Source organism: Myotis yumanensis, unplaced genomic scaffold (genome assembly GCF_028538775.1).
Source record: "Myotis yumanensis isolate MYYU_CA2020_CCGP unplaced genomic scaffold, mMyoYum1.0.hap1 SCAF_1, whole genome shotgun sequence".
In the NCBI taxonomy this organism is placed as follows: Eukaryota; Metazoa; Chordata; class Mammalia; order Chiroptera; family Vespertilionidae; genus Myotis; species Myotis yumanensis.
This window is the reverse complement of record NW_027223752.1, coordinates 36482491-36770848: the sequence shown is the minus strand read 5'-3', so window position 1 is coordinate 36770848 and position 288358 is coordinate 36482491. Positions and strand designations below refer to the sequence as shown.

The 288358-nt window shown below is 39.5% G+C and overlaps 1 protein-coding gene and 3 pseudogenes across 7 annotated transcripts; 1 reads left to right on the top strand and 3 right to left on the bottom strand.

Annotated features, from left to right (window-relative positions):
- Positions 1–53409: 53409 nt before the first annotated feature.
- On the top strand, positions 53410–280007 carry FUT8 (fucosyltransferase 8). 7 transcript variants are annotated; one of them, XM_070418213.1, is made up of 12 exons: positions 53410–53461; positions 90631–90711; positions 120541–120634; positions 162142–162562; positions 203783–203898; positions 204016–204178; positions 215964–216078; positions 232076–232313; positions 263654–263900; positions 268406–268582; positions 273564–273714; positions 279016–280006. In XM_070418213.1, the coding sequence occupies exons 4-12, from the start codon at positions 162360–162362 to the stop codon at positions 279331–279333; spliced, it is 1728 nt and encodes a 575-aa protein (XP_070274314.1). In that variant the 5' UTR covers positions 53410–53461; positions 90631–90711; positions 120541–120634; positions 162142–162359; the 3' UTR covers positions 279334–280006. The 7 variants fall into 7 exon arrangements, with proteins under 7 accessions (XP_070274314.1, XP_070274364.1, XP_070274305.1 ...); XM_070418204.1 differs by lacking the exon at positions 53410–53461 and adding an exon at positions 54552–54641; XM_070418223.1 differs by lacking the exon at positions 53410–53461 and adding an exon at positions 86081–86138.
- On the bottom strand, positions 55743–56186 carry LOC139012388 (oligosaccharyltransferase complex subunit OSTC pseudogene; annotated as a pseudogene).
- LOC139017454 (eukaryotic translation initiation factor 1A, Y-chromosomal-like) lies at positions 140495–143807 on the bottom strand (annotated as a pseudogene).
- LOC139002420 (leucine-rich repeat-containing protein 57 pseudogene) lies at positions 183608–185015 on the bottom strand (annotated as a pseudogene).
- Positions 280008–288358: the final 8351 nt, after the last annotated feature.

The window sequence follows — 288358 nt, the reverse complement described above, 5'->3', positions numbered from 1 at the left end:
TGTAGCATAGTATTATCTGGTCTTTGTATTCCAATTTTTGCTTCACAGAACCCTTTTACATCTCCACAGTTTTTGCATCAGTTTAGTTCATTTTGACTGGAATTAACATAAAATGCTCACTCAACTGACTTTAACAATAAGGAAAATCTTTTCTCTTACATGACATCATGTTCTGGGAGAGAGTGGCTCTAGGGTTGGTTAATTTAGCTATACACCAAGGTCATTGCCACTCTCCTAGTAGATTACCTCACGGTCACAAGATGGCTTCCCATTGAGACAGTATGGAATCCAGTAGAAAAAGAAGGGCTGTTTCTCATCATGAGTCACTTTTAATTTATTTTTATATTTTTAAATATATTTTTATTGATTTCAGAGGAAGGAAGAGGAAGAGAGAGATAGAAACATCAATGATGAGAATTATCAGCTGCCTCCTGCACGCCCCCTATTGTAATTTGACAACCAAGGGGTCCAGGCTGCCTGTCACTACTTGAGTCAATTAAGCAGAGACAGGGTTGAATCATATATGAACAGTTATTCCAATAATGCTGCTGGTAGGGGAGAGCAGCAGGTCATCCACAAAAATCTGCTCTGCCTCTCCCCATAAATCAGCTGCTTATATTGGGTAAAAGGACAAAGATTATATGGGAAAGTAGGAATTACAGGCATGGGAAAGTAGGCACAGTATAATCATTACAGGTTACAAGTCATGCGGGCTAGGAGAGGAGGGGGGCGTGGTCATAGAAGGTGGGTGCCTCTGGGTGCCCTGAGACCAAATTATAAGCAATAGGGGCTGGGGGTTGTAAAGGGCAGGTGCCTCCAGGACTAGATGGTCTCAGCCACGAGGTTGTAAATCTTTCCATAATGATAGGCAGTTCTTGGGACAGGAGGATGGACTGCATTCCGATGTTAGCTCCCATGTCCCAGGGCATACAGCTCTCAGTCAGGTTAGAATGTGCTTTCTCTAATCAGAACCAAACCATCATGGCTAACAGAGCATGATTAATATTTTTTATAATTGTAGCTAATCTCCAATATTCTATTTCTGCCCCTAACACTACTAGGGATCTATCCCACAACCCGGGCACGAGCCCTGATTGGGAATCAAGCCAGTGACATCCTGGTTCATGGGCCGACGCTCAATCACTGAGCCACACCGGCCAGGCCAGAAGTGGCTTTGTAAGAACAAGGAAACTTTACCTGAAGTCTCCTTCCAAAAAGAATGCCCTCAAATCTCATTAGTCAGACCCTGGTTTTGCAACCATTTCTAGACTAATAACTGGCAAATAGCCTGGGACCACCCTCATAATTGGTTCATGTTAATCAGGGTTTTCTCCTGAATTACATGGAATAGCAGTGGATACTTCCTTGCCCTACCCCCTAAAATCGGAGTGCTGCCAACAAGAAACGTGGATTGGCTATAGAGGGACAATCAACTGCGACCAAAACAACTTTGCACATTATTCTCTTTGTCAGATGTAGCCCTCCTCCACTTATCCTCCAGCCTAACTACTACATATTTGTCTTTCAAGTATAGGCTTGAGCTCCACGGAAACAAACTCCCCTCTGTTCCCATGGCAGCCCGTGCCACCCTCATCACACTGCATTGTAATTCTTGCTTCACTTCTCAGTCTCCCACCTCAGCCCAGCTCCTTGAGGGCAGGAGTGGGTCTGATCTGTCTCCCAGGTGCTGAGGGAGCTGGGCAGGGGGCCCGGCCCCGGCCCCGATCAATTGCCCCGCAGGTGAGATGGTGGAGCAGGTGAGGGGGCAGTGCCAGGTGGGGTGCCAGGTGGGGTTTCGGGGTTGCGACCCTGGGGGCATGAGCTGGGGCCCGATCCCCGAAGGCCACCCCAAGGGACCCTACCCGTGCATGAATTTATGCACCAGGCCTCTAGTAAGAAATATTAATCATGGTCTGTTAACTGTGGTTGTTTTGTTTTGATTATAGAAAGTACATCATAGCCTGGCTAGGAGTTATACGCCTTGCCACCCCTCCTCCTGCCCCCACCCCCCAACTTGGGAGTCAACCTTGGACCTGGGCGTCAATTCCTTCCCATCCTATTATCATGGAAAGATTAACAACATTGTTGCCCAAACAATGGAGTCCTGCCCGCATATGTTTACTTCCGCATGCCTGTAATACTCATTTTGTGTACCCATTCTTATTCCTTATGCCTACTTCCCCATGTAATCTTTGCTCTACCCAATATAAGTAGCTGGTTTGTGTGTGGGAGTGCAGAGCAGATTTTGGTGGATGACCTGCTGATTTCCCATACTGCCAGCATTATTGGAATAAATACTCATATATGATTCAACCCTGTCTCTGCTTAATTGACTCAAGTAGTGACAGGCAGCCTGGACCCATTGGTTGTCTGGTTTCAACACCAGAAATCAACTTCCAGCTTTGTGTTTGTTGAATGATTTGTTTGTTGAGGTTTGGAATTAGGATTATCTCTTCTACAGAAAGCAAAATGGAGAGTTTCCAGAAGAAATTGTTTAACCTGTGGATTATTGGGTCCTTAAAAAGTCCAGAAATTCAACAAGTATTTCCGGAACACATATTGTGCGTTGGGCATTAACCCAGTTGGCTCTTCACACAAGAGTGTATGAGAGCTCATCTCTGAATATGGAGTTGATGCGTGCAGGCAGCATTTTTCAAGCCACAGGTCAGACCTATTGGTAGGTAATGAAATCAATTTTATGGGTCAACATCATCATCAAAAGGGGGGAAAAACTACACTGGAGTAGAACAAAATATATCAGAGTGCATCACTCCTGCTAAAGCATTTGGTATATATCTATACCAAAAAAATATATATTTATGTGATGGTCTGAGTGAAGCTATAAAATGTGTGTTGTTTTTTATTGTGGGTGACGGTTTAAAAAGTTTAAAGCTATTGCTCTAAGGGACAGTATATTTTCTTCTCTCTTTTTCTTTGAAGTGTGTATTTTCCTACTCCGAATATCTGGGCTCCCTAAAAAGAGGGAAAGACAGGGCTTTGAGATTCTGCCTCCCATCCCACCCCCAACCTCCAGCTTTAGATTCGCTGAGCCAGGCACGGACTTTAGAGTCAGGCAGAAGTCCAACCCGAGGCTCCAGACTTGGGATTTCAGCAGCCGTGGGCACACTGATCCTTTCAAAATATCTGTTTCTCTCTTGTGAGATGGAGATAACAAATGCCTGTACCACAAAGCAATTAAGAGGAGTGAGGAAATATGTAAGAATATTGTGTTGTTCAGTCAACTCCCTCCAGTTCCTCAGAGGAGAAAAGCAAACTTAGCCCGTGGGTTACAAAAATTCTATCTCCTGAGAAGGGAGGAAAGACCCCATAGAGGAAGGCCCCACAAAGGAAGTTAAGCGGGAACTCTGAACACACAGGGGCTGCAGATATTTGAATCCAAAAAGGGGGGAGGGATCAATGGGAAAAGGTCAGGGCTCTCCCATTTCTCCAATGAGCAGTTTATTTTTACTCCTCCGGGGAGCACAATGTCACAGGGGGCGTCGGGAGGTGCTGACAGTGCACCTGCTGAGTTGGGAGGGAGAGTTGCTGACAAGGTTCCCTTTTCATAAACTTCAGAGGAAGGACTGGGGATTGGACTCTGTCCTCTGCTCACCCCTTGCAGGAGGTGTGATGGGGTCATCAGCCTGGCGATCACTCAGGTTGGAAATTGTGATTGAGGAGTGAGATGGGGTGGAGTGAGGAGGAGGCTTTAAGGAAGGAAGCCAATCTGAGTGCTTGGTCTGTCTTGAGGGTCATTCCTCACACATCGGAAATTCTCTCTTCTATGACCATCTCTGAGCAATAGTCACAGTGGACAAGTTGGGCACAGGCTGTCCTGCCTGCTCATTGTCTTGAGCTGTAGGCAATGCGCCTCCCTGGAAAACTCATTAGGCTTCGCAGCTGCATGGACAGGAAACCATAGATGTGTTTTATTTTTATTTTTAATATTTACAGAATTTTTAGAGAGAGAAACATGATGCAAGAGAGAAACATCAATCAGCTGCCTCCCACATGTGCCCTGACCAAGAATCAAACCCTAGGAATGTGCCCTGACAGAATCAAGCCTGTCACCTTTTGGGGCAGGGGATGATGCTCCAACCAACTGAGTCACTTCAGCCGAGTCATAGATGTGTTTTCTTAAAGAAAAAGTTAATTTAACTTGTTTGTTGTTATCCCTGAATTGTTGAGACTTGGGAGAGAGATTCTGTAGGGGACCCCTTACCCCCAAACTCTCTCTCTCGCTCTCTCTCTCTCTCTCTCTCTCTCTCACACACACACACACACACACACACACAGATAAGATGAGGAAGATGGGAAGTTGCTTTGCCTTGGCCGGCAGCTAGAGACAAGTGGAGACTGATACCAGTTAGGATTTGTTTTTAACTCTCCCAAGGCAATGCAGAACAGGAGGAAGAGGGAATTCCAAGAGTTTTCGGTGAAGACTGGGGATCCCCAAGTACCCAGTGGTGGTTCTTTGCTTGTTTTATTGTCACCCTTTCTCCCAATGATTATGTCCTTAAGGAGTCCCATCCAGGATCTTGGCACCTCCTTCCCTGTCCTCTGACACCTGCCAAACCAGCTTTGGCCCCAAGGTGCCAGGAGTCACCAGCATGCCCAGTGAAAGGAGATAGGGAAATGGGAGGGGCAGTCGCATCCAGTGCCAGTGCCAGGAAAGGAGGAAGCCCTCGGCCATGTGTGAACAGCTGCGGCTCTCTCAGTCTCCCAGCACAGCTTCTTCTTTTTCTTTTTCTTTTTTGGCCAACATTTCCCTCTCGTTGTGATTTCTTGAAGGTCACCAGTGGCCTTTCAGTGACCAAGTTCAGTGGCTGAACTTTTCTCAGGCCTCAGCTGACAGGCCAGCTGACAGCCCCTCTTTCTAAAATGCTCACCCTCAGTGAGGAAGTTTTCCTACTTCCTTCAAATTCTTTTTGTGGTTCTTTTTTCCATTTTTCTGCATCCTAGATCTATGATTTCTTCAAGCCTCTCTCTATAGCTCTTTTCTTTCTCTACTCTCCCTCTTCCTGGGAAAACTTTGTTTCCTTTGCCACCAACTAACTAGTATTTTAGTTGAGACTTTTTTGTTCCAAGTAATAGTAACTAGCTTAGGCAAAGGGAGGGTTTACATTATAAGGTGTCTGCAGAGCTCCGTCTGAGTGTCTCGGCCGGGGTGAGCACAGGCCCTAGCAGGCTCCCAGGAAACCAGGCAGAGTGTGCCAAAGGCCTGGTCTCTGCCTCTCTGCATGTCTGCTCACATTCTGCTTCCTGTCTCTCTCTCTCCTCCTTTTCTGGGCCACCATGTTACCTGAAGGCTTCATGACATCTTTCCTACTGTTGGTTTTATCCTCCATCCAAGCTGTCTTATTTCAACAGTGTGCCCTTGGCCTTGGATCTCATGCTTTATAACACTCCACCCGCCCCAGTCCATGTTGGCTGTACTTCTCCAAAGAGCACATCAATGGGATGTTCCCACCTGAAACTCCGGTTACCTTTCTAGGGCCTATTTCCTAGGCCTGGGATAGCCTTTTCCCCGGGTACCTTCTCCTGAGGACAGACCACACCACTATTGTACTTATTCCTAGGCCTGAAAGGTGCCCAAGGGGTAGTTGTTTGTTGTAGAGGTGGGAGCAAGAATGTGGATGGAGCTTGGACATGTCCACGTGAACGTACTCAAAGCCCCCTGTGGTATAGGACAGCGCCTGGGCTGAGGAGAGAAGTGGAGCTGGTCCAGGGGCCAGCTTCCCTGCATTCTACCATGTCTCAGCATGGGACTCTGAGAAATGCAGGAACTCTGTATTTGAACCTGGCCTTCCACATTGTTATGAGTTTATTTCTCAATATAGAGGCATGGAACATATTTTATGTAATTTAATTAATTACTTTGATTTACTAGTATAACTCTTAGACATGTGGCATGTGGAGCTCCATTTGTACTCCTCCCCTGAGCCCCGCAAACCTTAGGGGTAAATCTGTATTTCACTGTGGCCAGTTTTAAATATATATATAAACAAAGCTCTGATTATGTCATCACTTGCCTCAACACTTTTGATGATGACTACTGCTTCCTAGGAAGAAAGTGGCTCTGGCTGTTCAGTATTCTGTGTCACATGAAGCTGACAATCAGGTGGGACCTGCCTTTCATCAGGAAAAGAGTCAGTCCCAGCTTGGGTTGGCAAGGGAGCAGCTTGCTGCTTGGAGCTCACTGGGGAAGCTGGGAGGACAGACACCAGGGCAGGCAACATCGAGCCACTGGAGCCTCAAGCAGAGATGGTGTCAGTTCACACAGATCAGGGTCAGAAAATCAAGGGCAAGTCTAAGGTAAGTTGTCAAGAAGTGGCCCATCTAAAGCTGTTGAGGAGAGCAGGGCAGGGACCAAGGTAAAGGAGACTTGATGCCTGAGGTCACTTTTGCCTCTGATCCAGGTTTTCTATAGTTCCCATGGGCCTAATCCATGTAAGACCCTCCTAGGGCACGGACAACAGAAACTAAGCATAATACTCAGCAGTGTGCAGCAACAGCTTCTAATGAGTGTACTATATTTGTAATCAATCTCCTTTTGAATATCTTTAAAGGGATCAAATTTGAGAACCAATTCATTTAGACCAGGGGAAAGGATAAGCGGGTAGGACTAAAGTCGGGGGAGGTAGGCAGGGCAAGATGACTCTCCATCACCTTCTACCCACTTCTGCGGTTGAGTCAGGTGCCCGTGCTGGGGAAGAAGATGCCAGGCTGATCCAAGCTAAGTCTCGCTGGGCATAGTTCCGTCTGACAAAGCACTGCAGCTTGCAGTGTTCTCCTTCCTAATGTGCAAGGATCAACAGCTTCCCAGAGGAGTTGTTGTTGAGCTTGAGAGACAATGGGTGATTTTTAAAATTGGGAACATGGAAGAATGTATCTCCTAGGAAAAGCCCTGCATATAAAACTAATTTTTTTTTTTAATTCATGCATAGCTTTCCAGGGCTTCAAAAGTAGGCATTAAGGACAGACTCATCAAGTACAACCTCCAGATATCAGGCTGTACTTCCACATAAAATTGTTTTATCTCAAACTCATTGATATGGGCCCTAATGGCTAGACATCTGGGCACTTTGCGAGAGATGCTGTTTTGTCTTAAGAGGCCTCTCTCGGGAGGAGTCCACTCACCCGGAGCTTCCTATACCAGCATGCACCAGAACCACCTGCTAGTGCTTATTCAAAATGCAGACTTTACAAGAATTTTTTTGTGTTTAGCTAAGATTTTCTCTTTAAAGCAACTGTAGTAAGGATCTTACATTTAATGACAAACACAAAATTATTTTACATGTTTAAAATTCTTAAAAAGCTACTTTAGCTTGACTAAGGGAAATTTTTTTTACTAACTTTACTAGGGGAAAATAAAATACCCCTTGCAGAAGCTTAGGAAAGGGCAAAATTAAGTAAAAAATGTCCCCATATTAACAAATAGTAATAAGAGCAAAATGTTCTAAAGGTTATGTCAGTCAACATCCTGGGGAAAAAATAGCTGTATATTGAGTCATTTGAGAAGAGTGCAATAAGGGCACTATTTACAAAGCATGGGTTGGGCTTAGACAAAGAAAAAGGGATGGTGCACTATTCCTGAGCAGGGAAGTGCAGGAGCCATTACCAGCAGTAGGCCTGAAAGGACAAGGGGGCTTGAACCAGTTGAAGGACCCTGGAAAGAGGGCTGATGGAGAAGGCCATCTGGCAAAAAGAAACCAGAGAAATGAATACAGAAATCTCCACTATCCATAGGGGAATATACTCCAAGACCCTCAGTGGATGCCTAAAAGTGTCCATAATACCAAGTCCTATATATATACTATGCTTTTATCTGATAAAGTTTAATTTATAGATAGGCATAGTAAGGGATTAATAACAACTAAAAATAAAAGAGAACAATAGAACAATATATTGGAATAAAAGTTATGTGAATGGTTTGGGGGACATTATTAAGTAGAATAAGGGTTACTTGAACACAAGCACTAGGATACCATGACAGTCAATTTAACAACCAAGGCAACTAAGTGACTAACTTATACAATGTGGATACACTGGACAAAGGTATGATTCATATCCTGGGCAGGATGAAGTGGAATGATATGAGATTTCATAATGCTACTTAGAAGGATGTACAATTTAAAGGGTATGGCTTGTTTATTTCTGGAATTTTCCATTTAATACTTCCAGACTGTGGTTGACGATGGATAACTGAAACTGCAAATAAGGGGTGACTACTATATGCCAACCTCATTGGCCAACCCTCCCAGAGGCTAGAGGGCAAAGGGAACCCACCTATGCAGTCCATGTGGCTCAGCCTCTTGGGGCAAAGAGCAGGTTTAGAAGGGTGGAGAGTGGCTCATGAGGGGAAGATGGAGAGAATCTAACATCTATCCAACATAGCTAAGGGACCAGAGTGGCTATTGTGTGTCTTGACAAGCACTGAAGAAGACAGTAGAGTGATTTCCTTTCCTATCATCTTGTTTATATTACCCAATGGTGTGTTTATAAGAAACATATTATCATTAAGTATTATGGCCTTGTGTTGGGGGAGGGGTGCAGAATCCTTTGCCCCACCCGCAGACCTATAGAATCAAATCTCACTTCACAAGGGGCCCAGAAATCTAAACTTTAAACAAGCACTCCAAAGAACACACAGCCAACATTCAGGACCCCTGAGCTATACAATGAAAGGCTGAGCAGTAGTAGTTATCGTCTTAAGAAGCTGGTAACAGTTATCTGTGTTGAGAAAACAATTCTGCACTAAGTATGCACCCATGAAGGCAAGGACAGGCCGGGGAGCAGGCAGTTGAGAACAGTGGGTTAGTAAGGGTGTTCAGAGTTTTAAAACATTTTTTGCTTTGATAATGTTCATCTAAGAGCTTATTAAATTAAAAACACCTCCAGAGAGGCAAGTTGAAACATCAGGTCACCAGGAGGCTCTAACACAGTATCTAAGTTCTCTTGGTCCCTGTCAGGGCTGCTCAGAATCCCAGAGTCTCCCAAGCCAGCTTAGTCCTGAGCAGACATCCAGAGAACATCTGTGACCTGGCTTCACGGGACCCACAAGTGTTTTAGGTAAGAATGGGCAGGCAGCCACCCCTGGGCTAAGTGGCTGAATCTTAGGTACTTGGGCTGAGGAGGCCTCTTCTATTCGTTTCCTTGTTAGCAGTTTCCACTTGATGAAAGTTACCTGCCCAATGTAACCTTACACTGCAACAGAAATATCCCTTGGGGCGAGAGACAGCAAGGTGGTGCCCAGGCAGCAGGGCTCTGGCGGCTGTCCCTATGGAGGGCCTGGGCTAAGCCTTCTGCCTCTCCTTGCAGCCGTCTTTCTTTGGTCTTCTGGACACCTGTAAGCTTGGGACAGGGCAGGGGAGGCCACAGAGGAGGCCTGGCTTCCCCACAGACGCTGGTGAGTTGCCTGCAAAAGGGAAGTTCAGCTTGTAGGCTTCAGGGCAGGGAGAGAAACCCACTCAATGCAGAGGTCAGGAAATGCTCATTAGATTCTCTGTACAGGGACCCCCTGTGCCTTCGGAGCTGACACAGAGAAGGACTATTTATTCTCAGTGATGCTTGTCTGAATTGGCAAGCCTGGGCTGGAGCCGGCAAAGCAGATCCAAAACAATCATGTGATGGAATTACACCTGCTGAGATAAAGGACCACGCGGCTTCCCAGCAAACATTCTTGCAGACTCTGCATTGCAAACTCTGGCTCAGGAGGCGCTGGGCTAATTTGTCTTTTGCCAACTAAAGGCAAATGGGGGAGGGCCGAGCCTGGCAGCTTCTCCAGCTGCCTGGTGATATGAGGATCTCTCTAACCACTCCCCTCCCCCACCGCTGCCCTTCCACTGTTGCCTAGATAAAGGTATGAATTCGCTTCACTTCATTAAGAGGCAAGGAAACACATTTGTTCATTTTTCCAAATCAACTGAAATCAAGCTCCGAGCCCCCTCTTGGCCTGGCTGGTGGGATCCTCGATATTAATTCTTATTGAAATTCCATCTTTCCCTCCTCTGGGGCCTACTTGATAGCAGAAAAATGGGGCAGGGGTCTGGAATGGTTAATAAAATAGACACCATTATTAATATTGCTTCTTTTGTCACAAGATGCAGCTATTGAACTAACATGTTTCTAATCCCAGTGTCTACTTTGCCTGCAGGCTCTGCCATAGGGGGCCCTTGTCCATGTTTTCAAGGTCATTAATTAGAGATTGCCACAGAGGCATCAGTTATGTGCTGAGTTTGGAGCCGGGGAAGGGTAGAGGAGTTATGAGGAAATTTTAGACCTTCCCTCCATAATTGGGGTGTCCCCCATGCTTCACTAAGGATAAATATTTCCAGGTACTGTATACAGCCACACAAACAGTTCTGAGCATCTTCCTCCTCTCCCAGCCTGCTGCCAGTAAGCCCCGTCTACAGAGACACTTTGCAGGCCTGCCTGCCAGGCACAGCTGCAGCTCAGAGCCCTCCAACCTCAGAGCCCTGCACGGAAGAGGCACAGGCTCCACCATCCAGGGATGCCGCCTCTTCAATGTCCTCCCAGATGGGTAGACTCCGACTCTCTCCCTCGTCCAGGAAGCCCCAGCTTCTCTCCACTCATCCCACCACATCCTCTGGGGCACCTCGAGCTTAATTCCTTCTTAGGCTTGACCCCCAAATCATAGAGAAACCATTAGCTAACTGCTGTCACCCTCACCCCCACCCCAAAGACAAACCAGGAGCCAAGACCACTGAACACAAAACCTTGGCTGGTTTGTGGGGCTGGGAGGCCAGTGAAGAGGAACAGATTTTTTTTTTCTTATAGCAGGAAGGAAATAAGCTTCATTCGATGACCATGCCTGAAATTCTGTTACCAGAAAGTCAGTCCTTTGGGTGGGATTGCTGATTCCAAGGGATCCTAAGATGCCACCCTTGGGAGAGGTAACAAAGCACCCTACTGTGAGGGGTTTGTCCGTCATCGCCACAGTGACAGGTGAGAGACCATGGGTGGAGCTTGTGGGGGAGGCCTGGCTCTGCCCATGGCACATTTGGGCCCAGCTGCTGGCTTTGTGGTTGGCTCTATCAGGTGACACTGAGCAGAAAGCCTTCTCCTCTCTCTGTTGACAATAAGCTTGCAAGTTTCCTATGGTTTGTCAGGGCTGGGCCGCCACATCTAGTCTGCCTCGACCTGCCTGTGAGTTCAGGATGACTTGCAGGAGGGCTGACGACACAATGAGTACACCACACAAGAAATATGAATTTTGGAGGCATGGGGGGCCAGGTGGAAACCTCTTGCATGAAGAGGAACACTGAGTCTGGGTCCTGCCCGCTTTTTGTTCACTTTGAATACACATTTTTCCCTTTAGCAATGCATACAGGCCGATCAAAGGTAAAGTTTGGTAAACAATGTAAGGACTATCAGGTCAGGAAATCGCCTCTAGCAATCACAGCAGGAGCAAACTTGTGCTGATTTCAGCCCTGCTGAATATCAAGGTCCATTGTCCTTCCTATGTCTCTTTTGCACTTTCATGCAGATGCTTTGGCCTCCGGCATAGTCAGGTAGTGAGGTGGGGTTTTTAGCTTGGATAGCCACTTGGGAGTTATTTCTGTTTTGTAAGAAAGACCCACAAGGTCACGTTTAGGATGAAGAGGGAATCAGAGCACAGGTTTACACATCTGACAGAGGCTCTGAGGGCAGCAGCTTTCTTCAGTGCCACCGGGGTGTGGTAGGGGGTGACTTTATTAAACTCACATGGTCAGGGGCAAGCACTGAGACAAGTTCTCCCCAGGACTGCCAAGAGCCACTGGGCAGCTCTCGGGTCTCATCAGGACTAACAGAAGCTGCCAGCATGCTCAGGCTGGAATCAGGTTCCTTCACTTGCTATCTGGGTGGCCTTGGGCACTTACAATCTGTGCCTTGGTTTTTCCATCCCTAAAATGGGGATAATAACATACCCATTCCATTGGCATGTTATGGGGATTTGTCAATGTATTTAAAGCACTTAAAAGAGTGCTGGCACATAGCAAGTGTTATATAAATGTTAACTGTTGTAGTTATTGTGGTTGTTGTCTAGAGTCAGGTGAATCACAGAGTCAGGAGCCTTAGGCAAGCCTCTGGAGGTGCAACTAGAAACAATCTATCTATATATATAAAAGGCTAATATGCTAAGTGTCTGACTGTCTGACTGGTCGCTATGACGCACACTGACCACAAGAGGACAGACACTCAATGCAGGAGCTGCTGAACTGCAGTGACTTGGCAGCGGTGTTTCTTGGGTGATGCATCCCAAAACCAGAGAGGAGGGAGCCCAATTCCTCATGGGGCCACATGATTCCACCTTCGGCCGTGGGTTATGTTGGTGCTGGGGCACTGTCGGCCCCGAATCTGGTTTACTGTACACTTGTGTTTGCGCTCCACACCCTGTACAACAGCAACTTTGCAGGGTGCTCTCTCGTACTCTGAGACCCCTCAGGGGATGTCAAAGAGCCATTTTTGGCCTGATCCCCACAGGCCAGGCCGAGGGACCTCACCCACAACCCTCCTCACTCTGTAGACGCTGGGGAGGGACTGTGGGAGGTTGGCTTTGGGGCGTGTCCAGCCATCTGGCCTAGTCCTGCCACCGGCCACCTTCTAATTAATTTCCTTTCAATGTGCATGAATCTGTGCACTGGGTCACTAGTTACAGGCAGTCCTCGGGTTATGTCGGACTCGTATGTCATTTCGTGGTTATGTCGCCATCTCCCATTTACAGTATTTATAAAAAAAAAGTTCTGTCATTTTGACGTATGTACATATGTGCTTTATGTTTTTTATTGTATATTTACCACAAGTAAAGGTCAGGAATTGTTATGTTGTGCTGTAGAAATGGATCTCTAACGTAACCAGAGGACCTACTGTATTTATACTCGCTCCCAACTTGCCTTGGGCTACAGATGAGATAACAGCTATAGAGACTTGAAGTGTCCCTGGGAGGGGCACATGCCCAGATTCACCACTAGAATCCAGGTGACAGAAGCTATTACTTTGGGGCTCTGGTTGAAATACTCTTTTTGCCATGGTTTGACGGGCTCTGAAAGGCTTTCTGGTCCCATTACACCTCCATCACAGGCTTGCCTCAATGCCTAAAATTGTCTCTTGCTTCCAGGAGCTCTGAAGGGGTAACCTTATCTGCAGCCAGACTGTGCATGACTCCCAACTCTGTCCTCACTGTGTGGGAATCTTAGAGAAGTTAGTTAATCTCTTCACCTCAGTTTGCTCATCTGTAAAAGTGAGATTAATAAAAATATCCGCCTTAGTGTTTGAATATTATTTTTTATTTTTGAAAAACTGTCCTCTGGAGCATTTGATATCTTTGTTTTAAAAAAAGTCTATTGACTGATTTGAGAGAACAAGAGAGGGACATTGATTTGTTGTTTCACTTATTTGTGCATTTATTGGCTGAGTCTTGTATGTGCCTTGACTGGGGATCAAACTCACAGTCTTGGCATATCAGGACGACACTCTAACCAACTGAGTTACCTGGGCTGTGTTTGAGAATTATATGAAACTAGAGACCTAGTGCACAAAATTCGTGTACGGGGTGGGGTGGGGTGGGGGTTCCCTCAGCCCAGCCTGCACCCTCTCCAATCCGGGACCCTTCAGACATCCTCTCGCAGTCTGGGACCGCTGGCTTCTAACCGCTCACCTGCCTACCTGCCTGATCGCCCCTAACCACCTCTGCCTGCCTGCCTGATCGCCCCTAACCACCTCTGCCTGCCAGCCTGATCACCCTTAACCACCTCTGCCTGACTGCCTGATCACCCCTAACTGCCTCTGCCTGCCTGCCTGATTGCTCCTAACTGCCTCTGCCTCGGCCCCTGCCACCGTGGCTTTGTCTGGAAGGACATTTGGAAGATGTCCGGTCTATCCAGTCTAATTAGCATATTACCCTTTTCTTAGTATAGATAGTATGTGTAAAGGTTTTAAAAATTGCCTGGTATGCATCAAACCCTGAGTAGCTGGAGATGATGGTGGTTTTGATCAGAGAAACTATCAATTAAGGATTTAATATTTATTAATCCAAAAATTCTCAATTTTTAAGCATTTTATAATAAACACTTTTAAGTGTACACAAATGTTGAAAACATAATACAATGAACACATTTTTGGTGGTTATTTTTGCTGGGGTGTGTGTGTGTGTGTGTGTGTGTGTGTGTGAATGTGTACACATTTCCCCTCAATTATTTGAAAGTAAGTTGCAAGTTTCATGACACTTCACCCCTAAATACTTCAGCTTGTAGCGCCTCCAAATAAGGAGATTCTCCTACATAGCCATAATACCATTACCACATCTAAAACAATTGACAGTGATTTTTAAATATTATCCAATACTGAGTTGATATTCACTTTTTCTGTTGTTCCCAAAATGTCTTTTAGAATTGTTTTTGTTTTGTTTTGTTTTGTTACCAGCTAGGAGCCAATCATAGTTTACTTGTGCATTGTGTTTGGTTAAGTCTCTTTAAATCTAGAGTACCATTCTTGTCCTTTCTTTTTAGGGGCACTGACTTTTGAAGGGGCCAGGCCATCTGTCTTATAGAATGTTCCACCTTCTGGATTTGTCTTATTGTTTCCTCCAGTGCTGTTTTCAGTAAAAATTTTGAATAAGGATAAAAAAACCTAGAGCTTGAACTGGAGTCTCTGGGTTGTCCCAAGGACATAGAACCCTCCTGCCTATAAGAAATGAGGGAAGAAACCAAAACCCCAAAAACAAGGCACATTCCTTTTTTTTTTTTTTTTTTTTTTTCCGGAAACTCTAAAGCTGTTAAACACTAATTTCCCATTCTTTCTTCCCTCAGCCCCTGGCAACCACCATTCCACTTTCTGTCTGTATGCATTTCACTACTCTAAGAGCCTCATGTAAGAGGAACCATACAATATTTGTCCTTTTGTGAATGGCTTATTTCATTTAGCATAATGCCTTTGGGGTTCAGCCATGTTGTAACATGTGTCAAAATGTCCTTCCTTTTAAAGGCTGCATTGTATGGATATACACCATCCATATAGTAGCCCACATTTTGCTTGTTCACTCATTCATCTGTTGCTTCCTCCACACAACTTGGGTTGCTTCCATCTTTTGGCTATTGTGAATAACGGTGCTATGAACATGGGTGTACAGATACACATCCCCGTAAAGCACACTCATTTTACCTTTTGTCCTAGGGCTAGTCCTCATGCAGCCTCTAGTAACTAGTAATTTTAGAATGCATTTTCCTTTCCATAATTCTCTTCCTTTTACCAAATTCTAACATAAAACTGCTCTTCCAGCCTGTCATTATCTGGAGTTTACAGGCAACTACACCAACAAGAGAAATCTGGGCACAACACTAAGCAAATATTTCTACCCTGCTTACTGTGTATATTGATTATAATATCAAGGTGTGAGAAAGCAAAAGTTCCAAGCTTTTAAAGCCACTAAATGCAATAGGCCAGAGATACCCTTTTAAATCGACTTAATGAATTTTTAATCCGTCAGGCTTCCATACTTCAGGGACCTGGCTTTTTTCCCCAGGCATTTATTCCAGGATTCCAAATAAGCATGTGTGGTTTACATCTAGCTACCCACGAGAGGAAGCAAGGCAAAGTAGAACAAACTCTGAACTGGATGGTCAGGAATTGGGGATCCGGTTCCACAGCACTGTTCATAACCACACGACCTGGGGCAGAGCCTTGATTTTAGTGTAAATGCCTCAGTTTTCTCAGTTGCCGAATGGGAGGCTGACTTATAGCCCTCAAATGCTATGACTGCTTGAGCTACATTTTATTTATTTGCAAAAAGCAATAATAGGGGGGCAGGTGTGGAAATGGGACGGCCCTGACGTTGAGTTCCAAGCTTCTTTATAAATTAGCTAAGCGATCTCCAGCAGATCCCTTAATTTTATGAGCCTGAATTGTCTCACTTGCAAAATGGGGATGATAAATATGGCAGATCAGTGATAAAAAATATAAGTAATGAAGTATGGTGAAAGGGCATTGTAATTTTAAGGTGCTTTGGGATCACATGAGAGTGATTATGTGGAGGACTTTAAGCCATAAAGTGCTCTATAAATGTAAGGGATTACTATAGAAGTATGGATGCTATTCTTAATGACTTGTACAAACTCACAAGATTTTATGTAAAAAATAGATTATAATCCAGCTCCCATCTCCCCAAGAATCCATTCTCTCTTGGCCCTGGGTATTTCTGTAAATTGATTTGGATGTTGTGGTAGATCCTCCCCCATCCCTACTTTGTAAACTTTCAACAGCTGTTTGAAAATATTTGCTTTATTTTGCTCCAGAACTTGTTGGAGCATATCTTGTTTCAACAGTCCTCCAGCCTGCCAGTGGAGCTTTGGTTTTGCCAGTTGTGGTGACTCTAAAGCTCTTTGTCAGTTTTTTGTTTTGTTATTTTTGTTTGTTTGTTTAGTCCTGGAATACTTGATCAGCTAGTTGGGTTGCATGTTGCTTTAACCACTGAAGAGTAGATTCCCAGGTTTTGCTGTGTTTTACAATGTGCAAATTAATTATAATTTTAAAAAGTACATATTTTTATTGATTCCAGAAAGGAAGGAAGAGGGAGAGACAGAAACATTAATAATGAGAGGGAATAGTTAGTTGGCTGCCTCCTACATGCCCCCTACTGGGGACCGAGCCCACAACCCAGGGATGTGCCCTTAACCTGAATTGAAACCACAACCCTTCAGTCTGCAGGCCGACACTCTATCCACTGAGCCAAACGGGCTAGGGCTAATTATAATTTTTTAAACAAGTGTTTCTCACTAGAGCTTCAAATAGTCCCTATCACCATGTGTTCACTCTTCTCTTTACAACCATACTACCCTCTCTTTTAAGGAAATCCCCGTGTTTCCGTTCTAAGGGGGAACACAACTGAGAAAAAGATATAGGAATAAATGAGCTCAAAATTGAGCTAATGACTCAGCGGATTATAAATTGTTTTAGAGTGAAGGGTGGTATGCCAAGATAACTAACTAGTATGCATAAGAATCCCCTGGAATTCACAATAAAAGTGCAGATTGCAGGACCATGACCTCAGAGACCCTCTGATTAAGGATTCCTATGGTGGGTCATTTTAGACAGCAGCTCTCCAGGTGATTCTAACACAGAGGTGCCACATTTTTAGAAACCTGGTGGAGAGAGAGCCTGGTTCTCCTACTGTTTTAAGGAAGTTGACTATCTACAAGCCACAAACTTCCTGTGGCTTAGTCTCCATGTTTATAAATGGCTATGAAAACAGCAGCTGTCCTCCCAACCTCACAGGTTTAAAATGGGAGTAAAATGAGACAATAGACCTGAAGCCATTTTGAAGAGGTAAGAGCTCATGCCAGTGCAAGGCACTCTCATCCTTCTCAGCATTTTCTTGCCTCAACAGAGCAGACCCCAGCTGGCAGCCCGTCTTGCCCCTACCCCACTAGGCACTTCCACGTATTTCACTTGAAGGAAGCCCCGTTGCCCTGTCTTTGTCTGCTTGGTCCAGACAGGCTCACCTAGGTTTATGCCTTTCTCAATAGAGTGCTACAGGACCACACACATTTCTGTTGAAATCTTGCCCAAAATGAATCTGGGATGACCCTCCTAATGGGCCCAAGTCCTCCTTAAAATCTAGGTACAGCTACATCATTAATGATCCAATTATTTTCATTTTCTACAATGTCACATTATCCCTGGGCCCACACATGCCTTCTCTTTGAGCCAGAACTTACACCTGAGGGCTTGCAGTCCACACCCACCCCTCATGCTTTGGCTGTGTTCCCAGGTACAGTATGTACCTTTTGAAGTTTAGAGTGATCAACTTCACATTAATCTTTTCTCCATCTACTCTAATCACTTTGGCAAGAACTTTGCCAGGGTATTCTACTCTTTTGGCCACATTCAGTTAGAAATAAAATGATTGGAGTATCATTTCCAGTTAAAGACAAAGTTAAAGTTCGGTTAAAGATACTGCCCTTTTAGGTATGTAGGGCAGCCTACCTGCAAGGCCTTCAACTGCTGTGGCTCTTTCTTTGCTTTTTCCCCCCTCTCATCCTTATGATTTTATTTTTTTTAATTTATTTTAAAATATTTATATCTTAATTAGAATTTTTAAATCACAGTTGACATATGATATTATTTAGTGTCAGGTGTACAACATAGTGATTAGACATTTATATAACTTATGAGTGATGACTCAATAAGTCTAGTACACATCTGACACCAGAATTTTCTGCAATTTCTGATGAGTGCTGAGTACTTGCAGTTCCCCTGCCCACCTAAAAAGCAAAGGGGGGCATGATTCCCTTCCTAAGGCCCTGCACATTTCTTCCCCTTGCTTACTCACTTTCATTCTTTCACTGGTTCACTCAACAAGTAACTACTGAGCACCTAGTATGTGACAAATATTAAAGACAGCACAATGTAGAACACGATTCCCACCCTATGGAGTTTATGGTCTCTCAGGGAAGACAGACAGTTAATAAAAAGAACGTTTAAGGTAATGGTAAGTATTATGAAGAAAGTGGCACACTGTCATGCTATGCTGAGTAAATGGGGTTGTGGAATTGCTATTATAGCCTGGGTCCTCAGAAAGGCATTTAAGGTGAGACTTGAATGAACCAGCCTTGGAAAGATTGGGCACTAGAAAGCTGTTATGCAAGCTTTTCCTCTAATGCCTTAGTGTTATTTTGCAGAGAAAATAAATCCTTTGAAAGTCTTATTCTCTGATCATGACATTACTATAGGTTACTGCTAGGATATACACAACAGTCCACCAGAAGGAGGACTCAGCACATAGCCTGCCACAGCTCTGTGTCCTTTTCAAAGCATCACTTTGTTGAGTAGTGGCAAGTGAACCAAAGGTTCCCTCAGAATAGACTACTGAAAAGGCCTACTGTATCCAATTAAATTAAGCATTTTACCATATGTTATGCTTTTAGAATCCCAGGTAAGGACTTCCACCCCTCAACATATCCTGGACTTTCCAGCTACATCCTGGAGATTGAAATTCTTAATCAATTTTTCATTCTACAGCCAGCTAAAGTCTTAAAATGCCAACTGGCCCTGCACACACACTTTGGTTCTATAGAGGGTACAGACTCTTTCTGTAAGGGGAAGGGAGGGAGAGGAAAAGCCATGTGCTGGAGAAAACTAGAAAGGAAAGTTAGGGGAAAGGGAAGAGATGAAGAAAGGGGAAATGGGAGGAAGGAAAGGCTGTGTGTCCTTGAGCAATCTGAGCTTGAGGAAGTTGGGCATACTTGGAGTTGGTCAGAGGTATCTCATTAAGCAAATGATTCTTCATCTTTAAGAAACAGTCTAGTAGACAAGAAAACCTCAACAGGATGTGACCTCCTTTAGAATGTGATCATAGGAAGAAACCAAGATGGTGGCATAGGTAAACACCGGAAATTGCTGCCTCGCACAACCACTTCAAAAATACAACTAAAAGACAAAAAGGACATCACCCAGAACCACAGGAAGGCTGGCCGAGTGGAAAGTCTACAACTAGAAGGAAAGAGAAAAGCACACTGAGACTCAGAGGAGGTGCGGAAGTAAAGTGCAGAGGTACGGAGGTGCACACAGAAAGGGCTGGCAACTGAGGATGCGGTTGTCTTTTTCAATCGGGATGGAGATACAAGCTCCCGACTGCTCTGAACTCCAGTTCCGGGCGAGTCTCTGGGGACATATGGGGAGAAACTGGACTGTCTGGCAGCGGGCGGAAATCGAGGGTGGCTTTCTCTCAGAGGTGCTTGCAGTGATTACCTCGGGACACTGAGACCCGGGGCCTCTTAGGGCAGGACTGAGGATCAGCCATAGCTGTTTGCTCCACCCTATTGATTCCCTGAGACCCTGCCCCACCCAAGCTGTGCACAGAGGCTTTTGCATATGAATGGCCTGGCTCTTTGCAATCTAAAATTACCTAACAAACTGCAGCTGGGTCAGAGAGACTCAGAACTTCCAAAAGAAGGCCCAAGGCCCCACAGCACCTTGCATTGCTTCACAGCTGGGCCTCATCTGGGCACCTCCAAACCCCAAACAAAGAAGAGGAATCTGCAGATCTCTCCATAGCTCCTGCTGGGTAGCCTCAGGCAGAGGCTAAATTAGCACCTCCTTAGAGATCCAAGAGCCAGTGTACCCAGTGGTCAGAGTGGGACCATCCAGATTACAACTCCTCAGATCCATAAGGGACACACTCAGGGGGCAGACTCAGTGAGCACCAAAGCCCCACTGAAGCAAGTCTTGCCCCAGAGGGGTGTCTCCAGCACAGAAGTTCTCCCACTGTAGACACAGCTGGTTCTCACAGCCAATTGGCCTGGAGGTAATTCCTCCCAGTGATACCTACAACAATCAAACTTAACTACAACAAGACTGCACAAAGCCCACAAAGGGGTACACCAAGAGTGTCCACGTCAGGTAATTGGGGAGGCTGAGCCACTGGGCCCTATAGGACACATAGCACAGAAAGCCACTCTATCAACACAGGGAAGCATAAAAAAATGCGGAGACAAAGAAACAGGTCACAAATGACAGAAATGGAGGAAAGCAAACTACTGGATATAGAGTTCAAAACCACGGTTATAAGGTTTTTCAAGAATTTTCTAGAAACCGCCGATAAATTTAGTGAGACCCTCAAAGTCTAGTGAGACCCTTGAGGTTATGAAAAAGGACCAACTAGAAATTAAGCATACACTGACTGAAATAAAGAATATTATGCAGAGTTCCAACAGCAGACTAGAGGATCGCAAGAACCGAGTCAAAGATTTGAAATACGAAGAAGCAAAAAACTCCCAATCGGAAAAACAAAAAGAAAAAAGAATCCAAAAATATGAAGATAGTGTAAGGAGCCTCTGGGACAACTTCAAGCATACCAACATCCGAATTATAGGGGTGCCAGAAGAAGAGAGAGAGCAAGATATTGAAAACCTATTTGAAGAAATAATGACAGAAAACTTCCCCCACCTGGTGAAAGAAATAGACTTCCAAGTCCAGGAAGCACAGAGAACCCCAAACGAAAGGAATCCAAAGAGGACCACACCAAGGCACATCATAATTAAAATGCCTAGAGCAAAAGACAAAGAGAGAATCTTAAAAGCAGCATTTACCTACAAGGGAGTACCCATATGACTGTCAGCTGATTTCTCAACAGAAACTATGCAGGCCAGAAGGGAGTGGCAAGAAACATTCAAAGTGATGAATATCAAGAACCTACAACCAAGATTACTTTATCCAGCAAAGCTATCATTCAGAATTGAACGTCAGATAAAGAGTTTCACAGATAAGGAAAAGCTAAAGGAGTTCATCACTACCAAACCAGTATTATATGAAATACTGAAACGTATCCTTTAAGAAGAGGAAGAAGAAGAAAAAGGTAAATATACAAATTATGAACAACAAATACACATCTATCAACAAGTGAATCTAAAAGTCAAGTGAATAAATAATCTAATGAACAGAATAAACTGGTGAATATAATAGAATCAGGGGCATAGAAAGGGTGTGGACTGACTATTCTTGGAGGGGGAGGGGAAAGAGGTGTGGGGGTGTGGGAAGAGACTGAACAAAAATTGTACACCTATGGATGAGGACAGTGGGGGGTTGGTAAGGGCAGAAGGTGGGTTGGGAACAGAGTGGAGGGAAGCTATGGGGGGAAAAAGAGGAACAACTGTAATAATCTGAACAATAAAGATTTAATTTAAAAAAGTCAAGAGCAATAAAAAGTTATAACAAAAAGAAAAAAAAAAAGAATGTGATCATAGGTTTCTTGTCAATCCCACAGGAAAGCTCTGTGAAGTCTAACTGGGCAGGAGATAGGATGGGGAGAGGTGAGGGTGAGAATCTAGAAGGGTCCTTCCAGCACTGAGCAACTAACCTATCCTCATTTTGTTACCCTGGGCCCGAATTGGAAGTGTGGAGAGAAATGGGGAAAAGCAATGGAAAGAAAAGTCCTAAAGAGCTTTGTGGACTCATTCAATGAATATTTTGAAGAATAAAGTAACCCGAATAAATCCTGAGGCCCTCAGGAGGCTCAGTTTCCCAGATTCTTAATCAAAGAAGGTAATCCAGAAGCCAAGAAGAAATTAAACCTGCATTCAGATCTTTAGGGATGCAAATCTCTAAAAGGACACTGAAGAGAATGTGATTCATAACCCAGAGGACAAGTCTCAAATTCCTATTTCTCTCCTTAATCTGCATCTGACAGAGACTTTTACCTACCAAATCCCCCAAATTGCCACCAATACCCAGACTGTGCACATATTTCCCTTCTTCATTCATCCCCTCTTTTTCCTCTCAACTCTCCAATCCCACTTTTCTTATCTCCAAACTCTGCACAACAAAAGCTTGCGACCTGATTTGAAAAGATGGGACTATCCTCAGAGCAGTGCGCTGCAGTTAAAATATAATGTAGCCACATATGTAACTTAAACACTTCTAGTAGCCACATTTTAAAAAGTAAAAAGAAACAGGTGTTGTTCCTGTGTAAGAATGAGGCACTGAGAAGCCAACAGGAATTTGAGATGGGCAGTAGAGATGCCAGATAAAATACAGAATGCCCAGTTCCATTTAAATTTTAGATAAACAATAAATAAGTTTTTAATGTAAGTATGTCTCAAATATTGCACCAGACATATTTATACCAAGAAATTACCTGTTGTTTATCTGAAATTCAAATCTACCTGAGTGTGCATTTTTATTTGCTAATCTGGACACCTTTGGTGGGAGCAGAGTCAACTAGTGGACCCCAGTTTTTCTTTTCTTGGGCCTATCAGTTTTCTCAGAGAACAGTCCTTCAGTTTGTTTGCCCTTTGGAGCTCTAAGCCCAGATACTAATGTGCCATAAGACAATTGTGGGAAAGGACCAGTGTGTACACTGTCTTCAGTGCCACTGTCCACCCCTCTTCAAGTTGTGTCTGGTATCCCTCTATGAACATAATCTTGGAGGAGTGTAGTTGGGAGTTGCCTGGGAGGGAGGGAGGGCTTAGGAAGACAATCAAAGTGATCTAAATGAGTGTTATACAAACTTTCAACCAATCCTCCTATTTCTAGGCCTGCCCAGCACTCCAACCTTTGGAGATATCTATGGGCCCCAGTGTCTTGAGTCTTTCTGGGATTCTGAGACTCTAATTGATTTGTTTCTCCCAAAGGTGTAGGCTTCAGCTTTCTCTGAATATTGTTTATCTCTCTTCTTTTGCTGTGTCTTTGTCTAGTGTTCTTTTAGTTTTTAGTGGGTTTATGTTATTGTTGATATAAGTAGGTCCAAATTTGCAGAACATTTTTATTTAATAATTTATTTGAGCCCTAACTGGTTTGGCTCAGTGGATAGAGTGTCAGCCTGTGGACTGAAGGGTCCCAGGTTCGATTCCGGTCAAGGGCATGTACCTTGGTTGTGGGCACATCCCCATTGGGGGGTGTGCAGGAGGCAGCTGATTGATGTTTCTCTCTCATTGATGTTTCTAACTCTATCCCTCTCCCTTCCTCTCTGTAAAAAATCAATAAAGTATATTAAAAAAATAATTATTTGAGGAAGGAGACTTGACTTGGGGTGGTGAACACACAATATAATAATACAGGTGATGTATTATAGAATTGTACACCTGAAACCTATGTAATTTTGTTAATCAATATTACCCCCATAAATTCAATAAAAAAGTTTAAAAAAATTATTTGAGCCAAACTGAGGACATTTCCAGGAAGCAAGAGCCCAATTGCTCCAATGAATGACAGTTTTGAAGTATCTTTCATGCATTTGGAATTAAGGAGGGAACATAAGGAAGACTACTAGAAGGTGGGAGAAAGCAAGGCTGGGACTGGATTACAAGACAGCTAACAAATTTATATATTCTCTTGAGGGTGGTCACATCTCTGATGGGTCTGAGAAAGAGGTATCTCAAAGGTATGTCTATTGTCCAGAAACAATGGACAGGACTTGCTTAAGCAAAGATAATCTTTTACTAGGGACGGCAAAGGCCTGGGGCGTGACTACCCACCATGACCTGCCTGATTATGAATTTAGATTGCCCAGTGAAGTTACTCTCAGTTGGTTGGATTTATTATAGTGCCCCTTTTCTTCCACACCATTTAAAAAATTCCTTTGCTGAATTTGTTTTGTGAGAATAGAGATAAATGTGAATGTCCAACCTGCCATATTTAACTGGACAACAATGAGTTTTCCTTCTATTTTATTGTGTTGCATACTCAAATGTCCTGGGAAAAAGATGTCTGAATAAACTGAAGATTTTTTTCTTCTTCTCCCTTTTCTCCCTTGTCCCCAAAGTAAAAACCTAAGGTGACCATGATATGAGTTATTGGACCTTCCAGACTTGGTACTTTGCACTGCTGCCTCCCCAAGGAGAGCTGGACTAGAGTGCATATAAATCATCAATCTTAACCGACTGTGAGTTATAACCTAACCAGTCCCTGTAGGTCTGTGGTTTAAAGCAATGAAGTTAGATAAGGGCAGGATTTATTGTTGTTTATTGCTTTACAATAAGTGCTGTTTGCTCATGGTAATGGTTTACTTCAGTCACTAATAAACACCTGGGGTCATTTGTTAAGTTGGAAGGTGAGGGATCCCAAGACTCAGTGAGGACTGAGTACCCTGGGCTTGGCCTATTCCTCAGATATACCTGCTGAAATGAGCCCAGGAAATTAAAAAAACAATCTGATCACTTCCAAAAAATTATTTCCTACCAACTCATATTGTCATAATTAAACTAGTGGGTTTGGTACATGTGGCAAATATTGTAAGCAGTAACATTCAGGCTGATAATCACCATAGTCAAGGAATGGAAGTGAATAGCAAGAATGGGGCAGGAGTCCTAGCCGGTTTGGCTCAGTGGATAGAGCATCGGCCTGTGGACTAAGGGCCCCGGGTTCGATTCCGGTCAAGGACACATGCTCGGGTTGCATGCTCCACCCCCAGTGGAGGGCATGCAGGAGGCAGCCAATCAATGATTCTCTCTTATCATTGATGTATGTTTCTTTCTCGCCCTCTCCCTTCCTCTCTGAAATCAATAAAAATATATTAAAAAAATAAAAGAATGGAGCAGAAATACCAACAGCCCTCACTGCACTTGCCTCCTTTTTACAGATGATGAAATAGGTTCAGAGAGCCTTATAGTGGTGCCACTGGTATTTAAATTCACATTTGTCAGACACTGACTCTTAGGGATGTATACCCACTTTGAGTTTAAGAATCTAAAAGGCCTGTATTCATTCTGGGAAAGCAAAGGGTTAAAACCAAAAAACTTTTTGCAGAAGGAAATTTCCTATTCTATTTGCCCAACATGCTTTTCCACAATGAGTTGTTTCTCTAGCAGATATTGCACTGCAGTTGGATCAAGAAGACAGTTGTCAGAAGCCTTCTGTTTTTGTGCTGGTATCAGCCAAACAAAATCAGGAAGAATATATGGTGGCAAGAAGCAAGAACTGGAAATCTCTCTTGGTTTAGTTCACAGTTATAGAGCACTGATTTTTTTTTATAGTGATGTGAAAAATCATATAAACAGAGCCCCTTTAAAATAGAGTCAGAGCTGCCATCCCAGAGGAACTACCTTGCGTCTCTCATGCCTCAAACCTTTGGAATGTTAAGACTGGGCAAAATAACCTTGGACTCAGCCTAATGCAGCATTGTATTCCAAATAACTGTTTGCTATGACCAGGGTCTGAAAATGAAAGACATTCTTTAGAATTTGCATCACTATGTTAGCTTAGCTGCACCTATAGAAATTTCTTCCTCCTATTCCTATCATTGTTCCCTTCCCCTTTCTCATAAATACCCTTTGCTTTCACCTCTAATTGGAACACTATTTAGGTTTCTGCCTGAATCAGTGTTTCCAGAAAAGCTAGCTATTCTTTTGGATCTCAAAGGCTTGTTGCCTCTCACTTTGGCCTTTTATGTTTAGGTTAACAGTGGACAAGCTCATCTTCAGGACAACTCTTCCCCTGGCAAAAAGACAGCTCTACGCCTGATGGGACTCAGACCTGGTTCCTGCTGTTACCTCTATGTAGAGAGGGTATTAGAGAGAGAGATGAGTTCCTATAAAGAGATTCATGGGAGTAGAAGAAAGATGGATATGTCGGTTACTCGCAGGTAGTCCGGAAGAGTCTGCCAATGTTAGATTTTTATGTTCGTTTTAATTGTTTTCATGTCTTAAGACAGCAATAAATTGTCAGTTAATCACTTTTATGCAATAATAAAAGGTGCATAAAAATGTTAGTGCTGCTTCTTGCTCAGTGCCCCATCCCAGCCTGGCGTGTTATTAACATACATTTCATTCAGGTAAGCTGGCAATTTTATCAGAGCACAGAGGACACTGACAATTACCCCTCATGCTGCAGCAGAAATATAAAAATCTTCCAAGTCCTAATTCGCTTTGGTGCCTGGAATATATCTTACAGAAGAAGCAGCTTTGTTGGCCCTGGAGAGTTTGGTCACCAGGTTACATTATTTTGACCATATTTTGCTTCAGTCCACAGAGCCTAGGAGTCAGTAGATAGGGAGATCAGTGATTAATAAATGTATCGAAATGGGCATCTGCGTTAAATTTAAGCTGCATGGATTTTTAGATCAGGTTTATGTAAGAACATTCTTGAATTTTTTCTAATTACTAGTGAGGTCAGAGTGTCCATGGAAAACTACCCTGTACAGCCAGGGTGGGGAACCTTTCTTCTGCCAAGGGCCATTTGGATATTTATAACATCCTTCGTGGGCCATACAAAATTATCAACTTAAAAATTATCCTGCTACGTTTGGTCAGCTCACCCCTAATGCCGTGGCTGGGCGAGACCAAATGATTTTGCAGGCCGAATGTCCCCACCCCCCCCCCCACCCCCCCCACCCCCAGCTGAACAGACACTGGAAAACAGCCATTCTCAATAGGACTGCTGATGTGTTTGAGTTTTAGTGCCTCAGCTTAAGTGGAGAAGAGAACCCTCTTTACAAGGTTACCAGGTAGTAGAATTATGTACCTTAAACTTGTATATTTTTGATAACCAGTGCCACCCCAAATAAGTTCAATTAAAAAGGTGGTTACCAGGTAGAGCAGTAATTACCACCCTTAATTTTGCAAAGAGCAAGGTTGTTGCAAATTCTCATGAGATTTCAATCTATCCTAGTGCACCCCTCTCACAAAGTACATGACACCAGGAGAAGCAGTTGTGAAATTGAACAGTGATGAAGTGATACAACTTCAAAAAGGTTAGAAATTCTTGATATAATAAGGTCATAAAGCTACAGAGTAAAGGAAGAGGTGACTTGACTTTATGACTAATATGACAATCTCAGCACTTGACTTGGTTGCTGTTGCCAAAGGAAGAGGGAGGAGGAAGAAAAGACAGGGAGACGAGGGGCGGAGGGAAAGCTGCCTCAGTTGTGACAGTTCTACTAGACCATAAATTAAGCTAATTATTAGTATTGGCTGTTACTTATTATTTAATTCAGCAGTGCTGCTCTGTAATTCTACAACTCTTAAGTTGGCAAAGCATTTTATAATGGAGCTGCATGAAAGATCTTATATAAAACTAAGTTACTATTCTTGTTATTATAGTTTGGGAGTCACTCTACTAAGCCAGTATAATCATGAATTAAGAAGGTGGGCTGCTGCCCTGGCTGGTGTTTCTCAGTGGTTAGAGCCGTGGTCGGCAAACTGCGGCTCGCGAGCCATATGCGGCTTTTTGGACCCTTGAGTGTGGCTCTTCCATAAAATACCACGTGCGGGAGCATGTACAGTGCGATTGAAACTTCATGGCCCATATGCAGAAGTCAGTTTTCGGCCTGGGTGAGTCTATTTTAAAGAAGTACTGTTGATATTTGGCTCTGTTGACTAATGAGTTTGCCCACCACTGGCATCGTCCTGCGCACCTAAGGATCGTGGGTTCAAGTTTCCGGTCAAGGGCACGTACCTGGGTTGCAGGTTTGATCCCGGGTTCCTGGTATGGGTACATGCGTGATGTGTCTCTCTCATGTCGATGTTTCTCTCTCTCTCTCTCTCCCTCCCTTCCACTCTATCTAAAATCAGTGGAAAAATAAAATCCTCTGGTCAGGATTAACACGCATGCACGCATTCGCGCACCTAAGAAGGTGGCCTGTTAAGGAAGAGGCTGAGAAAGAACTGATGCTTGTTTCGAGCTAGTTGTCTATAATCCCAGCCAGTAGGAACAGGGGCCCAGTGGATAAAGATGAAAAAGGATGAAATCTATGATAAAGTCAAATTGTTGGTTCTATTTCTGATTTTGTCTGATTTTTTGACCTTTTAGAATTGAGATGAAATGAAAATGTTTGTCTTATATCTACCTGCCCAGGATGTAATGGAGAAGAACAGACTCTATGAGAGAATGGAGACTCCCCTAAAGAAATGCATTAAGTAAATGTCAGGTGATATAATCCTTGAGATCCTCTAGCCACAGTAATTTCACTTGAAAGCTATTTATTTAGGAAACAGAGGACAGAAAGCCCTAGAGTTTCAGATTAACACTCCCTCAGTGCACCTATGTTAGAGCATTTCCAGAACTCTGGCAAAATAAGTCTATGAGAGGGGTAGGCGGCAAATGTTTGCATGTCTACATAGTGACTCTTATAGCATCAAAATTTTTCTTTGACTATTCTAAATAAAGAGTTATGAAAAAATAGAGTAGCACTCTTAAAAACACTATAGTGACATTTTTAAACAAATGAAAATAATCTGTAGAGACACAAGAAAGGATAATCTTATGAGCAAAGTTCAAATTTTTAATAGCTATCTAGTGAGCTCCAATTGCCTTATGTACTAGGCCCTGTGCTTGAAGCCAAAATCATAGAGATGAGCGATGTAAACCAAGATCCATTCTCCACAGAACTTAAAAGCTACATGCTGTTCTGGGTTCAAGAGGGAAAGGCCTGATCATCTGAAATCTGTCTTTTGTAAATAGGCTAGACATAAATAATAAATGGGATAGGGATGGAATGAAGTTGTCTTTTAAGGCAGGGCTTAGCAGCCTATGGCAAGGGGTCCAAGTTTGGAAACAATTCATAGTGGTTCAGTATTCAAACCATGGAGCACCAAGTAGGGGTGCTATACCCGAACTTCATCCCAGCCATTCCCAGCCTCATGCAACCTCATTTCCACCTTCACTCCCATTGGATTCCTGGCAGCTGAGGGATTTCCTCTAGGGTCCTCCGAGGCTTATTCAGTCAGGTTGGTCAAATTTCCCGCCTTTCCTTATAGTCCCAACTTGATTCACGGGGAAGACAATGAAGGAAATCCTAGGCAGCTACTTCTGAATTTACTGATTCCACATTGGAAAGTGTTTCCAAGAGGAAAGGAAAGCCCATGTCACACATTCCCCATGTAGAGCCTCCATTTGCTTCTGGAAAATTGGAAGCCATTTAGCTTGCTGGGTTACTGGCCTACACCACAGGGCATGGATAATAATGGGAGGGTCTGGGAATATAGGATGGCTCGATCCTCAGTTGATATCCACTGAGCTCACACAATTGTCCAGCCGTTGCAGAAAGAGGTGGGACCGTCCTAGCCCTTAACAGATTTGTAATCTAAAGTTACATGTTTTACATTTAAAAGAGGAACTTAAAATATGCAGGTTAATTCCACTCCCCAAATATTTATTGATTGCTATTAACTTGGACCATTAAACACTATCTTTTGGATACCCCATCTCACTGCCCTCTCTAATGGAGTATTCTCAATAATAGGCTTTTTCTCTTAAATGTTCTTCTATAGCTTTTCCTTTTAAACCAAACTAAGGGAATATTATCATGACTGAAATCTTGCCCCATTCAGCTAGCAATGAGCATTTAACTTAAAACAAATTGCAGGCCAAGCTTTAAAGAGCCATTCTTTAGTATCAGTACTAGAGGAGCAAGTTGACTAAATGGCTGAAATTGGCCAGAACAGGCCCATTTTGCTTCTTATCCCACCGGACAACATTTGTCCTCCAAAAGCACATTTAATTACTGATTGGGGTAAGTTGAGAGAATTTCAGTGTGGTGCCTGGCACATGGAAAGCTCTAATAAGTGTTTTCTGTCCTGTTCCCCTCTCCTTCTACCTTCTTTGCTCTCTGCAGTCACCCATATCACCTACCTCATTATGATTATGGCTTGAACTCTTTCAATTTTTCTCAACTTAAAGCTTATCTGTTTGGTATTCCTTTCCTGGTCTGACTCCATTAATAATGATGCTACCCCTCCCATTTTCTCTGTAGCCCATCTCTGCCAGTAACCCCTTCTCTAATGTGTATCTTCATTCTCTCCCAATCTAATGTTTCCTTACTAGTCAACTAATGCGCTCTATCTCAAAATCAAACAAAACTTTCTCTTACCCTTCTTTCTTTTTAAGTTACTGGTTGTTTTCTCCTACCCATTGTGCCAAGCTTCTTGAAAGAGTAGTTTATACTCCTTCCCTTCAGGTCCTCATCTGAAATCTGCCCCATGCCTATTGTAACTTGGCTTCTGCAGCTACTAAAACTGCTTTCCCAAAGATCAGTAATGACTCCTGTTCACCAAGTGCCATGGCCTCCTCTCATTCTCTTCTACCTCCTTGACATGTGATGTACTTATGTACTCTCCTGATAAATTCTTCTGACTGGCTTTATCTTTATCTGTCACTATTGTCTCCCACATCCATACCTTAAATGCTGATGTCCTCAAGTGTCCATTCTTAGTTGCTTCTGTTTGCTCTGGATCAACATCTGCTTCTCAATATGGATACATACTAGAGGCCTGGTGCATGAAATTCGTGTGTGGGTACAGTCCCTAGACCTGGCCTGTGATCAGGGCCATCTTCCCTGGCTGCCGGCAGCCGGCCCTGCTACCTGCCGCCACCTGTTCCCCCGGTTCCCTGTGTGCCATCAGGCAATCAGAGCCTGATGGCCGGGGGAGGGACTGAGAGGTCAGTCACTCAGCCTGCTCGCTGGCCCCACCCCTGCCGCAGGTCACCCTCTGTGTGTGGGGTGGGGGCCTTGGCCTGGCACCGCCTGCATCCCCTGCCACCCACTCCCGGTTGCCTTTTTGCCATTGGCTGATGGGAGCCTGCTGGCTGGGGAAAGGGACCGATAGGTGGTCAGTGCACCTCATAGTGACTGGTCGAGTGGTTGTTCTGGTCATTCTGCCATTAGGGTCAATTTGCATATTACCTTTATATTAAATAGGATAAGAATTACCTGAGGGCTCTGACCAGTTTGGCTCAGTGGCTAGAGCATCAGCCTGTGGACTGAAGAGTCCCAGGTTCGATTCCGGTCAAGGGCATGTACCTTGGTTGCGGGCACATCCCCAGTAGGGGTTGTGCAGGAGGCATCTGATGGATGTTTCTCTCTCATGGATGTTTCTAACTCTCTATCCCTCTCCCTTCCTCTCTGTAAAAAATCAATAAAATATATTTTAAAAAAAAGAATTACCTGAGGAACTCTTTTACAATACAAACCCAGATTAACTCTGATTAAATACATAACAATTAAATCTGATTTCTGATCCCATGCAGAAGTTGAAATTAATTGACTTGGGGTTGGATCTTGGCATTTATTATCTAAATGCTGCTCAGATGATTCTCAAGTTCAGCCAGGACTGAGAGTCAAAGCTCTAGAATATCTACTTTTATCTTCAGTTATTACATTATTCCTGATACATATATCCAAATTTCCAGCTCTTTGCTGAGCATCTCAGCTTGAATGCTCCACAGCACTTCACTTTCTAGGTGGTCCAAATTAAGCTCATGATCCCGTCTAAGACCCTCTTCTTCTTTGTTTATAGGGCTCCCATGGTCCCATTCTCAAGTGGGAGACCTAGAAGTCATCCATAAAAATTTCTTCTGCTTTGCCCCTCATTCACTTATTTACCCATGCCCTGTAGATTTTATTGCTGACCAATTTCAAATCCATTCTCCCACTTTAGATCTTTATTGCAATAACTTCTTATCTGGCCTCCCTGGTTTCAGCCTTTTTCCTCTACATTTCATCCTCCCCATGGTAGTAGAAAGATTTTTCTGAAACACAGGTTTGATTGTATCCACTCAATAACAACCCCATTGAATTACTCTTACACAAGAATAAAGTCCACATTCTTTAGTAAAGACCCCACAATCTGGCCCCAGTTGTCTAAAACCACCCTCCTCTATCCTAGATTCCCAATCCATGATGTTCCCCAGAATTTAGTTGTGAATCATTATATGTATTCCTTCTTGCTTTTACTTATACTATTCTGTCTAGAACTGGATTCAATTCAGATGGTTCAAAGAAAAAGGTAGATTACTGAGGTACAACACAATCAAGGTAAAGGGAAGCCACAAGAATGGTTGAGACATCAAAGACTAGCAGAATGAGAAGCTCTTACCTTTCCTAAGGTTGAGGGGCCAAGGGCATGAAATAGTGTTACCACAGCTCACTGACAGCTGGAGCCATGAGAAAGAGGGCCATCAATAGGAGCTGCAGGCAGGGCGGGCTGCAGCCACTGTTAAACCAGAGAGGGGGTAGTGAATAAACATCCCAAACTCTCTCTCCTCCTGCCCTCTAATTCTTGCTTTTACTTATACTATTCTGTCTAGAACTGGATTCAATTCAGATGGTTCAAAGAAAAAGGTAGATTACTGAGGTACAACACAATCAAGGTAAAGGGAAGCCACAAGAATGGTTGAGACATCAAAGACTAGCAGAATGAGAAGCTCTTACCTTTCCTAAGGTTGAGGGGCCAAGGGCATGAAATAGTGTTACCACAGCTCACTGACAGCTGGAGCCATGAGAAAGAGGGCCATCAATAGGAGCTGCAGGCAGGGCGGGCTGCAGCCACTGTTAAACCAGAGAGGGGGTAGTGAATAAACATCCCAAACTCTCTCTCCTCCTGCCCTCTAATCTCCAGAAAATGTCTTTGATGGATCAAACTCAACTAGAAGCCAGCCAACCACCAAGGATGGTCAGAGGAGGCAGATTACAAAGCAGTGCAGAAAAAGGCAGAGAATGAATGGTGGTGTGATGGAGGAGAATATTAAATGGTGAATAACTACATAATCCCCATTTATATATAGTAAAATCCCTTGTATTTTTTAGGACACAGTTCAGATGTCACCTTTTATATGAAGCCTTCCCTCATTTACCTACCCTAAAATCCAGCTATTATTTCACTCCTCTATGCTCACTTAGCTGTTGTTATGTCTGTGTTATTGCAACCATCAGTCTGACTTATGATACAATTATTTGTGTATCTGCATCCATCTCCTGCATCATAGTTTGTGCTGCTGGAGGAAAGGGATGGTACTTCATTTGCTACAGTGTCTTGCAGGTAACAGCCACTCAATAACTGTTGGCTGAATTTAATTGCATTTTCATGTTCTCTCCTTCTCAGCCTCTGAGAGGAAGATTCATATATACTTGTAAACCATAGACTTCATACTTTTTACATTCCTACTTTTCATAAGATTTCCTTTTTGGGTCCTACTTTTTTTTCCCCCCCACAAAGTGCCAACATTTATTGAGTGTGTGTGTGTGTTTTATAGGATCTCCTGTGTTATTTGTTTTGTTTTTCTTTTTTATTGTTTAAAGTATTACATATGTCTTCTTTTTCCCCATTGACCCTTCCCTGGCCACTCCCACCCCCCAGGACAAGCCCCCACCGCCCCAGTGTCCGTGTCCATTGGTTATGCTAATATGCATGCATACAAGTCCTTTGGTTGATCTCTTACCCCACCTATGGGGTCACTAGTGGGGCGGCGATCGGGGTGGGGGGTGCCTCCCCCCCGATACTGGCACCACCTTGGCTCGCCAAGTGCACGTCATAGCAACCGGTTGTTCCACTCCTCTGAGGTTGGACAGTCTGTTCGGTGTTCCTTCGTCTTTGGATTTATTTTTGTTCATCAGTTTATGTTGTTCATTATATTCCACAAATGAGTGAGATCATGTGATATTTATCTTTCTCCGACTGGTTTATTTCATGTAGCATAATGCTCTCCGTGTCCATCTATGCTGTCGCAAATGGTAAAAGTTCCTTCTTTTTTATAGCAGCATAGTATTCCATTGCGTAGATGTATCACTGTTTTTTAATCCACTCATCTGCTGTTTCCAAGTGTTAGCTATTGTAAATTGTGCTGCTATGAACATAGTGGTGCATACACCCTTTCTGATTGGTGTTTCTGATTTCTTGGGATATATTCCCGAAGTGAGATTACTGGGTCAAATGGGAGTTACATTTTTAACTTTTTGAGGAAACTTCATACTGTTTTCTCCAGTGGTTGCACCAGTCTGCATTCCCACCAGCAGTGCATGAGGGTTCCTTTTTCTCCACACCCTCGCCAGTACTCATCATTTGTTGATTTGTTGATGATAGCCATTCTGACAGGTGTGAGATGGTACCTCATTGTTGTTTTGATTTGCATCTCTCAGATGATTAGTGACTTTGAGCACCTTATATAATAAAAACCTAATATGCAAATCGACCGAATGGCAGAACAACTGGTGGAACAACTGGTTGCTATGATGCTCACTGACCACCAGGGGGCAGATGCTCAATGCAGGAGCTGCCCCCGGCCCACAGGCTCCAGGTGAGCCAAGGCGGGTGCCAGCAGGGGACCCCCAATCGCCCTGCTGGTTGCACCACAGATCGGCCCTGATTGCCAGCCAGGCCTAGGGACCATACCCATGTTTTCATATGTCTCTTGGTCTTCTGTATGTCTTCTTTCGAAAAGTTTCTACTTAGGTCCTTTGCCCACTACTTCTGCTTCTTGCTTGATTTTTCTCCTTCTGGCCTATATTTCTTAGGTTAGATACTTCAAACTGCAGCTCACCAACAAATTGTTGGGAACACTATCATCAATTATCCTGGTAGGGGTCTGAACATCTCTATCGTCGTTCTATGTCCTAATTAGTGCATATAATTTTTCCTTTAATTTATGCATGAAACAAGCTTCAAAATGAAGTCACAAAACCTAATTTTTCATCTTCATTAAACATTAAACTTTTCTGAATAGAAATTATGTTTGGCTTAACATATTTTGCATATAGTAAAGGCTGTGTACTTCTTTAAAAAAAAATATATATATATATAATTTATTTCAGAGAGAAAGGGAGAGGGAGGGAGAAATAGAAACATCAATGATGAGAGAGAATCATTGATGTGCTGCCTCCTGCATGCCACACACTGGGGATGGAACCCGCAACCCAGACTTGTGCCCTGACTGGGAATCCAAACTGTGACCTGCTGGTTCATAGGTTGATGTTCAACCACTGAGCCATGCTGGCCAGGTGATGTGCTTCTATTCTTTATAAATACCAATGGCAAGTGCAACTAACATATTTTTACTATGCAAACACTATTCCACATTGATGGGTTTGAGGCATATTGGTATGTGGCTTTAGGATTTTTATATGAAAAGGAGTATTTTTAGACCCAATTAAAATATTATTTTACTAGAGGCCCTGTGCATGAAATTCATGCATGGGTATGGTCCCTAGTGGCTGCCAGCTGCCGGCCAGGGCCTCCCTTCTTGCGGTTGGCTGGCTGGCCCCACCCCCTGGTTGAACTCCCAGTAGAACTCCTGGTTCAACTCCCGGTGGAGGGGACAATTTGCATATTAGGCTTTTATTATATACTAGAGGTCCGGTGCACAAAATTTGTGCATGGGGAGGGGGGTCCCCTCAGCCCAGCCTGCACCCTCTCCAATCCAGGATCCCTCTCACAACCCGGGACCACTGGCTCCTAACTGCTCACCTGCCTGCCTGCCTGATCGCCCCTAACTGCCCCCCCCCCCCCGCCAGCCTGGTCGGCCCTTACTGCCCCCCTGTTAGCCTGGTCACCCCCAACTGCCCCCCCCCCCCCCGCTGGCCTGGTTGCCCCTAATGCCCCCCCCCCCCCGCCCCCCCGGCCAGCCTGGTCACCCCACACAGCCTGCTGTTTGGTCATCTGTTTGGTTGTTTCAGTCATGACGGCCCCTGGCTTTTTATATATTAGGATAATATTTGAGATATTGCTAATAATGTAATAGAATTAATGGTAAAAATTCTAATTACCATAGCAATTCTGAGTTTTCATCTCAAATATTGTATTTTCATCTTAAGAAGTTCAACTTTAGTCTTTTGACAATATCTTTGTTTTCTTTTCTTAACGTGCTCACTCCTTCCTCTACTTTGTTGAACACATGGAGTATAGTTATAATAGCTGTTTTAATGTCTTTGTCTATTAATTTAATCATCTGTATTATCTGGACCTATTTCTATTGATTTGTTTGGTTTTCCTCATTATGGGTTATATTTTCCTGCTTCCATCTGCATGCCTGGTTTTAAAAAAAGTACCAGTAGGACAATTGGATTCCAGGCATTGTGAACTTTACATTGTTGGATGCTGGATTTTTTGGGAGGTTGCGGGGTGGATAGTTTCCATTAAATATTTTTCAGTTATGTTCTGGGGTATAGTTAAGTTAGTTGGAAACAGTTTGATCCTTTCGAAGCTGGCATTTAAACTGGAATAGGCAGGAGTAGAGCAGCCTTTAGGGCTAATTTGGCCTGATAATGAGGCAATACCTTTCTGAGTACTCAATCGGATGCCCAATGTGTTAGAAAGTTTTTCCATTTGGGCTGCTGGGAATATGAACTATTTCCAGTCCTGTGTGAATGCCAGTAATTGCTCCTTGCAGGTGTTTCTCTCCCTGGGTGCAGGTAATTTCCTCAAACATGTGTGCTGCTCAGTACTCAGCTAAAGACTCAAAGGGAAGCCCCTGCAGATCTCCATAAAACTGTCTGTCTATCTCTCTCTCTCTTTTTTTTCTCTCTCTCCCTCGCCCTCTCTCCAGCTTTCTCCTCTCTGGTGATCTACCTTACTAATTCTAGCTATGTTAGCCAATCTGAATTCTCAACTCCATCTCTTCAGCTCAAGAAACTGCCAGGCTTTGTTGGGGTTCCCTTGGCTGTGCTGTAACCAGGAATCTCTCCAGGCAGTAAACTGGGGAGATTATGGGTTCACCTCATTTGTTTTTATTCTTTTAGAGGTCACTGTTTTTTGTTGAGTGCTATCCAATATTTGAAAACTGTTGTTTATATATTTTGTCTGTTTTTCATTTGCTTAAGTTAAAGGGTAAATCATGTCCCTGTTATTCCATCATGGCCACAAGTGAACGTCACAGTTCTGATTTTTAAATGGGGTATGAATCAATTTTATGTCAGAAAAATAAGAGTGAGTATGACCATGATCCAGTCATTTATCCTCTTCTTAGCTTTATTTTCCTCATCTGTAAAACAAAGAGGTTAGTCTAAATGATCATAAGGTTCTTTTTTGGCTCTAAATTTTGTAATTCTAGAATTAAGTGCAGGTGTATTTTTGCAGAGAGAACTGATATATAGTCTCCAAAGTGATAGTTTAAAGATTCAGAACTATGGAAGCCCCATATTACTATAGTAAAGTAAATTTAGAAGAGAAGATTTGTGTTTTAATAGATGAAGGAGCCTTTAGTTACAAACTTGGGAGCAACAACACAAATCCCATAGCACAGACATGTAAAATGACCAATAATTTGAAGAAGAAAAAGTGTATAGGAATATTCTTAGTTATTATTAGTTTCATTATTGTTTACAGGGCCTATTCACTGTGCATTGGACATGGTAGGTGTTTAATTAATATCTGTTGACTATCTCAGTGGTACTTGAAGCCATTTTCCTAACAGAGAAAAGTAATTTAAAAGTTCCCACTATAGCAAAAGTTGGAAATGACTTTTTGCGGGGAGGACTGGTCAGTGGTACAGTCATATAATGGAATGATATACAACAGTCAACAAAACTGGAGCAGAGTATGTACTAACACAGAATGCTTTCAAAGATATAGTGTTAAATGAAAAATAAATAAGGTCACTATAATTTTATGTTTTATAGACTTTTAATGTTTTATATATTTTGCAATAAAAATATTTAAAAGGAATTGAAAAGGCAATGTGTATAAAAGCATGTTACTATATATCTTACATATATTATATATAAATAAAATCTGTTTTAAGGCATTATATACATACATGCTGGTATAGTCAGAGAAAACATATAGAAAGATCTACAGACTGGTGAAACTGGTGCCTCAGGGGAGAAGGTTTGGGGACAGTGTGGAAGAGAGACTCACTTTTCCCTGTATGCCCTTTTATATTTCCTTTGAATACTTTTACTCATGTGTATATTTTATTTAGTTCCTTAAAATGCTGCCACTGATATATTTATATTAGTGAAGTAACTGAAGTTCTCTGCAGTGATGGCGAACCTTTTGAGCTTGGCGTGTCAGCATTTTGAAAAACCCTAACTTAACTCTGGTGCCGTGTCACATATAGAAATTTTTTGATATTTGCAACCATAGTAAAATAAAGATTTATATTTTTGATATTTATTTTATATATTTAAATGCCATTTAACAAAGAAAAATCAACCAAAAAAAATGAGTTCACGTGTCAGAGGTTTGCCATCACTGTCTTAAAGCATTCAATTTCATTAAGCAGAAATTTTCCCCATCAGTAGATCATGTGTTTAGAGGAGGTAGACCACATCCATTGTTTCTACTATTACTTCAGGAAAGTACAGAGCACCTCATGGCTATAATTAATCCCCTATTCCTTACGAACAGAATCATCACGCTAAATACTTAAGTGACTGGCATCAGGAGGATAATGCTTGCTTAAATATGGGTGCTTGAGAGAAAGAACAAGGCCACATGTTTCTAACGATCTTATGTACATTTTATGGTATTTAATTAACCTTTATAATCTAAACCATCCATCTTTCTGGCTTCCAGAGAAGCTACCTAAAAAAACCCCAAAACAACAACACAGGGTGCAGGAGCTAGATAGCAAGGCTGTATGAGTTGCAAGATGTTAACTTGTGGCCAATAAGCTACTTTCCAATACTACAGGTAATGTGTGAATGTGTTTGGAAGAGAGTGAAATCAAGCACACCACAAGCGGATACTACCTTTTATGTTTTGGGGAGCCAGTTATACCTCTGGCAAGCTATCTTAAAATAATTTCTAGCCATAACCTGTATTCCTATGAGTGTCTGATGTTCTTCAGGTAAAACCCAGCCAAGTATTTCCTGGAAGATATGGGGAGATATTTGAAAACATATGTGCAAGTCCAAGATTAAAAATCCATGGCTCATTATGTAACTGAGAAAAACTGCTAGGATTTGCAATTATATATGCCCAAGGCACTTTCTTTGAATTCTGTTATCTGCTTTAAAATTTCTGGCTCTGTTTCTGAATTCTTGAAATGCCAATGCAGCAAATAGATAATGCCAGAAAGATGCCTCTAAGATCTAGCCAGCCAATGAAAGAATATGAAGAATATGATTCCTGGATTTGAGAAACTTATCTTTGTTATATGAGAGATATTATTGTGTATAAATTACTATTGCACATGAATAATAGGAAGGAAAACATTGCTGTTGAGGGGGAAATATTATTTAAAAGAGCAATGATTGATGCTTTGTCTCTGGATCTGTATTTGTTCATCAGTTTACGTTGTTCATTATATTCCACAAATGAGTGAGAGCATGTGATATTTATCTTTCTATGACTGGCTTATTTCGCTTAGCATAACACTCTCCAGTTCCACCCATGCTGTTGCAAATGGTAAGAATTCCTTCTTTTTTTACCGCAGCATAGTATTCCATTGTGTAGATGTATCACAGGGTTTTTTTTTTTAATCCACTCATCGATCAGACCGTCAAACCTCAGAGGGAAGGTAGGGGAGGGTGGGGGTAAGGAGGAGAGTTCAACCAAAGGACTTGTATGCATGCATATAAGCCTAACCAATGGACACAGACACCAGGGGGGTGAGGGTATGAGTGGGGGGTTGGGGGGCATTGGGGAGATAAGGACACATACATAATACCTTAATCAATAAAGAAAAAAGAGAAAATAACAAAAAATAAATAAAAATAATAAAAAATAATAAAAGAGCAATGATTTTCATGGATTACATTGACAGGAAGAGTCCTACTTTCAGCCCCAATCTAAGCCAAAGGTCAAGAATTTAAAAAAAGGAGACCATTACTAGGGGGTACAGGTATAGCAAATAAAAATGCAGGATGCCCAGTTAAATTTGAGTTGTCTTACACAATATTTGAGACATATTTACACTAAAAAAATGATTTGCTATTTAGCTGAAAGTCAAATCTAAGTGGATGCTTTATATTTTATCTGCTAATCCTAATTGCTACACAGAGTAGGAGTAGATGCATTATATGTTGTCGTCTTTCTTTTACCTCTTGCTTTCCTCATGGCAAGATGAATTGCTATTGACACCCTCCACATAACTAGGACCCAACCAGGGCTTAAGAGCACAGCTGAATTCTTGCTATGCTGCAGAGCCAGATGGAGGAACAGACTATAGAGTGAATTAACTCAAGAACAACTGGGAGATAAACCCTTTTACACACCCCCAATAATCCAGATGGAGGTGGCCTTATAATATAAAAGATGAAAGTTGAGCCTTTTAATTTGGATATTAGAAGAAAAGGTGACTCCAGAAGGCTGGAGGACTTAAAAAAATTCCATAGTATGGAAATTCTTGGAGTGAGTGAAGGTGGAGGTTCCATAAGCTAGATCAATGAATGCTGGATATGAGATGGGTGCACCTGCTATGTGGCATCAGGCTGAGGGAGCTCCTGGCTCATGCCATGCTGTCTTCCAGAGCTGGAGAACATGGGGTTGAGAAGACAAGTGTGTACCCGGTCAGTGTGGTTCCGTGGTTGAGCATCAACCTATGAACCAGGAGGTCATAGTTTGATTCCTGATCAGGGCACATGCCTGGGTGTGTGGGCTTAATCCCCAGAGTGGGGTGTATAGAAGGCAGCCGATCAATGATTCTCATCATTGATGTCTCTCCCCCCCCCCCCCCCCCCCGCCTCTCTCTCTCCTTCTCTGAAATCAATAAAAATATATTTAAAAAAAGAGAAGGGTAGTGATGGTATGCATAGGTGCATTTGTTCAAAGAATTGCAGAGGGTCTGGGAGACCATGTAAAGAATTTTGGGCTTAATTCATGAAATAGTGGGGCTCCTTTTGGGGTTTCTGAGCAGGAAATGACATGATTATAGTTGTGCCTTAGGAATATTAATCTGGCAGCTCTTTATAGAGTGATTATGAAGGGAAGAAAGTGAAGATAGGGTAATCAACTGAGAGGGGAATGTAGTTAGGGCTACTGCTGTTCCATATGGCATGTGTATATGAATTACCAAAGGCACCTTCCTGAGGGGGATGCAGATGATGGCACTCATTTGGCAAAAGACTGTGTCAAGGCACATGGTTTGATAACTAAATCAGAGGCTAGATTTTGCTCTTCAATGTCCTGTTGGCCAGTATAGTAGTTGGTTAATTAATACTAATGGCTTAATGCAATAAAAGATTTATTTCTTGCTCATGTCCCAATCCAATGCCTGTAGGGTAGCTCTCCTCCTAGTGGATGTTCACGGATTCAGGGTACCTATTTTTATCTCATAGTGAGACCTCGACTATTTAGCCTCCATGGTCACCAAGCAGGGGAAGAAAGAGCTGAAGGTTCTCACAGAGGCACCTTTGACCAGACTTTGGTGTGATTTACATCACTTCTGTCCACATCCCGTGGCTAGAACATGCTCCAACCTGATTACCAAATAGGTTGGGAAACCTAAAGGGGGACAGGAACTTGAGCTGCTCTGAGTTTAGAAAGCACTGGAAGATGATTCTAGCAATTGGAAAAGATTGTAGGGATAGCAGAGGAAATCAGATACACTCTTTTCAGTTTTCATTTTGACCATAATAAAAAGAATAATAACTTTTCTCTCATGCAAAGTCATTTAATGAGCATTTGCGTCTAGTAGTTTGGGTTTTCAAGAACTGTATTTGTGCAAAATGATGACTCATAAATACAGGAGGGACTTGAAGACATTGTGTGGCCCATGTTACTCTGTTACAGCATGACAGACATAAGCCTAAAACCATTTTAAAAATATACACATGATTTAGTTTCTACCTGTTAAAATTTGTCTTACTCCATTGACTGTGATACTGGAGTTCTAGATGTGATGAATATAAAATTTATCCCAGGTCCTTTAATGAGCAAAATGGTTAGTGATCATTGGGAGACAGTGAAGGAAAGATAAAAACTTTCCTACCACACAATCAAAATAATCTGTGTGCAACTGTTTACCAGAGCTTCAGTGAGCCTCCCTGTTACCAAGTTAAGCTAATGGAGGACAAAGATAGTCTTTGAATACTTAAAATACTATTGCATGGACTCAGACAATCAAAATAGATCCTTGACCAATCAGAATTTTGCCATATTGGTGAACATCGGCTGTGATTTACAGCCAAGGATATTTTAAGTACAAGGTCATGAGGAATCATAACTATAAGGCAGAGTTTAAATAAATATTTCTGACTTATCAGTATGGTATCCATGTATCTTAGACTTTCCAGGAAAATTCAGATTTTAAGTATTAGATTTAGTTTTACTTCATTTGGTGAGAAAAATATGGTCCCCACAGCCATTTCTGTCTGGGATGAGCTGGTAAATGCAATCATTCTAAGTTGTGGAGGAAAGCTAATCAAGTACATTTTGTCTTAGAGGCACACAGAATATTAAAAGTTAAAGAGCTGCATAGATGATTTTATTAGACCCTTATTTTAAAAATGAAGAATATTCATATAAAAGGGAAAACAAAGCTAATTGGATTTCTTTAATTATTTAACAATGTGGACATAAGTTATATAAGGTTTCCTTTGATGCTTGAAAAAATAGCTATTAGAAGGTATTTGAACTTTCTTAGAATCCATTTGCAGTATCTTACAATATGTAACGACAAACCTTCTTTTATTTAATCAAATCCTCTCTGTTGAAAAAAAGGTCACTTTCTCCATTCATTCATTTACTCATCTATTCATTCAATAACTATTTATTGAGCATCTCCCATAGGCTAGGCACTATTATAGACACTGGGGATATGATAGTGATAGTGAATCCATCTGATTCAGTGATTCTTTGTTAGGATTTTGCTTTTTTGTAAATGAAATGTTGAGCCTGACAGATGAATAGAATATTGGGTTTGGGATAAGAAGACCTGAATTCTAAATGTGATTATACTGAACCATGAATTATATTAATGGTATCAAATAACTTGTTACCCAAACCCCAAATATCATTTATCTTTAGTTACTTTTCACCTAATCAGTTAGCACATCCTTCACAATTTGACACTTGCCCCCAGCTATCCATTTTATCTCCCACTTATTTCTTGTTTAAATTATTGCATCCAAAGCCATGCCACATTTGATTGTGTAGGTCATCTACTGCATGAAACAAAGACATTAGTGTCCAGCAAACATCCATGTGCTCCTCATATTTCCCAGACTCCCTTGTTGTTAATTCAGAGCTACCTGACTTGTATTTATACTACTTATATATTAGACATTCATAAACTCTTTGTTTCAACATATGGTAACATTAGCTTTTCATAATACTTGTCTAGAGATTAGCTTTTAAAATGTTTGCCTTTCTGCCCTTGCCAGTTTGCCTCAGTGGATAGAGCATCGCCTGTGGACTTGAAAGGTCACGAGTTTGATTCCAGTTAGGGGCACATGCCCGGGTTGCAGTCTCTATCCCTGGTAGGAGATGTGTATGAGGCAGCCAATCAATGATTCTCGCTCATCATTATATTTCTACCTCTCTCTCCCTCTCCCTTCCTCTCTGAAATCAATTAAAAAAAAAAAAAAGGCACGTACCTCGGTTGCGGGCTCCATCCCTGGCTCTGGGGTGTGTGTGGGAGGCAACCAATAGATGTGTCTCTCTCACATTGATGTCTCTCCCCCTCCTCTCACTCTCTTTAAAAATCAATGGAAAAATGTGCTCGGGTGAGGATTAACAACAACAACAAAGTATGCCTTTCATATGTGAAGACAGTTTTGTCCCATTATCATAGGGCTTTCACTTTTTTCCTGATTTTAAACGGAGCAATTATTATTGCATTTACATAATTCATTATTTCTCCTGAGTTCACCTTGTGTAAGGGTGCTGACTCACTTAGTTGTTGAGAAGCTGGATAGTCAATTTGGAGAGTAACTCCAACATAGTCCACCTGACTTCATAAACAAAACCAGGACCAATGTTTACTGGAAATAACACATTAGAGAATTTACAAAGGCCAATATGAAGGCTGAGACTGAGTTGAATTGCTAAGTACTGAGGGTGGGAGAGGGTGGTAAAATCTGTATGTGAATATTAGAGGGATTAGGAGAGTTGTAGAAAATTGAAGGGGAAAGCAAGATACAGAAGTATAACAGGGTATCAGAGATGTCAATTCTTGTGTCTTCCCCCTCCCACTTCTACTAAAGAGTCTGCAATGCTCAAGCCCATAGTCCCTGCTGAAGAGGCAGCCACCATCACCTTGCCACAGAAGTCTGGAGCAGAATTAATACCTGACTAAAGGCCAGATGACCTATGATGTGACTTAGTAAAAAAAGATTAAGACCCAACAAGATTTCCTTCTCATGTACCAAGAAACTGAGAATTGGATAGTTAAGATTGTGTCATGCCATGAAAAAGATGAAATGATAAGAAAACATAAATTACCAGCAAGCAAAAATCTAAAGGTGAAATAAAGAATGGCAGTCTGGCCCTACCGGTTTGGCTCAGTGGTTGATCATCGACTTATGAACCAAGAGGTCACGGTTTGATTCCCAGTCAGGGCACATGCCCGGGTTGCTGGTTCAGTCCTCAGTAGGGGGCATGCAGGAGGCAGCCAATCAATGATTCTCTCTCATCATTGATTTTTCTATCTCTCCATCTTTCTTCCTTTCTGAAATCAATTATATATATATTAGAAGATTCGTGCAAGAATGGGCCTTCCTTCCCCTGGCTGCCGGCACCGCCTTTGATCCGGCCCAGAGCCACCTTTCCGCCTTCCCACGCTGCCCAGAGGCCTGAAGCAAGCGTCCTGCCCCGCCCCTGGCCGCTCAGTGCTTGTGTATGCAAATTAACCCGCCATCTTTGTTGGGTTAATTTGCATACTCACTCCTGATTGGCTGGTGGGCGTTGTGAAGGTATAGTCAATTTGCATCGTTCTCTTTTATTACTGTAGATGAATGGGAGTCTGTTGGTACTGAGAGAAGAGCAGAAAATGATCTGGGGGAATGTGAGAAAGATGGAAACCTAGAGGAGCAGGTCTCCAGTTGCCTCAGTATCTGATGGCAGTTCAGCCCCAGGTAAGTTTCAGTTAATGTGTTTTGAACTGAAAACAGTTCAAAGTCCTCCTTTCTTTGAAGTAACTTGAGTTACTTGGTTCCTTGCACCTTAAAGAACTCAAGTAAGTTGGATGGACTTTTAAGCCATTTGACATGTCAGTGTAAGAGCCCAGATGAGCAGGAGTATATTTTAAACTAAAAGATTAGCCTTGAAATAAATATGTTAGCTCCACTTGACTTTATGTAAATTACAAGTGTACTTGTAAATTGTGTCAACACAATTTATAGTGGGTTGTTTTTAGGACTTTTACTCTTTGTTTTAAATACCAACAGTTGTGTTATGGCATGTACCACAGACCTGAAATGGCATTCAGCCTTTGGGCCCGGAAACCTTGTCAATCACCTATTTCTTTTTCATGTTATCTTGACTCTGGATTTAGATCAGATAGTAACAATAGTGTCCACAAAGGTTTGCTTTAGTTTAGGGTTTTTGTAGAGCTATAAATGGTCCAAGAAGGTACCTGTCAGACATCATGTCAAGGTGAACAGGATGGAGAGAAGTGGTAAGAAGGTTATATCCCCTTCCTTTTAAAAAAAGATATATTTTTATTGATTTCAGAGAGGAAGGGAGAGGGAGAGAGAGATAGAAACATCAATGATGAGAGAGAATCATTGATTGGCTGTCTCCTGCACACTCCACACTGGGGATTGAGCCCGTAACCTGGGCATGTGCCCTGACTGGGAATTGAACCATGGCCTCTTGGTTCATAGGTCCACACTCAACCACCGAGCCACAGTGTCCATGCTCCCCTTCCTTTTTATGATGTTTTTTAAAAACAGAAGTCCCACACAACATTTTTGCTTAGATATCAATAGCCCAAATTTAGTGGCCACACCCATGCAAGGTTACTGGAAAGTATTATATTTTAGCTGAATGGTAATAGGACCATCTAAAACTTAGGGATTGGTTATTATGGAGGAATAAAAGAAGAGATATAGGTAGGTAATTTGAAGTTTCTGTCACAGGTATTTTACATATAGTTGGTATTTGATAAATATTTCTTGATTAATTTTTATAAACTTGATGATCATATTCTTTGAGGTATCACTCAAGTTGTTAATAAGGATCATGGATCCAAGAATTTTCCCTCTTCTTATTGTCTACTTTATAATAATACTAATAGCCCAGTGCACGAATTCGTGCACATTGAAAGGAAATTAATTGGAAGAAATATTTTAATATTGCTATTCGCCCTTTCTCTATAATAGAAGTGTCAACCAAATTCACAATCAACAACAACAGATGGAAACATGTGTGCAACTGGCACCAGTGAGAGCTTTATATGTATCACGCATACGCAAGTCAACATAGCCTTTTATATTATAGAATAAACTTGCTTAATTAGACCTGCTTTCTGATTTAGCGAAACTTTTTCCAGCCCAGTGAAGCACCCCAACTTCTCTTTCAGGTAATTTTCAGCAACACAGCAGTAAATACCAACATGAAGCAGATTATTATTGTAGATCATGCAGGGAGAACAAAGGGTAAAATATTTAACTGCAGCAGTGTTTGACTATATTCTGCGCAGTGAGAAAACCTGAAATCATTTTCAAGATCCACCATTTCTTACTTCTTTTCAGTCGGGTCAAGTTTCTAAGCTTTCTAAATCTCCATTTTCTGGCTAATGAAAAGAAAATAGGATTCTACTGAGTCTCCTATCTACCTACTCCAGGACTTCTGTGAGGATCAAATGAGATGAGGCACGTGAAAAAGCTTCACAGACATTTGGTTATAGTGTGAAATGTTTCCACTTGGCTATAAAGCAAGTTGTATTCCTGGGCTAAAGAAACTGCAAGGAGACTAGTTGCTAGGGAGAGGAAGTCGCGTTGCTATGTGACGTCACTACCCAGATGGTTGGACACTTAGTATATTAGCCTTTTATATACATAGATAATAAAACATATCATTGAATTAATTGTACCTCAAATAAAGCCATCAGGAATTATTGGGGAGTAATATTGGAAGGATATGGGAGAAACCCTTGGAAGAGACAAGCCAAAGCAGAAAGAAAGACAGAGATTTGTCAATGGTCAAGAAAACCTGGAACTGAGAATTCCAGTAGGTATAATAAAGACAGATTCTTCACCTTTTCTGTTTCCCTCTGTCCATTGACTTTATTCTCTCAATACAAAATGTGTATTTCCACTTGGCAAAAAACATGTCCAGTGACATCTCCCATATTTTATATTTAGGTGAGGCTTGAGATGACCTCTCTTCCAAAATCTAAAAATCTTGGAGGAATGGCTACACTGGCACCTCTTGGGTCAGGTGTTCTGCTCTTGACCAATTAGCTGGGCCAAGGAACAATTAGTAGTAACATGGTTTCTTTTGCTGCCATAAAGTAATAGAAGTGTGGAAATGGGAGGAGTTCCTATAGGAAAGGTGGGTGCTGGCTATACAGTTGTATAGGCTATCCTATAATTATACATGATGAAAAAAACACAGGTCAGTGATCTGAATTATATGAATGATAAAGGAGAGGAGGATCAATCTTAATGTAAAAAAATTGATTTAGCTATGAATAAACATCATTTGATAGAGCTGCAATATATAGAATGTTTACTATGTTAGGCATTATGCTAAGTGTTTTTTTATATGTCAAGTCATTTATTCCTCACAACTCTATGAGCTAGAGACTATTGTCCTCTATAGATGGAAAAACCAGAGCTTAGAGAGGTTAAGTAACTTGTCCAAGATCATATAGCTAGTAAGTAAGCTATATTTGTGTTAAGTTCAAAGTTTTTAACTACAAGGGTAATATACTGTATGTATAACAGGATATTGTAAAAATTAAGTTATGAAATTTTTATTAAAACATTTCTTACATACCGTTATATTGGCTGGGCCACAAAAATATTCATTGTGGGCCGCATGTGGCCCACGGACTGAGAGTTTGACATGCTTGATCTACACCCATTCATTAAACAGCCAGAGCCAATCATTCCAATCAGAAGAATAAATGATTGATTTAGAGCAGTGGTTCTCAACCTTCCTAATGCCGCAACCCTTTAATACAGTTCCTCATGTTGTGGTGACCCCCAACCATAAAATTATTTTCGTTGCTACTTCATAACTGTAATTTTGCTACTGTTATGAATTGTAATGTAAATATCTGATATGCAGGATGTATTTTTATTGTGACAAATTGAACATAATTAAAGCATAGTGATTAATCACAAAAACAATCTGTAATTATATATGTGTTTTCCGATGGTCTTAGGCGACCCCTGTGAAGGGGTCGTTCGACCGCCAAAGGGGGTCTCGACCCACATTACTTTCCTACCTTGAGTGGAAAATTATGGTCATTTTTGATGAAACAATTAGCAGTTTTTATTTTTTTCCCCTCAGTTCTACCATAGCAAGCCATATGAACTTGATAAATCTTATACTGGGTTTTAGTTTTTTCATCTGTAAAAAGATTGGGTTGAACCAAACTACTTTTTCCCCTTGTTAGTGCAGGTAATATTTTATTTCTAAAGACAAGAGGGTGAGCTTTATATTTTTTAAATTTTAACTCATCGAGTTTTTATGAGTGCTTCTTGAGCTAGAATCAGTGATGGCGAACCTGTGACACGTGTGTCAGAGGTGACACGCGAACTCATTTTTTTGGTTGATTTTTCTTTGTTAAATGGCATTTAAATATGTAAAATAAATATCAAAAATATAAATCTTTGTTTTACTATGGTTGCAAACACCAAAAAATTTCTATATGTGACACGGCACCAGAGTTAAGTTAGGGTTTTTCAAAATGTTGACACGCCGAGCTCAAAAGGTTCGCCATCACTGCTAGATTTATGTTAGGAACCCTGATGAAATTAAAGCTGTACAAAGATAAACATATATTTCTGCTTACCATGTTATGGAGAAACAAACAAACTGAATTATTAGTTTGCAGAATTAGAAGTCTAGAGAGGAATAGCCTTTAGGAGCAATATAGCCATCAGCTCAATCATATCATCAAGGTTTTTTTCTGTTTGATCAATTACTCTTGTGGCAATCTGGGTTATAGGCTGATTTGCTCATACCTGATAGGAAAGAGAATCCTTTTCTCTAAGTATGGACTAAAAATCTTTCCCTTTTGTCTGATTGGGCCAGTTTACTACAGGACTATAATGGTTTTCTGGTGTTTTAATTAGAATAGTCTAGGACCTAGCATAACTTATTTTCTAGGTCATACTGCAGTAAAAAGAAAAAAAAAAAGGAAAAGAAAAAAAATCCTTAAACAACAAAGATGTATTTATTATTCAAACCAACCATCCTGACTTGTTGAGAGTGAGAGGTGGGCTGTTCTACATTATCCTTTCTTGGGGACCTAGGCTGACAAAAGCTTTATCATCTTCAACAATACTGGTCTTGAGGCTGTGGCAGCGTAAACACTGTAAGAACTTACACTTGCAATTAAATGTCCTACCTGGAAGTAACACATATCGCCTCTACCCACAACCCACTACAGATTAGTGACTGTAACTGGTTACGTGGCCCAGCCAAGAACAAGGGGGGAGGGGTGGCAGGGATGTACATGTGAAAGTGTGACATGTGACAGGGTAAGCATTACAAGTCTCTATCATACCAGGGAATTCATTTACTGATTGACTCAGGCTAATTGAGTTGCCCTTTTGTAGCTGGAGGTTGGATAGTTACCTAAAAAACAAACAAAAACAAAACAAGCAACTCAATAAGGAAAATTTACGAGTGGATGTTGAATAAGAAATCAATAGTGTGAACTATATGATACTTGATCCCAAAGGAGAAGAAAGAAATTTCAGCCATGGAGGCAAGTTACAGGGAGGGATAGTTTGTCTAGTTTCATCAGCCTCTAAATCAGCAGTTCTTAACCTGTGGGTCGAGACCCCCTTTGGGGGTCAAGTGACCCTTTCACAGGGGTCGCCTAAGACCATCGGAAAACACATATATAATTACAGATTGTTTTTGTGATTAATCACTATGCTTTAATTATGTGCAATTTGTAACAATGAAAATACATCCTGCATATCAGATATTTACATTACAATTCATAACAGTAGCAAAATTATGAAGTAGCAACGAAAATAATTTTATGGTTGGGGGTCACCACAACATGAGGAACTGTATTAAAGGGTTGCGGCATTAGGAAGGTTGAGAACCACTGCTCTAAATCAATCATTTATTCTTCTGATTGGAATGATTGGCTCTGGCTGTTTAATGAATGGGTGTAGATCAAGCATGTCAAACTCTCAGTCCGTGGGCCACATGCGGCCCACAATGAATATTTTTGTGGCCCAGCCAATAAACGGTATGTAAGAAATGTTTTAATAAAAATTTCATAACTTAATTTTTACAATATCTTGTTATACATAATTATTAATAACAAACTACAACTTTCACTAATGACTGATTATTATAACCATGTTGCATTCATTTCCATTACATGCCTTATGTGCAGGCGCACCATTTCTCTCCACTAATACGAGCAGTGGATATTTTAGCAGCCAATTGCCAGGTCATTAGTCTTGTACTGACTTGTTTGGTGTGTGCAACAGAGAATATTTCGCTTTTGGAGAACAAGAAAAATAGGTTTATTTGCATTATGCTTATTAATTTGTGCAGTGATTCAGTGTCTGGTAAGTTAATGTTCAAGAAAAAATATTAATTTTTATTAAAATGTTATATTATTTTATGTTAACGATTACTCATTTCAGCCCTTTGTATTCAGCATGTCTCTATCAAAATAAACCTACGTTTCTATGAAAATTGAAGCTGTTGTTTTTTTGTGGCCCACATAAACTTAAACCTTGTTTATTTGGCCCGTGTTAGCCTTTGAGTTTGACATGCTTGGTGTAAATAGACAATTTCAACTTAAGGATATGGCTCAAAAGTGGCTTAAAACATTTATTGAATTTGAAAATATAGGCTGTTTTTCCATTATTCATTGTTAGTTACTGTCAAGCAAGCTAGATTTATAGCTTAGGACTGGCAAACAACTAACATTTATCTAGTCCAATCCCTTCATTTTACAGATGAGAAAACTAAGAGCCAAATGGGTAAAATAATTTTCTCAAGTTCACACCTTCTTGTATGTAGCAGTAACAGTGCTGTCCTTTGGGTGTTCACAACTTTGGAAATGTGGTAGTGTTCATTAATTTTGATCTCAATAAAATGGCTACTCAGGTACTCCCTTTCATTTTGATATTTTCCATTGTCTAATGGTTGACTCCTTCTTGTTCCACCCGCAAGACCTGCACAGCTCTGGTTGATGACTAAGAATTTGATGCAGGCTGTGTAAAAGAATACGATGTATTTAGAAGTTTCTATTAGTTCTCAGTATAATGTCATAAAGAATATTCTTCACAGTGTTTCGCTGAGCAGAACTTTATAAGTTTTTGCATCAGCTAAAATAGGTCTCGAGCCTAGTTGGTGAGGGGGTGGTGGTGGAGGAAGTGGTGGAACAATTATACTTTCTTAAGCAAATACCTGAAACTAGGAGTGATGTGAGGCACAGACAGACAGCTGGGGTGAGGAGAGAGTGAGAGGGCCCAGCAACAAAGAGACCAGAGCTTGTGAGAAAACATACTTTAACAGAGATGTGTTCTGGTGGCCAGTGATGTAGATAGAACCTTTGGGGGATACTTTCTGTCAGAAATTTAACCTGTTAAGAGAAAGGCAGAGTTTTAGTAACATTCCTCTCTGGAGACAATAAGAGAAATGTGTTTTTTAAAAGCAAGGACTGTTGTGAATTTTTTGTAAATTCATTATTGGCCCGGGACTTAATGTGTAGTTTGTTCTCAAAAGTCAGTTATTTAACTAATACTTCCAGTTCTGAGGTGGTAGCTAAATCCTAGGCATGTCCTGAAAAGGGCTTTGATAACAGCGTTCTGTCACAGGCTGAGAAGCACATTAACTTGACAGAGCATAACTGAAATCGCTTAAGGTCTAGTTTCTGAATATATGCTAGAGACACTAGTTATTTGGTATTTTAATATATATTATACTGCACTATAAAAATGCACTAAATCTTGAACAAACATCCCTTGGGAAGATATTTTTTTTTGTTTTCTTTTTGAGCAGGAGTTTGAGAAGATAATTATTTTAATCCCTAGGTTTCTGGAAAGAAAAAAATGAAGGCCAGATTAAAAAAAAAATCGATGTTTTCAGGCAAATGTAAAGCTTTGAACTTGGAGATCTTGAAGTATTGTACAAGGTAAGCTTTAAACATGCTTGCTAAAATACTTCAAAAAATGCTGTTAAACTAAAAAGTGAGTATTTGCCTCACTTCTGACTTCAAAAAATTATCTAGAGTACGACTGATAAGACTTTGGCCTTTAATCCATCTTGCTATGGCATAAGCCTAAAATTTCTGTTCCTTTCCAACCACCATAGCCTGCAACCCTTCTAGCGGATTTTTGCTCTGTTTACTAGTACAAGCTTAGTGCAGAGACAGCTTCAGTGGAGGAGAGCAACCACACATTCAGTAAATGATTGTTGAACGATGACTAAGCTGAGCTGGGACACAATTCGGGCTCTGCCTGTGTATTTTTTGACCTTAGACTAGTCACTCTACTTTTTTCTTAATGTTCCCTTCTTACAGGGAGCTCATAATAAAAATAACTGTAAACTACTTCGTGGAGAGCTTTTATTTTAAAGGGCTGCCAATAAATACTAGTCACAAGGTCTCACAAACCTCCCTCAGAAGGTAAGTTTATAGAGGGATAGGGAACTTTTTTCTCCTTTGAATCAGCAGTATCTTATTTGTGTTTTGGGAGTACAGTTCCTGGCCTTTAGAAATGACTCGGTAAATAGTGTATGTTTATGAACGTTATGAGGCAGATAACAGTCTTGGCAGTCCACTGCCTCTTAAATCTCTTCTCTGCGATCCTTTTCACACTCAGCATCTAAAAGGCCGCCGCTATTTGCTCTAGGATATGTACCCAAGGCATTTACTTCAAAACACCCACGTCTAGAGGAAGAATTCTTCTGTGTTTTAGGGCATCATTTCGCTTTCCCGCAGCACTGCACCTCAGGCTTGGGATCTGGGTCCAGAGGCACCGGGAAGAGTTCGGTAAAGGAAGCTCATCTTCCCGCCTTCTGATTGGTCGGCTCGCACTCCACTCACGCAGCTCGCGGTTCTGATTGGCCACCGTGCCCCCGCCTCGGCTGGCGACTACTTTGTGTGCCGGGCCAGCGCGCTCAGGTCCTGGGTCTCAGCTCGCCGTCTGGGCTGGTGTGAACTAGCTCTTCGGCCCACTGCTCTGCATCGCGGGCGGCAGGAATTTCCCGAGTCCGAGCGGGTAGGAAGCATCCTGAGGAAAAGCCCCCACTCCTCCGTTCCGTGTTCTCTTTCCCGTACTGAATAAACTTCCGCCTCATTGAGGGGTAGTCGCAGCCGCGGGTCGGGGGAGAGGCCAGACATCGAATTCAGGCCCTCGTGGGGGATCTTTACATCCGGCGAGTGTGGAAACATAGCTCACACGAGAAAGTAGGGCTTCGCCAGTCGGTTGTGGGTGCGTGCCAGCCTATGTTCGCGTTGCAAGCTGCAGCCGGGCAGCAGCGATCATGCCTAACAAGTGGCAGAGAGTCTGTTCCCAATCTCCAGTACCAGGTGCTCCTTAGGGCCGCGGCTGAACTGGCGCGGGCCAGTCCGTCCCAGCGGTCGAAAATGCGGGATTCCCTGGAGGTGGCGCTCCCGGGAATGCGAAGCCGGCTGGTCTCGCGCCCCCCTCAGCCTCCGGCCTTCCAGCGGTAGAGGGCGGCCTACGCTCGCGCTGGAGCCGGCGCCCGCGCGCGCAGCGGCTGCACTGCCGGAGCTCTCCCGGTCCCGCTGTGGCCCGAGGCGCTCCTGCCCCAGGATGCTGCGGCGAGCGATCCAAGGGCGCAGCCAAGAGGGGGCGGGGAGAAGCCCTGGCACATGCCTGGGTCGCCGTAGGTGGCAGGGGCCGGCGCATGCGCGCCCTCTCCCACGGGCCGGGAACGCTGAGGGGCGCGCGCCCCCTTCCGCGCGCTCACGCTTGCGCTATCCTGGGTTTCCCCGCCCGCTCTCGTTGTCAGAGCCGCTCCGGCGCGTGCGCGCGTTATCGCCGGCCGACCGGAGTGGTCGGGTTCCCTCCGCTCCAGGCCCCCGCCCCTCGCCGCCCCCTCCCAGCCCCCAGGCCGCGCGTCTCCTTCCTCTCCCCGCGGAATGGGGCCGGCGCTGCTCGGGGTCGCGCGCCCGAGACCCGGCTCGCGCTCGGCCTCGCGCTGTCAGCGACTGTCCAGCTCGCGCCGCCTCGCGCTCTCCCTCAGTCACTGGCGCCGGAGGCTCCGTTAAGCGGCGGCGGTGGTTCCTGTTTCCGTTTCTTCCTCTCCCTTCAGTCGGTAGTAGCATCCTCCACCCAGCCACCTCTCCCACTCCCCTCGCGGAGGGCAGCTGCGGCTGCGGCTGTGGCGGCGGCGACCGGGGAACAGCGGAGACCGCCTCTGCTCCCGCCTCGGGTAAGGGGGCGTCTGGGGGCCGGGCCCCGCGCGCCTCGGGGTCTGAGGCTGGGCAAGCGCGGGATCCGACGAGGCTCCGGGGATGTGCCTGGAGGCTGTAGCGACTCCTTCTCCCCAGGCGATCCCCGGGCCTGTTGCTGCAAGTGCTGCTGCTTCCCCAGCCGCTCCGGGAAAAGTGGGGAGGGAGCCCCCGGGACGCTCCGGCGGGTGCCTTGGCGCGGCCGGGAGGGCGCGGGCAGGGAGTGAGGGGCGCCCGCCGTCCGGTCCGGGTCGCGCATCCTTGGTTCCGGCAGGGGCTCGAGCCGAGGAGAGGAGGAGAGATGGGGGGCGGGGGAGGAGGTGTTCCTCTTCTGCACACCTACCTGCCCTTTCGCCGGCAGCTCTGTCCCTGTAGTCACCGACTGCGAGGAGGAGGATGCCTGTGCCTCACGGGCTTATGAGAGGGGTTCCTGGGCTAGAAACCTGGGAGGGGACCTGCACACAGACCCACTCCCAGCGAGGGGGCAGTGCCCGGGCACTTAAGGGCGCGAGCGCCCCTGCACCCTCCACCCCCTTGATGTGGAAATGGTGAGCTGGTCGCTTTTGAGTATCTAAACTTACTTGGGAGGTGAAGTGAGTCTTTATTAGTTAAAGGAGGTTTGTCCTGCGAGAGCGAATAGATGGTAGGTCGCAGCACCTGTTCTCACAGTGGGGACTGCAATCTTTAGGAACACGGGACGCAGTGCATCCCTAAAGTTCAATGACAGGGTCGTGATTAGTCATCCCTGGTGAGCTTTTAGTGTTTTGCCATATATTAGCTCGCTTATTTATTTATTTATTTATTTATTTTAGTTGTAGAAATGGGAGTATATTTTCTTTAAAAATTAAAAACTGAGACTTAACATCAATGGTGTGCCAGTATAGGTCGGCAGGAAAAAACACTGATAAGCTTGTCTTGTTTGATACCAAGAAGATAATTCTAGTTTGAGCTTTAATATGCTTCCTATGTTTTCTGCTGCTTTTCATTTTTTCCCCATATTTCATATCAGAGGATTGATAGAGTCTTTAAAACTTCATTAACAGGAACAAACCCATTATCCACAATTCTTCTCAAAAGGCACTCTAACCCATCAGATAGCCAGGCAGTTGCATTCTCACAAATACTCTGTCCGTGAAAAGAAACTCAATAAGACACAGGCGAATCCAATGAATAGAAGAAGACATCTATTGAGTTTTGGAATGTTTGGTGCATTTGGATTGGTCTAGGTTTATGAAACCTAACCCTCCCATTGTAAACAGGATTCGAGTCCTTCCATAATATATTGTCCATTTACTCTGTAGGCCAAGAAAGCTCCTGGTCTCTAATGCCATGTTCCTCAGTCATAGAGCCAACACTCAGCAGTTCGACAATAACATAATAAATTATTTCTCTGCTGATGAGGAAGTCAGACACTACCACTAGAGTGTACGTTGTCATGGCGGAGGACATGTGCATACAGGATGGCTTCTGCAGCTTCAGGTTGGTCATTCCAGCACTAAGAATGGGGGTCAGTACAAAGTCTCCATGTTGGTGGTGGCAAGAGCAGCTCTCCGTCTCCATATTAGCTTTTTGATTGAGGCCTTGGATAAAGACAGGGAGAGGTGTCAATCTACTTCCTGCATTTTAAACTTATCACAGGTAATTGACTGAACTTTGGCTTGGCTCTCTTTAGAAACTGTAGGAAAGGTTTCATTATACTAGTTTTTCATTTTCCTTGTTATTCTGGGGTTAAGTGCATTTTTATTTTCTTAACTTAAATTTTATGTTTTTATGCATAATTCTTTTAAAGGGTACATCATATAGAAATCTTTTTAGGAGAGAAATTATTTAAGCACCACAGTGCTACACTGAAATAATGGCGTAAGTTGTATTCTCCCTTCAAGTTAAAAACAACCTAACATGTTATGCCAAAATAATAAGGCCCTGTAAGTTGCTAGCCTTGTGAAATACACTATAAAATGTGTATAGAAAGTCTTGGTTACTTGATTTATAAATACAATAGTAAGAATAGGTGGGAATTCAAACATTTGAATTGTGATTTTATAGTTTAGTATTTAAAAATGTAGGGAGTTAGAAATGAGTAGAAGGAAAATAGAAGGGTAGTTTGGAAGCATGGATTTTCTTTTTGCTGCATTATAAATTGAGAATTCTACTTGAATTGAAGAGCTGAACAGCTGGAATGAAACTTGCATAGACTGCAGAAACATGCTAAAATGTATCTTTGATCAAGTATTGATCTCACATGAAGAATATATTGTGGTTTATTGGGATAGTGGTTCAAATAATTTCCATAAAACATACCACTACATAGATTTATTTTAGTATCTTCTTAAATTTTAAGAGTCACTTGAAGTTGTTTTCCTACAAGTCAGTTCTGCTTGAGATGTATAGGATTGAAAAAATAATTCTGATTATATTCTGAAATGTTTGGATACAAATTTTAACTACTTATTTTAAGGAATTGGAATGTATTTAAAAGTGGTGAATTTTGAAATTTGCTAGTGGTTTGGAAAAAAACGTGTGTTCCTTGTTTATTTTTTTCAAAGTGCAGTTTATTAGTAGGTTGGTCTGGAGGGGGAGCTAGTGCCAAAGCAAAGCATAGCTTAATATGTTTGAACTTTTAAAATACCCCAAATCAGATTTTTATGACAAGAATAAACATACATTTATTTTTATTTTTATTTTTTTAGAGAGACTGGAAAGGAGGGAGGGGGAAAGAGAAAGAAAGAGAAACATTGATGTAAGAGAGACACATTGATTAGTTGCCTCCCACATGTGCCCCTGACCTGGGCGGGGATTGAACCTGCAACCTAGATATCAGCCCTTGTGTGGGAATTGAAATCATGACCCTTTGGTGCAAGTGCCAGTGTTCTAACCATGGAGCAACACTGGCCAGGGTGAATCATACATTTTTATTGAAAATAGTAAGGGAATTGATATGGCATATATCTGTACATAGTTGTTTGTGGAGTATATATATTGTGTATTAAAAATTAGTTAAAAAATCTTTTCGTGATCTGAAATAATGGAAAGTTTAATGTTTAAGGTTTGTTGAATTTCTCATTTAAAATCTCTTGAAAATATGTCCCAAACTTAGAGTGTGTGATAGTAGTTTCTTAACCTTCTTGTGCAGTGCATCAGAAGGGAAGGAGTATATCTTGACCCTTTGTGCATGTTGCATGTTCTTAAATTTTTTCATTGTAATATATATAGTCTTAAATATCAAAAAAGCTTCAAGTAGAGTCTTATATGGGCAAAGATATCACTTATGTAGTAGCATAGATATTTATCAAAAGTAGAGGTACTTTCAATAAAGAAATAGACCCTTGAGACATCTGTAGAGCAAGGATCCCAAGGTCACTTATTAACCTCTGTCTCCTGAAATATAGAGCAGTGAGTCCAGCTGATCTAAATTCACGTTGTGCCTTTGAATATGAAGCAGTTTTTTGTTGTTGTTTTTTGTCTATGGTACTTTATTTAGACATTTCACCATTCACATTCTTCAGATTATAGGCTACAAATTGGTAATGTGTATATTAAAATCATTAGAATATTTAGTTTCTGAGGATAGTGATTGAGCTGTGTGTTCTCCATTGCTCTTCATTATGTAAATAGAATCTCAATGCTGATAAAATAAAAAAATAGATTCTTTGAAAGGAATGATAATATCTGTAAGAGAATAGTGAGGTATTTACCATACTTAAGGGGTTAATGCTATAAATTAAACAGTTTTATGAGACATGCTGGAATATTTTTATGTATCTTTTACAATGTCTTTAAAAAAAAATATATATTTTATTGATTTTTTTAAAGAGAGGAAGGGAGAGGGATAGAGAGCCAGAAACATCGATGAGAGAGAAACATCGATCAGCTGCCTCCTGCACACCCCCCACTGGGGACATGCCCGCAACCAAGGTACATGCCCTTGACCAGAATCGAACCCGGGACCCCTCAGTCCGCAGGCCGACGCTCTATCCACTGAGCCAAACCGGTTAGGGCACAATGTCTTTTTTTGTTGTTGTTGTCGACCCCCAGGAATGAACCATTACCATTTTAATTGTTATTTTTGATTTAGTAAAAACTGCATTTAGTAAATCTCTTGGTTTAATTAAATGGTAAATCATATTTTAGCACATTTATAAAAAATAAGAGTCTCCATTTATAATCATAAGAGTAAATATAAGTATGCAAATAAATTTATTTTCTAAAAATGAAAACAAAACTAAGATTTTAAACAACTCTGAAACCAAAAATGTTACTATTATACTGGCCCTTTGGTACTTTTCAGCTGAGATACCTATTTTGTCTTCTGTTGTCAATAGTAGTATAGTGAGTGTAGCATTTAGAGGACCAATACAATATTTCCTTTTAAAGATTTTCTGCTTATATTTCTTTAAAAAAAATATTTTTATTGATTTTTAGAGGGAGAGGAAGGGAGAGGAAGAAAGAAATAGAAACATCAATGAGAGAGAAACATAGAACAGCTGCCTCTTGCATGCCCCTCACCAGGGATTGAGTACGAAACCCTGGATATGTGCCCTAACTGGGAATTGAACTGGTGGCCTCTTGGTGCATGGGTGGACTCTCAACCACTGAACCACACTGACTGGGCTGGCTTTTATTTCTTTACCATAAAGTATATGATTTCGTTTTTGCAATTTGAATTGTTATTAAATTGTAGTTTGTTATAATGAGATATTAAGCATGTTTAAAAGTAAAAGATATTTACAGACTTTAAAAAATTCCCAACAGAAGAAAATTATATGGGATTATGTATGCACTTAAGATATATTTTTTAACAGATTAGTCTCAAGCCTCAATATTACTTTCTCTTTATGTTCTACTCTCATGCCTACATCTCCCCTTCAACCACCCTCCATCATCCCACAGTTTTCTCTTTGGAATAATTAGGAATCAAATCAATGAAATGAACCATATCACTCCCCTGACATAGCTTTTTCTTCTGTGATTAAATAACTTTATATCAATCTGTACAATATTCTAAACATATAACCTATATAAACTTTATATGATACTGTATTTTTTTTTTAATAGAAGAAGAGCAAATAGGGCTGATGAGATTATGTCATGTATTTCAATATAAGAGTTACTTATCTACACTAATAAAAGACAAACATGCAAATTGACCATACCTTTGCTACACCTTAAGCCACGCCCACCAGCCAGTCAGAGCGACTATGTGCAAATTAACCCAACCAAGGTGGCGGCTGGCAGCCACAGAGCTGGAGCAAGCAGGAGGCTTGGTTGCCCCAATGATGGAGGAAGCCAAGCTTCCTGCTTGCCGTGGCGGCTCTGAGCTCCATTCAAAGCAACAAAGTTTCAATTATAGAAGATAAATAAACCCCAGATACCAGCTTTCAGCTGGCCGTGGCCATGGAGCTGGAGCAAGCAGGAGGCTTCCCTCCCGCCCACCCTGGCTGGCTCTGAGCTCCTCTCAAGGCTACAAAGTTTCAATTATAGAAGGTAAATAAATCCCAGAATAAAAAAAAGAAAAAGAAAAAAAGGAGAGGCTGGGAGCTTCTGTCGCAGGTGGGCTTGGCCAGCCTGAAAACGGCCCTCAGCCCCTCACTCAGACTGGCCAGGCACCCCAGTGGGGACCCCCCCACCCTAAAGTGGGTGTGGCCAGCCTGCAAACAGCCATCAGCCCCTCACCCAGGCTAGCCAAACCTCCATGGGGTGAGGGTCCCCACTGGGAAGGGCTTGACCAGCCTGCAAACAGCCATCAGCCCCTCACCCAGGCTGGCCAGGCACCCCAGCGGGACTCCCACCCTGATCTGGGACACCCTTCAGGGCAAACCAGCTGGCCCCCACCCATGCACCAGGCCTCTATCCTATATAATAAAAGGGGTAATATGCAAATTGATCCTAACAGCAGAGAGACTGGGAATGACTGGTCACTATGACACACACTGACCACCAGGGGGCAGACGCTCAATGCAGGAGCTGCCCCCTGGTGGTCAGTGCGCTCCCACAGGGGGAGCTCTGCTGAGCCACAAGCCAGGCTGACGGCTGCCAGAACAGCTGTGGTGGTGGGAGCCTCTCCCGCCTCCTCAGCAGCGCTAAGGATGTCCAACTGCAGCTTAGGCCTGCTCCCCGTTGGCAAGTGGACATCCCCCGAGGGCTGGCGGGCTGCCAGAGGGATGTCTGACTGCCAGCTTGGGCCTGATCCCCCAGGGAGCGGGCCTAAGCCAGCAGGTGGACATCCTCTGGGGGGTCCCAGACTGCAAGAGGGCATAGGCCGGGCTGAGGGACCCCCCCAAGTGCACAAATTTTTGTGCACCAGGCCTCTAGTCTATATATAAAAAGCTAATATGTTAATTGTCTGTCTGGGTAATGATGTTATGTAGCAACACCCAGCTTCCTCTCCCTAGCGTCTAGCCCGGGGTGGGCAAACTTTTTGACTCGAGGGCCACAATGGGTTCTTTTTTTTTTTAATATTTATTTATTTATTTATTTATTTTATTGATTTTTTACAGAGAGGAAGGGAGAGAGATAGAGAGTTAGAAACATCGATGAGAGAGAAACATCGATCAGCTGCCTCCTGCACACTCCCCACTGGGGATGTACCCGCAGCCCAGGTACATGCCCTTGACCGGAATCGAACCCGGGACCCTTCAGTCCGCAGGCCGATGCTCTATCCACTGAGCCAAACCGGTTTCGGCCACAATGGGTTCTTAAACTGGACCGGAGGGCCGGAACAAAAGCATGGATGGAGTGTTTGTGTGAACTAATACAAATTCAAAGTAAACATCATTACATAAAAGGGTACGGTGTTTTTTTTTTTAGTTTTATTCATTTCAAACGGGCCGGATCCAGCCCACGGGCCGTAGTTTGCGCAGGGCTGGTCTAGCCTCTTTGCAGTTTCTTCAGCTCAGGAATATGACTTGCTTTATAGCCAGGTAGAAACATTTTACACTTTAACCAAATGTCTGTGAAGCGTTTTCCTGTGCCTCATCTCATTTGATCCTCATAGAAGTCCTGGAGTAGGTAGATAGGAGACTCGGTGGAATCCTATTTTCTTTTCATTAGCCAGAAAACGGAGATTTAGAAAGCTTAGAAACTTGACCCGACTGAAAAGAAGTAAGAAATGGTGGATCTTGAAAATGACTTCAGGTTTTCTCACTGCACAGAATATAGTCAAACACTGCTGCAGTTAAATATTTTACCCTTTGTTCTCCCTGCATGATCTACAATAATAATCTGCTTCATGTTGGTATTTATTGCTGTGTTGCTGACAATTACCTGAAAGAGAAGTTGGGGTGCTTCACTGGGCTGGAAAAAGTTTCGCTAAATCAGAAAGCAGGTCTAATTAAGCAAGTTTATTCTATCTATACTAATAATCTATACTAATAAAAGGGTAATATGCTAATTAGACCAGGTCAACTGGCCATCTTCTAAACATCTGACTTCCTTCTGGACAAAGCCATGGTGGTGGGGGCCTAGGCACAGGCAGTTAGGGGTGATCAGGCCAGCAGGGGAGGGCAGTTAAGCACGAGATCAGGGCAGCAGGGAGTTAGGGGCAATCAGGCCGGCAGGGGAGGGCAGTTGAAGGCGAGAGCAGGCTGGCAGGGAGGGCCATTGGGGGTGAGATCAGGCCTGCAGGGGAGGGTAGTTGGGGGCGTGATCAGGCTGGCAGGCAGAGGGGTTAGGGGCAATCAGGCAGACAGGCAGAGGCAGTTAGGGGTGATCAGGCCATCAGGCAGGTGAGCAGTTAGGAGCCAGCCGTCCTGTGGGATCGGGCCTAAACTGGCAGTCAGATATCCCCCAAGGGGTCCCCAATTGGAGAGGGTGCAGGCTGGGCTGAGGGACCCCCCCCCCCCCCATGCGCGAATTTCGTGCATCGGGCCACTAGCATATATAAAAGGCTAAGTTGACTCTCGCATGCATGATACATATAAAGCTCTCGCTGGCGCCATTCACATGCATGTGTTTTGATCTGTTATTGTTGATCCTGAATTTGGTTGACACTAATATTATAGAGAAAGGGCGAATAGTGATATTAAAATATTTTTTCTAATTTCCTTTCAATGTGCACGAATTGGTGCACCAGGCCACTAGTACTCTTTAAAAAAACAGAGCCGGTTTGGCTTCCTGGATAGAGCATCAGCCTGTGAACTGAAGGGCCCTGGGTTAGATTCTGGTAAAGGGCACATGCCTGGATTGTGGGTTTGATCCCCAGTAAGGGGTGTGTAAGAGGCAGCCAGTCAGTGATTCTCTCTCATCATTGATGTTTCTATTTCTCCCTCTCCTTTCCTCTCTGAAATCAATAAAAATACATTGGAAAACAAAACAAAACAGCAGAGCTATAGCATTACCTTCATTTAAGTTTTCTTTTAAAAAGATGTAATTTGCCACCCTGGCCAGTGTTCTCAATGGTTAGAGCATCAGTCCTTGCACCGAAGGGTTTTGGGTTTGATTCCTGGTCAAGGGCACATAACTGGGTGGCAGGTTCCATTTCCACCCAGTTCGGGCTCGTGCAGGAGGCAACCAGTTCACGTCTCTCTTTCACATCAATGTTTGTCTCTCTCTTCCTCTTTCTCCCCCCTTCTCCCTTCCCTTCCACTCTCTCTAGAAGTCAGTAGAAAAAATATCCTTGGGTAAGGATTAACAAAACAAAACAGAATAAAACAAGAATATTTTATTTGCCAAAACTTAATACCTTACTCAGATACTACTTTTAAAGATTACCTTTTGTGATAGATTATTTTTTTGTCAAAAAATGACGTGTGAAAGGAAAAAGTTTTGAATTTTAAGGATTTTTATTTTGACAAATTATACCAGTATGAGGCAAGTACTGATGTAGTTTTGTATTGGTTCTATGGTATAACCTCTTCATTGAAGCACTGGAATAAAACTTTAAAGATCACTACTGAGCCCTAGCCGGTTTAGCACAGTGGATAGGGTGTTGGCCTGTGGACCAAAGGGTCTGGGGTTCGAGTCCAGGTAAGGGCACTTACCTCGGTTGCAGGCTTCTCCCCAACTGGGCCCTGGTCAGGGCGTGTACAGGAGGCAACCAATCGATGACATCGATATTTCTCTGTCTTTCCCTCTCTCTTCCACTTTCTCTAAAAATCAATGGAAAAATATCCTTGGGTGAGGATTAAAACAAATAAACAAACAAAAAACAAAAGAAAAGATCACTACTGAAATGCTCCCTATATTTGTTGTATCTTAGAACTTGGGTTTTTCATATTTATTTCTGCAATGGGATAAACTGAAATAATATGAAACATATTTATGTTAAGAAGGTCAGACTTGCCCTGGTTGATGTGGATTAGGAGTTGGAACTTTGTCTGGTGCACCAAAGTTCATGGGTTCATGGGTACGATTCCTGGTCTGGGCACAATACCTAGGTTGGAGTTGAATCCCCAGTTGGGGTGTGCACAAGAGGCAACCAATCGATGTAACTTGATGTACCTCTCTCACATTGATGTCTCTCTCTCCCCCCCTCTTCTCCTTCCTCTCTCTCTCTCTCTCTCTCTCTCTCTCCAATGAGAAAAACAAAACAAAAAGCCAAAGGGGAAATCTATAATAATAAAAGTGAAATATGCTAATTAGACCAGACGTCCTTCTGGATGACCTTCCAGTTGAAGCCGGGGCTGTGAGGGAAGCCCAGATCCCGAGTGCCAGAGGGAAGCTGGTGCTGGCAGCTGGGGGAAGGAGGGCCTACTCTTGCACAAATTTCGTGCATCGGGCCTCTAGTCAATAATAAAAGACAAAATCAGACTTAACAGTTTTCCTTGTCATAGTCGTGATGAGCAGTTAGTGTAAATAAAGTTTATGTTATAAACCAGAGATTTTCAACCTTTTCATCTCATGGCACACATAAACTACTAAAATTCTGGGGCACACCAAAAAATATATTTTTTGCTGATCCGACAAAAAGAAAGGGGTATAATTTTGATTGATTCACACCTGATGGCTATTGTGTTGGCTGTTGTCATTTTTTAAATTTGACAATCTAAGGGAAAAGAGGTCAGTGCCCCTGACTAAATGTTCAGGTATTGCATGTTTTAAAAATTCTTGTGGCACACCAGTTGAAAATTGATATTAGATATAAATGGGGAAAGCTAATGTTTCTTTTAGAATCTGAGTTATGAGAAACGTTACATGATATGAACTTTAAATGCTATAACTTTCTGATTATAAATAAAGTAAAATGAAAATGGGAGATTCTTCTATTTGACTTATCTTAAACATACTGTATAACTAAAATGAACCTGTTTTGTGTTTATGTAAATCTTATTCAATCAAGACTGTTAATGAACCATGAATGAATTTTAAATTTTTACTAATGTTGTGGCTGGTTATTTATATCATATCCCTAAATGAGATATCAAATCTCATTAATACCTAGAGCCAGAATAAATTTGCCTTACTAAAAACAATATTTGCAGACTATCAAATTGTAAAAGCATACCAAAGTTATTAAATAATGTAAATCAACATTTCATAAGCTAGTTTTAAAAATCATTTTTATAACTATAAAAATATAATTGATTATAATATCTTAATTAGTGGTAAAGGTGGAAAATATAATTTGTAGCTTATATATTACATTCATTCTTGCAGATCTCAGCTATGCTTGGGGCAGTCAGTGAGGGGAGGGAGATTGAGAGAGGCAGAGGATTGTACTGGTTGATGAGCCTGCCTTATTTGGAGGTGAGGGAGATTCTTTAGTTTTTCTTTCTCCTTCCACATTCTTCTTCTTCCTGTTTGTTATCTTTCCTCTCCCAGCAGTGGTAGCAAATGTGAGAGTTGACCATCTTTCTAGGAATTTTTTCCTTAGAATTCATAGAACATGTCCTGGTAAAACATTAGCTTTTTATATTACAATATATTTATTCTAATGGTTGTATTCCCTTTGGAAGCAGTAGGCAAGAGACTAGAAGAACTGTGGAAGGAATAGGGTTAATTTTTTTAAAAAAATATATATTTTATTGATTTTTCACAGAGAGGAAGGGAAAGGGATAGAGAGTTAGAAACATCGATGAGAGAGAAACATCCATCAGCTGCTTCCTGCATGCCCCCTACTGGGGATGTGCCCGCAACCAAGGTACATGCCCTTGACTGGAATCGAACCTGGGACCCTTCAATCCACAGGCCGAACCTCTATCCACTGAGCCAAACCGGTTAGGGCTAATTTTTTTTTTTTTTGAAAGAAGGGGGTAAGGTGGGAGTGGAGAATGTGCACTGGGTCCTTTGTCATTATTTTAGTATGCTTAAAAAAAATTAATTTAGAGACAGAGGAAGGGAGAAAGAGAGAGAGGTAGAAACATTGATGATAGAAAAACATTGATTGGTTGCCTCCTGCAGTTCCCCTTCTGGAGATTGAGCCTGAAACCTGCATGTGCCCTGACTGGTGACCTTTTGGTGCATGGGACGATGCTCAACCAGCTGAGCCACACCACTGGGCAGGGTTTAATATTATTTATTAAAACAAAGATTTTGTACCTCCATATAAAAAGGGATATGGGAGATGTTGGCTCGTTGTTAAGGGGCCTGCATCACTCACATTATTCTACTTAATATTTTTTGTTGTTTACTTAATATTTAATGTTATAATCCCCTCTTCCAATGTCCTGGAATGCATTCTCTTTCCTCCAATGTTATTTCTGTCTTCATCTATGGAGTTTCTGACTATAAGGAATTGGTTTTTAGAACATCTCTTCACTTTCTTCTGTGCCTCATTACAATAATATAATGTAAAAAAAATACTGGCCATTTGGTTAGAGAGCCCACACACTGAAGGGTTGTGTGTTTGATTCCCAGTCAAGGGCACATACCTGGGTTGCAGGTATGATCCCAGCCTGGTCAGGGCGTGTGCAGGAGGCAGCCAATCGATGTGTCTCTCTCATATCCATGTTTCTCTCTCTTACTCTCTTTTTCACTCCCTCCCTCCCTCCCTCCCTCCCTCTTTCCCTTTCTATCTTAAAAAAAAAAAAAGCAATGGAAAAATATCCTCCAGGTGAGATTTTAAAAAAAAATACTGTCTTTGATGAGGAGTAATTCCTGAAGTAAAATTAACAGCAATGTTCTCCATTCATGGGAGTATTCGCAGGTTTAAGCCAGTTATTGTGAAAACTTCACAAGGAGAAAGCATGTATCTGATAATTAGGCCCCCTAATCATTAGGATCTGACTGATTCAGTTGCTCTAGGACATGGAATTGTACTTGTACATGAAAGAGAGATATATATATTCAGTAGAGATTGTTATATTTTTCATGCCTGGTTTCTTTGAATTACTACTTAATTCATAGAGTTAACAAATGTCAAAAGATTGTAATTTTGAGAAAACCTGTTTAAAATTAGAATTTAAGTTAGGGTAAACATTTTGCTTTCTTTTTAATAAGGTTTAGTGAAAGTCTAGGGCTTAGGAAGGTGGTAATTGAAATTCTTAAGATCAAAAAGTCCCTTAGCCTTGGTAAACTGAGCCTCACCAGTATGAGAAATGTACATCCTGACTGCTTCTTCTGACATAGTTACAGATATCTGGGCCTCCATTAATTAAAACTCTGTTTATTTTTAGGGTCCAAACATAGAAGTATCAACTTGATACTTATCATAGGTGTAAAGCATTCATATGAGAGAGAATGTTATTTTTAGTTGGTAAGTAAAGAATATACTGTCAGTGCTGAGTAAGCTGGAGATGTATGCTTACTAAGGATGCACAAATAATAACTAAAGAAACTTGCTAATATGCAGTTAGGAATAGTTCCTCTTAATAAAAGACTCTATTTAGTGTTTAAAATTATAATGGCATATAATGGCATAAAGATTTCATGAAAATGAAATCATCAAGGAATTTTGTTTTGGAGTAATTTGTCAGACCAGATAACAGATAAAAGAGCACATCTTCTATAACTTAACTTAGAGAGGTGCAGATCCTACATAAAAGGAAATAATAATCAATATCTAAAGTGTTTCATAGGAATTTTGCACATTTCCTATGTGTATGTATATTTGTGTCAGACCTGTCACTTTCTGTTTCCATGGCAAATGTAAGGTTGGAAGGTTAAGGTACTTAACTTTTGGAAATTCTGAAGGGAAAAGGATCTGAAGCTTGGAAAAAACTGGTTTACTTGTGTTTTAGTGATATTTTGACATATTCTGAGAGTTCTACAGGCTTAACATTAAAATCTGAGTTCCTTCTTAGGATTTTTAAAAAATAGTTTTATTAAAATATAATTTACATACCATAAAATTCATAGTTCATGTTTTAGTAAATTTATACAGTTGTGCAACAGTTATCACAATCCAATTTTGAAATACTTTCATCCTTGAGAAAGCTCCCTCTTGCCACTTTGCCCAATCCCTGCTTCTACCCTCAGCCTAGGCAACTGATCTGTTTTTTGCTTCTATAGTTTTGCCATTTCTAGAAACTTGACATAAATGGAATCATACAATATGTAGTCTTTTGTGTCTGGCTCCTTTCATTTCGCATAATCCTGTTTAGAAATTTGAATGAATGGACAACGTAGAAAACTTGGAATCAGGAGACGTGGATACTAGTGTTGGCTTTGCCATCAAATGTATGAACTTGGGTAAGCCACTTGCCCCTCTGGGACTGCTTCTTTCTTCATAAAATGAATAATTTTGATTTTTTTCTATTCCAATTTTCAGCTGGGTAGACACCCACTGACCTTTTCCTAGAATATATTTTAACTCTTCCCTTATAAACAGTTACTATGTTGTGTTTTTTTTTCTGAGTAAAAAACGAGGTGTATGGTCTAATAGATAATTCAACAATGGACAAAGTTGGGTTTTGAGGAGTCAAGATGGCTAATTAATCTTTTCATTGAGCATTTCTTAGTTTATGTGCAGAACTTTGAGAATGGAGAAAATCTTTTTAAAAAAAATTAACTCTTTATTGTTCAGATTATTACAGTAGTTCCTCTCCCCCCCCCCCCATAGCTCCCCTCCACCAGGTTCCCACCTCACTCTCCGCCCTCACCCCCCCCCCCCCCCACTGTCCTCATCCATAGGTGTACGATTTTTGTCCAGTCTCTTCCCGCACCCCCCACATCCCTTTCCCCCTGAGACTTGTCAGTCCACTTCCTTTCTGTGCCCCTGATTCTATTATAGTCACCAGTTTATTCTGTTCATCAGATTTTTTATTCACTTGATTTTTAGATTCACTTGTTGATAGATATGTATTTGTTCATAATTTTGATCTTTACCTTTTTCTTCTTCTTCCTCTTCTTAAAGAATACTTTTCAGCGTTTCATATAATACTGGCTTGGTGGCGATGAACTCCTTTAGCTTTTTCTTATCTGTGAAGCTCTTTATCTGACGTTCAATTCTGAATGATAGCTTTGCTGGATAAAGTAATCTTGGTTGTAGGTTCTTGCTATTCATCACTTTGAATATTTCTTGCCACTCTCTTCTGGCCTGCATAGTTTCTGTTGAGAAATCAGCTGACAATCGTATGGGTACTCCCTTGTAGGTAACTATTTTTCTCTTGCTGCTTTTAAGATTCTCTCTTTGTTTTTTGCTCTTGGCATTTTAATTATGATGTGTCTTGGTGTGGTCCTCTTTGGATTCCTTTTGTGTGGGGTTCTCTGCACTTCATGACTTGTAAGTCTATTTCTTTCACCATGGGGAAGTTTTCTATCATTATTTCTTCAAATAGGTTTTCAATATCTTGCTCTCTCTTCTTCTGGCACCCCCATAATTTGGATGTTGGTACGCTTGAAGTTGTCCCAGAGGCTCCTTACACTATCTTCATATTTTTGGATTATTTTTTCTTTTCCGGTTGGGTGTTTTTTGCTTCTTTGTATTTCAAATCTTTGACGATTCTTGCCATCCTCTGGTCTGCTGTTAGGAGTCTGTATAATATTCTTTATTTCAGTCAGTGTATGCTTAATTTCTAGTTGATCCTTTTTCATATCCTTGAGGGTCTCACTAAATTTATCGGTGGTTTCTAGAAAATTCTTGAAAAACCTTATAACCCTGGTTTTGAACTCTATATCCAGTAGTTTGCTTTCCTCCATTTCTGTCATTTGTGACCTGTTTCTTTGTCTCTGCATTTTGGCTGCTTCCTTGTGTTGCTAGGTGTCCTATAGGGCCCAGTGGCTCAGCCTCCCCAATTACCTGAGGTGGACACCCTTGGTGCACCCCTTTGTGGGCTTTGTGCACAGTCTTGTTGTAGTTAAGCTTTGATTGTTGTAGGTATCACTGGGAGGAATTGACCTCCAGGCCAATTGGCTGTGAGAATCAGCTGTGTCTACAGTGGGAGAACTTCTGTGCTGGAGACACCCTTCTGGGGCAAGACTTGCTTCAGTGGGGCTTTGGTGCTCACTGAGTCTGCCCCCTGAGTGTGTCCCTTATGGATCTGAGGAGTTGTAATCTGGATGGTCCCACTCTGACCACTGGGTACACTGGCTCTTGGATCTCTAAGGAGGTGCTAATTTCGCCTCTGCTTGAGGCTACCCAACAGGAGCTATGGAGAGATCTGCAGATTCCTCTTCTTTGTTTGGGGTTTGGAGGTGCCCAGATGAGGCCCAGCTGTGAAGCAATGCAAGGTGCTGTGGGGCCTTGGGCCTTCTTTTGGATGTTCTGGGTCTCTCTGACCCAGCTGCAGTTTGTTAGGTAATTTTAGATTGCAAAGGCCAGGTCATTCATATGCAGAAGCCTCTGTGCACAGCTTGGGTGGGGCAGGGTCTCAGGGACTCAACAGGGCAGAGCAAACAGCTATGGCTGATCCTCAGTCCTGCCCTAAGAGGCCCCAGGTCTCAGTGTCCCGAGGTAATCGCTGCAAGCACCTCTGAGAGACAGCCACCCTTGAGTTCCGCCCGCTGCCAGACAGTCCAGTTTCTCCCTGTATGAGTCAGGGTTCCCAGAGACTCGCCTGGAACTGGAGTTCAGAGCAGTCGGGAGTTTGTGTCTCCCTCCAGATTGAAAAAGACAACCGCATCCTCAGTTGCCAGCCCTTTCTGCGCGTGGCCCTCCGTACCTCTGCACTTTACTTCCGCACCTCCTCTGAGTCTCAGTGTGCTTTTCTCTTTCCTTCTAGTTGTAGACTTTCCACTCAGCCAGCCTTCCTGTGGTTCTGGATGGTGTCCGTTTTATCTTTTAGTTGTATTTTTGAAGTGGTTGTGCGAGGCAGTAATTTCCTGTGTTTACCTATGCCGCCATCGTGGTTTCTCCCCCGAGAATAGAGAAAATCTTAAATGCTGAGTTAATAATAAATATTTTTGAAGAGAATAAAGGCAAAGTTGAATACTTCTCAGAGTTAGAGCTTCAAAAACGATTGAAGCTTCTTATGAACATAAGAAAAGACGATGCTTTTTAGTTTTGTTTTTTTTGTTTGTTTTGGGAGTAGAAGGTCCGGTGAACTGATTTTAGTTAAGTTTGAACCAAGTTAGGCTCAAGGCAGCTGAATGTGATTAGGCTGTTTTCCAATATGAACCAAAGGAAATGTATGGCTACTGTTAGAAAGACTGTCCTAGGGCTCATCTGGAGGCAAAGCCAGCAGGTAACATTTAGATGACAAACTAGGAAAAAATTACATATATAGGGAATTTAAAAACAGGCATTTGCATGTGTATATATTTGTGTGTAATAGGAGTAGACAACTGACTAAGGTGGTATTGTGTATATGCCAAATGCGTGATGTGTATTTTTAGTATAGTATAAAGAAAGACAGGGCATTGAAAAACAGCTAGCTAAATTCAAAAATGAAAGTGTTTTAACTACTTCCCAATATTCAATAATTTGATTCTTAGAAACCATCAGAGCTTCTAGTATTACCTAATAGTAAGAAGTATGGCTGTAAAACGATTGAACTTTTATTTTTACCCAACATACTAGAATGTATGAATGGTAAGTCACAGAGCAGACACTGTGGAGGAGAGGAATGTATTTATACTTTTTTAAAAGAAATAAGTTTTTATTGATTTTTAGAGAGAGAGGGAGAAGGATATAGAGATAAAAACATTGATGAGAGAGGAACATCTTTGATTAGCTGCCTCCTGCATGGCCCCCATTTGGATTCAAGCCCGAAACCCAAGCATGTGCCTTGACCTGGATTGAATCCAGTGACCGGATTGAACCAAGAGCAATCACTCTTGGTTCCTGGGTGAATGCTCAACCACTGAGCCATACTATCAGCCTACAAATATATATATATATATATATTTTTTTTTTTCCCTTTCTTATTCTTTATTTTATTGGATATATTTTTGTTATTTGTCAGATAGTTTTTCTTCATCATACATAATTCTGTTCACAGTTTTTTTATATGTCTAAATAATGCGATAATGGCTACTGAATTTTTACCAACTAGTTTTTGCCATCTATCACAATAATAGTTGTTTTCTTTCTAAGGCTCTTAATGTGATTAATTATGTTACTCTATTCTTTTTTTTAGTTACTTTTTTTAGCATTATTTTTAGTTTTTTGTTTTGTTTTTTATTGTCTAAAGTTTTACATATGTCTCCTTTTTTTTTTTTAAAATATATTTTATTGATTTTTTACAGAGAGGAAGGGAGAGAGATAGAGAGTTAGAGACATCGATGAGAGAGACACATCGATCAGCTGCCTCCTGCACATCTCTCACTGGGGATGTGCCCACAACCCAGGTACATGCCCTTGACCGGAATCGAACCTGGGATCTTTCAGTCCGCAGGCCGACGCTCTATCCACCGAGCCAAACCGGTTTCGGCCATATGTCTCCTTTTTCCCCCTGCTTAACCCCCATCCCCTACCCAGCCATTTCCACCCCAGGCAAGCCCCCACTGTCCCAGTGTCTGTGTCCATTGATTATGCTAATATGCATGCATACAAGTCCTTTGGTTGCTCTCTAACCCTTGCCCCTCCCCTGCCATTTGTCTCTGGATCTATTCTTGTTCAACAAATTATGTTGATCATTATATCCTACACTAGAGGCCCAGTGCACAAAATTTGTGCACTGGTAGGGTCCCTAGTGGTTGCCAGCTGCTGGCTGGGGCCTCTCTTCCCCCAGCTGCCTGCCGCCGCTGCAGGCTGGGGCCTCCCTTCGCACCTGCCTTGGCCTGGCGCCACCTGCTCACCCACTCCACCACCCCTCCATGGTCCTGCTCTTGTTGGGGCCCATTGGGCTGGCAGCACCTCCACTGCCGCCCACTGCCAGCGCTGTGTCCCGAATGCCTGCCATGTTCCGCACTGCCCCCTGGTGGTCAGCACACGTCTAACTCCCGGTCGGTGGAACTCCCACCCGTGGGGACAATTTGCATATTATTAGCCTTTTATTATATAGGATATGAGTGAGATCATGTGATATTTATCTTTCTCCATCTGGCTTATTTCGCTTAGCATAATGCTCTCCAGTTCCATCCATGTTGTTGCAAATGGTAAAAGTTCCTTCTTTTTTATAGTGGCGTAGTATTCCATTGTGTAGATGTACCACAGTTTTTTAATCCACTCATCTGCTGATGGGCACTTAGGCTGTTTCCAAATCTTAGCTATTGTAAATTGTGCTGCTATGAACATAGGGGTGCATATATCCTTTCTGATTGGTGTTTCTGGTTTCTTGGGATATAATCCTAGAAGTGGGATTACTAGGAATTCCATTTTTAACTTTTTGAGGAAACTGCATATTGTCTTCCACAGTGGCTGCACCAGTCTGCATTCCCACCAGCAGTGCATGAGTACAAATATATTTTAATGATGGTGTCATTATAGCAGTGTAAGAAAATTTGTTTCATGCATTATAGGCACTTTTTATTCAAAAGTGGTATTTCTAATTTAGATAAATTACCTTATGATAACCAGAAATAGCCCCAAATCAAAGCTATATTTAATGAATGAAGATTTGTGACTTTTGACAATATTATACAGATTGTGTTGAGACTTTAAAGAAGTTCCAAAAGTTGAATCCCAAAGCTTTTTATGCAATGGCAGCATTCTAGGAATAAGTATAGAGCTTTTTTTTTTTTTTTAATGTTTTTTTTTTATTTTAGAGAAGGAGAGGGAGATAGAGAAACATTGATGTGAGAGAGAAACATTGATCAGTTGCCTCCCGTATGCACCCCAACTGGGAACTAAACCCGAAACCTGGGCATGTACCTTGGCTGGGAATTGAACTGGTGACCTTTTGGTGCACAGGATGATGCTCATCCAACTGAGCCACACTGGCCAGGGCAAGTATAGAGCTTTCTAAGGTTACTATTTTTGTAGCAACGATATTATTTTGAATATATGCTATGTCATGTTTATTTTTAAATGTCCCACTGAATTTATAATACATATAAAGTACCTAAGCATGAATTATGTAATGGGAAAATTTTCAGTTGTAAAGGAAAACAGACACTTCTTTCTATAACTTCTGAAGCTTCAAAATACTAAAGATGATCATTATTTATATTTTCCCAAGGCATTTTATTTTTAATCATAATAAATGAGCAGCTGTCAGAAGATACAGCCATTTCTAGGTTTAGAATTGCTATTCTTTATATAGTTTTCTCAAATACTTGTCTTCTAGAAAATAGATATTAAGGATTTCTTAAGTAATCGATTACTACTTTGATATTTAAGCAAAGCATAAGAGCAAGACTAGAACCACATTAAAGCATTAAAATGATTAATTTGAAAGCTTTGTAACATAGCAAAGAAAAAGATGGAGTAATACACAATGAGAATGACTACAGAACTTCATTACCTATGATCAGAATACAGTATAGAAGGCTGTCTTGCCAGAACTGGTTTGGCTCAGTGGATAGAGCGTCGGCCTGCGGACTGAAAGGTCCCAGGTTCGATTCCGGTCAAGGGCATGTACCTGGGTTGTGGGCACATCCCCAGTAGGAGGTGTGCAGGAGGCAGCTGATCGATGTTTCTCTCTCATCGATGTTTCTAGCTCTCTATCTCTCTCCCTTCTTCTCTGTAAAAAATTAATAAAAATATATTTAAAAAAAAAAAAAGAAGGCAGTCTTTACAAAAGAATAACAATCAAGTCAAATAGATGAAAGAATTTGTGCCATTCTGCGAGTTAAGTGAAAATGAGGTGAACAATTATTTAGGAAGTGTGCTCCAAAATACTTGCTTATGTTGGTTTGCAATTCTTTTCTAATTGACTCACTTCAGGGGTTGTTTCAGACCTATTCTTCCTCCTTTCTAGCCCCTATTCCAGTATACAACTGGTCCCAACTTATAATGGTTCACCTTAGAATTTTGGAGTTTTTTCATGGTGCAAAAGCAATACGAGTTTAGTAGAAACCATACTTCAGATTTTGAATTTTGATCTTTTCCCGGGTTAGCAATACATGCTAAGATACTCTCTTGTGATGCAAGCTGCAGCTCCCACTTAGCCATCAATCACAGTAATCACAAGGGTAAACAACTGATACCCTACAGTGTACTGTGTTGCCAGCATTTTTTTGATATTTGTTTTGTGTTCTTGCATCCCATCATATCTACAAAATGCCCATCTGTGTCGCCTGCTTCTGATGAGAAGAAGAAGGCAGTTGCTCTTGAGATGAAACTAAAGATAACATGCCCAACTGCAGGCTCATGTAGGTATTCTGTACAAGTTTGAAGTAGGCTAGGATAACCTATGATGTTTGGTTGGTTAGGTGTATTAAATGCATTTTCAACTTAAGATATTTTCAACTTATGATGAGTTTACTGGGATAGAACATTTTTATTACTCTCAGATTTTATAGGTTGTTTCACCTTTTTTTTTTTTTTTTTTTTTAAGAATAAGAAGATTACAGCAAATAGAAGCTTCTTCAGTTTTGGTTTTCTTTATCTCTAAATTGTATAATTGCTCCTTTTCTCTATCATTTGGTTTTAGGAATGTGTCCTTTAGACTTTCATGACTACTTCATGGTATTTCTTTTATCCATTTTTTTTGTTTGTGTGTTTGTGAGTGGAAGGGAGGGATGGTGGGGTGGGGGAGAGAAAGATAAAGATCACAGTGAGAGAGACACATCAGTTGGTTGCCTCCCACACGTGGGATGGAACCTGCAACCCAGGTATGTGTCCTTGACTGGGAATTGAACCCGAGACCCTTCCGTGGCTCAGGCCGATGCTCCAACCATTGAGCTATGGCCAGGGCTCTTTTATCCCTTTTATCTGTCAAAATATATAGGTTCATTAGTTAACACCTTTATTATTTTATTTCAAGCTTTCCTAACAACATCTTTAATGGCCTCCCTCCCTCCCTGCAAATCCCCAAAACACCTTTCTTTATTCTTCTCTCCTTTCCATGTTTTTTCTTTCTTTCTTTTTTTTTATATTACACAATAGCCCAAAGGAAAAAGCGATATGTCTATTGTTTCAATTTTGCTACCTTCGTTTTTACTGAAACTATTCTATCGTTACCAGTGTCCTTTGAATTGCTAAATGGGGATTTTTTTGGGTCATAATTCATACTTTTTTTTTTTGTGGTTCAAAGGTCTTTTGGACCTTTTTTTTAAATCTTTAATTTCTTTATTGGTTAAGGTAATTCATACTTTTTAATTCTTCAGATTTGAATTGTGAACCCCTTTTCCTCCTCCCTTCTCCTTATAACTTTGTAGTTCTCCTTGGCCTTCTATATATTCTGGCTACTCTTTTCATGTACAAGGTCAACTTGTTTCTTAAGTATTTGCCTTGCACATTTTTCCTAATTTAGATTCTTTTTCTTGTAACGTTACCTGGTTACAAGAAAACGTTGGCTTCAGAGAGTACCTCTTTCATATGACTCCTATACTGTAAGTGTCTGAAGTTCAGTTTCTAGCTGGAGAGCTCCATCTGTTTATCATGCCATCAACCTCAATACGCTGACATATGAATTGTCTTTCTCTTAAAATGTATTCTTTCTAACTTTCCTTTCTCTATTATTGGCTTATCCTTCCCATTTCCCAAACTTGATTTATGAGTCACCTTTGAAGTCCTCATTAGATCCATTCAGTTGTCAAACTGTGAGTTCTGTTACTAAATGTTTCATCTGCTCTTTTCTGTTTCATTTCTTACTATAGAAGTTTAGGTTCTCATTACCACTAACATATAAATAATTATAACTTGATAGAGGGAGAGGAGGCAGAGGCAGTTCTACTAGGGTATGATGGGAGGAAGCTGTGTTGAAGGAAAGTGGCATTTAAGTTTAGCATCAAAGAATAAGTAGGGACATTACAGGCAGACAAACTGAAGAAAGACTTATTATTTATTATATGTTGTCAACTCCTAAGACTTTTACTTTAATCCTTACTGCATGTGCATGTTTTTCCTTTTGGCATATACTGTTGCCTTTCTTCAGATATTAATGAAGGTCGGTGAATGAACAATGTAAAGCCAGAGTGATACAAGTAACATGTATCTTTATTACCTAGCTTTTGAGTGAGTGAAGTGGTTAAATGTAAAGTAGTGAAAAGTTAGCATTACTTGCATTGAAAACTTAAAATCCAACTAAAATTTACATGAAAAGTGGTCTTTAAGGTTCTTGACACTTGGAACATAAATCTTTAGTAGGCAGCTATTTTCAGTCTAGTTATATATGGCTTTATTTTTTATTTCTTTCTCTTTTCATGCATGTGTGATTCCCTATAGCTTTATATTAATTATGATTAATACTGAAAATAAATTAATGAAGACCACAGCTAGTAAAGAGATAATTTTCTATTTTTGCTCCCTTAGAGAAACAAAATGTTACTGCTTTAAAATGGGAAGCATTAAAAACAACAACAGTCCTAAAACGGCTTCAACGAAAAGATGACTTATTGGCTCTGTATGTAGGAAGAACAAGTAGAGAGTCCAGGAACGGCTAGATCCAGAAATTGAAGTGATGTCTTCAGGATAGTCTCCATTTCCTAACTTCACTTTTTTCCTCTGCCTTGGTCTCATATTCTGCTTATGTTGGAAGGCTTCTTTTATGGCAGAGACGCATGCTTCAGAACACTGAGAACTTAAGTTTCTGGAGGAAGGTTTCTAATTGGGCTCATCCTTGGGCCAATCATTGTGGGGATTGATGACATTGGCATTGTCATCAGAACCACATAAAATATGGGGGTCACTTTTCCAAAGGAGGGGAATACAGTTGTCCCCCTTATCCACAATTTCACTTTCTCTCGTTTCAGTTACCCACTATCAACAGTTGTCTAAAAATATTAAATGGGAAACTCCAGAAATAAACAATTCATAAATGTTAAATTGTATGCTGTTCTGAGTAGTGTGATGAAATCTCTCTCTGTGCTGCTCTGTATTGCCCTGTCCTGCCCAAAACGTGAATCATCCCTTTGTTCAGAATATCATGCTATATACACAACCTACCCTTTAGTTATTTAGTAGCTGTTTTGCTTATCAGATCTACTGTTGTGGTATCATAGTGCTTGTGTTCTAGTAACCTGTATAATAGCCTAACGCTATGTCACAATGCCTATGTCATCTCATCATGTACATATTGTATCATCTCACATCATCACAAGAAGAAGAAGGATGAGTACAGTACAGTAAGATATAGTCATGTACAACATAATGATGTTGTGGTCAACAATAGACTGACTACTAGTATATAACAGTGGTCCGATAGATTGTAATGGATCCAAAAATTTCCTATCCAGTTGCTGTAAAATCATAGTGCAACACATTACTCACATGTTTGTGGAGATGCTGGTATAAATCTACTCAGCTGTCAATAGTATTAAATTATAGCACAGACCATTATGTATAGTACTTGATAAGAAATGACTGTTAATGGTTTATGAATTTACCATACAATATTTAAAAAATTTTTTTTATTTAAAAAGAAAATTTTTTAATTGATTTTTAGAGAGAGAGGGTGGGAGGGAGGGAGAGAGAGAGAGAGAGAGAGAGAGAGAGAAAGAAACATCAAAATGAGAGAGCAATATTCATCAGCTGCCTCCTCCATGTCCTTACCTGGAAAAACCTGGACATGTGCCCTGACTGGGAATCAAACTGGCAACATTTTGGTGCACAGGACACGCCCAGCCAACTGAGCCACAGGAGCCAGGGCTATGTACTATACTTTTTATTGTTATTTTAGAGTGTACTCTTTCTACTTAATAAAAAAAAGTTTGCTGTAGAATAGTATGCCATGTTACGCCAGCCGCAGTGTCATACATCTTGTGTTTACTGTCAACTTATTGCATCATTTTCTCTTGTGCTTGATTTAATCTTGTGTTGTTTGTTCATCATGGTCCCTAAGCATGGAAAATCCACTACTAGTGCTGCCAGTAAGAGGCCTTGTTGAGTGACTGAATTGGAAATGAAATTAAAAGTGATTAAGGACTCCAAAGGTAGAAAATCAGTGATGGGTTATTACGAGCCAGTCGGGCATATCTGTTTAAGGATCTGCTTCATTGAAGGCAATGAGAGGAACAAAAATTCAAGAAGGGCCTGTTTCAGGCATGGAGAAATTTCTAATGACCTAAATAGAAGACTAGACAACAGAAGCCTATTCCTCTCAGCACCATGACAATCATGGGCAAAGCAAAAAATTTATTCTTGATGTTGAAAGAAAGAGGCTGGATCTGACTATGATGTTGAATTTACTGCTAGCTGTGGGTGCTTTAAATGATTAAAGCATTGTTATTCATTACAGAATGTGAAAGTGAGCGGTGAATCTCTAAATGCTCTCATGAAGGCATCTAAAAAATTTTGTGCCCTGACTAGGTAGCTCAGTTGGTTAGAGTGTCAGGATTGCGGGTTCAGTCCCAGTTCCGGCACATATAATCAACCAATGAATGCATAAATAAGTGCAACAACAAATCGGTATCTCTCTTCTCTCGCTCCCTTTCTCTCTCTCTAAAAATCAATAAATAAAATTTGAAAAAAAATTTTTTTGGAAACGCTAAAAATTTTGTGGAGGAAAATTACTCTGAGAGCAAATACTCAATATGGATGAAACCTACCTATTCCAAAACAGATGCTTGAAAGGACTTGCATCCATAAGGAGGCCAAATCAGTGCCAGGTTTCAAGGGTCTGAAGGACAGGATAATAGTCTTGCTTAGTGGCTGTCTTGCAGGCTGCAAATTGAAACCCTTTGTGATCTGGCACAGTGAGAACCCCAGGACCCTTAACACATTGTGGGCCAGTAGTTTTATTGCTAGCTTTACCCAGTGGCCAGATAAGTTTCTATTGAATGAGTACAAAAAATGTTTTACATAAATGTTAAAGGCATGCTTTAAAATTAAATACCCATTGCATTTTGAAGTTACTTATTACATGTTCTTACAAGCTAATATCTTTTTAAAGATTTCTCCTGATTGGCCACAAGCCTTAGAACAGAAAACAGGAGACTTCTAGTGATCTGTCCGCAATGTTAAGAACCTCAGTAAGCACACACTGCCAGTGTACTACAGGAGCAATAAGAAGTCATGGATGATTTGACTACTCTTCCAAGATACTTTGCTGAATTGCTATGCTTGTGAAATGGAGTACTGTTTGGAGAATGACATTCCTTTTAAGATTTTGCTTATTGGTGACAGTGCTCCTGGACATCCTCCTTTCATTGGTAATCATCCCAAAACCAAATTGATCTTTCTCCCTTCAGACACCATCTCTTTGATCCAACTAATAGATCAAGGAATTACTAGTATAGTAGCGTTTAAGTCCTGTTACCTGGGGAGGATCTTTGCCCAGGCAGTTGCTGCATCTCAACTGATGAAGACACTGAGAAGACATTGATATAGTTCTAAAAGGATTACATCATCTATGACTGCATCAAGAGCCTTGCTTGGGCCCAGCTGGTGTGGCTCAGTGATTGAGTGTCGATCTATGAACCAGGAGGTCACAGTTTGATTCCCAGTCAGGCAAATGCCTGCGTTGCAGTCTCGATCCCCAGTGTGGGGCGTGCAGGAGGCAGCCAATCAATGATTCTTTCTCATCATTGATGTCTCTATCTCTCTATTCCTTTCCCTTCCTCTCTGAAATCTATAAAAATACATATTAAAAAAAAAAAAGTCTTGTTTGGGCTTAGGGTGATGTCATCAAAGAGTGTATGAATCGCAGCTGGAAGAAGACACCCATGAGGTTAATCTATGACTTTAAAAGATTTGCCAAGGATGAGGAGGTTGTAAAAAGTCAACAAGGCTGTGGTTGAGATGGCAAATAACTTTAACCTGGTGTGCATGAGGATGACATTGAGGACCTCCTAGGGGTGGTTTCTGAGGAATTGAGGAGTTGTTGGAATTGGAATAGGAACACATAGCTGATGAAATGCAAGAGAAAAGTAAACTGCAGGAGAAGAAAAGAAAGAACCCTCAAGAAAATTCACGGTGAATGGTTTAGCAGAAGCTTTGAAGATCTCAACCAGGATCCTTAAAAAGTTTGAAAACATGGACTTCTAACCAAAAAGTTTTCATTAATAAAGAGAAATGCTTGTGCTGTATTGTCTGCTTACAAACAGATATATGATGAAAAAAAGTAACTATGTAAACCACCGTGGATATATTTCTGAAAAGAGTGACACCTCCTCAAGAAGAGTCCTTGGGAGGTACTCTAGAAGAAGGCATTGCTATCATGGGAGATGTCAGCTCCCTACGTGTTATTGCCCCTTACGGTCTTCTAGTGGGAGATGTAGAGGTGAGAGACAGTGATACTGGTGAGCCTGAATCTGTGTAAGCCTAGGCTAATGTGTGTGTTTGTGTCTTAGTTTTTAACAAAAATGTTTAAAAAGCAAAACAAATTAAAAATTTTAAAAATAGGAAAAAGCTTATAGAATAAGGATATAAAGAAATTATTTTTGTAAATGTGCATGAGTTTTGCACTTTAAGCTATGTTTTATTATAAAACAATCAAAAGTTTAAAAATTAAAGTTTATAAAGTAAAAAAGTTACAGTAAACTTAGGTTAATTTACTTTTGAAAAAAGAAAAATAAAAAAGATTAATTTAGTGTAGCCTAAGTGTACAGTTTTAGAAAGTCTACAGTAGTGTACAGTAATGTCCTGGGCCTTCACATTCACTCACTACTCACTCACTGACTTACCTAGTGCAACTTCTAGTTCTCTATGCTCCCTTTATGGTAAATTCTCCATACAGGCGTATCATTTTTAAATTTTTACACTATATTTTTACTGTACTTTATAATTTTATATATGTTTAGATATCCAAATACCATCCTATCTAATAAAGACAGAATATGCAAATTAACCATCACTCTGTGACAAAGATGGTGGCAACCACAGCCAATAAGGAGGGAATATGCAAATTGACATGACAATGATGTCAGTGGCCGGGCCAGGTTGCTTGCATCATTGCCATGGCGACGATGCAGGCGTTCCGCCCTGCCCCGGCCACTCCAGGCCTCTGGGCAGCGCGCGCATGCAGGTGTGGAGCGGTCGGGGCTGGGCGGGATGCCTGCTATGTGTGTGTGTGGGGGGGAAGCGGAGGGTGGAGGGAGCTACAGGAGGGTGGGCCAGAGTGAAGGTGGAAGGCGGTGGCCAGAGCGAAGGCCCGGGTTCCAGGTGCCGGAGGGAAGCCAATGCCGGCAGCCAGGAGAAGGAAGGCCTATTCTTGCACGAATCTTCGTGCATCGGGCCTCTGGTTGTGTTATAATTGCCTAAATTATTTATTTACTATAGTAACATGCTTAGGAGCAGACCATATATATAGCTTTGGTGCGTAGTAGGCTATACAATCTAGGTTGTGTGAGTGCACTCAATGATGTTCCCACAACAACACAATCACCTAATAATGTATTTCTCAGAATGTATCTTCATTGTTAAGGCATACATGACTGTATTTTGAGAGAGAGCCCATATTCACATAACTTTAATACAGTATATTGTTATAATTCTACTTGATTATTAGTTACTAGAGGCCCGGTGCACGAGTTCGTGCATGGGTGGGGTCCCTCGGCCTGGCTGGCGATCGGGGCCATCTCGCCCAGTCCTGATCAGGGCAGGGCCAGACGGCCAGGGGGAGGGACCAAGGGAGGTTGTGGGAGCGCACTGACCACCTAGCCGGCTGGGGGAGGGACTGCGGGAGGTTGACCGGTCGTGGGAGGTTGGCTGTGGGAGCGTACTGACAACCAGGGGCAGCTCCTGTGTTGAGCGTCTGCCCCCTGGTGGTCAGTGTGTGTCATAGCAACCAGTTGACCAGTCGTTTGGTCGACTGGTCGTAACGGTTGCTTAAGCATATATATATATGGACTAGAGGCCTGGTGCATGATATTTGTGCACTGGGGGAGGGGGGGTCCTTCAGCCCGGCCTGCGCCCTCTCAAGGCCAGAGCCCTCAAGGGATGTCTGACTGACAGCTTAGGCATGCTCACCGTGGGCCTAAATTATCAGTCGGACATCCTTAGCACTGCCGCGGAGGTGGGAGAGGCTCCCACCACCCCCACTGCGCTCACAAACCATGAGCCTGGCTTCTGGCTGAGTGGTGCTCCCCTTGTGGGAGCGCACTGATGATCAGGGGGCAGCTCCTGTGTTGAGTGTCTGCCCCCTGGTGGTCAATGCGCATCATAGTGACCAGTCGTTCCGCCATTCAGTCGACTTGCATATTAGCCTTTTATTATATATGACTAGTGGCTTGTTACACAAAGATTTTCACAATAGGCCTTCCTTCCCCTGGCTGCCAGCATCGGTTTTCCTCCGGCACCTGGGACCCAGGCCTTTGGTCTGGCCGCAGCAGCGAGGCTTGGCTTCTCTGCTCCGGCTGCTCCCAGCCTCTCCTTTTTTTTTTTTTTCCCAGCTCCTCGAGCAGAGCCCAGGGCAGGCTGGAGGGGTGGGTCGCCCCCAGGGACCCAGGCCCACAGCCCCTCCTTGAGCGGAGTACAGGGCTGGCGGGAAGCTTGGCTTCCTCTGTTACCGGGAGCAGCCCAAGCCTCCTGCTGGCTCCAGCTCCGTGGCCGCCGCCATCTTCAGGCGTCTTCAGTCTCGGCTCCTCGCCTGCGTATGCAAATTAACCACCATCTTTGTTGGGTTAATTTACATAGTCGCTCTGATTGGCTGGTGGGTGAGTGGAGTGACGGAGTGACGGTTAATTTGCATGTTTCTCTTTTATTAGTGTAGATTGTTGCTAATGTCTTACTGTGTCAAATTTATAAATTAAACTTCAGAGGTATGTATGTATAGGAAGAAACATAGTGTAAGTAGGGTTTGGTAGTGTCTGTAGTTTTAGGCATCTACTAGGGGTCTTGGCATGTATCCCATGAGGACTACTGTATTATTAACTAGAGAAATAGGGAAGGAATATGAAATAGGCAAAAACAAACCCTTGTCAATAAAGAGGAGGAGGAGGAAAGACAAGAAGGCCTGGCAAACACAAGACTGAAAAACTGTCATAGCCAAGGGGAACCTAAAGAGACATGACAACTAAATATAATGTGGGCCTGTCTGGTGTGGCTCAGCAGTTGAGCCTTGACCTATGAACCAGGAGGTCATGGTTAAATTCTCTATCAGGGCACATAACTAGGGTTGTGGGCTTCACCTCTAGTAAGGGGCATGCAGGAGGCAGCCGATCAATGATTTGCTCATCATTGATTTTCTATCTCTCTTTCCCTTCCCCTTCCTCTCTTTGAAATTATATATAAGTATATAATTATAAACAAAATTATATATAAGTCTATCTATCTATCTATCTATCTATCTATCTATCTATCTATCTATCTCCTGGATCAAACTAAGGAAATACGAATAAACTATGCACTTTATTAATAATATATTAATATTGGTTTGTTAATTTTAACAAGTATACCATGTTAATCTAAGATGTTAATAGGAAGGGAAACTGATGAGAGGGCAGTATATTGGAAGTCTTTTAGAACAATGTAAAACTATTCTAAAAGAAAGGCTATTTAAAAACATGAGAAAGTAGTTAATTTTTTAAAATTATGAAAAATATAATAATATAAACTGTTGGAGAATAGGTTATTTGGCTTAGTAATATTTGTATAGTTAAGCTCTAGCATATTGTCTAGCACAAAACAAGCACTCAGTAAATGTTGAATGATAATATTATGCTTAGGTTATTTTGTGGAAGTTGAAAAAGAAGCTATTTAATTTCCTGAAATTTTATTAATTAAAAAGCTACAAAAACTCAATTTAATGCAACTTGAATTTATTTGAATACATTTTATACCCAATGAGTTGAAAATGTTTGCATAAACTTTGTTATTGCTTGTGAAGCCAATTTGAACTCTTCAGTGTTATAAATGATTCTGAAAAGACATCATATTTAGTTTTGATTATTAAACTATTTCATTCCATTAATAGGGCGACTGCTAAAATACTAAACATAGTCCTTTAACAAGTTGAGTTAAATACATTAGAAAAAAAATCCCGAGTATATTAGCATCATTAGCCATTAGGGAAATGCCAATTAAAACCATAAAGAGATACCACTATGTACCTATTAGAATAGCAAAACAAAAACAATCAAACAAAAAACTTTGACAATACCAAACTGGCAAGGAAATGAAGCAGCTGAAACCCTTACTCGTTGCTGATGGGAATGCAAAATTGTACAGCTACTTTGGATAACAGTTTGGTAGTGTCTTAAAAAGTTAATCATATTTAGTATAAAACCCAGAAATCCCACATGTAGGTATTTGCTCAAGAAAAATGGGACTGTGTTACCTCAGAAACTAGTACCTGAATGTTTATAGCAGCTCTATTTTAATTGTCAAAACTCATTGATTCCATTTATATGACATTTTTGAAAATATAAACCCATAGTAATGAAGAACAGATCACTGGTTCAGAAGTTATGAGTGGGGAGAGGGTGGGCTGTAGAGATAGCACGAGGGAGTTTTTTGGTGTGATGTAACTATTCTGTATCCTGAGTATGGTGGTGGTTACACAAGTTTATACATGTGTTGAAATTCATAGAACTGTATAATCCCTCTTCCCCCAAAAGTCAATTTTACTGTATGTTAATTTAAAAAAGTAAAACCAAAGACGTATATATGTGTCTGCTTTTTAAGGATTTGGTCTGACTATTGTCTAAATAATATTATGTTAGTACTTTCTGATGTTTTTCCTGTTAGATCTTTTTTAACTTTTAGGATTTACATGCAGAGTGACTGATAATGCCAAAAATCTTTTACATTAAAAGAATTAGTACTGTAATCACTTTGTACAAAGAATTTGAGTGATCACCCTGTACAACTTCACATTTTTGAATAGATAATAATTGTCATTTATTGAAATAATATTGTCCAGAGGTCACCTTGCTAAACATTTTTAACTATACTTTGCTCATAATTATGGTTAGATATTATTTTCCCTATCTTACACATGAGAAAGCTGAAGCATAGAGGTATTAGATGTCTTGCCTGGGATCACACAAGAATGCGATAGAGCTGGAATTTCAACTATTTCTGTTAGACTCAGAATTCTCTCTCTCTCTCTTTTAAAAAATAATACATTTTATTGTAAAATAAAGTACATATTTAGAAAACCACACAAGACAAATGTATTTAATGTATTATAAAGTGAATACAATTATAACTACCATCTAGGTCAAGAAGCAGAACTTTGCCAGCTGGCCCAACAGCTTTCCATGTACTCATCCCAATCATAACTGCCTTTTAATCTGTAAGTCCCCCCTTCTCATCTCGTTCTTTTCCCTATAGTTTAGCTATTGAGCCCTGGACTATTTGACTTGTAGAGCTTCCTACAATTTGGATTCTGCTGATTGCATACTAATGGTGTAATTCAGTGTGTCACTCTATTCTCTGTGTGTCCTGCAGATTTTCCTGAGGATCCAGAGGCTTGATCAGAATCAAGTGTGATTTCTTTGTCAGGACCATATGTAGATTGTATTGCGTGGAGACACTTGATATCTGCATTGAGGTGGTGTGTGTGTGTGTGTGTGTGTGTGTGTGTGTGTGATATTAAGAATTATCGATATTTAATGCCTAGAACCAATAATTCATTGGGGGTTGCAAAGTAGTGATATTCTAAAATTTTTTCTTTTATTTATGACTTAGTATACTTTCATAGAATACTCTCCTCACCTGCTATTTTGTTATCGAGTAGCCTTTGATTTAAGGGCTCTATAGAATAGAATTTGCGGAGGGAGTGAGTGATTCCTATGTAGAGGAATGCTTTCTCTTATGTGATCAGATTTCCCAACAAATACTGTTAATTAATCTTACGTTTGCTGAAAACCTGCCTCTCTGCAAGGCTGCAATGCTACCATGGGTGTCAGGGACATCTCTGCTCTCACTGACAAACAAGGAGTCAAATATATTTTTGAGATCTCAGTTTGGAACTCAGAATATTACTACCTTCCTCCACCCCCACACATGGGCGCGCGTGCGCGCACACACACGCACACACACACGCACACACACACACTTTCCTGTATTTATAAATGGAAGCTAGATATAGTTGATGAATTACTATTTAAATGTGGGCTGGTCTGGGAACAGAATTACCAATTTTAGCATTGCTTTTGTATAAAAGGAAAGTGCATTCTGAATTCTGAATAGGTTTTGGAATCACCTGTTCATTCATGGCGGCCTGCCTATTTTTACATATGAGATCCTCATTGCTTGTCAGATGCCAAGCATGAAATATTCAGCACATTTACTAGCTTGTAGCCATCAGGGATTATATATCTGAGATTCAGGTTAGGCTATGTACTGCAGATAATTTACATTTTTTGTGTAATTGGGACTGAATGGTACTATTATTGATATTTTATTAATGAATGATTGAAAATTAACTTTTAATCTAGATGGTAACTTGGTAGATTGGAAAAAACTAGGGTTTTGGAGTCAGATCTGAGTTCAAATTCCAACTCCACCATTTATTAACTGAATTTGTTTCCTCAACTGTAACATGGAGATGATAATTACAGGATGGTTATGAGATTTTAAATGATTTAATAGTAGCCCATGTAAAGTGCTTAGTTAAGGCATACCATTAGATCCTTAATTCCTTGCAGTTAGTTCTTTACCAATTTGACATGCATAATAGTTATCATTTTACTGAGTTACAGCATAGAATTATGTTTTAAAAGGCTCATAGTAAATAGGTATGATAATATATTTTAATATCTCTTTGGCTATATTAATTGAGGATGGCTTGTTTTATTTTTTCCCATTTTTACAGTGCATATAAAAACATTTATTAAGTCCTATATATCAGTGGAAGTAAAAACAATCTACACTAATAAAAGAGAAACATGGTAATTGGCGTACGACCGCTACCCTTTTCATTGGCTAATCAGTGAGTATATGCAAATTAACTGTCAGCCAAGATGGCGGCCGGCAGCCAGGCAGCTGGAAGCGAACATGAGGCTTGCTTGCTCCAGTGACTACAGACTCCAACATTCCCCGCCTCACTTTCTGGCCTCTGAGCTACAACTCTAAGCAACTATGTACTATGTTGCAAATAAGAAAATAAACAAAACCCCAGAAACTGGCTTTCATTCAGCCGGGCTTTAGCAACATTGTATCGATGTTTTCAGCTGCGAGGCCTCAGAGCTAAAGCTGGCCCAGAATTAAAAAAAAAAAAAAAAAAGAAAACAAGGAGCGGTGGAAAGCTTCAGTCACTCGCTTCCGGAAAACAGCCCTCAGCCCCTCACCCAGACGGGCCAGGCACCCCAGTGGGGACCTCCACCCTGATCCAGGACACCCTTCAGGGCAAACCAGCCGGCCCCCACCCATGCACCAGGCCTCTATCCTATATAGTAAAAGGGTAATATGCCTCCCAGCACCGGGATCAGCGGAGCAGTGAGGCTCCCGGCACCGAGATCAGTGTGACAGGGGGCAGCGCCCAAACCCCCTGATCGCCCTGTGGCTCTGTGTGTGACAGGGGGCGGGGCCACAACCTCCCTATCCGCCCTGCTCTGTGCCTGATAGGGGGGAGCTCCCCAATCCCCTGATTGCCCTGCGCCTCTGTGTTTGACAGGGTGCAGCGCACCAACCCCCTGATCGGCCCTGCTCTGTGGGTGATAGAGGGTGGCGCCCCAACCCCCCTCCACGGGCCTTGCTCTGTGTGTGACAGGGTAGAGCCATAACCTCCCCATTGGCCCTGCCCTGAGTGTGACAGGGTGCAGCGCCCCAACCCCCTGATCCGTCCTGCTCTATGTGTGACAGGGGGCGGTGCCCCAACTCCCCTATCGGCCCTACTCTGTGAGTGACAGGGGGGAGCTCCTCAACCCCCTGATCGGCCCTGCTCTGTGTGTGACAGGGTATGGAGCCCCAACACCCCTGATGGGCCCTGCTCTGTGCGTGACAGGGGTCAGCACCCCAACCCCCTGATCGGCCCTGCTCTGTGCGTGACAGGGGGTGGCACCGCAACCTCCCCATCGACCCTGCCTTGAGTGTGACAGGGGGCAGTGCCCCAACCCCCCAATCGGCCCTACCCTGAGCGTGACTGAGGGTGGCATGGCAACCTCCCGATCCGTCCTGTTCTGTGCATGACGGGGCGGTGCCCCAACTCCCCAATCGGCCCTGCTCTGAGCCTGACCAGGGGCTGCGCCTAGGTATTGGGCCTGCCCTCTGCCACCCGGAAGCAGGTCTAAGCCAGCAGGTCGTTATCTCCCGAGGGGTCCCAGACTGCGAGAGGGCACAGGCCGGGCTGGGGGACCCCCCTCCCCCGAGTGCACAAATTTTTGTGCACCGGGCCTCTAGTGAATAAAATAATGTGCTATTTATTTTTCAAATTATTTTATATAGTAATGTTTGCTTTGGCAGGAAGTCTTACTTTATGGGGTTGTTGCTTAAATTTTTATTTCCTATTATGAAATAATAAACATTTTAGAAAAATACGTTTTTATTGATTTTAGAGAGAGTGAGAGGAAGGAAGAGGGAGAGAGGGAAACATCGATGACATCCATTGGCTGCCTCGTACATGCCCCCTACTTGTGATTGAGCTCACAACCCAGGATATGCTCTGACCCTGGAATTGAATCTGCCACCTCACGGTGCAGGAGACAAAGCTCAGCCAACCGAGCCACACCAGCCAGGGCAAAATAGAAAAGTTTTAAATTGTATACTTCTGAAATTCAAATATAGCTTATCAATGGCCAATACTGAGCTACAAGGTTATTTCAAATGAAAGTGAAGTAGAAACCTTAAAATGTAAATTAATTTGATAACTCTTCTTTTATGATGGTATAAATGTAATAATTTAACTAGTGTAATATGTTTATAGTCCATTTTCAGGTTAACAAGCTAAGCACAATTAAAAAATAATATTCCTGGCCTTGAACACTGAAAATGGTTTGTGAGAAAAATTTATCTTAGTTACAAATGCTTCAGTTTAATAATAGTATTTGGCTAGGCCATAATAAATATGAGAGGCCTAGATAAAATTTCTTGATGGGTATTATACTTAGACTATGGAGAGGTAGCAAGACAAAAAATAGGAGATAGGTCCACTAATCAAGTGAGATTATACATATATAATGTAGCAAAATATTCCAGCAAGGATTAATGGAGTACACAGAATGATTATATCAGCTCAGGAAGGAAGGGAGGGGCTGGATTTTGAGAAAGTTGACTGATGTGCATTGATTGACAAAGAGGATAAGGGAGAAAAAGTCTCTGTTCTAAAAAGAAGGAATGGTGTGTTACAGGGTGACAGCTGAGAATGATAAAGTTGTTCTGTGGAAAGCAAGCAAATTAAATTGACTTGAATGGAAGTTTGTGTAGAAGATAGTCAGAAATTAGGGTGCACAGCTAATCTGAGTGTGGGGATGTAGAAAAATTTTAACATTAATTTGAAAGGAGAGACCTTTCAGATTGCTCTATATTTTAAAAAGTAGACAAAATGAAAGAATTTCATGTTCACAAAGCAAGTTTTATAGGTGTCGACTTATTTTAAAGTGAACTATGAAACAGATTAAGATACTGAATGTTACTGCATTTAACTGTAATTTGCAAAATGAAAGTCCATTCATTCCTTATTGAGATATGAAAAGCACTGCTTGCAAAAAAATTGAATGTATAAACATTTTACATGTCATGATTGGCTACATAAGGAAAGAAAAAAGAGAGATTAAAAAAAACTATATATAATAAGGCTAACATTTGAGTAGGGCTGAATTTTGTCTATTTTTCTTTTATTCTAGATCACAGCTTTTGCTAAGAGAGCTCTCTTGACACAAGACAACATGCTCTGTTGCCCTTATTGATTAATTGAACAAATTCAGGTTAGTACATTTTATGCACAGCACTTTCCTATGCCATGTATATGTTAATATTTTGAGAAATGAATAATTTTGTGTTTGAAGCTACATATGTATGTACCATTGAAGTAGAAAGGCCAAGTGGATCGAAACCCTATTGAATTGTGTATTAGTTAACATTTTCTGACTACCTACTATGTGAGATGTGCGGTGCATATAATGAAAAACGTTTTACTTACTAAGTAATAGTTTTGTACTTTAAAGTAAGGGGCTGGATGAAACAAGTTGTGGGTGAATATGGTACATTGTACTTTTGGTGTTGTGTGGTGTATTTGGTGCTGAAAATAACTCATCTTAAAAAATAAAAAAAATACTTTTTGATGTTTAGAGAGGGAGGAAGGGAGAGTGAAAGAGAGAGAAAAACATCAATCGGCTGCCTCTCATACACATCCCCAGCAGGGATGGAACCCACAACCTGGGTATGTGCCCGGATTGGGAATCGAACCAGCGACCTTTCAGGGCACGGGATGATGCTCAACCAACTGAGCCACACTGGCCAGGGCTCATCTTAAAATTTTTGACAGTAGCTGACTTTTAAAGGTTTCATTCCTGTATAGATTTCAGTCATACATTAAAATTTTTATTTATTTGTATTTAGTGTTCAGTATGAGTTTTGACAAATGTATAATCATCACCATAATCTTCTAAATTCACTTATGTCCATCTCAATCCCCAGCAACCACTGATGTGTTATTTTTTGTTCCTATACTTTATCTTTTCCAATATGTCATTTAAATGGAATCATTTAGTATGTAGCTTTTAAAATATGGCTTCTTTCACTTAGCATAATGAATTTGGATTCATCCATGTTGTGCATACTAGTAATTCTTTATTTTATTTTATTACTGGGTAGTTTCTATGTGGCTATACTACAGCTAGCTTTTCCATTCACCAGCTGATGGACATTTGGGGGAGTTTCTAGTTTTTGGTGATTATTGCAACTATACTTTTTTTATTGTAATAAAATATGCATAACATATAAAATTTACTATCTAACTTTCTGATTTCCCATATGAAGAATGAACATAAGAATATTTATCCAAGGGTTGTAATGAGGATTAAAAAGAATAAATTATATAAAAGGATGAAGCAGTAGAGGTAGGCTGTTAATAAATGTTTATCTTTGTCTTTATGCTTTTTTTAAATGACCACTGGAGACTTCACTTTTCTATTGCCTATTTCCCTAGTGAGCCTATATGGAAACAGAACTAGTGCCCAGTATTACCTTGGAGCCCATCAAGAAGCAAATTACTGCTGTGCTAACCTCTTAGAACTTTTCACAGTTTGAAAGAAAGTTAACCAGGGCACTGTCAGCATAAGACTATAATAGAAAATTCTGGGCATGAAAGGCTCTGGAGGAGAGTTCTAACTTGGGGAAGGCAGAATTTTTTTATAGGGCTTTAGCAGGAGAGATTAGGCATAGTTCAACTAGTTTGGGGAGTAGTTTGTCAATGATGGCTGTTAGAGAATTGATTTTGTAGATTAGCAGCTGTTGTACAATTTGGATTTTATCAAGTAGGTTGGGGAAAAGCAGCTGTGGGGAGCAAGAACATGAGAAAGCCAGTGTAAAAATTCTCAAGTTTTTAGTGTCTTCACAGTAGATTTTTGTATCATTGGCTCTTGCAGCCTTCTCCCAATCACCTCCTCCCTACTCACCCCTCCCTAGTAGAAAGACCCCTTAATTTTGGTCATGATTTTAGACTGCTTCTGGCTCTTAATCTCAGAAGGCAACATCTTTATAAAACTTCAAAGAACAAGGAATTAAGTATTTTGTAGCACTGGAAAGTTCTCTTAGTTTTTGCTCCCTGCTTTCTTTTCACTGTTTTGGATCCTGTTGTGTAGGTACTTTGCAGTAGGGGAAATAGTAATGCAAGATAATGAAAAGCTTCAAAGTAGACATATGGCTGGAAGGGAGATTTGAATAGGATTTTGCAGCAGCTATTTTAGTTGATGATGTATCTTCAACTTAATTGCAATTGACTTTTTAAATTCTGCCTTATCCTTTTGTGATGATTCATGTAGAAATCACATGAGATCATTTTTGATAGCTGATTTGCAAACTTTGGTATGTGCAGCCAACCTTCCAAAGCCTTCCTGTGCTTTTTCAGGGAGCTCAGCTTGTGGCTGAATGGATAGTTATTCTCTTGTATTTTTTATTTATTTTATTTATTTATTTATTTATTTTTCCAATACAAAAAATGTTTATTTTTTAAATAAAAGTGCACAAAATGAGTGAAATGCCAACATCTATCATTGTTGTTCCACAATCCTATTGTTAGAGAAAATTGCCAAAACTCATAGCACATTAGGCAGAACATATGATAAGATGTTTTAACAAAGATACAGACTCAACAAACAAACTTCTGAGAAAAGGCTCACCATAAATTCCTAGAAAAAATACAATCAAATAGTGAAGCAGCACAACAAATGTCTCAAAAAAAAAGTTTAAATAAGTTTTAATTGACCGAACAAATTATTCTCTAGGATGTGGAGAATGTGAATCTCTAACACACTGCTGAAAAATGTAAAAAACTACAATCAGTTAAAGTTTATTTTCTATTTTTATTTTTATTTATTTATTTATTTATTAATTAAATCTTTATTGTTCAGATTACATTTGTTCCTCTTTTTTCCCCCCCCCCGTAACTCCCCTCCTCCCAGTTCCCGCCCCACCCTCCGCCCTCACTCGTCTCTTCCTGCATCTCCCATTCCCCTTTCCCCCCCAAGAATAGTCTGTCCATTCCCTTTCTATGTCCCTGATTCATTATAATCACCAGTTCATTCTGTACATCAGATTATTTATTCACTTGATTCTTAGATTCACTTGTTGATAGATGCATGTTTGTTGTTCACAATTTGTATCTTTACCTTTTTCTTCTTCCTCTTCTTAAAGGATACCTTTCAGCATTTCGTATAATACTGGTTTAGTGGTGATGAACTCCTTTAGCTTTTCCTTATCTGTGAAGCTCTTTATCTGACCTTCAATTCTGAATGATAGCTTTGCTGGATAAAGTAATCTTGGTTGTAGGTTCTTGGTATTCATCACTTTGAATATTTCTTGCCATTCCCTTCTGGCCTGCAAAGTTTCTGTTGAGAAATCAGCTGACAGTCGTATGGGTATTCCCTTGTAGGTAATTGAGTCTCTTTCTCTTGCTGCTTTTAAGATTCTCTCTTTGTCTTTTGCTCTTGGCATTTTAATTATGTGTCTTGGTGTGGTCCTCTTTGGATTCCTTTTGTTTGGGATTCTCTGCGCTTCTTGGACCTGTAAGTCCATTTCTTTCACCAGGTGGGGGAAGTTTTCTGCCATTATTTCTTCAAATAGGTTTTCAATATCTTGCTGTCTCTCATCTTCTGGCACCCCAATAATTCTGACATTAGTGCTCTTGAAGCTGTCCCAGAGGCTCCTTACACTATCTTCGTATTTTCGGATTCTTTTTTCATTTTGCTTTTCCGGTTGGGTGTTTTTTGCTTCTTCGAATTTTAAATCTTTGGCTTGATTCTTGCGCTCCTCTGGTCTGCTATTGGGTATAATATTCTTTATTTCAGTCCGTGTATGCTTAATTTCTAGTTTCTTTATCGTAGCATCGAGGGTCTCAGTTTTCGTGAGGCTCTCCACAAGTTTATTGCAAGCCCTCAAAATTGCGTTTTTTAGCTCCATATCCTCCATTTCTGTCATGTTTTTTTGTCTCCGCATTTTTTATGCTTTCTTGGTGCACCCCCTTGTGGTCTTTGTGCGCAGTCTTGTTCTAGTTAAGCCTTGATTTTTTTAGTTAATACTAGAGGGATTTGACCACCAGGCCGACTGGTTGTGAGAATCAGCTGTGTGGAAAACTTCTGTGTGGGAGGTGCTAATCTAGCCTTTGCCTGAGGCGATCCGGCAAATGGCTCTGGGCAGGGCTTGGGCGGGGCGGGATCAACAGGGCGGGTGGAGGGAGCAGTTATGGCTGCTCTCAGTCCGTCCCCAGAGGCTCTGCTTCTCAGAACCCCAGCAGCCGCTGCAAACCTCAGAGAGAAAGCTGCCCTCAGGTTCCAACTGATGCCAGACAATCCCTCTTCTCTCATCTGAGTCTGAGTCCCTAGAGACTCACCCGGATCTGGAGCCCAGAGTCTGAGACTCACTCCCGACCGAAAACGACAACCACGCCCTCAGCCACCAGCCCGCTTTGCGCGCTCACCTCGGTACCTTTGTATTTTCCACACTGCGCCGCCTCTGAGCCTCGGTTTGCTGTTCTCTTTCCTTCTAGTTGAAGAGTCTCTCCTCAGCCAGCTTTCCTGTGGTTCTGGGTGATGTCTGTTCCGTCTTTTAGTTGTATTTTTGAAGTGGTTGTTTGCGGCAGCAGTCTCTGGTGTTTACCTATGCCGCCATCTTGGTTCTCCCTCTTGTATTTTTTAAATGCATTACTGGTTTCTAGTACCTGAAATTAAATGGTCCTGCCCTGGCCAGTGTGGCTCAGTTGGTTGGGCATTGTCCTGTGTATCAAAGGATTGCTGGTTCAATTCCTGATCAGGGCACATGCCCGGGTTGCAAGCTCAATCACTGGTAGGGTGCATGCAGGAGGCAGCCTATGGATGTTTCCCTCTCACTTTTTTTTTTTTAAATTCTTTATTAGTTAAGGTATTACAAATGTGTCCTCATCCCCCCCATTAACCCCCATCCTCCCCCGACGCCCCACTCATGCTCTCATCCCCCTGTTGTCTATGTCCATTGGTTTGGCTTATATGCATGCATACAAGTCCTTTGGTTGATTTCTTACCCTTACCCCCTCCCTCCCCTACTTTCCTTCTGGGGATTGATAGTCTGATCGCTGTTTCTCTGTCTTTGGATCTGTCCCTGTTCATCAGTCTATGTTGTTCTCTATAATCCACAAATGAGTGAGATCATGTGGTATTTATCTTTCTCTGACTGACTTATTTCACTTAGCATAATGCTCTCCAGTTCCATCCATGCTGTTGCAAAAGGCGAGAGTTCCTTCTTTTTTACCGCAGCATAGTATTCCATTGTGTAGATGTACCACAGTTTTTTAATCCACTCATCTGCTGTTTGGCACTTAGGCTGTTTCCAAATCATAGCTATGGTGAATTGTGCTGCTATGAACATAGGGGTGCATATATCCTTTCTGATTGGTGTTTCTGGTTTCTTGGGATATATTCCTAGAAGTGGGATCACTGGGTCAAATGGGAATTCCATTTCTAGTTTTTTGAGAAAGCTCCATACTGTTCTCCACAGTGGCTGCACCAGTCTGCATTCCCATCAGCAGTGCAGAAGGGTTCCTTTTTCTCCACATCCTCTCCAGCACTTGTTGTTTGTTGATTTGTTGATGATAGCCATTCTGACAGGTGTGAGATGATACTGCATTGTTGTTTTGATTTGCATCTCTCGTATAATTAGTGACTTTGAGCATGTTTTCATATGTCTTTTGGCCTTCTGTATGTCCTCTTTTGAAAAGTGTCTATTTAGGTCCGTTGCCCATTTTTTGATTGGATTGTTTATCTTCCTTTTGTTAAGTTGCATGAGTTCCCTGTAAATTTTGGAGATTAAACCCTTATCGGTGATATCATTGGCAAATATGTTCTCCCATGCAGTGGGCCTTCTTGTTGTTTTGCTGATGGTTTCCTTTGCTGTGCAAAAGCTTTTTATTTTGATGTAGTTCCATTTGTTTATTTTCTCTTTAGTTTCCATTGCCCTAGGAGCAGTATCAGAGAAGAAATTCCTTCGGCCTATGTTTGCGATTTCGCTGCCTGTGGATTCCTCTAGTATTTTTATGGTTTCCTGTCTTACGTTTAAGTCTGTTATCCATTTTGAGTTTATTTTTGGGTATGGTGTGAGTTGGTCTAGTTTCATCTTTTTGCATGTATCTGTCCAATTTTCCCAACACCATTTATTGAAGAGTCCCTCTCACTTTGATGTCTTTTTCTCTCTCTCTCTCTCCCTCTCCCTTTCTCTCTCTTTAAATGGTCCTCTTTCATATGTAAATCTTATTATCTGCTAGTTTACCTCTTGCTTTGTGCTGGCTCCCTGTATTCCTCTTGTAATGCTTGCTTAGTTTTTAATTTAAATACAGTTAGGTAACATCCATGGAAAACATTGACCTACGCAGACATTAGGGAAATATGCATATTTGGCCACCATATTTATGATTATTGGGGCATTTCTTTGCAACTTTTCAGAATATAGAAAAAGAAGTGAGTTTCTTATTTTTTTCCAATCAAGCTCACCAATAGAATTTGTTGTTTTTCAAACTAGCTTGAATAGAAACAGCATATATGAAGAATAATATATCTGCTATTTTTACATGTGTATACTTATCATAGCTATGGAAAATATATTTGATTCACTTTGAGGCTCTCAAGGTAAATGGGTCATGTAATCAATATTTTAGTATTGTCATGTATAATTAAATACTTTTCTATAAATTATGAGACAGTTATTTATGTTTCTTTGTTCTGCAAAGTATCACAAAATTTCAATAATATGGCTTCCTCTTTGTGATTTAGAGAAGGTTAGGGAAAAAATTTATTTATGACTAAATGGTAAGTCACTGGCGAGAATCTATTCTTTGTAATATATTACTTTGCTCCTTAAACCTCATTCAGCTCCACTTGTTTCATTTGCTTATATGAAGCAAATGTTACTATCCTAGCTTTATTTGATTTAATGGGAAATATCTTTTTAAGTTCTATATCTTTAAATCTTGGGAACCCTGAAAGGCTTCTTTATCCTTTTTTTAATTTCTTCTCAAGAAAATAGTGTCTTCATTTACTCTTGAAAAAACTTTTTAAATTCGAGAAAGAGAGAGAGAGAGAGAGACAGATAGACAGACAGACATTGATTTGTTTTCCACTTAGTTATGGATTCATTGGTTGATTCTTATATGTGCCCCAACTGGGGATTGAACCCACAACCTTGGTGTATTGGGTTGATGCTCTAATCAACTGAGCTACAGCCAGGGCTATCTTGATGTTTTTGTAGAAATTCCTGCTACCCAAAGATAGAAATAAAACATGCAATGTAAAATAGCTGTTTAGGACATTTTTTAAATTAACAAATCATTTATTTTAAAAGTTCAATAGATATGTGATTTTTTTTCACTTTCTCAGCTTTATAGAGGTACTAGAGGCCTGGTGCATGACATTTGTGCACTTGGGGGGGGGGGCGGTGATCCCTCAGTCTGGCCTGTGCCCTTTCACAGTCCGAGAGCCCTTGGGGGATGTCTGACTGACAGCTTAGGCCTGCTCCCTGTGGGGAGTGGGTCTAAGCCACAGTTGGACATCCTTAGCACTTCTGTGGAGGTGGGCCGCTGCGCTTGCCAGCCGTCAGCCCAGCTTGTGGCTGAGCGGCGCTCCCCCTGTGGGAGCGCACTGACCACCAGGGGGCAGCTCCTGTGTTGAGCGTCTGCCCCCTGGTGGTCAGTGTGTGTCATAGCGACCGGTAGTTACACTGTTCGGTTGATTTGCATATTACTCTTTTATTATCCTGTATAATAAAGAGCTAATATGCAAATGGTTGTCATGCCCTCATGCTCTCATACCCTTGTGTCCTCATGCCAGAACTGCTCAATCACTCAACACTGGGGAGACAGGAATGGGGACCAGCCAGGCACAAATGAGCTCGTGAGAGAGGAATGGGGACCAGCCAGGCTGCGGTCTGGGAGAGGGACAAGCCGCCCACCCTGTGGTCCCTGGCGCTAGTGGCTGCGCCTGTGCCTGCAGCCCGGGAGAGGGACAAACCACTCACCCTGCAGTCCTGGGTGTCTGTGGCTGCGGCCCTGGGCGAAGCTGCCCGCCCATGGTCCCCTGCGGCTGCGACCAGCCTGGGCGAGGCTGGCCCGGGTCCTGGGTGTCTGCGGCCGGCCAGAGGGAGGGAATCCTGGGTCCTGGGTGTGGGGCGAGGCAGAGGCGGTTAGGGGCGATCAGGCCAGCAGGGGAGCAGTAAGGGGCAATCAGGCCGGTAGGGTAGCAGTTAAGGGCGATCAGGCAGGCAGGTAGAGGGGTTGGGGTGATCAGGCAGGCAGGCAGGTGAGCAGTTAGGAGTCAGCAGTCCTGGATTGCAAGAGGCAGTCGGACATCCCCTGAGGGATCCTGGATTAGAGAGGGTGCAGGCCGGGCTGAGGCCCCCTGGTGAATTTCATGCACCGGTCCTCTAGTATATAATAATTGACACATTAAATTGTAAGATATTAAAAGTATATGTACATCATAGTGACTTTATATACATACTAGAGGCCTAGTACATGGATTCGTGCACCGGTGGAGTCCCTCGGACTGACCTGTGGGGATCGGGCCAAAACCGGCTCTCTGACATCCCCTGAGGGTTCCTGGATTGCGAGAGGGTGCAGGCCAGGCCAAGGGACCCTACCGTTGCACGATTGGGGCCGGGGTGGGACCACAGGAGGGCTCCAGGGTATGTCTGGCCCGTCTCTCCCAGTCCCGATCAGCTGGACCCTAGCAGCAAGCTAACCTACCGATCGGAGCGTCTGCCCCCTGGTGGTCAGTGCACGTCAGAGTGACTGGTTGAATGGTTGAACAAATGGTTGGACACATAGCATATTAGGCTTTTATTATATAGGATACATTGTGCAAGGTTTCCTACCATCTAATTAATTAACATATCCATCACCTTACCTATTTATCTTTTCTTTTGTGAGAACATTTTAGTTCTTTCTTAGCAAATTTTAAATATTTAATGTAGTATCAACTATAGTAATCATGTTTTATATTAGAGCCTCAGATTTTATTTATCTTAAGAGAAAGTTTGTATCATTTTACCAACCTTTTCTTATTTCCTCCACTGCACAGTCCCTGGCAACCACTTTTCTATCTTTTTGTTTCTATAAATTTGACTTAAAAATTTTTTTTTTCAGATTGTACATATAGGTGATAACATGTAGTTTTTGTCTTTTTCGGTCTGTCTTATTTCATTTAGTATAATTCCCTGAAGGTCCATCCATGTTGTTGCAAAATAATATTGAATGTTAACTGTAATAGAAAAATAATGTACAATAAAAATATTTTCTCCTATTCTGTAGATTTTACTTTTGGTAAACCCTAAAATCACTGTCAAGACAAGGAGCTTACCTCCTATGTTGTCTTCTAGGGGTTTTATGGTTTTTTGTTTTATGTGCAAATCTTTAATCCATTTTGAGTTGATTTTTGTCTGTCAGACAATGGGGTCCAGTTTCATTTTTTTGCCTGTGGCTGTCCAATTTTCTCAGCATCACTTATTAAAGAGACCATCCTTTCCCTTTGTATATTCTTAGCTCCTGTGATGTAAATTAATTGACTGTATATGCATAGGTTTATTTCTGAGCTCTCTATTCTGTTCCATTGATCTGTATGTGTGTTTTTATGTCAGTATCACAGTTTGAAATCAGGAAGTGAGATGTCTCTAGCTTTGGGCTATTTTGGGTCTTTTGTGGTTCCATACAACCTTTATAGGATTTTTTTCCTACTTTTTTGAAAAATGTCAGTAGAATTTTGAGAGGGTTTGTATTGACTCTGTAGATGGCTTTGGGTAGTATGGACATTTAAACAATATTTGTCCAATTTGTGAGCATGGATTTATTTGTGCTTTCCATTTATTCGTGTCTTTATTTTCTTTCATCAGTCTCTTATAGTTTTCAGTGTACAGATCTTTCACTTCCTTTGTTAAATTTACTCATAGGTATTTATTAGTTGCCAATTTTTCTGATATTTTGTTGTTAGTGTATGTAAACAACTGATTTTTATATATTGATTTTGAATCATGCCACTTTAGTGAATTTGTTGATTAGTTCTAAGTTTTTTGGTGGAGTCTTTAGGATTTTGTGTATATAATATTATGTCATCTGCAAATAGTGACAGTTTTGCTTCTTTTTCTGATTTGAATACCTTTATTTCTTTTTAAAGCATAATTCCTCTAGCTAGAACTTCCAGTGCTGTGTTGAATAAAAGTGGTGAGAGTGGGCATCCTTATCTTGTTCCTGATCTTAGAGAAAAAGCATTTAGCTTTTCCCTGTTGAGTATGATGTTAGCTGTGAACTTGTCATATATGGCCTTTAGTATGTTGAGTTACATTCCCTTTATAACCACTTTGTTGAGAGGTAGTTTTTTTGCTGTTGTTATCATGAATGTATGTTGAATTTTGTCAAATGGTTTCTGTATCTGTTGAGATGATATATGATTTTTATCTTTCATTTTGTGTGTGTTGTATTATATAAATTTATAAATCTTTTTCCTTGGAATAAGTTCACTTAATCATGGTATGTGAGCCTTTTAATGTATTGTTGAATTCAGTTTACTAATATATGGTTGAGGATTTTTGCATCTATGTTTGTCAACAATATTGGTCTGTAGTTTTCTTACAGTGTCCTCATTTGGTTTTAGTATCAGGTTATGCTGACCTTGTAAAATGAATTTGGAAGTGTTCCAGTCTCTTACGTTTTTTGGGAGAGTTTGAGAAGGATTGGTGTTAGGTCTATAAATATTTGGTAGAATTCACCAGTGAAGCCATCTGGTCCTAGAAATTTCTTTGTTGGGAGGTTTCTGATTACTGATTTAATCTCCTTACTAGTAATCAGTCTTTTCAGATTTTCTGTTTTTCATGATTTAGTCTTGGTAGATTATATGTTTCTAGGAATTTGTCCCATTTCTTCTAGGTTGTTCAACTTTTTGGTGTATAATGTTCATTGTAGTCTCTTAAGATCCTTTGCATTTGTATAGTATCAGTTATAGTGTCTTTTTTATAATTTTGTTTGAGTCATCTATTTTTCTTGGTAAGTCTAGCTAAAAGTTTGTCTATTTTGTTTATCTTCTCAATAAATCAGCTTTTAATTTCATTTAGCTTTTCTCTTGTCTTTTTAGTTTTTATTTCATTTATTTCCACTCTTATATTGGGGATTATCATTGTTATTTTTTGTTCGACTAACTTTGGGCTTCTTTTGTTCTTTTTAAATTTCCTTTAGGTGTAAAGTTAGGTTATTTATTGGAGCTCTGTCTTTTTTTCTTACTGTGGGTGTTTATTTCTGTGAACTTCCCTTTAGAACTGTTTTTGCTGCATCTCATAAGTTTTGGTAATGTTGTATGTCCATTTTCATTTGTCTAAAGCCCTTTTTTGATTATTCTTTTAGTTTCTTCTTTTACCCTTGGTTGTTCAGAAGCATGTTCTTAAATCTCCACATATTTGTGAATTTTCCGGTTTTCTCCTTATAATTAATTTCTAGTTTTATACCACTGTGGTCAGAAAAGATGCTTGAAAAGATTTTAACTTTTTAAAAAAATTCTTTATTGTTTAAAGTATTACATATAGTAATGTTTAAAGTATTACATATAGTAATACTTTATATGTCTCCTTTTTACCCCATTGACCTCTCCCCAGCAACCCCCACCCCTCCTACACATGCCCTTACCCTTTTAGTGTCAGTGTTCATTTGGTTATGCTTATATGCATGCATATAAGTCCTTTGGTTGATCCCTAACCCTCCCCCTCCTCCCCTGCCTTCCCTCTGAAGTTTGACGGTCTGTTTGATGCTTCTCTGTCTCTGGATCTATTTTTGTTCATCAGTTTATGTTGTTTATTTATATTCCACAAATGAGTGCGATCATGTGATATTTATCTTTCTCCAACTGGCTTATTTCGCGTAGCATAGTGCTCTCCATGTCCATCCATGCTGTTAGGAATGGTAAGAGTTCTTTTTTTTTTTTTAGCAGCATAGTATTCCATTGTGTATATGTACCATTGTTTTTTAATCCACTCATCTGCTGATGGGTACTTAGACTATTTCCAAATCTTAGCTATTGTAAATTGTGCTGCTGTGAACATAGGGGTGCATATGTCCTTTCTGATTGGGTGTTTCTGATTTCTTGGGATATATTCCTAGAAATGGGATTACTGGGTCAAACGGGAGTTCCATTTTTAATTTTTTGAGGAAACTCTATACTGTTTTCTTTAGTGGCTGCACCAGTCTGCATTCCCACCAGCAGTGGATGAGGGTTCCTTTTTTCCACATCCTTGCCAGCACTTGTCCTTTGTCAATTTGTTGATGATAGCCATTGTGATAGGTGTGAGATGGTACCTCATTGTCATTTTGATTTGTATCTCTCAGATGATTAGTGACTTTGAGCATGTTTTCATATGTCTCTTGGCCTTCTGTATGTCTACTTTCAAAAAGTATCTATTTAAGTCCTTTGCCCATTTTATGATTGGATTGTTTATCTTCCTTTTATTAAGATGTATGAGTTCCCTATAAATTTTGGAGATTAGGCCCTTATTGGATATAACATTGGCAAATATGTTCTCCCATGCAGTGGGCTTTCTTGTTGTTTTGTTGATGGTTTCTTTTGCTGTGCAGAAGCTTTTTATTTTGATATAGTCCCAATTTATTTATTTCCTCCTTAGTTTCCATTGTTCGAGGAGCTGTATCAGTAAAGATATTGCTACAACATATCTGATATTTTGCTGCCTATGGATTCTTTTAAGATTTTTATGGTTCCCTGTCTTATGTTTAAGTCCTTTATCCATTTTGAGTTTATTTCTGTATATGGTGTAAGTTGATGGTCTAGTTTCAGTTTTTTGCATGTATCTGTCCAATTTTCCCAACATTATTTATTGAAGAGACTGTCTTGACTCCATTGTATGCTCTTGTCTCCTTTGTCAAATATTAATTGAGCATAATGGCTTGAGTCTATTTCTGGGTTTTCTGTTCTGTTCCATTGGTCTATATGTCTGTTCTTGTGCCAGTACCAGGTAGTTTTGGGAACGGTGGCTTTGTAATATAGCTTGATATCTGGTATTGTGATCCCGCCAACGTTGTTCTTCTTTCTCGAGGTTGCTGTGGCTAATCGGGGTCTTTTTTTTTATTCCATATGAATTTTTGGAGAGTTTTTTCTAGGTCTGTGAAACATGCTATTGGTATTTTAATGGGAATTGCATTAAATCTATAGATTGCTCTCGGTAGTATGGACATTTTAATGATGTTGATTCTACCAATCTATGAACACAGTATATTATTCCATTTGTTTTTGTTTTCCTCTGTCTCTTTTTTCAATGTCCTATAGTTTTCTGAGTACCAGTCTTTTATCTCCTTAGTTAAGTTTATCCCTAGATATCTTAAATTTTTTTGGTGCAATGGTAAATGAAATTTTTGTTTTTGTTTCTCTTTCTGTGAGTAACAATAACCTTTAACATAAATGGACTAAATGCTCCAATTAAAGATGCAGAATGGCTGAATGGATAAGAAAATATGACCCATATATATGCTGTCTACAAGAGACCCACCTCAGAACAAGGCACTCACACAGACTGAAAGTGAAGGGATGAAAAAATATCTTTCAGGCAAATGAAAATGAATAAAAAAAAAAAAGCTGGGGTAGCAATACCTATATCTGACAAAATAGACTTCAATGTGAAGGCCATAACAAGAGATAAGGAAGGCCACTTCATAATGCTAAAGGGATCTATACAACAAGAGGATATAACTCTGGTAAACATATATGCATCCAATGCAGAAGTACCCAAATACATAAAAAAACTTCTGGAAGATATCAAGGGAGAGATCAATAGTAATACAGTCATAGTAGAGGATTTTAATACCCTATTGACATCCCTGGATAAATCCTCTAGACAAAAAATCAGCAAAGGAAGAGTAATCTTAAACGACTCACTAGATCAGATGGACTTAATTGACATCTTTAGGATATTTCACCCCAAAGCTACAGAATATACATTCTTCTCACATGCACATGGGACATATTCAAAGATAGATCACATTTTGGGGCACAGGCAAAGTCTCTTCAAGTTCAAGAAGATTGAAATCATATCAAGCATCTTCTCAGATCACATTTGCATAATATTAGAAATAAACTACAATAAAAACAATTAAAGAATTCAAGCACTTGAGGCTAAATAGCACGTTATTAAACAGTGATTGGGTTACCAAATAGATCAAAGAAGAAATTTTCCTGGAAACGAATGACAGTGAAAACACAACAATCCAAAATCTATGGAACACAGTGAAAGCAGTCCTGAGAGGGAAGTTCATAGCATTACAGGCCTACATCAAAAAACAAGAAAAACTGGTAATAAATTATTTAATTCTACAACTTAAAGAATTAGAAAGAGAGCAACAAAGAAAGCCCAGAGTGAGCAGAAGAAAGGAAATAATAAAGATAAGAGTGGAAATAAATGACATAGAGACAAAACAACAACAACAATAATACAAAAGATCAATTAAACCAAGAGCTGGTTCTTTGAAAGGATAAACAATATTGATGAACCTCTAGCCAGGCTCACCAAAAAGCAAAAAGAGGAACCAAATAAACACAATCAGTAATGAAAGAGGCGAAATAACAACAGACCCCACAGAAATATAAAGGATTGTAAAAAAATACTATGAACAACTCTATTCCAACAAACTGGTCAACCTAGAAGAAATGGGCATATTCTTAGAAAAATATAACCTTCCAAAACTCAATCAGGAAGAATAAAAAAATCTGAATAGGACGATAACTATGGAGGAAATTGAAGCAGTATTAAAAAACTTCCAGCAAACAAAAGCCCTGGGCCAGCTGGCTTCACAGGGGAGTTTTACCAAACATTCAAAGAACTAAAACCTATCCTCTTCAGACTATTCCAAAAAATTCAAGAGGAAGGTACACTTCCAAGCTCTTTCTATGAAGCCAGCATTACCCTAATCCCCAAAACAGATAAAGACACTACCAAGAAAGAGAACATAGATGCTGAAATCTTCAACCAAATCCTCGCAAATCAGATCCATCATTACATTAGAAAGAAAATACACCATGACCAAGTGGGGTTTATTCCAGGGATGCAGGAATAGTACAATATCTGCAAATCAATAAACATGATACATAACATAAACAAACTGAGAGATAAAAATCACATAATCATATCAATCGATCCACAAAAAGTGTTTGACAAAATCCAACACCCTTTTTTGATAAAAACTCTCAGCACAGTGGGAATAGAGGGGTCATACCTCAACATAATAAAAGCCATATATGACAAACCTATAGCCAACATCATATTCAATGGGCAAAAACTAAAACCACTTCCCGTGAGAACAGGAACAAGACAAGGATGCCCACTTTCACCACTTCTGTTCAACATAGTACTGGAAATGCTAGCCATAGTGATCAGACAAGAAGAAATAAAAGACATCCAAATTGGAAAAGAAGTAAAACTGTCATTATTCGCAGATGACATGATATTGTACATAGAAAACCCTAAAGACTCCATCAAAAAACTACTAGACTTAATAAATGAATTTGGCAATGTAGCAGGATACAAAATTAACACCCAGAAATCTATGGCTTTTAAAAAATATATTTTTATTGATTTCAGAGAGGAAGGGAGAGGGAGAGAGAGATAGAAACATTAATGATGAGAGAGAGTCATTTATTGGCTGCCTCCTGTATGCCCCCTACTGGGGATTGAGCCTGCAACCCGGGCATATGCCCTTGACTGGAATCAAACCTGGGACCCTTCAGTCTGCAGTCCGATGCTCTGTCCACTGAACCAAACTGGCTAGGGCAGTGATGGTGAACCTTTTGAGCTTGGCGTGTCAGCATTTTGAAAAACCCTAACTTAACTCTGGTGCCGTGTCACATATAGAAATTTTTTGATATTTGCAACCATAGTAAAACAAAGACTTATATTTTTGATATTTATTTTATATATTTAAATGCCATTTAACAAAGAAAAATCAACCAAAAAAATGAGTTCGTGTATCACCTCTGACATGCATGTCATAGGTTCGCCATCACTGGGCTAGGGCAATCTATGCCTTTTTTATACACCAATAATGATTTCAAGTTTCTTAAATTTATTAAGAATTGTTTTTGCGTGGCTGGTGTTGCTCAGTGGTATAGCATCGACCCATGAACAAGGAGGTCATGGTTTGATTCCCCGTCAGGGCACATGCCTGGATTGTGGGCTCGATCCCCAGTTTCTCCCATCATTGATGTTTCTATCTCTCTCTTTCTCTCCCTTCCTCTCTGAATCAATTAAAAAATATTTTTTTTAAAAAAGAATTGTCTTGTGGCCTAATGTATGATATATTCTGGAGAATGTTCCACATTTGCTTGAGGAGAATATGAATAATTTATCCATTGTTAAAGTGAGGTATTGAAGTCCCCTGCAATTACTGTTATGTTGTTTTATTTGTCATGAAATCTGTTATTATTTGCTTTACATATTTAGGTGCTTCTATGTTGGGTGGATATATATTTACAAAGTATAACTCATTAGATTGACCCCTTTATCTTTATATAATAACTTTGTTTTATTAGTCTTACATTTGAACTTTATTTTGTCTGATATAACTGTAGCTACCCACTTGCCCTTCCTTCCTTCCTTCCTCCCTTCCTTCCTTCCTCCCTTCCTCCCTTCCTCCCTCCCTCCCTCCCTCCCTCCCTCCCTTCCTCCCTTCCTCCCTTCCTCCCTTCCTCCCTTCCTCCCTTCCTTCCTTCCTTCCTTCCTTCCTTCCTTCCTTCCCTCCCTCCCTCCCTCCCTCCTTCCCTCCTTCCTTCTTTCCCTTTTGTTCTTTCTTTCTCCTTACCTGAGGATATGTTTTTCATTGATTTCAGAGAGAGGAAGGAAGAGATAGAGAAACATCGATGTGAGAGAAAAACATTGATTGGTTGTCTCCTGTACATGCTCTGATCAGGGACCTGGGATCAAATCTGCAACCTAGGCATGTGCCCTGACCAGGAATTGAACCGACCACCTATAGGTGTATGGGAATGATGCTCCAACTAACTGAGCTACATCACCCAGGGCCCCCTGCTTTCTTTTGATATTCATTTGCATGGAATGTCTTTTTATGTTTTTTTATTTTCAATCTGTGTGTGTACTTAAAGCTAAAGTATATCTCTTGTAGACAGAATATAGTTGAGCATTGTTTTTTTAATTTTTTACAGAAATGATGACTTTTATTTCCATCAAGAATGATTACCACACCATTATTTAAACATATCTGAAAAATCCTGAAAAAATTTAAACTGAAGGGGGCATTGCTTTTTAAAAATTTTTAATCTACTCAACCAGTCTTTGTTTTGATTGGAGAATTTAATCCACCTACATCTGATATAATTATTGATACCTATGGACTTACTATGGCCATTTTGATATTTGTTGCCTTCCTTTGTGATTTGATGATTTTTCTGTGGTGGTATGCTTAGATTACTTTCTCTTCAGTTTTTGTGTATCGATTATAGGTTTCTGCTTGTGGTTACTATGAGGCGTATATAAACATCTTATATTTGTAAATCTATTTTAAGTTAATAACAAGTTATTCTCAAATGCATGCTACAATTCTATATTTTTATTCTGTCCCTGAACATTTTATGATTTTGATGTCATAATTTATATCTATTTTTACCACTTTTGTCTTTTAGTTTTCATATTAGATTGATGTGATTTACCCACTCTATTACAAATTAGATTAATCTGAATGTAATTATGTATTTATTTTTACCAGTGAGATTTATATTTTAATGTGTTACTAATTAGCATTTTTTTGTTGAAGCTTGAAGAAGTCTTAACATTTCTTGTAAGGCTGATCTAGTGTTGATGAAATTTTGTAGTTTTTATTGGCCTGGAAAACACTATCTCTAATTTTGAAGGACAACTTTGACGGAAGAATGTATTCTTGATTGGCAGTTTTGTTTCTTTCAGCACTTTGAATATATCATGTCAGTATCTTTTGTCCTGCAAAAATTTTTTAGATTTTATTAAAACTGTTGATAATCTTATTTCCTCTTTATAATAACACTAGGGGCCCAGTACACGAATATGTTCCCCTTGAAAGGAACTGTGGGCCGTAGGACTGTGGTGGGCACAGGGATGGGTCTTGGCCCATTCTCCGTGCTCCCACCTGGCCCCTCCTGCCGGGGCCCCCGTACCCTGTCTGCTGGCAGTCCCACTCCCACCACCGCCGCTCCCATGTGCTGACAGTGCCGGCCCTGCTCCCATCCACTGATAGCGTGGAGCGATTGGGGCCGGTGTCAGCAGCAGGTGTGAGTGGGGCCGGCACTGTCAGTGGGTGCGAGCGGCGGCTGCTGCCCCAGTTGCCCCTCTGGAGCAGGGGGAGGTGGAGAAGCCCTCAGGGCGATTGGAGCTGGCAGCTGCCACTTGCACCTGCTGACTGCACCAAGCAATTGGGACTGGCGCCGGGCACTGGCAGCGGGTGTGAGCGGTGACTCCGGGGCTGGCTATGGGTGTGAGCGGGGCTGGTGCTGGCAGAAGGTGCGGGCACCTGGCGGGACCATGGCACACAGGAGCAAAGAATTTTCAGTAATCACCAGAGGCTTGCCCTGATGACTGCGACTGGTGCCCTGCCTTGGTCTGGCGCCCCCACTCACCTGCTCTACCATCCCGCTGTGGCTGATGCCTGCCATGTTCTGTGCTCTGCCACCTGCTGCCGAAGCCTGCCATGGTCCTTGCCTCCCCCTCACCCCGTCCCCCCCTTCCCCCAGTGGTCAGCACACGTCATAGCAACCAGTTGTTTGGTTGTTCCGGTTGTTTGGTTGTTCTGCCGTTTAGTCTACTTACATATTAGGGTTTTATATATATATAGATGTATTTTCTTGCTGCTTTTAAGATTCACTCCTTGTCTTTAACTTTTGAAAATTTACTTATAATACGTCTTGGTTTAGATTCCCTTTATTTGAAACTCTGTAGGATTCCTGGATATTTGTTTTTTCCCCCAGGTTAGAGAAGCTTTCAGGCATTAATTTTTTTGGGAATAAGCTTTCTGCCTCTTTATCTTTCTCTTCTCTTTCTGGAATCACTATGTGTATATTGGTGAACTTGATGGTACCCCCATAATTCCCTTAATCTATAATCACTCTTTTTTTTTCCTTTGATTGGATGAATTGTACTGCTGTCCTTTATTCTGCTTGATTTAGTCTGCTGTTGATTTTTTTCATTTCACTTACTGTGTTTTATGTATTGTACTTTTTGTGGGAAGCCACCCATTGTCTTCACTATCAGAGAAGTGTAAACAAGGATCCCGGAATCCTGGTGAACCTTGAGCTCCTGGCAAGGGCCAGAGCTATGCACTGATTGTTTAGTCCAGACAATGGGGGCTCAAGCTATTTCTTGACCAAATAGTCTCAGAGTAAATCTTTCTAATATTTACTGACCTTTAAGATAGTCTGTCTGTTACCGCAATTACCTGCCTGACTAAGAGCTAAATGTGTATCCAAAATTGAATAAAAGGTTGGTAAGGCCTGAGCACCAGAAGAAGTCCTTTCTCTTGCATTGGGCTTTCCCGCCTGGCCCCCAATATTTCCAAATTATTATTTCTTGTCTCGTCTCTTCCATTTGTGTGTGGCCCCTTCTCCAGATCCCGAACCCTGAACCACGCAGGATGTGGCACACACACTTTTAAAAAATATATATTTTTATTGATTTCAGAGAGGAAGGGAGAGGGAGAGAGAAACATCAGTGTAAAATGTGTTAACGTAAAAACATTCAAACCTGTAAAGAATTTTTGTGAGTTTATTTGAGCCAAACTGTTGACAATTGCCAGGAAGCAGAATCTCAATGTATTGAAATAATGCTCTGGAGAATGGCAATTTTTCACCTTGTTTTATACATTACATTCAAAAGAGGAGACGTAAGTGGGTTACATGAAATTCATTGGTGATAGATTAGGGAGGTGGGAGAAAGCAAAGTGGGGAAACCTCTGGGATTGGATAAAAATAAAATGATAGACACATACTTCTTTTACTCAGGTGGATATAGGATAGTTAACAGTCAACAATAGACATGATAACAATGAAGGAATTTATGGTCTCTGTCCTGGCGCCCAGGTGCATTTGGTTGTGTCCCAGGAGTTGTGTGTGTGTGTGTGGGGGGAGGGTGCAGGGAGAGTTACACTGACATTCCACAGGTATGTTATCATAGATGCAAAAAGACAATAGGCTCAGTTAAGGTAAAGTTTGACCTTGTCAGGGAAGATACCTACCTGGGACGTGACTGTCCACCATAACTGCTTTTATTTTTATTTTTTATTTTTTTTAATTAATTTTTTTTTTTGTTTTTTACAGAGAGGAAGGGAGAGGGATAGAGAGTTAGAAACATTGATGAGAGAGAAACATCGATCAGCTGCCTCCTGCACACCCCCTACTGGGAATGTGCCCGCAACCAAGGTACATGCCCTTGACCGGAATCGAACCTGGGACCTTTCAGTCCGCAGGCCGACGCTCTATCCACTGAGCCAAACCGGTTACAGCCATAACTGCTTTCAGTTAAATTTTAAATTTCAGACCATCCTTTGTGGTTACTTTAGGTCAGTGATTCCCAAAGTGGGCGTTACCGCCCCCTGGTGGGCGCTGCAGCGATCCAGGGGTGGTGATGGCCACAGGTGCATTTGTTTTAACTTTTTTTGTATTACCTTTCTATTCTGAGTTCAATAAATAGTTTCATAATTTCAAACTTCAATGTTTCTAATTTACACCTTTCTTTACTATATTTTACGAAAAAGGTAGAAACATAAATACATATATCTTTCTGTTTAATTGCTATTAAAATTTTAAAAAAATTAATTTCCAGAGGGCGCTGAGTAATATTTTTTCTGGAAAGGGGGCAGTAGGCCAAATAAGTTTGGGAACCACTGCTTTAGGTCTTTGAGTTTGTAATACTGTCATGTAGGCCTTCCCTGAGCTTCTGAGGTTAGCAAGTGGCCTCTTTCGTCCACAGCTGTGAACTTCTGCAAAAATGCCAATGCAAAGAAATGCAGTGTGTTTTCTAATGTACATTTTTAGTGTTAAAAAATTAAGAACTCCAAAACCCAAGAAAGCTGAGAATGCTTTTTGCATTTATATGACAATTCTGATCTATTAGTTGCAGAGCAAAAACAATATAATATTAACTAATTATATAGCTAAAAATAGCTTTTAACTATAAAAAAGTCATTCTATCTAGTTCTTAAGTTTATTAAAGCCACTTTTGGTTATTATGATTTAAAAAATATATTTGGACAGTTCTAAGAAAAGCTTCAGAACAGCTGTAATTTACAGCTGCAGATTTAGTCAAAATAGTGGTTTTTAAAGTTGCCTCACTCCTCTTTCGGATCTCTTTCCCTCACCCCAAATAACCCAAATTTAGTTGTAAAAGTTTTGATAAGCTCAGGATGCCTGAAACTGGATTGCCATGTGTTTTAACTTTATGCAGATTTGATGATTATATGTGACTCTTTGTTAAAGTTCCCAGAACCTTTTAGTTCTCCTACTATACAGTTAAATGATTTTTATCAGCTTGTTTCTGTCTTAAATTTTGTAGATAGAGGTATATTCCCAACACAATTTAGCAATTTTTATCAAGGCTGAGGCATCTGCTAAAACTAATTTTAGGGATAATAGTTTTTCAATCTAAATTTGAGCTAATGTTGACATCACTGGAATTATTTGCAAAACCTTACATCTCTTTTTAAAAAAAACATTTCTTCACATTTTACTCCAAAAAGAAATTGCCTATTAGAAAATGCTATTAACTTTTGTCTAAAAACAAATTTGGTAAGTCTCTTAATTTTTGGAGCAAGTTCTTTTATAATAAATCAGAAGTTAAATGTGCATTCATGTTAGTACTCTCCTCACTCTCCTTTCCTGTAGCTTTATGATCCAGGGATGTGGATGTTATTCTAAGGTTTGGTTTTCAGTTCATTAATCAAGGGTTGGATATAAGGGTTATGGAGAATTGTGACTAAGAGCAAGTTTTGTGGCTAATCTCCCTGTTTCAGTTAATTACCATTTCTTTTGCAGATGCTAGTTATGTTGAATATTGATTAGGGGCTATAATAACATAACTTGGATTCTAAACAGAATTTTACAGTGTTAACTTCTCAGAATATTTTAAATATGTTTTTATTGATTTTAGAGAGAGGAAGGGAGAGGGAGAGAGAGATAGAAACAATGATGACAGAGAATCATTGATTGGTTGTCTGCTGCACTGCCACTACTGGGGATTGAGCCAACAACCTGGGCATGTGCCCTGACCAAAATCAAACTGTGACCACCTGGTTCATGGGTTGACATTTAACAACTGAGCAAGACCATCTGGGGCTGAATCATCTTTTTAATTTATTCTTTCTTATGATGAAGAAATGATTCTAGTAATTTTTAAATAGTTATTTTTCTTTGATATAATAAAGTTTTCTATTTTATTGGTGATGGAGGTGGTAAATTTTTTCCATTTAAAGTTTTACACATGATATATACAGTGAGTGGCCAGATTATTATGACCACCTGACATTTGTAGGCAAAATAGCTATAATTTCGCGCTGAAGTTGCTAGAGGGCCAGACCATTATAAATAGGGAAGCAGGTTGTTTACCACGACAGTAGAAGTTATTTTTTTTCTTAAAACAACGCGATTTAACAGCCTTTGAACGTGGGATATATATATATATATATATATATATATATATATATATACACACACACACACACACACACACACATACACAGTATATACAGTATCCTGTTGTTTACCCATATATTCAGAAAAAAATCACTTCTGTTGTGGTAAACAACCTGCTTCCCTATTTATAATGGTCTGGCCCTCTAGCAACTTCAGTGGGAAATTATAGCTAATTTGCCTTCAAATGTCAGGTGGTCATAATAATCTGGCCACTCAGTGTATAATGAATGATTTTTCTGTTATGACGGTAGTAGGGGTGGTGGTATTTATGCATTCAACCAGTATTTAGTAAATATCACTTGAGGTATATTTTTATTTTTATAAATATATTTTATTTTATTATTCAAATAATGTCTTTTTTAATATGGTTGGAAAGGAGGACAGATTGAGGACAAACCATTAGGAAGCTAGGTGAGAGGTGAAAAGAGTGGTTTTCAGATACTAACTATAAGAAAAAGATAAGTACAAATAATTTACATATTACATAACTAATATGGATAATTAAAACCTGATGGAAATTTATAAGAAATTTTGTTGTGAGTCATTTTGTTAGTTATACTAGTTAATGAAAGAGTAATATCAGAAATGCTCAGCTTCTGTGTTTTTTTTGACAATTGCTTTACCTCCTAAGAACACTTTTCTTTTGGGTTTTGTCTATGTTTGCTTCCTAGAAAGTTTGACTCTACTTTTTAGGAAATCAAGTTATATCTCTGTAGTACTTCTTCATATGGACCTCAGCTTAAAGTATTCACATAAAACTTCATCTAAAGTGACCAATGAGTTGCTTGAAGTCATAATTTTACACTAGATGTTCAGGAGACTTACATTTTAATGAGTCTTTTTTTTTTTTTAAGTGTATTTTTATTGATTTCAGAGAGGAAGGGAAAGGGAGAGATGTAAAAGTCAATGATGAGAGAGAATCATTGATTGGTTGCCACCTGCACGTTCCACACTGGGGATTGAGCCTGCAACCTGGGCATGTGCCATGACCTCCTGGTTCATAGGTCAACGCTCAACCACTTGAGCCATACTAGCTGGGCTTTAGTGAGTCTTTGCATTGGTACTTTTAGCCCCCAAATCTTTTTGTCTCCAGCATCCACTTTAATAACTCTTATGGGTTAAGACACTCTATTTTTAATATCTGTAGTTCTTTTCATTCTCAGAAACTAGGTCACCAGGGTTTTGTCATTGTTAATGAAAGGGTATTATACACTTTTTTTAGGAGCATACTTGGATTAAGTGAAGCTAAAACATCTTAGAAATTGTTGCTCTGCTTTAAATACTCATAGGATATACTTTTGCATATTTTAAACTATTCCATTTGCTAATACAATAATATTGTTTATCTCTGGGAACTTTGGCTATTCTATTGTGTTATTTAGAATTCACATATATTATTAAAACTTTCTAGTAGGTCTTTTACTGACAGCCTCTGTCTGACTTCTCCTTTAAAAGGTGTCTTCAAGCTCTGGCTGGTGTGACTCAGTTGATTGGATTTGTTCAGTACCCCAAAAGGTGACAGGTGCAATCCCAGATTGGGGCGCATGTGGGAGGCAACCGATCTATGTTTCTCTCTCACATCAATGTTTCTCTCTCTCCATTTCTCTCTCTAAAGTCATTTTAAAAACAAAGTTGTTTCAGTGATTTTCAGAAGTAACATTTGGGTCTTACTGGGACTGGAATTTTTGTTTCAATAATGACAGAGCAGATTGGACTTTTTTCAAAGTTAGGAACAGTGGGATACAGAAGAGGATAAAAAACAGACTAAATTTATATCATGCCTGTTTTATTGTGAAAAATAATCATAGCCTTATGTACTTTAATTTTCTGTGGGGGTGGAAGTTGTAGTATGAGCAGTTACGATAGGGGTGAATTAAGGAGGCATTGAGGAGACTATCTCCTAACATGACATTTCAATTATTTCCAAATGTAGATAACAGAGTGGTTATTATTAAAAACTTTTTTCCATAGGGGAGTCTCATGTAACATTATTGGTATGTTCCTTACATATCCCCAAATATTGACATTGTTAGTGTTATAAGTAACCTTCTGGGTTACATCTTCTTGATCATGTTCCTCTCTGTTTTAAGTGTGGGCCACAGATCCATAACAGTGTTGATGTAATTACATCACTTTTAGAACTCTGTTGGTTTTTTTTTTTTAACCAGAAGAAAACACACTGATTTTTTTTTCTTTACTCTTATAGAATTTTTATTACCAGTAATTATGCTTCCTTCCTGAATGATTTCAGAATGTTTTGGGATGGTATTGATAGTATTATTTTGTGATTAAGAGTATACACTCTTGCCGAAACCGGTTTGGCTCAGTGGATAGAGCGTCGGCCTGCGGACTGAAAGGTCCCAGGTTCGATTCCGGTCAAGGGCATGTACCTGGGTTGCGGGCACATCCCCAGTAGGAGATGTGCAGGAGGCAGCTGATCGATGTTTCTCTCTCATCAATGTTTCTGGCTCTCTACCTCTCTCCTTTCCTCTCTGTAAAAAATCAATAAAATATATTAAAAAAAAAAAAAAGAGTATACACTCTTTTTTTAACTTTATTTTTATTGTTGACTATTACAAATGTCCCCATTTCCTCCTACACCCCTTTGTTCACGCCCACCCAACCAAGAGTATAAGCTTTTAAACAAGACTATGTAGGTTCAGTTCTCAACTTTGCCACTTAATAGTTATGTGATCTAGAGCAAATTATTTTTTTAATATAACTCTTGCCTCAGTTTCCTTATCTGTAAAACAGGGATTATAAAATTATCTACTTTACAGACATCTGTTGAGGTTTAAATATTTTTGTAGAGAACAATGCTTACAAATACTACATACTGAATAAATAATAGTTATTATTAAATATTGGTTTATTCACTAAAATAGTATTTTTAGTAAACTTTAATAGACTCTAAAAGTATAAAAATTTAATAATTGTAACTTCAGAAAAATTTCTATTTAGCAAGTTATTTTTAGGCTGGAGTTTGTACTCCTCTCTCTCTCTCTCACACACACACACACACACACAGATACAGCCTTTTCAAATGGTAATAGAACAGTGTTTTTAAATTTTAATGTGCATGCAGATTACTTGGGGATTTTATTAATGTGTAGATTCTTACGCAGAGTTTTTGGAATAGGCCTGAGATGCTGCCTTCTAACAAGCTTTTTAGGAAATCTGGATGTAGCTAGTCCTTACCATACCTTGAGTAGTAAAGTTATGGAATGTTCCATTAAGTGGTTATTAGCCCTTCTGTCAGTACATTATAAACACTTAGATATTTTTTGTTTTTGTTTTTAAGTTATGCCTACACTCTATCTGAGACCAGTTAAATCAGATCTCTGGCATTAACATTCTGGGCATCACCATCATCATCGTTATTTTTGTAAAAAATATTCTAGGTCATTCTTATGTGTAAAAAGCATGAGGAGCTCTGCTTTGAAGGAGAGTCAGTAAGCTAAGAAGCTCCATTTTATATCTTTATTTACTTTACCTTCAATCATTTTAAACACTTGTAGGAATGATGAAGCCTAGCTGGTCAGATCTTTTAAACTGGTTGGCCGTTATTTTGTTGCCTTGAAGTTTTCTTTTCATTAGACTAGACTAAAAAGTATGAGTCCTTGAACCTTTCTTCATAGATCCTATTTCCTATTGCTTTCATCATTTTTGAGATCTTTGGATTTTCCCTAATTTCTCAGTACTGTCCTGAAAGTAATTCAAACTCAATATAAAACTGCTTTAACAAAACTGAACAATGGCAGAGGCAGAAGAATAAAGTTCCTTCTACCTTTCAAACTCTGATTTGTATTGCTTAAGGGGGAAAATTTGTTTCAGATTTTTTATTGGCCTTTTCTTTATGTTTTTGGGGCTAAAATGTTTTTTACCATGGTATTTGTTTGAATATATTACTTCTTAGGTTGTGTTCCCTATTCCTTCTTTCCCAACTGTACTTCTTGCATCTATTTCCCATCTTGCACCTATTTTGGGGGAGTGGCAGTAAACATTTTTTTCATGGACTGTCATGTTTTGGAAAAATAGTGTTCCAGAGTGATCAAGTTCATGCTGAATTTTATTCCATCTAGCCATGATGTATCAGTAAGACTCTGGATAGGGAAACAATCCACACTAGATATACTAACAAAATTTAGGATAGACAATGGGTTTTATAGGTATTGGAGGGTTGAAAAAGCAAAAGAGGAACACTGGAGTAACACAGACAACAATTATAGAAAGCAGCAACCACCTGTAGGGCTGGGGGATCAAAGAAGATCTTGGAGTAGTTTTGGAGCTCAAAGCCTCTGGAGGAGGTTACTGCCTGGATGTTGCTGATACTTCTGTGAGTGTCAGAAAACACTGGTGGCTGTCGCTGGGATTGAGGGCCTATGCTGTAGCTATACTGACTGGGAAAAGCAAGTTTCTCCTTCTAGTGCCCTTATTGGTAGCATGAGAAAGCTAGTTGGCAAAAGAGAAAAATGGTTTCTAGACTTCTATTTTTAGCATTACTGAGCTGAGTATTATGGGTGAATTTGGAGTTGAGAGACAGTAGTCGAATAACCAGCACATACAGTCTACAGTCTTCTCCTCTCTGCTTACAAGATGGCATAGGCTTTTTTTTTTTTTTGGTCTCTTTCTCAGCCACTGGGATCCCACATGCTCTAAGTGTTTAGCATTTGGAATGAGAGGAATTATTATTATTTTAAAATTAACTTGTTTAGTTAATGTGATCTGGGAGCATGAGACAGAACCACTTGCTCTAAGGTAACTGTCAGCATTTCTTAGGACCTGACATTTAATCATTATATACTCATTTCTTTGGGTCTCGAGGAGTTTCTGTTTTTCAAGATACCTTATTTTAAAAAAACAAAGAAAAAATTGTGGCAGGAATAATGATGCTATAATCCAGAGGTTAAAGATTGGTTGCTTATTAGCCAAACATGGCCTGCAGTGGGAACCATTTTTTGAACAGAATATTATACCTTCTCTCTCATTCTAATATTCTTCTTCCTGAAGAGCTTCTCAAATTTTAATATGTATATGAGTTATTTGGGGATCTTGTTAAAATGCAGATTCTGATTAAATATGTCTTAGGATAAGGCCAGAGATTCTGCATTTTTAACAAGCTCTCAGGGAAGCCTGAAGCTATTGGTCTCTAGACCAGACTTTTCTTCTCCCTTTCCTGCTTTGAAAACCACTGGTCTGGCTTGGAATCACTGTTGGACCTGGGTTTGGGTGGTTGGTTGGTGAGTGATCATAAAGTAAGTTTCTTGCAAGTCTGCCTAACTTTCTAGAAGTATTTTGAGCAATCTCAGTAGAGGTATTAATAGTTGTTTCTTTCCAGGTGGGAACAGTCCAGCATATGCCTCTGAATAAGCTGACTTTTCTTATATAGTTATGATGCTGTCCTAGATGCAGAGTGGCAGTAATTGTGTATATGTTTTAGGGAAACTGACTAATAGGAGATAGGATAGAAGGACAATGAGCAAATCCATGCATCAGATATCTTGCCTTGATTAAAAGGGCTATCTGTGGATTTCAAAAATTGCATTTGGTTTGAATTTCATTCTACCGTTGACCCTTGAACAATGTAGGTGTTTGGAGTAGCTAACCCCCATGCAGTCAGACATCTGCTTATAACTTTTTACTCCCCAACTTTAGCTACTATTGATTGGAAGCCTTATTGACAGCATAACCAGTTAATTAACACATATTTTATATGTTATATGTATTATATATTTTATTCTTACAATAAAGTAATCTTGAGAAAAGAAAATGTCATTAAAATTGTAAGGAAGAGAATATACATTTATAGTATTTATTAAATAAATTCTGCATATAAATAGACCCATGAAGTTTAAACCCATGGAAGTTTAAACTGTAATTGTTATTTCCCTTCTTTGACACTTTCATATACTTAAACTTGTTTTCAAAATGTAGCGTCTTGTCTTGAGACAAATATATGGTAGTCTATCTTAGTGGGACTTTGAATGTAGGCTCAAATTTATGAAGTTGTTAATTTTTCTTTGCATTTGGATTTTACTATACCAAGGCATATCTGATTCCATGAATAAAAAGTTAATCTCTTTTTCAGTTGCCATCCCTTAAGATCCTGTCTCTGCCCCCTCCCTCCACTGCTACTGGGTCTTTCCTTTTGTGTTTACAGATAGATTTTCAAAGGTTCTAGGCACTTTTCTTTTTGTCTATTGATGCTTTATATGACTATTATTCTTAAAATTTTAATTAAGGCTATGGATAATAATTCAGGCTATAAATAGAGCAATGATTGGTCTCTTTGTCAGCTGAGGTGAAAGAGTTAAAATGAAAGTTAAGGATTCAGGGGACTCCTAAGAAAAGAAGGGTGAAAAAGAAAGCTCAATTTTAGGATCCTAAACAAAGCATTTTGATTGGCATACAGAGACCCTTGCATGCACATAAATGTCCATATTTGAATATTTATAGAAGGTAATCTGTCAAAATTACTGTTATTTTAATTTGCTAAGCTTGGCTGATTGCTGCAGTTATATGTTAGTTGAATTCTAGATGAGGAACTGTAAATATGATCTGGTGTGGAACATGCTTTTTGTCCTTGAAGCTGTTTGGGATATTCCTGTCCTGTCTCCTGTCCCTACCCTTTTTATAAAAAAAAATGTACAGTGGGGTCTTTTTGTATTACCTGATTCGTATTCCTATTTAGGGAAAAAAAATGTAAGTGGGATAATAATGGTAAATATTAAAGAAAACTTTTAAAATTAAAAATAACCTGTTGATATTGAGTGATCAAGAATTGTTTAAATAGAGTTAATTATTTGTCCTGTCTTTGTTTCAAAGGAGTTATCCCTGGAGAGTTCAAACCTGGGGACAGTTTGTCCCCAGGTTTGAACTCTCCAGGGAATGGCCTTATCAGGTTTTATATGAGATACATAGTACTAGAGGCCTGGTGCACAACATTTGTGCACGGGAGGGAGGGGATGTCCCTCAGCCCGGCCTGCACCCTCTCGCAGTCTGGGAACCCTCGGGGGACATCCCTCTTGCAGTCTGGGATCCCTCGCTCCTTATCTCCCACCTGCTGGCTCCTTACTGCTCGACTCACTGCTCCTTAGTGCTGCTGTGGAGGCAGGAGAGGCTCCCACCACCGCCGCTGCACTCACCAGCCGTGAGCCCAGCTTCTGGCTGAGCGGCCGTTCCCCCTGTGGGAGTGCACTGTGTTGAGCGTCTGCCCCTGGTGGTCAGTGTGCATCATAGCGACCGGTCGTTCCAGTCGTTCTGCTGTAACGGTTGCTTAGGCTTTTATTAATAGATGTTTCATGTTAACAACAAAGAAAATATATGAGTATAGATAATTAATATTACCCTTTTCTCTTGTCTCATTTTGAACAGTTGATTATTTCAGTGACCCAGATTCAAGGAATAATATCTTTCTTTGGAAATATCATGTGGTTTTGTCAGCATCTTATATTCTAGGAGAAGAAAGGTAAGCCATTTTTCACAGTTAATATTGAAATAACTTTGTTAATAAATCAAAATGTTCTCTTTTTAAAAGTTAGGAATCCCCTTTCTCTTTAGAAACCACGGTATTGTTTATTAATGCTCTATTACTTTCTCAAAAGATTCCGCTGAGACTACATTATTTCAGCTCTGGAAATGGTACACTGACTTTCTAAACATTATGACTTTTTTTGGAGCAGGACTACATTCTGTGCTCTATTTGCTAGGCTCCCTTGTCTCTTTTACATAGCCATTTTCACCTGAATAGTTTGTTTTTGCATATGTAACCACCGACATGATTAAGTCTTTTTTGGTTTTTGGTTTTGATGTTTTTTCTTTATCTCTTGTGAACTGACATAATTGGATTCATTTTGTTGGTTATTACTTTAGCTAGAAACTATGCCAAGTACTAAGTCCTAGGTTTACTTAGATATTGACTTTGTTTTGGGGTTTTAGGAATATATTTTATATTTAGCAGATTAAGAGTGGAACTTTCCTTTTATAGCATTCTTTTCTATCTTTCACAGCATCCATCTTCCTTATTATTTGACAACTGTTTTTTGGGCAGATTAATCTTTTTTTATAAGAGCTTTAATATAATCTTTCACTTGTTACTGTGGTCACTTTTCCCACTTCTTTTTGTGACCATTCCCAAGTCATCTCCCAGGTATCTCACTCTAATTCCTCATTATCTTTGTAGGGAAAATTGTCCAAGTCTGTAGCTATCCTCTGGCTGAAGAGCAAGAATTATTAATTATTATTAATAATTCCTTAGGATGTTACCCTAGCTCCTAATTTTGTAATGGTTTACCATCTGTTCACTGTATAAAGGGCTCAGAAATGTCTATTGTATCTAATGCATTATAGATGTGGAAATAATAAAATAAAATTTGCAAATGTGTAAAGTGAATTAATGCTAATATTAGTTCCTTTGGGTTTGGCCATTTTCATGTTCTTGTAATGTTTGAAGGCATATTTTGCAACATACTTTAAATTCCTTAAGGTGAATTAGATGTGTTCATCTTATTTAACCAGCATGCTTTTGGTTAAGTAAGTTAAAACTCAGTTGAATATAATTTAAGTCATTAATATAAAAAGCAATGAGTTGGCCCTGGCTGGTGGCTCAAGTGGTTGGAGTGCCATCCCATGCACCAAAAAGATTGGGGGTTCAATTTCTGGTCATATATCTAGGTTGCGGATTTGATCCCATTTGTGGTTTGTTTGGGAGGCACTGATTGATGTTTCTCTCTCTCTCTCTCTCTTCCTCTCTCTCTAAAATCAATAAACATATTCTCTGGTAGGATTAAAATAAAAACATTTTTTAAAAGTAATCATCTGTTTTACAGTGTGATATTGCAAAAAATTTTAGCTGTTTTTTTGCCATAAGAACAGATAGCACTCTACAGTGGATGAAGATTTCCTAAGGATATTAAATTTGACATAGGTTTATTCCATAATGATAGCAAATGTTGGGAATTTGGAACCCAAATGTCAAATTTCACATACAGATTTTCTCTTTCTACTGATTTTCCTCCAGAGGAAGAATCTCAAAATTTAAATTGTTTAAAAGGGATTATAATGCTACTAGAGGCCTGGTGCACGAAATTCTCGCACTCAGGGGCAGGGTTGGTCCCTTCAGCCTGGCCTGCGCCCTCTCGCAGTCCGGGAGCCCTCAGGGGGATGTCCGACTGCTGCAGAGGCAGGAGAGGCTCCCACCACCACTGCTGTGCTCGCCAGCCAAGAGCCCAGCTTCTGGCTTAGCGGCGCTCCCCCTGTGGGAGCGCACTTATCACCGGGGGGCAGCTCCTGCGTTGAGCGTCTGCCCCCTTGTGGTCAGTGTGCGTCATAGTTAGTGACTGGTCGTTCCACCTTTCAGTCGATTTGCATATTAGCCTTTTATTATATAGGATTTTAGGACTTAAGAAACAGGCTTTGCCCTAACTGGTTTGGCTCAGTGGATAGAGCGTCAGCCTGCGGACCGAAAGGTCCCAGGTTCGATTCCGGTGAAGGGCATGTACCTTGGTTGTGGGCACATCCCCAGTAACAGGTGTGCAGGAGGCAGCTGATCGATGTTTCTCTCTCATCGATTTTTCTAACTCTCTCTCCCTCTCCCTTCCTCTCTGTAAAAAACCAATAAAATATATTAAAAAAAAAAAAAAGAAACAGGCTTTATTTTTCTGCATATTAATTGAGCAGTAAGGGTAATCAGTGAATTGCAGTACATACTGATAAATTTTTTTAAAGTCCTTAATGGAAACTTAATATTTAGGTGTTTATTTAGGAAATATTTTAATTTATAATAATGATTTCTATAAAATTTGATTGTCCATATGTTTTAATTGGTTCAGAAAGAAAGAATGAAGTGTATTGATTAATAATTTGCATTTTAGCTTTATAAAAAGGTAAACACTATGATTAATCATATTTTAGGCAATTTGTATGCCATTGAGACAAATTGAGATTTGCATTTTTCCCCTCTCCTTAATCTCATAAGAGTGTTATCACTTTATCAGTAAATGTGAAGGTAAAGATTGAAAATGGAGATTTTTTTTGTGTGTGTGGTTTTCAGTTCAGCATGTAAAGAGCTTTTAGAAGTTATCACTTTGTTCTAATAACAAATAGGAAACTGAACAAACTGAAAACTCAACAAATCTTCGTAGGTGTGTCAGATGTTAGCGTAAGAAAACATTCAATCCTGTAAAGAATTTTTGTGAGTTATTTGAGTCAAACTGTAGACAATTTCCAGGAAGCAGAATCTCAACATATTGGGATAATGCTCTGGAGAATGGTGGTTTTTCATCTGTTTTTATAAATTACTATCAAGGGTGGAGATATAAGTGGGTTACATGAAATCCATTGGTGACAGATTAGGAAGGTGGGAGAAAGCGAAGTTGGGAGTGGGGAGGGGAACCTCTGGGATTGGATAAAAAGTAAAATGATAGACACATGCTTCTTTTACATAGGTGGGCATAGGATAGTTAACAGTCAACAATTAAAACAATAACAATAACAATGAGGGAATTTGTGTCCTGAGGGATCCAGAAAAAGGGAAGTTACAAGTTACCCTGACATTCCACAGGTATGTTATCGTAGATGCAAAAAGACAATAGGCTCAGTGAAGTTCGAAGTTGATCTTTGTCAGGGAAGATACTGGCCTAGGACATGACTACCCACTATAAACTGCTTTTTAATTAAAAGGTTTTAATGTCAGATCATCCTTTGTGGTTACTTTAGGTCTCTTGACTTTGCAAGGCTGCCAAGTAGGCCTTCCCTGAGTTAGTCAGGTTAGCATAAGCATGTCAAGCACAAAGGCTAACACGGGCCAAATAAAGAAGGTTTAAGTTTATGTGGGCCACTTAAAAACAAAAGCTTCAATTTTCATAGAAACGTAGGTTTATTTCTATAGAGACATGCTGAATACAATGGGCTGAAATAAATGAGTAATTGTTAACATAAAATAATATAACATTTTAATAAAAATTAATATATTTTTTTGAACATTAACTTACCAGATACTGAATAACTGCACAAATTATTAAGTGTATTGCAAATAAACCTATTTTTTTTGTTCTCCAAAAGCAAAATATTTCCTGTTCTGCACACCAAACAAGTCAGTCCAAGACTAATGACGTGGCAATCAGCTGCCAAAATATTTGCTGCTAGTGTTAGTGGAGAGAAATGGTGCACCTGTGTGTAAGGCGCATAAGGGAAATGAATGCAACACGATTATAGTAATCAGTCATTAGCAAATGTTGTAGTTCGTTATTAATAATTATGTATAACAGGATATTGTAAAAATTAAGTTACGAAATTTTTATTAAAACATTTCTTACATACCGTTATATTAGCTGGGCCGCAAAAATATTCATTGTGGGCCGCATGTGGTCCTCGGGCCATGAATTTGACATGCTTGGGTTAGCATGTGGCCCTTTTTGTCTGCTCAGAGAAGTGAGGTCAAAAGGCAAACTGCTACCCCTCAAATTGGAGAGATAGGTGAATACAGAGAATGGCAACTTACCCCAGCAGAAATCCAGGAGTGGAAACCTCTAAGGCCGTGGTCGGCAAACTGTGGCTCGCGAGCCACATGTGGCTCTTTGGCCCCTTGAGTGTGGCTCTTCCACAAAATACCAACTTCTGCACATGGGACACGAAGTTTCAATCGCACTGTACGTGCGCACCCGCACGTGGTATTTTGTGGAAGAGCCACACTCAAGGGGCCAAAGAGCCGCATGTGGCTCGCGAGCCACAGTTTGCCGACCACTGCTCTAAGGGAACCAGTACTGGGTAGGAAAACCTAAACTGTATTTGGTTAAAAACTCCAGGGGGACCTAATAATAGGGGACTGCCACACTTTCATGGTTCTACCTCCAGGTCTTCACAGTTGAGTATCAGAAAAACACTCTAGTGCTTTCTGTAGAGGGAAGCGAAAGTAACCATTTGGAAATATGCCAAGGCATTCTCTTTTTCTTAATAAGGTCTACCATCAGGAGAGAGTATTTTACCAGCCTTAACCTATTAGGGTGTTTTCAGAGCCTAACTGACCTAGAGAAAGGGAAGTACTAAACTCTAGCCAGTTCTAGCCATCTTGTTCCTCTTAATTGTGGGGGGTAGGAGTGAATGGGAGACTGTACAGAACTTAATAAGTTCACAGCCTGGGAGCACAGGCTCACTAAAAGACTAAGACCTACTTATAGGATTATAGAAACTTCTCCCCTCATTACTAAATACCTATTTGCTGCAGTCTGTTTTACTCAGTGCATTATATCTGGCTTTCAGTAACAACAAAAAATATTACAAAGCATTTAGCAAAAGAACAGTTTTTTGTTTTGTTTTTTAAATAATATTATTGATTTTTTACAGAGAGGAAGGGAGAGAGATAGAGAGTTAGAAACATCGATGAGAGAGAAACATCGACCAGCTGACTCCTGCACATCTCCTGCTGGGGATGTGCCAGCAACCAAGGCACATGCCCTTGACCGGAATCGAACCTGCGACCTTTCAGTCCGCAGGCCGTCGCTCTATCCACTGAGCCAAACCGGTTTCGACAAGAACAGTTTTTAAAGAGACAAAACAAGCATCTGAATTAGACTCAGATATGGCAGGGATATTGGAATTATTAAACCAGGAATTTAAAACAACTATCATTAATACGCCAATGGCTCTAAAGGAAGACATAGAAAACCTGGAGGAACAGGTAGATAATGTAAGTTAGAGAGATGGAAATGCCAAGAAAAAATCAAGAAGAAATACTAGATATTAAAAACACTGTAACAGAAATAAAGAATGCCTTTTATGGTCTCCTTAGACAGGACACAGTTGAAGAAAGAATATATCTGTGCTTGAAGATATATCAATAGAAACTTCCCAAACTGAAAAGCAATGAGAAGGAAGACTGAGGAAAAACAAACAAACAAACAAACAAACAGTAAAAACATATTCAAGGACTGTAGGACACTACAGAAAGTGTAACCTATGCATAGCAAGAATACCAGAAGGAGAAGAAAGAGAAAAAGGAACAAAAGAGTTATTTGATGTAATAATGACTGAGAATTTCCCCAAATTAATGTTAGATTTCAAACCACAGATCCAAGAAATTCAGAGAATGCCAAGGAGGATATGTACCCAAAAAACTTAAGTAGGCATATCACATTCAAACTGCAGAAAATCAAACATGCAGACAATCTTGAAAGAAGATCTACCTTATCTATAGAGGAGCAAAAGTAAGAATTAGGGCAGTGATGGCGAACCTATGACACACGTGTCAGAGGTGACACACGTGTCAGAGGTGACACGCGAACTCATTTTTTTGGTTGATTTTTCTTTGTTAAATGGCATTTAAATATATAAAATAAATATCAAAAATATAAATCTTTGTTTTACTATGGTTGCAAATATCAAAACATTTCTATATGTGACACGGCACCAGAGTTAAGTTAGGGTTTTTCAAAATGCTGACACGCTGAGCTCAAAAGGTTCGCCATCACTGAATTAGGATTTCGTGATTTATTAGACGACTGCAAACTGCTTGGATGCTTAACTATGTATCCATCCCTGAAATCTTTTAGGGGTGATGACGGAGGACAGTCTGTCTTCAGTAACTGCTTCTTGCTGACAAGGGCTATGGACCTTGCCTGTATAGACTATGGAAGTCTCCTCCTGCCTGATCTAAGGAAGATAAGGGAATGGGATTTGAGACTGGAACTCAGAGGCTGTTAGCTGATTCTTCCAAAGTAGGGCTAGGCTGGAATTCCCAAAGCATCATCCTCTTATATGGAATTACTGTATTGTTCCAAAAGTGAAGTTGGTAGATTGCTTCATATTTCATTGACTCATTTATTTAGTCCTGAAAATAAGTCAGTTCAGTTAAATTGTTGAGTCTTACTTCAGGAAGTGGTGATGCAGATGGGCTTCCAAAGTGAGACCTACATTGTGTAAACAAGCAAACAGGTATTTAATAAGGAGTATGCCTTTGAAAATAAAAGAAAAATATAAAAGTTAATGATCACAGCAAATTATAAACCGGTTTCTGAGTCTATAAGACTGTTAGTCGAGAAGGGTTAAAGTTTCATTTGCTGAAATGAAAGCAGGCAGTGACAATCTGATAGATCTTTTTTTTTTTTTTTCAAGTTTTGATTGATTTCAGAGAGCAAAGGAGAGGGAGAGATTGAAACATCAATGATGCGAATCATTAATTGGCTGCCTCCTGCATGCCCCCTACTGGGGATCAAGCCTGCAACCCGGGTATGTGCCCTCACTGGGAATTGAACCCTGGTCTACTGGTTCATAGGTTGATGCTCAACCACTGATCCATACCAGCTGGGCTGATAGATCATCTTTATATGTAGTTTAAATATCTCTGGTGATGTCATCAGGTGCTCAGGTAAATTTTATATGGTTGACACTGCATTAGAAGTTCTCAATAATTCCAAGTTAAAGGATGGGGAAAAAAATGAAACATTAGTTTGGAGAGTTGTAGCCAAATATTTAAGGGAACCAGAAAAATTCAGGGTCAAGTTCAGTTTATAGGTGAAAAATAAAACTTTATCTGGAGTCTTATATCCGCAACTGTTTATTATAGATGGTACTGAAATACAATTTTCTCCCTAAAATCACCCTCATTTTTATCAAAGACTAGGGGCCTGGTGCACAAAATTCATGCACTGGGGGCAGGGGATCCCTCAGCTCGGCCTGTGCCCTCTCACAGTCCGGGATCCCTTGCTCCTTACTGCTCGCGTGCTCGCTGCTCCTTACCCCTCAGCTCTCTGTTCCTTAGTGCTTCCGTGGAGCCAGGAGAGGTTCCTGCCACCACTGCTACACTCGCCAGGCATGAGTCTGGCTTCTGGCTGAGCAGCACTCCCACTGTGGGAGCACACTGATCACCAGGGGGCAGCTCCTGCGCTGTGTGTCTGCCCCCTGGTGGTCAGTGCGCATCATAATGACCGGTTGTACTGCTGGTTGTTCAGCTGTTCGGTTGACTTGCATATTAGGGTTTTATTATATAGGACTAGTGGCCCGGTGCACATTAAAAGAGGATTAATTAGGGGAAATATTTTAATATTGCTATTTGCCCTTTCTCTATAATAGAAGTGTCAGAAATGAAAGAAAATTAGTAAAATGTATATGAATATCTTCTTCCTGTCAGAGTCTGGGGCGCACCACAGGAACCAGAGTAAAGTCCCCGCCCACCCAAGTGCGCCTGAAAATCACGTGAGACCCAGACCCGGCCGGCCCGCCCACCCCCAGTTGGGCTAGATCCAGACCCCGCCAGTCCCACCCTTGTCAAGCCCTGCCAGGCGGGGGGGGATAGGAGGGGCGCAGCCTCAGGTCCCCTGGCCCGGCGCTGGGAGGAGGGTGCAGCCTCAGGTCCCCAGTCAAGCCCCATCAGGAGTGGGGCGCAGCCTCAGGTCCCCCGTCAAGCCCCACTGGGCAGGGGGCGCAGCCTGAGGCCCCTTGGCCCGGGGTGAGGGGAGCACCCTGAGGTCCCCTGGCCCAGCACCAGGGCGGGGTCGCACCTTGAGATACCCGATCAAGCCCTGCAGGGTGGGGCGTGGCCTGAGGTCCCCCGGCCTGGCGCCAGGGTGGGGGGCACGGCCTGAGATCTCCTGTCAAGCCCCATGCGGGGGTGGGGGCCGCAGCCTCAGGTCCCTGCTGATTGCTCGTTAAGGCTTGTTACGGGAACTCGGCCTCTGCTGTGGGTGCAGCCATCTTGTGTTACGGAAACCCCGCCTCTGCTGTGGGCGCAGCCATCTTTGTGGTGGAGAGATGGTCAATTTGCATATTCCCTCTTTATTATATAGGATAGGATAGCCAAACCAAGACTATTTACTGTATTAAGCCCACTTTCAATTTGGCCTGATTATTTGCATAAATATAACAACAACAATAATTGATCACATAGGCCTTCTTAAATCTGCTTTGCTGGAATATCATAAGAAATCTCCAGATTGAGCTTTAATTAGCACCTCAGGGCAAAGAAGTTGCCACATAGTTGCCATCAGGCTTTTCCTGCAATACCTTTAAATTTGGGTGAATTTCTCAAGTTCGAGGTCCCCCTAAAAGTCTTGAGGTTCTTTCTCTGCCATCTCCCAGGGAAGCAACCTTTATTCCTTACTTGGAAAGACTGCCATGAACCATGAATTCCTAAAGCTTTCTGGTGACATCCAGAGTCCGGGCATATCTCTCTCAAACATGATATTCCAGTCAAGTCTTGGTTAATAAAACCACAATTGGAAATCAGTTTTATGTGTCCTATTATGAAGAGAACAAATTCTTATTGGATTCATGCAAACAAACATATTGCTATGAAAATAATAAAACATTAAGAGTTGCCTAATTCTGGAAGAATTAGGGAGAAAAATATAAATGCCTCAATATTGCTTATGAGTGTATAATTTACCAAATTGCTCTAGTGAAAAAATAAGCTTCCTTATTTAGAAAAAAAAAGGTTTAAAAATAAGCAACATTTTGAACAAAGTCATAAAAATATTATTCTCAGTTCATTCAGTCCCATATAATAAATTTTTGTTTATTCTGATTATTTGCAGTAATTTTATGATTCCAGTTATTTCTTAGAGTTTTATAAATCTTTGTCTACTTCGAAGATATGATCTGCTTAGAAACCTGTACTTTTAGATTAAGTCAGAGTCCTTTTCATTGATCTTTCTAAGGATGTAACATATTTGCAAATGCATCGGAATAAAATAATGACTGATCGTAAATGACAAAACTTAAAATGACATGGTTATAGGTCTGATTATAATGCAATTGCTAAGGGTCTTTTTATTTTTTCTGTAAGACATAACATTCCAAGATAACAATTTCTTGGTGAATAATAATTACTATGAAATGACATAGAAAAACACAAATCCCACATTTTTAGATTCAACACACAATTTCAGTGTATAAAGAACAAATAATATGTGAGATTTTACGATGCTGCACATGGCTCATCAGAGATGTGCATTGAGCATTGGAAACGATTTATAAATACCCCAATGTGTGAGCCACAAATATCACTGCCCAATATTCCCACAGGGAATGGTCACTCTTGGCTTGCCCAGTGTCACTGACAGGACCGCTGACTACCTCTGAGAGTTTTGTCTTTGAACTTGGCTCTGAATCTTTGCAACTTTCTCCCTATGGCAGGCTGAAATCTCTGGAACATCCATTTTAATAAAAATAAATGTATACAAATAGAACATAGTTATTATTCTTTTTGGCAAAGCTTTCCATGTAATTTCAAGCATATCAAAATAGGCCTCATTAGTTTAAAAATTCTCTTTTGCAAGAAGAAAGAACAAATTCTTGAGGTATTTCATGGGCCCATTGAAATAATTCAAAGCCACTTATTGTTTTCAAAAAAGTCTCTTAAAATTCAAATTTTGGGAAGCCTGTCAAACAAACTTAACCGAGAGATCATAGCAAGAATATATATTGTTCCATAACATTCCTTTGGTGGAAGGGAACAGGTTCTGATTTTAAAATAGGCAATTGATTAGATATTCCTGCCATTTGTACAGAAGCTTTACTCCTAAGGAGAAGACAATTAGTTGGGTGTGGTTAAGAAGAGATAAAGTGGCCCTCAGTATCTACAAGGGCCTTATTGGCTTCCCCTTTTGTGATAATTTCAACTTCTCCCAAAGTATTAGTAAGGAGAATGGGAAACATATTAATTGTAATAGGTTAGTATAGCTGGACTATATTCTCTAAAAGTTAAATTCCTTTGCAAACACATCAGGGTCCCAGAGAAAGGAAAATGCATAATAGCTGTTTCTCCTCGGCCTGAAACCTGTTTTTCTGGCTTTCTGATCTGTGCTCCTCCTGGGAGCTTCTATTTTGCAATTAAGATAAGCTTCCCATTCCTTCAGCTTAATTTTAGAGATGGCATTTTCTAATTTTGCATGCAAAAATTGATTTAGGCATCAAAAGAGCTACATTTTGGACATCTTAAGTTGATATCACTTCTAGTTAAATCTTCCCATTTCTGTAAGTACTTGCAAGTAAAGGCTTCCTGTTAATTGTATATCTGCAGAAGTATTAATGGGGGCTAGGGTCTAGGCTTGGAGGTACAATTTCCCATATTGATTTTAGTTTTATTTTGAGATCTGTAGAGTCTGAACAAATTTCTTTGGATATTATGTAGCAGGTTGAAAGTGTGCTATTTGTGGGTTGAGTTCCAAGGGGTTGTCACTTCCAGAGTTATCTCAAATCCTCTTATGCGTCTTGTATAATATAGTCATGAGGGCTCGGAGTGCTAGGTAACCAACCTTTATCTGTGCATCCTGAGATGAGTCAATTATTTAATTACAGTTGAGTTGGAATTCCCTATGGGGCTCCTGCATGTCATGAGGTATACCCTCTAATTAATACCTTCACAGAGATTCGTAGTCACCTGTAAATACCCAGATTTAAGCTGGAAGGAGGAATTGTCCCTTATCTTCAGAGCCAAATGAGTACAGAGTCTCATTTATGTAGTAAAGGTTTTGTTCAGGTCCTCAGAAAGCAATTCCAATTGAAAAGCCAAAGTAGAAAACCAGCCAGCAATTTTTTTAATTCTTTCCTTAGTTATTTGAACCCTTATCTATTGGAGTGGTTGGCAAACTCATTAGTCAACAGAGCCAATTATCAACAGTACAACGATTGAAATTGCTTTTGAGAGCCAAATGTTTTAAACTTAAACTATATAGGTAGGTACATTGTTATTAACTTAATTAGGGTACTCCTAAGGCTTAGGAAGAGCCACACTCAAGGGGCCAAAGAGAAGCATGTGGCTCGCGAGCCACAGTTTGCTGATCACGGGCCAGAGTATTGTTGGCAAATGGATTTCTGCTACCTCCTTGAGTAAGGGGTTAAGCTATCTACTCACTGGTTGGTGAGCAGTGTAAACCATCCTCTCTTAAGTCTTTGGTGTAGGGAAGATAGGATTTTGCGGTTTACTAGATGGCTATAAACTGTTGGGCTATTTTCCTATTTTGCTTGTCCTGACTTAGTAGCCTGTCTCATAGTGTTATTTGAAAGTGAACTTGGATTAATTATAAATTTATAATGCAAATTTTGGGGCCACCATTAAAGGGAAAAAGGAAGTATAAGTGACATGCTAAGGAGAGAAAATGGAATTATATAAATCCTCAATTAAAACGAAAAAAGACAGAAAAGGTATGGAAGAAAAAAATAGCAACAAAGAACAAGGCCAATAGAAAACAATAACAAATATAGTAGATATTTACCAAAGTATATCAATAATTACTTTAAATGTCAGTGGTCTAAATACACCAATAAAAAGACAGAAACTGAATGGATGAAAAGGCTGGAGGAAGATATTCTGAGACAGTATAGAGCAGTGGTTCTCATCCTTCTGGCCCTTTAAATACAGTTCCTCATGTTGTGACCCAACCATAAAATTATTTTCGTTGCTACTTCATAACTGTAATGTTGCTACTGTTATGAATCGTAATGTAAATATCTGATATGCAGGATGGTCTTAGGTGACCCCTGTGAAAGGTTTGGTCGACTGTCCAAGGGGTCACGACCCACAGGTTGAGAACCGCTGGTATAGAGACTTGGACCCAGCAATGGAATAATACCGTGTGGCCAGGAAGCCAAGGTAAGACAGGTGAAATGTGGATAAACTGATTGCAAGAATCTCATCAGCCCTCTATTTCCAGCTAAAAAAAAGAAAAGAAAAAATGCAGAATTATGTCTCCCTCCTAATTGCTTGCTTTTCCTACCTTCACATGGATAATTCCACAAGCCTTCCTTTTTCATAATGCCCACCTTTTTTAAAAAAGCCCATCTTTTCCTGCAAGGCCACTTTGTCCCCAGCTTATAAAAACAGCCAAACAGAGCTAGCTCCAGGATGTAGTTGAGAGGACCTTCCTTTCCTCTGTGCTTCCTCCTTTGTGCATCAGCATAAGCTTCATAAAAGCCTGTCTGGAAATTTCTCTGGGGTTTCCTCTTAAATTCTGTCTTGTGGAAACCAAGAACCCTAACCCCAATAACAATGCCATGCTACCACTAATCAAATGAAAGCTGGAGTAATTAGCTCTATTAATATCAGACAGAGGAGACTTTAGAGCAGTGATGGCGAACCTTTTGAGCTCGGCGTGTAAGCATTTTGAAAATCCCTAACTTAACTCTGGTGCCGTGTCACATATAGAAATGTTTTGATATTTGCAACCATAGTAAAACAAAGATTTATATTTTTGATATTTATTTTATATATTTAAATGCCATTTAACAAAGAAAAATCAACCAAAAAAATGAGTTCGCGTGTCACCTCTGACACGCGTGTCATAGGTTCGCCATCACTGCTTTAGAGTAAGGAACATTTTCAAGGATACAGAGGCGCATTATGTAATGATACAAGGGTCAATTCTTCAAGAAGACATAACAATCCTTAATGTGTATGCTCCTAATGGTAGGTTATCAAAATATGTGAGACAAAAATCTGATAGAATTTCAAAGAGAAATAGATGAATCTGTTGATAACAGAATGGTACCAGGTGTTAGACTGGTGGAGTCACACTGGAGCTTGGTTCAGCAGCCTCGGTACTTGAGTTCTGGCTAAGAAAGAATTCAGAGCCAAGACTCAAACTATAAGGGAAAGTTTATTTAGAAAGTCACAGAAGTTCTTCCACACTCTGGCCAGCGTGGAGTGAGTGTCCTTTCCCCATGGCTGGGGTCTTGTTTCATATATGCAAATAAACCACTTGTTTGGGATCCCTAATCCCCAAAAGAAAAAAGAAAGTCACAGAGGTAAAAGAAGTGAGTGGTAGAAGAAATGGGCTCAGGAAACAAGTTACAGAGGCAAAAGAAGGGCCCTTGGAGCTTAGGAGAAAGAGAAAAATGCTCCTGGGGGAAGGGAGTAGGAAAAGGCATGGGCGAGCTCCATAGAGAGAGCCAGACTGGGTCCTCTCTCTTGAAGGTATGTAACTGGAGGTCTTGGAAGGATCCCAATAAAATATTCAAGAGCTTTCCAGGCATGTCCTTTTAGGGTTTTGGTCTCTACTTGATTGGTCAGCAGCAGGTCAGGGGGTCATTAGTCAATGCAGCTGGTCCTGATGTCAGCCATAGCATTGCTCGTCTGGTTTTGCTGCTTTTCTGGGTCTGGAGCTGAAACACTGAGGCCTAGATGTTAAGGTTAATGCTTAAGAGAGTGGTCATGGTAAGGCCCACATGTAAATCACGTGAGGCCACTCTTCAGGCCCCTTGATCTTCCTTTACACTCTGGCCTTCACATTGCATGACTAGGCGAGGAAAAGTCAGGGGAGGGTCCAAACTGCATGACCAGTGATTTGTAAGGTTGAGGGGGTCTAAACCAGGCGTCCTCAAACTATGGCCCTCGGGCCACATGCGGCCCGCCAAAAACATTTATCCGGCCCACCGGGTGTTTTTGCCGCCGCTGCCTGTCCTGCTTAGCAGCTGACTCGTCCCGGGCCTGCAGTGCGCATGTGTGGAATGTCTGAGGGACAGTGAACTGGCCCCCTGTTTAAAAAGTTTGAGGACCTCTGGTCTAAACCGTATGACCAGTGATATGCTAGGGGAGGAAAGATTACCCTGTGGGCGAGATCCTTGATTTTCCAGTTTTGCCCGTTGCTAGGCATTGGGGCTTTCTGCCCTGGTGACCTTCTGTATCTGGCCCATCGTTTTTGCTCTGCTCATTTCTGTGTAACTGCCTACCTCAAATGTACTCTTATAGTTGGATATTCAGCACTCTTCTATCAGAAATGGACAGATCTAGCAGGCAGAAAATCAGTAAGTTTGAACTCAGCAGCACCATCCATCAACTGTACATGATTGATATCTGTAGAGTACTTCATTCAACAACAGCAGATACAAGTTCTTCTCAAAAAATGAAAATGGAATTATTAAGAAACTTCAAAAAATTTTTAGACTAATTTTTTTTCTTGTAGGATTTGCATCATAAATAAGTGATCAGAGAAAAGAAAGATGAACTCATTTTAAAAAATGCAACAAACCGTCACCTTCTTCCCCTCTACCTATTACCTATACTAGGGTAAGAATTTTAGAACTGATTTTTTTTGTAATACTTATACTTTATTTTTCTTGCCTCAAGTTTGGAATAATGAACGAAATAGGTATGGGAGTTATATACTTTTACAAATGAAACCTAGTTGGCAATCTTTCATTTATGAACTAATAGCAATACCTCATGCAGCTGTTTGGTTCCATGTAACAGAATTTGAAAGCTACTGTGGAATATGAATTCCTCATAGCCTAGCCAATATTTTATAATTATTTACCTTTGCTCTTGAATAATAGAGCTCAAGATGTGTCATTGCCTTATTATTTTGAGTGATCTAGAGGAAGAGCAGAAGCAGATGAGAAGGATAAGGGAAAATTTGTAATGGAAGAGGAGGTTACCTTTTGGGAGAAGTCCTCGTCCCCACCTGTTGCTTGTGTGGGTAGATTTCTTGTGATATCCCGAGAAAAGGAATTTTCTGAGACTCATATGGGAGGATGAGATATCGTAGAAAGCTTTATTTCTGTGGAATTAAATCCTTGAGTTTCCAAGGTCCCATTTCTCTTTGTCCCGCCGAGGAAGAAGTGTAGATATTGCTTCAGAAGGGCTAGAATCAGGGTCAGCGTCCAGAGATTTCATTCCATATTGGAGCAGTGTCCAATCCAGCATCAAGCTAGCTTATCTTGTGTTTCCCACTGCAATCCATTAGTCCATTGCATGTGATGTCTGCATGGCCATGGGCCATATGGCATATGCAAGAGAGCCAAAAGCCTAGACAGCAATAAGAGTCACAAGAGCCAAGAGTCACAAAAGATCAAACTCTTTTGTTTAGGGGATTATTTTTCCCAAATTTCCATGTGCTTGCAGTGGCTCTGTCTATTCTGGCCAATGAACTGTCCCCAGTGGTGACTGACAGACACCTTCTTTATGCCAACCCAACTTCACTGCACATGTGTCTATATCCCCTTTGTTGGGCCATTTCCCCTGGTGTTTTGCAGGGAATGGACCAGTGGTTCCTTGGGGAATATGAAATTGCAGCTTCCTGGTGAAGCTGCCCAAATGACATTCTGGCTTTCTCTTTTTTCCTTTCCTATCTTTATATATAAAAGCCTAAGTGACCATTCAACCATTCGACTGTGAGGCACACTGACTACCAGGGGGCAGACGCTCAACGCACAGGCATGGAAACATGGAACAAACTGATGAATCTCGGAGGGAAGGGGGGGAGGGAGAGGGCGGGAAGAGATTAACCAAAGATCTTATATGCTTACTAGAGGCCCTGCTGCACAGATTTGTGCCCCGGTGGGGTCCCTCAGCCTGGCCGGGGATCAGGCCAAAACCTGCCCAGTGCATGGGTCCCTCGGCCTGGTTTGCGGGGATCGGCTGAAACTGGCTCTCTGACATCCCCCAAAGGGTCCCGGATTGCTAGAAGGCTCAGGCCAGGCCGAGGGACCCCACCGGTGCACAAACACGTGCACCGGGCCTGTAGTTACTAATAATTATCTAATTGTAATGGTGTCAAGAATATCAGGCAATGGAAGACAATTTTATAGGTTAGCAGAAAACAGACACTTCGTATGATAAAAAGGTGAAAATTACTTAGGTTTGATATACATATATATGTATATATATGTGTGTGTGTGTATATATATATATTTATTGAAACAGTATTGTTTTGAAGGGTACCAAAGTTTTTGCCTTTTGTGATATTGATTTTAAGCTGGTTATTAAGAAACAAAAGACTCAGAAAGAACCTTTGACCCTCCCCACTTTACTGCCTAAAAGATTCAGAGGGAATTTTCCCATGCTCTCTTTAGCAGACTAATTTGAATTAAATAAAGAAGATAAGAAGGTGCCCCAAACAGGAGCCTGTTTACTAGATTATTCCCTGTGTCTGATTGTTTCTGGGTTGTTCTTCTTCAACTACTTGTAAATTGCCTACTTCCTTTGAAATCTCTTACCCTACCCCTCCTTTCTCCTTTGTCCAAAATGGTATATACTAGTATACCCAGTTTTACCAGACCATCTTTCGAACTTTCAAGAGTATATGAATTCTCTGTGCCAATATATTAAAATTTAATTTTCTAATGTTTTTTGTTGTTGTTAATTTTTATTAATAGTCCATCTAGAAGAATTTAGAAGGTGGGAGGAAAAGCATTTTGCTTTTTAGTCCCCATAGAGTTTCTTTCCCATTTTAAGACCACCCTTTTTTTACTGCTCTTCCTGTCCTTTAGAGTTATGCTTGTGGGGAGTGGGATCATAGGCTTAAATTAGTAGAATGTGGGGGCACTGGGTAAAATGGGGACAAGTATTTCAGCTTGTTTCAAGAATTTGCACCTGGTTCAAGAGGAGGCTAATTTGTTGCAAAGCTATTCTAAGGACATGAGGTCATCACGTTTTTTTCCCCTGTTGGATTATTGGGTTAATATCGGGTAGACATCTATTTGCTTGCTAAGTGCTGTTATCAATATTATCTTTTTGTCTGCTGGGAATGGGGATTCTTGATAGTTACCCTACAGGGATTACCAACATAGATGATTATCTCAAGGAATTAGAAAATTTTGTTAAAATTGATTCAGTGAAATTGTTCCCTTCTTTGTAGGAACAAAACAAAACAAAACCAAAACCACAAATTAAACAACACATCATTCCTCCTTGGATCACAAATAGTGATTTGAGGTAAACAATCTATCAATGTGTAATCCCAGGGTTTCTGTTTTGTCTTTACTATGACTAGCTGTACAAACCTTAATTACTTATTACTTCAGTTTCCTCATCTTCAAAGTGTATATAGTGCCTAGCTTACAAAGCAATGATAAGAATTAAGTGAGTAAGTGTGTGCAAGTGCCTGGCTCATAATTGACATGCAGTAAGTCTTCTCTTCCTCCTTCCTTTTGGCATCAGTAATATCTGGATTTCGGTCCTTGAATTCACTTGTTACAAGTTGTAGGAGCAAATTATTTACTCTCTCTGAAAGTCATTTGCCTTTAAACATATGGCCATCAATACCCTTTTTATACAGTTGTGGTTGGAATTTAATTCCTAGTATAGTCTAGGACAGTGGTCGGTAAACCGCGGCTCGTGAGCCACAAGTGGCCCTTTGGTCCCTTGAGTGTGGCTCTTCCACAAAATACCACGTGCGGGCGTGCACGTACAGTGCAATTGAAACTTCATGGCCCATGCACAGAAGTCGGTTTTCGGAAAGGAGATAGACGAAACAAGTATACAAGATGAGTGTGGATGGGAGAGTTGGAAGGGGTCGACCTCAGCGAACGTACCTCAATCAGATTGAGGACGTTTTTAGCAAAGGCCAGCTTAGGAAGTACCCTAATTAAGTTAATAACAATGTACCTACCTATATAGTTTAAGTTTAAAAAATTTGGCTCTCAAAAGAAATTGCAATCGTTGTACTGTTGATATTTGGCTCTGTTGACTAATGAGCTTGCCGACCACTGGTCTAGGAAGTTTTTGTTGAATCTGAATTTGAACGTTAAACTGCTAAAAAGTTATGTAAGTATGTGAGTTTTGCTGGAAGATCTTTTGGATACCAAATCCACAATATATATTTTTAGGAATATATAGTAGGAGAAATATAAACAAGGAAAAGTAAATCTGCTCTCCCCACCTTTTTTTTTTTTTTTTTTTTTTAAATATATTTTATTGATTTTTTACAGAGAGGAAGGGAGAGCGATAGAGAGTTAGAAACATCGATGGGAGAGAAACATCGATCAGCTGCCTCCTGCACATCTCCTACTGGGGATGTGCCCGCAACCCAGGTACATGCCCTTGACCGGAATCGAACCTGGGACCTTTCAGTCCGCAGGCCAACGCTCTATCCACTGAGCCAAACCGGTTTCGGCTTTTTTTTTTTTTTTTTTTAATGGAGGACTCTATAGTAGGTTACTTAATTTTATTTAATGTAATTTGTTGGGAAAGTAGGGACATTATTGATCCAGGGACTTATTTTACTTGATATAGCTACCTCTAGAAGGAATATGCATAGGGCACTAAGGAAGTCAAACTCTTGAATTATACCTCTTTGTTTTTATTATTTTTATTTTAGGTGGCTTTTGTTTTTAAATGAGACATTTTAGTATACAAAAATGATTTTGTGGGCAGATCTTGGAAAATTCATCAGTACTGAAAATTTTCTAGTTAGATAATTTCCAGAGAAAGAACTAATACATCAGTATTAAAGTTTAGTTTGGTAAATTAAGGTCAAGACTCAAGAATGAATCATTTTAAACGACTTATGAATTAGATCAATATTATTATTGAATTTAACTGTGTGTTAAATCAGTATAATTTCTTTCACATAATCATAGAATTAAAAATGAAGTCTGCAGTATATTGTATTGAAGGTTTGGAGAGTGAAGAACTAGGGCTTTTGTAATTTTAAGGATGTTATAATTCCATGAATTTTAGTTAGATTTATTTGAATGTGAATCACTTTCATAAATAGCAAAATATCATTGCCTTCATATTTTGTAGAAGTTGAGTCAGCTCTTGTATTTATTCAGATGACTATAACTTTTAACTTATTTTTTATACATTTCCCAAAGTTTAGGAAATAAGTGGGCATGCAGAGTATTAATCACTTTTAAGAATTCATTTTCTCTGACATGCTACAACTCTTTATTAGATGTTTGTAAACCATCCTAAACATTTTCTCTTGCATAGTGGGATTTTTCTCATTAATCTTCTAATTTACTACTCATATAGACTATTCTTTTCTTTCTTTCTTTTTTAAGGGAGTTATTAAGAACATAGTATTTTGGAATTAGACATACTTGGGCTCAATAAAAGCTTCTTAAAGTTGTTTGTTAACATGTGTTAAAGTTTTATGTAACTAATGAGGGGAATAATCAGGAAGACAAAAAATTGCTTCCAAGAGTTTTTGAATATCAGAAGTTCATGTATTCTTTTAGGAAAGGGATGCCTAGATAAAATTGCTAACATAGAAAGTTGTTGGGGCTGACCAGCAGATCCTCAATGATGGATGAATAATTACTCTGACACATGTTTCTGTGAAAGAGAGGCTAAGGGGCTAGTTGGCATAAGGAGCCAAAAAAGCCCCGAATGCCTGCTTTTTATTGTAACAATAGCTTGAACTAAAATTAACCTCTAGATACAATCAGCACGGTAAGCATCCTTGAGAAAGCACATGCGTCTCTCATGTCCTTTAAGCAAGGACATGTCTAAGTAAACCCCTGGGGGCTCAGACTTGTTTGGAAAAGTCAAGGCAGGGGCAGGCACCTTCAGCCAACTCCTGGCCTATGCCCCCCCACAGAAAGTGGTTAACTTTCTAAAGTTCAGGGAAGCACTATCACCTTTGGGGTTCATCCTCAGAAAACTTGGAATGTATTAGATATCATCATGGTCTTTATCATCATATTCAGTATTATCAAACTGGATTTCAGCATCAAATGTATCTCATTGATTTTAGCATGTTTTGGAAGCTTGCCATATGCCTACAGATTTACATCTTCGTCTGTATTGTATTTTAAAATTACATCTGGCAGAACAACTAATGTCTGAGATATTTATTCAAACAATTTTTCTCAATTTTTTTGATATGACATAACCTTTTTAAACCATCAAAACATATTGCTTCTAATCTTTTCCCCAACATTTCAACTACCTTAGCATACTCTTACTAGTAGTTCTCTTTACACACCAAATCCTTTTTTTTTTTTTTTTCATTCTTACCCTGCACCTATTTTTACCTTCTTTACCTTTATTTGTAGGCCTGGCAGTGCCTTGCAGTATCTCGGAATCCTTTTCTGTTGGCACACAAGACAAAGTCCCATGTAGTGTGAAGTGGAATTTGCATGGGTGGGAGAGTTTTATAGACTGAGACTTTCTGAGACATGCTCAACAGTAGCAAATTTCTTTCCTTCCCTCTTCCCTTTCCATGTGTGTTAATGTTTTTTAAGGTTTTCTAGGGTAGGTCTAGAACAGTGGTTCTCAACCTTCTGGCCCTTTAAATACAGTTCCTCATGTTGTGACCCAACCATAAAATTATTTTCGTTGCTACTTTATAACTGTAATGTTGCTACTGTTATGAATCGTAATGTAAATATCTGATATGCAGGATGGTCTTAGTCGACCCCTGTGAAAGGTTCGTTCGACCGCCCAAAGGGTTGCGACCCACAGGTTGAGAACCGCTGGTCTAGAACCTTTACTCTTGTGCTTTCATAGCCTAGTTGCAAAGTAGACCTGTCTTCTTGGATCTTTACTGAATGCCCTAAGGATTCAATGAGGAGTCTTTATCTTGCTTGTGAGAATTTGAATGATTCTTGGCTCTGTGTAAGCTCTAGGAATTATTCAGTTTTAGCTACCTGTTAATTTTTCTTTCCAATAAGTTGTTTTTGCTCGACTTTATGGGTTTTCACCCTATACACGTGCAGATTGGTATTCAAGGGTCCTTCTCTCCTCCTACCCCCCGCCCCTCACTCCCACCCCTGCCATAGGTATTTTGGGTAGCTCTTGCACTTCAGGTACTTTTCTCCCCAAATAATTGTTACCTTGGCCTTTCTGTACAGTAATCTCTGTCTTTTCAACCAGCAATGCACTGACTTCTATCTGGGTTTCCTCTCCTACATACTGCAAATGCTTTCTGAAAATGCTTTCAGAAAGACACCCCAGGTAATTATAGGACTCACCTATTTGTTTCCCTTTATGTAGGAGTCAGTTTTGAGCTGCTTGTTGTCCAAGGTCATATAGATAGTTTGTTTAGTTTTCTAGTTGTTATTGGAAGTTAGTTAATTTGGATCCTATTTCTTCCTCATGGGTGAAAGTAGAGATCTCTTAACACTTAAAAAATGAACAGTGGTATTCTTAGCAAGTGATACAATCTATCCATTTCAAATCGTGCTCAAATACTATTGTTTGTAAAAATCCAGTTTTAAATGTTGCCTAAATTAATCTTAATAACAATATTTCTGTTATTCTTTCACACATAGTTGTAAATAAAACCTGCTTTGGCCACTTTTCATCTAATATTAGTTAGAAGTTAACTGATGCATTAAATTAACATTGGTGTAACTCTAATGATTTCTAATAGCTTATTCTTTTTGGTACTTTTATGCCTCACTGAAGATTACTGGCTGTTTTATGGTACTTAAAAAACACACACACACACCCCAACAGATTCAATATAACTAAAAAAACAACAAATCTTACTTAGAATAGGAACATTTTATTAATAAAAAATGTTTTATATTCCATCTTTTGAGGTATAGTGAAATAGTATAAGTTTGGTACTGTTCATTATTATTTTAAAATTCTTCCAATTAGTTTAAAAACGTAATTGGAAGTAGAGTGTAAACATATAAATTGGTGTGAGGTTAATTGAGAATGTCTCATTAAGTTTGGAATTATGAAAAAAAAAGATATGTTTGGTGAAGAACACACTGGCTTAATGTGTTTGAAGGTACTCATGGAAAAATTAATGACTCATGTGGGGAGCCGGCACGGCCATGGCATACTCAGCCTCAGGGCGCCTTATGTGCCATGCCAGCTCAGCCTGGTTCAGTGACCCTGAGTGGGGGCAATGAAAGGCTTAGAAAAGACAGACATGAGAATGAAAGCTGGGTCTCGGTGGGACGCTGCCCCTCTGATGGACAGCGCCAGCGCCCACAAGCCGTGTCTTTATTTTATAGCAGTTGCCATGAGGCAAAATAGGGGCGTGATCAAGTTGTTTACATCATTCTCGTGGGTTTCAGTCCCACTCAATTACATGCACCTGAACTCTATCACTCAGGCACGTGGGGCCACGTGTTCAGACCACAGGTTCAAGCTTACAGCTATAGCTGTTGGCTAATTGTGCTGGGAAGGCTCTGCCCTCCAAGCTGGGACTTGCACGTGGCAACGAGAGGACTGTGCCCTCTCCTCAGTCCAAGGCTTGAACCTGTCCAAAACATTGGAGCTGCGCCCCATAGACTCATATATAGTTGACTCAATTGGTCAATGAGCTGTATTCTTTATCATTAGTGCTTTCAGTATTTTAATTACTATACTAGGTGTAAGGTACCCTTCCTGATAGTCATTGTGTGTCTGTGGTGTTCTTGGAATTGAGACTTGAAATTCTTAGGGGAATGTTTGAAAATAAGCCAGTAGTAGTATTGTGATTTATATGTTGTGTGCTCAGGTTTAACAAAGGCATTTTTAGCTCTGGTATCAGAATTGTACATTATAAATCCTAAAAAAAGCACTGAAGAAGTTTATGGCCATAATTTACATCTCTCTTAAGGGATGAGGGTCAGGGTTGTAATTATAGGTGAGAGAACTATAAATGCATCAATTCTGACAGATAACAAAAAAAATCTAATTTGATTCTGTTACTTTTTATTATTTCTTTAAAAATGTTTCTGATACCTTTAAAAATTACTGCTTCTAGATATGTCCATTGATTGGTGTTTATGCTTTACTTTTTTTGGATAGTATACAATATCTAGATTTAAAATATATTCAAGGTCTTTTATGTACTAATGAATATTTACTTGTGAGAAAATTCAAACTGATAAATGACATTTACTAGATCTGTTTGCCAAAGCTGCTTTTGTTTTTGGTCTGTTATTACTAAAATTAACTGGTCTACCTGTAGTGTTGCCTAGATAAGTAACATGGATATACTACATTTCATTCTCCTAAATTGCTTACCATTGAAATTCATAGACTATCTCTTTTATTTTCATAGTGTGTATGTAACTCTGTCTCTGCAGAGTAATAATTCCTTGGTGAGTCAAATCATATTGCTTTGATTCATTTGGAGTTTAGAACAACTCTCCTTAGTTAAATAGATCTGGGCTGTGAATCTGGGCTCCTTCTGGTTTTATGATCTTAGGCACGTTACTTACCCTCTGCTGGTTTACTTGATATTAGTATAGTTTAATAGTTAGTTGAGTAGACTCTGGAGCCAGTATGTGAGGATTTGAATCTTGGCTCTGCTATTTTTAAAAGCTGTGTGACTTTGGGTGAGTTACTAACTTCTTAGCATCCTCTTTCTCATCTGTACATTAGGGATAATAATAGTATTTATCTATAAAACACTGTGGGTAAAACTGACACATAGTAAATAGTCAGTAAACGTTTGCTATTATCTTCAATAAAATGAAGATAAAAATAACATTATAGGGTTGTTATGATGCCTAATTGAGTAAAATAAAGAAAACACTTTGCACAGAGACCTAGTACATGTTTAGTAAATGATATACTGCAATGGGATTGATGACAATTATGCTGATGTAGTAGATATATTTGTGGAATACCTGGGTCCTCACCTTTTAATGAATCCTATGACACCAAATAATTGACTTGACACATTTAATTTAGTAGCTTTGATAGACACATGTTTAGATGTCTGAGTTGAGAATTTTATAAAATCTTTTTAAAAAATTTATATATATATACATATATATATATAATTCTTTATTGTTGAATAAAGAATATGTCCCCTTTTTTCTCCCATTGACCCCTTCTAGCATGCCACCGCCCTCCACCCTAGGCCCTCACTACCCCACTGTCTGTGTCCATGGGTTATGCAAATATGCATACAAAGTCTGGTTGATTACCTCCCTCTCATCCACCCTCTCCTGTCTTCCCTCTGAGATTCTACACTTTGTTCCATGCTTCCAGGTCTCTGGATCCACTTCGTTCATCGGTTTATTTTGTCACTTTGATTCCACATATGAGTGAGATCATGTGATACTTATCTTTCTCTGACTGACTTATTTCTCTTAGCATGATACTCTCCAGATCCCTCCAAGCTGTCTCAAAGGGTAAGAGATGTTGCCTAATTTATGATTTGGTTTTATTTGGATAATTTGGAATTCTAGGCCTACAAAGACCACAGGTCATGTATTTCATTGTAATTTATCAAATGTGGTTCTTATGTAGTTTTTTCTCCCCCCCCCCCCCCTTGTAGATCTGTTCACTCTTTTCCATATATTTGTGACCATTTACACTTTGTAGCTGGACACTTAGGTTGTTTTCATGTCTTGGCCATTGTAAATAATGTTGCAGTGAACACGAGGGTACCGGTATCTTTTTTAAGATAGTAATTTTGTTTTCTTTAAATAAATACCCAGAAATGGAGTTGCTGGATCATATGGTAGTTCTATTTCTAATTTTTTGAGAACCCTCCATACTGTTGTCTAGTAGCTACACCAATTTATATTCCCACCAAGTGCACAAGGGTTCCCTATTCTCTACATCCTCTTTAACACTTGTTATCTCTTGTCTTTTTTATGATAGCCATGCTAAGAAGTGTGAGGTGATATCTCATTGTGAATTTTATGTTCATTTCATTGATGACTAGTGATGTTGAGCAGCTTTTAATATACCTGTTGGCCATTTGTATGTTGTCTTTGGAAAAATGTCTAATCAGATCCTCTGCTTATTATTTATTTATTTATTTATTTATTTTTGTTTTGTTTTTATTTTATATTGTCTAAAGTTTTACATGTCTCCCTTTTCTCTGCCTATTTTTTAAATGGATTGTTTGCTTTGTTATATTGAGTTGTATAAGTTCTTTACATATTTTAAATATTAAATCTTTATAAGATATATGACTTGCAAATATTCTCTTTCATTCCATAGGATGGCTTTTCATTTTTATAGTTTCCCTTGCTGCACAGAAGCATTTTTAAAAAAAATATGTTTTTATTGATTTCAGAGAGAGGAAAGGAGAGGGAGAGATAGAAACATCAATAATGAAAGAGAATCATTGATCGGCTGCCTCCTGCACACCCCCCTATTGGGATTGGAAACTGCACTCCAGGCATGTGCCCTGACCGGGAATCAAAACGTGACCTCCTGGTTCGTGGGTTGATGCTCAATCACATAGTCACATAACTAGAACCACACGGGCTGGGCAGAAGTATTTTTTTTATGTAGTCCCACTTGTTTATTTTTGCTTTTGGTGTTAAATAAGGAAAAAAAATCATTGCCAAGACTGATATCAAGGAGGTTATAAGATCTACGGTACAAAATCTATGGGATCAAGGAAAGTCTATGCATAACTTTTATTTACTAATAAATAATTGTAGATTTCATAGATGCTGGTCACCATCACTAGGCTTTACATACATATTTAAGTTTTATACTAATTTATTCATTTAAAGTAGCAAAAATAAATAAAATAAGGTTAATAGTTTGATATAATCAAAATATAATCTTCTATATATAAAAGCCTGAGCGACTGTCCGATCGTCTGACCGGTAGCTATGATGCGCAATGACCACCAGGGGGCAGATGCTCAGTGCAGGAGCTGCCGAGCTGCAGTGACTTGGCAGGTGTGGTTCTTGGGTGACGCACCCAGAACCAGAGAGGAGGGAGCACAATTCTGGGGTGTGTCACCCGAGAACTGCCCTCTCACAATCTGGGACCCCTCGGGGGATGTCAGAGACTTGGTTTCGGCCCAATCTCCACAGGCCAGGCTGAGAGACCCCACCGGTGTACAGATTGTATCATGCCCCTAGTAGTATCATAATAATTGCAGCTAATATGTTTTAACTATAATTGGTCCAAAAATGAATGTTATTAACTCTAATTTACCAAGAAGTTACGTAATTTAGACATAGTAACATAACTAGGAAGTAGGAGAAATGGGCAAACACTCCATTCTATTTGATTCTAAAACTCACTGTTAAACGTCCAATGACTATATCACTAAATATTATTGAGTGTGTCTCTTTGTATAGTTATTTTAGTAGTTGCTTAAAGTATGCATTAACAATACATAACACAATCTACTGGTATTGCTCTTTTACCAGTTTGAGTGAAGTATAGAAACTTTACCTCTCTAAGTCCCATTTCCCTCTTTCAATTGTCCTAAATATTCCCCTACATATATTTAATGCCATAACCTAGTGTTATACTTTTTGCATCAGAGACCTCACTGACACACTGTTCCTAAAGTTCCTGGATTCCTAGCACATCTGCCTTTTCACCTTTTGCAGTCTTCTTGTATTTGTCTTACAGAGATGTCCAGGGTTTCTAGCTGTTCTTAGTGGAAGGGATATGGAGAAGTGCATCTTCTCTTTCTTGGTCTGGAACCAAAAATTGCTTCATTGTGTCTTAAATGTAAAAAAAATATGAGGTCAAATGAAGTTTATATTATCTAGTTTTCCTAACAGTGTGCCATTTGTGAGGAAATGTTTGAGGCTTATTTAAATCTTTGGATTGAATTATACTTCACATATCTTAGTTATATAGTTGCTTGTCCTTGGTTTAAAAAGTATGTGTAGAAGATTTTCTTTCCTTGCAATTCTTATAGTTAGCAGGTTCTTCTTAAAATACCTATCATTGATTTTGGTTCTGCCACTTACTGGTTTTACAACCTTGGGAAAGTTATTTAATCTCAATATACCTTAACTTCCTCCACTGTAAAATGGGGATAATAGTCCTTACATCATAAGGTTGTTGAGAAGATTAAAGATATATATATATATATATATATATATATATATACACACACATATATATATATGTATATATATATATATATATGTATATATATATATATATATATATATATATATATTATGCAGATTAGGCCGGGACTCTGTAATGGGTTACGACCAGACAGGAGGAGGTTGCGCGTGAGGCCTGGAGCGGAGCCAGGAGGGCCCTGCTCAAGCCACGGCAGAGGCTTGAGTGGAGTTGTGAGGCCCTGCCCAAGTTGCAGTGGAGGCTTGAGCAAGCCTGGAGCAGAGCTGGGGGGCCCTGCCCAAGCCACAGTGGAGGTCCACTGCTGGAGGGCTAAGAAATGTCATATCCTACCCTAGGCGGTTTGGCTCAGTAGATAATGCCTCGGTCTGCAGACTGCAGGGTCCGGGTTCGATTCTGATCAAGGGCATGTACCTAGGTTGCAGGTTCCTCCCTTCCTGGGGCCCCGGTCAGGGCTCATGCAGGAGGCAACCAATCTAAGTGTCCCTCTCACATTGATGTTTCTCTCTGTCTTTTCATCTCTCTTCCATGCTCTCTAAAAATCAATAGAAAAATATCCTCAGGTGAGGATAAAAAAAAGAAAGAAAGAAATGTCATATACTATGAAAGACACGTCTTGAAAATGCCTAAAGAAAGTTGTCATTTTTTTCGTGGTGAAGAAACTGGAGTCCGTGTTGATGAAAACACCTTGGCGGCTGTGGCACCCAGCAGTGGCAGCAGCAGCGGTGTGATGGGGGTGGCGCCTTCCCCTGATCAGCCCAGTTGCCTTCAGCAGAGGGAGGCCAGACATCCCCTGAGGGCTCCCGGACTGTGAGAGGGGGCAGGCTGGGCTGAGGGGACCCCCCCCCCTACAGTGCACAGATTTTGTGCACTGGGTCTCTAGTAATATTATAATTGTGAAGCAAGAGAAAAGTACCTTACATTCAGGAAGCACTTAATAAATGTAGTTATTATCATCATTAAACTTAGAATGATATAAGCTTATATGATAGGAAATATTAAAGTCATTTCAAGGATAAAAAATTCAGGCTCACAGAAGGTAAAATTCCCTACCTCATTCTTTATTGGCCCAAATCTATATTGGTATTGCCAGGATTTACATCCAGTTCTTTCTGACCTTACAGCTTACACTTTGCAAGAATCATGCTAACTATGGACATTATCCATTTCCTCTACATACTGCATTTTTACCTACATTATATTATGTGTATTTGTCTTCATACTTAACATTTTAAATCGAGCAATATCTCACCAATGATTATACCACAATTTATTTAAATTTATCTTATTTTAGGATATATAAATTGTCTCTATGCCACCCATCTATCCATCTGACACTATTGGTGAATTGCTTGCTAGGGAATAATATCATTTTAATACTCTTCATAAATGCAATAATAAAGATCAGCCCTTATAGGGATATCATGCCTCTTATATGAAGATTGAAATGTGTGTTTTTAAAAAATAGCTCCCACTAAAATTTACAGTAGCATAAAATGCTTATTATACTTTTGAATATGTTCTGTAGAATCAGCTTTAAACCTGTTTGAATCTGAATTTTTGAATCTATATTGTTCTTTAGAAAAAATTATCTAGAAAGATTGTGAATTTTATTCATTACTTGTATTGTACATGGCTTGGGATTTTTGCAGTATATTTATCTCTTTCTAGTAACTATTAAATGTAATGTTTGTTTAAGGAATCAGCAGCTTATCAAGAATTGGCTTGGCCCTAGCTGGTTTGCTCAGTGGATAGAGAGTCAGCCTGGGGACTGAAGGGTCCCGGTTTCGATTCCAGTCAAGGTCACATGCCCAGGTTGTGGGCTCGATCCCCAGTAGGGGGTGTGCAGGAGGCAGCCGATCAATGATTCCCTCTCATCATTGATGTTTCTCTCTCTCCCTTCCTCTCTGAAATCAATAAAAAAATATTTAACAAAAAGTTGGCTTGAATGCAAGATTTTGGTTCAGAATTATATTTGAAAGTATTTCTTTCTGAGCATCTACTGTTGATATATTTTGTGTATAAAAATAAATGAATAAACATGAAAATGACTTTGAATCTTAGTTCAGTTCTTCTAAGGCTTGATTTTATTTTAATTTTGCCTAGGATTTTGACTATAGATATTAAATATGTGTACATTTGGGTGATAGTCATGCATTCACTTTTTATTTGACCAGTATAAATAAAGGAGTTGCTCTTTTTTAGGCACTGTATTCTAAGTCCCTGCTCTACTAGTACGTATCTTTTAGTATAGGAAATAAATAAGTCAATAAGTGTTGTGATAGGGAATAATGGGTGATGGTGAGTGCTTTTTAAAAAAGATAAGATGTGTGTCACATTCTTGCAGTCTTGTAGTCATTCTTTCAGGGTCTCAATTTTGTTCTGGAGCCTACCCTTAGGGATAAATTCTGATTAGGCTAAGCCATAACAGTAATCTCATTCCCCTTTTCAGTGTTTGATTTTTCAAGGGACAGGTGACTTAATCTTAGCTGATAAAATGTGCACATTTCCTCTCCCTTAAAATGAAACAGACCAAAAGACATTGCTAATTGTTCTTTTACACATAATTACATGTGGCTGGAATTGAGGCAGCCAACTTGCTACCTTGAAGAGAGGTAGCCTGAGTAAAATAGCTGACATGCTGAGTGCATAGAATAGAAAGATGCAAAGAGATTTTTGACTGTTTCACAGAGTGATTGATTAGCTACATTTTTCTTAATTGAGTAATTAAAGTTTTCTTATTTTTAATGCCATTTTGAGTTGGGTTTTCTCTTACTTGTATCCTGGCATGTTATAATTGATGCAAGTTGTCAGGGACTGTCTCTTAAAAGAGTTGACATTTAAGTAGAGATCTGAATTATAAGAATGAACCAAAGGAATTGCAGTTCAGGTAGAAGAAACAAGAAGAATGAAGACCCCATGATAGATAAGAACTTAGCCTCTTCTGGAAACTGGCAGAAGATGGTATACCTAGTTTCTAGTGAACAAGAGAAAGACAATAGTAACTGCTATTTTTTTTAATTAAATATATTTTTATTGATTTCAGAGAGGAAGGGGGGTAGGGAAAGAGAAAGAGAGAAAGAGAGAGAGAGAGAGAGAGAGAGAGAGAGAGAGAAGCATCAATGATGAGAGAGAATCATTGATGCGCTGCCTCCTGCACACCCCCTACAGGGGATTGAGCCTGCAACCCAGGCATGTGCCCTGACTGGGAATTGAACTGTGACCTTCTGGTTCATAGGTTTATACTCAACCACTGAGCCACACTGGCTGGGCGTAAGTGATATTTTTACATTGTGGTACAGTTTACAAAGCACTTTTACATATATTATTTCATGTGATGAAGATATATTACTATTCCCATTTTATTGTTGGGTAAACTGCCCAACAATATGTTTATAGCTAGTGATTGATTTGAAATGGTTGCTTTTTCTACTATATTATGCTGCCAATCAAGTACATATTAGTGTATACTTGATAACCAGATAAAATGGTAAACTATGTATTTTATTTGAACTTATTAATATTACCATTTAAGGGGCAGTATTAATATATTCAGGACCAAGGGAAAAGTTGCCAAAGCCAGATTTTTGGATTCATTTGAGTAGTATAAATTAATTGCATCAGTAAACACAACTGGTGTGTTATCTTGAGTTAACATAAATTAGATACTCCTGATAGAAACCTCATAAATGTGATTATGTGTTTGTACTTCACAAATAGGTTGATTAATTTCTAAGATATCGACTGGTTTTAGTGAATAAATAAGAGTATTTTTGCTCAATGTATTCAATATGCCTGGCATTTTAAATTCATATGTGTATACGCTGTGACCTTACTGATAAGCAATGTGAAAGTATGAAAGATGACTCTGTAAGTAATGAAAGAAAATTGAATTTTATAATCCTGGTAGGAGCTGTGTGAAATTTTTTTCTCTCTTCTCCCTTCCCCCTTCCTGTCCCTTCTTGTGCCCCTCTTTCCCGAACCTTTCTCTCCCACCGTCCCTCTCTTCTACATTTCAGTTTAGTTGGTTTCAGCTAGCACTTTTACATAAGTAAAAGTTGATTTAAACTAGCATTAAAGGCCAGATTAATTTGTGATACTATAGGGTATTCCCAAAAATGTATACACACACTTTGAATAATTATAAAGGCAGTGTTTATTAAAATACATTTCATTTTAAAAATTGAACTGTTAGCTGTTAAAGTGTATATACATTTTTTGGGGACACCATGTATTTTTACTTGCTTTTTCCTACTCTCTTAAAATAATAAACATACAATTTTATCAACTACTATTTTTCCATATATGGAGGCTGGATAGTAAGATTTTAAATAAACTGTAATACATAGTTTGAAAATGAATTGAGATCAAATGAGAAATTAAAGATATAGTGTTGGGTGTATGTTAATCTAGAATTGAATTATATATGTATAGGGCTCTTTAAATAATTGTACTTTATAATTGATAGTTAGCTTTTCTTTAAAAGTTTTATTTATGTTTCCCTTTATTAACCTTTACTAGTAGCCTTTAGAACATAACAGTCTACATATCCTCTGTTATATTATAGTAGTCATTTATTATATCTACACTAATAAAAGACAAACATGCAAATTGACCATACCTTTGCTATGCCTTAAGCCACACCCACCAGCCAATCAGAGCGACTATATGCAAATTAACCAAACCAAGATGGCGGCCGGCAGCTACAGAGCTGGAGCAAGCAGGAGTCTTGGTTGCCCCAATGATGGAGGAAGCCAAGCTTCCCAGCTGCTGCGGCCGGCTCTGAGCTCCACTCAATGCAACAAAGTTTCAATTATAGAAGGTAAATAAACACCAGATACCTGCTTTCAGCCAGCCATGGCCACGGAGCTGGAGCAAGCAGGAGTGGGTTGCCCCTGGCGATGGAGGAAGCCAAGCTTCCCTCCCGCCCACCCTGGCCGGCCCTGAGCTCCTCTCAAGGCTACAGTTTCAATTATAGAAGGTAAATAAATCTCAGAATAAAAAAGAAAAGAGAAAAAAAGGAGAGACTGGGAGCTTCCGTCTCCTGGGGGGCTTGGCCAGCCTGAAAACGGCCCTCAGCCCCTCACTCATACTGGCCAGGTACTCCAGTGGGGACCCCCCATCCTAAAGGGGGTGTTGCCAGCCTGAAAACAGCCATCAGCCCCTCACCCAGGCTGACCAAACCTCCATGGAGTGAGGGTCGCCACTGGGGGGGCTTGACCAGCCTGCAAACAGCCATCAGCCCCTCACCCAGGCTGGCCAGGCACCCCAGTGGGGAACCCCACCCTGAAGGAGGTGTGACCAGCCTGCAAACACCTGTCAGCCCCTCACCCAGGCTGGCCAGGCACCCCAGTGGGGACCCCTACTCTGAAGGGGGTGTGATCAGCTGCAAACAGCCATCAGCCCCTCACCCAGGCTGGCCAGGCACCCCAGTGGGGACTCCTACTCTGAAGGGGGTGTGATCAGCTGTAAACAGCCATCAGCCCCTCACCCAGACTGGCCAGGCACCCCAGTGGGGACCCCCACCCTGAAGGGGATGTGACCAGCCTGCAAACACCCATCAGCCCCTCACCCAGGCTGGCCAGGCACCCCAGCGGGACCCCCACCCTGATCCGGGACACCCTTCAGGGCAAACCAGCCGGCCCCCACCCATGCACCAGGCCTCTATCCTATATAATAAAAGGGTAATATGCAAACTGACCCTAACAGCAGAATGACTGGGAATGACTGGTCACTATGACACACACTGACCACCAGGGGGCAGATGCTCAATGCAGGAGCTGCCCCCTGGTGGTCAGTGCGCTCCCACAGGGGGAGCTCTGCTGAGCCACAAGCCAGGCTGACGGCTGCTAGTACAGCGGTGGTGGTGGGAGCCTCTCCCGCCTCCTTAGCAATGCTAAGGATGTCTGACTGCAGCTTAGGCCTGCTCCCCGCTGCCAAGTGGACATCCCCCGAGGGCTGGCGGGCTGCCAGAGGGATGTCTGACTGCCAGTTTGGGCCTGATCCTCCAGGGAGCGGGCCTAAGCCAGCAGGTGGACATCCTCTGAGGGGTCCCAGACTGCAAGAGGGCATAGGCCGGGCTGTGGTACCCCCCCACCCCCAGTGCACAAATTTTTGTGCACCGGGCCTCTAGTTTGTTGAATAAATGATTATATTTTTCTGTTAATTCTTTTGTTTATTCCATTGCATTGAGTTACACTGGATAATAAAGTGTATTTTTGTATTTTAGTCATTTAAAAAAAATGTGTTCCATTGTCCCAGCATGTTTTTTCTGATTAGAAGTCCCTGGATATGCTTTTTACCTTGTATGTATTTTCTCCTGTGACTATTTTCTCCTCCAGAGTATTTGTATTTTAAAATACATTGGGGATTCTGTACATGCTCATGACTGAGCTTATTTTCAGTATTAACTTAAGTTTGACTAGTATTATTCCAAGAAATCTTTATTCAAGCTGAATGTCAAAATGGGGAAATGCCTGTAGATGTCCAACTGGCCCTGAAGCCAATGATGTAAATTTCTATCTTACTAATGATGATGGATGATTTTTATTTGAATTTTATCATCTGAACAGTTTTCAGTTCACGATAATAGAAAGCTGTAATATATTGTATCTGAAGATAAGTGCTGTAAACAGTGGTTGCTTTAAAATATTTCTTTTTTATCAACAATCAGATTTTTTCTTTCTAGATAGTTTTCTCTTTGGAAAATTTTTTAAATTGACATATAACATTATATTAGTTTTAGATACACAATATAATGATTCAATATCTGTATATATTGTGAAATAATCACTAAAGTCTAGTTGACATCTGTCACCATTCATAATTACAAATTTGTTTTCTTGTGATTAGGATATTTTCTATTCCTTCATCTTTAATTTCACTTAACTTTTCCTCTACAGTTCTGCTTTTAATCCTTTCCAGAGACTTTAACATTTTTTTCAGATTTTTTTTTGTTACAGTTTTTATCCCCGCCCCCATTGTATTTATTTTTAAATTTAAATCCTAGCAGATATTTTTAGTAGTTGTTTTAGTGTTCTTGTTGGCTAACATCATCTCTGTCTACTAGGTCTGTTTTAAAATGACTGCTTTTCTTCTTGGTTGTGGGTTACATTTTCCTCCTTTTTGGCATCAGAGTAAAAAAATGCATTTTTAGAAAAGTAGTTTATAACTTATTCTACATATTTTTATTGATGGGCAATTATGAGCCCCCCCCCCCCCCCCACACTTTGGAGCTATTGTAAACAGCTTTGTAATGAATAGCTTTTTGTAATTCATTTTGTTCACATGTTAAAATACATTTTAGTATAAATTTTTGCTAGTGGAGTTTCTCATCAAAGGGCATGTTTATGTAATTATTTGATGTATAATGCCATATTGCCTTTACATAGGGTATACATATTTATATTAGTTATATTAGTCCTGAATTATTTTGGAGTTTAGGAGACAAACCTCTTATGAACATAGTTCATAGTAGGACAGGCCAGATTATTAGTCATTTGGTTCTGTAGCAAATTGTCACATGCTTATTTTTTGTGCTTAGCATTAAAGTGAAGTCACTTGAATGTGATTCTTAGAAATATTTTCACATGCTAAAGAAAGTGTCTATTGCCCTGGCTGGGTGGCTCAGTTGATTGGAGCATCATCCATATTGGAAAGATTGTGGGGTCCGTCGATGTTTCTCTCTCATATTGATGTTTCTCTCTTTCTTTCTCTCTCACTAATAGTAATAAAAACATATCCACAGGTGAGGATAAAGTAAAGTGGCATGGCTATTGGTCATCCTATCTAATAATAGAGAAACATTGTAATTGACCGTACCTTCGCTATGCCTCCCATTGGCTAATCAGCACCATATGCAAATTAACCGCCATCAGAGATGGCAGCTAATTTGCATACTGCAGGCAGGGCTGGCCAGTGCCAGACGCCATCCGGGCCCCCGTGTGTGGCCCTGGGCGGCCGGGCTTAGGCGGCGCAATCACGTCACCTAAGCTCTGCCCCAGCCAGGACCCCTGTGTGCCGCCTAAGTCCCCACTGCCTAAGCCCCGCCCCCAGCTGGGACCCCCGTGTGCCGTCTAAGCCCCGTGCGCCTAAGCCCCGCCCCCAGCCAGGACCCCCATGTGCTGCCTACATCCCGCTGCCAGCTGGGACGATCCCAGAGCAGGCAAGTACGGAGGGCGGCCGACCTCCAGGGGGGCCTGCTCCTGGGATTGCATCCCAGAGCAGGCAAGTGCGGAGGGCCGGCTGCCCCCAGGTGGGCTTGCTCCTGGGATCGCCATGGCGATCCCACAGCAGGCAAGTGTGGAGGGCGTCTGGCCCCCAGGTGGGCCTGCTTCTAGGATCGCCATGGCAGGAAAGTTCCCCACAGGCAGCACCCAGCAGGGCCTGTCCTTGGTCTCTGAAGTGATCCGGTGATCCATGAGCAGGAAAGCGCAGCCTGCAGGCAGCACCCCTACCTGGCCACAGCTCAAGGGAGAGAAAAACACGCAGTGGAGGCCAGGAGCCTGAGAGATCAACACAGAGGGGTGCCTGCTCCAAGCCTCCACAGTGTAGCTGGGGGCAGGCCTCCAGCAGACACACACACTCACACACATACACACACACACACAGAATGCCTGCTTTGAGCCTCCAATGCTGCTGAGGGCAGGCTCCCAGCGGACACACACACACACACACACAGGACGCCTGCTCCGATCCTCTGCTGCCAGACTGTGGCCGTCAGTAGGACATCCACTGAGGGCTCCCAGACTGTGAGAGGTGCAGGCTGGGCTGAGGGAACCACACCCCCCAGTGCACGAATTTCGTGCACCGGGCCTCTAGTCTTCTTATAAGAACAAGAGCAATCAACTTAATCTATCTATACTAATAAAAGGGTATTATGCAAATTGGTCATGACGCCCTCACAGTCACGACCAGATATGCTAATTAGTCATGGCCAGTATGCAAATTGACCATCACTCCAACACACAAGATGGCCGCCACAAGATGGCCTGCAGGGGAGGGCAGTTGTGGGCAATCAGGCCTGCAGGGGAGGGCAGTTGGTGGTGACCAGGCCAGCAGGGGAGGGCAGTTGGGGGTGACTGGGCCGGCAGGGGAGGGCAGTTAGGGGTGACCAGGCTGGCAGGGGAGGGCAGTTGGGGGTGACTGGGCCTGCAGGGGAGGGCAGTTGGGGGCGACCGGGCCTGCAAGGGAGGGCAGTTGGGGGCGACTGGGCCTGCAGGGGAGGGCAGTTGGGGGCAATCAGGCCAGCAGGGGAACATTTAGGCGTTGATCAGGCTGGCAGGGGAGTGGTTAGGGAGTGAGCAGGCTGGCAGGCAGAAGCTGTTGGGGCAGGCAGGCAGGCGAGCGGTTGGGAGCCAGCAGTCCTGGATTGGAGAGGGTGCAGGCTGGGCTGAGGGACACCCCCTCCCCCAGTGCACAAATTTCATGCACCAGGCCTCTAGTCCTATCTAATAATAGACAAACATGGTAATTGACCGTACCTTTGCTACGCCTCCCATTGGCTAATCAGGGCGATATGCAAATTAACCACCAACAAAGATGGCGACTAATTTGCATACTGCAGGCAGGGCAGGACAGCGCCATCTTGCCTGCCCTGCCGCCATCCGGGCCTGCTATCTGCGATCCTGGGTGGGGGGCATCCCGTGTGGGACCGGACCTGGGACGGCCGGGCGGGGCAGCAGCGATCCGCCGGCCCACCCGGGCATCCTGTGTGCGACCCGGGGCGGGCCCCAGCCCCCTTATCGGCCCTGCCCTGTGCACGACCGGGAGTGGCGCCCCAACCCCCTCATCGGCCCTGCCCTGTGCGGGACTGGGAACGGCACCCCAACCCCCTGATCGGCCCTGCCCTGTGCGCGACCCGGGGAGGCGGGGCAGGCACCTAGGGATAGGCCTGTTATCTGTCACCTGGGCAGGCACCTAGGGATTGGGCCTGCCATCTGCCACCCGGGGAGTGGGCCTAAGCCAGCTGGTGGTTATCTCCCGAAGGTTCCCAGACTGTGAGAGGGCGCAAGTGGGGCTGAGGGACATCCCCCCACCCCCACTCCCCGCAAGTGCACAAATTTTTGTGCACTGGGCCTCTAGTATAATAATAAAAGTATAATATGTTAATTAGACTGGACATCCTTCTGGACGTCTTTCCGGACAAAGCCAGGGCTGCGAGGGGAGCTTGGGTCCTGGGTGCCAAAGGGAAGCCAGTGCTGGCAGCCGGGGGAAGGAAGGCCTACTGTTTCACGAATTTCTTGCATTGGGCCTCTGGTAGTGTTATAAATGGTATTGTACCAGTCAGTATGTTAGATACTACAAGAAGATGCTTTCGGGGAAGAGGCTTTTTTAAAAATTATAATCCACTAGAATATTACTTCCTGAGGGCAGTGATTTTTGTCTGCTTGTTCATTGCTGTAACCCCCAGTGCCTAGGACAGTGTCTTTTATGTAATAGGGACTCAATAAGTATTTTTTGAATGAATGTATAAATGAATCATGGTTTTGTATAGAATTAGGTAAACTACATGGTAGATTTGTTCTAGATACTTTTCATTATAAATATTGATAAGAACCATGCTGTACAATTTTTATAGTGCAGTTTTGCTGGCACAGTATATTTTTCAAACTTTTTTTTTCTAGAAAAGTTTATTTTTGAAAGATTATTTTCACTGTGTATAGAATTCTCAGTATGGTAGCTTAATATCGTCATAGCGAATAAGCAGAGAGAATTTTGTTGAACACCTCATATCAAATATTATAGTAAATGCTTTATATATATTAACTTCATTTAAGTAACTTGATTAAAGCCCCTGAACTTAGTGATGATGTATTGCAGCTTCCAGATTTAAGAAATTGCTCTGAAGAATTACATGTTTTTTGTTATAGACATTAATCAGCTATAACCCAATGCGTTTATAAATACCAAAAGAAATGAATCATTTAAATACACACTACCTTTAAAAATGTGGTATCACTAATTAAATAAATGTGTGGAAGGAAGCCTGACACATTTTAATCCATTTAATATTCTGCAGATAAAAGGTAGTATGTGAATCTCAAATAGGGATGAATTAATAAATACTTGAAAACAATCCACTGTGAGAAGAAATCTCAACAACACTAGTATATATAGTCAGAAATTATCTCATGTAGTTAATGTTGAAATATTTTTACTAATAAATTTGAGATATTTTCACTAATAAATTCTTCTACAAATAAATTAAGTAGCTTTCATATCAAAGACTGTACATACTTTCTTCCAGATGAGGAAAATAAGACAAGTAAAGATAAATTATTTTCTCATGGTTAAAAGCTAACTTTAAGACTGTTGATCTTATGGCCTGTTAGGCCAGTGTATTTTAATCATTTAGGGGTATCTTGGCAAGATTTATGTTGACGATAATACATCCTAAAGTTTATGAATAACTTTACTTTTGAACTGTTTTCCCTACAAAAGTAACACTATCTCACTGTCTACATTCAGATTTGCTTTCTTAAGTGGGACATAAAATGCATTTGAAGCTAATGTGCTTGGATTCTATGTCATTGTCAAACTAATATATGTTATGTATCATATCCTCCACTCACTAATTTACTTACTTATTTATTTAAAAATATTTTTTAGTACCACTAAGTACCAAACACTGCTCTAAGTACTTGGCATACATCAGTGAACTAAATGGACAAAAGTCATGGAGTTTACATTTTTGTAGGCATGGTTCATACAATAAACATATACATAAGCAAGCATCCTATATAATAAAAGGGTAATATGCAAATTGACCCTAATGTTGTAACTACTGGTCACTATGATGTGCACTGACCACCAGGGGGCAGATGCTCAACGCAGGAGCTGCCCCCTGGTGGTTAATGCGCTTCCATAGGAGGAGCTCCGCTCAACCACAAGCTGGGCTGAAGGCTGAGAGCGCAGCAGCGGTGGCAGGAGCCTCCCCCACTTCCTCAGCAGTGCTAAGGACATCCAACTGCAGCTTAGGCCCAATCCCCTGGGGAGCTGGCCTAAGCTGGCAGGTGGACATCCCCTGAGGGCTCCTGGGCTGCCGGAGGGCGTAGGCTGGGCTAAGGGACCCCCACCCCCCAAAGTGCACAAATTTTTGTGCACTGGGTCTCTAGTTTATTATGGATAGGGAAAAATTTTATAACTGCTCTTTAAAATCATGCTAAGGAAAATTACATAGACAACGACTTGGTTTTTAACTTGATTTATTTTTGTTAATCCCATTTTTACTATAACAATAAAGTTTGGAGAAACATTCTCTCCAAAACACATAGTTAGAATGATGCTATTAATTAAGAAAGTGACCATTTTTGCTCCTACAATAATTTCTTGCTTTTTACAACTCATCTAATAGCAATAGTGCTGTGAAATAGAGTAATTTAATATTTTGGCTTTTTGATGATGGTTTATAAAAACCTAAAGTACTTTGTGTAACAAAATTTATTTTTCTGTAAACCTTTGTATTCAGTTTATGTTATACTTTTGCTGGCTTTGAATATTTATGATCTTTTTTTTTATAATTCTAGGTAAAATGTTACAGCACATCTTTTTTTATTTAAATGATTCTTGTTTGGAAAGCTCTTCATTTTCCTTTATTACAGGTATCTTCCTAAGTAAACTTTTACTATGAAGAGAAAGATATAAAAAGTTTTAATATCTTATTGGTATAGCTTGGAATTAAGTAGGGTATATTTTCAGCATATGGTATGATAGCATTTTATAGTGTTAGATATGTTGTCACAAACATTATTAATTCAAATTAATTCAATTTTAATACTTCTTTTGTTAACTTAATTAAATTCATCCCTTATCATCAGAGTGGATTCATTTAAAAAAATATATATATTTTATTGATTTTTTGCAGAGAGGAAGGGAGAGGGATAGAGAGTTAGAAACATCCATGAGAGAGAAACATCCATCAGCTGCCTCCTGCACACCCCCTACTGGGAATGTGCCTGCAACCAAGGTACATCCCTTGACCAGAATCAAACCTGGGACTCTTCAGTCCGCAGTCCGACGCTCTATCCACTGAGCCAAACTGTCCAGGGCTGGATTCATTTTTTAAATCTGTTTTTAACCAGGAAGCCCTGAATATCTGCATTTTTTTCTATAACATGAAAAGTAGACTGGATCTTTTACCTGGGATGTTGAATAGACTTTACTTATTCTTATGTTTTAGTGAATATATGGGGCTACCTGTGATTAGAGGAGCAGGGTTTTAGAAAGGATTTTGAGACAGAACAGCGAGTGGTCAATAAAGAGAGTGTTCTCAATAGACTTAAGAATAGTTATTAAAACAACACTCGAAACAGCAAGTTTTCTCTTGGATTATTGCTTTTTTCTTATTAATTCTATTTTATTCTTTGTTTTAGCTATTGTGATCTAGTAACAATGAGGAAAATAGTGTAGGAATAAATGGGAAGGAAGTAGAATGTTTCTAGGACCTTATTTGAAGAGATTTTCTTCTCTTTAAATATTTAGTCATTTAAAATCAATTGAGATTTGAAGTTCAAAAGGAGAAAAATGGCAGCTCTGTGCTCTAATTTTCTAAGCCTCTTCTCCAACTTTTCTATCTAGTCTTTCATAATTGTTTAATTAGTGGTCAAGTTTCCATCATTATCAATCTTGTATATAGAAAATATTTATTTTCTCTCTTTTGTTTTATAAGGACCTATATGCCTGGAGATAAGACTTTTCTTATGTAGCTCTGGAAATATCAGATATATCTTTGCTTGCAAATTTTTCCTTTGGGGAGAAAATTGTTTTGTTTCCAAAGGGAATTCTAAGCCTAATCATGGAGAAATGACATATGAAACCCATAACCAGGCTTGAGAAAGCATGTGCATTTGTAGTTTAAGATGGATAGTTACTAAGATTTAACTGATTTTAGACTTCTATTGCAATTGTTGGTATTTTAAAATAAATTTGAGGAAGAAGTAATCTAGCCTAATCCATATGAACCTTTGCTGTGATGTTTGGAGTGGTTGCCAGCTTTTTAATGGCCCTGATAACCTTGCTTGGCTAATATGTTTGTCATTTTAGAATTTATCCTAAAAGTGACAATTTGCCTGTCACCTGCAAACTTAAGTGGTAAAATGGCTGCTGAGCAGGGAGATGAAGGGAGAATGGAGTTGAGATCTTGTAGGAATGAATTCACTCATAAAGAGAACATGTTTCTTTTTGAGATAATGGAAAGATTAACTCAAATTATATAGTTGAATACATTTTGCTTAATTTGATTGATTATTCAAATATACAATCTTTTAATCTTCATATATGACCTGTTGCACAATGATATAAATAAGAAAGTAATGTGATAACGGAGCTTAGAGGACTTTCAGGCTTAGAGTTAATTTATTTGGTAGAGCCCTGATGTACATGGTTGATTTAATATGCAGACCTAAAAGCTTTTGCTTTTTACTTCTTATTATTGGCACTTAAGTTATTTGCCAGCCTGTTGGCCAGACAACACCAATGTGTTTCCTTTAACTCCATGAATCTCAGCATATGCTATTTCTATATATCCTAAATAAATACATATCTTACTCTTTCCACAGCATAGAGTCCATGAAGCACAGGACAATAAAGCTTCCTACTCATACCAGAAGACCTCTTTGAAAGATTCACCACAGCACTACCAGAGACACTAATTTTTCTGAATCATCATGTGTTGAAACAGCAGAAGGCTACTACCTTTGCACTAACAGGAAACAGTTAAGATGTTTGTGATTCTTTGAGCTCCAGAAAGCTAGGGGAGTGAGTAGAAAATCTGAAAATGCGGCCATGGACTGGTTCCTGGCGTTGGATTATGCTCATTCTTTTTGCCTGGGGGACCTTGCTGTTTTATATAGGTGGTCATTTGGTACGAGATAATGACCACCCTGATCACTCTAGCCGAGAACTGTCCAAGATTCTGGCAAAGCTTGAACGCTTAAAACAGCAAAATGAAGATCTGAGGCGAATGGCTGAATCTCTCCGGTAGGTTCTAAAAAACTAAAGGAAGAGTGATGAAATATTGTAATTTGCTTTTAGGTGCAGGGTTTCATTCAGCTATTAAAAAATACTTAATTATTTCTATAAGCTATTTTTACAAAAATTTAAATATCTTAATAAGGTACTTTTTATACCAATATCTGTTTATTTAATATAGAGAATTTCTCAATAGTGGCTAATCTTATTTTACATATGAATTTTAATATAGAAAAGCTATGCCATTTAATTTATATACTTATATTTAATTTATAATTATCTTTGGAATTTTGATACATTAAATACAAACTTTATATGATTTAAATTAGTGTATATTAAATTTTTTATCATATGGACTATAACATAAACATTATCATTGAGAGGCTGAGCTACTCTAAACTATAACATTAAAATAAAGAAACAAAAAAATTTATCTTTAAATAAAATAACTGGATCTAGAATCTAGAAAATTATTATCATTGCTAATTCTAGTCTATTAAAAAATGTGACATGTATCTGTTAGAAGATAGTCCAGATGACCTTGTGCCCATGTTTGGTGATTAGTTGGGGCCATCAGCTGGTTCCCTCCCATATGGCTTATCCAGCAGGACAGCCCAGGTTTCTTACCTTAAAAAGGCAAGAGCAGGAACTGAAAGTCCTCTTGAGGCCACACATCAGAAGTTGCACACTGTCACTCTGCCGCATTTTGTTAGTCTGTGTCAGTCAAAGGGCCACTTTACATTAAGGAAATGAAGGGAAGAATTGCAGAGAATTTGTAGCCATAATTAATTCACCATTCTCATCTCCAGAAATAATGTTGGATAGATTAGATTAGGTCAAATCATAGTGGTCCTGAACAACCAGAGTTTAGTTTAGTCTTGGTTGATAGATAATAGGGAGCTATAGTGTCGCTGAGGAATGACACAGTAAAAATGTTTGTGGAAGATTTAGGTTTTCAAATGGATTTGGGGCATGTACCTGACTGGAGTGAAATTAACTGGGAGACACAATATTATTCTAGGCATGAGGTGATGCTAATCTAGATTAAGTTAATTAATATATGGGCTTATTTACTCATGTTTCCTACTTTTATTTAGCTTTCCCCAGATACCTTTCTTACTTGTTAATTGCCAGGACATTAAGTATACATGCAGTAAGCTTTCTTTTTAAAATTTAGAAATCATCACATTCTTGGCTTGCTATTCTATAGAATACCTTTTCATGCTTCATGTTTGTTTTGTCTCAATGTTTAGTAATGTGAAATTTCTATTAGTTCACAGAATCTTTGCATTTGGGGATTTGAACCTGCCACTTTGCCTCTCAGTTAGAATTGAAATTTAGCAGAAAACATCTGGAAAATTATTGAAACTTGTTCAGAAACCCCTTGAGTAGTGAACTTCAAACTGGACAGATGGCAGAACTGGACAGGATTTATAAAATATAAAGAGCACTTAATTGACAGCTTTCCTCTTAACTTAAATCCTCATTTTTCTAGATTAATTAATTTTGAGAATACCACTTTTTAAAAATTCAAATTTGACCTTATGGCCTATTAATAAGGATTTTATGTTTCTTTTGTTTTTTGTTTGGTCCAGGAAGGTAGAAGAAACTTTTTCTGGAATTTAGTTGTCAGCCCTAAACTGTAAATTTACAAACCACAAAGAAGGCATAATTAACTTATGATTACCTGTTTTTCTGAGTTATGTAGTAATCTTTCCAAATATATTAGAGCTAAAGCATGAAGCTTCTGGTGGGAAAATTTGTCCCAGGCAATAGAAATATATGGAGCAGTGATATGAGCAGAAAGAAAACTGATGTGGTTTTTCACAGCTCATATGTTACTTGCTCTGTTTGAGAAGCTGGTATTAGAAAGTGGGGGGATGTCTTTGTTTCTGTTGATCGATTGGAGAATTTGCTCTAGGCTCTCTTCTCTGTAACTGTTCATCTCTCATATATAGACTGATGAGCAAGTGAATGGATTGGAATGCCTAGAACACTTGCCATCTATCTAAAACCTTTCATTATATATGGTTTTATTTTTGCAACTCTGCATCCATTATTTCTTATGCTATCAAGAATATCTTGCCCCGATGTGGCTCAGTTGTTGAGTGTCTACCTATGAACCAAGAGATCATGCTTCCATTTCTGGTCAGGGCACCTGCCTGGGTTGCAGGCTCAATCCCCAGTAGGGGACGTGCAGGAGGCAGTCTATCAGTGATTCTCATCACTGATGTTTCTATCTCCCTTTCCCTTCCTCTTTGAAATGAATAAAAATATATTTTGAAACAGGATCTCTTAATATTTGTGTGTGTTTTTTTAGGTGATAATATTGTAGTGAGATTTTTAGTCAAGATCCCTAGCTTTCCCAGCCAGATAATTAGATGCTTTCTTCCTGGAGTTTGCATTAACGTTTTAATATATTGCTGGATTAAATTTGCCAATGTTTTATTTTGGATTTTTTCTATGTTAACAAGACATGTTTAATGTAATTTTTCCTTCTTATACTGTTGTTTGGGTTTTGCTATCAAGGTTATACAGGTTACACAGTCCAATTCTATTTTCTAAAAGGGTTTGAATAAAATTGGTATTCATTCTATTTTAAATCTTTGTTAGAATTTCATTAGTGAAACCATCTGGGCCTGTAGTTTTTTTTGTTTGTTTTTGTTTTTTGTTTTTTTGGGGGAGGGGGTTAAGTTTGGGTTTGGAAGGGAAAGGGAACATGTGGGAAGGTTTTAAATTCTGGAGTTGATCTTTTTAGTTGTAATTATACTATGTGGATTTTCTATGTTTTTCTTCCATTAGTTTTTGTAAGATGTATTTTTTCAAGGAATATGCCCATTTTATCAACATTTTCAAATTAATTAGCATAAAGTTGTTCAATAATGCCTTTTAAATTTTCTTCTCCTTATAATATCTGTAGTAATTCCCCTTTTTCATTCGTGTTTTCTCTTTTTATCTTGCTAAGAGTTTATCTATTTACATACCTTTTCAAAGAACCAATCTCTAGTTGTTTTTCTCCTCTTGTATGTCTGTTTGTTTTATTGATTTCTACTCTTAGTTTGATAATTTTCTTTCTTATAGTCTTTTTGGGTCTTATTGCTGTTCTTTTTAAAGTTTATTCAGAAAGAATTTTATATCATTGATTTAAAACCTTGCTTCTTTTTAAATACATGTCTGGAAAGTTTTAAATTTCTCTCTAATCAGAGCTTTAAGTTGCATCCCACAAGTTTGACAATGTTCTATTTTAATGTCATTCAATTAAAAGAATTTTAAAATTTCTATTATGATTTTTTTCCTTGACCTACAGGCTATTTTGGAGTGTGTTGCTTAATTTCTAAGTGGGTTTATTCAGTTTATCTTTCTAATTTTTATTTCTATTTTGTTCTTCAACCATCTAAACTTATATTCTGTATCATTTTAGTTTTTTGAAATTTATTAAATGGCTCAGCAAAAGACACGTTGGTGAATGTTTTAGGAAAAACGTATATTCTGCTGTTGTTTGGTCTGCTCTTCTGCAGACCCAACAATTAAGTTGGTTTGGTTAATTGTTGTTAATATTTTCTAAATTAATATAGATTTATTTATTTCTATAATCTGCTTCTATCAGCTAATTAGAAAAGTCTCTGACAGTGGTTGTATATGCACTTCTGTAATTATTTGGTGAATGTAAATTTCAGATTACTTTATTTTCTGTGAATTGACCCTTTAATTATTATTAACTTTTTTTATTAATTGTCATAATACTTTTTTTGGATATAAAGTTTAATATATTTGGTATAAATATTGCCATACCAGCTTTCTTTTGGTTATGGTTTGCATGGCATATTTTCCTCATCTTTTTAATTTAAACCTTCTTGTGTCCTTATATTTAAATGTAAATTTAAATATTTAAAATGTTTCTTCTAAGAATAGGGCTGGATTTTATTTTTTTGTCCAGTGATAACCTTTTCTTGTTCACTTTAATATAATTGCTACATTTAAGTCTACCACATTGCTTTTTTTCCCCTATTGACCCATCTTTCAATTTCTTTTTAGTTTTTCTTTGTCACTTTCTTTTGCATTGATGGAATTTTTTATTGTTATTCTATTTTTTCACTTATAATAGATGTTTAGTTATACATTTTAATTTATTTTCTAAATTTATTCTTTTAATCTCATATCACAAGGCTACGAAAATTTCAGTCTGTTTTAACAGTTGCTCTCTAGCCTCCTTTGAAGCCCCAGAATTCATTAAGTGGTCCATGGAGAAAAATGGGTTTGTGTTTAGTGAGTCTGCAGTTTCTGAATTTTCACACCTTCTGTGGGACCCAAGCCTGTGCTTCACATTGTGCCTGGAATCAGCAAGTGCTCCCCAAGCAAGAACATGGCTTATTACAGACTACTGTCCTGTGGAATTTTAGTTAATATAATCATGCACTTAGATGCCTCACATGGCTTTTTTAAAAAGTTACATTTAAAAGTTTTTTGTATTGTTGTTTTTACACAGAATAGGGTTTGCCATTACATACTACATTCTACTTGGAACTAAAAGTACTCTACCTGGATTGAAAATGGTTGAAGTTCACGTATACTGATGTTGCTGCCACAGAGGGATTTTCATTAGTTCCTGAACCTAGATTCCTGGAGATGTTCTGATTCTTGCCCTTTCTAAGACCTGGTTCTTCCGGTTTTAGCTTTTTCTCCCATTGTACCTCCCACTCCCCCCATTCCCGCTGTCCCCAGTTGAGTGGTAAAGAAAAGGAGAAATTTAGTTGAATTGGAAGATTTTAACTGTCACCGTAATCTCTGCTTCATTGACTGGTTTAGTGAATCTATTAGGAGATCAAGATGAGATTTAGATAGATTGAATTTGATGTGTTTGTTGAACCTATTCAGTACAAAGTTGGAAAGTGAGTCTAGAACTCAGGATGAGAAGGAAAGATACTTTTGAGGATCATTCACATAGAAGTAATTGCCAGAAAATGTGTTGCATGAAGTAAAAATTCCTCCATTCATCTTAGATGATCCACAGTTATCATGGAGAGGAGTAAGTGTAAGAATAGTATTAACACACCTGTACTTATAGGACCAGCAACAGTCTAACATGGAAGGAAATTTCATTTTTCTATGAATTTGCATTTGGAAAAGTAAACTGCACCTGTTTTATGGTTATAGTAATTGGTTATGTGGCACATAGGCATAGGATCACATTTTTTTTCACACTATTGTCATTGGTAGCTTTTATGGGGGGCTGAACCTTAGTAAGAAAACAGTGCATTGAGAATGTATTGCTGTTTTCATCATCATATATTGTCATCTTAATTTTCTTATACCCAGACACACACACACACACACACACACACACACACACACACAGAGAGAACATTGCTATATAATATTTAAAATCTTAAGTAACTAGTTGAAAAAAATTTAAATTTTTATATGTGGAAGAACTTTTTCTTCCAGATATTAATGCCATATAGGCAAAGTGAATTTACATTAAATACTTTATAAATTGTAAGTATTGAGTTTAGGGACTTGATTGAACATTCTTTACATTTTATCCTTTATTCTTTTATCCTAGTATTACTGATCTGATAATGGCTCTAAGCATTTCTTAATAATTGAAGTCCCTCCCTATCCATGGTTTCACTTTCAATAGTTTGTTACCTACAGTCAACCGTGGCCAGAAAATATTAAATGGAAAATTCCAGAAATAAACAATCATGTGTGGTTTTGAGTAATGTGATGAAATCTCATGCTGTCCTGCTTTGTCCAGCCTGGGACGTAAATTTTGTCCTACATATGCATACTGTATATACGACCTGCTCATTAGCCATTTCAGTTATCAGAATGGTTATCAGATAGAGAGAGAGAGAGAGAGAGAGAGAGAGAGAGAGAGACCACATCCACATAACCTTTATTACAGTACTAGAGGCCAAATGCATGAAAATTCGTGCAAGAGTAGACCTTCTTTACCCTGGCTGCTGGCACTGGCTTCCCTCCAGCACCCGGGACACAGGCTGCTGGCACCGGCTTCCCTCCTTTGGCCACCGGCAGGCACCCAGGACCCGGGCAGCTTCCCTCTTCCAGCCACCCGCAGGCACCCAGGTCACGGGCTGGCTTCCCTCTGGCCCCGGCTTTGTCAGTAAGGATGTCAGTAAGGACGTCCGGAATGACATCTGGCAGATGTGTGGTCTAATTAGCATATTACCCTTTTATTATTATAGATATTGTTATACAAATTTGTATTTTATTAGTTATTGTTGTTAACCTCTTACTATGCCTTATTTATAAATTAAACTTTTTTGTAGGTATGTGTGCGTAGGAAAAAAACATAGTGTGTATATGGGGTTTGGTACTGTCCCCAGTTTCAGGCATCCACTGGGGGTCCTTGAACATATGCCCCATGGTGGGTAAGAGGGAGACTGCTGTAATTTCAGCAAATATGCCCTTGGTGACTCATGTGTTTCAGTGTCACTTGATTTATAGGTGACACATAATCTGCTAAATATTTAGGAAAAAAGCTTGCCTGGACTATTGATCACATTTCCTTTAGTAAACTTTCATTTCATTATGAAGTTGTGTTTTTGTTTTGTTTTGTTTTTATTGTCTAAAGTTTTACATATGTCTCCTTTTTCCCCAATTGACCCCCGCCCCCACCCCAACCATTCCCACCCTGGGCAAGCCCCCACTGTCCCAGTGTCTGTGTCTATTGGTTATGCTAATATGCATGTGTACAAGTCCTTTGGTTGCTCTCTAATGTCCCCCCCCCACTCCCCCTGCCGTTTGTCTCTGGATCTATTCTTGTTCATCAAATTATGTTGATCATTATATCCTACATATGAGTGAGATATGTGATATCTTTCTCCAACTGGCTTATTTCGCTTAGCATAATGCTCTCTAGTTCCATCCATGCTGTTGCAAATGGTAAAAGTTCCTTTTTTATAGCGGCGTAGTATTCCGTTGTGTAGATGTACCACAGTTTTTTAATCCACTCATCTGCTGATGGGCACTTAGGCTGTTTCCAAATCATAGCTATGGTAAATTGTGCTGCTATGAACATAGAGGTGCATATATTCTTTCTGATTGGTGTTTCTGGTTTCTTGGGATATGTTCTTAGAAGTGGGATCAATGGGTCAAATGGGAGTTCCATTTTTAACTTTTTGAGGAAGCTCCATACTGTCTTCCACAGTGGCTGCACCAGTCTGCATTTACACCAGCAGTGTAGGAGGGTTCCTTTTTCTCCACATCCTCACCAGTACTTGTTGTGTCATCGCTCAATTAATATTTGACAAAGGAGGCAAGGGCATACAATGGAGTCAAGACAGTCTCTTTAATAAATGGTGCTGAGAAATTTGATCATACAAAAAAATGAAACTAGATCACCAAATTATACCATACACAAAAAACAAACTCAAAATGGCTAAAGGACTTAAATGTAAGACGGGAAACCATAAAAATCCTACAAGACTCCATAGGCAGCAAAATAGCAGACATATGTCGTAGCAATATCTTTACAGACACAGCTCCTAGGGCAGTGATGGTGAACCTTTTGAGCTCGGCGTGTCAGCATTTTGAAAAACCCTAACTTAACTCTGGTGCTGTGTCACATAGAAATTTTTTGATATTTGCAACCATAGTAAAACAAAGATTTATATTTTTGATATTTATTTTATATATTTAAATGCCATTTAACAAAGAAAAATCAACCAAAAAAATGAGTTCGCGTGTCACCTCTGACACGCGTGTCATAGTTTTGCCATCACTGTCCTAGGGCAATGGAGACTCAGGAGAAAATAAACAATGGGACTACATCAAAATAAAAAGCTTCTGCACAGCAAAGGAAACCATCAACGAAACAACAAGAAAGCCCACTGCATGGGAGAACATATTTGCCAATGATATTTCTGATAAGGATTTAATCTCCAAAATTTACAGAGAACTCATACAACTTAACAAAAGGAAGATAAAAAATCCAATCAAAAAATGGGCAAAGGATCTAAATAGACACTTTTTGAAAGTGGTCATACAGAAGGCCGAAAGACATATGAAAACATGCTCAAAGTCACTAATCATCCGAAAGATGCAAATCAAAACGACAATGAGATACCATCTCACACCTGTCAGAATGGCTGTCTTCAACAAATCAACAAATGACAAGTGCTGGCGAGGATGTGGAGAAAAATGAAGTTGTGTGTTTTTTAAGATTGTCATATAGACATATATAATTCATTTAGGTAAAATCATGAAACAAAGTAGTTTAGTTTGATAGATTAGTATTCTAAACAAAGCTGTCTGAAGGGGAATAAGTATAAAAACATTTCAACATATTAGAGTTATTTTTTGAATTACAATGGCTAGAAGGAAGTATAGTATAAAATAGCACACTATGCTTTTCTTGTTAATGTTATTGCCGGTTGAAATAAAATAAATTTGATTTTAATCCAGTTCTTTTGTGCTTTTAAAATGTATGCAAAAGCTGTTGCTTGGCAGAGGTGATTTACATCAGAAATTCATGAGATTCTAATAAAGTTTAGAGAGAAAGGTGTACTTAATCAATATAGAATGCTATATGTGCAAATAAATAAAGAAAAAAGGGACATCAGAAGTATAGTTTAGTGTTAATTTTCATTATATTCAATGGCACTTCAAAAATATTCTCTTTTACCACATGATATGTACAGAAGCTAAGTCATTTTTCTGCAAGTCATTGGCAGAAGCAGAAATAAAATCTTCTGAGGAATTATTTAAGTTGTATCTAATTTTCAGTACACTGCCAACACTGTCATTTTTTATACCTTCTTAAATTTCTCTTGCTTTAAGAGTTAACTCAGTACAGTATGTTTTTCTAGCCTACAGAGAATGACAGGATGTGCTGTTTCATATTACAGTTACTTTTGGTAATTATTAAGCGTGATCAGAGGTTTCCATATATCAACATTAGAAATGGCCATTTGAAGCATTACCTCTCTCTCTCTCTCTCTCTCTCTCTCTATATATATATATATATATGTGTGTGTGTGTGTATATATATATATATATATATATATGTGTGTGTGTGTGTGTGTGTGTGTGTATATATATATATACTAGAAGCCCAGTGCACGGATTCATACACCAGTGGGGTCCCTCAGTCTAGCCTGTGGGTATTGGTCCGAAACTGGCTCTCTGATATCCCCCAAGGGGACCAAATTGCGAGAGGGCGGTTCTTGGGTGACACCCTCCAGAACTGAGCTTCCTCCTCTCTTCTCCCAATAATATGTCACTTTCTCTGTACCTGTCTGGCTTCTTTCATCTTACTTTACCCTAAGTTTGGGGGTAACTGACAATTTATGGGCATTTAGCTGCAAAATGCAATTATTTAGCAAATAGGATTTACTTAGCCTGGAATCTAGTCAGCCTAGGCTATTGAGCCCTACCCAATGTCAGGCTCCCACCCAGGTCCTTCCACCCAGGTGGTGTCCTGTGGCCGTGGGAACCTCCTTCTTCCCACCTGAGCTGCTTTTTTGCCTCCTTCCCTCCCTGGAGGTTGCCCACTGGTGCTACTGTCTGCCTGGAAGGAGGGAAGCTGCGGCTGGTTTCCCAGCTGAGAGTGGTAGCAGGAAAATTCGCTGCCTCCACTGGAAATCATGGATGGGCCGGCACGGGCACCAGATGTTGGTGCCACAGCTAGTAGGTCCTCCACGTCTCATAATTTAGCTAATGGAGTCAAAAAGTTTCTGTAAGGGCCAGACCCATGACTTCTGAAATGGGCTAGAAGCCCGGTGGGGAGCCAGACCCAAAGTGGGGAGCCAATGGGCTAGAGGCCTGTTGCACTGGTGGGGTCCCTCGGCCTGGCCTGCGGGGATCAGGCCAAAACCAGTTCTTGGACATCCCCTGCGGGGTCCTCGATTGCGAGAGGGAAGTTCTTGAGTGACGCATCCCAGAATCGGGCTCCCTCCTCTCTGGTTCCAGGTGTGTCACCTGAGAACCGTAGCTGCCAAGTCACCGCAGCTTGGTAGCTCCTGTGTTGAGAGTCTGCCCCCTGGTGGTCAGTGCATGTCATAGCTACTAGTCAGTGGGTTGAATAGTCTGCCAGTCACTTGGGCTTTTATATATATACTAGAGGCCTGGTGCACAAAAATTTGTGCACTGGCGGGGAAGGGGGGTGTCCCTCAGCCCCACCTGTGCCCTCTCACAGTCTGGGACTCCTCGGGAGATAACCGCCTGCTGGCTTAGGCCCGCTCCCCGGGTGGCAGATAGCAGGCCCGATCCCTCGGTGCCTGCCCCGCCTCCCCGGGTCGCGCACACGGCAGGGCTGATCCGGGGGTTGGAGCGCAGCCCCAGGTCGGTTCGCACACGGGATGCCTGGGTGGGCCGGCGGATCGCTGCTGCCCCGCCCGGCCGCCCCGGGTTGCACATGGACACCCGCCGCCCCAGGTCACAGATAGCAGGCCCGGATGGTGGCAGGGCAGGTGGGATGGTGCTGTCCCGCCCCACCGCCCCAGGTCACAAATAGCAGGCCCAGATGGCGGCGGGGCAGGCGGAATGGAGCTGTCCCGCCCTGCCTGCAGTATACAAATTAGCCGCCATCTTTGTTGGTGGTTAATTTGCATATCGTACTGATTAGCTAATGGGAGGCATAGTGAAGGTATGGTCAATTACCATGTTTGTCTATTATTAGATAGGACTAGGAGCCCAGAGCGCGATTTGAAATTGCTTGGCGCCGCCCTGCCTTGACACCCGAACCTCTCCATGCAGAGCTCCAGCATGCCTGGCCCAGCCCCCAAACCCTCTGGCCTTCTCTGGCCTCTTCAAGCCCCACCCTCAGTCCCTCGAGTCGCATAGGGCTGGTCCCACCTTCTCTGGGCGCCTCCCCGCTTCTGCCCTGTCTCTGGAGCAACGCGGTGGCTCCACCCCATCATGGCATCGGAGGAGAGCGTGGAAGCCTCCCACCTGCTGTCCAGTGCTCCTTCCCCTGGCAGGTGGGCGGTGGGGCAGAGTGCGAGCAATGGGTGGCAAAGGACTGGTGAGGGGGGCGCTATGCGCTCTCACCCCTGCCCTCCTCGGCACGGGATGGTCCCGCCTCCTCCAGGCACTTCCCTGCTTCTGCCCCGTCTCCTGAGCAACACCCCAGCTAATATGCTAATGACCTGGTCATTACCCATTATGGTGTATTGACTATTTGCATATTAGCTCTTTATTAGTATAGACTAGAGGCCCGGTGCATGAAAATTCATGTATTGGAGGGGGGGGTCCCTCAGCCTGGCCTGCCCCCTCTCACAGTCTGGGAGCCCTCAGGGGCGGGCGGCGACCCAGCGATCAGGGGAAGGCAACGCCCCCATCACACCTCTGCTGCTGCCACTTCTGGCGGCGCAAACCTTGGCTGGCCCTGGTTACCTGAGCCTTGGGTGGCCCTGGGCGGCTGGGCAGCCACCATCCGAGGCTTGCCTGCACCTTGGGCCAGCCCTGGGCAGCAGGGGGGCTGAGGGGACTCAGCGCTGCCATCTTTGAGGTCATGGCAGTTAATTAGCATATTCCCTCCTTATTGGCTGTGGGCGCTGCCATCTTTGCAACAGCGTGAGGGTCAATTAGTATATTCCCTCTTTATCAGATAGGATATATATTTCAGAGAGGAAGAGAGGGAGATAGAAACATCAATGATGAGAGAATATCATTGATTGACTGCTTCCTGCACACTCCCCACTGGGGATCGAGCATGTGCCCCCAACCAGGAATCAAACCATGACTCCAACCATGACCTCCTGGTTCATAGGTTGACACTCAACTACTGAGCCACTCCAGCCAGTCTAAATCATTACCTCTTTAAGTTATATAGATATACCTGTATAGGCATATAGGGATTATGTTTAATATTTATTGATATAAACTATAAACCTTAAAATCTGTATAAATAAATACAAATGGCACGTTTGACAGAGGTGTTTGCTAGGATTAGTACTTGTACCATTCATTTAATGTGGATCATGGTTCTGTGGGAATAACCACATACTATAAGTTTAGATTACATTCTCAATTTATTTGGCCAATTATACATAAGCTCATAGAATACAAATAGATGTAATATTACTAATTGTACCTTCCCTTGGTGATTTAGAGTCTCTGATGGAATCACAAAGTGCCTGTGCAATTGTCTACCCAAAGTAATGTCTTGCCAGACTTAAGTTAATTTCTTGTTATACCATAATCCTTTTATACCTGGGCCTAACATCACCTTTTTGGTAGAATGTACACAACAAACAATTTTTACATTTCCATTTAAGGGAATATATACATACTGTGGGATCTATTAGTTCTGGAGCGAAATATAACATGATCCTTGAGAAGAAAACAAAAGGTGTCTCAATAATAAATATGGCTCTGGCTTCCCAGCATTATGGAGAATACATCTCTCCACAAACGTGCTATATAGTACACACACACACACACACACAACCTAAGCCAGTTGATCAGTTATTATTATTTGATTATTATTTTTTAATATATTTTTATTGATTTCAGAGAGGAAGGGAGAGGGAGAGATAGAAACGTCAGTGATGAGAGAGAACCATTGATTGACTGCCTCCTGCATGCTTCCAACTGGGGATTGAGCCCACAACCCGGGCATGTGCCCTTGACAGGAATCAAACCAGGAACCCTTCAGTCCTTAGGCTGACGTGCTATCCACTGAGCCAAACCAGCTAGGGCCTTAAGGATTTTTTAATATCAATCCTTCATATGCAAACAAAGACAGTTTTACTTATCCCTTTTCTATTTGGATGCTTTGTATTTCTTTTTCTTACCTAATTTCTCTGGCTAGGACTTCTCCTATTATGTTACACTAGAGGCATGGTGCACAAAATTCATGCACAGGCGGGGTCCCTGGGCTTTGCCAGTGATCAAAGTGTAAGCGTCTGATGTGGATGGGCAGGTCCGAGCTGACCTCTGGGCCCTGGGCAGCACCTAGGCCTCCACGCCCCTGCATACCCCCCTCTGCCTGAGTAATCAGGCCCCCCACTGCCGCCACTGGTCGCCATCTGCGGGGCATTCGGCGGGGTGATCAGGTCCCGCTCACACCCGCCTTGGCCTGGTGCCACTCACTCACCTGCTCTACCATCCCACCATGGTCCCACTCTCATTGGGGCCCATTGGGCCAGCAGTGCCTCCACTGCTGCCTGCTGCCAGTGCCACGTTGCCGATGCCACCCCCCCCGCCCCCCCCCCCCCATGTTCCGTGCCATCCCCTGGTGGTCAGCGCACATTATAGTGAGCAGTCGAACTCCTGGTCAAACTCCCGGTCGAGGGGACAATTTGCATATTAGGCTTTTATTATCCTATCTAATAGTCCCATCTAATAAAGAGGGAATATGCTAATTGACCCTCACACCATTGCAAAGATGGTGGTGCCCACAACCAATAAGGAGGGAATATGCTAAGTGACTGCCCCGCCCTCAAGGATGGCAGCGCCCACAGCCAATAAGGAGGGAATATGTTAATTGACAGCCCTGCCCTCAAAGATGGCAGCACCCACAGCCAATAAGGAGAGAATATGCTAATTAATAGCCCTGCCCTCAAAGATGGCAGCACCCACAGTCGATAAGGAGGGAATATGCTAATTGACTGCCATGCCCTCAAAGATGGCAGCGCCCATAGCCAGAAGATGGCTGGCAGGGGAGGGCAGTTGTGGGCGATCAGGCCAGCAGGGGAGGGCAGTTAGGGGCGACCAGGCCAGCAGGGAGGGCAGTTGGGGGTGACCAGGCCTGCAGGGGAGGGCGGTTAGGGATGACCGGGCCGGCAGGGGAGGGCATTTGGGGGTGACCAGGCTGGCAGAGGAGGGCAGTTAGGGACTACCAGGCTGGCAAGGGAGGGCATTTGGAGGGAACTGGGCCGGCAGGGGAGGGCAGTTAGGGGCTACCAGGCCTGCAGGGGAGGGTAGTTGGTGGTGATTGAGCTAGCAGAGGAGCAGTTAGGCGTCAATCAGGCTGGCAGGGGAGTGGATAGGGGGTGATCAGGCTGGCAGGCAGAAGTGGTTAGGGGCAATCAGGCAGGCAGGCAGGCAGGCGAGTGGTTGGGAGTCAGCAGTCCCAGATTATGAAAGGGATGTCCGACTGACGGTTTAGGCCCGTTCCCAGAGGAATTGGACCTAAACCGGCAGTTGGACATCCTCCGAGGGGTTCCAGTTTGGAGAGGGTGCAGGCTGGGCTGAGGGACACCCCCCTCTCCTGCCCCAGTGCTCAAATTTTGTACACTGAGCTTCTAATATAGGCTAAGAGTGGTGAGAGTGAGTACCCTTTTCTTTTTCTTGATCTTAGAGGAAAAGCTTTCAGTTTTCACATTGAGTATGATATTGTCATATGTTGCCTTTCATATGTTGAGATATGCTCCTTAAGATCCCAATTTGTCAAAGATTTTTTTTTTTATCATGAAAAGATGTTATATTTTTTCAAAGGCTTTTTCAACACCTATTGAGATAATCATACAATTTTTATCTTTTATTCTGTCAATGTAGTTTATTATATTTGTTGCTTTGCATATGTTGAACCATCCTTGTAGACCAAGGATAAAAGGCACTTGATCAGAACCTTTTAATGTTATTGAGTTGGATTCGTTTATATTTTGTTGAGAATTTTTCATCCATATTCATCAGAGATACTGGTACATAGCTTACTTTCTATAGATTCCTTACCTGACTTTGGTATCAGCATATGCTGGTCTTATAAGTTAAAATACTATTTAGGATCATAGGGATTTTGATTGCTTGACATATCTAGGTTAAATGATAGAACTTTAATATTTCTCCAGATATCCAGAAAGAAGGGAATGTCATTCCAAAGGGGTGGAAATCAGACTCTCAGTAAATACCTTCCTGGAACTGGAGACCAATGTAGCAATGTCTATTCATTTCTGAAAGAAAATGTGTTCCTAGCCAAGATATCATTCAAGTATAAATTCAACAGGCAGACATTCCTAAATTCCCATGAGTTCTTCTTGAAAAAATATCACTTATGAAATCCAGCCAATCTACACTAATAAAAGAGAAACATGGTAATTAGCGTACGACCGCTACCCTTCCCATTGGCTAATCAGGGAGATATGCAAATTAACTGTCAGCCAAGATGGCGGCCGGCAGCCAGGCAGCTGATGCGAACAGGGAGGCTTGCTTCCTTCAGTGACAGAGGACTCCAACCTTCCCCGCCTGCCTTGCCGGCCTCTGAGCTTCAGTTGGAAACACTGTAACATTTATAGAAGATAAACAAAACCCCAGAAACCTCCTGTCAGTCAGCCGGGATCTCAGAGCTGGAGTCGCAACATTGTTTCGAATACAGAAAACAAAGGCCAGAAACCTGCTTTCAGCCGAGCCTCAGAGAGAAAGCCAGCTCTCAGCTCCAGTGACAGCCATAGAAGGTAAATAAATGCCAGAATAAAAAAAAAAGAAAAAAAGGAGAGGTTTGGAGCTTCAGTTGCCCGCCAGCCTGAAAACGGCCCTCAGCCCCTCACCCAGACTGGCCAGGCACCCCAGTGGGGACCCCCACCCTGAAGCAACAAGATGGCGGCTAATTTGCATACTGAAGGCAGGCGGCAGCAGGCAAGGCTGTCTGTGGTCTGGGACCTGGATCTGTGACCCTGCCGGGCGGGATCAGTGGAGCCACGAGGCCTCCCAGCACCAGGATCAGCATGACAGGGGGCAGCGCCCAAACCCCCTGATTGCCCTGCTCTGTGGGTGATAGAGGGCGGCGTCCCAACCCCCTGATTGCCCTGCGGCTCTGTGTGTGACAGGGGGCAGGGCCCCAACCCCCTGATTGGCCCTGCTCTGTGGGTGATAGAGGGCGGCGCCCCAACCCCACCCCATGGGCCCTGCTCTGTGTGTGACAGGGTAGAGCCATAACCTCCCCATCGGCCCTGCCCTGAGTGTGACAGTGGCGGCGCCCCAACCCCCTGATCGGCCCTGCTCTGTGTGTGACAGGGTGCAGCGCCCCAACTCCCCTATTGGCCCTACTCTGTGAGTGACAGGGGGGAGCTCCTCAACCCCCTGATCGGCCCTGCTCTGTGCGTGGCAGGGGGTGGTGCTGCAACTTCCCTATCGACCCTGCCTTGAGTGTGACAAGGGGCGGTGCCCCAACCCCCCAATCGGCCGTACCCTGAGCGTGACTAGGGGTGGCATCGCAACCTCCCAATCCGCCCTGCACTGTGCATGACCTGGGGCGGCGCCCCAACTCCCCAATCGGCCCTGCTCTGACCCTGACCAGGGGCTGCGCCTAGGGATTGGGCCTGACCTCTGCCACCCGGGAGCAGGCCTAAGCCAGCAGGTCGTTATCTCCCGAGGGGTCCCAGACTGCGAGAGGGCACAGGCCGGGCTGAGGGACCCCCTCTCCCCCTCGATTGCACAAATTTTTGTGCACCGGGCCTCTAGTTAAAAGATAAAACAAATTGGTAACAAAGTTGGCAGTGATGTTATACTATATAAAATTCTAGACATTTACACAATTTACTATTATAGAATCTAATATATTTGTTATAAGCGTGGAAAGTGTGAAAAATAATGTCAGTAATATTTGTAGTTGGGAGGAAGTATGTGTATTCTTTCTCATGTACTAGTTAATAACACCTATAATTTAAAATGTGCTTAAAAGACATAATTACTCCAATCTATTAATATTTTTTCATGATTTTTTAACCTTAGATCTTTTAGAATATACTTATTTGAAATTGAGGATTTCATATATTTTCACTGAAGTTTTACTTTTATTAAAGTAAAATTAAATGCATTATATTTTAAAAGCACAAATATGATCATCCAATTTTTATAAAAGCTTTTATATTTATTTTTCACACGTTCATTGAAATAGCTAGAATTGTGTTAACTTAATGTATAGCTATTTCTGTGTGGTAGTACTTGAGGTTGTTTTCTACATAATCTTTATTTCTTTCAAAGAGTATGTATAGACTTACAAAAATTAGTAAAGTAGAGATTTATAAACTTAGGGCAAGTTATTTATAAAATAAAAATTTTCATAGATTTAGGAAAATTTTTGGAAAATTGGTAAATAGAGCCATCCATTTGTATACCAATAATTTTTCCATCTCTCACAGATGGAAAAATGTGAGGTAAAGGAATGACATGACTTAAATAAAATATTTAGTTTGATTTATAACTAGACCAAGATTCCAAGTCTTCTGATTCTTTATCTTCTTCCCTTTTTACTCTCTTACACAAGTAATAATAGATGGAATTAAGATGTTTCTAGGGTAGTGGTATAGATCCACAGTTTATAACAAAGAGAAAATAATAGGCTCGTGTATGTACACACACGTGTGTGTATATATATGTATAAAACAGGCTAAAAATTTTTAGTAAAGATAACATTTATTTTAGTTATGTTCTGGTAATATTTTGTGAATAAGATTATGTTGTTTGGTAACATTTAGAAAACTTTAAATAGTCATAAAAGGTGGTAACACAGTTTTAACACAGAATCTCAAGGATTCTTGGATTGTTAAAATATTGCTAAATATAAATATTAATGGGGCTTAGATTTGCACAATTAATTTGTGTTTATGCATGCCTGAGTTTATAAAAGCAAATGTGCCCATGTGTTAGTTGTGTCATTAAACATCCGTAATTTGCTTGTTTGGGGAGAAAGTAATCAATCTGAATTAATTATAATTGTGAATTATATATCATATTTGATGATAAATACAGCTGTACTGCTTTTGAGTTCATGTAAACCAACATAAGTCTCACAAGCTATTTCCAAGTAGAGAGCCCACTGGACCTGAGGTAATTAATAGATAAGGATAATTGGTAAATAGAGCCATCCATTTGTATACCAATAATTAGTATATTTGTATTCTGAAGAAATTTATTTTTGTAAATTAATATACTATCACCAACCGTCACCCTGTGACTATTTATACAATTAATAATATACTGTTTATATTATAAATTATAAATATTAAAATATATTCAGATGTTATATAATTATATATTAAGTAATATACAATTAATATTAACTTTAAATACAAAAGTATTTAAAGTTAATCTTCTGTGGTTTAAGAAAACTGACGCTAAAAAAGAAAACTGACCATAGGATCAGTTTTTAGCTTAATTCATTCTTTTAGCTTAATTTCCCACTATTCTTGCCTTCCACCTTATCTTCCCTTTTCATTTTTAGTTTCTAGTCTTCTGTGTATCGTATATTCCAGCCATATAAAATTATATTCATGTTTCCTGAATACAGTGTGCTCTTTCATACTGCTGTTCCTTTACTCATGCTTTTCCTTCTGTTGAAATGTTTTTCTCTTCATCATCCTACCATCTCTTCCTTAAATTTTAGGATGGCTCAGGTGTGGCTGCCCTTTTTAAGCTCCTAAGCTACACTAGGTGTCTATTTTTTTTTTTTTAATCCTCAACTGAGGATATTTTTCCATTGATTTTTAGGAAGAGTGGAACAGAGGAAAGACAGAGAGAAACATCTGGGCCCAAGTCGGGGAGGAGCCTGCAACCAAGAATGTGCCCTTGACCGGAATCTAACCTGGGACCTTTTGGTCTGCAGGCTGACTGACGCTCTATCCACTGAGCCAAACTGGCTAGGGTCAGATGTCTATTCTTGCTTTAATCCAAAACCTCATATAGAATCATAACTGTTATTACATGTAGTGTAATTCCTCTTTCACAATTTGTGTCTCACTTTTACAACAGATTGTGAACTCCTTAAGGATAGTAGCTGTTGCTGATTTGTGTTTGTGTCCTTTAGGTGCATGGCCGGCACTTAGCAAAATTTTTTTTGAGTGAATTTTGATTCTTAGTCCTACAGAGATCATGTTATCAGATTTTCTTTTTCCTTTCTCCCCTCCTTTCCACCCACTTCTTCTTGTCACTCTCCAACCCCTCTTTCATCTTCTCCCTCTTTCCACTCTTCCCTCCTTCTCAGTTTTGTTCTTTTCTTTGGAATATATAGAAGAGAGGCAATTTCAGCAGTAAGTGTTTGCCAGGAAAAAGGTGTCATAAAATCTACCAATGGATACCTCTTCATTTTCTTGTACATCCTTTCATAGATATTCTCCCTGTGAGGAGATAAACAAATACTGTATATGACATATGAATCTCCTCCCTTGTTAGAGTAGTCTCCAAACTATGCGTTTAGTAGAGTTCATGGGCAGAAATTTAATATTTTAATAGCCACTTAAAACATGAAAAACATTAATTCTAAGAATTTGGAATTGGAAATGACTTTGCAATGAGTCTTTTTAACCCAACATAGCCAGTTCATTCATCACATGGGATTTAAAAAGAGACAGAAAAGTTTAAGCTTTTGCTAGAATCTGAACATCTTGACTTGCAGAATATTTCTTATATTTTAGCAAAACAAACAAAAAAACCCAACAAAAACAATAGAGACCAATGGGAAAATCGTTGAAGTGTCTCCTTTTTAGAATATTATAAATTTGGAATATTATAATGAAAAGGTTTCACTGTCTGGATGGCAGCATAGAACCTAATATGTCATTTATCCATTTCCTAAGTATGGCTTGGTGTCTGAAATTTGTCAGGTATATGGGAGAAATACAGTCCTTTTGTGAAGTGGGAATACAGTAAAAGCCTATGAGTCTTACCTTTAGACAGAAGGTTTCAAGACACTACTATGTAACTTTAGGATTCAGTACTTCAATGAAATCTTACTTAAAACATTGTTTTCCTAGTCTTGCCATTAGTTGGAAATAGGTTTTATACTTCAGGCTGGATTATATGCCTGAGGGCAAAGGATAGTAATGTTCTTTCACCTCCTTCTGCTACTCCATCTGCCTTGATAAAATTTTCTTGCAGCGAAGAGTTGGTGTTACTGCTGTCTTTTGGGAATGTTTACACATTTGTCTTTTCATTGTGGGGGGGGGAGCATTTTCATATTAACTTGGGCAAATGTATCCTGCTATTTGAGTTATTTTTACCCATATTTTTAAAAAACACACACATACTCTATATAATAAAAGCCTAATATGCAAATCGACCAAATGGCAGAACGCCTGGTGGAATGACTGGTCTCTATGATGTGCACTGACCACCAGGGGGCAGATGCTCAACACAGGAGCTACCCCCAGCCTGCAGGCCCCAAGCCAGCCAAGGCAGGTGCCAGTGGTGGCCCCCCGATAGCTCTGCTGGTCACCCTGCAGAGGGAGATGACTGGTGGCGGCAGGGGACAGTTCTGGCCGGCAAGCAGGTGGCGGTGGGGAGCAGGGCTGGCGAGTGGGCGGTGCCAGGCTGGCCAAGGTGGGTGTCAGCAGGGGGGGCCCCCCGGTCACCCCACCAATCGTCCCACAGATCAGCCCTGATTGCCAGCCAGGCCTAGGGACCCTACCCATGCACGAATTTCATGCATCGGGCCTCTAGTATAGCATATAAAGTAAAATAATGGAAGTAAATACTTTGTTGATACTTTGTAAACTGTTAGGGTTGCTGAAGGAGGAATGCATGAGGCCAACAGGGGTAAAGAATTATGAATTTATTAGGTCATCTAGAAAACCCAATGGGCTGAGCCCCCTCATGGTGCCAGCCCCCAAAGGCGGTGAGTCAGGTTTGTAAAGGACTCTGGGCAGGCTTTTTCTGGGCAGAGAATTCTCCGTGCAGGTCCAGATTCTGGGAAACTCTGGAGGGGAGAGATAATGGTCTTAGCAAGTGGAATGTGGTCTAAGCAAGTGGACTGTCCATTGTGAAGTGGCCTAAAGATCAGTTCCCAGGGGAGGGGGTATTGATTCAATTATTATTATTATTTTTTCTTCCTAATCAGTTTATTTTCAAACAAAAGGCCATTTACAGGTTAGTTTCCCTGTCTTCTTTTAAAGGATGAACCTTTCTTCCAACCAAAAAGTTCATTAAAAATTCTTTATTTAATATATTCTCTCATTCAGAGAATAAACTTGATAAACATAGGTTGTTTTAAAATACTATAGTTGCTTTTTGACAGGTAATTTGATTAGTAGAGTTATAAAATACAAAAAGGAGAAAAGGATTACCAGAAATAAGACATTATTTCTACCAAAGCTTCAGGAAAATCTTGATTATTAAAACCCTTGTATCTTACAAGATTTGCATATATGGTTCTAGCTCTTCAGAGCTTTCTACCAATAAGGCACCTGCAATAGTAAAGAAGTTGCTACTGCAGCCTTGGGAACATGTCTTAGTGTTGTAGTGAAGCTTCTCTGACAAGGTACACTTTTAATCAAGACAGTCACACGTTTATGTACATCCTAAATTCCAAGTATAAATACTATAATTGAACTGATGGACGGGAGCAACACACAGATCCTTAGATTAACCATAGCAGCCTCTCAACAAGTTATTTCAATATCATAAAAATGTGAAATGTTAACACAGAAGTGGGATGGCAGCTGATTTTATGAAAGCTCACTCATTGAAACTACACATGAAATTTCAAGCTGTGGCGTGGAGCTATTCTATTACCAGGCAGCATCCCCTCACTGTATAAATAGCAACTAGCTATTGATTTCTTAAAACCAAACTAATGATGATTTGAAGATCAACATTGTCCATTGCCCTATTCATGACTCAAAACGGAGAATTCTTCCTGTCTGTTGATTCCTTTTAGCTTATTTAAGATAAGCTCTGGAAAGGAAAAAGATCAAATGCAATATAATCTCCTAGAGTATCAGCTCCTTACTGCAGACATCCTTGACAGCAACAGGAGCCTTTGCTTTGGCCAGATTGCAGCAGGTTCCAAATTAACGTCCTGTAAGGATTCCCATGCTTGTGGAGAACATCATGCAAACTTCTTCTTGGTGGCTGTGAACCTCTCCATGTACTTCTCATAGCCTTCTAGTTCTTGAAGTTTCTTTATCTCAAAAAGGTTGCCTTCCACAGCAAGCAGACAGATCTGGGAATCGCTGAGGATGCTCTGTGGAAGCATGCTGAGCTCAAGGCAGTTCTCTTCCAGGCGAAGAACTTTAAGGCGAGGACAGCAAGATATCTTTACTGAGATCTGAGATATCTGGTTCTGGTTGAGGTTGAGTTCGATGACCTGCAGCTCCCCCACTATGTCAGGTATGCTCCGAATCTGGTTCTTGGAGAGATCTACCACATCCAGGTGCTGCAGGTTACAAAGTTGGGGTGGTAGTGCTCGCAGCTGGTTCCCAGAGAGGCTCAAGGTCTTGAGGGCAGACAGTTGCCCAAAGGTAGACGGCAACTCTCTCAAGTGATTGTTGTTCAGGCTTAGCGTCTCCAGTTTTTTCAGATTGCATAACTCACCAGGAAGAACAGTCAGTTTGTTGTTGTTCAAGGAGAGGCTCTTGAGCAGTGTGAACTTGCCGATAATCACAGGCGGCAGGCTCTCGATCTTGTTGTTGGATAAGTCGATGGTCCTGAGATTGCTCGTCCGTTTCTGTAACTCTGAAGGGAACTCGGTCAGCCCACGGTCCTTCAGCTGAAAGACCCCTGTTTTCTGCGCGGTTTCCACGTGAGCGCGGAGGGCACTGTTTCCCATCCTGGCGGCTCGGGCCCCTCCGGCAGGACTCGGAATCTGGGCGGGGAAGACAGGGAAGGGCAGGCGGCCCAACCACCGGGCCCTGCCGCTGTAGCAGCCGCTCCGAGGCTAGACGCCGCCAGGAGCCCGCGGAGGACCCGGGAGCCCCGGACTTGCTCACAGCCTTGATTCAATTATTTGATCAGACCTAACATTCCAGCTTTTTTGTTTTATGGAGTAGGGACGAAGGTCATATCTTCCGTATTTACTTCCTCCTGAGGGGGGATGTTGAGATCACAGGGGAATGGCCTTTGATAGTAGTTGGCAGCAGCATGTTTCCCCAAGAGACTGGTTGGTGAAGGCTCGAAAAACGGTCCTGTTGAGTGACTTGGGTGGTAAAAGCTGGTCCTGAGGCTGCCACAGTGTCACTTGTCTGGTTTTGCTGCTTTCTGGATCTGGTGCTTAAATACAACTGAGGCCCAGATGTTATCTTTAGGGAGGAAAAGATCAGGGGTCTAAGTTGCCTGACTAGTGATATGAAAGGGGAGGATAGGTTACCCTGGGGGTGAGGTTCTTGTTTTCCCAATTTTGCTCCTTGCTAGGTATCTGGAGCTTTCTTCCCTGGTGAGTTTCTACACCTGTACCTGGCTCATAGTCTTTGCTCTGGGGATCAGAGGGATGATGAGTCCTGGGCACAAAAGGAGGTTGTGATGGTGTGTAGGGATGGTATTTCCTGAGTACAAGTAGGGCTTATAACCTGGTGGAGACAAACTTTTATAATTTTATTATTATTGAGGCAAAAGCTTGAAGAACAAGGATTATGACAAATGGTCTGGTGGAGGGAAAGAGACATTAGTTTGGAGGGTTGTAGTCTAATACACCAAAATGAGGTTTTATTCTCAAATCATTTACTCTTAAGTGTCCTTGGTTTAGGGAAGATAGAATTTTCTAGATGGCTACAAACTGCTTGGCATCTGGATTTTCTAGATGGTTGCAAACTGCTGTTTTACTATCTCAGTTTCCCTATTCTGCTTGTTTTAACATTTCTCCCTACAAACCTTCTATAACTTTCCTGAACTTCTTACATCTTTCACACATATTCTTACAACTTTAACTCACTTTCTTTTTCTTTCAGAATGCATGTGGATGCCTATGCCTTTTATTGTCAACTCTTAGAAACCTTAATTTTCCAATGATAATCAAAAAGTAAACAGCCAGCATTTCTTAGACTGACATTTATGAACATTCTCATTTTCAAGAAACATACCTTTAACAAAGCACAAGACATTACATTAACAGTTTCAAATCTACTTTATAGATTTTCTGTAACAAAAGCTAAAATCAGGTGAACTTAAAACTTATTGAAATATTTAAATGTTTATTATTTAACCCAGCAATGCTCTAAAGCTTTTAAGTTGCCAAAGAAGACTTTGGAAAATTATGTATAGGCATATGAGGCTGGAGAAAAGGCTGAGGAGGGAGGGAGCAGGCCCCACAGCCTGTTCTAGGGCTGCAGTTTCCAGGCCTCCAGCCGCTTGGATTTAAAACGGCCACATTTTTCCTTAGAGATAACATGCTAAGGTTTGGGTGATAATGAGTTCAGTTTCTGATAGTAGCTGCACTATTAAGTAAGCATTTGCAGTTTTAGTAAATAAACTGTTCTTTAGGAGGGGAGAGGGTAAGAAGGCACTGAGGTGAGAGCAATTTTTAGAGCATTAAAGGGGTGAGAATGCTGGCCTTGGCATCTAAAGGCTCAGTGAGGGTCCCCTTGCCATATCCTACAGGGGCTTTGTGAGAAAACTAAAGTTGGGAACTCAGAGGCGAAAGTACTCAGCGAGCCCAAGAAAGGAGACCATTTCTTGTCCAGAGGAGGGGACAGTCATGGAGGAGATAAGGAGATAAGGCTTTTACAATCCAAGGAATGGCTGGGCCTTATAGGCTGAGAGAATGAAACTGAGGTAGTTGACTATGGTTTGGGACAATTGGACTTTATGAGGGGATGTGCAGAAACTCTGGTTGGGCACCAAGGTAGAACAAGGAAAGAGTGGATAAAGGGTGTGTCTAGTAAGATGCAGTATACTGGTAGAGGTGAGGTGGCTAATGGCTGTGAGATTAATCTGTCAACCCCCATAATAGAGACTGAGGAAGGGGACAAGGGTCCCAGCGAATTTGGGAATAAGTGGCCCCAGTGTCAATTAAAAAGGAGATCAACTTACCTGCCACCACAATCATTGCCCAAGGCTCTGTCCTGTTGATGTAAGACTGTGGGGCCCTGTCAGGGCCTGGGCAGCTTCATTCTTTGGTGGCCAGTCCCAGGAGGTCTGGGAGCTCCAAACTGGATCCAGAGGGTGGCCTTGCTGAGGTCCGACCTGGAGGGGCCAGACTACAGTCTAATTTCCAGTGGCCTTCCTTTCTGCACCTTGGGCAGGGTCCAGGCAGGGGTCCTGGGTTTCAGTACCAAATGCTAGGGTCGCTGAAGGAGGAACACATGAGGCCAAAGCGGTAAGGGCTTATAAATTTATTAGGTGACCTCCTGCATTCCTCCTTCCATGACCTTAACATAAACAAAGGCTAGTTTGGGGGCAAAACATGAATTGTTCCTTCATGAGAATAGTTGTGTTGAATACATTAGTTATTTAAATGAATGTGGAATAAGCTTTAAATTTTCCTATTTCAATATGAAAACATTTAACTTTATCTTTGAACTTTATTAATAGTCTGTGTGGCTTTCTCTCGGCCTATTACTTGTCCTTGTTTTCAATGAAAGGCAAAAAGAGTTTAGATTGAAGTATTTAAGAACATGAAAGGGGCATAAGATTCTACTTCTGAAAGCTTAATACATTTTTATCTATGAACTCCAACTTCCTTGTTCTGACAATTGTGTTATACCTCATCCAGGCAGCAAGATGATATATAGAAAAACACACGTTCAAGTCTTTCTTTGAAAAGGTTAACCTTTAGTTGTTGATAATGCTCACCTCACAGGGGTTTTGTATAGCTTAGTTAGCATTAACAAAGCAGCTTTATACCCTTGGATGAAAGGCAGTTATTAAAGGTTGGGTAGTACTATTATGATTGTAATTTTGCAAGCCAATGATCATTTTTTCATTGGTTACAGGAGGGGAAAATAGCTGAAGAGAATCTTTTGCTCTTATTCTCTCAGGTGGTGTAGTTTAAAGCTAGAATTCTTTATGAAGTAGGTCCCATCTTTACTGTGTCAGCTGAAAATTAGTTGTTGCCTTTTTCTTAAATTATTCTGGTACATTAATTAAGAAAAATGCACACTGTTAAAACAAGATTTTGGTGTGTGTGTGTGTGTGTGAGAGAGAGAGAGAGAGAGAGAGAGAGAGAGAGAGAGAGGAAGAGAGAGAGAGGAGGAGGAGTGAGAGGGAGAAAGGAGTGTGAAATGTATAATCTAGTGGCAGTGCACTTTACTGATATGGTTAACACTGCAGGCAAACAAGTCACAGATTGATTAGAACACATCTTTGCTTGACTTGGTTGTAACTAAAATGGTGTAAAATCTATTGCAAGATATATATAAAGAGCCATTTCTTTATTTTTGCTATTCGAATAGGGACAAAATGGTCTCTCAGTGTGATTTCTTTTGGCTTTTGCTGATTACTAATGAGATTGGATGTCTCTTCATATGTTTTTTGACCATAACTGTTTTTCTTTAATCCCATTTTAATAATGGGGTAAAAAAATATATATATATTTTAACTGGGAATAAACAAAAGGTGATTGCTTCTAGATCTCACCCTTTAGCTCTTCAGGAAGTTTCCAGTTTCTTATTAACTGAGGGATTAATTCTGAAAACTTTTCTGCAGCTTTGAGCATTTGCAGCCTTATGTGCAATTGTTTTTTTGCCAGCTCCATTTAAAAAAAATCCTTACTCTTTTTTTAAAAAGATTATTTTTTTGGAGAGGGAGAGTGAAACATGGATTGGCTGTCTTCTGCACGTCCCCTACCAGGGATCGAGCCTGCAACCAGGCATGTGCCCTGACCAGGAATTGAACCGTGACCTCCTGGGTCATAGGTCGATACTCAACCATACTGGCAGGGCTCTTTCTTTATTTTTTTGAGTGAAAAGTGGAGTAAGGATATAACTTAACTAAAGTGAATCTTGAAGTTAAGTGGAGAACCTACTACATTTATTTCATTTTATTTTTTAATATATAGATTTTTATTATTGATAGGATTACAGATATCTCCCATTTCATCCCTCTTTACCCCCTCCTCCTCCTAGACCCCCTTCCCCAGGTCTTCACTACCCTATTGCCTGTGTCTTTGGACTATGCATATCTATCTATCTATCTATCTATCTATCTATCTCTATCTAAAACCCTAATATGCAAATAGACCAAACTGCGGAACAACTGAACAACTGGTCGCTATGATGTGCGCTGACCACCAGGGGGCGCGCGGAACATAGTGGGCGTCAGCAGCAGGCGTCAAAGCGTGGAATATGGTGGGCATCTGCTGTGGCAGGAAGGTGGAGCAGGTAATCAGGGGTGCCAGACCAAGGTGGGCCCCTGGTCACTGTCATCAGGGCAAGCCTCTGGTGGTTACTGAAAATTCTTTGCTCCCACACGCCACTATCCCGCCGGGCGTTTGCACCCACTGCTGAAGCTGGAGCCACCACTCGAACCCGCTGCCGGCGCCCAGTGCTGGCCCTGATCGCCCCTGAGAGCTTCTCCACCTCCCCCTGCTTCTGAGGGGTGATCGGGGCCAGCAGCCACCACTCGCACCCCCTGCCGGCGACGGCCCCACTCACACCCCCTGACGGCTCAGGCCCCACTTGCATCTGCTGCTGGCCCTGGCCCCAATCGCTCCATGGTGTGACGGCGATGGGAGTGGGGCTGCTGGCAGACAGGGGATTGGGGACTGAAACGGGAGGGGCCGAGTGGGGGTACTGAGGATAGGCTGAGACCCGCCCCTGTGCCCACCACAGCCTCGAGGCCGATAGTTCCTTTCAAGGTGCACGAATTTGTGCCCTGGGCCCCTAGTCTATATCATAGAAGCCTAAGCAAGCATTACAGTGGAACGACCAGTCACTATGATGCGCACTGACCACCAGGGGGCAGATGCTCAATGCAGGAGTTGCCCACAGCGGGAGCGCCACTTAGCCAGAAGCTGGACTCATGGCTGGTGAGCACAACAGTGGTGGCAGAGTCTCTCCCGCCTCGCCTCCACGGCAGCGCTAAGGAGCAGTGAGCTGAGCAGTAAGGAGCCAGCAGGCAGGTGGTAAGGAGTGAAGGGTTCCGGATTGCGAGAGGGATGTCCTGGATTGCGAGAGGGTGCAGGCCAGGCTGAGGGACTCCCCCACACCCCAGTGGCCTCTAGTAAGTATATAAGTTATTTGGTTTATCTATTCTCGTTCCCCCATCCCCACATCAAGGTATGTCAGTCTGTTTCATACCTCCATGCTTCGGGTCTTATTTTGTTGGTCAACTCACTTTGTTCATTAGATTCCACAAATAAGTGAGATCATGTGATATTTGTCTTTCTCAGATTGGCTTTTTTCACTTAGCATATTATTCTCCAGGTCCATCCCTGCTGTCCCAAAGGGTAAGAGATCCCTCTTTTTTTACAGCTGCATAGTATTCCATTATATAAATGTCCCACAGCTTTTTTATCTATTCATCTACTGATGGACACTTGGGGCTGTTTCCAAGTCTTAGTTATTGTAAATAATGCTGCTGTGAACATAGGGATGCATATGTTCTTTACTACATTTATTTTAAAACAGGGATAATTGCTCTTTAGCAAACAAACCAGATTTTCTTTTGTTGTTGAAATGTTCAGAGTTCATATAGATTCTATATTTCATACAGTAAAGACATAGACTAAACTTGTCTACCTAATGCCCATTTAAGGGAATGTTACATTAATATACAAAATAAAATAGTTGTGAGGTGATGTGCTTTTCTAAGGAATTTCACAGTGCCAGTTTTATTTGTAAGAAACCTCTATTAAAAGTAATTAAAAAATAACGTGAAAAACGGATTTCAAATATGAATTCTTCAAATATAAATCAGAATATTTAATTTTTGCTAATAGCATTTATCTAGCACATTATATTTACTGTATAATAACCCTTAAATCTCCCATAATTGTCTGAGTATGGTTAACATGAATCTATTTAATTAACAACTAAAATTTCATCAGCCAGATTTCAAAAGTATTTAGGTAGGGACTTTTCTTGAACCTTGTTGTGTCTGTTTGTCTATTTTAAGAAGAACTAAAAATATTAGAATTTCTTTTTTGATGTGAAATGATAAAGAAAATTTGTTTCTCTCCAGGGTTGACTATATGTTTCTTAAAAGGAAAGCATCATGCTTTCTCTTTTCCATAGTCTATATGCCTTAGTCTGGTATGAATCTTCCAGTTTAAAACTAATCACCTGACTGAGAAGAAAGGCCACTTTGAATTAAGTAGAATTGACATATATACTCTATCAAAGAACTTGTTAAAAGTGATTTATCTTCCACAGCATTTTCTTCTATTCTAATTTAAATCATTGCTGCAATGGCTGACAATTCCTTTATCTCATTTTTCTTAAAGTGTCAGCATAAATAATATCACCTTTACTAGAAAATACAAACATATTCACTAACAATGGAAATGAAGTATATAAAATGACCTGACAAATTAGTGATCTAGAATCTAAAAACTTTACAGAAGACTTGAAATTAATTTTTGTCCTCTTTAGATTCTGTTGATTTTTTTTTTTTGCCCTTTGATTATTTTTTAACTGGATTAAATGAAAATACACAAATTATCACATGCACTTATGTATGCAAAATGAAGTTATCATTTTGATGTGTTACGTGTGTTATGATTTTAACTTACAGGTCTCCTATAATAAAAACCACATTTTTTACTTAGATGTGAATATGCATAGTTTGAAGTTTATTAACCATTGCTTTGACAGCAGCAATGTTCATTTAGAATTTTTGGTATTGTCATATAATTTATATAGTATTCCTTTCAAAGCTGTTAATTCATTTATAGCAGTTATCAAGACTTGTTGTTGTAGAGAAGGATTGTCTTCCTTTCTTATATGGTAAGTATTTTAATGTTTCTAAAAATTTTAAAAGCCATTTTTTAATTCTCTTTCAAATTTTCCTAGGAGACTCTGATGTAGGTATGCAGAATAGCTAGGGAAGTTACTAAATCTTATTATTTTTATAGTTTCAGCTAACATCTTCAAGATAGCATAGTAAGGAAATAGAAAAGAAACAACACAATTCTTTGATGACCCGAAGAGATTTCTTTTAAATCCTAGCTTTAAATTTAATTATTTTCTCTGATAGAACTTACTGTATTTTAGTATATTGAGTTTTCCAAGCATGGTCCTTTGTAAACATTTACTTTGATGTGTGGAATTTTATTAAATTTTTTCTAGACAGGTCATCCAATTTAGCTCAGCAGCATAATTCATAAGAACAAGCTGTCATCATTTTCTTTATAACCTTTATACAGTTTTAGGGATGTACCATGAAGATATTTCACAGTATTCTATGCTTTTCTACAGTAGAACACAATAAAAATGTTAATAGGTCACATTTATTGAGCACCTACTAGTATTTTGGAGAAGTTAGTCCTCCAAATGAGTCTTTTTGGTACTTTGTTATTTTTGTAAATCAGATAAGGAAATGGGGGCTTAGAAAGGTTAAATAACTTGTTTAGAGTCACATAACTAGTAAGTAGGACCCTGATCAAATTCTGCCTTCCTCTTAAACAGTGGTTCTCAACCTTCCTAATGCCGCGACCCTTTAATACAGTTCCTCATGTTGTGGTGACCCCCAATTTCATTGTTACAAGTTGAACATAATTAAAGCATAGTGATTAATCACAAAAACAATATGTAATTACATATGTGTTTTCTGATGGTCTTAGGCGACCCCTGTGAAAGGGTCGCTTGACCCCCAAAAGGGGTCGCGACCCACAGGTTGAGAACCGCTGCTCTAAAACCTAAAGGTTCTGTTTCACTTAGTAGTAATGTTTTAACCTCTGCCCTAGGTAATGCACCTAACCAGCAGTTAGAAATGCACTGATTCAAATGATCTTTACAGTGATAGTGATTAATTCATCTGATTTATCCACACTTATTAGCATGATGTATACCCCACAGTGGTGTGGTTTGGGATAAAGGACACGATAGTATGAAAAAAGTTTTCTTTGGAGGCCTAGAAACTCTTTACACTTATCTTAAAACAGCTGAAGATAATTGGACCCAAGCATCACTGACTAATAATGGACAACTAAATCAGGGTAACAGTCAGTCAGACATTTATAATTTATGCCATCTCACAGTGAATTTGTTCGTAATGTGTTTTAATTTATTCTGTTATAGAAAGGAAGAATAATAAAAGCCTGTATTCTAATTCTAGTTACACCAGTTACTAGCTTTGGAACTTTGAACAAAGTTGTTTAACCTCTCTGAAACCTCCTTTCCTTATCTTTAAGAATACCTTTTTTTTTCATGATTATTGTGAGTTGTAAATGAAATAGCTTAAATGCTAAACATAGTGCCTTGAAATTAATGGGAGTACCATATTTTATAATAGTTGTTATTACTATATTATCATTTTCATTATTGATATCAGAACAAACAAGAGTAGGGAATAAATTAAAAAAAAACAAAACTTGCTTTGCTAACTTGAGACCTTTGGAAACTAGCAATTTGGTGATAAGCGTTCAGATAGATTAGCATGCCCTACTTTTTCATTAAAAACATTATAGTCATAGACATCTGTCAATTTGTTTAATTTAAAGAGTTCTATTATGAATGTAACTGTACATTTATATTTTTAGATGTTTGTGTGTATATGTTTATATATATTTCTATACATTGTTTTTTTTTTAAGAGAAGAGTATATCTTCTATAGGCATCTATTTAAAAAGTTTTGAGCAGAATTAAAAAGTTTTGAGTGTTGTGGCTTGGTTTCTCTAATTCAAGTTACTTAGTTTACTTTCATCATTGAATTGTGGAGAAAAATAATGTTTCCATCATACATTTACCTATTCCAAAGACTGAAATATTGTTTGGAGATATATTTTATTCAGAAGTTAACATAAAATTTACAAATACTTAATGGTTTTAAAAATAATTTTTATAAGCCTTGGAACATAAAACTTAATTTTTGCCTGAGCCCAGTTTCCCACTTTATGAGAAACAAACAAAAACAGAATCAGTTAGCAGCAGTAATAAAATAGAAAAAAATATGTATTCAGAAATGTTCACTCTAGCATATAAGTAAGGTAGTAATTTTTCTGAAAAGAAGTTGGAGGAGGAGAGGAGAAAACAATCTAAACTCAATGAGAATTACTTCTGTTTTCCTCCTCCTTTCCTGCACACTTTTAACAGTGGTTCAACTCTGCTTTATCTTAGAGCATTTCTTAAAAATCTAAAGTGTACCTTAGGCGACAAAAGTACCCTTTTGGAAATTTATTTTCCAAAAGAAATGTTATTTATTTTAATATTATTATTTATTAGTTTGGTAGGAGTATTTTCTGAAATGTTCTATATTCTTCCTCATGCTAGGGCATGGCTGGTATAGGGTATAAGCAAGCTACTCAATTTGGGGCCCATCTATATATATAAAAGGCTAATATGCAAAGTGTCCCCATGGGAGTTTGACCAGGAGACCAGAGTTCTATTGCTCGCTATGACGTGCGTTGACCATCAGGGGATGGCGCAGAACGAAGGGAGGCCCTAGCTGGCAGTCGGAAGGCCCCGATCAGCCCTGACCTCTGGCCAGGCCTAGGGACCCTAACCATGCATGAATTTCGTGCACCAGGCCTCTATTGTTATATAAAAAAAGAAAAGGCTTACCACCGTGTTGCTGGAAGCCTATGCTTAGAAGAATTTGAGGAGCATACATTCCTGGGCCAGATGTGTGAGGTACTCTAGTTTACCAGCTTTCCAAGTCTCTTTTTAAGATTTTGTCCTAAGGATTTTGTTTCACTTAATAAACTAGTAATTGTAGTGTTATCATTTTATCCTGCCTTTGAACCTTGCATCTAAAAGATTATTAGTAGTGTGAATGGGCAGATAACCAAGGCCTTTTCATTTTTAAGAAGAGATTTTCAACAATAGTTCATTTATCAGGTCTACTTGGTATATAAACTCTGAGAAAATTCAGTAATCTGCTGTAAATTAGTGCCCAGCAGATATTCTCACCAAATACCCTTGCTCTTTTAAGAACATAAAGAAAAGTAGCTATTGCTATTGAGAAATGTTGTTGGAATGTAGAAAAATTTCCCCAAACCAATAGATGTTAAAAGTAGTATAACTTGATATCAATGTTACTATTAGACACTATTTTAAATAAGAAAACCTGGAATAATCCTATATAATAAAGAGCTAATATGCAAATGGTCATCACGCCCTCATGCCATCACGCCATAATGGCTCAGACACTCAACACTGGGGAGAGAGGAATGGGGACCAGCCAGGCACAAATGAGCTCACGAGAGAGGAATGGGGACCAGCCAGGCTCTGACCCGGGAGAGGGACAAGTTGCCTACCCCGCAGTCCCAGGCGCCAACGGCTGTGCCTGCGGGCCCCGGAGAGGGACAAGTTGCACGCCCCGTGGTCCTGGGTGCCTGTGGCTGCGGCCCAGGCGAAATCGCCCACCCACAGTCCCCTGTGGCTGCAGCCAACCCAGGCGAAGCCGGCCTGGGTCCTGGGTGCCTGCTGCTGGCCAGATGCAGGGAAGCCCAGGTCATGGGTCCCTGTGACCGGCCGGACGAGGGAATCCTGGGTCCCAGGTGTGGGGTGAGGCAGAGGCGGTTAGGGCCAATCATGTCAGCAGGGGAGCAGTTAGGGGCTATCAGGCGGTAGGGAAGCAGTTAGGGACAACCAGGCAGGCTGGCAGGTGAGTGGTTAGGAGCCAGCGGTCCCGAATTGTGAGAGGCAGTCGGACATCCCCCGAGGAAGTCCTGGATTGGAGAAGGTGCAGGCCGGGCTGAGTGACCCGCCCCCCCCGCCCCCCCCCCCCGCACAAATTTTGTGCACTGGGCCTCTAGTATGTCTATATTTACCACCACTAACCTCTATCTTAGGTATTTTCTTCCTTTAAAGCTACTCGTTTTTTAATGCAAAGCCATGAGTCTGTAAAAATGTGTCAGTTGGATTTTTGATTAAATAATTGGATTTTTCATTTACTCATGTTTTAATTTTAGAAATACTTCTGACTGATCTTAAGCTGGCTACATGACAGCTTTGTTATTTTCCCTGTCTTTACTACCTCATTCTTCTTTCTCCCCTTGGCTCTGATAAATAGCCAATGATTTATTTGTTTGTTAGTTCCTTCATATGTGTGTATATCTATATATGAATATATACGTGAAACAACTACTATGTGTCAGAAAATGTGTCATGTGCTGGATATAAAATAGTGTTCTGACAGATGTGAGTGTAGGAGAGAAGAGAGACATATAAGCACTTAACAGTTAGTGGTTGTAGAAACAAACTAAATCACTTCAGTAGAGAGAGGATGGGTTAAATAGATTATGATGTCTCTATGAAACAAATATTTTGTAGCTATATGTATCATATTTAGCTACATATAGAATATATGTAAGATGTAAATTTCAACACACACACACACACACACAAAACATTTCTAGAAAAATGCATGACACTCATCAGTCATTGGCTCAACTGAGAGTCCATGGGGACTGGAATTGTTATTCATGATATATAATCTTTAAAGAAGAAAGAAACCTCTATTCATGTATTATATCTTCATTGTAATTCTAAGTAAATAAGATTTAAAGAAAACATGCAGTACACCGAACAAGCAAATAAGCAATTACACTTTTGTAAAAAAAAAATCTGGGGGTAAAAACCTTGAATTATTGAAACAATCCCTTATTAACCTCATTTTAAGTTTTATCCAAATGCCTTTTAAAAAAATATATTTTTATTGATTTCAGAGGGGAAGGGAGAGGGAGAAAAAGATAGACACATCAATAATGAGAATCATTGATCAGCTGCCTCCTTCACGCCCCCTACTGGATCAAGCCTGCAACCCAGGCATGTGCCCTGACTGGGAATAAAACCTTGACCTCCTGGTTCATAGGTCAAAGGTCAATCATTGACCCACACCAGTTGGACCAAATGCCTTGTTTTAACAGGGGTGCTGTCATATTTGAAGTGAGCAGGGACAACTCCCTTTCCAGATTGTGCTGTTTTTGGGTGCTGAATGGTGAAAGAATGGTCTAGTTTATACTTTTTACTTGTCAAAATAAACATGGTCACAGATTTTCTAAGAGAATTGAGCCTGAGACCTATTTAATGTTGATATCACAGTATCTTACAGCTGAATTTGGATACAGATTATCCCATGTGATTTTTCTGTTAAAACTGACAATGTTACTTGATCCTTTTACTCATTTTGGGGTTCCATTTTGAATTTTTGCACATTACGTAAAAAAGAATAAATATCGCCACAAGAAGTGGTTCATTTGAATAAAATAATATTTTCTCTCAATAGAGAAAGGGCTGGCTCTTCCATCTATCTAATTTGACAGACTCTTGGCAAAGCTTGTGATTACATTTTGTGGTTTGCTGGGAATATTTTAGTTCCATGAGTGGCCACTTAAATTTCTAAATGAAAAGCATTTGTAAGTTATTAAATACAATTTCAATTTTTAGCCAGTTTAGTTCATATTTATAAATAGTCCATATTTGTTAGTTGTAGTAGTTTATTGACAGGATGCCACTATTATAGATTCATTTTATAGATTGTTTTCCGTTTTTTAAAAAAATTCTTTTTACTGGGTTAAATGATCTTATCATAGCAACTCTAGTCCTATTTGGCAATGACTGAAATTTTAGGTAGATGATGAACAACCTTGGTAGCTCAGTAGGTTAGAGCACTATCCCCATGCGCCAAGGTTGCAGGTTAGATTGTGGTCGGAGTGCATACAGGAATCAACCAATGAATGCATGAATGGGTGCAGCAGCAGCGAATCCATTTCTCTCTCTGTCTCTCAACTTAATAAGAGACATTCCAATTGATATTTTTATAACAATATTCTAATATGTAGTATTATATGATACCAGAAGTTGGGAGTTAAATAGCAGTAATGATGAGCATCTGCCCAATTTTCATCTAGTTTTATTAAGGGACTAGAGGCCCAGTGCATGAAATACGTGCACTCGGCGCGGGGGTGGGGGGGGGAGGTCCCTCAGCCTGGCCTGTGCCCTCTCGCAGTCTTGGAGCCTTCAGGGGATGTCCGAATGATGGTTTAGGCCTAAGCCAGTAGTCAGACATCCTTAGCATTGCCACGGAGGCAGGAGAGGCTCCCGCCACTGCTGCTGCGCTTGCCAGCTGTGAGCCCGGCTTCAGGCTGAGCAGCGCTCCTTCCATGGGAGTGCACTGACCACCAAGGGGCAGCTCCTGCGTTGAGCGTCTGCCCCCTGGTGGTCAGTGAACATCATAGCAGCCAGTCATTCTGCCATTCAGTCAATTTTCATATTAGCCTTTTATTATATAGGATGCCTCTGCAATTAAAGAGCATTTGAATACATATATGAAGCCCAGAAAATAATATAATCCCATGCCTCTATTACTCATATTGAAAAAATGTTGATATTTTGTCATATATTGCTTCAGGTTGCTGGAAAAAACACAGATACTACTCCCTTCCACAATCACATTTCCCTTCCTTCCTTCCCAGAGGTAATCACTATTTTGAGTGTTGAATACCTCATATCCACACTTTTATTCTTTCTTATGTAAATACTAGAGGCCCGATGCATGAAATTCATGTAAGGGGCTCGGCTCTCGCAGCCCCGACTTCATCCGGAAAGTCATCTGGAAGGATGTCTAGAAGGTTGTTTGGCTGTCTGGTCTAATTAGCATATTACCCTTTTCTTATTATAGATGTATGCATGAAAATATGTCTTAAATGTTTTTAAAATTTACATGAGTGAATCATACTATATACATATTTATTCTTCTGTGACTTTTTTCATTCAACATTGTGGTATTCAAGCAAAATTATGTATGAGTGATACCTGTGGATACATCCATTTCTCTATTGATGAATATCTAATTTCTCCTGTGTACATGTGGTAGTTTCTTTAGGGTGATTACTTATGACACATGGCTGTCTTAATATATGTGCATCTTAAACTTTGGAGTGATTTCACAATATTTTGTAAGTAGATTGTTCTAACTTTATATCCTTACTTTTGGTATACATTATGGGCTGAATTGTGAGTGTGTATGTGTGTGTGTGTGTGTGTGTCCCTGCATTTATATATTGAAGCCCTCATCCCCAGTTAGAGTAGGACTTTAAAAGACATGATTAAGTTAAAATGAGGCCATAGGGGCAAGCCCTAATCCAGTCTGACTGTTGTCCTTAAAAGAGGTTATTTGAATACACAAAAGAGATATCAGGGTGTCATTGACACAGAGGAAAGGCCATGTGAGCACACAGTTCAGGGGCCATGTGCAAGACAGAGAGAGGCTTCCTTCCAACACCTTGATTTTTAGACTTTTAACTTTCATAATGGTGGAAAAATAAGTCTGTTGTTAAACCACCCACTTTATGTTATTTTATGGTAGCTCGAGCAAGCTAATTCAACATATGAGAGTTCTAGTTTCTCTATATCCTCACCAACACTCAATATCACAATTTTAAAAAAAAAATATGTTTTCATTGATTTTAGAGAGAGAGGAGGAAGGGAGAGGGAGAGAGATAGAAACATCAATGATAAGAGAGAATCATTGATCAGCTGCCTCCTGCACTGAGTATCTAGCCCTCAACCTGGGCATGTGCCCTGACCGGGAATTGAACCCTGACTTCCTGGTTCATAGGTTGATGCCCAACCACTGAGCTATGCCAGTGGTTCTTAACTTTAAAAGGAATACTTATGCTTATTTGAGCAATGGAATGTGATATTTACTATGAATTTTTTATAGATACTCTTTATCAAGTTAAGGATTTTACTTACCTTCCATTCCTTGCTAAGTGTATTATAATAAATGAATTTTGTCAAATGATTTTTTCTTCTGTTTTTATTGAGATTGTAATTTTATTTCTTTTCTTTAATTTATTAAGGCAATAAATTTACATTAATAGCTTTTCTAATCTTAAACCAACCTGGTATTATTGGAATAAAGTCTAGATAGTCATGATGTATTTTTAAAGCATTGCTATATTTATTAATATATCACTTATGATATTGAAAATGAGTTTTTAATTGAATTGACCTTTAATTTTCCTTTTCTTGACCTTATACTACTTCTATGTTAATCTTATACTAATTGCAGGAATGAAATTTTAGAAATTCCTCTCTTTCTATATTCCCTAGAAAACTTGTATTCCAGAACTATTTTATGAAAATGTATAAAACTCAATACAGTTATGCTGATCAGTACCATAAGCTGGGCTTTCAGGCTGCCCACGGTCACTGTTTGGGCTCCCAGGTCAGGCAGAGCCAGTGGCCATGAGCCACAGCAGGGCGAGGCTGCTGGCTTGGCTCTCTGCCTCAGTGGGGCTGTAGATGGGCTCCAGAGTTGGCCACAGCCTCTGGTTGGGCAACCTAGTGAGGCAGAGGCTGAAGGCTATGTTCAACAGTAGGGTAGTGTTGCTGGCTTGGCTTTCTCTCTAGAGGGGACTATAGAATTAGCTCTGTGGCTGTCTTGGGTCCCTGGCTAAGTTTCCTTGTTAGGTAGGGCTGAGGGCTATGCTTCACTGTTGTGTAGAGCTATGGCCTTGCTTTCCTGTTTTAACAGGCCATAGGGTGTGCTGTGCAGCCACATGGCATCTTTGGCCACTTACTTTGGGCTGTAGGATGTGTTACATGGTTGCCTTGCATCTCAGGCCAGACTTCCTCCTTCAGTGGGGCTAGACTAGAGGCTATGCTCTTTCAACAAGACAGCCTTCTGGCTGGTGACCCAAACCAGGCAGAATTGCCAGTTAAACTCCTTATCCAGTTGGGGCCACTGGCTCAGCTATGCAAATGATCAGAGTCACTAATTGGAATATCCTCTGAGGCCCCACCTCTGGCAGGAACACAGTTTGCCAAGATCCCTGTACTTGCTGTGAGCTCCTCCTCCTTCTCTATCTCTAGCTAACTTTCCCAGGTATCTCCATGAGGCATACTTAGTGGGCCTCACAGGATTCATGCAGAATGCTAGGGAAGCTTGATGTCCAGCTTGCGCTCTCCTTTCCCACCAAAGAAACTGCAGGCCCAGGGGGACCCCCTCCCTGCAGCACTGCGCTGACCTGGGGGAGGAGCAATGTGGGCAAAGTGAAGCTGCTCCTCCTTCCCTTCCTAATGCTGTTTTCCTCCAGTTTTGTAGTCCAAGGGATTGCTTTAGCCTTACCCCTGTGTGCTGGGATCTTTACAAAGGTATTTTGTCTATGAATAGTTGCTAGTTGCTCTTGCCCTGAGAGGCAACCACCTATTTGTCATCTATCTGACATCAGTTTCCTGGTTCAAGTTTTATCAAACTATTGTTTCATACATTGTGCCTAGATTTTCAGTTGTTTCAGGCATAATGGTAAATATGATCTCTGTTATTGCATCTAGGTCAGAAGATGTTCTATATATTTTTTGCAGCGAGTATGATTAAAAAACCAAAAAAACCCACATAATTCTCTAAATATTCACATAGAGACTTTTCTTGCAGATTGACTCTTCTAATTGGGGTTTGGAAAAAATGGTCCTATGTGTACTTTTTTTTTTTACATTGAATTTTCTATTTTTTAAAAATCTACAGTTTACCCATAGTTGGATTAGATTATTGTATATAATAATGTAATATAAATCACTGATGCATTTATGTTTTATTGGAATTAGATTATATTTAGTACTTAATGGAACGCTGCTGAAAAGATCTTATGCTATTTTTCATGCTTGTTTTCCCTTCTTATTCCACCAATATATGAAGAAATGAGATAAAAAGGAGAACTTAGACATATCTTTCTATTGCCTGAAATTTTGTATTACTAATTTGTGTTCTGGAAAAAAGAACATCCTTGTCCTGTGGCATATTGCTGCCAAAATAAATTTCCAGAGGTAATAGTTTTATTCTGTTTTAAAATTATTTCTTAAAAACCAGTCATCTAATTCAGAAAGAGAGTAAGAGCCAAGTTTTAAAAACTATATACTAGGAAATGCCCAATTTATAAATGTATACATATTTGTGCTCATAAGTTGGGTAATTGTGCACCTAACAACTCTATTCATTTTATCATTATTCACTTTGTGTGTATAAAGATGAAGGCTTTTTAATTCAAGTTCTGTGGCCTGGGACACTCATGGTTGGGGCGTGGTTATATTTCATGCTTCTGTTCAGTGTTAATGCATACAGTTTCATGGGAAATTATAGAATACCTTATTTACTCTGGTATAGCTATAACAAGGGGTTATTTACTTAACATGCATTCTGAAGAGGTATAAGTAATTAAGAGTTAATTTGGCTTCATCTGTTATATAAAACATGTTAGAAAAGCTATACAAAAATCTGTATTGGAGTCTTTGCATCAGAGGACTAAGTTGACATCTGAATTGAAGTTCTGCCAAGTATAATTTAAAAATTATGTTTCCTTAAAGTGATTGTGATGGTTAAAATAGATATCCTAGACATTTTGAGATTACAGCTCATCTCTAAAATGACTGAGCCCAGATACAGTAGTCCTGATAAAGTTTATTGACAGACACTGTGCTAATAGATTTTAGAAGAAAAAATAGTCATTATTTAGTCTAAACAATAATTGTGCAAAATCATATATATAAGTATATATATATTATTTATAATATATATGTAGATAATACACACACACACACAGATTATTATGACCACCTTAACTTAGGTCGTACATTTAAAGTTTCTTTTGCCATGTAAAGAAGCTTTCCAGGATTAAGATGTAGATATCTTTTATGGCCCAAATGGAGGACAAAATGCTGCCAAAAGTCACATAAAACAAAGCATGTTAGAAACCAGTACAGTTGGGAAAGAAGTTTTATGGATGGATTGATAATATAAGCAAGGAATCCTGGAGTTCTTCTACTATGTTCCAAAATTTTGTATTGTTGACTGATTTTTTTTTCTGATACAAACAAATGGGACATTAATCTTCAGTTTTTTTCTGATATACTTCATCTTCTACTCTTGTCTTGCCCTATAAAACCAATACTTAGTAATATAAGGTCATGCGTTCATGAATTGAAGCACAGATTTACACAGCTTGATATTATGTTTAATTTAGAAATAATTTACATTTGATATTTGAACATAGACACATGTTCAGATATGTACTTTCATATTTCCTTTAAACCTTTTCGTCACCCTTTTTTTCACCTTTGTTATTCTCAACACTAATGAAGGATTGACCACTTTGCCACTGATGGCAAAGTTTTTCTAAGCAATATTATGAGAGTTTTTTTAGGAGAGAATTCTAAAGGTTCCGTAAGTCCTAGGAGATCTCAGAGCTAAATTATTATCATTATTATTATTTTTTTTTTTTGATGAGGGATCATGAATTTATTTACTCAATCATCTACACACCAGGTGGCTGAGCCTGGATGGCTCTAGCCGAGCTAGATTATTTTTTGCTGTTATTATTCAGTATCATTCCAGTGTTTACATTTTATTGTATACCTTTGGAGAGAAAATTTTACTTGGTACTTCTAATATATGGCTCAGTGACTTCTACAGTTTCCAATAAGTATGTTTTAGCATGTAACTTTGTTAAGCATGTATTTTATTGCATAATTTATAAGGTAGATGTTTACATTTTTCTTTCCTGAACTACAGGATACCAGAAGGCCCCATTGATCAAGGGCCAGCTTCTGGAAGGATTCGTGCTTTAGAAGAGCAGCTTGTGAAGGCCAAAGAGCAAATTGAAAATTATAAGAAACAAACTAGAAATGGTAGGTGATTATACAGTATATTTCTCTCCTCGATATATTGATATTAGTACCAATAATTGAAAATTTTATTTCATCAAAATATTGGAAATGCTGATACTCCCAATTCTTTGACTGCAGGTCTGGGGAAGGATCATGAAATTCTGAGGAGGAGGATTGAAAATGGAGCTAAAGAGCTCTGGTTTTTTCTACAAAGTGAATTGAAGAAATTAAAGAATTTAGAAGGAAATGAACTCCAAAGAAATGTGGATGAATTTCTGTCAGATTTGGGACATCATGAAAGGTACACTTTTTACTTTATATTTTATTTGGGCTTTAGTAAAAATTATAATCTAAGAATGGGAAGCTGGAACTTTTGGTAATTTTTCTGTTGGATGGTAAATGATACCTACCATAGTTAGGAGTAGGAGAATACCTGAGATCTCAAAGGATAATAATTGCCAGATGTAGTTCATCAACTAAAAATATATCACGGGACGATATTATTTAAAACATATTTCTAGTCTGGCCCGTTGTGACTCAATGGTTGAACATTGACCCATGAACAGGAGGTCAAGGTTCAGTTCCTGGTCAGGGCACATTCCTGGGTTGTTGGCTCAATCCCCTTTAGAGGGTGTGCAGGAGAAAACCGATCAATGATTCTCTCTCATTATTAATGTTTCTATCTCTCTTTCCTTTTCTCTTCCACTGTCTGAAATCAATAAAAATATATTTAAAAAGTAAATAAATAAAACATTTTTAGAAATCACTATACCCTAAGTAAATTCTGAAGGTAGTGGTATAAGCCAACAATACTTTGGAAATCTGTAAATTTCCTTCATATACAATCGATATTTGAAGTGGAGTGTGCAGTTTTATATTATAATATACTGGAACTCATGCTGAGCTGGCAATTACTAGTATGTTTCTAATTCAGACATTAAAAACATTAAAATAGCCTCTTTTTAGGGTTTGTAATTAAAGATGAACAGGTTTTTGATAAAAGGGATCATTCTGTTGCATTTAGTTGCTAGAAAGAAGAACCTGAAATCTGCCTAATTCTTCTGTTTGCACTTTTTTGAAAATAACGCAGTTTATTACATAAAAAAGAAAACATTTTGGTGCTGGTGTGTTTATGCAGAGCAAAATGTATCTGAGAATCATTATAAATACAGTGAAAACTGTCCTTAGCCCTGTTATATTTATGTCTATATTCCCAGTAGGACTGTAATGGCAATTACTGTCTCATTAGTGAACAATAAATGAAAAATTGTTCTATTAACACAACCTACCACTGTGAAGAGGAAAAGAGTTACCCTATTACAATAGGATTCATATATATTAACATCATTAGCAATATTGCAGTGATTTTGAAATACTGACCTGCTGTTTTATTTAAGTGAAATTACAAATAAAATCTATCAGTTTATTTGACTCATTTTAACATTAATGAATCTACAGAAGTAAGACAGTTTGAAATCAAGGGACATTGAATTATTATGCCATTGGACAGACCCTTTGAAATTTTTAGCCTAGTTTGCAATCAAGTAGTAGTTAGACCATTAGACCAAATGATGACTAATTCTGCCCTTAATGCTTCTCTACCTTCAAGCTAATTCTAGGTACCAAGATTCTGTTAATTGGAGCTGTGTGTTTGCATGCTTTACTTATTGCAGTTTTATGGAAAAATCCAACTCTGAAGAGGATTTGAGTTGGGTAAACTGTGGTATTTAAAGGAGAATTTTGACTGTTGACTTCTGATGGAATGTTTAAAGTTTGGGTGATTTAATTAAATTACTTGAGAATCAAAGTAATTATTTAAAGAATTATTTTGTACATATATTTTGTTACCAAATGTAGAAACAGCATACAAATGAAAAACGTTAGGCCCTGGATACTTGATGTACGGTAAATCAGTGTTACATTTTTGTAAGTTGAATTATGATTCCTGACACTACCTTTCAGTATATGTTAAATAATAACATTGAATTGGATTAAACATTATAATAATACTAGAGGCCTGATGCACCAAAATTTGTGCAAGAGTAGGTCTTTCTTCCCCTGGCTGCCAGCACCGGCTTCCGTCCGGCACCCAGGACCTGGGCTTACCTCCTCTGGCCGCTGGCAGGCACCCAGGACCCGGGCTGCTTCCCTCCTCGCAGACACCCGGGACCCGGGCTGGCTTCCCTCCAGCCCTGGCTTCATCAGGAAGGATGTCCAGAATGACGTCTGGAAGACATCTGCTCTAATTAGCATATTACCCTTTTATTACTATAGATTTCACAGAAAATAAAAATGGAAAGGTACCCAAGGTACAAAGACCAATTTCTTTTACTGCCATTTGCAAAAATTATAATGAACTTGGGACACAACTTCACAGAGTAGTAATTTAACTCTAGGCAGCCAGATTAAAATGCAGTGGCACATATAATGAGCAGAGCACCATCAAACACTAGAGAAATAACCTTTAATGAATGTTCAAGTACAGAAGATTTGTATATATAGATTATGCCATCTTACTGTTAATTTTCATGTTTTTTACGTGTAAAAATTAAGACAGACATTTATGTTTGCCTCTGATGATTTACACAAAAATCTTTATTTCATTTTTATACTTGCCCAAATCATAGTGTTTATGTTGTCTCTGGACTGAAAGCCTATGTTCTCTGAGAAATCAGAGGTTAAGTTTATAAGTTTTCTTGTTCAGATTTCCCTATGAATCGCTCATCATTTTTTTTTTTGTTCAAAAAGACATCAATTATAGGGGGGAAAACTTAAGGGCTTTTGTTTCTTCAGAAGGGGTTCTTTCTTTCTTAGGACTTCGATAGAAACACTGATTCTCTTTTTTCCTCTCTGAATCAACTTTATTGCAGCATAATTTATGTATGATAAAACGAGCATATTTTAGTCCATAGTTCTATTAGTTTTGACAACTGTTCACAGTTTTGGAACCACCACCCTAGTCAAGATTCAGAACATTGCTACTGCCACAAGAAATTTCATTATGCTCCTTTGTAATCAGCACCTCCTCCATCGCCAGTCCCTGGTAATAACCAGATCTGTTTCCTGTCCCTATAATTTTGCCTTTTAAGAATTTTATATAAATGCAATCATACACTATGTAGTTTTTGAGTGTGGTTTCTTTCACTTGGCATAATGCATTTGATATTCATGCATGTTGTTTTATGTATTGGTAGTACATTCCTTTTTATTGCTAAGTAATATTCCATCGTATGGATATATCACAGCATATCCATTTACCAGTTGAAGGGCATTTGGTTTTTTTTCCATTTTTTGGTGATTATGAATACAGCCACTATAAACAGTACCACACATATTTTTCTAGAAACATGTTTTTATTTATTTTGGGTTAATGTCTAGGAGTGGGCTTGATTGGTCGTAAGTTGAATGTCTAATTTTATAAGACACTGCTAAACTATTTTCCAAAGTGATGGTACTATTTTGCAGTCACCAGCAATGTTTAATAGTTCCAGTTGCTCTGTATTTTTGTCTGCACTTGGTATTCTCAGTTTTTACATTACCCCTACCCCTTACCACCATTCTGATAGCTATATAGTGGTATGTCATTGTGGTTTTAATTTGCATTTCCTTATTAATGATGTTGGGCATCTTTTAATGTGTTTATTTGTCATACATCTATCATCCTTGGTAAAGTGTTTATTTAGGTCACATGCTTAATTTTGGGGGGGAGGTATTGTTTGTTTTATTACTGAGCTTGAAGCATTCTTCATTTATTAATGTACTAGAGGCCTGATGCATGAAATTCATGCAAGAGTAGGCTTTTGCAGCCCTGGCTTCATCTGGAAGGTCATCCAGACGGACGTTCATTCTGCTGTTTGGCCGTTAGGTCAATTTGCATATTACACTTTTATTATTATAGACAAGTCTTATTGGTGCATTTTAGAAAGCTCATTTTGAAGGCCATGTGAAAGAAATCCTGGTGCCAGGAAATTAGAAGAATTTTGCAGAAGTGCAAATAAGCTTCTGGACCAGGGTGGTTGCAGTAGGGAGAAAGAGATAAGTGTGTGAAAAAATAGAAGCTACAGGACTTGCTAACAGATCTGATGTGGGGAGATAGAGTCAAAAGTAATTGAGGACTTGTATTTTGCTAGGAGGATAGCTTTCATAAATAGAGATTATTGTTTCTTGTGTATTAATTTGGCTTTTCTCTGTGACAAATCATAATCCTCTCAGAACTGGAACTCTAGCTTAAACATCTTCTCTATCCCACAGTGCTAAGCACTCACTATTTAGTTAAGAGTTCAGTAAACTCTGTCTTTTTTGGGGGGTGGGGGAGGGAAGGCAGGTATGTGTATTCTTTGACTGATTATTCCATATTCTACTTTGGCCTTTTTGTAAAAACACAAATTGTTCCATTGAAGGATTTATGAAAATTATGTAACTAAAGAAAATTATGTAGTTGAGGTCAAAATATTCTCCAGCAATTGAGATTCCTAAGAGTTGTGAAGAAAAAGTCACAGGAGAAAAACCATTTGTCCTGAATAAACCTGAAAGCTCTAGTTAGTTTCAGCAGTGGGTTCTACAAAAGAGAGAGTATCCGTTAGAAGTTCACTAGTGTATAGAGGGGGATCATCCTGGTAGGAAGCCTGGGATTAGAAGAAACCTGACATTGAAGGATTTTCTGTATTCGATACTCTTGACTTCATGTTTGATTCACTTTGGAGGACTTAGTGATCTCTGTATTTAAAAGTAGTCTTAAGACACAGTTACACGAGTCCTTAAAAATGACATAGTGTTTCTGATTTGGAGTGTAATTCTTATGCTAAGCAATGGAGAATGGACTTTATTTTTATTGAATGTGCATGTTAAAAAATACTGTTACTGCCCAGCTGGTGTGGCTCAGTGGTTTAGTGTCAACCTGTGAATCCGGAGGTCACAGTTCTATTCCCAGTCAGGAAACATGTCTGGGTGGCAAGCTTGATCCCCAGTTGGGGCATGTGCGAGGCAGCCGATCAATGATTCTCTCTCATCGTTGACGTTTCCGTCTCTCTACCTCTCCCTTCCTCTATAAAAATCAATAAAAAGATATTTAAAATATACTCATTATATATTGTTACTGAATATATCTAATCACTCATTTACAGTTCATGTGACATTAACTTTAATAAGTATCAGTTCCTTCATTTTGAGATTTTCTTGCTTGAATTGCATCTGTGCAGTGCCGGCCCTCAGGGAATTTCTTTAACATTGTTTTTTTTCACCTCTGGTCTTATTTTACAAGATATTTTTAAAAAATATATATTTTATTGATTTTTTACAGAGAGGAAGGGTGAGGGATAAGGAGTTAGAAACATCAATGAGAGAGAAACATCGATCAGCTGCCTCCTGCACACCCCTTACTGGGATGAACCCGCAACCAAGGTACATCGGAATCGAACCTGGGACCCTTCAGTCCGCAGGCCGACGCTCTATCCACTGAGCCAAATGGGTTAGGGCAAGATATTTTATTTTTAAAGATTTTTTTTTTGCTTTATTTATTTATTTATTTTTTCTTTATTGATTAAGGTATTACATATTTGTCCTTTCCCCCCCATTGCCCTCCCACTCCCCCACTCGTGCCCTCACCCCCTTGTTGTCTGTGTCCATTGGTTAGGCTTATATGCATGCATACAAGTCCTTTGGTTTATCTCTCCCCCTTACCCCTACCCTCCCCTACCTTCCCTCTGAAGTTTGATGGTCAGATCAATGCTTCTCTGTCTCTGGATGTGTTTTTGTTTATCAGTTTATGTTATTCATTATATTCCATAAATGAATGAGATCATGTGATATTTTTCTTTCTCTGACTAGCTTATTTCACTTAGCATAATGCTCTCCAGTTCCATCCATGCTGTTGCAAATGGTAAGAATTCCTTCTTTTTTTCCACAGCAGCATAGTATTCCATTGTGTAGATGTACCACAGTTTTTTAATCCACTCATCTGCTGATGGGCACTTAGGCTGTTTCCAAATCTTAGCTATGGTGAATTGTGCCACTATGAACATAGGGTTGCATATATCTTTTCTGATTGGTGTTTCTGTTTTTTTGGGATATATTCCTAGAAGTGGGATCACTGGGTCAAATGGGAGTTCTATTTTTAGTTTTTTGTGGAAACTCCATACTGTTCTCCACAGTGGCTGCACCAGTCTGCATTCCCACCAGCAGTGCATGAGGGTTCCCATTTTGAATCAGGTATAAGCAAAACATCAATGGCATAACTGAGATAGAGCAGGACATTTAAAAGAAGTTTTGTGAATATTTAAAATATAAAAATAGGAAATTTAACAGAAAATACAAAGAACATAAATGTAGCCCAGCTTTTGAAATAAGAGGATTTGTTGCCTGGCATAGCTGGCTTGCTGTCAGAGGCATAGATTCTGTTCTGTTCTACCATTTTTTTCAGACACCTGCACCGTACCCTCAACTGACTAGTGCTAGTCTGCTGGTACTTTGCCTGAGTTTGTATTTCCCAGGCTTTGACCTGGCCTCATACCAGGCCTTTAGATTTACCATCCACCTTCTAAATTTGTTGTATCTTCGTAGTCAAAACCAAGACAGCAAGATTTTCAGCTTTTGGGTCACTTTTAGGAGATTTGATTTCAGAGTGGAGTCACTGAAAACCGAGTAGAATGGTTTTCAGTTACTTTGTTTCCCAATAATTGGCTACAACTGAAACTTTCTGTTTGATTATTCTCACGTCTTTGTCCAAAAGATGATAAACTGTGCAGAATGGTAACTTCTAAAACATTATTGAATCTTCCAAGAACTAGTTTGAATTTGACGTCATTTTCTGGGCTTGTCTTCCTTACATGATCTCCAATGGGGAGTCCAAGAAAAAAATATTTAAAAGCAAACTTAATTTTAGTTGACTGTTGTGTTTTTTTCGTTTGTATGTTTTGTTTGCTTGTTTGTTTTTGGTGTTTGGCTTTCTAGTTATAAGCTTGGCTATTCCACTTTGTAGACAGATTGCGATGGATATGAATAATTGCCAAGGCTTAGTAGTGATGTAACTTGGTAAAAACATTCACTTTTATGTTTTCACTTTCCGAATTTATTAAAAAAATACAGAGATGGACTTTCATTCCCAATGGTAAAGGAATGGATTGACTACTACAGGATGAAAGCATAAAACTATGCCAACTTTTATATTTCAAACTATTTTTTCTCTCCAAATTAGATCTAAAGTAGTTTTTACCTGTTTGAGGCTATATAATTATTATTGTCAATGAAATGTAGTGCTATTTGTCTGTTTATGTATATGTTTAATGCTGGTAGACTGGTTATTTATCCCACTCTACTACAGAAAGAAACAATATTGCCATTTAAAGTTGAGATTTACAACACGTTTTGTGATCACTTCTATTGTATGGGTAGGAAAAAGCAAATGACCACATTTGGATATGATGAAATCCATGAGAATAAATAATAATGAGTGTGATGAGAATGGTAGGAAAAAGACTTATAAAAAAGACTGCTTATGTGTTTCCATGATCAACTCACACAGTTTTCTGTGGGTGATGACTTTTCCCCCAGTAACTGGAGGCTACATAATAGTTCATAGGAGCCTCAGTTTTGTAATTTGGAAAAACTTAAAAGTTGAACCTCTGTTCAGTGTATGTGTAAGACTGCAAGTTAATTTCTTAAGGAAGCAGTAAGTTGTAGGTTTTTGGTTTTTTCCCCCAACTAAAACTTTTTCATAAAAAGAAAATGTTTTGGATCTTAGGTGAGAGTAAGAAATATTAAAAAGATAAAGTATCAAGTATGTTGCCTTGTTTAAAAGGATGCACATGGAAATAGTAAAGCTGTGAAGTATCCTGTGTGTGGATAATATTGACACATTAAACAGATGCCTAAAAGGCTTCACAACACATGACCCTGTTGTCCTAAAGCTTGTGAAAGCTGTTTTACTGTAAGTTGGGTAAATATTCCAAACTGTGGCTCTGATTCTTAATTTTATTTGTGTATTATTAATAGTTTTGCTTTATTCAGAGGGCCTGTTATCAAGTATTCTCTCTTAATTGTGTATAATTCTAATGGTTTTCTATGATAGTAAATAAGACTTTAGTTTTCGTGCGGTGAAGAGTGTTTTTTACTAAATGGTTTAACATCTAGTAAAGAAGCAGGAGTAAAAGAGAACTGGGACTATGTCACGTATGCTTAGATAAGTTGCAGTTGTTGAGGGCTGGCTTCATCATCTGCTAAATGAGTCCTCCCTGATCAATCTCCTTCAGGGTGCATAAGGCAGTGGGTTTTGGATTATTTTTCTGACTGGCCTTCAGTACCACATATTACTGTCACATCCAATGGATCCTTCCTTTTAGTTGTAGAATTATTAGTAGGTACTCTTTAGAAACAAGATAATAGCTATGAAACAACTCTGAGGCATCCTAACTATATAATAAAAGCCTAATATGCGAATTGTTCAACCTGGAGTTCGACTGCTCACTATGGCATGCACTGACCACCAGGGGATGGCATACAACATGGTGGGCATCGGTGACGCAGTGCTGGCAGTGGACGGCAGTGGAGGTGCTGCCGGCCCCGATGGGCCCCGATGAGAGTGGGACTGTGGCGGGATGGTGGAGCAAGTGAGTGGGTGGCGCCAGGCTAAGGCAGGTGTGAGCAGGGGCCCGATTGCCCCACAGACAGAAACCACTGGTGGCAGCAGGGGGTGGGGCCACCGCCCAGCTCCCAGGCACTGAGGGAGCCAGACAGGGGGCCTGGCCCGATCAATCGCCCCGCAGGCAGGATGGTGGAGCAGGTGATGGGGTGGCACCAGTCCACAGCGGGGCTGCGAGGCTGGGAGCGTGAGCTGGGGCTGCAAGCCTGGGGGTGTGAGCTGGGCCCCGATCCCTACAAGCCACCCCAAGGGACCCCACTCATGCACGAATTCATGCACCAGGCTTCTAGTAGTATAAATGGTAATGTCTTAGTCTGTATAGGCTGTTATAACAACAATACCAAATACTGGGTAGATTATACACTACCAAAATTTATTTCTCATAGTTTTGTTTGGAGTCTGGGAAGTCCAAAAAACTAGGAGCCAGAAAATTCTGGAGGCTGGTGAGGGCCCTCTTTCTGGTTCATCCACAGATCAGCGCCTTCTCATTGTGTCCTCACATGGTAGAAGAGGCGGAAGAGCTCAGTTGGGTCTTTTTTATAAGAGCATTAATCCCATTCACAAGGGTTCTAACCTCATGACCTAAGCACTTCCCAAAGGCCTCGCCTTTTAATACTATCACATTAGGTATTAGCCTTTTTTAAGATATGAATTTTTGGAGGAGACACAGTTATTCAGGCTATAGCTAACAGCCACCACATATATTACTACTTTGTATGTATTAACATTAATCATTTTGCTATACTTATTTTAAATGAAGTAACTTAGTCTCAGAGATGTCAAAATAACTTTCCTAGGACACATAGTCAGTTAAGAGGTAGAGGCAAAATTGGGAAATAGGTCTGTCCAGCTCCCAATGCTCTTTCTCTTCTGATTTTGCATAGTTATATTGAACAGAGTCCACATTTTTGTACTCCTGATCCCATACTTTGATGTTTGTTAGTGCAGTCATTAAAAGCCTAAATTTCAGAATCACACTGCTTGGATTTGAATTCCCACCCTTTGTTTCTGAACTTTATGATTTTGAGCAAATTCTTTAATCTCTTAGTGCCTCACATTCCTTATCTAATTTATAAGGCAGCTGTGAAGATTACATGAAATAATGTAAAGCACTTAAAATAGATATCTGGCCCATAGTAAGAGCTCAATACCTGTTCATTGTTGTTGTTCTTATTATTTAACATTACATCTATTTTCTCTAAGTATTTTTTGAACCTCCAGCTAATGCTTTATGCTTTTTAGTTAATATCATTTTATAGGTGATTTCTAGAAGTATATGTATTATATACTTTATTTATATATATACTTTTCTGACAAATAGAAATAAATTTTTAACTTTATAATTTTCACAAGCAAAAAACACATCCTTATAAGCATTCCTTGAACAGCAGAGTTAACACAAAACGTGGAGAAAAGTGTAGAGAAGGGATGAAGCTGGAGCTGTAACTAGTTAAAGACAACTCCCCAAACCTTTCTAACCACAAAATTGGATTTGTAAAAGGAAAAAAATTATCAATATTATCACATTAAAATTCTTGAAATTTTTCTTTTGCTACTTTTTTATTCACTTATCTAGTCAAAGATACTGGTATTGAACGTTTTCTGTGTGGCTGGTTCTATTCTAAATGATGATTAAAAATAAAACAGTTTAAATAAACAGCCCTGCTCTCATGGGGCTTAAATTTTAGTAGGGGGATAAAGGTAAAATAAAGAAGTAACAGTGTATATTAGAAGATGATAATTGCTTAAAGAAAATAAAGCAGGGAAGAAAGAAGGAAACCCAAGAAATGGTGATGATGATTGGGTGTTGGAATTTTTTTTTTTTAAATATATTTTATTGATTTTTTACAGAGAGGAAAGGAGAGAGATAGAGAGTCAGAAACATCGATGAGAGAGAAACATCGATCAGCCGCCTCCTGCACATCCCCCACTGGGGATGTGCCCTCAACCCAGGTACATGCCCTTGACCGGAATCGAACCTGGGACCCTTCAGTCTGCAGGCTGACGCTCTATCCACTGAGCCAAACTGGTTTCGGCGGGTGTTGGAATTTTTAAGTGAGTGGTATGGGAAAGCCTTAAGGAGAATGTGACATATGAGCAAAGATTTGAAGGACATCTGTGTGAGCCATGTGGATGGGTGTCTGCGAAGTGAGCATTCCAGGAGATGGAAGAGCAAATGCAAAGGCCCTGAAGTAGGAACATGCCTGGCATATTCAAAAGTTAGTGTTATTGGCTGAAGTAAACAAGGAAGAGAGGGCCATATTGTCTGGGGCCTTGTAGGTCAAAGTAATAACTTTGGACTTGACTGAGGTAGATGACGATCCTATTCAACAATTAAGAGCAAAGGAGTACTGACTGACCATTTAATAGGATATGGCTGCTCTATTGAGAGTAGACTGTAGAGGTAGGCAAGGGTGAAGCAGGGTGTAGATCTATTCAAAGGTTACTGAAATAATTCAGATGAGAAAAAGATGGTGGATCAGTTGATGGCTCAGTGCTCACTCATAGCAAACCAGGGTTGATATGTGGTTAGAAATTGATTAAATGTTTGCTGAAAGATTGGTGGGAAGTGTTAGATAAAGAGAAGAGTCTTTTTTTTTTTATGGTAAAGGTAAGTCATGACTTTTATTTAATGCATTATAAATAAAACCATTTGCACCAGCCCTAAAGTTTTTCTTGTTAATGTACTAGGTATTTTAGTTTACTTTGTAGTAAATCCACCATGTTATAATTGAAATTACTGATGCTACAGCAAAATGGGAAAGTATCTTAATAATTATTTTATTAGTTTATACCAAGCATTGTCAAATTATGGCACAGGGGCCAAATCTGGCTCATAGCTTGTTTTTGTAAATAAAGTTTTATTGGAACACCCGTACATACATTCATTTACATATTGTCTATGGCAGCTCTCCTGCTTTTAAACAATAGAGGCCCACAAAGCCTAAAATATATACTGCCTGGCCCTTTATAGGAAAATGTTTGCTGACCCTTGGTTTAGAATACTGTTTAAGAGCTGTGTCAAGATTTTCCTCTGAACTTTTTCCAGCCACTCAGTGTTAAAGTATAAAGGTAAAATTTAAGAGAAGACAGAAATGACAGAGAAAACACAAAGGGAGTGTTCAAATACTGGCACCAATTTAATTTCTTCCCCTTATGTTAATCTCATTTATTTATTTATTTATTTATTGCTATAAATATCCACTTCCCCCTAGTCTCTGTAGTACTCTGTGCTGGAAAGTAAGTACAGCTGACTGGCTGGGGGTGGGGAGAGGTAGGTTTTTCTTACCAGTAAGACTAATTGTTGATTTCACAGCCTTGATAGAAAATAAAAAATGAGTATTAGCATCGGTGTGAGCATCAATCTTTATGAAGAATTTAACTCTTCTTATGTTTGTGTAATCCTATGACAAAGTGCAAAAAAGACTTCCAATGTTGTTTTCTTTCATAGGTCCATAATGACGGATCTATACTACCTCAGTCAAACAGATGGAGCAGGTGATTGGCGGGAAAAAGAGGCCAAAGATTTGACAGAACTGGTCCAGCGGAGAATAACATATCTTCAGGTAAGAAGGTTAGGTTAAAAAATAAACTTGAGTGAAAAAGAAGGGAAATCATAATAAAACTAAAAGTGAGAGTTGCTGTTGATTTCTAGTCATCCTAGCCTTTGCTCTTTTGAGAGTCCTTACTCATTTTACATATTTATTCAGACTCTCTGTGATGCCTTGAGTGGAATACAAAGATGGCTAAAACAAGGCCTCTACCTTAAAGGGGGCTGCTACTTATACACGCCTGAGCACACACACACACACACACACGCACACAACTATGCAAAATTGAAAGGTGTACATTTTATATGAGAAATATAGATGAAATCCTCAATGGAAAAAGAAGATGTTAGGGATAGTTTTGTGAAAAAGGTATTATTTGAACTAAGCTGTACAGGATAATTAGGTAGGATTTAGACACTTGAGTGGAAGAGAAGAGCACATTAGTTGGAGCATATGATGTGAGTAATGATCCATAGCTGGGAAAGGGCAATATAGGAACCCAGTGAGATACGGGATATTTTAGTTTGCCTGGAGTTTGGGGTTATATGAAAGGAGGGATGAAAAATAAGCTGGAAAAAAGGTAGATTTGGGAGCCAGATTGCAGAGGTCCTTGGGTGCAGGTTAAGCTTTATGATATATAAATAGTAAGTGGTTACTGAAATATTTCCTTTATTGCATACAAATCACTTTAACAATAAATAGCAAAGAAAAAATCAAGGTTAAACCCCAAGTTCTAGACCCTTTTAAATTTATTCTCTTCGTTTTTTATTGTTCTTTTTTAGTTATTAATATTCATACCCAATCTTACATATTTGTGGGGATAGGATTGATTTACTTTTTATTTTTTTTTCTTCATCTGCCAGAAGTTTTTGAAAGGTTTTTACACATAAGAGTGACATGATGAGAGTGCTTTAGTGATATTAATATGAAATAGTATTTTGGTTAACTGTGTTAGTACTGGAAGAGACTAGAGCAAGGAGACCATTTAGGATATGAGGACCATACAGCAAGTGAGAATTATTGAGCTATGTGGCCGTTTGCATTGGAAGTGAAGAGGCAAATTTGAGAAAGACTGGGAAGATAGAATCGATAGGCCCTTCGAAGTAGTTAAAGAGATGAAGTGACTAGGGATATGGAGGCATCATTAACTGACAGGAACTTACAGATGGAATAGTGTTCAGTGGAATACAATATTAGTAAGTAGAATTCTTCAACACTAGTGTTGAAATTACCATGCCTATCCTTTTTAATACTATTGATGGTATACTTTCTGTGTACAATCACTGCTTTCCTTTTAAGGTTAAAAGCAGCGTGCTAGCCAGTGACTGGGTTCTGTATATTTTAAGGTGCACATTTTCTTATACTTAAATAGAGAAAAATAGAAAATCAAGTGTTTAAAGAGATCATTAAAAACGAAACTGATCTTGGCATGCTGTCTTAGTCTCATACTCCCAGGGACATTCATCAGATGTGTCTGTAGAATGAGAAACGCTTGCCTCCTTCCTGTAGGGAAGAGGTGATTATATCCTATCAACTAGAACCTCATTCAATGAACTGTAAACAGCTGGTGGAGCAGAGCTATCATCCTCATTTAAAATGGAAATAGCTATGGTTTCTGAGTTTCTTACATTTCCACATTTTTATTAAATTTTTACCCAACAAAATTTATATTTAAACTATGCTTTGATCATGGTTCAGCTCCCTACACTGTAGCAAGAAACTGCTTTAGTTTTTTTTTTCCCTCTTGGTTTTTAAGTGGCCAAGTGCTTTCACCTATAGTGCAAATTTGATCCTTTATGTGCTGATTTCTCTTTTTCTATATTGGAGAATTTCACTTGTAAGTCATGTTAATGCATTAAAACTACATTGGTTTTTTTTAAATCTTTTAGACTATAGCAAAACAGCATTTTACTTCAACCTTAATTTCAATTTCAAATATTGCTATTTACCAAATCTTTTATGCTTCTTTTTCATCAGAAAAAAAGAAAAAGTGATTTTTAATATTCAAGAAGACAATGGAAGTCTTAGTAAAAAAAGGTTTCAGAAAAATAATTTTCTTTAATTATTTATTTTTGTTAATTATTTAATGTATTCATGGTCATTTTTTCTGTCTATTCTAAAAGTTTTTGAAGTCAGGAACTATATTTTTAACATCTTAGATGTCACTCATGCTTCATCTTCTCTGGATAGAGGTGAATAAGAGTCCTTTCTCCCATTCCTCCCAAATTAAAAATATGTATTTTTAAGGAATGCCTTCTATAACTGGAATATTTATTCCCAGTGTATTTTTAAGCAGGACAGCTCTTTTAAAAAGAATGCTTTTTCACTAATTTAATGAAATGGATTAGAAAGTTTAATCAGAATAGTGGTACTGTTTATGTGAATTTTAAAGTGATTACATTACCCTGACCAGTGTTGCCCCTCTCTGTTCCTCTCTCTAAAATCAATAAAAACATATTTAAAAAATAAATAAATGTTTAAAACTAAAAGATGATAATAATTTGTATCTAAGTAGGAAATAATAGGGGAATGGTACAATAAAAACAAATGTTTTTAATATTTAAACTCTCTTTGGGAGACTTTAGTCATTTAAGTACCTAATTATATTCCTGACAAATAATTCAAGACTCTATAATTTACTTTCAAGGAATGATTTGGATGGTTGAGAACATTTTCAATTTTACTAGATTTTTACTCATACTGAAGTTTATTATACATACTAATGTATGTATGACTCATACATCACCAATAAGCATTTTTTAAAATCCTATTTTATTTAGAGTATAGCACATCACTTGAGATGATCATGTGGTTTCTTCCTTTATCTTTTTGATGTGGCATTGATGAATTTTTGTATGTTGAACCACCTGAGTGGATAGAGATTATATCTGAATAGATAGAGACAGGTCATTATACTATATTTTCTACAAAAATCCAACACTTTTACATGTACATGCACCATCATTTCTTCTATCAAGTTAATGCATATCAGAGGCTATCTAGGATTAATGGAAGAAGTGTAGTTAACATTCTGCCAATAAAATAGCCCTGTGGCTTTGGGTTTTTCTCTTCTTCAGATCTACCTGAGGTTTCTGGGTTTTTGTTTGTTTGCTTATTTGGAGGGTTGTGTTTATTTTTTGTTGTTGTTGTTGTTTATTTGTTTGTTTTATTTTAAATTTTGGTCTGAATCATCTTCCCCTGGAGTGATTAGAGTGGCTGGGCTTGGGTTTGGAAGTGTCAGAGTTAATAAAGGAGACCATATCTTGAGGCTGTAAGTATCATTGGAAATAAAGAGAGGGTTTTTATAGTATGCCACATGAGAGGGTTGATTATGTTTAAAAGGTTAGGGATAGGATAGATACTATTGGCTTTGCAACCAAAGGATCCAGTATCTTGCCCTTTGTACTTACCTAATGGGTGAAAAAAGTAAGTAAAGCTGAACCCTTAGAGAAAGCTGGTAAATTTGAGTCCTTCCTGTGTTCAAAGCCTATATTCCATAGAGGCTTTAAATAATCTCTTTAAGTGTTCAGTGTTAGAGTTCTTTTCTTCAAACGAATGTTATATTTTCCTTTTACATAAAAAGATAGTTCTATATTGTTCTCATGATTTGAATCCTATTTAATAAAAGAGTAATATGCAAATTGACCATCACTCCAAAACACAAGATAACCATCCCCATGTGGACACAAGATGGCTGGCAGGGGAGGGCAGTTGTAGGTGATCAGGCCAGCAGGGGAAGACAGTTGGGAGGGACCAGGCCTGAAAGGGAGGGCAGTTGGGGGCAATCAGGCCTGCAGGGGAGGAAAGTTGCGGGGGGAAGACCCAGGCCTGCTGGGGGGGGGGGGGGGGAAGCTTGGGGGGACCAGCCCTGCAGGGGAGGGCAGTTTGGAGGGACCAGGCCTGCAGGGGAGGGCAGTTAGGGGCAACCGGGCTGGCAGGGGAGGGAAGTTGGGGGCAACCAGGCGGGTAGGGGAGGGCAGTTAGGGGTGACCAGGCTGGCAGGGGAGTGGTTAGGGGGTGATGAGGCTTGCAGGCAGAAGCGGTTAGGGGCAATCAGGCAGGCAGGCAGGTGAGCGGTTGGGAGCCAGCAGTCCTGGATTGTGGGAGGGATGTCCCAGATTGGAGAGGGTGCAGGCTGGGCTGAGGGACACCCCCTCTCCCCCCCGCATGAATTTTGTACACTGGGCCTCTAGTTGTTAAATAAAAGTTGGCTTATCATTTTTAAAAGGGAGCAAATGTCACTGGAAACACAAAATCATTAGTTTTCCAGTAAGCAAGTAGCATTATAGATCTGAGTTAAATGTGCATTAAATGTTTTGAAAATGTGGTAGGCTTAAACTAAAGACTTTTGTTTCTGGATAAGAAGTAGTGAACACATGATATGCTGTTCTTCCTGCTAATTACAACAAAAAGAAATCCTGTACAGAGTGAAATTTCTGTGCTTTGTTTTGCCTCCTTTGTATCTTAGAACCTTCCAACCAGTGGGTGGAACAAAAAACAAACAAACAAACATTTAAAAAAAACATTTTGATATTTATCTACCCTATTCCAGGGGAACATCATGAAAAGTTGCTTCCCTACCCTCTCTGGGTGCCTCAGCTGTGGAGATTGAGCACATAGCTTTGTCACCACACCTGCCCTGACATAATGAAGGCACCCCTACCTCTCCCAACTGGTATTAGCATTGCAGAGACTTTGGACAAAGCCCACCATTGCCACACTGCAAATTGAGGCAGTTCCCTTCCCACTCCAACTTGAGTTGAGGGAGGGTTAGGATGAGGAGGGAGTTAGAGAAAGGGATTTTTGTGTTTGAAATTCCAGGCAGACCTCTGACTATCATGCATGAAACTGATCAGAATCACTACAGAAAGAGGTTTGATTGCTTAACTCTCGTATAATATACTATTCAGGCTTCAGAATGGCCACTAGGTAGCCCACAAGTGGGCAGAACAAAATACCACTGAAATGGCTTTTAACAAATAATTGACATTTGAGCCGCAGTTCATAAAAGTAAGCTAGGAATCTAAAGTTTGACTGCCTTCTAAAATGGAAAGCAGTGTCTCATAACATAATACTCATCATCATACCAGGAAAATCTTAATTTAGATTTAAAAAATATAATCAGCAGACACCACAGTGAGATGAGACACAGATGTTGGAATTACCTGACAAGAATTTTAAAGAAGCTATAATAATAAAAATGCCCCACTAAGCAACTGCAGAGTTGAAACAAATGAAAAAAAAAAAAAAAAGAAAGTTTCAGAAAAGAAATAGATACAAGGGAAAAAAAGAAAATTTTAGAACTAAAAAATACAATAACCAAGGTAAAAAATTGTCTCATGGTAGAATAGCTATGACAGAGGAAAGAATTGGTGCCCTTGAAGTTAGAGCAATAGAAATCATCCAGTCTGATAACAGAGAGACTAAAAGTCGAAAAAAATAAACATAGCCTCAGGGACTGACCTTTGGGGCAATAATAGAATTTTCTTACGTTTGTATCTGGAGTCCCATAAGGAGAATGAAATAAGAGTGAGGATTTGAAGAAATAACTGAAAACTTTCTAGTTTGGTAGATCATTCAGACAGAAATTTAATAAGGAAATAATAGACTTAAATGTCATTTTTGACCAGATTTACTTAATAGACATTTATAAAGCATTCATCCAGTACACATGCCACAAACAAACCTCAGTAAATTCAAGAAGATTGAAATCATTATCAGGCATCTTTTCTAACCACAATGGCATTAAACTAGAAATCAACTACAGGAAGGAAACTGGAAAACACACAAATACACATACTACTAAAAAAAAAACCAATGGATCAAAAGTGAAATCAAACAAGAAATCAAAAATTGTTTTGAAATAAAATGGAAATGAAAACAACTTTTCAAAATTTATGGGATAAACCAAAAGCAGGTTAGTAACGAAGTTCATAGCTCTACAGGCCTATCTCAAGAAACACAAAAAAGGCCCAAATAAACAATCTAATTTTACACCTAAAAGAACTAGAAAAAGAACATACAAACAGAAGAAAATAATTAAGATCAGAATGTAAACAAATGAAATAGAAATTAAAAAACACAATTGAAAAGAACAATGATACTAAGCTGGTTCTTTGAAAGGTTCAACAAAATTGACAAAACTTTAGCCAAACTTATTCAGAAAAAAATAGAGAGAGCCCAAATAAATAAAATGATAAATGATAGAAGAGTTTACAACTAACAAAACAGAAATACAAAGAATTATTAAAGAATACTACAAACAATTATATGCCAACAAATTTGACAATCTAGAAGAAATGGATGCATTTCTAGAAGCATATAACCTCTTAAGACTGAACCAGGAAGAATTAGAAAATCTAAACAGACCCATTACTATCAATGAAATTGAAGTGATAGTCAAAAAACTCCCAACATATAAAAGTCCAAGACCAGATGCCATCGCAGCTTACAGGTTTTATAAATAATCTAAGGTAACATCACCCTTAGTGATGAAAGACTAAATGCTTTTTCCCTAATATTAGAAATGAGGCAAGGATGACTACTATCACCACTTCTATTCAACACAGTATTGGAAATTCTATGCAGTGCAATAAGACAAGACAAAAGGAAAAATGGCATATGTACTAGAAAAAAAAATTCCTATTTGCAGGTGACATGATTGTCTGTCTACAAGGTAAATCCCAAGTAATTTACTAAGCAACAATAACTACATGACAATAAACTCATAAAGCAAATAAGTGAATTTAGCAAAGTCACAAGATATATGATCAGCACACTAAATCAATTATGAATTGACACCCTAGCAAGAAACAATTAGGCCCTGGCTGGGTGACTCAGTGTGTAGACAAGTGCTGTAAGTACCAATAGTACCCCAAAGAATAGCCCTTTGCAGAATGGAAGAGCTGGCAAAACAGTATAAATTACTCTGACTTTTATTTAAAACTAGAGGCCCAATGCACGAAATTCGTGCAAGGTCCTTGGCCTCAGCCCCTGCCCACCACTAATGCGGCCAGGGTCCTCTGCTGCCTCTGCCATAGCCCCCGCCCACTGCGGCTTTGTCCGTAAGGATGGACGTCCAGTCTAATTAGCATATTATGCTTTTATTAGAGGCCCAGTGCACGAAATTCATGCATGGTGGTGGGGAGGGTGGGAGTTCCTCAGCCCGGACTGCACCCTCTCCAATCCGGGACCCCTCTGGATGTCCGACTGCCAGTTTAGTCCCGATCCCCTAAACTAGCAGTCGGACATCCCTCTCCCAATCTGGGACTGCTGGCTCCTAACCGCTTGCCTGCCTGCCTGATCGCCCCTAACTACTCTACCTGCCTGCCTGATCGACTCTAACTCCCTCTGCTTGCCTGATCTCCCCCTAACTGGTCCCCTTCCGGCCTGGCTGCCCCCTAACTGCCCCCCTGCCAGCCTGGTCACCCCCTAAGTGTACGGAAGGAAGTCGGACATCCGGAAGATGTCTGGTCGATCCGGTCTAATTATCATATTACCCTTTTATGAGTATAGACTAGTGGCTCAGTGCAGGAAATTCGTGCACGGGGGAGGGAGGGTATCTCTCAACCCAGCCTGCACCCTCTCCAATCTGAGACCCCTAGGGGGATGTCTGACTGCTGGTTTAGGCCAGATCCCTGTGGGATTGGACATCCCTCTCGCAATCTGGAACCACTGGCTCCTAACTGCTCACCTGCCTGCCTGCCTGATCACCCCCAACTACCCCCCCCCCCGCCCCCCGCGCGCCAGCCTGCTTGCCCCAAACTGTCCCCCTGCTGACCTGACTGAGCCCAATTGCCCCGCCCCCTCGCTGGCCTCCTCGTCCCCACCTGTCCCCCCTGCTGGCCTGCTCGCCCCCAACTGCCCCCCCCCACCAGCCAGCTCACTCCCAACTGCTCCCCCGTGCCAGCCTGATCGCCCCTAACTGCCTCTGCCTCGGCCCCACCATCATGGCTTTGTCCGGAAGGACATCGGAAGGCCTCCCGGTCTAATTAGCATATTACTCTTTTATTAGTATACTAGAGGCCCGGTGCACAAAAATTTGTGCACTCGGGGGGGAGGGGGGTCCCCCAGCCCGGCCTGTGCCCTCTCGCAGTCTGGGACCACTCGGGAGATAACGACCCACTGGCTTAGGCCTGCTCCCGGGTGGCAGAGGGCACGCCCAATCCCTAGGTGCAGCCCCTGGTCAGGCTCAGAGCAGGGCCGATTGGGGAGTTGGGGTGCCGCACCCTGTCATGCACAGAGCAGGACGGATCGGGAAGTTGCGATGCCACCCTCAGTCACGCTCAAGGTAGGGCCGATTAGGGGGTTGGGGCACCGCCCCCTGTCACACTCAAGGTAGGGTCGATGGGGAGGTTGCGGCGCCACCCCCTGTCATGCACAGAGCAGGGCCAATCAGGGGGTTGGGGCACCGCCCCCTGTCACACTCAAGGCAGGGTCGATGGGGAGGTTGCGGCGCCACCCCCTGTCATGCACAGAGCAGGGCCCATCGGGGGGTTGAGGAGCTCCCCCCTGTCACTCACAGAGTAGGGCCGATAGGGGAGTTGGGGCACTGCCCCCTGTCACACACAGAGCAGGGAGGATCAGGGGGTTGGGGCGCTGCACCCTGTCACACTCAGGGCAGGGCCAATGGGGAGGTTATGGCTCTACCCCGTTACACACAGAGCAAGGCCCGGGGAGGGGGGTTGGGGCGCCGCCCTCTATCACCCACAGAGCAGGGCTGATCAGGGCGTTGGGGTGCCGCCACTGTCACACTCAGGGCAGAGCCAATGGAGAGGTTATGGCTCTACCCCGTCACACACAGAGCCGGGCCCGTGGGGGGTGGGGGGTTGGGGCGCCGCACCCTGTCACACACAGAGCAGGACCGATCAGGGGGTTGGGGTGCCGCACCCTGTCACACACACAGCCGCAGGGCGATCAGGGGGTTGGGGAGCTCCCCCCTATCAGGCACAGAGCAGGGCTGATCAGGGGGTTGGGGCGCCTTCCCCTGTCATGAACAGAGCAGGGCAGATAGGGAGGTTGTGGCCCCGCCCCCTGTCACACACAGAGCCGCAGGGCGATCAGGGGGTTTGGGCGCTGCCCCCTGTCACGCTGATCCCGGTGCTGGGAGCCTCGCTGCTCTGCTGATCCTTTTGCCGGGAGGCATATTACCCTTTGGGGGCCGGCTGGTTTGCCCTGAAGGGTGTCCTGGATCAGGGTGCGGGTCCCCACTGGGGTGCCTGGCCATTCTGGCTGAGGGGCTGAGGGCCGTTTTCAGGCTGGCAGGTGACTGAAGCTCCCAACCGCTCCTTTTTTTCTTTTTTTTCTATTCTGGGACAGCTTTAGCTCTGAGGCCTCGCTGCTGAAAGCAGGTTTCTGGCCTTTACCTTCTGTATTTGATACAATGTTGCGGTCCGGCTGGCTGAAGCCTGGCTGACTGAAAGCCGGTTTCTGGGGTTTTGTTTAGCTTCTATATTTGCAACATAGTTGCTTAGAGTTGCAGCTGAGAGGCCGGCAAGGCAGGCCCGGAACGTTGGAGTTCGCCATCACTGGAGCAAGCAAGCCTCCCTGTTTGCTTCCAGCTGCCTGGCTGCCAGCCGCCATCTTGGCTGACAGTTAATTTGCATAAGGATATGCTGATTAGCCAATGGGAAGGGTAGTGGTCGTACGCTAATTACCATGTTTCTCTTTTATTAGTGTAGATTTTATTATAGATAACAGAACTTCTGCAGCAGCCTCTGCACAGGAGCAAAGTTTCAACCAGGCTTTCTCTGTTGTGTCTGCTATCTTCATCTTTTAAAAAAATTTATCTTTATTGTTGAAAGTATTATAGATGTCCCTCTTTTACCCTCATGACCCCCTCCACCACATCCTTCATCTTTTGATACTATGTAAAACAGGGCTAGCCATTCTGGAGCTTGTTTTTACTTTTTTCCTTCTTTCCCCCTTCTCCCTTCTTTCTCTTATCCTGTTCCCCATTTTTTCTCTCTCTCTTCCTTTTTCCCCCCCTTTTCTTCTTCCTTTCTTTCCCCTTTTCCATAGTACTTCCTCTTCACACCTATTTTTTTAAAGAGTATCTGCCATGTCATCCTGTGTTTTGGTTTTGAGGAAGGAAACCCTACTGGATCCTGTTAAGTAAAACGATGGAGGAGCTTTCTAAAATTCAACCTTAATTTTTTAAGCATGCTATTTTTTTTTTTAATATATTTTATTGATTTTTTACAGAGAGGAAGGGAGAGAGATAGAGAGTTAGAAACATCGATGAGAGAGAAACATCGATCAGCTGCCTCCTGCACATCTCCTACTGGAGATGTGCCCGCAACCCAGGTACATGCCCTTGACCGGAATCGAACCTGGGACCTTTCAGTCCGCAGGCCGACGCTCTATCCACTGAGCCAAACCGGTTTCGGCAAGCATGCTATTTTTAACATGACCAGTTAAGCTGGTTCTGAGATCTGGGTATCAGGCTGTAAACTGATAGAGAAAAATTGATGAGGTGTGCATTTATGTAGAATTGGCAGAATCTAGCTCCTCCAGTAACTAAACTTTTCTTTTCTAGCATTGGAAGGAGTTTTGTTGACATTAGATTCTTGAATGGGAGAATTAGACTTGGATACATCTCATTCTTTCTCTGCCTTTCCTTTGTGGTGCGTGTGGTAGCAGAAAATATTACCAAGTTTGCTCTGGTGTACACATCTGTCCACCCTGGGGTAGACGTTTTTTAGAGACCACCTGGAACACACAGAGATATTGTCTCAAAGACGCTGAATGGAAGAAAGCACCACATTTATTTGTTGCATTCTACTGAATTTGTAGAATTTTTTTTGAATGGCTTTAAAATATTCAATAGAGACTTCTAGGCAAAGAGCAAAACAGGACAATTATCGCAGTACTTACGAAGATAAGCTTTCCTTCTCTGTAACTGTATAGTAACTATCTGTCTTTGCTTCATCTGTCAGGACAACAGTCTGTAAACTATGTATCTTGATATCTTTTCTCCATTAAGTTTTCACACTTAAAGGTTTATAAATACCCACAAGGAAATGATTTCCTGAAGCACTTAGTAGCTTACTTGTGCCACAGCTATTGTGTTGTCCTTACTATTTGCAACCCCATTGTTCTCTGCTGGAGGAGTGGAAAGGACAACTCCATACCATCTTAACTTTGCTATGAAGATTTTCCTGTTTAATATGGTAAGAGACAATAATTTCCGGTCTTGGCTTTTAAAAATAAGAATGCTTTTCAAGGTGTGTGGTTTTTTTTCATGATTATTAACTATGCCCAGAGTCTTCATTTTAATTACCACGATGCAGGACTTCAGTTCTCTTATTTGCTTCATTACCTTTTCTGCTTTGGTTCTGAAAAATAATTTTAGAGAAATAAAATCAGATTGTTTCCAATATGCTGAAATGCTTTCACCACTGTTGATGAATCTTTTCTTCATTACCAACACAAAGCTAGATACTGTAATTTTAAAAAACAAGTGAAAAATTGTTTAGTCTTATGATTAGATCAGGCAAAGAACATGTTAATATTTAACTTACCTGGCTTATTCCTTTGTTTTTTTCCTGACCTCCTTTGTTAGAAATAGGAGCTATCTACCTAGGGCTTAACTCTTCCCTACAGAAGGAATGTTGTTAAAGAGGAGCTGGAAGGATTCCCAGAGTTCCAGTTTTTAATCCTTAAGTGTGTAAGTTCTTCAATCATAAAAAGATGAAAGAACACATAGGGTAAAGCTCCTTGATGTTGGTTTGGCAGTGAAATATATATAAACACCAAAAGCACAAGCAACCAAAGCAAAAATCAACAATCAACAAGTGGACTACATCAAATTGAAAAGCTTCTGCACAGCAAACGAAACAATGAACAAAATGAAAAAGTAACCTATGAAATGGGAGAAAATAAATAGTTGCAAACCATATATCTGATAAGGGGTTAACATCCAGAATATATAAGGAACTTCATAGTAAAAAAAACAACATAATGAAAATATGGACATAGGAGTGGTCAACAGATTATTAAGCATCAATGAAATGCAAACACATGAGATGCACAATGAGATATCACCTTATACCTGTTAGAATGGCCGCTGTAAGAAAGACAAAAGATAGCAAATTTGTTGAGAATGTGGAGAAAAGGGAACTCTCATGCACTGTTGGTGGGAATGTAAATGGGTACAATCATCACGGAAAAAAATATTTGCTAAGTGATATAAGACAGAAAGACAAATACTGCATGATCTCACTTATATGTGTAATCTAAATGAGTCAAATGCATAAAAACAGAGTAGCACAGTAGTTACCAGCGGCAGGAAGGTAGAGGAAATGGGGAGATGTTGGTCAAAGGGTACAAGGTTCAGTTATGTGGGATAAGTTCTAGAGATCTAATGTACAGCCTGGTGACTAGTTAATAATACTCTATTACATACTTGAAATTGGCTAAGTTGGCATTGTTTTTGTCTAAGTACATGGAATTCTGTTGAACTAATCGTTTATTAAACATATACTGCTTGCAAGAGATGCTTGGAAATAGTATGTTTAGCTTATTTTGACTAAATTTTTGTTGTTAATTTAGCCTGTTTGTGCAATGTTTTGGTCTATAATTACTGGGCAGAGAAATGAGGGAAATTACATTGTGGCTGGAAAATTTTCCTCTGTAGAGGCTTTTATTTGTATGTACAGAAAATGTAAATAGTCATGGCAAAGGCTTTATCTGTGATTTAATTTAAAAGCCATGGAATCAGTACCATTTCATAATATTACATCATTAACTTACAATTACTACTAATTTACTAAGTGAAGGCAGTAGAAAACCTCTAAATCCTAGCAGTGCCAAAGTAATATAATAATGGCTGTTGTTTACTAGTCAATTCAAAATTATTATTTTTTTTAGCAAAGTAGAAATTAAGTTGGCTTTCTAATTTGAACTATGTCCAATAGTAACTTTCAATATTTTAAAGTAAAACATTTCAGCATTATGATGGTACCGTTAGTGAATTAGTAATCATTTAGGTTTAAGAGATGCTGCTTCCCTTAATGTGCCATCTTAATTAGAGTCAGATTGATTTAAATGTACTTCCCAATGTTGATTTACAACTATAGGATAATGAGAGCCAATATAGCTTTTAGTTCTGTTGAGATAGGGTCATTCTTGGGAATTAACAGTATCAGAAGAAATGCCTCAGAGATTGTTTAAAAAAATATACAAAACTGAAGAAAAGGAAACTGAATACAGAAGAACCCTATATTAAGTCCTCATTTTTTAATTCATATATACCAGTGATGGCGAACCTTTTGAGCTCGGCATGTCAGCATTTTGAAAAACCCTAACTTAACTCTGGTGCCATGTCACATATAGAAATTTTTTGATATTTGCAACCATAGTAAAACAAAGACTTATATTTTTGATATTTATTTTATATATTTAAATGCCATTTAACAAAGAAAAATCAACCAAAAAAATGAGTTCATGTGTCACCTCTGACACACGTGTCATAGGTTCGCCATCACTGATATATACTATGGTGATAGCTTTGTTGCAGAATTATAACTTTAAAAATGTTACGTAATACTTAGCTTATAAGGGCTCATGATTGGGCCACCATGTAGCACTAAATACAAAAGGTATTGTATTTATCCACTGTGAAATAATGTTTCTTAATATTATGAGGATAAATGAAATATGTTTGAATTAGCTTTGAGCATACAGTATGTCATTAGTTTCATAGTATTTTTGCGAAGGAAGGATAGGTGAGCAGGGGGCAAAGATTGTGGAGGGAGGTCATTTTTGTCACAATATTTAGTTTACAAATTAAAGCAAAATCACACAATTGAATTAATAACAAAGCCTGAATTAGAGAAAACTGTCTCTCAAGCCTCTCCTTGCAAAGTTCTTTAACTAGAGCATGTTGTTCCAAGTAATTTTGACAAATTTGCCTCATATTTTTAAAACTTTAATAGTCATCACCATCGCAAGGAGCAAGAATGTATGTGCCTTTTTAGGAGTCTGACTTTAAGGAGACCCTATATACAAAAATCCCACATTATAAATATGATTTATAGAGTTCATAGTTTTACTTTGCTCTTCACAATTATTCTTTACAATATGGACTTCCATTGACTAATGAAAATAGTACTTTTTTCTTAGCATTTTATAAACACAATAAATTATGTATTTTAAGGTTTAGCATAAATGCAGTTTTATTCATAACTCTTTCCAGTCCACCTGAAAGTGATTTTTTTCCCAATGGAAGTCCATACTGTTCCTTAATTTCTTGTTTATCACAGTCTTAGAACATTCAAATAGTCTATTATTGTAGTTATTGATACATATGATTTCTTATTCTATTGGATTATCATCTCCCACATTTTATTGTATATATTAAGTGTTTAATAAATATTTATTAAGTAAGCAAAAGTTTACCTTAGTCAGTGAGTGAAACTCAAGGCAGAAGAAGAGAAAAACGAGTGAGATTCTCTCCCAGTGGACTAAGGGGGAGGGGGAATACATTTTCAATCTGTATTTTCCCAATCTTTTACTCCCAAATAAGAATTACTTCCTAATGAGCCTCCTTTTAAAAGGACTATATTGTAATCTATGCACATAGCAATTGTGTGTGTGTGTGTGTGTGTGTGTGTGTGTGTGTGTGTGTGTGAGAGAGAGAGAGAGAGAGAGAGAGAGAGAAGGAGGGAGTTCCATAAAAGGTGAGGGAGGGGAAAGATAAAAATAATCAGAATATAGAACAAAACAATATGCCTGCATTCTTGCATAACTGGTAGAGAAATATAAAAGGGAGTGTGCATTAGGCACACTAGAAACAAAAGCAGATTTTATAAAAAATAGCTACCCTATTAAAGCATCATTAAAACTTCTTTTAGTATTGAGGCCCTTCTGTATATTCTTTTTTTTTTTTGCCTTTTTATTGACTTATTGGGGTGACATTGGTTAATAAAATTATATACGTTTCAGGTGTATGATTCTATAATATGCTATCTGTATATTGTATTGTGTGTTCACCACCTCAGGTCAAATCACTCCTTCTATATGTTCTTGCTTCTGAATGAGACATGCTTTCACGTTTTTGGCAGACATCAACCAGGGTCAATGGTCATTGACAAAAACTAGCCCCTTCCCTCTGATACCCATCACACTGTTGTTTGTGTCCATGAGTTTCAGTTTTATATACCACATAGATTGTCAAATTTAAAAAGTGACAGCAGTCAACACAACAAAAGCCAGATGGTATGAATGAATCAAAATTATACCTTTTTTTTCAGATCTGCCAAAAATATATATTTTTTGGTGTACTGCAGAATTTTAGTAATTAGTTTATGTGTGCCATGAGATGAAAAAGGTTAAAAATCGCTGGTATAGGTTCTACTTTGATAGAAAAAGGCTAGCCTCATGGCACATTGGAATGTGGAAAACAACCTCTTCTGAAAGTAACTGTTGCATATTCCCTTCTCAGCTTTTCCTTCAGAAACATTTTACAGCCTTGCTGTCCTAGCCTTTGTTTCTAAGGATCTCTTCTTGACAAAACAGGTAATATCCTTAGAAAACAGTGGTAGATTTGTGATTTGATGACTGCTTTATTCAAGGCTCATATAAATTGAGAATTAGTAGTTCCTTTGCTTCTTGCTTTGTGGAAGAGAAGATTCTGTCCCTGAACGCATCCATTCTTTCTCCTCCCTTTCAGACAAAACAGCTTCAAAAACTTTTCAGGCTAAGGAGTCCTTGTCAAAACAAACTTTTATTTGAAGAACTAAGATGCTTAGGGATGTTTAGCAGCAGCTTATATGAATTACAGCAGAATTGATATATTAGAATGGAAAAAAGAAATTCTCAAATTAGCTAAGCCCATTTTACCTAGTGTTAGATAGTATTAAGTGTACATTATCCAGATAAAGCTGGATTCTTTGCTTTATAAAATATACTGGATCAGTCCTGGCTTATATGAGTTATGTACTTGTCATCTACGAAGAGAAGTTGCTCTGTACAGCTTATCTTCACCTTTATTTCTCTTCCTCCCTGACAGAATCCCAAGGACTGCAGCAAAGCCAAGAAGCTAGTGTGTAATATCAACAAAGGCTGTGGCTACGGCTGTCAACTCCATCATGTGGTCTACTGCTTCATGATTGCATATGGCACCCAGCGAACACTGATCTTGGAGTCTCAGAATTGGCGTTATGCTACTGGTGGGTGGGAAACTGTGTTTAGACCTGTAAGTGAGACCTGCACAGACCGATATGGCATCTCCACAGGACACTGGTCAGGTAAGAAGCCTGTGTACAGCATGTCAGATTCTCTGGATTGAACTGCCACATAACCAGATCATCAGATTTCTTTGTACAACTTTATGGCTCATAGTCCTCTTTTTCTCTGAATCCATGAATGCTGTGCATTATCCAGATAAAATCGTTAAAACAATATTTTATTTAAAAAGTGTTTCATGATCTATTTCATTTTTCATGTTTATTTTCATCTGGATTTAGCAACATCACTAAGCTTACTCAAGGAGTGCAATTTACTCTTACGATGATGATGATGATGGTGATGGTGATATACCTTTCACTTTTTAGGGTGATTCCACACTGTTGACTTCAGTTAATTCTCATAATTATCTTGTAAGTAACATTGACCTGAGGTTTTAAAACTTCAGCATGCCTGAGACTCACCTGGAAGGCTTGTTAAAACAGTAGGTCTGGGTGGGGCCTGAGAATTTGCATTTCTGACAGTTGCCAGACCCAGGGACCAAACTTTGTGAACCAGTGAGGCACCTTTATCTCTGTTTTACAGTTAAGGACAGTGAGGCCTAATTTGATATGCAATTTTACATTTTATTCAGGAAACATTTGATAACAAATAGTGTGATTAAGGTACTATACTAGGCATTATAAGAGATATAAAGATCAATAAGAAATTTCTCTCCTAAGTTCTAGAGAGAATAGAATATATAGTTTCTTACTGTAAGTCTATTTCTACAATGATGATCTTTAAACAAGGTCTAAAATTGGGCTACCTTTGCTAAAAATACTGGCTTTAACCCTGACTGGTTTGGATCAGTGGATAGAGCGTCAGCTTGCAGATTGAAGGGTCCCAAGTTTCGATTCCAGTCAAGGGCATGTACCTTGGTTGCGGGCACATCCCCAGTAGGGGGTGTGCAGGAGGCAGCTGATCGATGTTTCTCTCATCAATGTTTCTAGCTCTCTATCCCTCTCCCTTCCTCTCTGTACACAATCAATAAAATATATTTTTAAAAAAATAAAAATTAAAAAAAATACTGGCTTTATCATTTTGTAATTCTGAGCAAGTTACTTAACCTAGACCTTAGTTTCCTCATCATTAAAATGAAAAGCAGTAATTTAATTACCTCTTTGAGTTGTTGTAGGAGTAAATGAAATAATACATGTGATGTACTTAACACAGCACCTGATATATGAGCTCTATTAATTATTAGCTATCATTAATAGCCTTTACTCATTGAACAAATACGCATTGAGTGTCTACAGTGTGGAAAATACTGAACTAAGTTATTAGGTGAAATGCTGAGCAAAACAATAGACTGTCTCTGCACTCACATTTTGTGGGAAGTCAAACTTTTCAAAAGGCTGAGACATTTCAGTTAATATAATTTCTCACGGAGCTGACCACCTTTTTTCACAAGTTAAAACACTAGATGTGGAATAGGGAGCCATGTCATTGGCAGAGTGATAACTTTAGTTCCTTTGTTTGTTTTTGCCTCCTTTGGAAAATATCAGATAATACCTGACGCTTCACAGAAGTGGTCAGAAAAGCTAATTGGATAATTTCTATAAAGTGCTTTAAAAGGTTCTATATGGATTTAAAGTATTATCTTGTGATGTGAGTTTTGTCTTCATTAGGGTGATTTAAGAGCCTTATTCTATATATCAAAAAGTGAAAAGTTGGCCTCACTAGACTTATCAAATTTAGTGTATAGCTAGGCCTTGCCTGTATGCTACAAATAGTTATTTGGTTTGTTTGATTTTTAATCCCTATATATTTTGTACATACAGGATATGAAGATTAAAATGACTTGAATTTGAAACATTCAGAATTTCTTAATCTTAAAATTAAATAGGTTCTAGAAATCATCCTTTATGTGGAATCTAAGGCCTAATAGATAATAAGTTACTTATACAACTTATAAATAACAGAACTCTGGTTAGTACTCTTGCTTGTACCTACCTCCAGTCTAAGTCCTTCCCAGTATACACATGCCAGGCACCTTACCTAACAGAATAATGATCAGAAACATAGAAACTCCTAAATGTTTGGGAACTAAATAAAATGACTAATTGTAATATCTCTACCCTCTTATTTCCCCTATCCTGTAACTTTTTCCAAACTTTCCATATAATTTCCAGTACCGAAAAGTTGTCAGTGGTATTTTACTCTGTCATTTGCAGTTCCTGATTAAAGAAGTTATTTTATCATGGTAGCACAGAATTATAATTTTAATTAAATAGATCTTTCCTTTATCACTACAGGTATTGTATAAAATAATATATTTTTCTTCATGCAGTCAATTAAACTGCCTTTTGGACACATTTAATTAATTAAACTAGTGATTATTTTCAATATGCTTGCAGAACTTATCAAAACTAAAATAATTTAGATGATAATCTTGAATCTAAAAGAAAGAAGAGATTTATGTATGAGCATAGCAAAGTATGGTTCCCATCCACTTCTGTTTCTGTTTATATATTAGTACATTATCTATGTATGCACCTTTTGGAAAAACTAGCCCATTTCTAGATTTAGAGAAACAGAATGAAATTTAATAAGGTCTTTGACATTAATTCTTTAGTTATCCATACATCAATTGTATCTGTTATTGTTCTGACTTGTACAAAGAATCTTGGGATATTTCCCTTGGCACAACTGTCACGAAATTATTATTGTTCATATGTACTTGACATGATGTGCCTGCAGGTGGAATTTAGTGTTCAATTCCTGTTCAAATCTGTCACCAGTACAGGAATTAGTATACAATCTGATTATTTCAGTAGCTAAATCATACCTTGTAGGTGGAGTTCTATTTTTCTTCTTCATTATTTTATATTTGTATATGAAACCGTATCCTATATAGTAATTTGGTCAGTGAAGCAAAATATTAAAAATTATGCTTCCCATTAAAAATTATCATAATATTTTCCATCATCTATTGATGTTTATTCTAACATTGCTGATAAAATAATCAATTTAATTTCTTACATCACAAAATGTTTCCTAAACCTAAACTAACTATATATAACAGGTGTGATTCTTCCTAATAGATTACTTATGATAATTCAGAATGGGAATCTTGGTATTTAATGGTTTGAAGTATCTTTCAACAGTTATCAATTTGTTTAAAGTACATTGACTGTTGTAGGCTATGTATGAGGACCAGCTTCTGAAATGCTTTTATAGTTGATATAAACACTCTTGAATAGATGACTTGGCAATAGAGAACCTCAACCATTTAAACTTAATTTTCTGCTGTTGCTTTGTTTTCTTTTTTAATTCTAAAAATTGGACATTTATTTAGATTAGCAATTAAACCAATTTGGCTATTTTGTATTTCTTTCTCATCTTTTTCCCACTGTCTTAATAAATATGTAATAAATTGAACTGAATTACTTAGTTTGATAGATCTAATTGACAAACATTCTTTTAAGTGAAAATAATGACTAGTAAGAAACAGTGTTTGTAGATGTGATAAAATCTAATGCCTTTGAGTGTCTGATTTAAGTACCTGCTTAGGTAGATTGCCATTTGCTATAGTATTTAGTTATCTAAACTGGACAGTTACTTTTTTCCCATACCTCATTTAAAAAAACTTTTGCTCAAAGAGTTTTATTTAGAATCTTTATATGGAGGAAGCCTTAAAATAAGAATAATTTTAGAAAAGAATGTGCTATGTGCCAGACACCATGCTGGGCTACATGAAGGAGGCAAGGCAGCTGAATGAACAATTAACATATATTGAGATATGAGTAAATTGATAGTACTCTATCAATAAATTTAGTTAAATCCATCCCCTCACATTGTTACACATTTTTTTCTTACAATGAGAATTTTTAAAATTTGCTCTTAGCAACTTTAAATTTATAATACAGTATTGTTAACTATAGTCACCATGCTGTATATTACATCCCCAGAACTTGTCTTTTAATTGGAAGTTTGTACCTTTAAACCACCTTTCCCCTTTTCTTGAATCCCTGCACCTCCCTGCCTCTGGCAACCACCAAACTATACTCTGTGTCTGTGAAATTATTATTACTTTTTAGCTTCCACATATAAGTGAAATCATATAGTCTTTCTGTTCTGACTTATTTTACTTAGAATAATGCCCTCCAGGTCTGTCTATGTTGTCACAAATGGCAGGATTTTCTTTCTTTTTCATGGCTGAGTAATATTGCAAGATAAATGGGTGGATGGGTGGATAGATAGATAGATAGATAGATAGATAGATAGATAATGTGGCTTAGAATCTATAGGCATAATATGCTAGTTAGGATAGGCTATGGATATGCTTCTCTTTAGTATTTTTACAGTAATATTTTCAACCTTTGGTGATTAAATAATAGAAACTTGAAATAAGTGCATGTAATATTTTAGATTCCTTATGCTGATGAAACATCTTGATTTCTCTGTTTATGTAATGTGAGAGAAGGGGAAAGTACACTGGACTTTCCATATTTAATCTTAGTTCTATTGTTTTTAGCTTTCAAAACTTCAGTAATTATAGTTTCTGAACCCCAGTTTAGCTCTGAAAAACAAAACAAAACTCATGATACTCAATGCCTACCTCCCTATCCACATTTATAGGGCTCTAATCACAAGGGGAATATGATTAACAGGTATAAAAGGTATTAAGATGATTTTTCACATACAGTTTATGTTCTTTATCTGTGTTCAGTAAAACACTTTAAGAAGCACTGTTCTATTGAATTTTTAGCTGTTTATTTTATGTTGAGGGAGCCTCCAGATGGCAACAGGGCCTAGATCTTCTGGATTATTTACACAATGCCAACCACTTGACCACAGCATAATAAATGCAATAAAAGAATCACATAAAATCCACCTTTTCTATTCCAGTCTAAATCTCAAACAATTACTCTGTAAGCTATGTCAGGCACTTTTACTAAGTTGTAGATTTTTTAAAAATATATATATATTTATTGATTTTTTACAGAGAGGAAGGGAGAGGGATAGAGAGTTAGAAACATCGATGAGAGAGAAACATCAATCAGCTGCCTCCTGCATGCCCCCTACTGGGGATGTGCCCGCAACCAAGGTACATGCCCTTGACCGGAATCGAACCTGGGACCCTTGAGTCCACAGGCTGATGCTCTATCCACTGAGCCAAACCGGTTAGGGCAAGTTGTAGATTTTTTGCCTGCCCTGTGTAGCTCAGTGGTTGAGTGTCAACCCATGAACCAGGAGGTCACATTTCAATTCCCCATCAGGGCACATGCCCACTTTTGAGCTCAATCCCCCAGTAGAGGGCATGTAGGAGGAAGCCAATTGATGATTCTCTTCATTGATATTTCTATCTATCTCTCCCTCTCCCTTCCTCTCTCTGATTTCAATAAAAACATTTTTTTAAAAATTGTAGGTTTTAAAAAAAATCTCTTAAGATTGAGTATTTTTAGCAATATATTCTGCCCTTTTTGCACAAAGTTCTGGTAGAACCAGTTTAGAGATAAAAAAGAGGTATAATTTAGGAAATAGGAATATATAATTAGCATCAAAGTCATTATGGAGTAGAAACTATTTCATTTGAAAAGTTTTCTAAATCCTTTCAGAACCTATTTAAGGTTGCTATCTTCTATATATATAAAAGCCTAAGCAACTGTTCGACCCATCACTATGATGTACACTGACCACCAGGGGGCAGATGCTCAACGCAGGAGCTGCCCCCTGGTGATCAGTGCACTCCCACAGCCAACCTCCTGCAGCCTGCCAACCTCTCACGGTCCCTTCCCAAACCCCGGCTGGCCAAGGAATTCCACCCTTGCACGAATTCGTGCACCGGGCCTCTAGTATACTATAATTCAGGTGCTCTTATTTCCTGTGGGATGTCTGGGCCACAAGCTTTAATACGTGCCTCAGAAATTATCAGTGTTTTTGTAAATACTGATATACCTTTTATGTTACAAGTGGTTTTCTTAAAGATTTGCTACACATTGAGTTATTAAATATCAAGTCATGTTTTAAACATTCTAGTGGTGCTATATAAATGATTCCCAAAGGAAATTCTTTCATAAAGAGTATTTTTGCTAATATAGGATAGTAGTCTCCTGATTCATCACTAGTTTCCTCCTTCCCTTCTTTAAATGTTTTAGATTTTTCTGTTTTCCTGAGACACACCTATGTAAGTCTTTGAAGCTCAGTCACATTTGACTTTTGATTCAAACAAAGTATATAAAAATAAGAATGCAATCCTTCAGTAGCATTTTGATAAGTCTTATTTGTTTACAACACATAGATCACATTCAAGAATGTTTAGAATGATTCTACAAATAAGATAATTGTTGAAAAGCTAAAGAAAGTTACAAATGCTTCCTAGCCTTTTGGTTAATTTTATATGCCAGAAGTCTGGATATGCTATAAATCTTGAATTTTCTTACCTCTCTTCCTCGGCTATGTATAAATTATAGGCTAATTTCTTGGAATAGGAAATAGTAATAGTCCATGAGCTTTAGTAGAATTATACATATCCTTTTATTCCCTCCAAAAGAATATTGTTCAATAAGAAAACTCAAGAGAGGTTTATATATTAGCTGAAAGTATAAAATACATTTTATATATGTGTAACTTATTTAAATAATAGACTTTCTCTTCTCACACATTTTCCTTGCCTTTAGCAGAAGATCAGAAGCAGATTACAGAATTGTAAACATTCCTAGGTGTTACTTTAAGAATCAGGATTCTTTCTCCTGTTTTGCTTCCCAGAATTCAAAGAATAAAAATATTCCTGGCAGTACTGAAAAGGATTAGAGTTGAGTCCCCCACCTTTTCTTGAAGAGTTCCTCCTTTTGATTCAATTAAAGTTTAATCTAATACAATATAAGAAGCCTTTAAGAAATGTAGGCTGTATTCCCTGGAAGCAAGAAATTATAAATGTAGTACTATAAGTCAAGTTGATTTTTCCAAAAGATATATTATTTTAATTAAGGTTATTATAATTCTTGTTCAGAAGTCTGATGTCCAACCTTATTTGTTAAAAGTACAACTATAGGGGACTCAGTGGAGGGAAAGAGGGTTACCTATAATATTTTTCAACAATAAATATAAATTTGTTTTTTAAAGTATAACTGTGCCCTGTCCAGGTGGCTCAATTGTTTGGAGCCTTGGAGAGCCATCCCATACACCAAAAGGTTGCGGGTTCCATCCCCGATGTGATTGGGGTGAATATGGGAGGGAACCAATTGACGTTTTTCTCTCTCTCTCTCTCTCTCTCTCTCTCTCTCTCTCTCTCTCTCTCTCTCTCTCCAATAAAAACATATCCTCAGGTGAGTATTTTTTAAAAAGTACAACTGTTAAACAAATACTATACATTTAAATTTATAATGTGTTTTTATTATTAAGTTCCTAAAAAAGTAGACCGCCCACATAAACAAGGAAGTGCACTAGTCATCAAGTAAAATGTGAGTGTTTCTAGATGCTATGGGCAATATAAAGATAAATAAGACCCAGTCCCTGTCTTTCAGCAACTTTCATTGAAAGTATGTTAAGACCCATAGATCTGTAAATGTCACAAAGATGGGCTCTGTTAAGTGTCATAAGAGAAATATAGAGTCTGTGGGTCATCAGAGGATAGAGAAACTTTCTGGAAATACAGGCATTATTGGGAGCCTAGGCTGGGCCTTTAAAGAATGAGGAAAGTCACAGTGTACAAGGACACAGGTCAATGTCATTGCTTTGGAATCAGATGTTAATAGCCATGTGACTAACTTGTGTCCCATAACCTTTCTTATTACATGTTCTATCTATCTTACAGAGTTTTATGAGGATTCAAAGTGATAATACATTTGACAGTGCTTTATATATTATAAATCACCCTGTATGTTATTACCACTTTAGTTTTATGGGAATAGAGCAAAATAACAAAAGCATAATTGGGTCATGGGATTTCAGCCAGGCTTCTTTTGAGAAACTTTACAACCAACATTAATGAAACTTGGAAGTACCTGATGGCTTTTTTGTGAAATTCATTCAGAATTATAAAATGAAAAGAGGTAAATTATGATAGAGGAACAAGCTGAAGATAACCATTCCCCTTGCTCTCCTCCCACAGAGAGACAGCTTTAGCTCCCCAGCTTTCTCAGCCCACAGGAGGGTCTTCCCCCTTCTCTTATGTGTTATTTAGATTGCTTAGGAAAATCCCAGTGTCTCTGATAAGGCACCAGAAATATGCTTCTGTCAAGGGCACTTGTCCATTTCCCTAGTTTGGGGGACTGGATTCCTTCTTAACTTGAGCCATCACTGACCCTGTGAGAGAAAGCTCCTGACAAGCAGTTAGTCTTCAGTTAGTTCTTTAGCTCTCCAAGGTGATAGGATATGATTTTGGGAGGGAGGGAAGGAGAGAGGGAAGGACTTGGAAGAAAACATGCTGTCTTGGAGCTTTAATATGTATGTACTAATAAAAGAAACAAGAATAAATTCACGTGAAGGTTCTACTCCATGGGCACTGTGTCAAAATTAATGCTTATGAATCTGAATATATTCAAGATGTTAATCTCCAAGTAACTTGCCTAAAAGTAGAGAATGGACTTCAGTGAAGACATTTTTTCAAAATGCTGATAATGGCATTTGAGCAAATCTTAAGGACCTGAATATTAGAAATACATAAAAGTGCAGAAGGCCTTGGACCATCCCTCTGGTACCTGTCTATTGACTGGATGGAACTACATGTACCAGGCCAAAAGACATTGTACTTAGGTAAGCGACCCAAAATATAGTGTTAGAGCACTGTAGCTTGCTCCTCTCCTCTCTAGTTTTTGGCTAAATATTAAATTTGAAACTATTTTTATTCTGGGAGAATATAGTATGCCTAAGTCAGTGATGGCGAACCTGTGACACACGTGTCAGAGGTGACACGCGAACTCATTTTTTTGGTTGATTTTTCTTTGTTAAATGGCATTTAAATATATAAAATAAATATCAAAAATATAAGTCTTTGTTTTACTATGGTTGCAAATATCAAAAAATTTCTATATGTGACATGGCACCAGAGTTAAGTTAGGGTTTTTCAAAATGCTGACACGCCGAGCTCAAAAGGTTTGCCATTGCTGGTCTAGGTTGTGCCTAGGAATAAACGAGCCTAGAACATGGGATTTTAAGGCATGATGGGAAGAGCAGATAAAAGAGTAAATCACCAGTATTTTCCCTTTTCTGCTATCACTGCCCATCTTGCTGTGTCCACTGAAATTGGACAATAAGATAGGAATTGGGGGGTAGGGTGGGTTAGTAGCTGCTTTTGCTGCTACCTCTGGCCAGTCTTGATCCATGCAGTTCAGAATATCCAATAATAGGATTGGCAAAAGTATTCATTGTACTCAGTGTCTCCTTTTTCTAAATTATGTCCCATAGCAACCATGGGGCCACCACTTTTGAGATTTTAGAATGTATAGGGCAATCCATCTGCATCCTTTGGAAATGTCTAGTCATTAGTACCTGGATTGAGTTCAGAGGGTTAGATAGCCTTTTAAGAATATGGTGTCAGCTTATTAAATATGTTAATATTTAATCACCCTATATGTTAATAAGTAGCTATTTCGTTCATTCGCCTATTATATTTTTTTAAAAAAAATTGATTTCAGAGGAAAAGAGATAGAAACATCTATGATGAGAGAGAATCATTGATAGGCAGCCTCATTCACCTCTACTGGGGATTGAGCCTGCAACCTTGGCATGTGCCCTGACCAGGAATCGAACCGTGACCTCCTGGTTCATAGGTCAATGCTCAACCTTTAAGCCGTGCCGGCCAGGCTCACCTATTGTATTTTATTGTATATTTGTGACATGATTTATATATTCCTTAATTGATGGACATTTAAATTATTTCAAGTTCTTACCATTATAAACAGTGATGAAATGAATATTTTTGTGCATGTCTTTCTGTGCATGTGTTGTTTCTCTAAGGCAGTGCTTATGAAACTTTTTCACATCATACCATATAATAAAAGGTTTTTTTACTGCCCATAATTACCTGGGAGGTGGTAATGTATAGTAAAGCCACAAAGATCTCTCCAGCAGTGTGTTTCAAGTAAAATCTTAGGCTCTCATAAAGGGACTGCCAAACTGTGGTCCTCAGTGAAACTCAGCCCGCCAACTATTTTTATACTACATGCGATCAGACAAGAAGAAGAAATAAAAGGCATCCAAATTGGAAAAGAAGAAGTAAAACTGTCCTTATTTGCAGATGACATGATACTGTACATAGAGAACCCTAAAGACTCCATAAAAAAATTATTAGACTTAATAAATGAATTCGGCAATGTAGCAGGATACAAAATTAATGCCAAGAAATCTATGGCATTTCTTTACACCAATAGTGAACTTACAGAAAGTGAGACTAAAAAAGCAATCCCATTTACCATCCCACCAAAAAAATTAAGATACCTAGGAATAAATTTAACTAAGTAGGTAAAAGACTTATATGCGGAAAACTACAGGACACTGAAAAAAGAGATAGAGGAAGTCATAAACAGATGGAAGAACATAACCATGTTCATGGATTGGTACAATCAACATCATCAAAATGTCCATATTACCCAAAGCAATCTATAGATTCAATGCAATCCCCATTAAATTACCAATGGCATATTTCACACATCTAGAACGAACGCTCCAAAAATTCATCTGGAATAAAAAAAGACCTCGAATATCTGCAGCAATCCCGAGAAAGAAGAACAAAGTAGGTGGGATCTCAATACCAGATATCAAGCTGTATTACAAAGCCACTGTTCTTAAAACAGCATGGTACTGGCACAAGAACAGACATATAGATTAATGGAATAGAATAGAGAAGCCAGAAATCGACCCAAACCACTTAATGCCCAATTAATATTCGACAAAGGAGGCAAGAGCATACAATGGAGTCAAGACAGTCTCTTCAATAAATGGTGTTGGGAAAATTGGACAGATACATGCAAAAAGATGAAACTAGGTCACCAACTCACACCATACACAAAAATAAACTCAAAATGGATAAAAGACTTAAACGTAAGATGGGAAACCATAAAAATACTAGAGGGATTCACAGGCAGCAAAATCGCAAACATATGCCGAAGGAATTTCTTCTCTAATACAGCTCCTAGGGCAATGGAAACTAAAGAGAAAATAAACAAATGGGACTACATCAAAATAAAAAGCTTTTGCACAGCAAAGGAAGCCATCAACAAAACAACAAGAAGGCCCACTGCATGGGAGAACATATTTGCCAATGATATCACCGATAAGGGTTTAATCTCCAACATCTACAGAGAACTCATTCAACTTAACAATAGGAAGATAAACAATCCAATCAAAAAATGGGCAATGGACCTAGATAGACACTTTTCGAAAGAGGACATACAGAAGGCCAAAAGACATGAAAACATGCTCAAAGTCACTAATTATATGAGAGATGCAAATCAAAACAATAATGTGGTATCATCTCACACCTGCCAGAATGGCTATCATCAACAAATCAACAAACAACAAGTGTTGGAGAGGATGTGGAGAAAAAGGAACCCTTCTGCACTGCTGGTGGGAATGCAGGCTCATGCAGCCACTGCGGAGAACAGTATGGAGTTTCCTCAAAAAACTAAAAATGGAACTCCCATTTGACCCAGTGATCCCACTTCTAGGAATATATCCCAAAAAACCAGAAACACCAATCAGAAAGGATATATGCACCCCTATGTTCATAGCAGCACAATTCACCATAGCTATGATTTGGAAACAGCCTAAGTGCCCATCAGCAGATGAGTGGATTAGAAAACCGTGGAATATCTATACAATGGAATACTACGCTGTGGTAAAAAAGAAGGAACTCTTTCCCTTTGCAACAGCATGGATGGAACTGGAGAGCATTATGCTAAGTGAAATTAGCCAGTCAGAGAAGGATAAATAGCACATGATCTCACTCATTTGTGGAATATAGAGAACAACATAGACTGATGAACAGGGACAGATCCAAAGACAGAGAAATAGCTATCAGACTATCAATCCCCAGAGGGAAAGTAGGGGAGGGTGGGGGTAAGGGGAAAGATCAACCAAAGGACTTGTATGCATGCATATAAGTCAAACCAATGGACATGGACAACAGGGGGATGAGAACATGAACGGGGGGAGGGGTTGGGAGTTAATGGGGGGATGAGGACACATTTGTAATACCTTAACCAATAAAGAAATTAAAGAAAAAATAAAAAAAATAAATGCAGTTTTATTAGACCACAGCCATGTCCCTTTGTTAGCTTATTGTCTATGCTACTTTCATACAACAATGGCAGAGTTGAATAGTTGCAACATAGACCATATAGCCCTCAAAACCTAAAATATTTACTATATGGCTTTTTACAAAACAAGTTTGCTGACTCCTCTAAAATAATAATTACTGAACAAATACATAGTTTCAACCATTTTAAATTTGTGAATAGTATTCTTTAAAATTTGCTTGCCTCAAATTAATAAGCTCCTAATCTAAACAGGAAATTAACACAATCATTTAAAAATTCTCCCTTACAAGACAAAATGTGGTTAGTGATGTTATAAAGATTTAAACAAGAGCCCCAAGGGATTGGGAGGTACAGTCAATACAGCCAGAAAAATTAGAAGAAATGGCACTTGAACCTGTCTTGAAAAAGTTGTAAAATGACCAGAAATCTTAGGTATAGAATTCTGCACACTCAGAGTACTTGACGGATGATAATAAAAATGCTTATGTGCCTGTTGTATCTTATGTAAAATAGTGCCCAAGTGTCACAACTCCTAGGCATTGTTTTTCCTTCTGCCTCTGATTTCCTAAATTATGTGGGAGAAAGTATTAAACCATCTGCTTCTCAGTTATCCCTTAGTAGAATGTGACTAAAAAAACCAGTCTGATAGGCTTGCATTTCTCAAGGGACTCCAAAACAGATCTGATAGAGGGTGCTTAAGTACAAGTATTTTTTTAGCTGTAAAAGTATGAATATGATAGTGCTTTTATATTCATTCTAACTATCATTGTATAGATTTATGATAGGTTTCTTATTCATAGCAATTTAACATGTACTTTTATAACATATTAGCAATGATTTGGGGAAGACAGTAAATAAATACAACCATGCTTTTGAAGAATATCTGCAAAAGGTAGTCAAGTTAATAAAGAATTGCTTGTTAGGAGATTTTTTAATTGAATTGAGGAAATGACATAGGATTGACATGGTTATTGTTACTCAACCCTTTATTGTAAAAAGTGGTAAGTATATAAACAATGACTGTTACCCTGAAAGATGTGTTCTTTTTAAATTAAGTACAGAGAAAAGTTTTAAATTACATCAGGAAATGCATTTTCTGCTAAAATAATTTCGAAAGTGACAGTTAAATAATTAATTAAAAGATTCGATATGAAAGAACTTTTCTCCAAAAAAAAGAAAAGGATAAGTTACACCATGTCAGTTGAACAATATTCTGAACACCAAAAATAAAAGCAGGGAAGCATAAAGATTCCAGAATTTTGTAGTTTCTTGCAGGTCAGCATCCATTGTGTGTGTAATAAATGTTATGTTTATATTCATGACAGTTTTAAAAATCTGATAATAGCTTTTAGATACTTTTTAAAATGTCATCCTATATAATAAAAGCCTAATATGCTAAGTATCCGACCGTTTGTTTGACTGGTCGCTATGACACTCACTGACCACCAGGGGGTAGATGCTCCAACCAGTAAGTTAGCTTGCTGCTGGGGTCTGGCCAATCGGGACTGGGTGAGACGGGCCGGACACGCCCTAGAGCCCTCCTGCAGTCCCTCCTTGGCTCTGATCGTGCACTGGTGGGGTCCCTCAGCCTGGCCTGCACCCTCTCACAACCCGGGACCCCTCGGAGGATGTCTGAGAGCCAGTTTTGGCCCAATCCCCACAGGCTAGGCCGAGGGACCCCACTGGTGCACGAATCCGTGCACCTGGCCTCTAGTTAATTATAATATGTAATTATTGAACTAATTAATGTATATAAGAACAAATAAGAAAACAAAGAGCAAATCTGTTCTGTGTTCTGTTGTGGATATGTAATTTAAATTATGCCTCTTTTGATTAAATGAAATCTCTTTTTCGACATTTTTCTTAACCTGAAAAGAAATATACATTACTGACATATAGTGATTTTAATTTAAGTGATTTTATATGAAATGGCTATGTTTTTTATAAAAATGTATATTTAATGGCATTTTCAGTTGTTTAACAAAAAAACTAATAATATACGTTTTTCTGTAATATGCCCTTAGCTATTTATTTATGCATGCTCCTCTCTATTATAGTAATGGAATTAGCTATGTAATTGAGTAAAAATGGAGTGGCCACAGAGGCATAAGAAAACACTTCTGTGTGTTTGCCATACCATTTTTAAAAAAAATGGTTTTATTGATTTCACTGACAGGAAAGAAGAGGGAGAGAGGGATAGAAACATCAATGATGAGAGAGAATCACTGATTGGCTGCCTCCTGCACACCCCCTACTGGGGATCAAGCCTATAACCTGGCATGTGCCCTGACCGGAATTGAACTGTGACCTCCTGGTTCATTAGTCAACAGTCAACCACTGCACCACACCGGCCAGGTGACACAGCATTTCTTAAAGACCATCTTGCAGTTCTGTCTCACGGAAATGAATTGCCTGGGTCTTTAGAGTATGCTGAGCAGATTAAAGAAAAGGGCAGGGAGAGAATCATTTGGAGAAAGTTTGAATGCAGTCTTTGCATTGTGGCTAAAAATAATAGTCTGAACACGATATCTAACCATGTCATTCTTTAAAAATAAAAGGGAAAGAAATCATTCTACAGCTCTGTTTTGATGAAATTATCTATTGTCAAGGACAAACTAGCATTTTAAAGCTATTGCTTTTTTAAGTAAAATATAACATGTTGTTATCCAATTTTATGTTTAAATTAACACAATACTGTTTTTGTATCGGATACCACAGGTAAGAGATACTAACAGAAAAGGACTGTTCAGTTTGTGGATTTTTTTTTAAAAGGGCCATTGATCCTTCCTCTGTCTTTTTTCCACTCTATATTTAGGTTAGTGACCACCAGAAATAAGGAAGGAAATGCTCAGACTCTTTTATTTCCTTACTTGTCATTTTACAGTCTCTTTTGTGATTAGAATGTGGGACAACACATTTTACAACTGCCACTCAATATCCCAATTCAGTCAGAGATTTGGACACATTTTTCCTTAGCAGCACTAATGGAAGAATTCACTTTCTCCCAGTGGCCATCCCATAGAACAGTAAAAATGATACTGTTCTCTCTCTCCAAAATTAATTAAAAGAGATTCTCCAAAATTAATTAAAAGAGATGTAGTTGTAGATAATTTCTTCATTTGACCCAGGTTATCAATAGGATGTGCAGAGACTACAGTCCATGAATAAAACACACCTCAAAAAATAGTGTTTTGTTGCATGATGGTGAATAGCTATAAACCACCAGCAAGCTTGCCCTTTTTGACAGCTGGCTTTATTTAGCATTTTAAAAATTGCATGCTATTTGCCTCTGGTGCCTGGCATTCTTCAATTAAAATTGTAAATGTTTCCTTATCATCCCCTAACAGAAATCTCACTTATGCTCTGAATCTAGCCTGAGACACCTGTTCTTGGGGCCATTTTTTTAAAGTTCAATATGAAGTATATCTCTGTGCCGTGTCATGCTGGAATGAAAGAAAGCACATATCATTATATTGGAACCTGATCCCTACTTAGATGGGCTTAAGTGAAATTTTGAGGCCTATTAAGAATATGAGATATTATTACATGAAAGCCATTTCAATAAATATTGTATTAATATTGTTAATTTTAAGAGTTTTTATTTTGTTAACAACAATTTGGAGATAATAAATAGGGAAAGAGGCTTGATATATCACTTTGATTTCTTTGAAGCCTTAAAATTCCACCAATTAGCAAAGAGTAAGAAACTGTTATGAGGGCAAATTTAATGCATCTGTTTGCCATAAAAGAAAGAGGATTTTGTAAAGGCTACACTTCCATTTATATCGAATTAAGGCAGTGGTTCTCAACCTTCCTAATGCCGTGACCGTTTAATACAGTCTTCATGTTGTGGTGACCCCCAATTTCATTGTTACAAATTGAACATAATTAAAGCATAGTGATTAATCACAAAAACAATATGTAATTATATGTTTTCCGATGGTCTTAGGCGACCCCTGTGAAAGGGTTGTTCGACCCCCAAAGGGGTCGCGACCCACAGGTTGAGAACCGCTATCCTAAGGGTTTTGCCAAATGCATAATTTCAAGTGTCCACCATTACATAATCATACAGAATAGTTTCACAGCACTAAAAATCTCCTGTGTTTACCCCTATTAACCTCTCCTGCTCCCCCCTACCTGTAGCAATCACTAATCTTTTTTTTGTCTCCATTATTTTGCATTTTCCAGGATGTCATATAGTTCAAATCATACATCATGAAATCTTTTTTGACTGACTGCTCTTTTAAAAATAAGTTCCTCTGTGTCTTTCTCTGGCTTGACAGCTTATTTCCTTTTATTGCGGAATATTATTGAGTTGTATGGATGTGTCACAGTTTGTGACACATGTACTGTTTTAGCAATTATGAATAAAAGCTGGTATAAACATTGATGTTTTTGCATGGGCATATGTTTTCAACTCATTTAGGTTAATCCTTAAGAGGTGATTGCTGGGTTGTATGGTAAGACTATGTTTAGCTGTGTAAGAAACTGCCAAATTGTCTTCCAAAGGGGCTGTCCTAGTCTGCTTGGGCTGCCATACACTGGGTGGCTTAACAGACATTATTTTTCAGTTCTGGAGGCTACAAGTTCAAAATGAGAGTGCCAGCAGGTTCGGCTCTTGGTGAGTGTCCTTCCTGGCTTGCAGGATGCCTCTTGCTGTATCCTCACTTAATAGAATGAGGAAACTCTGAAATCTCTTCCTCTTCTTATAAAGGCACTATGCCCATCATAGAGGCCACACCTAATTACCTTCCAAAGGCCCCTCCTCCCAATGTCATCACTTGGGGGATTAGAGCTCCACATAAAAATTTTGGGAGGACACAAATATTCAGTTCATAACAATAGCTATACCATTTTGCATTCACATCAACAATGAATGAAAGTTCCTGTTGCTCCATATCCTTCCCAGCATTCCGTGTTGCCACTCAGTATTTTAGAGTTTAGCCATTCTAATAGGCATGTAGTGGTATCCTGTTTTAATTTGCAATGTGCTAATGATTTATAATATTAATCATCATATGCTTATTCACTGTCTGTATGAATTGGCGAGTTGTCTGTTCATATTTTGCCTATGTTATAATAGGGTTCTTTGTTTTCTTATTGTTGAGTTTTAAGAGATCTTTTTATATTTGAATATAAATCCTTTAGCACAGTGGTTCTCAACCTTCTGGCCCTTTAAATACAGTTCCTCATGTTGTGACCCAACCATAAAATTATTTTCGTTGCTACTTCATAACTGTAATGTTGCTACTGTTATGAATTATAATGTAAATATCTGACATGCAGGATGGTCTTAGGCAACCCCTGTAAAAGGGTCATTTGACTGCCAAAGGGGTCGCAACCCACAGGTTGAGAACCGCTGCTTTAGCAGATGTTTTGATACTGATTCTTTCCTTGGTCATGTTTAGCCTAGTGATAAGTACATCAAAGGCATTCTTCATTTCTGTTACAGTGTTTCATATTTATAGCATTTAGTTTTGATTCTTTAGTAGAGTTTCCATCTCTGCCTTACTCATCTTTTGTTGCATATTTTCCACTTATCTTATTAATCGTAGTTATTTTCAATTCCCAAACTGATATTTCCAAAATCTCTGCTATATTTGAGACTGGATCTAATGGTTGCTTTGTTCCTTCAGTCTATTTTTTTTTTTTTTTGTCATTTAGCATATCTTGTAATTTTTTTGTTGAAAGCTGAATTTGCTGTATCTGCTAAGAAGAAACTGAAGTACATAGGCCTTTATTGTCAGGTTTATGTTTTTCTGGCTAGGAGGTAGGCTGTGTTAACTGTTAGCTATAACCATGGTGTCAGATGCTAAGTTTTCTTCTAGTATCTTTTTTATTGCACTGTTGTTTTTATATTTTCTTGAAGACTCCTTAAATAGGCAGTTCTTTTAGCTGTAATCCTTTGTTACTACTCAGTAGCCCTATATTGATATGGTGATATAGTATGGGGGAAGGGAAATATTCCATAGTCCTATGATTAGGGGTCTGCCTTATAGAAAATCTGAGGTTGGTATATGCCTTCTCCCAGATTGGTTAGGATTTGGTAAAACCTCTTCAGTAGGTTAGGCTCTGGTAAAATAGTTTTCCTTGAAGGCAGGTCTTATGGAGAACAGAGAGCTCTGTTGCAAATATACTGAGCTAATATGTGAAAATTATCTGAAAATGAAAAAGTACAATATGTTTTATTATAATTATAGTAATGATCACAAACAGCAATAACCAGGGATATGAAAATATTAGTTTTAAATAACATTTTTGTATTTTATGTCATATAAATATCCTAAGTGATATTCTTATAAATTATTTTCATTATTTATTTCAAGTTAATATACTATAATGTGAAACAAATAAAATTCTGAAAGGATAAACTTTGTTCTAGCAATAAAACAAGCCTAGCATAATTTTCAGTTTCATCAGGCTCAGTACATCATGTAAAAATTAACTATAAATTCTGATATTTAATAACTAAAGTATATTCTAGAGTGTTTGTAACTCTCAAAGATAATTCTTTAGGCTTGGAAACCTAGATTCAGCTCTCTGGAAAAGTGTACAATGAAATCATAACAAAAAAACAAAAGCAAGAATATTATTTTCTTTCTGAGTAATATGCTAATCAGGTACTGCCTTTATTTAAGAACTTTTCCAGTTTCTTAGGTAACACATACCTGGAAAATGATACATTATTACTTGCTAAGCTGAATTTATATAATACCTTTATTCATATTTTGTATCTTAAAGCAGTAAAACTGATGATAGTCTCAAATCTCAAAATTCACCCTTAACATTGTGGTTGTAATGCTGAGTGGTGGGCTCATCTACTGACTGAGTGATTATTTCCTACAGGAGACGGTGGCATCCATGCTAATTATAATACTTGATATATTAAATTCATCCACTTAGTTAAACACTTACTTTGTGCTTTTTATGTGCCTGGGAAACGTGTAGTTGCTGAGGCAACAAGATGAATAGTTTAAGGTTTATATTCTCATTTCAGACTTGAGTAAGAGACAGATATAAACAAAAACATAATTATTATAATACAGCTTGGTAAATGCAGTGATAGTACATGCATGGATGGTTCTCAAAATTACGCTATTTTCTGAGAGTTGAAATCCTAAAATTTTAAATCTCTGAAAGCCAAAGTTTTGTTATATACTAGTTATTAACTTCCCACAGCATCTACATCCATTTGGGGAATAGAGCCCTTGCTGTCTTCTGTATATCATGTAACTTCTCTCTCTCTCTCTCTATCTCTCTCTCTCTCTCTCTCTCTCTCTCTCTACACACACACACACACACACACACCTACCTTATCCTCTTATCTCCATACCGCAAGGAAAAGACACAATAGTTTGTTGGTACACAAAGAAAAAGCATTCTTTAGAGCCAAAATGTAGCACCGTCTTTTTGTGTACTGAAGCCTAAAAAGGGCATTTTGGGTCATATCACTGATTCATTCAGTTCAATACTCTGATTTAACCGTAGTTCTTAGTGACATTTTATGAGAGTTATAGTTGCCATTCTTGTGTCAAAGTCTAAACATTCATGTTTTCCCCCAAACATATCATTTCTGGCTTTTATCTTTGCTTGGAATAATGAATTATGTGAGCATCCTACTTATAGGCTAAAATTAGACTTTCTTTTTTTCTTAAACTACTTCTTTCAAGCACCAATGAAAGGTCCCTAATTCTAAGATTTAGTGAACACATTGTTGGACACCATGTCTAAATCTTTCATGATTTGACAGGTTTTTAACATATCCCCTTTCAGCTCTCATCTCTTTAGATAGAAGAGAATTGTCTTATTGTCATTTGGAAGATCTCCTTCTTCCCTATGCCTCTTTATATGTAATATTATGTCTCTTTATTCTTGAGCTGAACTTCACAAATTTATTCATATACTAGAGGCCCAGTGCACGAATTCGTGAACCTTGAAAGAAACTGTGTGCCGCAAGGCTGTGGTGGGCACAGGGGCGGGTCTTGACCCATCCTCTGCACCCCGCCAGGCCCCTCCCACCATGTCCCCTGATCCCCTGTCTGCTGGCAGCGTGGCTCCCACTGCTGCCACTCCCATGCGCTGATGGCGCCGGCACCGTTCGCACCCACTGAGGGCACAGAGCAATTGGGGCCTGCGCCAGCAGCGGGTGCAAGCGGGGCCGGCGCCATCAGCGGTGCGAGTGGTAATTGCTGCCCCAATTGCCCCTCAGGAGCAGGGGAAGGTGGAGAAGCCCTCAGGAGCGATTGGGGCCAGCAGCCGCTGCTCGCATCTGCTGACACAGCCAAGCGATCAAGGCTGGCTCCAGGTGCCGGCAACAGGTGCAAGCGGTGGCTCCAACGCCTGCAGTGGGTACAAGCGGGGCTGGTGCTGGCAGCAAGTGTGAGCACTCAGCAAGACCGTGGCATGGGGGAGCAAAGAATTTTCAGTAACCACCAGAGGCTCGCCCTGATGACAGCGACCGGCACCCCACCTTGGTCTGGCGCCCCTGCTCCCCTGCTCCACCATCCCACTGTGGCTGTTGCCTGCCATGTTCTGCGCTCTGCCACCTGCTGCCGATGCCCACCATGTTCTGCACACATCCCCTGGTGGTCAGTGCACGTCATAACAACTGGTTGTTCAGTTGTTCTGCAGTTCGGTCTATTTGCATATTAGGGTTATATATATATAAACACAATTGTGATCGTCCCCATTCATGTATGTTCAATTTAATCCATTGAATTAACTTAATTACTTTGTATTACCTCTAAAAGTCCTTTCTCTGATATTTATTTATTTATTTATTTATTTATTTATTTTTAATGGAATTTATTGAGGTGACATTGGTTAATAAAATTATATAGATTTCAGGTATACAATTCTATAATACATCATCTGTATATTGTATTGTGTATTCACCACCCCAGTTCAAGTCTCCTTTTATTACCATTTATCCCCCCATTCCCTCTTCTACCTCCCTCCATCCTCCCTTCCCCTCTGGTAGTCACCATACTGTTGTCTGTATCTATGAGGTTTTTGTTTTTTGCTTATTCCCTTCACCTTTTTCACCCAGCTCAGCCAGCCCCCTCCACTCTGATAGTTGTCTGACAGTTTGTTCGCTGCATCTATGAGTCTGTTTCTATTTTGTTTACTAGTTTTTAGATTTCACATAAGAGTGAAATCATATGGTACTTGTCTTTCTCTGACTGGCTTATTTTACTTAGCATTTTTAATATTTTTAAAGTTCCACTGACATGAGTAAAGCTAATGATTATAATAAACAAGGCTGAAATTTGTTTCTGAAAATATAAAATATTTGTATTTATTGTGTGATCCATTTCAGATGCCATCAGTTATTATATCCTGAATTTGGGATCATATCATCCATCAGGAGTACTTTAATTTTTAAAAATATGGTTTTATTGATTTTGGAGAGAGGGAGAGAGAAATAGTAATATCAATGATGAGAGAGAATCATTGATCGACTGCCTTGTGCATGCCTCACCCCTGACTGGGGATCAAGTCCACAACCCAGGCATGTGCCCTGACCGGGAATCGAGCCATGACCTCCTGGTTCATAGGTCAACGTACAACCACTGAGTCACACTGGCCTGGCAGGAGTCTTTTAATTTTTAAAGTCTTTATGAAGAAATTGAAATTTATTTTTTCTTATTCCTAAATATACCACTGAACAAATTAAAGGAGGAAATAATTTTTGAGGATAGAAGTATTTTAGATTGCAAAGTATTTTTGCTTTCATGTTTAATAGTTGAAAATAAGTATGTAAATAGATAATAGGGAAAGTGGTTATAAGTTTAATAAACCTCTTTATGATAACTTTGCTTCCAGATCCTTTGTTCTGAAGTAGGCTGTTTCTTCTTCATGAAAAGCTTATTATAAATTATTAGGAAATAAGCCTGTCATAGGTTGGTTTTAATTCACATTCTCAAGTTCTGAAGGTATTATTAACTCTTAACCATGAGCTTTAAGTTGACTAAAAAGCACCCTAATTGTTTCATACAAATAATTTAAATTTGAGATAAGCTGCTTTAGCTTTTATTTTTGTTTCTTCCGGGATCCCAGTACGAAACCAAAATGACAGTGAATAAAATTGTTTTGTTAAGCCACTATTCACAGCTAACTAATTGGTTATATGGGCACGTATGATCAAAATTTGAAGTTTATGTCCTTTACTTAATACTAAATTCCTAGATCTAGTGCATACTGTAGAGTGATCTGGATTTTTGCTTCTTCTGAAACTTTACGGTAATAGAGTAAGGATGGAGTAATACTTCAAACTCTGGAATCAGAATGCCTGGGTTCAACTCCTGTTTCTGACTGTTAGCTGGGAGACCTTGAAAAGATTACTTAACTTCATCTTGAAATAGTGATAAGAGAATACTCACCTCATCACGACTTTGTGGGTTAATTAGAATAATATATAGAAAATGTTTAATATAGTACCTGGCATGTAGTGTTCAGTAAACGTTAGTTCTTAAAGTTGCTGATCGGGAGGTGTGACTAGGACAGGGTGGATGCAGGAACTATTTTAGAGGTGGCTTATAGCATGGGTCATGGAGAAGGAGTAAAATACATGGAAGGAACAGACTCTGGATCGTCATCCCTGCCCAGGATTTTATGATTTGGGGTGAAAATAGAATTACCGTAAAATGGTGGCTTCTGATTTGGAGATCTACCAGGTAAGACTCCGTGGCCTGTTGATAGATAAACGTCTAAAAAGATGTTGTATATGATGAGGAATAGTAGATAACCTTCTTGGCAAGGTAGTGACAGCATTTTTTGCAAATTTTGGTCAAAGTTCTAAAGAAGGTTGGGGTGATACTTTCTCTGTTTTAAGCATAAACTTAAAATGTCATGGGAACCACTGTGTAAAGTATCAAATCTGTACAAAGTCTTAAATTTTTTAAGCAATAACAAGCAAAAGACTACGTCTCCTCATCTCACACATCTCCTTACCATTTGCTACATTTATCTTCCTCCTTCACCTTCCTCTCCTTCCCATGCTCTGTTAGGTAAGGTTTCATGTCTTTTGCCTCAAAGTTCTTTTTCTTCATTTATGGATATCCCCTGCTCTTCCCCCAGTTAAACCAAAAAGGGTAAAATAGAGCCTCTTTTTGAGTAATGTCTTTATAGTATTTATCTTAGCTGTGCCAGCAGAGGTTATAGATTGTCAAGTATTAACTCTCTTTCTAGTTAGGCAACACAACCCAGAAGAGGAGAAGGGGAGGTCAGGTGACTTTTACCAGATTGGCAGCAGCGGTGACAATAGGAGCTGTATCGTGGCACATAAAGCCATCCCCTACTGCTCATCTTCTTTCTTCCATGGTGGAGGAGGAGGCAGCTGGGGGAAAAGATGTATTCTGCAGTTTGAGGTGGCAGGAAGAGTTAAAGATGGGAATGGTGTCAGGTGACCCTTGGAGCTGCTAATACTTTGTGGATTGGTCTTACATGCAGTATGAGGGAGATTGCTGCTCCAGTCCCTGCTTTAGTAGGCCGAGATGTTTGTCTGTTTTATTAGCATTTTCATAGTGCTGTACAAGATGCTGCACTTGATTAATTGTCTTTTCTCCTCAAATCCCACAAGTCTTAACTGTTTTGTTATTATCTCCTTTTTCCAATATGACTCTGTATTTTTATTTTTCTCTCTCATGGTATAGCCAGAATTTCTAGTGATGATTCTTGTATCTTAAGATACTAGAATGGACCTTTATGCTATCATCAGGAAACCCAAATTAGGCCTTCCTGATTTATCATAATTGGATGGGAACTTACCAGAGAAATTACAAGTACTATAAATCCAACACGAAATGTTGCATTCCAGCTCTCCAGCTATGTGCTAATCACAGTGGCAGCTGTAAAATTCCCCAAAGCAATAGGGAACACAGCATATGCCAAGTGACTGCTCTGTCCTGTGAGATCCTGATGGCACACCTGATCACCAGTCACGTCTTTCAGGGATTCTCAAGGAATTAAAAGGCCATTATTGCCGTGAGGTCCTCCCTCCTGGCTATTTCTTTCAAGGAGATATGACATGTGATGAAGGAATAAGAGGTATATGAAAGTGGGATTGTGATTTTTCACAAGAGGGAATAAGAGGTTGGGGTTTGGCTCTTTAGTAAATTTGATGAAATTAAGCCTTGTCTTTCTTTCCACTCTTCTACTCTCTTGTTTCTTGCCAATAAGAAAAGCTATTCTAGGATTCTTTAGAATCCTTTGGGTTGGAAGAAGGTTCTAAGTTAGAAGAAAATACTAAATTATTAAAACACAAACAAAAAAAATCCCCCAAATCTCTAGCCGTGGAGTTCTTAGGGCCTATGCAATATAAATCATCAAAGAAACTGATGGCAGTATTCTCTTTATGAGCAAGCTGTCTGCGGACCATATGAAACCATTTGGCAAAGTAACATACTAGTATATGTATATAAAAGTTAAATGCCTAAATTTGTTTCAGAAACATTAAGAATGACTTCAGGGAGCCTTCTGTTTAGTGGAGTGAGGCAAACAAACCTCTTTGGTCTTTTTACTTTTGACCCTGTCCTGCTTGCCTTATCCTGGTCTGCATAACTCACTAAGATACCACATATTTTCCATTAGCCATTCTTTTAGTCTCTTTTCCAGAGTTCAGTCTGTCAGAATCTCATTGAGGTCAGTGAACCCATGAGTCTAGTTGCCTTTGCAAGGCATTTCTCTTTCTAGTAAAAGCAGCAAGCACCTCATAAGAACGCTGCACAATTATTCCCATCGTGTGATATGCTAATTCTTAAGAATGTTGCTAACACTGCACTGTGTTTCATATGATTGAATTTAAAACGTTCACTCAGTTGGTTGAGGCTTCAAACTGGCAGGAATAACAGTCTTTTGAGTTGTTGCTTAAGTAGAGCGGTGATGGAATTCATATGGCAGGCAGCCGTTGCTCGTTCAAGTTCAAGAAGAGATCAGCTGCAGTGGTTGAAAAACAAAAAGTCTACCAGATGTTCAAGTTTCAATAGTATATCTTTTCTCCATATTTCAAATGAGAACAGAGATCAGTCATTAAATGAGGGTATAAATATTAATGTCATCATTGTCAAACCCCGAAGAACAGACCTCGCACATTTATGTGATTTTTTTTTTAATGGCTATCATTTGTGTTCAAGTAAAATCAACAAAGCTCCCCCATGCCTCTAGAGGTCTCATGACAGCTAGTTAGCTTGCGGTCTTGCTCTCCTTTTACTTTTGTCTCCTCTAACAAGTTTCAGAGAGTTCAGTAAGGATTTAATCAGAGTCATATTCGGCTACACAGAGTTAAAGAAAATATAAATCCTAGAAGTCCAGATAGTCTTTGTGGGTATAACTTAAGGATACCAATTTTTTTTGCCATAATATGAACAGGAAGTGTTACTAGTTTAGACAACTTACTGCTATTCTGTGCTTTTAGTATAGAACAGAATTTTTTGTCAGGTGAAGTTACTGATGATAATTCTATCAGAACTTTCAGATAGCTTGGAGTCACTGCTCTTCAGTTTGAACATTGGTTGAATATTTTGAAAGTAGCTGCTCATTGTTCTATTGACTATGGTAAACAATATGAATAAGATTTACTTTGGGTATATATCTTATGTCTTCTTATATCTAATATATTTGGATATATCTTTGACTCACTGAAATGGGGCACTTTTATATATTTTTTCAGAGACTATGTTATTTTGGCAAATAACTTCTTCCTAGATCAAACTGTAGCCAGCTTCTTGAGAATTATGCAGCAGAATTATTATGCATTAGGTTTCATGCTCAGCTTTCTCCAGACAGTGCCTCAACCTTAAAATGACTCGATGAGTAAGATACTTTTATTAATACCATTTTGATGATAAATAAGGTGCTATTATCAATGCCATTTTCCAGATAAGAAACTGGGGCAAAGTTAAATATAACCTATTCATGGTCACATAACTTAATGATAGAGGATTTGAACACCAATTTTTGTGACTCCAAAGCCTATATTCTTAGTCACTATGCACTACAGTCAAGGTACTGTATGAATAAGCATTTACCTTATTATATGTATTTTTTAAATAATTTTTTTTTGCTTTCAGAGAGGAAGAGAAAGAGAGAGAGAGAGAGAGAAACATCAATGATGAAAGAGAATAATTGATTGGCTGCCTCCTGCACACCCCACACTGGGGACTGAGTGTGCAACCCAGGCAACGTGCCCTGACTGGGAATCGAACCAGGACCTACCTCCTAGTTCATAGGTCAACACTCAACCACTGAGCCATGCCGGCCGGGCTGCCTTATTATATTTTGTTTGCTGGCTCTCCCTGCTCCAGCCTCAAATGGGGCCATGAGTCTCAGCAGTTGGCATAGTCCTTGGAATGGCTATTAGGTGTCATGACACCTAGCAACTATAACCATTCAAGGCAGCCTTTAGGAAGGGAATTAAAATTTTATTCTTGCCTCGGCCCTTCGCCTATATGGCTCAGTTGGTTGGCCACGTGCACCAAAAGGTTGCTGGTTTGATTCCTAGCCAGGGCACATATCCAGGTTGCAGGCTTAGTCCCCGATGGGGGCATGCAGGAGGCAGCCCATTAATGTTACACTCTCAAAACAATGTTTCTATATCTATCTATCTATCTATCTATCTATCATCATCTATCTATCTATCTTTCTCTCTCCCTTCCTTCCACTTCCCTCCCTCCCTCCCTCCATCTCTTTCTCTGTCTCTCCCCCCTCTCCCTTCCTCTCTCTAAAAATCAATAAATATATTTAAAACAACACCATTCTACCCCTCTCCTCCTATTTGGGGGAAGTCTGGACCTATGGAGGATTGAGGGAAACCTCTTTATGAGGCTTGAGTTCAGAAAGCAAACAGCTTTTCTGGTTTCATAATCTCCAAAAAGTTACTAATAATCCCCTCCTCTCCACAAGTGAAATTTAAGTTCTAGATAGTGATGTCTTATTGGATATTTTTTTCAATTGGCAACACTATTCCAAACCTCTTAGCCTTGACAGTTCTGAGCTCTGTGAGTTCTGTCTTCCGGAGAGTTCCCCCTCCTGAGTTCTGCTTCTCTCACAAGGCAGTGATACAGTTGCTTAGTAGCAACTGAAGAAAGAAGACTAAATGCAGAAGAAATCTCGTGGACTGGGAGCCAAAATCTTCTCTACTCTTGAAACATTTTTTGTTATAGCAGAACCTGTTCATTCATGGTGGATGTTGAGAAGCTCCTGAAGCCCTTTCTATTGAGTCTACTGAAGAGTAATAACTAATTGAGTAGCTCTGGGGCCAGTATGTCTGTCTTATGTCACACAGAAAGATGACAGAGTAATGCTTTTAAATGGGGCTCTTAGGAATTGACTAGGAGGGAAGGAGCTTCTGTAGAGGTACTTGCAGGCAGCTGTGGAAATCCTTCCTTCCAAAGAGCTGTCTGTGGCTCTGGCAGAGAGCTATTTGTGTATAACAAGCCTTTTGAGTCTCACCTGCCCTTAGCAAAGAGAAATCACTTTATAAAACAGGATTATCAACAAGAGGAGGTAGTCTTGAAAATGAGTCCCTGAAATAATTAATAATGATCATGTCCATTCCAGTTGAACTGGGCACTCAATTTTGTAATGCCCAGGCTACTTTGCACTGATTCTTTACTAATGAATAGTGTATGACTTACTTATGCATTTCTTATACATATAAAACATTCTCTTGCTGGAAGGTTGATACAGTACTTTTTTTTAACAGTAGTCTTAAGAAAATGCAGGGCACTCTTGATTGATCAAAGGGGCTATACTTAAGTGATTTTTAAAATATATATAATATTATATGATTTATGATAAGTGTGTGTGTGTGTGTGTGTGTGTGTGTGTGTGTGTGTGTGTGTGTAGGTTCCAGAAAGCAGAATGTAATATAAGTAATGAAGTTAGCTCTAGCATCTGATCCTAGCCCATTTATTAGCTGTACTAGTATTATCTTTGAGAAGTTCATTTAGCCTCTTAGTCTATCTATTTCCTCTGTAAAATGAGGGAGTTTAAATAAATCTATGTTTTCCAAACTCTGAAATTTATAACAGATTACTACAGATTATTTTGGGTGGCATGTGAGATAATTTCAGGCAGTTTCCTGATAAAGTACTAAAATAAACATTGAATCACAGTTGAGAAAGTTATCCCTTTCTCAGTCTTATTGATTATGTCAAAGACAAAGTCTCAGTTTGGTATCAGGATATGTGTAATAGTTCTTTAATGCTGGATAATTGTTTGGGGTTGGGGACAGAGGTGGATGGGGAGAGGCACTGTATATCCTTCATTTCACACGAGTTTCCATATGTGGGAAGTAAATTCCATTCCATAGAAGGGAAAAGTACAGAAGTGCTTGTCTGCTCTTTGTGACTGCCTCATTTCCCTTCCACTTGCAGTGGAAGTAACGTGCTATACAACTGGTGAGCTTGGGCAGAGGAGCCAAATGTGACTGGCTTCTCTCATGGCGTGACCCATTCTCAGAACACATATTCCCCCTCCTCCTCTGTGAAGTAGGCCTTGGTTGACAAACTCTGCTTAGGACTTGGTGGGAACTATTAGGAAACCCATTAGACCATAAATAAAAAGAAAAGGAAAATAAAAAACCTACATTCTCTAACTCATCCTATTGGTAATCAGGTTGATACATTTTGATTGCCATTTTATTCCTCTCCTTGTGTCTCATTTAGGTTTAGCCTTATAGGAGATGTAAGGAGAAAAGCAATTATTACCCCTTAAAACCTCACTAACAGTCCCTTTTTTAAAAATAGAAATCTGGCTTGAGCACAGTGCCCTTTAATAAGCAATAGTATATATTTATATATTTATATATATTTACATATATATAAAATTTAATAACATGGTTTTGTTTTTCAATAAAGTTATATTTATAGTTACCATCTATAAAATAAACTCATTGAAGCTTTTAAAAAGTGAATTTTTAAAACATTAAGTAGTGCAGATACATGGATATGATAAAAACTATAAAGGTGGTACATAAATGACTAAAATTTAGGAAGTACTGAATAAGATTATCTCTAGGATCTAATCCCAATTTAAATTGTTTTGGATGTGTATTTCAGTAGATAAAAAACACTATGTGGTAAACTAAGTAAAAGAAGGCACATTCTAACAGAAAACGTACTATTATTTACTTTCATTTTGAAACATATCATTATTGAGGAAGCTGAACTTTGATATGATGCCAGTATTTATATAAATAAATACCCTTTTCTCTTAATATTTTACTAAGCAGTGAATTGATATCTTTTTGACAGTATGGTTTTTGGTGATGATGTTTGAAAGCATTCTAGTTCTGGGTGAGGTTTTTGAGCAGGAAATCATGGAGGCAAGAACGAGTCATCACTGTATGCTCTGCCTAGTACAGTGTTTGCCACACGTAGTATTCAACAAATATTTGAATGAATGAGTGAACAAAGAATCAACAAAAATTAACTGAATTCTCTGTCTTGAAGGTCTAGGCATAGTTTTCGCTTCTTTCTGAAAGCTGGCAATAAGGCTATCTGTAAGGAAATGATGCCTGGGGCAGTCAGAGGGTAATACATTCATGGAAGTGCAATTTAACCTTACTGAGAAGAAAATCACAAAGGGAAGGTAGCCCAACTAATTTTGCTTTTGTTTATGGTCATATATGAGAGACTAGGGTCTTCCTTTTTTTTTTAATAAAAAGAACTACCTTTCTCCCTTCCTCTTTTTTTCTGATTCATGTATTACTCTCTTATCTCCACATCAGGGAAAGCACCCCAATTTTCCTGGCCTTAGGGAGACTATTAGAGTTTAATTGAAAATGTGGCTCACTCTTTCCCCACACACTCTTAATTACAGTTTCCCATATAATAAAGTTGCCCAACTTTTTCTTAACTGGCACCCTAGGTGAACTGCCATACCGGTGGTAAATTTATTTATTGCCATTTTTTCTTGCAACAAATGTCATGTTTCAAGGGATTTGTTCTAAGAATCCTGAAATGAGTTTTACATATCAGAGAGAGAATATTAGCCAAACATTTTTAATTCTTAGTTATATCACTGACTTTCTAATAACTATACAGTTGGTTTGAGTGATTTCATTCCCAGATCATGTAATTTATTTTAAAACATTTTGCATAATGCAGAAAAACAGAATTTGAGGACTGTATATTTATTCTGGTGAATACATTTTAAATGTATTCTAGGTTTAGTCTCTACAAGTACATTCTTTAATGGTTTAGTGATTAACTGTGATTCTAATTCATTATACATAATGACAACATCTTAACTTGAGTTATCTTATATGTTCAGGTTAATATTTTTTGTTAATGAAAATTTAATTCAGTACATTTTATATTTATGAAATCTCTCTGCCTGGTATCTTTGTGTCTTCTAGTTATTACTGTGTGATCTTTAATATGTAAATTAAACTTTAGGAATGCTGGCTATCACATTTTGGTTCTTCTCATTGCATTATAATATTGATAGAACAGTAATATTAATGACATGTAGAAGTTAGATTTTGAAACTAATCACCATCTACAAAAATTAGTATCTAATCGCTGCTATAACTTTAAATTAATATCCAGGTAAACACAGATTCTATTATTATCATAATCTACAATATAATAGGCCTATTTTGGCCAAAGGAAAAAATGACTTTAGAATTTTTTTCTTAAAAAGATATAGATCCTTGGCTTATAATTGTAATCTTTAGGTATCTTCATAATCATTTGCTGTCATGAAAGTAGTACAAGAGCCATTTGCTATAATGACAAGCTGCAAGTTTTGAGAACACTTTATGTCTAATTTTAAAAAACACAACAACAATTACAAACAAACAGAACTTGGCCTGTGGCTGTGTCCTCTGGCAGTATGGTTATTCTCTGATGAGATGCTTTGAGTTATGGATACCATCCTTATCTGGTGTGGAGGTGTTGCTTTGGCAGCATATTATGGTAGAAAAGAAAAGCTATGGACTTGAGAGGCACACCGACCCAAATGTGAACTTGAGCTCTACCACTTTTGTACTAACAGGTTGGGCAAGTTACTTAACTTCCTTGGTAAAATGAAAATTATACTTCTCTAGGGATGCTATGAAGATGAAAGCACCCAAAATGAGTTCTTGTTAAATGGCAGTAGTTGTATGAACAGTACAGTGTGGTGATGATGATGTTTTGATATTCTTTCAGGTGAAATAAAGGACAAAAATGTTCAGGTGGTGGAGCTCCCCATTGTGGACAGTCTTCATCCTCGTCCTCCATATTTACCCCTGGCTGTACCAGAAGACCTTGCAGATCGACTTGTTCGAGTTCATGGTGACCCTGCAGTGTGGTGGGTGTCACAGTTTGTCAAATACTTGATCCGCCCACAACCTTGGCTGGAAAAGGAGATAGAAGAGGCCACCAAGAAGCTTGGCTTCAAACATCCAGTTATTGGGTGAGAATCTGATTTGTTCCTCATAAAGTGATATGGAGTAGCAGGTATATATATATATACCTTTACCATATATTGTGAACTTTACAATCTATAGTTTAATTTTCATTGCTCCACTCAAAAGCAGGTTCTAAAGTTCACCTGAGGCCCCAGGGAGATTAGTCTTCCTTTTTTTACTTAGAATGACTGAGTCATCATACTTTGTCACTCTTGTTTTATTTATTTATTTGACAAATGTGTTAAGCCCATATTTCTGAAAACGGCTGTCTCTCCTGGGGAAACCAGCAGGATGTCATGTTATTGGGAGTATTTTGGGTATTATACATGATCGTGTCGTACCCCAACAGGCCATGAGATGAAACTGTCACATGTATAGCTTTCCGATTGCACCTTATTCTTAGGCTTCATTAATTGCCAGGGGTGATTATTTTGCTTTTTTGATGTTCTGTTTTCTTTTCTGTCTTGGAAGCTATTTTGAGAACAAGGATATCATTTGTACTGTAAGGTAATGCTAAAATTATTATTTAAAATGAATCTTGACCCACTTGGAAGTTACACTGTATATATGTATTCAGTCTGGTGCTTATGTTATGGGAGCTATATCAGGAAATCCTTGGAGTAAGAAATATCCAAAAGAGCATTTGCTGACAAACATGCGCTCCTATACTCGCACATAAAAAGTTATGGGGAAAGGAGCTTTCCTGGGTCCTGATGCCAGACTTCACACGATGGGAAATGTTTTTTGCACAATGGAAAGAATACTGGACTGAGAGTTAGGTGACATGGGTAATAGTCCTGACTTTTCTCTATTTCTGGGCCAAGTTACCTAATAGTAGTATTGGGTTTTGATTTTTCCATCTGCAAAACGGAGTACCTACTATACTTAAAATACCTGCCCTTAAAATGATGAATTTGATAATATTAGGATTAAAAGAGGATTTTGGTTCTGTGGGGGAAAAATGCACTGTAAAATATTATCACCTTTCAGAGAGACTAATACTAAAAATAGACTTGTAGACTAGCTATGGCATTCTGTTGCTTATGCTGTTTGTGATAAAGTAAGCTATTGTTTAATATTAATACACTAGAGGCCTGGTGCACAAAACTCATGCAGGGGGTTGAGGGTTGTCCCTCAGCCCAGCCTGCACCCTCTCCAATCCGGGACCCCTCGGGGGATGTCCGACTGCAAGAGGGATGACCGGCAGTCGGACATCCCTCTCTCAATCCGGGACCACTGGCTCCTAACCACTCACCTACCTGCTTGCCTAATCACCCCTAACCACTCTGCCTGCCTGCTTGATCGCCCCTACCCCCTTTGCCTGCCGGCCTGATTGCCCCTAACTGCCCTTCCCTGCCGGCCTGATTTCTCTAACCGCCCTCCCCTGCCAGCCTGATCACCCCTAACCACCTCTGCCTCGGCACCTGCCACCGTGGCTTTGTCCGGAAGGAGGACCAGATGACCGGAAGATGTCTGGTTGACCTGGTCTAATTAGCATATTACCCTTTTATTAGTATAGATTGCTGATTCACTCATTTGCAAAACATGTATTGAATACCTGCTACTGTGGGGGACAGAGATTAATGTTTTTCAAATGGCTCCTTCTGGTTCATTTTAGCCTGTGGGATAAGAGACTTACATAACTGACATTATATGGGGTAGAACATGATAAATACCACAAGAGAAGTATTAAAGGACTTAAAAGAGGTCAGGGAAGGGAAACGTACTTCCGTCTGGATCAGGAAAGGCTTCACAGCTGCAGTGTTTGAACTGGATCTTAAAGATGGAGAAAGATAACACTGTAATACTTAAATTACCAGAATACTTCCAACTGCATTACCTCATTGATCCTGTAACACAGTCCTGTGAAGTGGGCAGAGGTAATTATTTCAAAGGTGAGGAAAGGAAGGAAAGAAAATCTCTGCCAAAAGTTCCAGAACCTTAACTTTGGCTATCCTATAGTTTTACATACCAGAAAGCAACCCTTATTAATTTTCCACGGACCATCCCCCAAATGGAGAGTTGGCCAAGTGTAGAAAATTGAAGTAGCACAGACAACTAAGTTATTTGCAAGTGAGGTGGTATGCTGTAATGAGAGAGGAGTGCACTAGGATTTAGGAATCTGAGGTCCCATCTAGCATCCACCACTAACAAATTTATGTGACTTTAGGTGACTTACTTGTTCATTATGGGCCTTCATTATTTGTCATTTGTTATAAACACTAGATTAGATGATATTTGTTTTTACTAACATAATACTAAACAGATTTTTGTGTCTACCTATAATTTATTCATTTTGTTTGTTGAATTGTGAATAAATAGAAGAGCTTGACATCTAATAGTGAAAATCAGGTACATAAATAACTTTTACTTTTGTGAAGACTGGGTTGAAATGCCTTATTTTTATTTTCAAATATATTTATTTATTGAATTCAGAGAGGAAGGGAGAAAAGGAGAGAGATAGAAACATCAATGGTGAGAGAGGATCATTGATTGGCTGCCTTCTGCATGCCCCCTACTGGGGATGGAGCTTGCAACCCAGGCATGTGCCCTTGGCTAGAATCGAACCTAGGACCCATCAGTCCGCAGGCTAATGCTCTATCCACTGAGCCAAGCTGGCTAGGGTGAAATGCCTTATGTTATATGTGCTTACCAAAATGTCTTTAGAAGCATCAGTTTCCTTAATTGTCAGGTGAAAGAGTTAATTAAATGAAATGACTTCTATCCTTCACAGGTCTAACTTTGTGATTCTTCTGTAAAGATTTCATATGGTCCTCCATGAAAATATTGGTCCAGGCCTAATTTCAGGAGGACTGGGCGAATTGAGAAGATTGCTAGTGTAGTACTCCGCCACTGTCTCAGACACTCCGCTTCCTTTGATTCTTCTTTCTGTTACATCTCTCCTTTGTTTTTGTTTCTATTTTCATAACTCCCACCCCTCCTTCTTCCATTGTGTCTTAGTTTTCATATATATAGAAGTTACTGGCCCCTATTCCAAATGTTAAAGCTAAAGAGACCAGCTGGTGTGGTTTAATGGTTGAGTGTGGACCTATGAGCCAGGAGATCATCTTTCAATCCCAGTCATGGCACATGGTCGGGTTGTGGGCTCAATTCCCAGTGGGGGCTGTATATAAGGCAGCGAATCAATGATTCTCTGTCATCATTGATGTTTCTATCTCTTCCTCTTCCTTTCTCTCTGAAATCAATAAAAACATATTTTTTTAAAAAGCTAAAGAAAGTACAAGGTGAAATTAGTATCAAATAGTGTTTCTTCTCATGAAAATTTTCACTGAAATTTAATGGAATTGTTTTTTTTGTCTCTCTTCGTCTCTTTGGAGCACAGTGAACAATTCCAATTTTCTGAGAGAAGCAGTGATTAAAAAGGATGTGGGAAGGAAAAGATGATAGAAGTGTTCATATAATAGTATTCACATCTGGACTATAGCCTGGAAGGCAAAGGAAAGAATAGCCATGAAGATGCCAGAGTAACTTCAATGAAATCAAACCCCCACCCAGATTCATAATAAAAGCTAGCCTTTGCTTGACCTAAAGGGAAACAAGTCTCCCCTTTTCCTTTTCCCACATATGAATAGTGGTGTAACAATTTGGGGAGAGGAGGAATACAGAAAAGGCAAATTTCAGGAGAGTTGTAATTTATGAAAACAAGCTACGGTTACTATTGTTCTTATTTTCATTAAAATCGCTTTGAAAGCAGTAAGATGGTGAGAGAATACTGTGGAAGTCAGTGTAGTCTTCAGTGCAGATGGTGTAAACCTCTGTGTCCCCAATTTTATAATTTTGGAGCCTTTCTTAAATAGAACAGATAAGCTAGATCAGTATCTGCTTGTGTTTGATGGAGTGCGAAAGACAGAAAAAGGAAATTCATTATGCCTACAACAAAAGGGCTGGAACAGCTCCATGAACTTAAAAATAGTAAGGAGCCTTCAAAGGTTTGCCTGCTTTGACTGTGCCATAGGAACAATGCATGCAAGGTCTGTGTTTTCTTCAGGCGACTTTAAATTCTATAAGTTGGCAGTTACAGAGTGACCAACAGGGTAAAATGAAGAAAAAGAAAACTTGGCATGAAAACGTTACAGACAATACATTTAATGTTCTATAAGAACAATTGTCATTTGTTGTCAAAAATCTTGTTATATCCAATTATTTCTGGAAGGCTAATTGGCATTTTGTTGCCTAGTATGGAATACTAGGAATCTCCCACTTATTCCTGATATGCCAATTACTTTCTCTATAAGAAAGCATTCTTTAAAGACTTTACTTACTTTTTAAAATTCCCCTTGTATTATGTTAACATACAAATATATTTCAGATATATGTGTTTGAATTTTTTAATATTTATTTTATTTTTTGGATGGCAAAAAATGAAAGGAAGACTGATTTAAATGTTCATAATGCCACCATGAATAGGGGTGTAAAGTTGAGTACCCTAAGAGCACCCAGTGGGTCAGAGTATTAGCAGCAGAATCTGACTTTGTCCCTCTGCCTCCAGAGTCCATGTCAGACGCACAGACAAGGTGGGAACAGAAGCTGCCTTCCATCCCATTGAGGAGTACATGGTGCACGTTGAAGAACATTTTCAGCTTCTCGCTCGCAGGATGCAAGTGGATAAAAAAAGAGTGTATTTGGCCACAGATGACCCTTCTTTATTAAAGGAGGCAAAAACAAAGTAAGTTAGATGAAGTAGTGATTCTAGAGTGGGGCTCTTTTCAGTTGAAAGGAATCCTTAATTCCCATGACTTGTGATTCTTGTGATACTATTACTGACTATTGGGGTTTTTAAATTCAACACTGCACCTGTGTAACTTGTTAATATCATCAAAACAATTGTGAGGTGCCAGCAAAGTTACATTTCATTCTGAAGCCTCTTTTCTTAGCTTGTAGGCAGCGTCATCTCTCTGTGAACTCACATGACTTCTTTGTGTGCTTAGAAGAAGCATCAAACTTCCTGGTGTCTCTTCTTATAAAGGCACTAATTCCATTATGAGGATTCCACCCTAATGCCCTTATTTAACCCTAATTACCTCTCAAAGACCCTACCTCCAGATGTCGTCACACTGGAGGGTTATGGCTTAAACACGAATTCTGGTGGGAACACAAATATTCAGCCCATCACACTAACCACCCTTTACCAATAAAACACACAGGTACTTGCCTTTTTGCTCTCATATTTTCACTAACAATTACAGGCTACTGAAAACATAAGTAAGATATAAGTTTTCATCTTATAAAAATGTCTGGAATTTAGAAATTATATTAAAGAAACAAAGAATCAAAAGGTAAGTTTTGTAAGTTCAGGAGAAAGACTACTAATATGTTTTGAAGAGTAACCATCATTTATTGAACTTGTCTATATTTTAGGCACTGTGCTAGGTGCTGGGCATCCATGATAAGCAAGGCACTCTCAAGGAATTTCCAGTCTAGGTGGGGAACAGACAATTGCTCTACAGAATGAGTAGTGCTATTACAGAATTAACATTGGGTGTTATGAAAACACATAAAGCACTGATCCTAATTTGGAATTTATTGTAGGATCTGGATGAACCTAGAGTTGGCCTTTATTTACTACCAATAAATATGGGATGCATTAAATATATGTGAAAGTAGGGAATGGGGAGAAGAAAACTGTAGTCTTAGCTCTGCTCAGATACCAAACATTCTGGGATGATTCTGAATTATGTTTACTTCAGTTCCATCAGTCTGAAAGCATTTTATTAATTATTGAAGTTATTTGACTAATTAATTTATTTCTCAGTCCCTTTTTTATGTCACAAATTGGGGTTGGGAAGAAAAACAAATTTAAAATGAGGACTATAATGCAGGTGTTTCTCCAAATCATTAGATAATAATTTAAATCTTATTTCTACCTCCTAAGAATTCAGATTAACCTGATGTAAATTGCTTTTTTTTCTTAAGTCTCTATTGACTACACACACACACACACACACACACACACACACACACTTATAAACAAGAATCAAGAAATTCACCAGCCAAGTATAAGCTAAGCCAAGTTATATAATTATAATTCTTACATAAGAATTAGAGATTAAATGAATGTTTGGGCACAAAACACAATAGAAAGTTTTCACAAGTACTTTTCCAATTTTATATCTAAACCTGTTAGAGAGAAGTAGAAATTGTTCACCATGCTCCTTCATTTTAAAATACCACACTGAATTTATAGCTTAGTTGAAAAAATATTAAAATATTAATTTTATCTACTCTTTTATTTGTTCTCAAATACATTAAAAGCTTTTTTTCTTTTTTCCTTGATTAACAAAATAATTCATGCTCATTAGAAAATATGGAAGTTGGTAATTATACAAGCAAGGAAAAAATAATGCCCACAATTCCATTACTCAGTGGTAGTAACTGCTTCAATTTTGACATATTCCCTTCAGTCATGTTCATAGTTACACTATTTAGTTTATCACATTCTATATAATTTGAAATCTTTTTTGATTAATACAGCAATAGATGAACTATCTCAGGTCACTAAAAACATCATTATAAATATCTTTTTTAATAACTACATAGCGACTCTATGGATAGTCCATTGCTTACTTGACCATTCCCCTAATATTGGATAATTAGGTTATCCACATTTTTTTAATCTTATAAATAATGTTAGGAAATGTGCCTAAAATTATCCCCATTATTTCCTTAAGCTATATTTCTGGACTCAGAAGTATTTAGATAAAAGTATCTTCCAATCTTACAGCTTTGATCCATAGCACCACATTATATTTTTACACCAAACAATGCTTGTACTGTATTACAGTTGGCAGTACTTAGATTATGGCAGTAGTAAAACTTGAATTTACTTTTTTTGGTCAGCAGCTAGTAACTCCTTTTCCCTTTACAGTCCAGGCAGCGATTCCTTCATATTCTATTACTAGAAGCCCAGTGCACGGAAATTCGTGCACTTGGGGGATCCCTCAGCCCAGCCTGCATCCTCACGCCGTCCAGGACCCCTTGAGGGATGTCCATCTGCCGGCTTAGGCCTGCTCTCGGGAGATCGGGCCTAAGCTGGCAGTCAGACATCCCTCTGGCAACCCAGAAGCCCTTGGGGGATGTCTAACTAACTGCTTAGGCCCGCTCCCATGAGGAGTGGGCCTAAGCAGTTAGTTGGACATCCTTAGCACTGCCACAAAGGCCGGAGAGGCTCCTGCCACTGCTGCTGTGCTGGCCAGCCATGAGCCGGCTTCTGGCTGAGTGGCGCTCCCCCTGTGGAAACACACTGACCACCAAGGGACAGCTCCTGCGTTGAGCGTCTGCCCCCTGGTGGTCAGTGCACATCATAGCGACTGGTCGTTCCTGGTCATTCTACCTTTAGGATCAATTTGCATATTACCCTTTTATTATATAGGATAGGATAAACGTAGTAGCCTTTTATGCATATTTTTCTCTCCAAAAATCGTTTCATTTTCTGAGTCATGAAGAAGAGTATCTCCTTCTGTCTGGAGAAAGAGTTCAGAAAAGAAAATTTGATGTTAGTTAGCCCTTTGTTGGTGATGTAAAAATAAATTTTTATGAGATAGAAGAAGAAAAAAATATTTTTCCTTGGCAACCTCTGCAACTTCACAATGGAAGAATTGCTCTGCTGATATGCTTGTGAACAAGAGACAAAAAAGAAACATGTTTGTACAGAAAGTTCCATGCTCATTCATTATTGGAGATGCAAACTCTCCCTCCCATTTTTTGCTGTGTTTCTTTGTTTTGTTTTGTTTTTTCCACTCTCAGTATCCTTCATCAAGTGGATTACATATAGAGATAAAGCCTGAGGAACTTAGGCACCCTTTTGGTTTGGTTCCAGGTAGGGACCTTTAAGTTAAGAAGGGCATTAATGTTAGTGTCCCTTCTCAGTGAAAGGATCACTCTTTTGTTTCACTGAGCACCCAAACCATGCTGACAAAATCGGTCTTTATTCAAGGATAAAACCTTGCTGATGTACTTTAGCAATTCATCCTCTCCTCCACCCTTCAGCCTTTTTATGTTTATTTATCACTGTTTCTGCCCCATGCTGGGGTATGCAGCTTTGCAGGAATAACATTAAAAGTTTTTTTGGTTGTGTTCTTTTTAGAATAAATGTGACAGTTCCTTCATCTCCCTGATTTGGAACTGAGGAGAGCAAAATGTCAAAAATAATGAGGCCAAATGTATCCAAACACTGAACACCAGTCTGAAACAGTGTTCAGAGACTTTACCTTTACAGTCGTTGTTAGAGGCAATGAGAGAAAGCTCCGTGGTGGCTGTGACATCCAAAGCAGCTGTTAGGGGATTAGGAAAAAGTCCCAGGCATAGATAGCGCTCCCTTGTTCGTGTATTTATTCACAGTGTTGTGTGGAATGCTACGTGCTGTGATGCAAAGAAAAATTAGGTTAGTCCCAATTGGGGGAAATACTGTGTGGAGACAGACAATAAAGTGACTCATAATGTTTCAGGATTTATAAATAAGAATTATTATTTTTCAACAAATAGTGATCCTCTGTTATATCCCAGATTGTCTTATAGGTGCTGAGAATAATAGAGTGAATGAAATATATGAAATGCCTCTGTTCAGTTAGGGATGATGGAGGTGGGGAATGAATGGATGCAGGCAGTAAATAAACAGTAAATATATGTTATATGCAATGATAATAAGAGCCATGGAGAAAAATTAAGTAGGTAAAAGGGATACTGATTGCCAAAGTTCATACTAATAAGGCTATATTTGAGCAGAGATCTAAAGGAAGTAAGGAATAAAACCAGATGGATGTCTGGGGAAAATGTTTAATAGTCACAAGCAATATGTATTGAGCATTCGCTACATGTCAGATACTCTTCTAAATAGTTTATATTGCTTAGTGTATTTACTCAATGCTTATAAAATATATGAAGTAGGTATAATTATTATATCCTTTTCATGTAACTTCCCAAAGTTTACATTTTAACTCTGAAGATCTACTTCAGGCACTGAGAAAATGTATTCACTCTATATTAGAGTATAATTACACCTCTACTTCAGAATAGAATCATTTGAACGTGTGGTAGACTTTTTAAAGACATCCTATTTTAATAGTTTTAAATATCCTATCTCAAGACTACTAAAATATTATTTGGGTGGACATCTACAAGAAATTTGCCTTCATAAATGTATTAGAATGGTTTACATTACTGTTATTGGTTAAGATGGTTCTTCAAGGATGGTGGTTAGAGGATAAGTCTGAATTATCCCAAATTCTGAATTAAAATTTTTAATGAAATTTAATCATGATATTTGTATTCTAAAGGAAAAGTTCAGTGACCAAATATGAAAGCAGCTTGCAAAACTTCTTAGAGCTCACTCATTACAAAGAAAATAGGAGTCTTCTGTTTTCAACTCTTTCACGAATTGAGAAGAGACATTTTGATACATCAGTGTGTATTTTATATGGATGCCAATGACATTTAACATGCAGGGTACTCCAGAGTGGTTTCTGTCCCACTAGTGGATTCAAAGAAACTTCATTGGCTATTCTTTTGAATGTTATCATTTTAAAGCTCTCTTTACTGTTAGAGAGGAACTCTTGGTCAAAGGAGCAGGTCTGCCTCCTGCTGATAGGATACTACCTCCTAATAGAATATTGTGATTTCAGTGACTATGTATCAACTTATTTCTTTTTCAGGTACCCCAGTTATGAATTTATTAGTGATAACTCTATCTCTTGGTCAGCTGGACTACACAATCGATACACGGAAAATTCACTTAGGGGTGTGATTCTGGATATACACTTTCTCTCCCAGGCAGACTTCCTAGTATGTACTTTTTCATCCCAGGTAAGTGATAGTAGAGTATTTTTAAGAGGCCAGTACTTTTTGGTCATATTAGGGTTAGGAACTTCTTGTTTTCTTGTTTGTTTATTAATCCTCAACCGAGGACATTTTTCCATTGATTTTTAGAGAGAGTGGGAGGGAGGGGAGAGAAAGAGAGAGAAACATGGATGTGAGGGAGACATATCGATTGGTTGCCTTCCACACATGCTCCAACCAGGGCCAGGGATCGAGCCTGCAACTGCGGTACGTGCCCTTGACCGGAATCAAACCTGGGACCCTTCAGTCCGCAGGCTGATACTCTATCCATTGAATGAAACTGGCTAGAGCTTTTTTAAATGTTAGTTATCATGATTCTGGTGAAATTTTCCTAATATTTGCGATTACCATTTTTGTGAAAGCATGAGAAGATTCCCCCAAAACATAGCTATTTAGGTGCACTGAATATTTAGTTGTTTGCAAGCAATGGTTGAATACATCTCTACTGAAGCCAGCTACTAGAGTTGTTTAAAGTGCTCGGCTTGTTCACAGCATTAAACAGAAATAGCAGGTAATTAAGCTTGCTTAATACTTTCTGATTTTGCACACAGTCAGTATTTAACCAGAACCCATCCATTTCTACTATCGATACACTGATACTAAGAGGCTTAAATGCCCAGCATTTTGTCTCAATTGCTTTATAGAACATAAGAAAGAGTAAATGTAATTCCTCTTCAAATCTTACTACATTTCTACCGAGCAAGAGACTGTACATTAAATTTAAGCAATACCATATTACAATCATGTTTTGAGAGTAATTGTTGTAGATAATTATGTGTTATGGGTTAGGTGTATCTGTTTTTATGAGTGGTACAAGCAGCCTCATATTTCCCAGTGGAATATCACCATAGCAATATTTATTGTGGATTTTATTCTGCTCTTTCATTTATGTGCATATTACTGGGTAGTTTATTCAAAATCTGCTAAACAACCATTTGTGCTCAGATTTATACTAGGCGTAGAGGGGATTCCAGAGGAAATGAAGATAAAATACTCACATGAAATAACTACCAAGAAATGTAAATTATGTAAGAATAATATATGCCTAAAGCTTAGATGAAGTTGAGAAGAGAAAATGTGAAGAGGAAATCCACATCATTTTCATGTGAATATAAATAAATGGGAAGTTTTCTAATGTGTGACAATGCACATTGTCACAGTGGGATGGTGATATGATTGTTGGAAAGATACCTACCACGGCCAAGGCTATATGAGCTTCTTCAATATGGAATAGGAATACAACTTACTACCCAAAAAGACAGCTACACAGTACAGGAGTCACACAGGCAGCAATCCTAGTCAGGAGGAAAACTTCCTTGGCCTTCAGGTTCCCATGAAGCATCCACTGCTAATGTTTCTCCCTAATTAGGGTCACGATCCTGACTTTGATAAGCTCCCTTTTCTATTTTTAGTCTCTCTCAACTGTTTTTGACAGTCTGACTCTGTGTCTGCCTGGTCAACAGGTGCAAATAACTAGTAACAACCTCCACACATTTTTGAATGGGTCGTCTTAGAATGTGTCAATCATTCTATGTACCACCTCCTCTGTGGGCCTAGACTGTGAGCTTACCTAAGGTTTGTTCCTCTAGTCAAGGGTTTCTCCACCAGGGCACCCCTGGCATTTGGGGCCAGAAAAGTTGTCGTGAGGCACTGTCCTGTGCATTTTAGGATACTTTACAGCATCCCTGGCCAGTAGCACCTCCACCTCAATTGTGACAATCAAAAGTGTCTGCAGACATTACCCAATGTCCTGTGGGGGCAAAATCACCCTTGTTGAGAACCACCGCTCTAGTCATAAAGCTCTAAAACCCAATGAATATAGCCCAGCCCAGCCTGTGTGGTTCAGTGGTTGAGTGTCGACCTATGAACCAGGAGGTCACTGTTTAATTCCTAGTCAGGGCATATGCCGGGTTGCGGGCTCAATACCCAGTAGGGGGCATGCAGGAGGCAGCCAATCAGTGATTCGCATCATTGATGCTTCTATCTCTCCCTTCCTCTCTGAAATCAACAGAATTATATTTTAAAAATAAATAAAAATAAAATGCAATAAATATATACATGTTTGAATATTACCAAATTTACGTGTCGGTAGGCCCTGAGATTCAAGGGAGGTGCTTGATGCTTTGCTTTCCTTCTTCCAGCATTGAAATCACCATGGGACAAAATTACTTTCCCCCTTTGACACTCCCCTTTGTGACTCTTAAAAGCATTCTTGTGACACTCTTCATTGTCTAATTCCAAGTCCACACGTAGCATAACTGGCCTCACTACACTCTGAGTCCGATTTTGGAAAGTGCAGTGGGAAAAAACAGATATTACTTTGCACACTAGAGATCCTCTTGGCCTTGTCTATTTTGACAAAAAAAAAAAAAAAAGGATATCTCAGCTGCTGTGAGAAAGCTTTGGAGACTCATGCAAACTCAGCTAGTTGTTCCTCAGGGATAAAATTCAGACTAATGGACCTTTCTTTCCTTTTTAATTGTTGTTTTTAATACAGTCATATCTGTGTTTTATTCTTTATCAGGATTTTTGTTCTTACCCATTACCTTGTGCTTATTGGTGTTCTAAAAATGATATAGTGCCATGTCAAAACAGAATGAAATAAAAGATACAAAATGTGGCCAGCCACTGCTTTGCAAACCAAAGGGTTTGCCTCATTAATCATGTTACCTGTCAGGTATCAAACCTGAGTACTGATCAGATGAAAGCCTTCATTTACCTGCCACATGATTTGGACTTGTAAAACCCAGAGAGGAAGCCTAGGGTGATTAAATGCAAACATCAACATTATAGTAATCCTTCTAGCTTTTGCAGTAAATTGCCCCACTGTTAATATAGAGAAAAAATTTTAATTACTCAGAATGTTATATATGAAGCTTAAGGATTAAATTACCCCTTGTGGACTTGCATCTCCACTGCTGGCTGGTATTATGCACAGAGCAGTATTCATTCAACAGATAGTTATTGAGTGCCTATGTGGCAGGCACTGCTCTAGGACTTATCCTAAGGCAGTTTAGTGTGTGGTTGAGAGCCAGAGAGAGTGCTAATTGTGGCTCTGCCAATTACTAGCTCCTTTTTTCTTTGCTTTGCCTTTTTTTTTAAACTTTTTGGAAATTTACTTAATCTTTCTGTGGCTTAGTTTCTTCATCTAAAAAATGAGAATAATAGCCACCTTATATGGTTCTTGTGAGTTTTTGAGTTGAAAAAGATGCAAGCAAGCACACTATTAAAACAGTACCCGGACCATTATCAGTGCTCATTAACCTCAACTGCTATGATTATCACCAATATGAGAAGGATAAAGGGTCTTGTATTGCTCCATCTCAATGTCTGAAATTTCTACCGTTCATTATTACTTTGGCTTAAGGAAATACATGTCATCCAGCAGACTAACATGTCAACAATTATTGATATAGAACATAAACTGATCATTAGGATTATTTCCTCAAAAGAAGGCTTCTAGGGTATGGGACTGAGGGTAATGTTTTTATGAGTGAGATATTTAATAGTGGAGAGAAGGAAGTACATTAGAGTTCATTGCCACAGTGGGCCTTATGGTCATCCTAAGGTCAAGCAATATGAGTCATGCATTTCTGGCTAAAGATGATTGAAGAGTACCTGGACATGCCCTGAAAAGAAGACTCTCAGGTTTGCCCAAGGCCAGCCTGGCCTTATGTTTTATCTCTCTGGTGTTACAGTCCAAACATGGAGAACAGTGTCTATAAGAGAAAATATGCTTAGCAGTTAACTAGCATACACAGACAGCCTGTGTTCAAAACCTGAATCTACCACTTAATAATAGTGTAACCTTGGGCCTATTTCTTAATTGACCTTTGACATCTGTAAAATAAACATGATAGAATTGTATAGGGCTATTGAGGGGATTAAATTAGATAATACCTAAAAACACTATCTGACAGCAAAAACTCAGTAAATATTAGCCTCTATTATTATTATTGTACTTTGCTATTATTAGAGCTGCTTTGTTTTAATTTTTTAGTTTCTTCCTTTCCAGAGTCTTCACTTGATTTTGCTTGTCCTCTGTGGGCCTTTGGCTGAATTTAAAGTTCAAGTTCTAAATCTTTCTAGCCTTATTTGTTATAGTCTCAGTATTCTACCAGTGTTTTCACTTGTACCATGACATTCCCAATATAAAATTAGTGTGTTGATGAAGTAGCAGGTTCGAATGGAAAGTCATTGTCTTGATTCTGTGTCTAGTTCTATGTCTATTGGTACGGGGGCAATAAAACTTCATTAACTGAGATAACTACAACTGGAGATTTAAGAAAATTTTACGTGAGTTGAGTTCTTTGTTCACAATGTATATTGGAAGAATTTTCTAAGCAAAATGATAGCATTCTCTCTTATTTCTTCACTATTCTTAGAAGAGTTTCTGCAACCTATTTATGCTATAATAAATGTATTTATTAATTGCTTAAAATGTTATACTTCCATGAAGATAGTTATAGTTTAACTTAATCACCAAGCATTAAGCTCAAGGAATGATGCTCAGGTTGTGGAATTTCAGCTGACATCCATCCAGTGGGCATAATAGGTATTCTTTGGACAGGAATCTTTTAAGTAGCCTTAAATGCATCAGGTAGATGCTTCTTCCCCAAAGACAAGTCCATCTTATTTCAGTCCTAGAATGCTACTATCTACACAGCACACTTAAAACTATTTAGAATCGAAATGGTAGATACGTTTCTCTCACTTGCCAGTGCTAATTGATTGTCAGTAATTACATGAATTTCTATTGAAAAGAGTCCAGAGGCCAAGTTCAAATTAGCAGAAAAGAGTATGTGATTGATTAACACTGAATGAAGGAAAGGGAGCAGCAGCATTTTTGTAAAGTATTTATAACCCTAATCCTAACCTTAAAGTCTTCAAGGGCACAAACTATGTCTTCCTCATTTTATACCACCAGTGCCCAAGTACTATGTGGTTCTTAATGAATGTTTATTAAAATTAACTGATTCATATGCTTAAAGTACTTTGCATTATATATTTTTTTCTCCCAGAGACCTTAATTGTAATCTTTTATGTTAAAAAACACAGATGCAAGCACAGAATGAAGAATGACTTATGCTATATGCTATATCATCACTTGAGAGCAAATGGACTGAAAACTTGTGACTAGAATCCACTAGTTCTCATTCTCTCAGTTCTAGTCCTAGTCTAGTTCTGATCTCTTTGGCTAAGGGCTTTTAGATTGTTCTGATGGGGATCTTACATATACTAACTATTTTTTAAAAATTATTTCCCAAGGTCTGTCGAGTCGCTTATGAAATCATGCAAACACTGCATCCTGATGCCTCTGCAAACTTCCATTCTTTGGATGACATCTACTATTTTGGGGGCCAAAATGCCCACAACCAGATTGCCATTTATCCTCACCAGCCTCGAACTGCAGATGAAATTCCCATGGAACCTGGAGATATCATTGGTGTGGCTGGAAATCATTGGGATGGCTATTCTAAAGGTGTCAACAGGAAACTGGGAAGGACTGGCTTGTATCCCTCCTACAAAGTCCGAGAGAAGATAGAGACAGTCAAGTACCCCACATATCCTGAAGCCGAGAAATAAAGCTTAAGATGGAGGAGAAGGACAACTAAACTCAGTTCAAACTATTTGAGCCAAACAGTAGATGAAGAAAGCCCTGTCCTAACAACACATGGTTGAATGAGTAGACACCTTCAGCATCAGGAGTAGCTGAGAACTGACAGATGTTTTGTTGGTGAAATTTCTCTTTAACAAGGGCTACAATGCCCAAAACCCCTGCACAGTCGAATAATGTACTCACATATAACATGCAAGCAGGTGGTTTTCGACTTTGCCTCTTCTTTCAAGATTATGTCTCCATGAGAAAAACACTGCCATATTGTAATTTAAGTGACACAGACATTTGTGTGAGACTTCAAACATGGTGCCTATCTCTGAGAGACCTGATGAGAAGACTTGAAAAGCTCCCCGCTGTGGGGAGGTGGATTCTTAGCCAGTGGTGGTAATACAACCACTGAATTCACTCCAGTCAGCAGATTCAGAATGAGAATGGATGTTCTTGTCTGGAATTTTTTTTAAGTAATTATATCAGTTCATCCACCTCATCTTTAATAAGTGAAGGAGATACATTGAAATAAAATATTCTCATTCCATTAGGAACTTTTGTAAAATGATGCCATGAACAGATTCTTTAGTATTCAATGTTTCTGGCCATTCTCTTTGATAACAAAAAATAAATTTTAAAAAGAAATTTTGTGAAGTTTCTAGAATTTTACATCATTGGATGATGTGGTGGTCAGCTTTATAGTGGAAAATCTATGATAAAAGAGGAGTTTTATAGTTCTGCTGGGCTTTTTTTTGTTTGTTTTTTTGGGGGTCTTTTGTTTTCTGTTGTTGATTGCGTGACTAATCTGGTCTTAGTTCAAAGAGTCATCGAGCCATTTTCACACTGAAAACAGTGTAATTGGTGCACATTACAAGGCTGCTAAGAACACTCCTTGGAGGCTTCCATTCTTTTAGTTTGGGCATTGTTTTTATTTAATTCAGTGGTTCTCAACCTTCTGGCCCTTTAAATACAGTTCCTCATGTTGTGACCCAACCATAAAATTATTTTCATTGCTACTTCATAACTGTAATGTTGCTACTGTTATGAATCGTAATGTAAATATCTGATATGCAGGATGGTCTTAGGCAACCCCTGTGAAAGGGTCGTTCGACTGCCAAAGGGGTTGAGACCCACAGGTTGAGAACTGCTGGTTTAATTAATAATCATACTGCTTGCCCTTAGAGGAACTGTCACCTCCATTTCCAAAACTAATAACTTCAGGTTTGTTGGTAATCTTTCTTACTGTAGCTCTTGTCACTTTTGTGTGTTGTGTCCTTTCTCTCCCCCCACCACACCCAAAAACCAATTTGTGCCCTTTTCTATCATATCCTGCTTTTGAGAGTACCAGGAATCTTTGGGGTTGCAAGCTGGCTCTGTTTCTGAAATCTAGTCTCACAAGATGTAGAATTCAGTTAACAAAGGAGAGAAGAACCAGTGTGAAACCCAAAATGGATTTAGGATTATCTCTTCCAAATACTTCTGTTTAGTAATTCCATTTTAGAATCACTTCAGAAGACAGGGCTCTGATGCTCTCTAAGTATTCTGTATGAACATCACTTTTCTCCTTATAAAAACACTTTCTATGTTCTATAGGTTGCCTCCTTTACATGTCTGGCAGAGTATTTCATAGCATGTGCTCTACCTTCTGGGAAAGAAAAGAAAATAAAAGATCCCTATAAGAACTAGTAGCAGGCCTGGTGTTGAATATTAGGGATCCCAGACTGAAAAGCTCTGTCCTTCACATCCTCACCAAGTGAAAATACCTCTACACAAAATCTATCCGCCCGACTTCCCTAAATTCTCTCTCCGGTCAAGTCTCCCAACGAGCAACACTACCTATCGTGTCAGTAAGCAGTTTGCGATTTAGTTTTGGCACAAATAAAAGTCATTTGAAACAAACATCTCCAACTAAGAAGTACTTTTGAATATGAGTTATTTTCTAATTAGCATCTTACTTGTCATCTGAACATCAGTACAGTGGGTTACTGATAATAACTGCGTCATATTTCTCTGTATTATGATTATGTTGTGCGTTCTGTTGTATTTCTCTGAAGAGTACTGATGTTTGTTAGCAGGCATTTAATTTCATTGGACTCAAACTGTAAACTGTCTTGGGCAGCAGCTCAAATCTTAATTCAGTTTTTTTATCTTTAAGCTGGAGTCTTTCCCACACACGTATGGTTCAGGGGTCAGCCAGAGATGTGGGCAGAGTTTATGCACAGAATTTGGGGTTCTCTTTCTTTGGCTCTCTTTCTTCTGAGGGTTCTCCCCTCACTTTCAGGAGCTGTGGTTGCTCTGATTCTTCAAACAGCCTATTAGCCTAAAAGCCAGAAAAATGGGAACTCATCTTGTGCCATTTCCTTCTTCAAAGTTTTAACCTCTCCAGAGTTCACCTGCTTTTTTGTTTAGTCACCAATGCCTTCAGGCAGTTTTTTTATTATTATTTTGTCAAGAGTCTATAGTTGTTATCATTGGGAGATCTGTTCACTTCCTGTGAGACACTTAAACTCTACCGTACAGGAAAGTGAAACTCTGAGGCAGAGACTTAAAATGAAGAAGCGTAGTGGGGGCAGAGGAGCTTAGTCCTATGACAGCCTTCGTTTAGACTCCGGCCTTAATAGCTAAGGAGCCAGTAGCTTCAAGCAGGAAGGAAAAGGAAGAAACGACTAAATTGTTAAATTTGCAGGTGTGGACAGGATAATGAGTACTACTGACCACATCATACTGACAAGCTCTTCTGAGTCACTTTTTTGCAAATCATCATGTACGTGATGATGATTCCTCCTTTACTTACTGCCATGTTGGAAGGGCTGACAGTTCCTCATCACCCTTGTACTTTCCTCATGAAAACCTGGTATTTAAAGACTGCATGGTTTTGAATTGAGTGACCAGTGCTGCATTAGGAAGGTTTGGATCTTTTCCTGGTTACAACAGCCTTACATTAAACCAAATTATTAGCCTGGACTCATTGAATGGAGGTACCAGAATTCTGTGTATTAATGACAAAGCCATTACAAGAGTGTCTTCCCAAAGGTTTCCTGGTCTTACCACTCAAGTCTGGTTTAGTACTGAGCTGGAAAGTTCATGCCTGTTGTGAAAGGGCTCTTAGCCCTAGTTCTACATTCATGTCCCCAAATGTGAGAGACTGGTTGCTTCCCTCTCTGAGCTTTAGTTTTTTTCTATTATATAGAGCCTAGCCTGTTTCCTGAGTTCCTGCTTAGTATCATTGAGGACACCAACAGACTCAGCTTCTGAGGGGGTTGGGGGTTAAAAGAGAAAAAGCACCTGTAAAAATCTTTATTAAAGAGTATTGTCATCATTTAGTTCTGAGAATATAATCACTTTATATTCAATAGGCAGGAAAAGTATTGGATCTAAATGGTGCATCTAAAAGAATTTCCTTGGCCTCAATGAGAATAAATTTCCTTTATTCAAGGGGTAAGAGACAAGTCCTCTTTGACCATAGCCAGCAGCCTGATACTTCATTTGTGCTCCCGGGAGGCCACACAATAGCCAGGATCGATAAACCCAAACAGAATAGATGTTTAGCGTGGGTTTTGATGAATCTTGGAACTTGCTGTAACACCTTAATTTATGCTGGAATACAGGCTCAGGGGGATTTTTTAAATGCATTGCCCAGAGGGAAGTACAAAGGAGAATTTGGCTCCATACTTACTGGTTCCTGGCAGCATCCGTCCTCAGGAGAACATGGAGGGGTTGCTCCAGGATCCGTGGCAGGGCAAAGGCAGACCTGGACAGGTTCTTTGGCTTCAGCTGTCATTGACATTGTGCATGTGTGAGCACTTGCCCTTTGACAGTGTATTTATTTTAGATTCTTTATACAAGACAGAATCTCTGACTCAGTACCTGTTCAACTATTCAGCCTTGCTCTCTCCAGTTCAGTTGCTACTTGCTTTCTGCTGTCATCCTTAAATAAGACAATCTTGATTTTGTATCCCCACTACCTTTATAGAGTATGATCTCATGTGAATGGTTCCCTGTGACTATTCCATTCCTCATGCAGCTGCCAATCCTAGGTACTTGCACAGACTATAGTTTGGCTATTAGCATCTCCTAGATATAAAAGAAACCAACTATCTCCTTGGACAGTTTTAGGTAAGATATTCCTGGAAGCTATGATAGTGAAGCTATGATACTGTGTGTTCTTGGCTGTTTAAACTGAAGATTTCAAAGATTTTTACAAATCAATGTCACTACACTCAAGGGGAGCATAGCTAGGGCATCCTTTGTGTGAAACTATGTCAATCTGAACAGAGTCCGCACTTTTTAAAAGCAATGTATTGAAGGCTATGGCCACAGCCATTTGACATTTGGGAAGAAAGCCAGGAAGAGAGTTCACTCCTACTGACCTCCTGTCATCTGTAACTGTTTTCTCTAACCTCTCCCCCGAGTCAATGTCCCATGGAGTCTATTGTTCCCTAACTGCCTGTGTGGGTAGGGAAAAGGCCATTAACAAAGGAGAAAGCCTCATGTTTGCTCATAACCCAGCTGGGTCTGAGGGCATCTGTGGAGGCTGGGAATGTGCAGTGCTTTGTAGGGAGAGCACAGATAGTTTAGACTGTGGGTGTGCTCAGCAGCCTGAGGAATGCTGGGATTTTGAGTTTCTGGCTATTTTTACCTTCCCTAGTGGATTGCAGCCCCTTGGGATTTCTGGCCCAGCAAAGGGAATGCAGGGGAGTCAGTACAAAAGCAGAAGACCTAGTTCTCAGTTTTGTGTCTCCTTGTCATAGTGCCTATAGGCAGGTAATGTCCCTGTGTCTCAAATTCTCAAGGGAAAGATCAGCAGTACTCACTGAAGATCACTGAAGTCAGATTGAGAACACATGGCCTGATTTTGACTGCTATTCAATGTAGACAGGTCAAATAGTGTTTCAGAGCTCTAATTTCTTCATCCGTGGAATGAAATGGTTGGATGTAATCAGGATTTGTAAATAATGTCTGGTTGGGTTTCACATATCTAAATAGGGTAGCTACTAGGCCTTGGCTGATTTTTATTCTAAAGACATAATATGGTCAGATCTTTGTTTTTTAAGGTGAGCAAAATCTATTTTTATGCCATATCTTCAGATTTTTAAATATTAGTTAATTCAAAAAGGTAACAAGGGGAGGCAAATAAGACACATGTGGCTACTTTTGGTCTGTGGTCTATTAGTTTACAACCCCTGGACTAGATCTAGAAGGTTCTTTTCTAACCTCAAGATTCTGACTCTGAAAAGGATTGGTGGGGTGGGTAACCCTTGTCCCCTGTACAGTGCTTTCGAATTCAGTTGCTGCATGTGTCCCAATTCTTTGGAAATGTTTGCTTAGCTGGCTCTCATCCTTGGGCTCAGAAGTAACTTATATGCTGAAGGACAGCAGAGCTGTGATTGTTCATACCCTGGCCCCTCTCAGACTTAGCCTTGAGGATCCAAAGTGGCTCTTGTTTCAACTGGCCTAACCATCGATCTTGATTTCCTACACTCAGATTCACAATCTGGTGATGACTCAACAGGCCACAAATTGAGGTGCCCCCCTTAGGGAGTTTACTGCTGTTTTTCTCCATTGCACCCAAATATTAAGACATCAAGTATGCTCAAGTCTCTGGCTCTCAGTGAGAGAGTGATATCAGGACGCTTGGTGGTCTGTAAGAAAGCATGGTGAACTACGAAGTGCTGAATTATTGAAGATGAACAGACACTGACTTTTTTAAAAACGAGAAGATAGATTGCAAACATATAGATTGATAAATTTGACAAGTCATGAATAAAGTTTTAGACTGGATTGTTTAAAAAGTGATAACTATGTAAGAACCAGACATACCAGACAATTGTTTTTATATGAGAATTGTAATAATAACTAACATTTATTGAGCACTTTCTGTGTACCTGGGGTTTTCCTAAGCACTTTACCCGGTTACTTGATAGTTACCATAAGGTAGGTACCATTATTACCTACTGAAGCACAAAAGTCTTAAATTATGGAGTGGTACAGCCAGGATGCCGATTGCTTTGCATTTAACCATTTCAAGGAACACCATATGTATGCATCCTGCCTCTAGGATTTCAGGGTGGCATTAAGTATGTTATTGTGGACAAGATGGTAGACTTGGTCGAGAAGTTACAATAGAGAACAGTTAGAGATGACAAGAGGTCAGTAGGAGTGCTGAACTCTCTTCCTGGCTTTCTTCCCAAACATCAAATAGCTGTTAACTCTATTCTGACTTGCTCTTGTAGTTTATTAATACTTTGAAAAAGGACATTGATGGAACAATGTGATGTAGTTAAAAGTATAAATCCACCAATCTGCTTGGGTTCAAATCCTGTGGCCTTGAGCAAGTAACCTTTCTCTACCTTTTTACCCATTAATTTTAGTAACTATTTCATAAGGCTTTTGTGAGGGTTAAATAACCTATGAAAATCTCTTAGCCCAGTGCCTGGCACAAAACTCAACTAATGTGAGCCATTACCACTATTCTTACTGCATCATTATCATTTTTTTTTTAGTGACTAAAAGCTGAGATAATAGCAAATTATATTGTTTGAGAGAATCCGGATCCCTAAAAGTATTTTTAAAAGTTGAAATGAAAGGGTGAATCTAGCATAAATTCAGGGCAAGAATCACTGCATAGATAATGAGTGCTGGAGCTCTTAACATACTTCCCAGCTACAAATGTAGTTTGTTCTTAGATCCAGAAGGTCAGGTGTGCCCCAGTTCAGCCGTGGGGGATGGAGCTAAAGACTTAGAGAAGTTATTTGTCCATAAACGTAGTATTGCCAGTAGTGTGCTGTGACTTCCCCGACACCTCACAACCAGCAGTCTCCAGACGGGGAAGGTATTGGACTATTAAATCTCACCTTGAATCCTGTACTTGGTATTCCATGGTAGCATTTTCAGATATTGGTGAGGCTGTTATGTGAAAAAGCAAGTAGGGTTGCTTGTGATTACAGAAGTGTGCAGAAGCAGCAACAGTGAGAGTAAGTTTAACTCAACATATGAAAGAACTTCCTAATAAATTGTGTTGTTGATAATAACACAGGCTAATATGGGGGACAGCTTCCTATCCTTGCAAGGTTGTCCAAGCAGAATTGGATGCCAAAGGGAAGGAACCTTAAGCATGTAACAGGTTAGATAACCTCCAACTTCTTTTCCAGCCCTAATCTCCAAAAAGGTCATAGATTTATGGTCACGTTGTAGAGACTGAGATTCCAACAAGGTCCTAAGAGGTGCCAAGCTGAAGCTATGTGGGTCAGCAGCCGAGTAGCAAGAGGAACAAGGGCCTCTCTGTGTGCTACACCAGACCCGTGACCGGGTCTCTCTGTAGATCTCCATTTCAATCAAGTAACTCAATTTCGTACCTAATGAAACAGGCTTTGTAAACCTACCTGTTTAAATGTGGAAACTTCTCTTTTGTTTGCTTTCTTTCCCACCTTTGTTTCCCGGCTTCTTTCATAGAACCACAGCTCTCTTTTCATCTAAACTAAGGGAAGAGGAGTTTGTGGAGACAAAGGCCAAGAGAACTGAGGAGTCAGTTTCCTTGGAGGCCAAGAGTGGGGGTGACATCCCTTCTGGACTAGATCTGACTTTTCCTTCCCGTTCAAGAAATCAAGACAAGTGTGAGTCCCTTCTGAGCTACTTAATTTTTTAAAGTAATATCCATAAACACTGGAGATTGCAAACACCTCACAATTGATCACTACATACTGCTGGTCACCAACTTGCCAAGAATGAGAATACCTCATGTGTATTAAGATTAAAGAACAAGGGGTTTGAAATCAGGTCTAGTTTCAAGTTTTGGCTTCTCACCTTTAACAGGTTCGATCTAAATGAGGTCATTGCTCTTTCAAGAAATTCTTATTAATAATTCAAATAACCATATTTCTATAAGTCAGTAATTGGCAAGCATTTACCCACTGTCTTTTTTTCTAAGTAGAGTTTTATTGGAACACAACCACACCCGTTCATTTAAATATTGTCTGGCAGTTTTCAGGATATAAAGCAAAGCTGAGTACTTGTGACAAAGACTTACTGTGTGGCCCACAAGGCCTCAAATATTTACCATCTCTCCTTTTACAGAAAAAGTTTGCTGACCACTAGTACTATAAGTATTCCTAACTGTTAAATTCAAATTGATAATCGAAATGGGCTCAACTTCCCAAAATATTGTTTAAATCATCAGAGAAAAATTGGGTTGTGATAGGGCCTCTATATGGTGCCTTTGTGCAAATAAGATAAAGGTGCTCCTTTAAATAATTATTGTAATACTAGAGGCCCGGTGCATGAAATTTGTGCAAGGGGCTTGGACCTTGCAGCTGCAGCGGCTTGCCTCTGCTTTGTTCAGAAGGTTGTCTGGAAGAACATACAGAAGGACGTCTGGTCTAATTAGCATTTTATGCTTTTATTATTATAGATACTTATATTGAGTATCTATAACAAAACTCTTACTGCCATCTGCCATAGAAGTACTTCATAAAAATAGACAAATTTATAACATCTGTAATATGAATTGCACTCCCCTGTACAACTGTGTGCAACAGCCCCAGTACAGTACTGTGATCTGGTAAAAACACTACTTGGAGTCAACAGAGTTGGGTTTTGCTTCCAGTTCTGAAACGTGATATCTTGGGCAAGCCACATAATGTCAAGGCCTCAGTGTTCTTACCTTTAGAATGGAAATAGCTTAAAGTTGTTTTGAGAAATTAAATCAAATAGTAGATGTTAATATTGCTTTGTGAAAGTTCACAGCTCTACAAAATCAATCTCCAACTATATTTTGGACAGTGTCTGTAGTTCTAGGCTTGTCATAGGTTTGAAGAGAAGGAAATCAGTGTAAAGAGCTTATAGTCTAACCAGAACTTAGAAAGAGCAATCTAACATGAAACGTTATGAACATTTGAACTAGTTAGAGCACTAGTAATACTGGTTTGCATTCACTAACCTACTGTATACCAGATGTTGTACTAAGCCCTTAACATGCTTTATCTCACATGTAATCTTCACATCAGC

Bases quoted from the DNA above. Each gene is read 5' to 3' on its own strand.
- FUT8 (XM_070418213.1), top strand. From the start codon at position 162,360: ATGCGGCCATGGACTGGTTCCTGGCGTTGGATTATGCTCATTCTTTTT. The intron at 216,079-232,075 runs GTAAGAAGGTTA...CCTCCCTGACAG, and splicing joins GGAGAATAACATATCTTCAG to AATCCCAAGGACTGCAGCAA. The intron at 273,715-279,015 runs GTAAGTGATAGT...TTATTTCCCAAG, and splicing joins TATGTACTTTTTCATCCCAG to GTCTGTCGAGTCGCTTATGA.